This window comes from Ranitomeya imitator, chromosome 4, assembly GCF_032444005.1.
Source record: "Ranitomeya imitator isolate aRanImi1 chromosome 4, aRanImi1.pri, whole genome shotgun sequence".
NCBI lineage: Eukaryota > Metazoa > Chordata > Amphibia > Anura > Dendrobatidae > Ranitomeya > Ranitomeya imitator.
This window is the reverse complement of record NC_091285.1, coordinates 234889443-235120034: the sequence shown is the minus strand read 5'-3', so window position 1 is coordinate 235120034 and position 230592 is coordinate 234889443. Positions and strand designations below refer to the sequence as shown.

Genomic DNA, 230592 nt, shown 5'->3' with positions numbered 1-230592 from the left:
ATGCTGAAACCCCCCCCCCCTCGGCTTATAAACAAGTCATTGTCCCAGAAAGACAGCGGGGGAGGGGGAGCGGTGGAGTAGCGGGAAACAGAGGCAGGAGACAATGGCTGCAGCTAAAGCCTGTGCCTGTTGCTAATGAGAAATGAATATTCACAGTGCTAGCAGTGAATATTCATTTCCCTTATAGCACACACAGTTATGGCCGCAGCTGCCGGCTTCCAGCAGACATCCTACTCATGTTCCCTGCGTGCCCTTGCTGCATCTCTTTCTGGTGCCATCAGCTCTTCCGGCTGAACGATCACATGTCCTCCGCTCACTAAGGTAACGAATATTCACCTCTCTCCACTCCCATAGGCGTGGAGTGAATATTCATTACCTTAATGAGCGGCGACACGTGATTGCTCGGCCGTAATAGCTGCTGGCATGGAATGAGATGCAGCCAGGGGGCGCGCAGGGAAGGTAAGTAGGATGTTTTTTTTTTATAATAGAAACTATGCATACAAGGACAGAGATGGGGAGCCATGCATACAAGAATAGGGGATAAGGAGCCATGCATACCAGGACAGGGATAAGGAGCCATGCATACAGGGATGGGGAGCCATGCATACACGAACAGGGATGAGGAGCCATGCATACCAGGATAGGGATGAGGGGACAAGGCATACCTGGCTTACACTCGAGTCAATAAGTTTTCCCAGTTTTTCGTGGCAAAATTAGGTGCCTCGGTTTATACTCTGGTCAACTTATGCACGAGTATATATGGTAATTCAAATATAAGGTGCAGAAATTCTAATGTCAAATGCTGCCCAAAAGTTCATCATGGAAACGTCACCTTATAGAGTCAATTTAGTATTATTTATAAAAACTGTAAAAGTATATGACAACCAATCACAGCCTGGTGTTCATTTCATAAACTGCTCTGGAAAAATGAATGCTGTATTGTGATTGGTTGTTATTGGGTGGATACAGATTGATAGTTTGGTGTATGTAACTACAATTCTTATGAAGCCTTTTTATTGTAATCTCTTATGTGAAAATAATATAGCATTACTTTTTCATCCCAGACTAAGTGACAAATTCCAAGATGTTTATTTGCTATATTACCGCGTTCATTCTAAAAGCCGGTGACAGTTAATGTTATTAAAATGAGCTTCTGCAGATGTAAATGCTTTGTAGTTTGTTTTTGGATGTAATTGTCCCCCTCTCATGCGAAGTCTCAAGGACTCCCACTCCCAGTCTTATTGTTGCCATGGAGAGCTCCCTTGACTTTCACAAAAGCAAAAGGAAAAAATGGGCAGCACAAATTGGGGTATATAAGGCTGTGGGCGTGAAATTATAATCCATTAGTGAAGCGGAAAAACAACATTTATTTAGGGGGAGTAGCGCAGAAAAATCTTTGTCTAATTAAAAGCAAGTAGTGAGGTGGAACTGCCGGCCACATTTGTGGAGTAGAAGTCACTCTGTACCAGGATGAGCTCTAAACTTATTCTGCTGAAGCACTGAGATCACTTGTGATACTGGACACACAGGGTGCGGAGGTGAGTTCCTCTCTCTTTTTATTACTTTATATGACCTGTGTCAAATCTGACAGAAGTACATTCAACTAACAAACCAGAATATAACAGAACTATAGTATCAGATTTAAGACTGTGACTTCTGTGCAGCCAATTCAAAAACAGGACAGAACATTCTATTTACACCATTTTTTCACACTAACATAATGATTAACATTTATAATGAAGCCATATATGCTATAACAAACTAGTTAGACCTAAAAAACAATTAACCCCATGAGGACAACACGGTTTTGTATGTTAATGAGCCTCATTTGCCAAGTCTGACAATTTAAAAGGTAATAACTCTGGAGCTCTTTAATATCACTGTGATTCTAAGAATGTTTTTTCGTGACATGTTGCACTTCATGTTAGTGTTAACTTTTGGTCGATATGATTTGCATTTATGTTCAAACATTAAATTTTTATGTCTATAAATCAGATAGTTATACCACACAAAATAGCTAATAAATACCATTTACCACATGCCTACTTTACATCAGCACAATTTTTTAAAGATTATTTTTTGAGGAGTTAGGAATTTAGAAGGGTTAAAAGTGGATCAACAATTTCTTATTTTTCCTACAAAATTAAAAAAAACAAACAATTTTTTTGTGACCGCATCACATTTGAAGTGACTTTGAGGGGCCTGTGTGAGAGAAAGTACCCAAAAAGGATACCATTTTAAAAACTACTCTCATTAAGTTGCTAAAAACTATGTTCAAGAAGTTTACTAACCCTGTAGTGGCTTGGCGGGAATTAAAGCAATGTGGAAACAAAAATAGAAAATTTAACTTTTTCCCACAAAAATATTGCTATAGCCCCAAATTTTGCATTTTCAAAAGGGTAACAGTATGAAATGGAACATAAAATTTGTTGTTCAGTTCCCTTGAGTACACCAATACCAAATTTTTGATGGAAAACTACTGTTTGGGCACATGGCAAGGCTCAGAAGAAAAAAAGCAACATTTGGCTTTAGGAATGCAAAATTGACTGGAATAGAGAGCGGACACCATGTTGCGCTTGCAGAGACCGTGATGTGTCTAAGCAATGGAATGCCCTACACAACTGACCAAATTTTGGAAACGACACCCCTCATGGAATTTATCTAGAGGTGTAGTGAGTAGAGATGAGCGAAATTGATTGGGTTGGGGCTTATTCAGCAAGCTATAGCGCTTACCAAATAAACTGCGGAGGCAACCCGGTTTCCTGGATCGCTCCGGCTGATCAGCTGTTTGGCTCCACAGCTGCATGTGTCTCGGCTGTGTGACAGTCATAACACATGCATGGAGAGCCCAACAGACAGGCTCTCCATGCATGTGTCGTGACTGTCACATAACCTCAACTCATGCAACTGCGGAGTCAAACAGCTGATGAGCAGGAGCGATCCAGAAAGCCGGGTTCCCTCTGCAGCAACCTGGCCCGATCAAATTCACTCATCTCTAGTAGAGAACATAGTCAACCCACAAGTGCTTCACAGAATTTTATAATGTTGAGCCTTGAAAATAAAAAATCTAATTTTTCCCACAAAAATATTATTTTAGCCACACATTTTTCATTTTCATAAAGCTAACAAGAGAAAATGGCCAAACAATTTGTTGTGCGATTTTTCCTGAGTACACTGATACCCCATATGTGGTGAAAAACTACTGTTTGGGCGCACGGCAGGGCTTAGAATGGAGAGAGCACCATTTGACTTTTGAAGCACAAAATTGTCTGGAAACAATAGTGGTCACCATGTCGCATTTGCAAATCCCCTGAGTTGCTTAAAAAGCCATAATCTCCAACAAGTGACTGCTCAAGTAATTTTTCTAGAGATGTGGTGAGCACCTTGAACACACAGGTGCTTCACAAAATTTTATAATGTTGAGTCGTGAAAATGAAAATAAAAATTTTTACCACAAAAATTTTGTTTTAGCCCCAAATTGTTCCTTTCCACAATGGTAACAGGAGAAAACAGACCCCAAAATGTGTTGAGTGATTTCTGCTGAGTATGCTGATATCCCACATGTGGTGGAAAACTACTGTTTGGGCACATGTCAAAGCTTGGAAGGGAAGAAGCACCAAGTGAATTCTGGAGCACAATGTTGGTTGGAATAGATTGTGTATGCCATGTCATATTTGAAGAGCCCCTCACGTGCCAAATCCGCAGAAACCCCCACAAGTAACCCCATTATATTATTACACCTCTTGAGGAATTCATCTAAGGGTGTAAGTGAGCATTTTTAACCCTTAGGTGATTCACAGAATTGTATAAAATTGGACTGAATCAATGGAAATTACCACAAAAATGTTAATTTGGCCCTCGTTTTTAATTTTTATAAGGGCTAATAGGAAAAAAATGGACCTCACAGTTTGTTGGGCAATTTCTCCTGAGTGCGCCAATATCCTACATGTAATCAAGAACTACTTTTCACTCACAGTGGAAAGCTGGAAAGCTCAGAAGGGAAGGCGTTGCATATTGCAGTGCAGATTTTGTTGGTGCCATGATGCACTGAAAGAGCCCAAGATGCCAGAACAGCAGACCCTTCTTCAGAAGTGACACTTTTTTTTTTACAAACTACACCTCTCAATGAATTCATATAAGGGTGTGGTGATCATATTGACACTAGTGATGAGTGAGTGTACTCGATGCTTAGGTTTTCCCGAGCACGCTCGGATGGTCTCCGAGTATTTATGACAGCTCGGAGATTTAGTTTTCGTCACCTCAACTGATTGATTTACGGCTGCTAGACAGGCTGAACACATGTGGGAATTTCCTAGCAACCAGGCAACCCCCACATGTACTCAGACTGGCTAGTAGCCGTAATCATTCAGCTGAAGTGACAAAAACTAAATCTCGGAGCAGTCATAAATACTCGGAGACCACCCGAGCGTGCTCGGGAAAACCCGAGCAACAAGTACACTCGCTCATCACTAATTGACACCACTATGTCACAGAATTTTATTCCATTGAGCAGTGAAGAAAATAATTATATTTTTACCACAAAAATTACATTTCAGCCAGATTTTACATTTTCACATGGGGAAATGGCTAAAAATGGCAGCAAAATGTGTCACACAATTTTTGTTGATCATGGCAATACCTCATATGTGTTTGTACAGTACTGCTTAGCCCAAGGGTGGGGACCCTCATGCCCCAGGGCCACTTATCAGGTCCCCGAGCAGATTCTTAGCTCATTATTTTCTTCTTGCTCTGTTACCATACACATGCAGTGTTCACTACTGAACAATGAAGGGCATGCAATGAATGATTACGTCCTGAATTCAGTGAGAGTGTCAGGATGTACTTTGTGTGGGGAGTTTGTATGGCCCCTGAATAATGGTATAAGTATCCAAAAAGCCCTTTGCAGAAAAAAGATTCCCCACCCCTGGCATAGCCAAATGCTGAGATTCGGTAAGGAGGGAGCACTGTTTCACTCTTGGAGAACTAATTATTATAAAATAGATTGCACACCGCTTCATAAAAAGAGCCCCTAAGTGCCTGAAGAGCAGAATCCCCCTCAAGTGATCCTATTTTGGGAATTACACTTCTCTGGGAATTTATCGACAGGTGTAGTGATGATTTTGACTCCATGGGTGTTTTCTAGTGATGGGCGAGCACTAAAATGCTTTGGTGTTCATTGCTCTGGTTGAGCAAATTGGAATGCTCGGGTGCTTGACCCGAGCAACAAGCTCAAAGAAATTCCATGGGAAACCCAAGCATTATTGCCGCGCCCCCCTGGGGGTCTTTTAAGGGTGTAAAAACATCAGAAATCGATGGGAACAGTGCTCAAATGACATGGGAACATCATGGGGAAGACCCCTGGAAGCATTTCTGACTCCCAGGTCACTGCTGTGAACAATGTTGTCAGAGTTGTATGCCATTTTTCCAGACACACAATATAACATACCAAAAACAAAACCAAAATTAATTTTCCTGGGAAATATGTTAAGGAACATCCTTTCCATGATTTCTATGCAAGGCAAAATAAATAACCCAAAACAAAATGTTCCTCCACCACTTGGGCTATGTTCACACATGGCATTTTTGATGTGTTTAGCTGGCCATGTGGTATATGACACATCATCAGACACATCCTGTTTCATTTATGAAGGAGGGACTGTTAAAGGAGGAGGGCCATCAGGCAGACTTTAATATTCTTAAAGGGACAGCAGCTGGTCCTCAGTATTCTTAGAGAGCCATCAGCCGGCTATGCTTTGTTGTTCCCATTATAAAATAGTGTGTCTCCTATACTGTTATTGCCTATGCATTGATTGCAATGCCTGCCCCAAATTTGGATGCACCCCAATAACCCATTGAACAGACGTCCTGGATGGCCACATGAAACCAAAGTTTGCATTCTTATTTATTTGGTACTGCCATACTGTTAGCCTATGCATTGAATGCAAGGCCTGCCCTACTCCTATACTTGTAATGCCCAAACACTAAGTGTATGGGCTGACAAACATTTCTCCCTGGGAGGCACACATCAACATACTGTGTAAACATTTTTTTACGTGCATCAAAACACCCTTTAACACAATAACGTGGCTGTTGCATCACAGACCATGGTTACCATGGTGATCTAGTAGTGGTGGGTGATGAGGATGAGGAAAAGGAGGAGGATAACAGCAAATAGCCCAAATCAGGAAGCATATACCCATGTGTGGGTGTGAAGAGATGCATGGGAATAAACCTCCCAAAAAATGATAATGGATTTGAGGTTATATTTCGCTGTTATCATTCGGTGGAGTAGAGAAGTGTGGCCCAATCCAGCTCTAGTTCATTTTTATAAGAGTCAGCCTGTCAGCATGACAGGCGAATGCGCTTTTCAGTTATAATTCCACCACATGCACTAAAAACCCGCTCTGACAAAACACTAGCGGCAGGGCAGGCCAGAAACTACAAGACGTAGAGAGCCAATTCATGCCATGTGTCCAGCTTGGATGCCCAATAATTATAAGGCAAAGAGGAATCATGGAGGAAGTTGGTACAGTCAGCAAGGTACTCCCTCAGCATCTTTCAAAACTTTGCACTCCTTGTGACAGTACTCCACGCCTCAGGGACACTGCCATGTGAGGATCGGAGAAAACTCTCCCAGAACTTTGCCAGTGTTCCCCTGCCTTTGCTGGATTAGAGTTGTGTCTTTCTCACCTGTACTCCTTGGTTATCCAATGAACTGTGACCTCTGCTGCCAGCGTTTTCAGATGGGAATTTTTGTAATAATTCAGCAACAAGGGCCTTCTGGTACTGCACCATTTTAGTACACCTGTCTGCCTCTGTAAGAATAGATTGAAAGTTCTCCTTGTAGCATGGGTCTAGAAGTGTCACCAACCAGTAATGACTGTCACCCAAAATTTTGAGAATACAAGGGTCACGGAAAAGGCAGTGCAACATAAGTCAACCATGCTTGCCAGACTGCTAACAGGCAAGACGTGCGTGCCCTCACCAAGAGGATGACTGACCATGTTCTCCTCCTCCTCCCTGTCCTCAGGCCATCCACGCTGAACAGAAGGTATGACAGTTGTGCTTGTAGCACCGTCTATAGCGCATGAAAGTATCTCCTGTTCCTCCTCCTCCTCTTCCTCATTGTCAACTAATCCACATTGGGAGAACATGAGGCTGGGTTGTGTGTAATTACTCTGTATGGTTCCTTGCTCCATCTCATCGTCCATCTGCAATGCATCCTCTTTGATTGTGAGCAGAGAACATTTCAGAACACAGAGAAGAGGGATGGTGATGCTAATTATGACATCATCGCCGCTCACCATCTTGGTACACTCCCTAAAAATTTGTAGGATGGTACATATCTCTGACATTCAAGTCCACTCCTGAGGTCTTATGTGTGGAGTCTGAACTGAATAGCGACTACCTTGTAGATGAATCAACAACTGCCCTCTTCTGCTCACAAATCCTTTCCAACATATGCAGTGTAGAGTTCCAATGCGTGGGGACATCACACACCAGTCTGTGAGCCGGAAACTGAAAACGCTGCTGAAGCACAGCAAGGGCGGCAGAAGCTGTAGCTGACTTTCTAAAATGGGCGCACAGGAGGTGTACTTTCACAAGCAGATCCGGCAGCTCCAGGTAGCTTTTGAGAAACTGTTGAACAATGAGGTTAAGCACATGGGCCAGGGATGGTACATGTGTGAGCTCGCCTTGACTCAGAGCTGCCACCAGGTTCCGGCCATTGTTACACATGGCCATGACTGGATTTAGGTTCAGCAGTGTCAGCCACAGATCTGCCCACAACTCTTGAGCATTGTGTGGTTTGTCACCTAAGCATATTAGCTTCACCACAGCCTGTTGCCGCTTGGCTGAGGCAGTGCTGCAGTGTTTCCAGCTTGTGACTGATGTGGTCATTTCGGAGATGGAGTCTGAAGAGGAAGAGGTGCAGGAGCTCTAGACTGGCAACCCTTATTGATGTAGGGCACGCAATCCTCAGCATCAGGAGGAGGTGTTCCATCCCAAGGTCCAACTGGGTCCCGGCTTCCACTATGTTAACCCAGTCTGCTGTCAGCGGGATGTACCGTCCCTGCCCACAAGCACTTGTCCACGTGCCCGTGTTTAGGGGGAGTTTCCCAGTAACAACATTGTTGAGGGCACGGCTAATGTTGTGGGACACTTGCTTGTGTAATGTGGGGACGGCACACAGGCAGAAATAGTGGCGGCTGGGGACCGAGTACCTTGGGATGGCCACTGCCATCAGGTTGCGGAAAGCTTCAGTCTCCACGAGCTTAAAAGGCAATATTTCGAGCGCAAGCAGAAGAGAAATGTGGCCTGTGGGGTGTTGGCAGCGTATTTCCGCTTGCGTTCCGAGGACTGGGGTATGGACAACTGAACTTTGCACTGAGACAAGGACGTGGACGTGCTTGATGATGGTGCTAGCTGAGTTTGTGCAATGAAAGGTGCAGGGCAGGAGGCAGCTTTGCAGGCACCATGTTTGATGTGATAGCACTCAGCCCAATGTTATATTATGGGGTAGTGCCGACTAGCACTTTTTTTCTCATGCGGATTCGACATAAGAAAAAGATCGCAGAATGCTGTGAGCGCATCTGATGACAATCGGACCAGGCGCGCTGGAAATCCTGCCCATCAGTGAAGATCAAAGTAGTGCAGCTTCTAGTCTCCCATGGACACTATTGAAGCATGCAAAAAGTAAACAAAAAATGTTTTTAAAAATATAAAATAAATAAAAATATATAAAGGTTCAAATCACCACCTTTTCACCCCATTCAAAGTGAAACAATAAAAAAAATCAAATATGCATATATTTGGTATCATCACTTTCAGAATCGCCCAATCTATCAATATGAGGAAATAATTATTATGATTGCTAAACAACGTAATGAGAAAAAATAAAAACCTCAGAATTATGTTTTTTAGGTCATCACTACATTGCAATAAAATGCAATAATAGGTGATTAAAAGATTGTATCTACACCAAAATGGTATCAATAAAAACGGCAGCTCGATGTGCAAAAAATAAGCCCTCACGCAGCCCCAGATCACAAAAAATTGAGACGCTACAGGTCTTGGAAAATGTTGCCATTTTTTTTTAACCAAACTTTGGGATTTTGTTTCACCACTTAACTAAAAAAGAACTTATGCATGTTTCGTGTCTGTGAACTCGTAATGACATGGAGAATCATAATGGCAGGTCAGTTTTAGCATTTAGTGAACGTGTTAAAAAACAAAACAAAAACCAACTGCACTTTTTTACAATTTCACTGCACTTGGAATTTTTTTCCCATTTTCAAGTGCACAATATGTTAGCACCAATAGTGTCATTAAGGCCGGCGTCACACACAACGTCTAAAAAATCGGTCCGTTTTATACGGACGAGAATCGCACAAATGTTTCCTAAACACTGATCCTTCTGTAATCCGATTGTAATGCGAGGATGCGATTTCCTCGCATGTGAGCGTCCGTTCGAAATCCGTTTGACATCCGTCTGGCGATATTTTGTCGGCGGCTTGCAAAATGGACAAATAACGGTTTTTAGGCCTGTAATAAATTAAAAACAGCAGCCAGACACCTATTTATTGTGAGGCTACCAACTTTACCCAACATTTGTTGCTTGTTTTGTGTTAGTTGTGCTTTGTGACAAACATGACAGATAGACTGGCATTGAACCACCACTGAGCGTGTGCTTTTCAATTGTGTTTTCTTCCGACGTTTTTGAGAGGCATACCCTGTGATTGTGGATCCGCGAAGGAGGAGCCAGAATGTTGGTCCATCCACTTTTGAGGCAAAGGCGAACTAAAAGGACATTTCCCCCATCTAGAATCATGTCTGCGTAGCCATCCTGACAATTATTTGCCATATTCTTGGATGGGCCTTTTTTTTTTTTTTTGGTGATATGGGGCACCCTGAGGTCACGTTTCCGGCCACCAGAATGCACAAACCTATTTCTTGAGAGGAGCGGCTTATCATTACGTTATTGTATGTCTAAACAATGATATGTTGCTGTTCCTAGAATCAGCATAGTTACTTCCCTGCCCTAGGACCCTCCCTCCCCATCGTCCCCTTGATGACTTAAAGTACGTGATGAGTTAACAACTTATTTAGTGTCACCTCAGGGTGCTACTCCCTGTCAAGAGGATGCATTATCTATGTAGTGTTGTTAGATTTTCCTAGCATAAACTCTCTTCATTTCCCGATTTTGGGTATGTTCTTTTGCTATTGTTTTCCTGTTATATTTAGCTAACAAATTGCGTAACATGTCCTAACATTAACAAGGAGTCATTGTGCTTAAACATGGAACTGTTTATTTTTGGTTTTGTATGAAAATTAGAAAACCATATTTCAAACATATGGTATAATGTTATCCTCACATATCAATGTCCAAATATAAAACCAAACATAAAATTTTTTTATCAAAAAATAGAAGGCACTCACTGTGTCACAAAATCAAAACTACAAATGATGGTAGGTCGGGGGTGGAGAAGGCGGTGGTCCAGATTGGGTTGCTTGCCTAGGTTGCTGGCCAACATCAGTGTCAGCATGTGTGGTGGCAGACAGACCTGGATTCTGTTGGAACCTTCCAGGATCCAGTTGTGGGTTATGGTATTGTAAATTTTGTAAATGTTGAGGGTTGTCCTGAGTGTAGGGCTGACCAAACTGACTATATCCCCCAATATGGCCATGTCGCCCATACCCATGTTGTGGCCAGCCAACAACATTGGGTATGTTCAAGTGGCCATATTGGGCATGTGCACTATGGCCCATATATTGGCCTTGATGAGGCACATTTGTGAGTGGTGCTAGCTGTGGTGGAGGTGTAGGCATCCGTGTTTGAGTAGGAGGAGGAGCTTGTGGAGGATGAGAGGCTGATTCACCTTGCACTTGATGGCTTACATGTGACTCTATTGGATTATCATTTGTAAGCTGCCACCTTTTAAAAAAAGCAAAAACAGGCCTGGGATTATTGGGTGGGGTACTGGCATCTAGGACTATTTGTATAGCCCCTCTTGTACGCAACCGGAACTCACGGGGAATAGCCCTGAGATACTGTGCCAGACTGCGTCCATATGCCTCCTCCCCATCATCACGAGTCACTGATGACAAGTAATCCAAAACACCTCTGTCCACCTGAGTCCTTGTGACAGACCCTGCTCCTTCTCTTCTTCGCCGGGCTCGCCGTGGGATGCCAGAAGCCTGGGGAGAGGCAGCCAGAGGCATGGTGGGGCTGCTACTGATGGCCTGTTCATCGGGATGTGCAGCCTGGCTTTCTGATTCCGGTGGTGGTAGTGGTGGTGGTGGTGCTGATTGTGTGCTTCTGGAAAGTGATGAGGAAGGACCAGCCTGTTCATCATCATCACCCACTGGCAGGGCCGGCTCCAGGTTTTCGAGGGCCCCGGGCGAAAGAGTCTCAGTGGGCCCCCCCCTTTAACACGTACCCCGATTTATGATGCACAGATACGGCAGAGAAATGTATAGTACAATGCCAGATTTCACTTCTTACATGAGTGACAGCTATTGTAGATTCTGCAGTGTATATATACAGGAGGAAAGGCTCTGTGCAGTGTATATATACAGGAGAGGTGCTTTTCTGTTTTGAGTTTTTCTATGAAACAAAGACTTTTCTACATAAACAACGTTGTTTGGTTTTGCGGCCCTAACAGATCTCTGCTACAAAGTAACAGGCGGCTCGGGCATTAATGAGGGACCTGATGCTGAATCCTTTCCACACACCCTAATGACCGAATTAGTGCCCCGCCATTAGAAGCTCATTAAACGCCTCCCTGTCCCGAGCAGTCATGTACAGTATGGGGGGATCCTGCAGCCCACCCCCTGACTGCTCCATACCATACACTGCCCTCTGTCGCTCTCACTATTATCTTGTGCATTTCTCCTTCATCGTTACCCCATGTTACACTTGTCACCCCCCACTACAGAGTAGCAGGGCAGCCAATGTCACCCCATCCCGGACCCTAATGGCAGCAGGAAATGTCTGCTCCTCTATTGGGTTGGAACCTGATTTAATCAAGGAATAATGTGGATTTGTTGCCGGTGGCTGCAGGGGAAGGGTTAAGTGATGCCATGTCCGTGGTGGGAGCAGTGGCAGCTGCTGGGACCTGGACAGAGACAACCAATGTTGCTGTGACTGCACAGTGTGATGTGGAGGAGAGAAGCTGAGACTCCGGAGCAGAAATCACCCACATGCCAGCACTGGGCAGAGTCCCTCCAGTCACCAGCCTGGGGCCACGGGGCCCCAACATACAGCCCACAGCTCAGTTTTATCCATGGCAGCAGCTCCCCTTCCTCCTGGCATCTGGTTAACCCCATTTATGCAGGTCGGATTGTTATCTTTAAGGTTCAGCAATAACCTTCATACAGATGGGAAGGGGTTAAGCTTCTTCCTACCCCACTGGTGCAGGTTTGGTGCAGCATGCATGTATTCTGGGTGAGCTGGGTGGCTGCAGGTTGCACCCCACCAGCTGCTCCTCCAGACATCACCCACATTTTTAGGCAGCGGAGACAGACAGCAGCAGACTGAGCCACAACTGCAACCACTGCTGGATACCATAACACTCACTCAGGCACTGGTAGGACCGAGCTCCTAGGAATCTGCCTGATAAACTTCAGCACTGTCTGCAGCCACCCAGGGGGGAGAGCAGAGAACGTGCTCTCTCCGCCCACAATGTCACACTGGCTGCCTTCTGTTAACCCCTATGTGTGCCTGCCTGGCTGCACTGACTGAGTGAGAAGATGCTTGTGTCAGAGCTGGCACATAGGGGTTAAGAGAACGCAGCCAGCAGTGACTTTGTGGGGAGAGAGCATGTTATCTTCTGCTCTGCTCTCCCAGCTGTATCTATGACAGCATGAGTGGGCCCCCCCCTCTCCCCAGGGCCCCGGCATTTGCCCGGTGTGCCGGGTGCTGACGCCGGCCCTGCCCACTGGGTCAATTTGCACCTCTAATTCGGTACCCGTCTCCCTCTCTGTCAGGTTTGACTCAGTGCTATATTTAGAAATTAAATCATATAAATTAAATAAATTCAATCACCAAAATAAAACAAAAACAGAATAATAAAATTCACTTACGGTCTCAGATCCATCACCGGAGCTAGGAAATTCAGCCTGTCAAAGTAGAGGTATTTCCTCTTGGTGGTTCCATCCGCACCACTACGGCTCCGCAGCTGTCTCTCCCTCCTATATGAATCCCTACAGCTACGCCAACGCCTTGTCACATCATTCACTGAAATGTAACACAAAACACAAGTTTTGAAAACACAAATATGGTATGTTCTGACCATAAAAAATTTGACTTTGCAAACAATAACAATCAATTAATTAATTGATTAAACCACCAAAAAAAAAGGGTGGAAAAGGACCTTCATCAGAACATACTTGAAAAGGAAAGTAACTACAATGATGATGTTTTTATTCACCTATATACTGGCTAAGATAGGGGCAAAACATCAACAAGAAATGTTCAAATTTTTGAGTGAAAAATGTGGTAATTAATACATAGCAAAGTAATGGGGACAACATACATTGCGGCCCAAAATTTAGGGGGTAAACATTCACACATAACAATGTGCCGTAATACTTTGAAAAAGCTGGTTATCTGACAAGAAGGACACTTTTGCTAAATTCCCCCCCCCCTCAAAATACAAAAATGCACATTTTACTGTGTTGACAAAAAACCCCCAAAAAACATTAGTGTACTTACTAATTCTCTCCTGGTCCTCCCGAGATCTGTCTGCATAATCTGGGAACATTTGGCAACATATTCTTCTCCACGCTGCCTCCTTGCATGCCCGGTCGGCATAGTGGGCATCTCTCTGGTCCCATAGTTCTGGTCTCTCTTGGACCAGAACTATGAGCATCTCGACGTTAATTAGCGTCGACATGCTTGTAGGAATCCGTGGAGGCGTTGTTCCTGTTTTTTTTTAACTCTCCCAGTGTAATTAGCATGCCAAAGCTTCCTGGCAATGCCTGATGCAATTTCCTGTCACCTGGCGAAGTCTGGCGATTTAATCGCAAGTTACACTTGTGGTCCATTTGTAATCCGATTTTTCATCGCATCCATAGACTTGCATTGGCGAGTCCGATCCGATAATCGGTGACAATCACAGCATGCTGCGATTGTCTCGGACCGAGGAAAACGGGCGTCAAAAAGTCGGCTGCTGGGAGCGGCCCCATATGTTAACATTGGTCCGAGTGCAATGCGATGTTTTATCGCATTGCACTCGGCCGTTTTAAACGCCAGTGTGACGCCGGCCTAAAAAGTAAAACGTGACACGCAAAAAAAACAACAGGTCTGTGAGCGCCAGAATTCTTGCTGTTGGTAGATGATCAAATACTTATTTAATACAATAAAATGCAATTTAATTAATAATCATACAATATGATTTTCTGTTTTTTTAAGTTTATATTCTGTTTTCTCACAGGTGAAGTGTACCTATGATAAAAATTACAGACCTTGCCATTCTTTGTAGGTGGGAAAACTTGCAGGATCCGCAGTGCATCAAATACTTATCTTCCCCACTATATGGCCATCTGACCACACCTAAAAGTCAATTAAAATTGTGCATTGTGCAGCATTAGGCTGCCGTCACACTTAGCAGTATTTGGTCAGTATTTTACATCAGTATTTGTAAGCCAAATCCAGGAGTGGAAAAATTAGAAGAAAAGTACAATAGAAACATATGCACCACTTCTGCATTTATCACCCACTCCTGGTTTTGGCTTACAAATACTGAGGTAAACTACTGACCATATCCTGCTAGTGTGATGGCAGCCTTAAACAACCACTGATAAACAATTTGTTTGCCTGTAAGGCGTCCTTTAATATCCTATTTACACAAGACCCTCACTGTTTGAGATGTGCACTGGCACTGAAAGATTAGTAATAGATTGTGCAGTGTGCATAGTCTACAATGTTTAGAGGAATGATTTTTCTGTAAATCAAAAGATTATTTCACCTGACGAGCAAGCATTTTGCTCATTCATAGGGCGAATGGCATTCTGTTGAGACAATTATCATGAAGCATGCTTACCTAGGAAAACTAGTTCTTGATAATCTTGCAGTGTAAATGCACCTCTACACAGTTCCTAGTTAACTCTATGTGTTGTCATTAGTGATGAGTGAATATACTCGTTACTCGAGATTTCTCGACCACGCTCCGGTGTCCTCCGAGTATTTTTTAGTGCTCGGAGTTTTAGTTTTCTTGCCGCAGCTGAATGATTTACATCTGTTAGCCAGCATAAGTACATGTGGGGTTTTCCTAGCAACCAGGCAACCCCCACATGTACTTATGCTGGCTAACAGATGTAAATCATTCAGCTGAGGGGAAGAAAAACGAAATCTCCGAGAACTAAAAAATACTCGGAGGACCCCAGAGCGGGCTCAGGAAATCTCGAGTAACGAGTATATTCGCTCATCACTAGTTGTCATGCATAACAGGAAAGGACAGAAAAACACAACTGCCTTGAAGAAAATGGCACAATGTTGCACCTTAATGATACACTTGGCGCACATTATGCCAGTGCAACTCTTTACACATGGTAGTGCACTTCCCACTGGCCTGAAAGCATTGTGTAAACTGACCCATGTTACTTAAGAATTTTGTACATGTTGAGACTTTTAACCCCTTAACATCAAAGCCCATTTTCACCTTCCTGACCAGGTACAATTTTTCAAATCTGACATTCGCCACTTTATGTGGTAAAAGCACAGGAACACTTCAATATATCATTGTAATTCTGAGATTGTTTTTGTGACACATTGTAAATTATATTAATGGTAAATTTTGGGCGATATGATTTGTGTTTATTTATGAAAATATTGAAAGTTTAACAAAAAAATAACAATTTTTTAATTTAAAATTTTTATGCCCTTAACCCCTTCAATACGGGACCAATTTCCGCTTTTTCCTCCCACTTCTTGCCAGAGCCATAACTCTTTTATTTTTCTGTCAACATAAACTTATGAGGGCTTGTTTTTTGTGGGACGAGTTGTACTTTTGAAAGACACCATTCATTTTACCACATAGTGTACTGGAAAATGCGGAAAAAATCCCAAGTGGGGAGAAAATGTGACAAAAAAACGCAATTCTGACATTGTTCTTTGGGAATTGTTTTTATGGTGTAAATTTTGTGGCAAAAATCACCTTGCAATATGATTATCTTCATCAATACTATTACAGTGATACCCAACATGTCCATTGTTTTTTACTACTTTAGTGGTTGAAAAAATCAGAAGCTTGCAGAAATAGCTTTTTAGGGTTGTGTTGATATTTTCAGAGACCTGTAACATTTTTATTTTTCACCCAATGGAGCTATGTGATAGCTTATTTTTTGCAAGACAAGATGCCATTTTTATTAATATCATTTTGGGGTTGATGTGACTTCTTGATCGCTTGTTACAGCCTTTTCTGTTGAATTGCGGAGGACCAAAACAATGTAATTTTGGCATTCTTGATTGTCTTTTATTTACGGTGTTTACTGATTGGGTTAATTGTTTTTATCTTTTGATAGATTGGACTTTTCTGATTGTGGTGATAACACATATGTGTATTTTAAAATAAAATATTTTTATTTTCAATGAGGTTAAAAGCGGATAATTTGAACTTTTAGATTTTTTTTTCAGATTTTTGAAGCATTGTTGTTTTTACTTTTCATGACGACATTCAGGTCACCAGAGCTAGCAAACTTGGGAGATCAGCTCAGTGCATTATCTAACAAATTTGTCTGTCAGTGCAGTGCTAACAGTATGCACAGCATAGGAATGCTCCTGCTTTGCTATGGTTTACAAGCGATCAACCTGCAAAAAGTCCCAATAATGGGACAAAGTAAAAAAGTTAAAAAAAAAAGTATAAAAAAAATTGCAAAAATGTAAAAAAAAAAAGAAGCAAAATAGTGATAAAAATTAAATATATTGAACCCACAAATAAAGAACTTCACCCCTTAATGAAGTCATCTAGGTGTGCAATGAGCATATTGACACCACGGGGGTTTCACGGAATTTTAACAAAAAAAAATTTTTTTATCCCCAGATTTCAAATTTTCACAAATCTTTAAATTCTTCTGATCGTGGCAATAACCCAAATGTAGCTGTACAATTCTGACTGGCCACATGACAGGGCAGAGGAGGGAAAGAGCACTATTTGACTTTTGGAACACAGATTTTCCTAGACTAGTTCGTGGACTCCATTTGCCAAGCTGCCATGTGTCAGAACAGCAGAAATCCCCATCAAGTGACCCTATTTTGGAAATTACACCCCTCTGAGAATCCATCTACGGGAGTAGTGACTATTTTACTTTTTGAAAACACCCATGGATTCAAACGTTGGGAATGTTGCAGAATAAAAATTGGAAATATGCCATTTTATAGCCCAATAAATTGTAATGCCCCATATATTTTGCTCTGCTTGTGCTTTTGGAGAAATGAACCCTGTAAATTAAGTGGGCTCCCCTCGCCACAGTAAAGCCTAACTGTGGTTTAGACACGCTGTGGGGCTCAGAAGAGACGGGAGCATTTGGATTTGGGAGCACAGATTTTGTTGAATGAAGACTTTTTATTTTGTGGGTTGCATTAGAGCTCTTATTGGCAGCATTTTCGGGTACAAAACATTTTGGATCAGTTCACATTTATCCTGTGCTCTAAGCTGATCACTTACGCCATGGTTTCCATCAAAATCTCTGAAATATGTGATTCAGATGAAACTCCCTATGGATCCTTACATTATAATGAGAAAGGCAGTGTTACTCTGGACTCCATCTGGTTTCTGTTCCACAGTGTCTGTCTTTTCAAAGATACATCCCTAAAAAGACAAACAAGGTAGGCTCAAAGGATAGACGGGAATGCAAAGTGTCACCATCTGCCTTATTACAGTGAATTTTCCTTAACTGGTTTTGTCTGAATAACATTTTTCAGAGATTTACACATAAATCCTGATATAAGTGCTCAGCGTTCAGTAAAAATGTGAATTGAGCCTTATTGTGATCTTTGAGAGGCAGAATGAACAAATCAACAGTAGTTCAAGAATATTTTTAATTTATTTATATTCTACACCATTCACATTATGGTATTAGTGATAAGATGACTTCATTCCTTAGGTCATTACAATTACAATGATACCTGATTTATATACAGTATTTTTTTAGGTTTACTACAATCACACAAGTTTTTTTGCATCACCACGTGACAGAATCACATGAGGGCTTTTTTTTAGGGATGAGTTGGACTTAATATTTTTGATTGCATTCTATTCCACTTTTTGAGAAGCAAAATGAACAAACAATTGTTTTTGCATGGCTAAATTCTGACAGCTATAGCTTATAGATTTTTCCTCTGATGGTGCTGAATGAGTGCTTTTTTGCAGGAGTAGATGATGTTTTCAGCTATACCATATACCTATTTACATATGACTTTTTGATTGCATTTCTGTCCACTCTTTTGTACGTTGTACAAAACATGTTTTTGCTAAGTTTTTTTATTTCTTTTTTCACAATGTTCACTGTAGAGGTTAAATAGTATGACAGTTTTATAGATTTATTGGAATAATATTTTTGCATTTGTTTTGTTCTTTGTTTTGTGAAAAAAGAAGTAGTTTTACAATTTGTTTTAGCTTTATTTTACTTTGTGACTTATTACCGCTATGGGACTTTCATTAGTCTGATCATTGGTGTAATGCTTTGCCATGCACATGTGCTGTAATGCATTACATCTGCCAGTGTTGCACTGACAGAACACTGTTTATAACATGCTTCTGGCAGGGTCTAACAGGCCACCATTGCTGGCAGACCCGCAGGTTGTCCTTTGACCTCCGGTTGCTACCATTGGCATCCCATGATAACATCGGGGGCTGGTGATCGGGTGGGAGAGGGAGCCGCTTTCCTCTCCTAGCCTTCTAAATGCTACATCCGCTACTTATCATGGAATTTAGGGAGTTAAACAGTCAAGGGCAGTGCGGGTATCAGTTAACCTCCAGTGACTGCATGATCGCCATGCCGGAACCCCTTTTCGATCATGAAGTACAGATAAATTAAACATCATGAAGGGGTTAAACTGGGTCCTAATATCCCTTTAAGCAAGTTTTGAGTTAAACTATAATGCATTTGATAATACCCTCCTCAACAATGAAATCGCAATACCAAGTAGTAAAAGTCTTCATGGAATTATAAAAATTAATTGATATACATGTTAATTGATAATGAAATGCAAATTATTTGAAAAAGGAAACAAAGTTTTCAAAACATTTAAAGTTATTCGTTATTCATTGTTGAGTTTGAACATCATGTTCAGAAATACATGCACCTACATGCTATTAATGAGATTATTAATGGTTAATTGAGAAATGTTTGCCATGCTGAATTCACTCGGGCACGTAGATCATCAAGATCTGCTGGTGGCAGCTCCCTTTTCATTTTGCCAACAATGACTAACCAGATGTGCTCTATGGGAAACAAGTCTGGAAATGTTGCCCATTTAGGCCACCAGTTTGCTCCAACTAGCACAAGCTACATGTGGCCTAGCAATGTCATGTTGATAACTGCTCCTGGGATGCTTTGGACAAATGGCTGTACCACGAATGATCCATTCTGTGCTACAAGTGAAATTTGATGTCTTTTACCAAGCCTAAGGGTACCGTCACACAGTGGCATTTTGATCGCTACGAAGGCACGATCCGTGACGTTCCAGCGATATATCCGTGACGTTCCAGCGATCTCGCTGTGTCTGACACGCTCCTGCGATCAGGGACCCCGCTGAGAATCGTACGTCGTAGCAGATCGTTTGAAACTTTCTTTCGTCGTCTAGTGTCCCGCTGTGGCGGCATGATCGCATGGTGTAACAAAGGTGTGCACGATATTGTATACGATGTGCGCATAGTAACCAACGGCTTCTACATCGCACATACGTCATGAAATTATCGCTCCAGCGTCGTACATTGCAAAGTGTGACAGCAGTCTACGACGCTGGAGCGATATTGTTACGATGCTGGAGCGTCACGGATCTTGCCGTCGTAGCAATCACAATGCCACTGTGTGACGGTACCCTTAGGCATCAGTGTCTTTACAAACCATCAGAAGATGTTTACACAACATTAGGTCAGGAGCCAGATGTCCAGCTACAGGTGATCCACTGACCTTACACAACAACTCTCAAAGGCTACCATGGTACAGAATAAGACCTCAATGCAAGCTAAAATGGAGGTCTATCCTTTTTGGCGACGAGTCCTGCTTTGCTCTTGGATATAATGGTAGCGAGAGATTGGTTTGGCGATGCCATAAGGAGGCCTTCATGAGATAACATCACACCGGTCCTACTCCTAAATTATGGTGTGGGATGGCATCAGGGCCGGCGTCAGCACCCGGCACACCCAGGCAAGTGCCGGGGCCCTGAGCAGGTGGAGAGCCCACTCGCCATCGGGGACACTGGTGTGCTATGGGGGCCTGGTGCCAGTGTCAGTGTCCGCAAGCACATTCCCGCTTACTCAGGGTCCTGGTACTTGTAATACTTACTTCTCCCTGTTCCGCCGCTGCATCGCCTTCCGCATCTTCTGACTCTGTGACATTTTAGGTGCGCCCTCTGCGCTGAACATTAACAGTGCAGAGAGCCAGAAGACAGCGACGCTGAGGAATCCGGCCAGCAAGGAGATATGAGTATTTCAGATTTTTATAAAAATGTTTGAAGCAATATATGGGGCCCATTATATACTGGAGCATTATATGAGGCTCATTATATATAGAGCAATATATGGGACCCATTATATATGGAGCAACATATGGGGCCAATCATATACTAGAGCATTATATGGAGCCCATTCTGTATGGAACATTATATGGGGCCCATTATGTATGAAGCATTGCATGGGGCCCATTCTGTATGGAGCATTATATGGGGCCCATTCTGTATGGAGCCCATTCTTTATGAAGCATTATATAGGGTCCATACTGTTTGGAGCATTATATGGGGCCCCATTATATATGGAGCAATATATGGGGCCCATCATATACTGGAGAATTATATGTAGCCCATTCTCTATGTAGCATTATATGGGGCCCATTATATATGAAGCATTATATGAGACCCATGATAAATGGAGCAATATATGGGGTGCATCATATACTGTATGGAGCAATATATGGGGCTCATTATATGTGGAGCATTACATGAGGCCTATTATGTATGGAGCATTATATGGGTCCCATTATATACGTATGCAGCAATATATGAGGCCCATCATATACTTTATGGAGCATTATATAAGGCTCATTATACTGTATGGAGCATTATATGGGACCCATTCTACTGTATGGAGGAATATATGGGGCTCATTATAATGTATGGAGCAATATATGGGGTCCATTATACTGAATGGAGCAATATATGTCTCATTATACTTGTGGAGCAATATATGAGGCTCATTATTCTTTATGGAGCAATATATGGGGGTCATTATACTGTATTCAGCAATATATGAGGCTCATTATACTGTGTGGAGCATTATACGAGGTCCATTGTTCTGTATGAAGCAACATATGGGGTCCATTATACTGAATGGAGCAATATATAAGGTTCATTATACTTTATGGAGCAATACATGGGGCTCATTATTATGTATGGAGCAATATATGGGGTTCATTATACTGTGTGGAGCATTATATTGGGTCCATTATTCTGTATTGAGCAATATATGGGGTTCATAATACTGAATAGAGCAATATATTGAGCTCATTAATCTGTATGGAGGACAATGTGGTACCCATAAATCTGTATGGAGGAATATGTGGTACCCAAAATACTGTATGGAGCAGTATGTGGTGCCCATAATACTGTATGGAGGACTATACTTTCTGGTTTCTGAGCTATTGTAGAATTTACCATAGCTATTACTCGTGTAATGTAAGAAGTAAGTGAAAACATTGGCATTGTACTGTATCTATATTTCTATGCCATATCTGTGCATCATGAATCGTGGTATGTATTAAAGGGGCCCACTGAGACTTTTTCACCTGGAGTCCATGAAAACCTTCAGCCAGCCTTGGGTGGCATAACATATGGTAAACACTCAGAATTACCTTGATTTGGTTGTGGAGACAATAAAACAATAATTTCCCCAAACTATCTCAAGAGCAATTTTTAACCATGACAATACCAGACTGCATGTTGCTTGTGCTACTGTGAGCACTCTTTGTGGTCTAAAAATTCTATAAAGGCCTGCAGCATCTCCAGGCTTCGAACACATCTGGCATGCTATTTGTCAGCAAAAGCAGAAGGAGCTGTCAGCAGTGGATCTTGATGATTTGTGTGCCCAAGTGCATTCAGCATAGCAGGGCATTCCTCGGATAACCATTAACAGTCTCATGTTTGCGAGTGGCACTCATGCTCGATAATGAATAAACGAAGATGCTAGAATTTTTATTTTTACTTTTCATCATTTGCATATCATTAACATGCCTATTGAGCTTGTAATTTCCATAATTCCAGGATTTGTCCTTCTTGGTGTTGCAATTTCAATGTTGAGAAGTGTATGTAAGAGATCCTTCACATTACTGAAAAATGCTAAAAGTTTTTTTTGGTACATGACTACTGGGATACCTGTATAGTGTATAGTTAGGGGATCCAGCTATGATTTGCTTCTAGGTCACTGTCTAATAAGCTACCTACAGCCACCCCAAGGGCATATTGTCCCGAATACAGCTGTACTGTCTTGAATTTTAGGAGATGCTTTGGGAGGTCCAGGGCATGTACGGACTTCAGCTGCATCTGTGTCCTCAGGACACAAATACACCTGCATATAATGGTGGAGCAGGGAGCCGACAGGTCATTCCTCCACTGTTAAGTTCATGTTAAGACTGAAGATTCTGCCAGGACCTTTGGGTCTTATGACAATATCAGGTCTTGTGACTAGACAGCAGAGGTGACTGAAGAGGAGCAGGACACAGGCAAGTAGTGTATATGTGTTATATACTGATGCGTGTGCTTTAATTTAGCAGTTATATGTGTCTGAATGAAGCAAAGTTGTGAGGGTTGATTTTGGAGAGCTGACTGTGTGTATTGATGTAGCAGACTTATGTTGGTATTGCAGAACTGTGTGTGTTGATGTAGCAGACTTGTGTGGGTTATGTAATAAATAATGTGTATGTTCATGTAGTATAGTTGTGTTTGTTGATGAACTAGTACTGCGTGTTTGTTGATGTAACAGAGCTAAGTGTGTATGTATGGGTTATTATACTGTGTGGGGGCTATGTGAATGGGATCTGTGGGGGACATTAGGCTGCGTAGGAGGAATGTAGTGTTAAGATTTTCTGAGTATGACTGTGGAAGGCATCATACTGTGTGTGGGTGAATGTAGTGTGGGTGCATCATACTGTGTGTGGGTGAATGTAGTGTGGGTGCATCATACTGTGTGTGGGTGAATGTAGTGTGGGTGCATTATACTGTGTCTGGGTGAATGCAGTGTGTGGGAATGTACTGTACTGTGGGTGCATCATACTGTGTGTGGGTGAATGTAGTGTGAGGGAATGTACTGTACTGCGGGTGCATCATACTGTGTCTGGGTGAATACAGTGTGTGGGAATGTACTGTACTGTGGGTGCATCATACTGCATGTGGGTGAATGCAGTGTGTGGGAATGTACTTGGAGCACCCCCAAGGGGTACGGGAAAACTCGGTACCGGGTCCTTTGTTCTCGTCAGGGATGTCACGGTCCGTGGCCCTAGGGGCGTCCGTTGAAAAGATGGGGAAAGGTCTTTAAAGGGATAGTGTTTGTGACGCGACCTGTGGTATTCGGTCAGGGTCACCGACGCTGCTTAGGGGTCCACTGGGGTGATGTTATGGCAGCTAGATGGTATACCTTCCCACAGGTGAAGTGTGTCCCCAGGGCTTCCCAGAGGTGTAGATGGTGGATGATGTAAGGTGCAGTGAATAAACGAGGACACAAGGGTGCAGTCTCTTTACCTTTACTGAAGGCTTCAGCATCCACAGTCCAGGGTAGGGACCACAGGGTTGGCAGAGTCCGGCCGGTCTGAAGGCAAATCCAGAATCCCCTTATCCAGGTGGAAATCAGTAGCCTTCCTCTAGCGCCTGAGTGTTGTAGTTCCTCCCTGCTGAGCAACTCGGTGAGGTCCTCACAACTATTGTAGATGTTAAGTCTCTTTCTCTCTGTCCCCCTGACGGATAGGACAAAACCCGTATGACTGGTGGCCTGAGGCTTTTTATAGGGACCCTAGAGACGCCCCGGCCTCCACAAGTTGCCACCGTGCCTCCTGGGTAGATGGTCGGACAGCCAACGTGGAATCGACTGTCCTGCCAGTCTCTGAAATAAAGCATAGAGATCCTTACTCCCTCGGTGTTCTGGCTACTGGTACTGCGCTTCAGAAAGAGGCAGCCTGCTTCTAGCTGGTCTCCCTTTGATATTCTTCTCCTGTCGCTATGACTTCGTTTCTCACTCACTGCAACACAATTCCTTTCAATGTCTCCTTCTTGGGATGCTACCGCATGGGATGCAGGCGCAGCTCCGTGTACCCTCGCCTTCCGCAGGCCACAGTCTGGAGCTGGCTGGAACTCACTCCAACCAGCCTCTGCCAAACTCGGTCAGGACTGACTGTCTAACTTCCTAACCAACCCACCATTTTTACCCAAGTGTGAGGAGTGCCCTTAATAGATAGAAGCTTAGCTCCCCCTGGCGGACTGGAGTGTGAAGTGTTTTTTGTGGTTGTGATACCTGGACAGAAGATCTCCTTCATTGCCTTCAGACGTAACATCACTCCCCCTGGTGGAAGAACAACATTACTGCAACGACCAGGACTCTGGGACACTGCATACTGTACTGTGGGTGCATCATACTACGTGTGGGTGAATTCAGTGTGTGGGAATGTACTGTACTATGGGTGCATCATACTGTGTCTGGGTGAATGTAGTGTGAGGGAATGTACTGTACTGCGGCTGCATCATACTGTGTCTAGGTGAATGTAGTGTGAGGGAATGTACTGTACTGTGAGTGCATCACACTGTGTGTGGGTGAATGCAGTGTGTGGGAATGTTCTGTACTGTGGGTGCATCATACTGTGTGTGGGTGAATGCAGTGTGGGTGTATCATACTGTGTCTGGTTGAATGCAGTGTGTGGGAATGTACTGTACTGTGGGTGCATCATACTGTGTGTGGGTGAAGGTGGTGTGAGGGAATGTACTGTACTGTGGGTGCATCATACTGTGTGTGGGTGAAGGTGGTGTGAGGGAATGTACTGTACTGTGGGTGCATCATACTGTGTGTGGGTGAAGGTGGTGTGAGGGAATGTACTGTACTGTGGGTGCATCATACTGTGTGTGGGTGAAGGTGGTGTGAGGGAATGTTCTGTACTGTGGGTGCATCATACTGTGTCTGGTTGAATGCAGTGTGTGGGAATGTACTGTACTGTGGGTGCATCACACTGTGTGTGGGTGAAGGTGGTGTGAGGGAATGTACTGTACTGTGGGTGCATCATACTGTGTGTGGGTGAATGTAGTGTGAGGGAATGTACTTTACTGTGGGTGCATCATACTGTGTGTGGGTGAAGGTGGTGTGAGGGAATGTACTGTACTGTGGGTGCATCATACTGTGTCTGGTTGAATGCAGTGTGTGGGAATGTACTGTACTGTGGGTGCATCATACTGTGTGTGGGTGAAGGTGGTGTGAGGGAATGTACTGTACTGTGGGTGCATCACACTGTGTGTGGGTGAAGGTGGTGTGAGGGAATGTTCTGTACTGTGGGTGCATCATACTGTGTGTGGGTGAATGTAGTGTGAGGGAATGTACTGTACTGTGGGTGCATCACACTGTGTGTGGGTGAAGGTAGTGTGAGGGAATGTACTGTACTGTGGGTGCATCATACTGTGTGTGGGTGAATGTAGTGTGAGGGAATGTACTGTACTGTGGGTGCATCACACTGTGTGTGGGTGAAGGTAGTGTGAGGGAATGTACTGTACTGCGGGTGCATCACACTGTGTGTGGGTGAAGGTAGTGTGAGGGAATGTACTGTACTGTGGGTGCATCATACTGTGTGTGGGTGAATGTAGTGTGAGGGAATGTACTGTACTGTGGGTGCATCACACTGTGTGTGGGTGAAGGTAGTGTGAGGGAATGTACTGTACTGCGGGTGCATCACACTGTGTGTGGGTGAAGGTAGTGTGAGGGAATGTACTGTACTGTGGGTGCATCACACTGTGTGTGGGTGAAGGTAGTGTGAGGGAATGTACTGTACTGTGGGTGCATCACACTGTGTGTGGGTGAAGGTAGTGTGTGAGGGAATGTACTGTACTGTGGGTGCATCACACTGTGTGTGGGTGAAAGTAGTGTGAGGGAATGTACTGTACTGTGAGTGCATCACACTGTGTGTGGGTGAATGCAGTGTGTGGGAATGTTCTGTACTGTGGGTGCATCATACTGTGTCTGGTTGAATGCAGTGTGTGGGAATGTACTGTACTGTGGGTGCATCACACTGTGTGTGGGTGAAGGTGGTGTGAGGGAATGTACTGTACTGTGGGTGCATCACACTGTGTGTGGGTGAAGGTAGTGTGAGGGAATGTACTGTACTGTGGGTGCATCACACTGTGTGTGGGTGAAGGTGGTGTGAGGGAATGTACTGTACTGTGGGTGCATCACACTGTGTGTGGGTGAAGGTAGTGTGAGGGAATGTACTGTACTGTGGGTGCATCACACTGTGTGTGGGTGAAGGTAGTGTGAGGGAATGTACTGTACTGTGGGTGCATCACACTGTGTGTGGGTGAAGGTAGTGTGAGGGAATGTACTGTACTGTGGGTGCATCACACTGTGTGTGGGTGAAGGTGGTGTGAGGGAATGTACTGTACTGTGGGTGCATCACACTGTGTGTGGGTGAAGGTAGTGTAAGGGAATGTTCTGTACTGTGGGTGCATCATACTGTGTGTGGGTGAATGTAGTGTGAGTGAATGTACTGTACTGTGGGTGCATCACACTGTGTGTGGGTGAAGGTAGTGTGAGGAAATGTACTGTACTGCGGGTGCATCACACTGTGTGTGGGTGAAGGTAGTGTGAGGAAATGTACTGTACTGCGGGTGCATCACACTGTGTGTGGGTGAAGGTAGTGTGAGGGAATGTACTGTACTGTGGGTGCATCACACTGTGTGTGGGTGAAGGTAGTGTGTGAGGGAATGTACTGTACTGTGGGTGCATCACACTGTGTGTGGGTGAAAGTAGTGTGAGGGAATGTACTGTACTGTGAGTGCATCACACTGTGTGTGGGTGAATGCAGTGTGTGGGAATGTTCTGTACTGTGGGTGCATCATACTGTGTCTGGTTGAATGCAGTGTGTGGGAATGTACTGTACTGTGGGTGCATCACACTGTGTGTGGGTGAAGGTGGTGTGAGGGAATGTACTGTACTGTGGGTGCATCATTCTGTGTCTGGTTGAATGCAGTGTGTGGGAATGTACTGTACTGTGGGTGCATCATACTGTGTGTGGGTGAAGGTGGTGTGAGGGAATGTACTGTACTGTGGGTGCATCACACTGTGTGTGGGTAAAGGTGGTGTGAGGGAATGTACTGTACTGTGGGTGCTTCATACTGTGTGTGGGTGAATGTAGTGTGAGGGAATGTACTGTACTGTGGGTGCATCACACTGTGTGTGGGTGAAGGTAGTGTGAGGGAATGTACTGTACTGTGGGTGCATCACACTGTGTGTGGGTGAAGGTGGTGTGAGGGAATGTACTGTACTGTGGGTGCATCACACTGTGTGTGGGTGAAGGTAGTGTGAGGGAATGTACTGTACTGCGGGTGCATCACACTGTGTGTGGGTGAAGGTAGTGTGAGTGAATGTACTGTACTGTGGGTGCATCACACTGTGTGTGGGTGAAGGTAGTGTGAGGAAATGTACTGTACTGCGGGTGCATCACACTGTGTGTGGGTGAAGGTAGTGTGAGGAAATGTACTGTACTGCGGGTGCATCACACTGTGTGTGGGTGAAGGTAGTGTGAGGGAATGTTCTGTACTGTGGGTGCATCATACTGTGTGTGGGTGAATGTAGTGTGAGTGAATGTACTGTACTGTGGGTGCATCACACTGTGTGTGGGTGAAGGTAGTGTGAGGGAATGTACTGTTCTGTGGGTGCATCACACTGTGTGTGGGTGAAGGTAGTGTGAGGGAATGTACTGTACTGTGGGTGCATCACACTGTGTGTGGGTGAAGGTAATGTGAGGGAATGTACTGTACTGTGGGTGCATCACACTGTGTGTGGGTGAAGGTAGTGTGTGAGGGAATGTACTGTACTGTGGGTGCATCATACTGTGTGTGGGTGAATGTAGTGTGAGGGAATGTACTGTACTGTGGGTGCATCACACTGTGTGTGGGTGAAGGTAGTGTGAGGGAATGTACTGTACTGTGGGTGCATCATACTGTGTGTGGGTGAATGTAGTGTGAGGGAATGTACTGTACTGTGGGTGCATTACACTGTGTGTGGGTGAAGGTAGTGTGAGGGAATGTACTGTACTGCGGGTGCATCACACTGTGTGTGGGTGAATGTAGTGTGAGGGAATGTACTGTACTGTGGGTGCATCACACTGTGAGTGGGTGAAGGTAGTGTGATGGAATGTACTGTACTGTGGGTGCATCACACTGTGTGTGGGTGAAGGTAGTGTGAGGGAATGTACTCTACTTTGGGTGCATCATATGGTGTGTGGGTGAAGGTAGTGTGAGGGAATGTACTGTACTGTGGGTGCATCACACTGTGTGTGGGTGAAGGTAGTGTGAGGGAATGTTCTGTACTGTGGGTGCATCACACTGTGTGTGGGTGAAGGTAGTGTGAGGGAATGTTCTGTACTGTGGGTGCATCACACTGTGTGTGGGTGAAGGTAGTGTGTGAGGGAATGTACTGTACTGTGGGTGCATCACACTGTGTGTGGGTGAAGGTGGTGTGAGGGAATGTACTGTACTGTGGGTGCATCACACTGTGTGTGGGTGAAGGTAGTGTGAGGGAATGTTCTGTACTGTGGGTGCATCATACTGTGTGTGGGTGAATGTAGTGTGAGTGAATGTACTGTACTGTGGGTGCATCACACTGTGTGTGGGTGAAGGTAGTGTGAGGAAATGTACTGTACTGCGGGTGCATCACACTGTGTGTGGGTGAAGGTAGTGTGAGGAAATGTACTGTACTGCGGGTGCATCACACTGTGTGTGGGTGAAGGTAGTGTGAGGGAATGTTCTGTACTGTGGGTGCATCATACTGTGTGTGGGTGAATGTAGTGTGAGTGAATGTACTGTACTGTGGGTGCATCACACTGTGTGCGGGTGAAGGTAGTGTGAGGGAATGTACTGTTCTGTGGGTGCATCACACTGTGTGTGGGTGAAGGTAGTGTGAGGGAATGTACTGTGCTGTGGGTACATCACAATGTGTGTGGGTGAAGGTAGTGTGAGGGAATGTACTGTACTGTGGGTGCATCACACTGTGTGTGGGTGAAGGTAATGTGAAGAAATGTACTGTACTGTGGGTGCATCACACTGTGTGTGGGTGAAAGTAGTGTGTGAGGGAATGTACTGTACTGTGGGTGCATCATACTGTGTGTGGGTGAATGTAGTGTGAGGGAATGTACTGTACTGTGGGTGCATCACACTGTGTGTGGGTGAAGGTAACATAGTAACATAGTAACATAGTTAGTAAGGCCGAAAAAAGACATTTGTCCATCCAGTTCAGCCTATATTCTATCATAATAAATACCCAGATCTACGTCCTTCTACAGAACCTAATAATTGTATGATACAATATTGTTCTGCTCCAGGAAGACATCCAGGCCTCTCTTGAACCCCTCGACTGAGTTCGCCATCACCACCTCCTCAGGCAAGCAATTCCAGATTCTCACTGCCCTAACAGTAAAGAATCCTCTTCTATGTTGGTGGAAAAACCTTCTCTCCTCCAGACGCAAAGAATGCCCCCTTGTGCCCGTCACCTTCCTTGGTATAAACAGATCCTCAGCGAGATATTTGTATTGTCCCCTTATATACTTATACATGGTTATTAGATCGCCCCTCAGTCGTCTTTTTTCTAGACTAAATAATCCTAATTTCGCTAATCTATCTGGGTATTGTAGTTCTCCCATCCCCTTTATTAATTTTGTTGCCCTCCTTTGTACTCTCTCTAGTTCCATTATATCCTTCCTGAGCACCGGTGCCCAAAACTGGACACAGTACTCCATGTGCGGTCTAACTAGGGATTTGTACAGAGGCAGTATAATGCTCTCATCATGTGTATCCAGACCTCTTTTAATGCACCCCATGATCCTGTTTGCCTTGGCAGCTGCTGCCTGGCACTGGCTGCTCCAGGTAAGTTTATCATTAACTAGGATCCCCAAGTCCTTCTCCCTGTCAGATTTACCCAGTGGTTTCCCATTCAGTGTGTAATGGTGATATTGATTCCCTCTTCCCATGTGTATAACCTTACATTTATCATTGTTAAACCTCATCTGCCACCTTTCAGCCCAAGTTTCCAACTTATCCAGATCCATCTGTAGCAGAATACTATCTTCTCTTGTATTAACTGCTTTACATAGTTTTGTATCATCTGCAAATATCGATATTTTACTGTGTAAACCTTCTACCAGATCATTAATGAATATGTTGAAGAGAACAGGTCCCAATACCGACCCCTGCGGTACCCCACTGGTCACAGCGACCCAGTTAGAGACTATACCATTTATAACCACCCTCTGCTTTCTATCACTAAGCCAGTTACTAACCCATTTACACACATTTCCCCCCAGACCAAGCATTCTCATTTTGTGTACCAACCTCTTGTGCGGCACGGTATCAAACGCTTTGGAAAAATCGAGATATACCACGTCCAATGACTCACCGTGGTCCAGTCTATAGCTTACCTCTTCATAAAAACTGATTAGATTGGTTTGACAGGAGCGATTTCTCATAAATCCATGCTGATATGGAGTTAAACAGTTATTCTCATTGAGATAATCCAGAATAACATCCCTCAGAAACCCTTCAAATATTTTACCAACAATAGAGGTTAGACTTACTGGCCTATAATTTCCAGGTTCACTTTTAGAGCCCTTTTTGAATATTGGCACCACATTTGCTATGCGCCAGTCCTGCGGAACAGACCCTGTCGCTATAGAGTCACTAAAAATAAGAAATAATGGTTTATCTATTACATTACTTAGTTCCCTTAGTACTCGTGGGTGTATGCCATCCGGACCCGGAGATTTATCTATTTTAATCTTATTTAGCCGGTTTCGCACCTCTTCTTGGGTTAGATTGGTGACCCTTAATATAGGGTTTTCATTGTTTCTTGGGATTTCACCTAGCATTTCATTTTCCACCGTGAATACCGTGGAGAAGAAGGTGTTTAATATGTTAGCTTTTTCCTCGTCATCTACAACCATTCTTTCCTCACTATTTTTTAAGGGGCCTACATTTTCAGTTTTTATTCTTTTACTATTGATATAGTTGAAGAACAGTTTGGGATTAGTTTTACTCTCCTTAGCAATGTGCTTCTCTGTTTCCTTTTTGGCAGCTTTAATTAGTTTTTTAGATAAAGTATTTTTCTCCCTATAGTTTTTTAGAGCTTCAATGGTGCCATCCTGCTTTAGTAGTGCAAATGCTTTCTTTTTACTGTTAATTGCCTGTCTTACTTCTTTGTTTAGCCACATTGGGTTTTTCCTATTTCTAGTCCTTTTATTCCCACAAGGTATAAACCGCTTACACTGCCTATTTAGGATGTTCTTAAACATTTCCCATTTATTATCTGTATTCTTATTTCTGAGGATATTGTCCCAGTCTACCAGATTAAGGGCATCTCTAAGCTGTTCAAACTTTGCCTTCCTAAAGTTCAATGTTTTTGTGACTCCCTGACAAGTCCCCCTAGTGAAAGACAGGTGAAACTGCACAATATTGTGGTCGCTATTTCCTAAATGCCCAACCACCTGCAGATTTGTTATTCTGTCAGGTCTATTAGATAGTATTAGGTCTAAAAGTGCTGCTCCTCTGGTTGGATTCTGCACCAATTGTGAAAGATAATTTTTCTTGGTTATTAGCAGAAACCTGTTGCCTTTATGGGTTTCACAGGTTTCTGTTTCCCAGTTAATATCCGGGTAGTTAAAGTCCCCCATAACCAGGACCTCATTATGGGTTGCAGCTTCATCTATCTGCTTTAGAAGTAGACTTTCCATGGTTTCTGTTATATTTGGGGGTTTGTAACAGACCCCAATGAGAATTTTGTTACCATTTTTCCCTCCATGAATTTCAACCCATATGGACTCGACATCCTCATTCCCTTCGCTAATATCCTCCCTTAAAGTGGACTTTAGACAAGACTTTACATAGAGACAAACCCCTCCTCCTCTCCGATTTTTACGATCCTTTCTAAACAGACTGTAACCCTGTAAGTTAACTGCCCAGTCATAGCTTTCATCTAACCATGTCTCGGTTATTCCCACTATGTCAAAGTTACCTGTAGATATTTCTGCTTCTAGTTCTTCCATCTTGTTTGTCAGGCTTCTGGCGTTTGCGAGCATGCAGTTTAGAGGATTTTGTTTTGTTCCAATCTCCTCACTGTGGATTGTTTTAGAAATGTTCTTACCTCCCTTCTGAGTATGTTTTCCTGGGTCGTCTTTGTTCGAGTCTAATGTTTTTCTTCCCGTCCCCTCTTCTTCTAGTTTAACGCCCTCCTGATGAGTGTAGCGAGTCTTCTGGCGAATGTGTGTTTCCCAGGTTTGTTGAGGTGTAGTCCGTCTCTGGCGAGGAGTCCATCATACCAGTAATTCACACCGTGGTCCAGGAATCCAAATCCTTGTTGTCTGCACCATCGTCTTAGCCAGTTGTTTGCATCAAGGATCCTGTTCCATCTCCTGGTGCCATGCCCGTCTACTGGAAGGATAGAAGAAAAAACTACCTGTGCATCCAGTTCCTTTACTTTCTTCCCCAACTCTTCAAAGTCCTTGCAGATTGTCGGTAGGTCCTTCCTTGCCGTGTCATTGGTGCCAACATGTATCAGAAGAAATGGGTGGACGTCCTTGGAGCTGAAGAGCTTTGGTATCCTATCGGTCACATCCTTGATCATCGCACCTGGAAGGCAGCATACTTCTCTTGCAGTTATGTCCGGTCTGCAGATGGCTGCTTCAGTGCCTCTCAGTAGTGAGTCTCCCACCACCACCACTCTTCGTTGCTTCTTGGCTGTACTTTTTGCTGTCACTTGTTGCTGTGTGCCCTTTTCTTTTTTGCTTGCTGGTATTGCTTCATTCTTAGGTGTGCCATCTTCATCCTCTACAAAGATTTGATATCGGTTCTTCAGTTGTGTGGTTGGTGATTTCTCCATGGTCTTCTTGCTTCTTTTGGTCACATGCTTCCACTCATCTGCTTTTGGAGGTTCTCTGACACTTTTTGCACCTTCTGTGACCAGGTAGTGTGAGGGAATGTACTGTACTGTGGGTGCATCATACTGTGTGTGGGTGAATGTAGTGTGAGGGAATGTACTGTACTGTGGGTGCATCACACTGTGTGTGGGTGAAGGTAGTGTGAGGGAATGTACTGTACTGCGGGTGCATCACACTGTGTGTGGGTGAATGTAGTGTGAGGGAATGTACTGTACTGCGGGTGCATCACACTGTGAGTGGGTGAAGGTAGTGTGATGGAATGTACTGTACTGTGGGTGCATCACACTGTGTGTGGGTGAAGGTAGTGTGAGGGAATGTACTCTACTTTGGGTGCATCATATGGTGTGTGGGTGAAGGTAGTGTGAGGGAATGTACTGTACTGTGGGTGCATCACACTGTGTGTGGGTGAAGGTAGTGTGAGGGAATGTTCTGTACTGTGGGTGCATCACACTGTGTGTGGGTGAAGGTGGTGTGAGGGAATGTTCTGTACTGTGGGTGCATCACACTGTGTGTGGGTGCATCACACTGTGTGTGGGTGAAGGTAGTGTGAGGGAATGTACTGTACTGTGGGTGCATCACACTGTGTGTGGGTGAAGGTAGTGTGAGGGAATGTACTGTACTGTGGGTGCATCATACTGTATAGCGGGCACTGTGGGGACCATAAAAGTGGTATCATGTTGTGTTGAAACACTAATATGCTTTACTAGGAGCAGTATTCCTGTGTTGACACATTTAATCGTCTGAGTGAGGTTAGAGTACTAGCTTAGCATAAGATACAAATCGCTGTGGTGCGCTAAGGCTACGTTCACATTAGCGTTGCGCCGCTGTGCGTCGGCGACGCAACGCGCGACGCACGCTAAAACGCGCGCAAACGCGCGCAAAAACGCGCACGTTTTGCGACGCGTGCGTCGTTTTCCGACGAAAATCGGACGCACAGAAAATGCTACATGTAGCGTTTTCTTGCGTCCGACGCTAGCGTCGGAAACGACGCACGTGGCGAAAAACGCCACCAAAACGACGCACGCGTCCCCTATGTTAAACATAGGGGCGCGTCGCCGCTGCGTCGCCGGCGCAACAGCGACGCACATTGGCGGAACGCCAATGTGAACGTAGCCTTAAAGAGCCACAGTTTGTGTCCCTATTCCTTATCATTAAGAGACGGGAGATGTGTACTAAGGGATGGCCACAGCATATATAGAGTTACACAGCCTACATGAAGATCAAAAATTGCTCTACAATAAATAAATTCTGTGTTTGGCCAGAGCTATGTAACTTATCAGGTCAAAGAAACAGAAGTACACTATACAGATACAGTAGTTCAGAGTCCAGCAGAGTTCTAGCACGTGAGCACAATCATTTCTGTGTAGACCCTGACTCGAAGGACAAAATAGATGTATTTACAGTAATTTTAAAGATTAGCATATCTGCAATAGCAGAGTGTTTCTGACGCCCTCTGGGAAACAAGTTATTACTAACAGAAGCGCCAACCGTCGCCAACCAGCCGCCTCACTTCCGGTCCTTTGACTGGAAATGACATCGGGCATGATCGTGAGTTAAATTGGAGATTTTCACTCTATTTTGGTGACATACTGTACCTGCAGTGACATGTCGCATTTCTGACGTGCTATTCTCCAGCATTAACCCCTTCTCACTCTAGCCACCTTGGCAAATCTGTTAATTCTACTTCACATACAACCGGCGCAACCTTGATACTCCACAAAGGCAGTTTTAATAACAGGAACCTCATCTACAGTATATACTATTAATCATCATATAAAACAATGTACTTCAATGTACTACTTTTTATCCTATTGTAACACATCACAAGTATTTATGCTTATGTTCCCGTATATATTGCACATAAGGGACTTTGTCTGCCCAATGATACATACTCTCATATAATGTGATTTTGCTTTATATAGCTCAATTTTTCATCCTGTATTATACCACATATGATAACACATGATTTCACATGATATATGTATTTATTTTTAATTATGTTGACAGTTTGTTTTTTTATATAGTGGATGTTGAGAAAAGTCTGATTCACCGAAACATCACATTTATATACACAGCACTGGATTGTCTGTATACAATAAAATTCAAGATTTTCTTTGATTCTGGAGTGCTAGATTCTTCTCTCTACATGCAATAACAGAATGGCCCACCATAGAGTCCAGGAATTTAATGGGGTCTGAATTTTGCAGTTGTCTTACATAGATAAAAAAAATAATATATTTCTGCCACAACATTACCATCAAATGTTTCTTACATTTTTTTGATCCATAGGTATACAAAGACATCTGGCAAATGATGCATCATATTTGATTTCAAAATGAACGCCTTGATTCTATGTCTGCTTCTATTTAAAAATCTTTTCCAGGTATGATTAGACTTGCACATTTTGAAAATCTTTTGTTGGTCTACTCTTTCTGTAACTTGAATGCCACCTCTATTTTGATATGGTTTAGAAAGTGACAACTTTAATATGACTAATAAGGGTCAGAGGACACTGTTTTCTTTGTATTTAACATCCCAAGACCTGAGATCAGTAAGGACCTACCAGGATTTTATAACATACACAGTAGGGGCATTGCTATGGTCCTAAACGATCAGGGGTACATCCGCAAAGTACATGTTTCCCCATGTGATCCCTTCCCGCTACATAAAATAATGATCTATAAATAATTATTGTATACCAGTGCTAAAACACGCTATACACAGATCAATATTACCTAAATTGCTACCATACACGACCAAGATAATACCGCTACACAATGTCTACTACCATAACCACTACATAGCAATCCCCTTCAGGTGTATGCTTCTTCTCCTTTCTCGGGAGGCTGGGGGGACTGCCTCCACCTGCTTTCTGGAGCCTGATTCCCAGGTGTCTGGGCTGTAAGCAACCTGGCTTTGGGTAGTGTCAGAGCCCGGGACATATAGAAATGGTCAATAGCCCCCTGTGTCATCTATACCATTGGCTGCTCCCGCATAAGAGCGAAGAACCATAAAGACAGTACTCTCTCTTGGGGGTGGTAGTAGCCTTGTCTCAAGCCGCCTCAAGGAGCCTATCCCAGGCCCGTTAATTCCTCAAGAAGGGTTCATTCTGCTCCCTTCCTTCTGGGATCACACTGACTGCATACCAGTGATGACGCCCCTCCATTTTGGAGGAGCGTCATCCTGGTTCCAGCCATCAGCTCTTGCAGCCTTTGAGACAAGTGTTCCGTCTCTACTGCCCGATGGTTAAACGAGATGTGATGACAGGTCCAAACTCTTCAATGGACCCTCTTCTCTGCTGACGGTTGTATGTAATGATCAACCACTGGGATTCCAACTCTCGCTACCTTGCGGCTAGATTTCTCCAGACCTGGTCCTGGCTCACCTCCTTGTCTCTCCTGACCTGCCTAGGCCTGCAGTTGGCTCATGAGTTCCTAGGTCCTGGCTCTCCCTACCGCAGTCTGCAGGAACTCCAATGATAAAGTAAGCGGCCTGGGTTTGGACCTTGGTGGTTTCAAGAAATCGTCCGGATCCAGACCACAGGCTCATGCCATCTCTGCAGTTGCACCAGCTTCCTCTGGCTCCAATATTCCTCTGGTAACTACCAAGGAAGTCTCACCTGGTTCTGTCACCAAGTAAGCACGTTACAGTGTATGGATGACTAATTGAATGCAGCAAAAAATGTCAACACTTTTTTGGAGTGTCATATACCACAGAAATGTACCCCAGACCATGGAATAGTGTATGGGTGTGAAATTTAACCCAGTAAAAAATGTTACCGCTTTTTTGAAGTGATAGATATAGCTGTAATGTACTCCAGTAGTACATTATGGGTTAGTAATTTAACAAAGAAAAAAATTTCAATGCTTTTTGGAAATGTTCAATATCACAGAATTGTTCCCCACAACCACAGAATACTGTGTGGGTGAGTAATTGAGCCCAGAAAATGTTTCAAATGCTTTTTTGTAGTGTTAAGATTGCCTTGTGCAGACATGTACTACGGAGGACAGAGAATGAACTTCAATCCAATATTGCAGCCAGCATGCAGCCAGTGGGTAAGGAAAGGGTGAATCAAACACCCGAAAACCCCGCCTCTATGGCTGAAAATTGTTCCCTCCAAATTCAGGTGACAGAGTCCCTTTAATAGTGGGTGAGATATTCTTTTCCTAAAATTCCGTGCCCCTTTTTCTTCACAATTACCTTTTGATTATTGTGGAAGAGTTCTATCTGAACCTCATCAGTCCACAGGACTTGTTTCCAAAATGCATTAGGTTTGTTTAGATGTTCTTTTGCATATTTCTTATGCTGAATTTTATGGTGAGGACCCAGGAGAGATTTTCTTCCACGAAGGCCATATTTGTGCAGGTGTCTCTGAACAGAAGAACAATGTACCACAACTCCAGCGTTTGCTAAATCTTTCTGAAGGTCTTTTGCAGTCAAGCGAGGGCTCTGATTTCTCTCTCTTGCAATCCTACAAGCAACTGTCACTCAAATTTTGCTTTGTTTTCCAGACCTTATCTTGGCCTCCACTATTCCTGTTAACCGTCATTTCTCGATGATATTTTGAAGTGAGGAAAGGGCAACTTGAAAACGCTTTGCTATCTTCTTATTATAACAACTAGAGAAGTGGCCTCTCTGGGTCACGGCTTCAGAGCCCCCGAGGGTGAGCGGACCAGGTGGAACCACCCCCTGTACAGGGAGCGTTAGGGACAGGCCCAAGGAGGGTGAAGCCGCAACTGTCGGAGCCAAAGGGACAACTGAGTTGGAACAGAAGATGAGGGAAGGTAGGAACTACAGAGGAGACCAATATGGCGGAGGCACAAGATGGGCGGCGGCAGCAAAAACAAAGTACTGACCGGTAAGATGAAAATTCAGGTAGGACGGAACACGACAGGAACACAGGATTGGTAGGCACGGCAGAAACTCAGGACTGGTAGGTACGGCAGGAAACTGAGGACTGGCTGGAAAGGCAGGAACACAGGACTGGAAGGAATGGCAGGACTGACAGGAATGGCAGGAACACTGGACTGGAAGATACGGCAGGAACGGCAGGACTGGAAGACACAGCTGGAACGGCAGGACTGGAAGACACAGCAGGAATGGCAGGACTGGAAGACACAGCAGGAATGGCAGGACTGGAAGACACAGCAGGAACGGCAGGACTGGAAGACACAGCAGGAACAGCAGGACTGGAAGACACAGCAGGGACGGCAGGACTGGAAGACACAGCAGGAACGGCAGGACTGGGATTAGTAAGAGTCACAGCAAAGGATTCAGGAACCGGAGCCAAAGGAACTAAAGAGATGCTGGCGAAAACCCAGCAAACGCAATAGATGCAAAGGCGTCTGAGCAGGGCAGACGCTGGAAAGAAGTACCCGACGGGCGCCACCAAATTGGAGGCGGAGCCGCCAGTTCACAAACTCCCAGAAGCCCTAGCGACGAGCGGAGCGCGTCTGCGCATGCACGCACCGCAGAATGGACGAGCGCCGGAGAAGCAGGAAGACAGAGAGCAGGAAGGAGCGTCGGGAGCACGCCGGTCGGAGAGGTAAGTATGAGAAAGCGGCGTAACACTTATAGCTTTCTCTTGCCTTGTGGGCCTCCACCATTTTCATTTTCAGAGTGCTAGGCAGCTGTTTAGACGAACTCATGGCTGCAGTTTTTTGGCCTAAGGTTAGAGGAGGCTGGGTTTTTATAAAGCCGGAAAATTTGCATCACCTGGCCTTTTCTAATGATGATAGTGAACAAGCCATAACCCTAACACGCTAATTAAGGTCTGAAACCTTGGTCAAAGTTATATGAGCACACAAATCTCCAAGGGTGCCCAAACTTTTGCATAGGAATATTTTTCTTTTTGCAATCTTTAAAAATTAAAAAATGACAATATTTTTTTTCCGCTGAAATACAAAGGAAATGTGTCATCTTTCACTTTAGGCCTTTTAGAGATCAATTCATCTTAAAATAGCTTAACTGTTCAGAATAGCAGTAATTTTGACCAGGAGTGCCCACACTTTTACATGGCACTGTATGTAATAGATAACTGCATGGTTATGGCTCTATATACGTCAGAAATTGCATGGAGCCAAAGGAATATCAGGACATTTCAAGATATTACCCAGCCCTCAGCAATAGCATGCAGAACATATGCTCTGCTATTATTTCATATTAAAACTCTTTTTTGGTTGTGAGAGCTCAAAACACTCTTGATCATAAAAACCTTACTTCACTACAATCTGTCTTGTAACCAATGACATACAGTAATTAGAGTCCTTTGGACCCCAAGGCACAATTTGGACCTGCCACCCTCTCCAACATGTTGCTCAAATATGTGGGCCCAAATAGCATTGATAGTGTCTGTGTTAGTTCCTCCTTAAATCAAAAATAATGCAAATAGAATATATAAATCTGACAGAAGACATGGCAGTTATTATATTATTTAACCCCTTCATGACCGGGGGATTTTTCGTTTTTCCGTGTTCATTTTTCGCTCCCCTCCTTCCCAGAGCCATAACTTTTTTATTTTTCCGTCAATTTGGCCATGTGGGGGCTTATTTTTTGCGGGATGAGTTGTACTTTTGAACGACATCATTGGTGTTAGCATGTCGTGTACTAGAAAACGGGAAAAAAATTCCAAGTGCGGTGAAATTGCAAAAAAAGTGCAATCCAACATTGGTTTTTTGTTTGGCTTTTTTGCTAGGTTCACTAAATGCTAAAAATGACCTGCCATTATGATTCTCCAGGTCAGTACGAGTTCATAGACACCTAACATGACTAGGTTATTTTTTATCTAAGTGGTGAAAAAAAATTCCAAACTTTGCTAAAAAAAAAAAAAAAATTGCGCCATTTTCCGATACTCGTAGGGTCTCCATTTTTCATGATCTGGGGTCGGTTGAGGGCTTATTTTTTGCGTGCCGAGATGACGTTTTTAATGATAGCATTTTGGTGCAGATACGTTCTTTTGATCGCCCGTTATTGCATTTTAATGCAATGTCGCGGCGACCAAAAAAACATAATTCTGGCGTTTCGAATTTTTTTCCCGCTACGCTGTTTAGCGATCAGGTTAATACTTTTTTTTAATTGATAGATCGGGCGATTCTGAGCGCGGCGATACCAAATATGCGTAGATTTGATATTTTTTTTATTGATTTATTTTGATTGGGGCGAAAGGGGGGTGATTTAAACTTTTATGTTTTTTTTATTTTTTTCACATTTTTTTAAACTTTTTTTCTTAACTTTTGCCATGCTTCAATAGCCTCCATGGGAGGCTAGAAGCTGGCACAGCACGATCGCCTCTGCTACATAGCAGCGATCTGCTGATCGCTGCTATGTAGCAGAAATGGAGGTGTGCTGTGAGCGCCGACCACAGGGTGGCGCTCACAGCCACCGCTCATCAGTAACCATAGAGGTCTCTGGGACCTCTATGGCTACAATATACAAGCATCGCCGACCCCCGATCATGGACGGGGGTCGGCGATGACGTCATTTCCGGCCGCCCGGCCGGAAGCGGTAGTTAAATGCCGCTGTCTGCGTTTGACAGCAGCATTTAACTAGTTAATAGGTGCGGGCAGATCGCGATTCTGCCCGCACCTATTGCGGGCACATGTCAGCTGTTCAAAACAGCTGACATGTCCCGGCTTTGATGCGGGCTCACCGCGGAGCCCTGCATCAAAGCAGGGGAGCCGGCATCGGACGGTATAGTACGTCCGATGCCGGTAAGGGGTTAATATACATCTGACAGAAGACATGGCAGTTATTATATTATCTAAGTAATACTTCTAAATAGTACAGTTATATACTGTAGTTACATAGTTATGTGTTAAAAAAGACATAAGTCCATCAAGTTCTTTCTCCTTTCTCCACCAGTTATACATTCTCTATCGCTAGTATATATAGTCACCGAATAACAAATATCACTATGCTGAGCAAATTCCACTACACCAAGACCAATATTACAATTAATATAGGTAATAGTCCCATTTGTGGCTGCTATAAATGATTAATGTTCCAGAATATGGCCGCATATCCTAATAATATCAATTTATATGAATTCTATATAGTGATAAAGTCTCCCTGAGTGACCCCTGTATAGTATTAGTGTCCTTCTATGTTGCCCCCATACATCAATAATGTCCCCCTATGCGGTCCCCATACAATAAAAATGTCCACCTATATGGTCCCCATATTATTAATAATGTAGCCTCCATAAATTAATAATGATCCATTTGTGGCCTCATACTTTAACAATGTCCCCCTATGTGGCTCCCATGCAATATTATTATTAATACTCTTATGTGTCCCATAAATAAATAATGTACCCACATGTACCCCTTAAATGAATAATAGTCCCCTATTTGGCCCCATAATTTAATAATGCCCAATTATGTGGCACTCTAAATTAATAATAGCCTCCTATGTAGGCCCAAAATTTAATAATGCTCCCCTATGTAGCCCCATAAATTAATAAAGCCCCTGTTGTGTTCTTCATGCATAAATAATATTATAATAATGTAATAAATATTCCAATAAATAATATGAATAATGTGAATGTAAAAACGATATAACACAAGTTTATGTGATTGCTTTACACATTTTTCAGGTGGTACAGAACGTGCAGTGTGGAGAAAAAGGCACAGAAAATGCTGGACTTAAAATTGAGTGGAATAGGTTTCCAGAAAATAAGAATCCTGATAGTTATCTTGTGTATTACCAAACCTTGAATAATACACACCATCAGGTAAAAACTTGCACTTGTGTGTTAATGTCGGCATCAGAAAAATATAATTCTGCTAATCTGTTTCCATTAAGGTTAATAGACAGAAAGCAGGCATGGAACCAAGAGCAACCACATGGCATACCATAGAAACATTTTGTGAGCTAGCTAAAAATTAAATTTTTATTTAGAGTGTCATTCATTTTAATAGAGGTCATAACCTGGGTGAAATTAAGACTTATATAGTAGAAAATGGTAGTTACTGATATAGTTGCTACAAAATGTTTATCAGATACGGTATTGTGTCAAAAAACTGTAGTGGTGCAAAAAAAAGAACAAGGTTTTGAGTATCATTTATTGGAATCCTAAAAGTCAATATCAACCCTTTAAATATCCTTGCCACATGATTTAGGATTAGAGATGATCGAACCTCTTGAAATTTGAATGTGACTGCTTCGATAATTAAAAAAAAAAAGCGATTAACAGATACTCCAATTTCCTAAAAAGACATGTATTACACTCTGAGGTCTCCAGGGACAGTATCTAACTCCTGTCAAGCTCTTTAATGTACTATATAATTGTCTAATGGTCACTTCCATCTTTCTGTCTGTCTGTCACAAGATATTCATTGGTCGCGGCCTCTGTCATGGAATTCCAAGTCGCTGATTGGTCGCGGCTAGGGTTGAGCGAAACAGATCAGCACTTTTCAAAAGTCGCCGTTTCGTGAAACCCGACCCGATCCCACTCTGGGATCAGGTCGGCCGTCGGCGATCTCTAATTAAAAGTCGGGTTTCGTTTTATATATATATATATATACAGTGGGGCAAAAAAGTATTTAGTCAGTCAGCAATAGTGCAAGTTCCACCACTTAAAAAGATGAGAGGCATCTGTAATTTACATCATAGGTAGACCTCAACTATGGGAGACAAACTGAGAAAAAAAAAATCCAGAAAATCACATTGTCTGTTTTTTTTATCATTTTTTTTTGCATATTATAGTGGAAAATAAGTATTTGGTCAGAAACAAACAATCAAGATTTCTGGCTCTCACAGACCTGTAACTTCTTCTTTAAGAGTCTCCTCTTTCCTCCACTCATTACCTGTAGTAATGGCACCTGTTTAAACTTGTTATCAGTATAAAAAGACACCTGTGCACACCCTCAAACAGTCTGACTCCAAACTCCTCTATGGTGAAGACCAAAGAGCTGTCAAAGGACACCAGAAACAAAATTGTAGCCCTGCACCAGGCTGGGAAGACTGAATCTGCAATAGCCAACCAGCTTGGAGTGAAGAAATCAACAGTGGGAGCAATAATTAGAAAATGGAAGATATACAAGACCACTGATAATCTCCCTCGATCTGGGGCTCCACGCAAAATCCCACCCCGTGGGGTCAGAATGATCACAAGAACGGTGAGCAAAAATCCCAGAACCACGCGGGGGGACCTAGTGAATGAACTGCAGAGAGCTGGGACCAATGTAACAAGGCCTACCATAAGTAACACACTATGCCACCATGGACTCAGATGCTGCAGTGCCAGACGTGTCCCACTGCTTAAGCCAGTACATGTCCGGGCCCGTCTGAAGTTTGCTAGAGAGCATTTGGATGATCCAGAGGAGTTTTGGGAGAATGTCCTATGGTCTGATGAAACCAAACTGGAACTGTTTGGTAGAAACACAACTTGTCGTGTTTGGAGGAAAAAGAATACTGAGTTGCATCCATCAAACACCATACCTACTGTAAACCATGGTGGTGGAAACATCATGCTTTGGGGCTGTTTCTCTGCAAAGGGGCCAGGACGACTGATCCGGGTACATGAAAGAATGAATGGGGCCATGTATCGTGAGATTTTGAGTGCAAACCTCCTTCCATCAGCAAGGGCATTGAAGATGAAACGTGGCTGGGTCTTTCAACATGACAATGATCCAAAGCACACCGCCAGGGCAACGAAGGAGTGGCTTCGTAAGAAGCATTTCAAGGTCCTGGAGTGGCCTAGCCAGTCTCCAGATCTCAACCCTATAGAAAACCTTTGGAGGGAGTTGAAAGTCCGTGTTGCCAAGCGAAAAGCCAAAAACATCACTGCTCTAGAGGAGATCTGCATGGAGGAATGGGCCAACATACCAACAACAGTGTGTGGCAACCTTGTGAAGACTTACAGAAAACGTTTGACCTCTGTCATTGCCAACAAAGGATATATTACAAAGTATTGAGATGAAATTTTGTTTCTGACCAAATACTTATTTTCCACCATAATATGCAAATAAAATGTTAAAAAAACAGACAATGTGATTTTCTGGATTTTTTTTTCTCAGTTTGTCTCCCATAGTTGAGGTCTACCTATGATGTAAATTACAGACGCCTCTCATCTTTTTAAGTGGTGGAACTTGCACTATTGCTGACTGACTAAATACTTTTTTGCCCCACTGTATATATATATGTCATTCAGACACATATATATATATATATATATATATATATTTATATTAACTTCAGCGCGATATAGCAGAAAAGCCGGTAATTCAACACAGGTTGTTTTAATATTTTATTGTACGCTCAATCCACTCGCTGAAGACCCTCGCTCTGTAACAAATAAAAAATAATAAACCAACAATATCCATACCTTCCGTAGATCTGCAACGTCCCACATTGTAAATCCATCTGAAGGGGTTAAAATATTTTACAGCCACAAGCTCTGCTAATGCAGCTGTGCTTGTGGCTGTACACCCCAGCGAATGAAGGTAATGTAGGTCAATGACCTGTAGTTACCTTCATTCGCGGTGATGCGCCCCCTGCTGGATGTCCTCATATGACCTCGAGCCTGGGAACTTTTCCCACGCTCCAGGGACATCCAGCAGGGGGCGCATCACCGCGAATGAAGGTAACAACAGGTCATTGACCTACATTACCTTCATTCGCTGGGGTTTATAGCCATGAGCAGCGCTGCATTAGCAGAGCTCGTGGCTGTAAAATATTTTAACCCCTTCAGATGGATTTACAACGTGGGACGTTACAGATCTACGGAAGGTATGTATATTGTTGGTTTATTATTTTTTATTTGTTACAGAGCGTGGGTCTTCAGCGAGTGGATTGAGCGTACAATAAATTATTACAACAAACGGTGTGTTTATTTCATTAAAATACTTTTTAATATTGTGTGTGTTTATTTTTAACTCTTTCATACAATACAATTGGATTAATAATGGATAGGTGTCATAATTGACGCCTCTCCATTATTAATCTGACTTAATGTCACCTTACAATAGCAAGGTAGCATTAACCCTTCATTACCCCATATCCCACCGCTACACGGGAATGGGAAGAGAGTGGCCAAGTGTTAGAATAGGCGCCTCTTACAGATGTGCCTTTTCTGGAGTGGCTGGGGGCAGAAGTTTTTAGCCAGGGGGGGGGCCAAAAACCGTGGACCCTCTCCAGACTATTAATATCTGCCCTCAGTCACTGGCTTTACTACTCTGGCGGAGAAAATTGCACGGGAGTCCACGCCAATTTTTTCCGCGATTTAACCCTTAAATTTAAGAGTTAGAGCGCCGAAATTTTGCATATACACACTACTAACATTAGTAGTGTGGAATATGCAAAAAAGGGGGATATGACATGGTTTACTGTATGTAAACCATGTCTCATATCATATAAAATATGAAGAAAATACGGCAGCACTCACCAATCTTCTGTGCAGGTAACTTTATTAGTGCAACAATGTCATGGCACGGGGGTGTATTCCAAAGGAATGTGAGGGCTGAACGACGGCCGTTTCGCACCTGGCCGGTGCTTCCACGGGTTCCATGGAAGCACCGGCCAGGTGCGAAACGGCCGTCGTTCAGCCCTCACATTCCTTTGGAATACACCCCCGTGCCATGACATTGTTGCACTAATAAAGTTACCTGCACAGAAGATTGGTGAGTGCTGCCGTATTTTCTTCATATTTTATATGCACACGCTTATGCTTTTGCGGCTTTAGCACCCGACATCTGCAGCAGACCAGCGTTAGGTCCAGGATTTGGACTGTTCATTGTGTTTCAGCTACGGTGATGCGGATCCCTTTCTTTTTTCTTTTTTGTGTTTCATGTCTCATATCATGTCGGGTTTTGGCAGGAGAAATGAAAAGCCGGTAATTGAATTACCGGCTTTTCTGCTATACTGCCCTGAAGGAAATGTAAAAAAAACAAAAACCCCCCATACACTTACATTGGGTTTCGAGTTTCGGCCGATTCCTGACCCCGACTTTTCAATAGGATCGGCCGATTTCACTCGACCCGACTTTTGAGAAAGTCGGGTTTCGTTAAACCCGACTCGACCTTGAAAAACTAAAAGTCGCTCAACCCTAGTCGCGGCAAAACAGCCATGACCAATCAGCGATGGGCACAGTCAGGAAGAAAATGGTCGCTCCTTACTCCCCACAGTCACTGCCCGGCTCCCGTATACTCCCCTCCAGTCACCGCTCACATAGGGTTAATGCCGGTGGTAACAGACCGCGTTATGCCACGGGTAACGCACTCCGTAACCGCTGCTATTAACCCTGTGGGTCCCCAACTTTTTACAATTGATGCTGCCTATGCGGCATCAATAGTAAAAAAATGTATTGTTAAAAATAATAAAAAAACATAAACCTGCTATTCTCACCCTCCGTAGTCCGCCGATGCATTGCGAAATTACCCAGAAGACTTAGCGGTCTCGCGAGTAAGTAAGTCCTGACCCGGGACTCCAAGCAGCAGCAGATCCAACCATGTATATACTTCAGCTCCAGATAAATGGTAAAAAACTTTTTCTTTATTGATCCAACGTAATAAAAACAGGATAATCCTTACAGATGGCAGACAGAATAAATGATCGCGCAGAGAACGGCTACGCGTTTCGACCCCAATGGGTCTTACTCATGCCTAGATAATCTCAGAAATAGTAGCTATATATAGCACCCCAGAACCTATCACAAGCATTTCATCCGTCACATGACTAAATACACAGGTCCTGGAAGTGCATAAAAGACAAATACAGTGCATATAAAAGTAAAATAACGCATACATAAATGCAAAATATAAAATTGTCAAACCTACCTATTGCCCTAATTAGCAATAATGGTAAAGTATTTCGTTTCTTTTATTCATACCCGCGGGGAAGCGAGTGTTCATACATATGGTGCACATCAAGAAAGTTGAAAACACGCGTCTCCGAACATCTCAGGGACGCAAAAAATTACAACATGATTAATAGGAATATCTCAATGGTATCCAAACACTTCGGTATGACAAATAATGGAGACACCGCAGCTCTTAGAGTACATGGCATAGAGAGAGTTTTTCCTCAAAGCCGCGGGGGTGATATAAAAAGACGCCTACTTACTAGGGAGGCGTTTTGGATGTACAGTCTGAACACTCGCTTCCCCGCGGGTATGAATAAAAGAAACAAAATACTTTACCATTATTGCTAATTAGGGCAATAGGTAGGTTTGACAATTTTATATTTTGCATTTATGTATGCGTTATTTTACTTTTATATGCACTATCTGTATTTGTCTTTTATGCACTTCCAGGACCTGTGTATTTAGTCATGTGACGGATGAAATGCTTGTGATAGGTTCTGGGGTGCTATATATATAGCTACCATACTATCTGTATTTGTCTTTTATGCACTTCCAGGACCTGTGTATTTAGTCATGTGACGGATGAAATGCTTGTGATAGGTTCTAGGGTGCTATATATATAGCTACCATTTCTGAGATTATCTAGGCATGAGTAAGACCCGTTGTGGTCGAAACGCGTAGCCGTTCTCTACACGATCACTTATTCTGTCTGCCATCTGTAAGGATTATCCTGTTTTTATTACGTTGGATCAATAAAGAAAAAGTTTTTTACCATTTATCTGGAGCTGAAGTATATACATGGTTGGATGTGTTAGATACCGCATGGCTGCTATATACTACATTGGTAGTGTTATATACTATGCGGCTGCTATATACTGCATGGGCTGTGCTATATATTACGTGGCCACTGTTGGTGCCCACACTGCTGTATACTACGTGGGCTTTGTTAGATTCCGCGTGGCTGCTATTTACTACATAGGCAGTGTTATATACTACATGGCCTGTGTTATGTACTGCGTGGGCTGTGCTATATATTACGTGGCCAGTGTTATATACTGCGTGGCCTGTGTTATATACTACGTCGCCTGTGTTATATACTGCGTGGCTGCTATATACTGCGTGGGCTGTGTTATATAGTATGTGGCTGTGTTATATACTGCGTGGCCACTGGTATATATTGCGTGGCCTATATTAACGCATCGGGTATTCTACAATATGTATGTATATATCAGCCACATAGTATATAGCACAGGCCACGTAGTATTTGTCTGCTATATACTACATGGCTCCTATATACTACGTGGCCTGTGCTATATACTATGTGGCTGCTATATACATACATAAATACATATTCTAGAATACCCGATGCGTTAGAATCGTGCCACCATCTAGTCTAAACATAATCATAGTAATGTAAAAAAGTGACCTCCACATATATGGCTATGGATAAATGATTGGTAACTTTTTCACTGCTGTTTTGTCACCTACTGTTTGTACAGTATATTAATAGGGTTTTTTGGCTTTTCTATTGTAAAATTTTCTTACTAAATAGTTTTATCACAGAATTGTTGCTTAGCTGCACTCCCTGCCTCGGCTTTTGTGCAGACTATGATACCCTGTGCTATACCATGTGATGTGCAATATTGTGTGATGGCTGTGATATATTTTCTGATGTGATAGTTGCTGGCCATTATTAGAAAGCCCCTTGGTCTCACCCAAAGTCAAATGAGCTGTCTCAGTCTGATGCAGTCTTCTGCAGTATATAAAATAGTGGAAGGTATTTTTAGTGATTTGTGCGAATCACAAATTTTTTGAATTCCCAGGTCCAAGAAATTTTCTAAAATCCTACACACATTCGATTCACATTGAATTGATTTACTCATCTCTAGTTAGGATATACATTTGTGTGAAAAAGTGTTTGCCCCTTCCTGATTTCCTATTCTTTTCCATGTTTGGTACACCTAAATGTTTCAGAACCCCCATCAAATTTAAATAATTGACAACGATAATATAAGGAAACACAAAATGCACTTTTTAAATGAAGGTATTGTTAAGGGAAAAAGAAATCCAAACCTACAGGTCCCTTTGTGAAAAAGTGATTGTCCTCTAAACTTAATAACTGGTTAGGTCCCCTTTAGCAGCAACACTGTATTTAACCATTTGCGATGACTGGCAATGAGTCTTTTACAATACTCTGGAGGAATTTTGGCCCACTCATCTTTGGAGAATTGTTTTAATTTAGCCACATTGGAGAGTTTCTGAGGATGAACCTCCTTTTTAAGGTCATGCCACAGCATCTCAATCGGTTTAATGTCAGGACATTGACTAGGCCACTCCAAAGTCTTAATTTTGTTTTTTCTTAACCCATTCAGAGGTGGACTTGCTTGTGTGTTTTGGATCATTGTCCTGCTGTTTAAACCAAGTGCTCTTCAGCTTCAGGTCACTAATAGATGGCCGAACATTCTCTTTTAGGATTTTTTGGTACACAGCATAATTCATGGTTCCATTTACCACACCAAGTCTTCCAGGTCTTGAAGGAGCAAAACAGCCCAAGCACATCACACTACCACCGCTATACTTTACTGTTGGTAACATGTTCCAGAGTATTCTCCCAAAAGTCTTGGGGATCATTAAGATGTTTTCTGGCAAAACTGAGAAGAACCTTTATGTTCTTATTGCTCTGCAGTGGTTTTCATCTTGGAACTCTGCCATGCAGGACATTTGTGCCCAGTCTCTTTCTTATGGTAGATTCATAAACACTGACCTTAACTGAGGCAAGTGAGGCCTGCAGTTCTTTGGATGTTGTTTTGGGTTCTTTTGCGATGTCTTGGATGAGTCATCGCTGTGCTCTTGGGGTAATTTTGGTCGGCTGGTCACTCATGGGAAGGTTCATCACTGTTCCATGTTTTCTTCATTTCTGGATAATGGCTCTCACTGTGGTTTGCTGGAGTTCCAACGCTTCAGAAATGGCTTTATGAGCTTTTCTAGACTGATAGATCTCAATTACTTTGTTTCTCATTAGTTCTAGAATTTCTTTAGATCGTGGCATATTTTCTAGCTTTTGAGGACCTTTTGGTCTACTTCACTTCGTCAGACAGGTCCAATTTAAGTGGTTTCTTGATTGAGAACAGGTGTGGCAATAATCAGGCCAGTGTGTGGCTAGGAAATTTGAATTCAGCTTCCGAAAATGTGATAAACCACACCCCTTAGTGACGGAGCCAAATTTTTGAAATCTCACCACTGTCACTTTATGTGGTAATAATTCTGGAACGCTTCAACAAATCCCAGTGATTTTGAGAATGTTTTTTCGTGGCAAATTATACTTTATGATAATGGTAAATTTAGGTCAATATGTTTTGTGTTTATTTATAAAAATTATCAGAAATTTGAGAAAAATGTTAAAACATTAGCAATTTTCAAACTTTGAATGATTATCCCTTTAATCCAGATAGTCATACCACAGAAAAACATTAATATATAATATTTCCCTCATGTCTGCTTTACATCAGCACCGTTTGTACAATGTTATTTTATTTTCTTATCATTTTAGGAGGTTTAAAAATGTAGCAGTAATTTTTCTTTTTTTCAAGGAAATTTACAAAATTTATTTTTTTAGGGGCCTATCCAGGCTTGAAGTGACTCTGGGGTCCCATATATTGGGAAACTCCCCAAAGTTATACCATTTTAGAAACATCACCCCCTGACATATTGAAAACTATAGTGATATAGTTTATTAACCCTTCAGGTGATTTTCAGGAATTAATGCACAGTGACATGACATGAATGAAAATGTGTATTTTTACCACCTAAATGCTTCTAACTTCTGAACAGGTTACAACAGCCAGCAGACTCTAAGGCCGCTATTTGGCCATGAATTGCCATCGCAGACATCAGGACCACACAATCATGATCTGAGGGCACCAATTGGGATAAAGAAGCCCCCACACTCTGTTAACCATTTACTGTATATGATGTAGTCACTATTGACAGCAGCATCTAAGGGGTTAATCAGATTTGGATGCTGCAAACACTGATCGTGGCTGACGCAGCAAGTTGTCGGCTATAGTGGACAGCCGACAGCTGCTGGATTGTCACCTGTATGGGGAGGCTATTCTCTTATATCTCAGGTCAGTTAAAAGACGTATTGGTGGTCATTAAGGGGTTAATTTATGTTTTAGGGGAATGAGTGGGGCAATCACTTTTTCACAGAGGGCCCTGTAGGTTTGGATTTCTGTTTTTCTTAATGATAAAGACCTTCATCTAAAAACTGCATTTTGTGCTTACTTGTATTATCTTTGTCTAATATTTACATTTGTTTGGTGATCTGAAACAGATAAGTGTGACAAATATGGAAATGAATAGGTAATCAGGAATGTGGCCAACACTTTTTTACACAACTGTATAACCAAACCAGAACCACCATTTTTAGACACGTTTCAAGGTCTTCACCCCTCATCAGTGCAAAGCAAAAGAACATGTTGACTCGGTAAGAGACCTTTGAGACAAAGCTACTCATTGTGGTGAGCTGGCATAGAAAATCCTATAAGCCATGTAGAGGGGTATAGTAAAAATATTGGAACTAGTAGCATTGGTAGGATTTGAATACAGACATCTTGTGTTAGTTACTACTAGGATGGTTTTTTACACATTCACAGAGCATTTTTAGAAAAATGCCACTGCAATATTTGATGCAGTTCTTTTATAAAAAGCCTTTAGTGGAAGTATAAGTACTTACTTATGGTTCCCAATCCTACTGAGTATCTTATGGCTTTGGCTCAAAAACTGCTATATTTTCCCTAAAATTGCTCTGTAGAAAACCTCCTTTAAAATGTTGTAAGTTAACTAAATATCCTCCCAGTGACAAGCATGTAAATGTTACTTGTTTTTTGTATGTTATTTTAAAATGTTATTTTTTAATTTTATGTTTAATTAAGCATTTTTAATTTGTAGGATTTATTTGAATATAAAGTAGTCTATTAAAAATAGTTCCAATGTTGAGCTGTCATAACAGAAGTTTGGGCATAAAGGTGACTATTTCACATACAGTGGGGCAAAGTGCAAGTTCCACCACTTAAAAAGATGAGAGGCGTCTGTAATTTACATCATAGGTAGACCTCAACTATGGGAGACAAACTGAGAAACAAAAATCCAGAAAATCACATTGTCTGTTTTTTTAACATTTTATTTGCATATTATGGTGGAAAATAAGTATTTGGTCAGAAACAATCAAGATTTCTGGCTCTCACAGACCTGTAACTTCTTCTTTAAGAGTCTCCTCTTTCCTCCACTCATTACCTGTAGTAATGGCACCTGTTTAAACTTGTTATCAGTATAAAAAGACACCTGTGCACACCCTCAAACAGTCTGACTCCAAACTCCACTATGGTGAAGACCAAAGAGCTGTCAAAGGACACCAGAAACAAAATTGTAGCCCTGCACCAGGCTGGGAAGACTGAATCTGCAATAGCCAACCAGCTTGGAGTGAAGAAATCAACAGTGGGAGCAATAATTAGAAAATGGAAGACATACAAGACCACTGATAATCTCCCTCGATCTGGGGCTCCACGCAAAATCCCACCCCGTGGGGTCAGAATGATCACAAGAACGGTGAGCAAAAATCCCAGAACCACGCGGGGGGACCTAGTGAATGAACTGCAGAGAGCTGGGACCAATGTAACAAGGCCTACCATAAGTAACACACTACGCCACCATGGACTCAGATCCTGCAGTGTCCCACTGCTTAAGCCAGTACATGTCCGGGCCCATCTGAAGTTTGCTAGAGAGCATTTGGATGATCCAGAGGAGTTTTGGGAGAATGTCCTATGGTCTGATGAAACCAAACTGGAACTGTTTGGTAGAAACACAACTTGTCGTGTTTGGAGGAAAAAGAATACTGAGTTGCATCCATCAAACACCATACCTACTGTAAAGCATGGTGGTGGAAACATCATGCTTTGGGGCTGTTTCTCTGCAAAGGGGCCAGGACGACTGATCTGGGTACATGAAAGAATGAATGGGGCCATGTATCGTGAGATTTTTGAGTGCAAACCTCCTTCCATCAGCAAGGGCATTGAAGATGAAACGTGGCTGGGTCTTTCAACATGACAATGATCCAAAGCACACCGCCAGGGCAACGAAGGAGTGGCTTCGTAAGAAGCATTTCAAGGTCCTGGAGTGGCCTAGCCAGTCTCCAGATCTCAACCCTATAGAAAACCTTTGGAGGGAGTTAAAAGTCCGTGTTGCCAAGCGAAAAGCCAAAAACATCACTGCTCTAGAGGAGATCTGCATGGAGGAATGGGCCAACATACCAACAACAGTGTGTGGCAACCTTGTGAAGACTTACAGAAAACGTTTGACCTCTGTCATTGCCAACAAAGGATATATTACAAAGTATTGAGATGAAATTTTGTTTCTGACCAAATACTTATTTTCCACCATAATATGCAAATAAAATGATAAAAAAACAGACAATGTGATTTTCTGGATTTTTTTTTCTCAGTTTGTCTCCCATAGTTGAGGTCTACCTATGATGTAAATTACAGACACCTCTCATCTTTTTAAGTGGTGGAACTTGCACTATTGCTGACTGACTAAATACTTTTTTGCCCCACTGTATAACATGCGGGTGTGATTGCATTATGTTTACAAAATGTAATTGAACTGAATGTTTAAATATAATTTTACTTCTCATTTTCATTGTCTTTCTCTGTCGCAAAGACATGTACAATTACACAATGTTTAAAGGTAAAATGCACATTTTATATCTCCATAGAATGTGTTGAATTCAATGGTTTTCCATCAAGTTTACAGTCCATTCATATCATTAAATAACCTAAAGGAAGAGGATGCTTATAATGTCACCATAAAATCTATGAAAGATGGCAATATGCTAAGTGTTAGATCATTTTTAACATGTAGGTATACAAATATATATTAAGTTGTTTTCCTTTTTGGATGTTTTGTTAAAACCTTGGAAAAAAGTTGAAAAGACAAAATGCAACCATTTCTTTTCGATTACATACAATTTAGACCTTGTTCGGAAGTGTTATGTTTTTCTATATGGCAAAAATGGACCGTTTTAACAGTTAGTATACCGTCCATTTTTCTCATAAGGGAAAAAAAATACACTATCTATTAAACAGTAAAAATACTGACAAATAATGGATGGTACACAAATGTCATCCAAGTGCAAGAGAATCCATTTACATAGGGGGTTAAAATTGATCAGATAAAAGATGGACACATTCATTTTTTATTTGTGGACTGTTGGTTTCAAAAAAAGTACGGACATGTGATCATGTAGTATAATGTGTATGCGTTCTATCCATGAAAAAAAAGCAAGAATACATTCAGGAAATGTGGACATCTGAATGAGGCCTTATAGTGATAATTTATCGTTTGACTCTAAAATTAATGCTTCAAAATCTACACCTAACTACTTGTAGTTTTACTTCAATCGTGTTTTTGTTTTTTTCAAAGATGAAGTTTTAGTAAATGTTTTATTTGAATTGTTTCTATGTAAAATAACATTGCAGAAAAAGTACAACAAACTTTCAAAAAGATGTAGCAAGTGTGAAGATGAGAAAGCTGGTGGGTATGTTTACACAGAGTAAATATATGCTCTGAAATCCAAGGGCAGAATGCAATGGCATAAAGTTAGTCTATACATACTGTATAACTACTACTTCAGTGGGAAATCAGGGTATCAAATTTAACTTTTTTTTTGGCCATGTTTCATTTTTACAAAAAAAATTATAGTAAAACACGAGATCAAGAAAGAACCCAATAGATTATGAGCAGAAACTGTACCATATTGTATGACAATAAAAGTGAAAAATTCTTTTGTCGCTGCACCCCCAAATAAACTGTTCCTTATGTCACACGACCGTTATTTTTGGTCTATGTGCTATCCATAAAAAAAATTAATCACATTCAGACAAATATTATTCAAAAGAGCAGTGCAGATGGAGATTTTTTTTCCACTGACCAAATCTGTATGTGAAAAAAAAAAATAGCAGCATGCACAATTTTTGCTCTGGAAATCAGATTAGACTCACCCATTCAAGTTTATGGGTGTGAGAAAAAAATCAAATGCCACAGGATAACATCTGATTATTACAGATACATTGCAATTCTGTAGCATAGAAACATAGACAACTGTAAATGGTCTTGTAAATGACTAAAAGCTGCTGCTGTAAAAAACGGATTGCATGGACGACAAGTGAGAAACAAATTGTCCTACTTTTTGAACTGCCGATTGATTTTTTATACAGTTGTGCGAACCTTTCTCTGGATCTTTTTTTTAATATAAACTAAGTACCTCCTCCAATTAGTGCTCCTTCATTGATTCTGGAGTAGTTTTTCCTTTTCTTTTGTGCCCCTCTGTTGCAAATCTATACCCTGTCATAATAAATAGTGCTCCAATAAGCTAATATTCCCTTCAACCAACTGGGCGTACAACACAGAACTTTTTTTGTGGGTGTTTTCTTTTTCCTCTCTATGATGCTGACCAATCAAAACATGGTTGCTTCATAGAGTGGGAGAAGCAGACACCCAGAAAAAGGTCATAGCCCTGCAGTTTGGCTAAAGACAAAAAATAACTTGCATTATTACCAAAATGCCCTGCCAGTGTATAGCCATACCGTCAAGGTATTTTGATAACAATGTAAGTTATTTATTGCCTTTACTGTATTTAGAATCTTGTTTTTATTATGAATTATTTGTTTTCTATATTCTAGTATGGTACTTTAGCAAATGTTTTTAAAATGTCACCTTTTCCTTGATAACTTGACACTTATTTGTGACACTATCAATATTGCACTTTATTGCCCACCAGTGATTTTTACCTCTTTTCTAGTATTTATACTTTTTTTTTTAGCCCTTATGTTATTTATACATTTTTAAATTAATAAAAAGGGTGTGATTTAGGGACTTTCTTGCACTTTTATTGGGGTTTATTTATAGATGATGCACTAGTGATAGCTAGTGACTACGATGTTCTCACGAGAACACACTGAGCTCATCCAGGCTGCAGTTCTGTCAGTATTTGCTTTTTCTCCTCTATTACGCAGTTGTGTTTTGACTGGCAAGCATTATAGAGGGGAAAAGGCAAATGCCCAAAGAGAAGTTCTGTGGTTTACATCCATTTGGAAAATTAGGATGTTGGGTGCTCTTTATTATCAGGAAACATAACATTACAATGGAGGGGCACAGAAAAACAAATAAAACCTGTTACAGAATCAGTGGAATATCGGCGATTGGAGGCATTAAAGGACAAATTCAGTTTAAATTTAAAAAATCCATTGAGATCCTATTTAAAGGATTAAGGGGTTACACCAAGCTGACAACAACATGTACGGCTGAATACAAATGATTTTATATAAGTTTTTGACTTTATACCAACTCTTCTTTCTTTTCTACAAAGACCCAATCCAGTTACAAGATATAGGCATTGTTGTGACTACTACTTCAGTATCATTCAACTGGAGCAAGCTTAGTGGAGATATTTTTGTTTCCAATGCCAACAACTTTGGTAACATTTTGCTTCTAGAAGATAAGTTTTATGAAGTGAACCATCTGCTCTCAGGATCTCTTTATAATTTTGAATTTGTTGTGAAACAACATTATTCCGGATCTATAAATGTGACTCAGAAAATGTATATCACAGTTGAAACAGGTATGTGCATTTAATGTGTATTGTCATAATTTTACATTATTTTATTTTAACACTTGCAAGAAAATGAGTAAATCCATTTCTCGATAGTTACCATAATAGGTCAGTTTCACACATATGACATTAACAGTCTGTGTGCGGAACGTGAAGTTCGGACTGGCAACCGGTCACCTAACTGCTTCATAGTAGAGTTAGTGCAAATCAATTCCTAGCACAAGGTCTATCAACCATGTCAATAATCTTTGGCCTCCATCCGGGAACACTGGGAACAGCCTCTTACCTGTGTAAATCCTTGGCTCTTCTTTTGATTAGCCTGCCTGTCGTGATGTAATTGTCGGTCAGCTAATCAAAAGAAGAGCCATGTATGCCATCAGGTAAGAGGAAGTTCTCTGGGCTCCCACCTAGGGAAAATAGATTATTGACGTGGCTGATGGACCAGGTCATGCAAATCAATTAGGAATTAGGAATTTATTTACACTATGTAGAGAATACAGAATGGAGGAAATTCACTGACTACAGAATACAGCAGAATATTTACAATTGCAGTTGTTATCCATTTAAGCTGGAAGAATGCAAATGTGAAACTGTTGTCTTCCAATTTGCAAGTTGTTTTATGTTATGTTGTGTTTCCTTTTTGACACGCTGCTGCAGGTCTATAAAAAAAAACCTTAAAAAAGCAGAAAAAAACTCTTTTACTTTTAAATTGAGAGTTATCTACAAGTTATTCATATGTCATATTATGCATGTCACAATATCAGAATGTTCAAAACATTAATTGCTACAGCCTTGGTTCTCAAAATGTAATAAACGGACCCCAGAGCATATATGACAAGTCTCTAGGGGGGCAATGATCAGAGCCTTGGAGGGTACTTTGGTATAATTTATTTAATTAGGATGGGGGGTTGAATACTTGGCTTATAACCAGTGAGAAACACTAATTTATAGAGCTGGCAGATTGAGAGATCACTCTATGTAAAACAAAGTCTGTCAATGAGATTACGAAGAAGAAACTTTGCCGACTGTAAAGGTACCTTCACATTAAGCGACGCTGCAGCGATACCGACAACGATCCGGATCGCTGCAGCGTCGCTGTTTGGTCGCTGGAGAGCTGTCACACAGACAGCTCTCCAGCGACCAACGATGCCGGTAACCAGGGTAAACATCGGGTAACTAAGCGCAGGGCCGCGCTTAGTAACCCGATGTTTACCCTGGTTACCATCCTAAAAGTAAAAAAAAACAAACGCTACATACTTACCTACAGCCGTCTGTCCTCCAGCGCTGTGCTCTGCACTCCTCCTGTACTGTCTGTGAGCACAGCGGCCGGAAAGCAGAGCGGTGACGTCACCGCTCTGCTTTCCGGCTGACCGACGCTCACAGCCAGAACAGGAGGAGAGCAGAGCACAGCGCTGGAGGACAGACGGCTGTAGGTAAGTATGTAGCGTTTGTTTTTTTTTACTTTTAGGATGGTAACCAGGGTAAACATCGGGTTACTAAGGGCGGCCCTGCGCTTAGTTACCCGATGTTTACCCTGGTTACCAGTGAAGACATCGCTGGATCGGTGTCACACACGCCGATCCAGCGATGTCAGCAGGAGTACAGCGACGAAATAAAGTTCTGGACTTTATTCAGCGACCAACGATCTCCCAGCAGGGGCCTGATCGTTGGTCGCTGTCACACATAACGATTTCATTAACGATATCGTTGCTACGTCACAAAAAGCAACGATATCGTTAACAATATCGTTATGTGTGAAGGTACCTTAACAGCCTAGAACTGCAAATGACTTACCTGACTGATACAGATCTTGCATAGATGGCTATGATAACAAAAGGTGTGCAGGAAATTATTATGTCATGTTCTGTGCAGATAGACAGTCTTTTGCAATACCACTTTTTAAGAGAAAAAGACGTTTTTCAAATTCATATTTCCTGTAAAAACATGGGGATTTTTTTTAATGAACATAGTGGTTCATTGTGACTATTATTCATTTTTATGTCACGGTCCTTTATTGCAGCATTGACAAAATAATTTGTTTTAGAAATGTTAAAATTTTCAAACTGGCCAGTGGCCACTAAGCCAACTATTAGGCTGCTGTCACACTAGCAGTATTTGGTCAGTATATTACACCAGTATCTGTAAGCCAAAACCAGGAGTGGAACAATTAGAGGAAAAGTATAATAGAAACATATGCACCACTTCTGGATTTATCACCCACTCCTGGTTTTGGCTTACAAATACTGATGTAAAATACTGACCAAATACTGCTAGTGTGACGGCAGCCTTATAGACTCATACTTCCTATTCTTTACAGCTCATTTTTCAGATGTCACACCTACATGGACACCAATAGACTAGCTCTGACTCACTGATTTCTGCCGGAGAGCTTTCTAAGCATTCTCTAAACTGGTCAATGGTCATTGTGAAGGGAGGCACAGAAAGTGAGCTGTGACATTTCCTTATGAATGATGGATCCTGTGTCATCTACTGTATAATGATGCTACCAGTCCTTGTAATTATGCCTCTGATGCAGAGTTGCATATAAAACGCATGGGGCTCCATAGCAAATGGTTTAAATGGGCCCATCCCATCTCTAAAAAATGTTTTCAGCTGAGTAGGTAGTGTCATATCATCCAACTTTTATAAACAGGGAGAGAGACATGTATTGCAGCACATACACAGTAATTATGCCCTTCTGGAAGTCCCTTAATGTTCTCACCAATGAAACCCATTTCACGGACATTATAGAGTTTGATTATCTAAAAAATGCCCCCACCCACAAACACAGAATGTAATACCCCCACATTTGTCAGTATGATAGCTACCACAGTCATCAATCAATATGATATCCCCGAACAGTACAATTGCCCCCAAAACACCCTACACAATATAATGGCCTTTTAGTATGATGCTCCCACAGCCCCCACTATGATGCTCCCACAGCCTCCACTCAGTATTATCATCCTCTTCAGCCCCAAAGCCCCCCACCCAGTATCATAGCCCCCACAGGCCCTTACACAGTATAATTACATCTCAGCATGATTATCACCAATGCCAGTCCCCCACTCAGTATGATGGCCCCAATGCTAGCCTACAACTCAGTATGATGTCCCTTGTTGCCAGTCCACCACTCAGTATAATGGTCTTACAGCCTACCATTCACCCTACTCAGCATGGTGTCCATCACAGCCCACAACCCCCTTAGTATAATGTACCCAACAGACCACATTCCACTCAGTATATCATCCACTGCCACCACTCATTATGACGTCCCATGACCCACCCACCACTCAGTATAAGGTTCCTTACAGCTCCTGAGATTGCAAAATAAAATAAACATCACTCATCTCACGCTCTTCCCTCTGTAATGAGGTGGCAGGGACTCTCAAGTGCCTCCTCTCTCCTGAATACTAAATACATGTGTCATGTGCGGCTTCCTAACGCTTTATTAATATAATGTGCGGTTTTCTGATGTTATCTTAACCCCTTTCTGACAGTTGATGGAATAGTGCGAATAGCGGAATAGTGCGAGCCCACCTCAAAGCCGCGACATGTCAGCTATTTTCAACAGCTGACATGTGCGCACAATGGGCGCGAGTGGAATCGCGATCCGCCCATGCCCATTAACTAGTTAAATGCCGCTGTCAAACTCTGACAGCAGCATTTATCAAGTACTGCCGGCCGCGCGGCCGGAAGTACTCGCACCGCTGACCCCTGTCACGTGATCCGGGATCATCGGTGCGTTGCCATTACAACCAGAGGTCTCCTCGAGACCTCTATTGTTGTTGATGGCAGATTGCTATGAGCACCACCCTGTGGTCGACGCACATAGCAAGCCTGCAATTCTGCTGCATAGAGGTGATCTGTGCATCACCTCTATGTACTGTAGCAGAGGCGATCGAGTAGTGTATGCTTCTAGCCTCCCATAAAGGCTATTGAAGCATGCCAAAATTAAAAAAAATGTGTTTAAAAATATAAAGAAAATATTAAAAAAATAAAAGTTTAAATCACCCCCCTTTCACCCCAATCAAAATAAATCAATGAAAAATAAAATCAAACCTACAGATATTTGGTATCGTCATGTTCAGAAACGCCCTATACGGCGTAGTGAGAAAAAAATCAAAATGTCAAAATTAAGTTTTTTGGTCACCGCAACATTGCATTAAAATGCAATAATGAGAAAGAGCATATCTGCACCAAAATGGTATCATTAAAAACGTCAGCTAGGTTCATAAAAAATAAGCTCTCACCCGAGCCCAGATCACGAAAAATGGAGACGCTACCGTTATCAGAAAATTGCGCATTTTTTTAGCAAATTTTGGAATTTTTTTTCACCACTTAGATAAAAGAGAACCTAGACATGTTTGGTGTCTATGACCTGGAGAATCATAATGGCTTAGCATTTAGTGAACGCAGCAAAAAAAGCCAAACTAAAAACAAGTGTGGGATTGCACTCTTTTTGCAATTTCATCGCACTTGGATTTTTTTCCCGTTTTCTGTTACACGACATGGTAAAACCAATGGTATCTTTCAAAAGTACAACTCGTCCCACAAAAAATAAGCCTCCTAATGGCCATATTGACAGAAAAATAAAAAAGTTATGGCTCTGGAACGAAGGGGAGTGAAAAACGAAAATGAAAAAACAAAAAAAGCTACGGGGGTGAAGGGGTTAATGTTCTATTAATGTAAATGTATTTGTACCTATGTGCTTTAGCTCAGAGACAGAATGGGTTACAAAAGGGTTAAACAGTTTGGAGGAGTTAGAGGGGGATGGTCCAAAGCCCCGGGATATAGGGAAAGGATTTCCAGCCTTTAGGGTAGAGCCTGGGTGGGCTTGCCCAGGGCGAGACATGCTCCATAGTGATGACAGAGGATCCCCTGGCCGGGGGGGGGGGGGGGGGGAATAAAAGCTGCCCTAGCTTGATGGGTAGCGTGGATGGACATTGGCTCTGTGGGATTGTCCCCAGAAGAAATATTGGGTTGGGGACCAGGGTAGGAGCTGGTGGCGTGCAGAATTCTGAGGCTGCAGGGAAAGGATAGGAAACATTGCCTTGCTTGTACTGTGTCATGGGTGTGACTGTTAGGCTGTGTGCACATGTTCTGGATTTTTCGCGTTTTTTTTCGCATTTTTTCACTATAAAAACGTGATAAAACTGTGAAAAAAATGCTCACATTAAGCATCCTATTAATAGAATGCAATCTGCATTTTGTATGCACATGCTGCTTTTTTTTCCTGAGCGGAAATGCATTCTGGAAAAAAACGCAGCATGTTCATTAATTTGCGGAATCGCGGGTATTTTGTACACATGGGAATGCAATGATCCGCTTAATCCCCGCATGGGGCTATGCCCACCATGCGGGAAGTAAGCGGATCATGTGTGGATGGTACCCAGGGTGGAAGAGAGGAGACTCTCCTCCACAGACTGGACACCATATCACTGATAAAAAAAAGAATAAAAAAAAAAAAAGTGATATACTTACCTTCTGATGGCCCCCGGAGTCTTCCCGCCTCTCAGCGGTGCACGCGGTGCCTTCCGTTCCCCGGGATGCTGTGTGTTGTGAATTCTGTGGTCAAGCTCCCTCCTGTGGTCATGAGTGGTACTTCGGCTGGTTCTGTCTATGAGCTTCCTCTGGTGGATGTGAGTGGGGCTGCGGCTTCTGAGTTTCCTTCCTCAGGTGACAAGGTTAAGTCGTTAGGTGCTGCTCTATTTAACTCCACCTAGTGCTTTGTTCCTTGCCTCCAGTCAATGTTCCAGCATTGGTCTTGCTCTCTCCTGGATCGTCTTGTGGCCTGTCTGCCCTGCATAAGCTAAGTTTTGCTTGTGTTACTTTTGTTTGCTATTTTTTCTGTCCAGCTTGCTATATTGGTTTTTCTTGCTTGCTGGAAGCTCTGGGACGCAGAGGGAGCACCTCCGTGCCGTTAGTCGGTACGGAAGGTCTTTTTGCGCCCTCTGCGTGGTTGTTTGTAGGTTTTTGTGCTGACCGCAAAGCTATCTTTACTATCCTCGGTCTAATCAGTAAGTCGGGCCTCACTTTACTAAAACCTATTTCATCTCTGTGTTTGTATTTTCATCTTTACTCACAGTCATTATATGTGGGGGGCTGCCTTTTCCTTTGGGGAATTTCTCTGAGGCAAGGTAGGCTTATTTTTCTATCTTCAGGGCTAGCTAGTTTCTCAGGCTGTGCCCGAGGCGCCTAGGTCTGGTCAGGAGCGCTCCACGGCTACCTCTAGTGTGGTGTGATAGGATTAGGGATTGCGGTCAGCAGAGTTCCCACGTCTCAGAGCTCGTCCTATGTTATTCGTAACTATCAGGTCACTTTGTGTGCTCTTAATCACCAGGTCTATTGTGTTTCTGAATCACCAGTTCATAACAGTTGTGTGCGAAGGACCTGCGATAACATCACGGTTACAAACCAAGAAAAGAAAAAAAAAAAAAAAAAAAAAGTAAGCGACACAGCTCGACTTTCCAGAGATTAATAACTCGATGTGGAGAGTTTCCCAACAATAGGTAGTCCGGTCAGCTGAAAGGCGGTACTTGCGTGAAACAAAGTGTCCATATAAATAAAAAAGTAGAAAAACGCAATAGCACTCACCAATCAGTGGCAATTCAAATGTCCTTTAGTGGAGCATATACCAAAACATCATCGCGGTTCAAGGGAGGGAGTGAGAGAGGGAGTGCGACAGGCAAGACGACGACGGCCGTTTCGCGCTAATACCGAACGCTTCCACGGGTCTGTGTCCAGGAGGAAGTGACACCTAGATAAGCAGGTAAGAAACAACCGGCTCCTCCCGCGCCACCTCCCCCCGAAACACCCAAAGTGCACAGTGCGTGTTAAATTGACACAAAAACAAAACAATTAAAAACAACCACAGTTAGAGCACCTTATTACATACGGCAATATAGAATAATAATGGTAACCAATTATAACTGTCCAATCTATCTAGAATGCTGATAGTGTCCTCTATTCAAAGGTAAACTACAGAATCCACACCTGAAATTATCTCACTCATCAGGAAAAAAAAAAAAGACAGAGAAAAATGTAGGCGGCTAGCAAATACTCACTGACATGACTTGTACAAAGCATAAGAGAACAAGAGAGGGATCGATCTAGGATGACAATGAAAATCAAAACAGAGCAGCAACAATAATCAATGACAATGTTAGCATTTTATAAAAAAACAGACATATCAACACGATCATTGAGCCCTGCTGCACCAGTAGCTCTTGTCCGTATAATCCATTTAGTTTCTTGCCTCAATAGGATTCTATGCAGATCACCACCCTGCATTGGTAGATTAACTCTTTCAAGGCCTGCAAACCTTAATACCTCTGGGTTACCCTGATGTTCTTCCCTTATGTGCTCAATTAATCTAGGGACACCTTTCCCAGTTGCAATAGATTTAAAGTGTTCACGGAAGCGTACATATAGGCAGCGAATCGTCTTACCGATGTAGAACCTCTGGCAAGGACAGAAGACTACATACACCACGTATTGTGTCTTACATGAAATGAAGTGCCGTACTTGATGCATAATGGGGCCAATGTGTACCGTAGGACCTTGCACATGAAACTGACAAAACCGACAGTGACCGCAGCGGTAATTTCCCACTGGTGTGGTACGTTCTAACCATGTAGATCTCTCTTTCATGATCCGATTATGGACTAGCGAATCTCTGGTACATGCACTTCGTCTATTGGATACTAAAAGGCCCCCCATGGTCCTCCCCATGAGATCTCTATCTCTCTCCAATACATGCCAGTGCCTCCGAATAGACGCTCTTATTTCTCTATCCAGAGGGCCGTATTGAAAACAGAAGGTAAATCGTTGTCCGGAGGCACCAGATCACCTCCCCCCACTCACCGGTGGTGACTAGAGTTGAGCGACCTTGACCTTTTTAGAGTCGAGCCGGGTTTTGCGAAACCCGACTATGTCCAAAGTCGGGTCGAGTGAAATCGGCCGATTATGACGTAAAGTCGGGATCGACCGAAACACGAAACCCAATGCAAGTCAATGGGGCAGCATAGTCGGCAGTGAGTGGGGGCCAGGAAAACACCTAGAGTGCCCATTTTAATGTCAAAACCATCCATTCTTCTTAATGAAGCTTGTCAAGCGTAATTTACCTTATAATAATTGGAAGGCATTTGAAATTGGGGGTCATTTGGCTAAAGTTGTGGGGGGTAGGGCTGGTTCAAGTAATTAGTGGGCCCAGGAAATCTGGACCACGTCACGGCAGTGGAGCAGGGAGAGGTAAGTATTTCAACTTTGCAAGTGCTGTGAACCTGAGCAAGCAGGGGGGGCCCACTCGTTGGCATTGGCACTGGCACAGGGCCCCTCAAAGTACAGCGGTGTGTTTGCACGGCGGGGGCGCCTCCCACCGGCAGCAACACTTTTGCGTACTATGAGAGGCCCTGTGCCAGTGACGTCGCCAACTAGTATTCCTCCCCCCACCTGATGAAGGAACCTGCACTTTCATCTGCACCTTCCTCTTTGTCCCCGTGTAAGGTGGTATGGTATGCGGGAAGAGCAACCTGACTTTCAGCAGGGTCACAATGTTGTTGTGTAGCGTGCACGGGGAATGTTGCGTTATGGGTCAATGTACCAGCAGACTCATCTATCACTGGCTGGGCAATGGGCAGGATGAGGAGGAAACACAGATATAGGCCCAAAGAAGAAAGTGGGCTAAATGCAGTTCAAAATTGGTAACACAGGAATAACCAGGGGGCATTGCAGTGGAGGACAACTGGAATGAGAGGCTGACACAGAGAGTAGGGCCAAATCAGTAAGTAGTCGAAATGCAGTTCAAAATTGGCAACCGTAGTAAACAGGCGGCACAGCTTTGTTCAGTGGAGGAGAACAGCAAGGAGTGGCAGACACCGATAGTAGGCCCCAAACCAACTAGTACGCCAAATGCAGTTGTTCCATTTAACCACAATTTAATGAGAGCCTGAAGATAGAAGCTCAGGAAAGGCAACCTGGGGAACACCTTGGAGTGTAACACACCATCTCTCTCCACCCCATACCCATTTTGTAGGCCTAATGCTGTGTACTTTTCTACAACTACTAAACGAGAGTCGGAAGACCGAAGCAATGGCAAGGAAACCTGGGGAACACCTTGGAGTGTAACACACCATCTCTCTCCACCCCATACCCAATTTGTAGGCCTAATGCAGCCTACTTTCCGACACCTACTAAACGAGAGCATGAAGATCGAAGCTCAGGAAAGGCAACCTGGGGAACACCTTGGAGTGTAACACACCATCTCTCTCCACCCCATACCCATTTTGTAGGCCTAATGCTGTGTACTTTTCCACCAACTACTAAACGAGAGCCGGAAGATCGAAGCTCATGAAAGGCAACCCGGGGAACACCTTGGAGTGTAACACAACCTCTCTCTACACCACGAAAGGGCTGATTCTTAGGAAGGAAGGCTGTTGTAAATAAGCATTGCGCGTCCGAGGGTGATTATATTCTTATTCGGTATCTACTCACCCTCGGACGCGCCATGCTTCTTGATTTGTAATTAATGTTTATTTGCAATGTGCTTTTGACTTACTCAATTATTTTTTTAATTATTGATTTTATTAAATTAATAGTTTAACATCTTATTGGAAATAATTTAAAGGAGACGCGACAGGACAACACTCGGTGGATGCCATATCTGTGTTAACAACTCCAAAAAACTTTCAGTTAACTTCTTGCAGGAGAAAGAAATTGTAGCTGTTGGACCTTTGTAGTACAGTTCCAGATATTTGTTGTGTGTTTGTTTTGATTGTTAAAATGTCTGCATTTGAGATCTCAACACGATCTTATTTTTTATAATCAAATTAATTTTTTAAATATTTTATTAGGTTGGTTCAAGGGGTACACGGGCCGCAGTAGACAGGTCAGTGGAGGCCTAGTGGAAGGAGGGACCGCAGATGCGCCACTGTTTCACCCATACACAATTAGTAGGCCTAATGCAGCGTAGTTTCCAACAGCTACTAAACGAGAGCCGGAAGATCGAAGCTCAGGAAAGGCAACCTGGGGAACACCTTGGAGTGTAACACAACCTCTCTCTACACCACGGAAGGGCTGATTCTTAGGAAGGAAGGCTGTTGTAAATAAGCATTGCGCGTCCGAGGGTGATTATATTCTTATTCGGTATCTACTCACCCTCGGACGCGCCATGCTTCTTGATTTGTAATTAATGTTTATTTGCAATGTGCTTTTGACTTACTCAATTATTTTTTTAATTATTGATTTTATTAAATTAATAGTTTAACATCTTATTGGAAATAATTTAAAGGAGACGCGACAGGACAACACTCGGTGGATGCCATATCTGTGTTAACAACTCCAAAAAACTTTCAGTTAACTTCTTGCAGGAGAAAGAAATTGTAGCTGTTGGACCTTTGTAGTACAGTTCCAGATATTTGTTGTGTGTTTGTTTTGATTGTTAAAATGTCTGCATTTGAGATCTCAACACGATCTTATTTTTTATAATCAAATTAATTTTTTTTATATTTAATGATGTTGGTTCAAGGGGTACATGGGCAGCAATAGACAGGTCAGTGGAGGCCTAGTGGAAGGAGTGACGGCAGACAGGCATCAAAGGCCTAACATTGGGCTGGCTGTAGGCAAGTTAAAATTGGTTCCAGGGGAACACGGCCATCAGTGGCCTGGTCAGTGTAGTTGTAGTTGAAAGAACGGGACGCAGACAGGCTTCGAAGGCCTAACATAACAAACTTGGGCTGGCTGTAGGCACTTTTAAATTTGTTCCAGGGGTACATGGGCAGCAGTGGTCTGGTCAGTGGAAGTCTAGTGGAAGGAGTGACCGCAGACAGGCTTCCAAGGCCTAACATAACAAACTTGGGCTGGCTGTAGGCACTTTTAAATTGGTTCCAGGGGTACACGGGCAGCAGTGGTCTGGTCTGTGGAAGTCTAGTGGAAGGAGTGACCGCAGACAGGCTTCGAAGGCCTAACATAACAAACTTGGGCTGGCTGTAGGCACTTTTAAATTGGTTCCAGGGGTACACGGGCAGCAGTGGTCTGGTCTGTGGAAGTCTAGTGGAAGGAGTGACCGCAGACAGGCTTCGAAGGCCTAACATAACAAACTTGGGCTGGCTGTAGGCACTTTTAAATTGGTTCCAGGGGTACACGGGCAGCAGTGGTCTGGTCAGTGGAAGTCTAGTGGAAGGAGTGACCGCAGACAGGCTTCCAAGGCCTAACATAACAAACTTGGGCTGGCTGTAGGCACTTTTAAATTGGTTCCAGGGGTACACGGGCAGCAGTGGTCTGGTCAGTGGAAGTCTAGTGGAAGGAGTGACCGCAGACAGGCTTCGAAGGCCTAACATAACAAACTTGGGCTGGCTGTAGGCACTTTTAAATTGGTTCCAGGGGTACACGGGCAGCAGTGGTCTGGTCAGTGGAAGTCTAGTGGAAGGAGTGACCGCAGACAGGCTTCGAAGGCCTAACATAACAAACTTGGGCTGGCTGTAGGCACTTTTAAATTGGTTCCAGGGGTACACGGGCAGCAGTGGTCTGGTCAGTGGAAGTCTAGTGGAAGGAGTGACCGCAGACAGGCTTCCAAGGCCTAACATAACAAACTTGGGCTGGCTGTAGGCACTTTTAAATTGGTTGCAGGGGTACACGGGCAGCAGTGGTCTGGTCAGTGGAAGTCTAGTGGAAGGAGTGACCGCAGACAGGCTTCGAAGGCCTAACATAACAAACTTGGGCTGGCTGTAGGCACTTTTAAATTGGTTGCAGGGGTACACGGGCAGCAGTGGTCTGGTCAGTGGAAGTCTAGTGGAAGGAGTGACCGCAGACAGGCTTCGAAGGCCTAACATAACAAACTTGGGCTGGCTGTAGGCACTTTTAAATTGGTTCCAGGGGTACACGGGCAGCAGTGGTCTGGTCAGTGGAAGTCTAGTGGAAGGAGTGACCGCAGACAGGCTTCGAAGGCCTAACATAACAAACTTGGGCTGGCTGTAGGCACTTTTAAATTGGTTCCAGGGGTACACGGGCAGCAGTGGTCTGGTCAGTGGAAGTCTAGTGGAAGGAGTGACCGCAGACAGGCTTCGAAGGCCTAACATAACAAACTTGGGCTGGCTGTAGGCACTTTTAAATTGGTTCCAGGGGTACACGGGCAGCAGTGGTCTGGTCAGTGGAAGTCTAGTGGAAGGAGTGACCGCAGACAGGCTTCCAAGGCCTAACATAACAAACTTGGGCTGGCTGTAGGCACTTTTAAATTGGTTGCAGGGGTACACGGGCAGCAGTGGTCTGGTCAGTGGAAGTCTAGTGGAAGGAGTGACCGCAGACAGGCTTCGAAGGCCTAACATAACAAACTTGGGCTGGCTGTAGGCACTTTTAAATTGGTTCCAGGGGTACACGGGCAGCAGTGGTCTGGTCAGTGGAAGTCTAGTGGAAGGAGTGACCGCAGACAGGCTTCGAAGGCCTAACATAACAAACTTGGGCTGGCTGTAGGCACTTTTAAATTGGTTCCAGGGGTACACGGGCAGCAGTGGTCTGGTCAGTGGAAGTCTAGTGGAAGGAGTGACCGCAGACAGGCTTCCAAGGCCTAACATAACAAACTTGGGCTGGCTGTAGGCACTTTTAAATTGGTTCCAGGGGTACACGGGCAGCAGTGGTCTGGTCTGTGGAAGTCTAGTGGAAGGAGTGACCGCAGACAGGCTTCGAAGGCCTAACATAACAAACTTGGGCTGGCTGTAGGCACTTTTAAATTGGTTCCAGGGGTACACGGGCAGCAGTGGTCTGGTCAGTGGAAGTCTAGTGGAAGGAGTGACCGCAGACAGGCTTCGAAGGCCTAACATAACAAACTTGGGCTGGCTGTAGGCACTTTTAAATTGGTTCCAGGGGTACACGGGCAGCAGTGGTCTGGTCAGTGGAAGTCTAGTGGAAGGAGTGACCGCAGACAGGCTTCCAAGGCCTAACATAACAAACTTGGGCTGGCTGTAGGCACTTTTAAATTGGTTCCAGGGGTACACGGGCAGCAGTGGTCTGGTCTGTGGAAGTCTAGTGGAAGGAGTGACCGCAGACAGGCTTCGAAGGCCTAACATAACAAACTTGGGCTGGCTGTAGGCACTTTTAAATTGGTTCCAGGGGTACACGGGCAGCAGTGGTCTGGTCAGTGGAAGTCTAGTGGAAGGAGTGACCGCAGACAGGCTTCGAAGGCCTAACATAACAAACTTGGGCTGGCTGTAGGCACTTTTAAATTGGTTCCAGGGGTACACGGGCAGCAGTGGTCTGGTCAGTGGAAGTCTAGTGGAAGGAGTGACCGCAGACAGGCTTCCAAGGCCTAACATAACAAACTTGGGCTGGCTGTAGGCACTTTTAAATTGGTTCCAGGGGTACACGGGCAGCAGTGGTCTGGTCTGTGGAAGTCTAGTGGAAGGAGTGACCGCAGACAGGCTTCGAAGGCCTAACATAACAAACTTGGGCTGGCTGTAGGCACTTTTAAATTGGTTCCAGGGGTACACGGGCAGCAGTGGTCTGGTCAGTGGAAGTCTAGTGGAAGGAGTGACCGCAGACAGGCTTCGAAGGCCTAACATAACAAACTTGGGCTGGCTGTAGGCACTTTTAAATTGGTTCCAGGGGTACACGGGCAGCAGTGGTCTGGTCAGTGGAAGTCTAGTGGAAGGAGTGACCGCAGACAGGCTTCGAAGGCCTAACATAACAAACTTGGGCTGGCTGTAGGCACTTTTAAATTGGTTCCAGGGGTACACGGGCAGCAGTGGTCTGGTCAGTGGAAGTCTAGTGGAAGGAGTGACCGCAGACAGGCTTCGAAGGCCTAACATAACAAACTTGGGCTGGCTGTAGGCACTTTTAAATTGGTTCCAGGGGTACACGGGCAGCAGTGGTCTGGTCAGTGGAAGTCTAGTGGAAGGAGTGACCGCAGACAGGCTTCGAAGGCCTAACATAACAAAATTGGGCTGGCTGTAGGCACTTTAAATTGGTTCCAGGGGTACATGGGCAGCAGTGTATGGTCAGTGGAAGTCTAGTGGAAGGAGTGACGGCAGACAGTCTTCGAAGGCCTAACATAACAAAATTGGGCTGACTGTAGGCACTTTTAAATTGGTTCCAGGGTAACACGGCCAGCAGTGGCCTGGTCAGTGTAGTAGTTGTAGAAAGAAGGGACCGCAGACAGGCTTCGAAGGCCTAACATAACAAAAATGTCAAAACAATGGTATTGTCAGTGCCAGGCATTGAAGGATGTCAGCGCCTAGACTACACATTGGTGAAGCTGTGAGAGATAATTTTGCTAGTGGTAGAGCACTGTTTGAGCTGGGGGGGGGAACTGTCTTGTGGCCGGCGGTACAGGCACAGGGCCCCTCATATTACAACGGTGTGTCTGACGTTGGGTGCGCACCACCACCGCCAGAGACACTTTATTGTACTATGAGGGACCCAGTGGCAGTGCCGTCGACCAAAAGCGGCCACACCCACCTCTTCAGACAAACAGCACTCTCAAGGGTCCAAGCGCAAAGTGGCGATAGCACGGCCCCGTGTGGGGAGTTTGGCCATTTCGTGAGGTGGAAACATGTCGTATGCTGGACAATCAGGTGAAGAAAATTACGAGATTGGAAAAGTCATTCAGAATAGTCCACAGGCAAGACCTTTTCATAGGAAAGCTAGGTGTCAGCCGGGCAGGGTGGGGCAAAAGATTTTGAAATCCAGTTGTGGTTCATTTTAATGAAGGTTAGATCATCTACATTTTGGGTAGCCAGACGAGTCCTTTTTTCTGTTAGTATTGAACCTGCAGCACTGAATACTCTTTCTGATAGGACACTAGCTGCCGGGCAAGCAAGCTCCTGCAATGCATATTCTGCCAATTCTGGCCAGGTGTCTAATTTGGATGCCCAGTAATCAAATGGGAATGACGGTTGAGGGAGAACGTCGATAAGGGATGAAAAATAGTTTGTAACCATACTGGACAAATGTTGTCTCCTGTCACTTTGAATTGATGCTGCAGTACCTGTCCTGTCTGCGGTCATAGAAAAATCACTCCACAACCTGGTCAGAAAACCCCTCTGGCCAACGCCACTTCTGATTTCTGCCCCTCTAACACCTCTGGTCTGCTGGCCCCTGGAGCTCGTGTGAGAACGATCACGGGCGCTGTGTGCAGGGAATGCCAGAAGCAAACGGTCAACAAGAGTTGATTGTTTTGTTGCTAATATTAGTTCCAAGTTCTCATGTGGCATAATATTTTGCAATTTGCCTTTATAGCGAGGATCAAGGAGGCAGGCCAACCAGTAATCGTCATCGTTCATCATTTTTGTAATGCGTGTGTCCCTTTTGAGGATACGCAAGGCATAATCCGCCATGTGGGCCAAAGTTCCCGTTGTCAAATCTGCGGTTGTGCTTGGTTGAGGGGCAGTTGCAGGCAAATCTACGTCACTTGTGTCCCTCAAAAAACCAGAACCCGGCCTTGCCACGCCACCAATTTCCCGTGCCCCCGGGAAAGCTTCCTCATTAAAAATATACTCATCCCCATCATCCTCCTCATCCTCCACCTCCTCTTCGCCCGGTACCTCGTCATGTACACTGCCCTGACCAGACAATCGCTGACTGTCATCAAGGCTTTCCTCTTCCTCTGGTGCAGACGCCTGATCCTTTATGTGCGTCAAACTTTGCATCAGCAGACGCATTAGGGGGATGCTCATGCTTATTATGGCGTTGTCTGCACTAACCAGCCGTGTGCATTCCTCAAAACACTGAAGGACTTGACACATGTCTTGAATCTTCGACCACTGCACACCTGACAACTCCATGTCTGCCATCCTACTGCCTGCCCGTGTATGTGTATCCTCCCACAAAAACATAACAGCCCGCCTCTGTTCGCACAGTCTCTGAAGCATGTGCAGTGTTGAGTTCCACCTTGTTGCAACGTCTATGATTAGGCGATGCTGGGGAAGGTTCAAAGAACGCTGATAGGTCTGCATACGGCTGGAGTGTACAGGCGAACGGCGGATATGTGCGCAAAGTCCACGCACTTTGAGGAGCAGGTCGGATAACCCCGGATAACTTTTCAGGAAGCACTGCACCACCAGGTTTAAGGTGTGAGCCAGGCAAGGAATGTGTTTCAGTTGGGAAAGGGAGATGGCAGCCATGAAATTCCTTCCGTTATCACTCACTACCTTGCCTGCCTCAAGATCTACAGTGCCCAGCCACGACTGCGTTTCTTGCTGCAAGAACTCGGACAGAACTTCCGCGGTGTGTCTATTGTCGCCCAAACACTTCATAGCCAATACAGCCTGCTGACGTATGCCAGTAGCTGCCCCATAATGGGAGACCTGGTGTGCAACAGTGGCAGGTGCGGATGGAGTGTTTGTGCGACTGCGGTCTGTGGACGAGCTCTTGCTTCTGCAGGAGGACGAGGAGGAGGAGGAGGAGGAGGGGGTGCGAACGGCTACAGACAACTGTTTACTAGACCGTGGGCTAGGCAGAACTGTCCCAAACTTGCTGTCCCCTGTGGACCCTGAATCCACCACATTTACCCAGTGTGCCGTGATGGACACGTAACGTCCCTGGCCATGCCTACTGGTCCATGCATCTGTTGTCAGGTGCACCTTTGTGCTCACAGATTGCCTGAGTGCATGGACGATGCGCTCTTTAACATGCTGGTGGAGGGCTGGGATGGCTTTTCTGGAAAAAAAGTGTCGACTGGGTAGCTCGTAGCGTGGTACAGCGTAGTCCATCAGGTCTTTGAAAGCTTCGCTTTCAACTAACCGGTAGGGCATCATCTCTAACGAGATTAGTCTAGCTATGTGGGCGTTCAAACCCTGTGTACGCGGATGCGAGGCTAAGTATTTCCTTTTTCTAACCATAGTCTCATGTAGGGTGAGCTGGACTGGAGAGCTGGAGATCGTGGAACTAGCGGGGGTGCCGGTGGACATGGCAGACTGAGAGACGGTGGGAGATGGTATTGTTGCCGCCGGTGCCCTAGATGCAGTGTTTCCTACTACGAAACTGGTGATTCCCTGACCCTGACTGCTTTGGCCTGGCAAAGATACCTGCACAGATACAGCAGGTGGTGCGCTAAATGGTGGTCCTACACTGCCGGAAGGGATGTTGCGTTGATGACTAGCTTCATTGGCCGAGGGTGCAACAACCTTAAGGGACGTTTGGTAGTTAGTCCAAGCTTTCAAATGCATGGTGGTTAAATGTCTATGCATGCAACTAGTATTAAGACTTTTCAGATTCTGACCTCTGCTTAAGGAAGTAGAACATTTTTGACAGATGACTTTGCGCTGATCAATTGGATGTTGTTTAAAAAAATGCCAGACTGCACTCTTTCTAGCATCGGATACCTTTTCAGGCATTGCAGACTGAGCTTTAACCGGATGGCCACGCTGTCCTCCACCAGGTTTTGGCTTTGCCACGCGTTTTGGGCAAGATACGGGCCCGGCAGATGGAACCTGTGGCGATGTTGATGCCTGCTGCGGCCCCTCCTCCTCCTCTGCTTCAGAACTGCTGCCGCCTGCACCCTGTTCCCCCAATGGCTGCCAATCGGGGTCAAGAACTGGGTCATCTAATAACTCTTCTTGTACCTCCTGCGCAACTTCGTCTGTGTCACCGTGTCGTTCGGTGGTATAGCGTTCGTGATGGGGCAACATAGTCTCATCAGGGTCTGATTCTTGATCAGCACCCTGCGAGGGCAATGTTGTGGTCTGAGTCAAAGGACCAGCATAGTAGTCTGGCTGTGGCTGTGCGTCAGTGCACTCCATGTCAGAATCAATTTGTAATGGGCATGGACTGTTAACTGCTTCACTTTCTAAGCCAGGGACGGTATGTGTAAAGAGCTCCATGGAGTAACCCGTTGTGTCGCCTGCTGCATTCTTCTCTGTTGTTGTTTTTGCTGAAGAGGACAAGGAAGTGACTTGTCCCTGACCGTGAACATCCACTAACGACGCGCTGCTTTTACTTTTACCAGTTTCACGAGATGAGGCAAAAGAGCTAGAGGCTGAGTCAGCAAGATAAGCCAAAACTTGCTCTTGCTGCTCCGGCTTTAAAAGCGGTTTTCCTAATCCCAGAAAAGGGAGCGTTCGAGGCCTTGTGTAGCCGGACGACGAACCTGGCTCCACAGCTCCAGACTTAGGTGCAATATTTTTTTCCCCACGACCACCTGATGCTCCACCACTACCACTACCCTCATTACCAGCTGACAATGAACGCCCCCGGCCACGACCTCTTCCACTAGACTTCCTCATTGTTTTAAAAACGTAACCAAACTAACGTTATTTGTTGCAGTCACACAACTTACACGGTGAGCTATAACTTCAGTATGATTTAGCTACCCCTTTACAGGTTGGTGAGACCACAGCGAAAATCAGGCCCAATGTTACACACTCTTTTTTTGGTGGCTGCAAATTAGAGAGATGCCCCACACGCAGGACTGTCACTGAAGCACAAATGTTAATATTAATGTCACACTATTATTTTTTTTTTATTTTTTTTTTTTTCAGGAACACTTTAGAAACCCCCCCAAAAAAAAAAAATAGATTTTTGCAGGGAGAATTTAGAAAACAAATGTAACAAACTATATGCTTTCTATGGGCCACTGAGTGAGAGATGACGCACACAGGAATCAGGAGTGGCACACAAGCCCAGAGGCCAATATTTTTCTACCAATGATTGATGGAGTTATTTTCTCTGGTAGATTTTGGAACCCAAATCAAGGAAAAAAAATGTAGGCTTTCTATGGACCACAATTGGAGAGAGAGAGAGAGAGAGAGAGAGATGGCACACCCAGGAGTCAAGACTGGCACACAAGCAGAAAGGCCAATATTAATCTCCCATTTTTTGGGGGGTTTTGTTTTTTTTTTTTGTTTTTTTTTTTTTTCAGGGAGACTTTAGAAAAAAAAATAATAAAAAAAATATGATTTTATCAGGAAGAATTTAGAAACCAAATAAAATAAAATGATTTTTTCAGGGAGAATTTATAAAACAAATAAAAACAAAAATAGGCGTTCTATGGCCCACTGACTGAGAGATGACGCACACAGGAGTCAGGAGTGGCACACAAGCCCAGAGGCCAATATTTTTCTACCAATGATTGATGTAGTTATTTTCTCTGGTAGATTTTGGAACCCAAATCAAGGAAAAAAAATATAGGCTTTCTATGGACCACAATTGGAGAGAGAGAGAGAGAGAGAGAGAGATGGCACACCCAGGAGTCAAGACTGGCACACAAGCAGAAAGGCCAATATTAATCTCCCACTGTTTTTTTTGTTTGTTTTTTTTTTTTTTTTTTCAGGGAGACTTTAGAAAAAAAAATAATAAAAAAAATATGATTTTATCAGGAAGAATTTAGAAACCAAATAAAATAAAATGATTTTTTCAGGGAGAATTTATAAAACAAATAAAAACAAAAATAGGCGTTCTATGGCCCACTGACTGAGAGATGACGCACACAGGAGTCAGGAGTGGCACACAAACCCAGAGGCCAATATTTTTCTACCAATGATTGATGTAGTTATTTTCTCTGGTAGATTTTAGAACCCAAATCAAGGAAAAAAAATATAGGCTTTCTATGGACCACAATTGGAGAGAGAGAGAGAGAGAGAGAGAGAGAGAGAGAGATGGCACACCCAGGAGTCAAGACTGGCACACAAGCAGAAAGGCCAATATTAATCTCCCACTGTTTTTTTTGGTTGTTTTTTTTTTTTTTTTTTCAGGGAGACTTTAGAAAAAAAAATAATAAAAAAAATATGATTTTATCAGGAAGAATTTAGAAACCAAATAAAATAAAATGATTTTTTCAGGGAGAATTTAGAAAACAAATAAAACCAAAAATAGGCGTTCTATGGCCCACTGACTGAGAGATGACGCACCCAGGAGTCAAGACTGGCACACAAGCAGAAAGGCCAATATTAATCTCCCACTGTTTTTTTTTTTTTTTTTCAGGGAGACTTTAGAAAAAAAAATAATAAAAAAAATATGATTTTATCAGGAAGAATTTAGAAACCAAATAAAATAAAATGATTTTTTCAGGGAGAATTTAGAAAACAAATAAAACCAAAAATAGGCGTTCTATGGCCCACTGACTGAGAGAGAGAGAGAGATGGAACGCTTAGTACTGGCACACAAGCCCAAAGGGCAATATTAATCTCCCTTTTTTTTTCCAGGGAGAATTTCTAAAACCCAAAAAAAAAAAAAAATAGGCTTTCTATGGCCCACTATTTGTGAGAGAGATGGGACGCTCAGGACTGGCACAGATGGCACGCTCAGGACTGGCACAGAAGCCCAGAGGCCAATATTAATCTCCCTTTTTTTCTGGGAGAATTTATAAAACCAAAAAAATATTTAAATAGGCTTTCTATGGCCCACTATTTGTGAGAGAGATGGCACGCTCAGGACTGGCACAGATGGCACGCTCACAACTGGCACACAAGCCCAGAGGCCAATATTAATCTCCCTTTTTTCAGGGAAAATTTATAAAACCAAAAAAAAAATTAAATAGGCTTTCTATGGCCCACTATTTGTGAGAGAGATGGCACGCTCAGGGCTGGCACAGATGGCACGCTCAGGACTGGCACACAAGCCCAGAGGCCAATATTAATCTCCCTTTTTTTCAGGGAGAATTTATAAAACCAAAAAAAAAAATAAATAGGCTTTCTATGGCCCACTATTTGTGAGAGAGATGGCACGCTCAGGGCTGGCACAGATGGCACGCTCAGGACTGGCACACAAGCCCAGAGGCCAATATTAATCTCCCTTTTTTTCAGGGAGAATTTATAAAACAAAAAAAAAAAATAAATAGGCTTTCTATGGCCCACTATTTGTGAGAGAGATGGCACGCTCAGGGCTGGCACAGATGGCACGCTCAGGACTGGCACACAAGCCCAGAGGCCAATATTAATCTCTCTTTTTTTCAGGGAGAATTTATAAAACCCAAAAAAAAATAAAATAGGCTTTCTATGGCCCACTATTTGTGAGAGAGATGGCACACTCAGGACTGGCACACAAGCCCAAAGGCCAATATTAATCTCCCACTGTATTTTTATCAGGGAGAATTTATACACCCCACAAAAAAAAATACAGAAAAATGAAAAGGCTTTCTATGGCCCACTATGTGAGAGAGATGGCACACACAGGGATGGCACTCTAGCAGAAATGCCAAATTGCCAATCTTAATCTCCCACCAAAAAAAAAAAAAAAAAAAAAAACAGGGAATGTCCTACAATTACTATCTCCCTGCCTGCAGTAATCTCAGCCAGGTATGGCAGGCAGCTACTATCTCCCTGCCTGCAGTAATCTCAGCCAGGTATGGCAGGCAGCAATAAGGAGTGGACTGATGCACAAATGAAATAAAAAGTGTGGACAAACAAAAAAGATAGCTGTGCAGAAAGGAAGGAACAAGAGGATTTGTGCTTTGAAAAAAGCAGTTGGTTTGCACAGCGGCGTACACACAGCAATGCAGCTATCAGGGAGCCTTCTAGGGCAGCCCAATGAGCTACAGCGCTGAGGGGAAAAAAAAAAAAAAAAAAACTTCCACTGTCCCTGCACACCGAGGGTGGTGTTGGACAGTGCAAATCGCTGCAGCACAAGCGGTTTTGTGGTTAATGGACCCTGCCTAACGCTATCCCTGCTTCTGACAAAGCGGCAGCAACCTCTCCCTAAGCTCAGATCAGCAGCAGTAAGATGGCGGTCGGCGGGAACGCCTCTTTATAGCCCCTGTGACGTCGCAGACAGCAAGCCAATCACTGCAATGCCCTTCTCTAAGATGGTGGGGACCAGGACCTATGTCATCACGCTGCCCACACTCTGCGTTTACCTTCATTGGCTGAGAAATGGCGCTTTTCGCGTCATTGAAACGCGACTTTGGCGCGAAAGTCGCGTACCGCATGGCCGACCCCGCACAGGGGTCGGATCGGGTTTCATGAAACCCCGACTTAGCCAAAAGTCGGCGACTTTTGAAAATGTTCGACCCGTTTCGCTCAACCCTAGTGGTGACATTTCAACCCGTTTTACGGCGGACCTCAATAGTTCCTCTGGGTAACCTCTATTCCGTAACCTCTCACAAAGCTCCTTGGATTGACGATCATAGCCTTCTTGTGTGTTATTTACTCGCCGTATTCTCAGTAGTTGGCTATATGGCAGAGAACCCTTAGTGTGGTATGGGTGAAAACTATTAAAATGAAGGATAGAATTCCCTGCAGTAGGCTTACGGAATAGGGAAGTATGTATGTTACCATCTATCACCTCTACCATAACGTCTAAAAAGTCAAGCTGAAGACCCCCGAATCTGTGGGTGAAGGACATCCCCATATTATTATTACCATTAAGATAACTAACGAAAGAGTCAAATTCCGCCTCAGTGCCGTCCCATACCAAGAACAAATCATCGACATATCTTAAAAGAAGTTTGATGTGTTTCAAAAAAATATTGTTAACCCCTTCATGACCCAGCCTATTTTGACCTTAAAGACCTTGCCGTTTTTTGCAATTCTGACCAGTGTCCCTTTATGAGGTAATAACTCAGGAACGCTTCAACGGATCCTAGCGGTTCTGAGATTGTTTTTTCGTGACATATTGGGCTTCATGTTAGTGGTAAATTTAGGTCAATAAATTCTGCGTTTATTTGTGATAAAAACGGAAATTTGGCGAAAATTTTGAAAATTTCGCAATTTTCACATTTTTAATTTTTATTCTGTTAAACCAGAGAGATATGTGACACAAAATAGTTAATAAATAACATTTCCCACATGTTTACTTTACATCAGCACAATTTTGGAAACAAAATTTTTTTTTGTTAGGAAGTTATAAGGGTTAAAATTTGACCAGCGATTTCTCATTTTTACAATGAAATTTACAAAACCATTTTTTTTAGGGACCACCTCACATTTGAAGTCAGTTTGAGGGGTCTATATGGCTGAAAATACCCAAAAGTGACACCATTCTAAAAACTGCACCCCTCAAGGTACTCAAAACCACATTCAAGAAGTTTATTAACCCTTCAGGTGCTTCACAGCAGCAGAAGCAACATGGAAGGAAAAAATGAACATTTAACTTTTTAGTCACAAAAATTATCTTTTAGCAACAATTTTTTTATTTTCCCAATGGTAAAAGGAGAAACTGAACCACAAAAGTTGTTGTCCAATTTGTCCTGAGTACGCTGATACCTCATATGTGGGGGTAAACCACTGTTTGGGCGCACGGCAGGGCTTGGAAGGGAAGGAGCGCCATTTGACTTTTTGAATCAAAAATTGGCTCCACTCTTTAGCGGACACCATGTCACGTTTGGAGAGCCCCAATGTGCCTAAAATTTGGAGCTCCCTCACAAGTGACCCCATTTTGGAAACTAGACGCCCCAAGGAACTTATCTAGATGCATAGTGAGCACTTTGAACCCCCAGGTGCTTCACAAATTGATCCGTAAAAATGAAAAAGTACTTTTTTTCACAAAAAAATTCTTTTAGCCTCAATTTTTTCATTTTCACATGGGCAACAGGATAAAATGGATCCTAAAATGTGTTGGGCAATTTCTCCTGAGTACACCGATACCTCACATGTGGGGATAAACCACTGTTTGGGCACATGGTAAGGCTCGGAAGGGAAGGAGCGCCATTTGACTTTTTGAATGAAAAATTATTTCCATCGTTAGCGGACACCATGTCGCGTTTGGAGAGCTCCTGTGTGCCTAAACATTGGCGCTCCCCCACAAGTGACCCCATTTTGGAAACTAGACCCCCCAAGGAACTTATTTAGATGCCTAGTGAGCACTTTAAACCCTCAGGTGCTTCACAAATTGATCTGTAAAAATGAAAAAGTACTTTTTTTTCACAAAAAAATTCTTTTCACCTCAATTTTTTCATTTTCACATGGGCAGTAGGATAAAATGGATCATAAAATTTGTTGGGCAATTTCTCCCGAGTACGCCAATACCTCATATGTGGGGGTAAACCACTGTTTGGGCACACGGCAGGGCTCGGAAGGGAAGGCGCTCCATTTGACTTTTTGAATGGAAAATTAGCTCCAATTGTTAGCGGACACCATGTCGCGTTTGGAGAGCCCCTGTGTGCCTATGCATTGGAGCTCCCCCACAAGTGACCCCATTTTGGAAACTAGACCCCCCAAGGAACTTATCTAGATGCATATTGAGCACTTTAAACCCCAGGTGCTTCACAGAAGTTTATAACGCAGAGCCATGAAAATAAAAAATAATTTTTCTTTCCTCAAAAATGATTTTTTAGCCTGGAATTTCCTATTTTGCCAAGGATAATAGGAGAAATTGGACCCCAAATATTGTTGTCCAGTTTGTCCTGAGTACGCTGATACCCCATATGTGGGGGTAAACCACTGTTTGGGCGCACGGCAGGGCTCGGAAGGGATGGCACGCCATTTGGCTTTTTAAATGGAAAATTAGCTCCAATCATTAGCGGACACCATGTCACGTTTGGAGAGCCCCTGTGTGCCTAAACATTGGAGATCCCCCAGAAATGACCCCATTTTGGAAACTAGACCCCCAAAGGAACTAATCTAGATGTGTGGTGAGGACTTTGAACCCCCAAGTGCTTCACAGAAGTTTATAACGCAGAGCCATGAAAATAAAAAAAAAAAATTATTTTTTCAAAAATGATCTTTTAGCCTGCAATTTTTTATTTTACAAAGGGTAACAGGAGAAATTTGACCCCAAACGTTGTTGTCCAGTTTCTCCTGAGTACGCTGATACCCCATATGTGGGGGTAAACCACTGTTTGGGCACATGCCGGGGCTCGGAAGTGAAGTAGTGACATTTTGAAATGCAGACTTTGATGGAATGCTCTGTGGGCGTCACGTTGCGTTTGCAGAGCCCCTGATGTGGCTTAACAGTAGAAACCCCCCACAAGTGACCCCATTTTGGAAACTAGACCCCGAAAGGAACTTATCTAGATGTGTGGTGAGCACTTTGAACCCCCAAGTGCTTCACAGAAGTTTATAATGCAGAGCCGTGAAAATAATAAATACGTTTTCTTTCCTCAAAAATAATTATTTAGCCCAGAATTTTTTAATTTTCCCAAGGGTAACAGGAGAAATTTGACCCCAATATTTGTTGTCCAGTTTCTCCTGAGTACGCTGATACCCCATATGTGGGGGTAAACTACTGTTTGGGCACATGCCGGGGCTCGGAATTGAAGTAGTGACGTTTTGAAATGCAGACTTTGATGGAATGCTCTCCGGGCGTCACGTGCGTTTGCAGAGCCCCTGATGTGCCTAAACAGTAGAAATCCCCCACAAGTGACCCCATTTTGGAAACTAGACCCCGAAAGGAACTTATCTAGATGTGTAGTGAGCACTTTGAACCCCCAAGTGCTTCATAGAAGTTTATAATGCAGAGCCGTGAAAATAATAAATACATTTTCTTTCCTCAAAAATAATTATTTAGCCCAGAATTTTTTATTTTCCCAAGGGTTACAGGAGAAATTGGACCCCAAAAGTTGTTGTCCAGTTTCTCCTGAGTACGCTGATACCCCATGTGTGGGGGTAAACCACTGTTTGGGCACACGTCGGGGCTCAGAAGGGAAGTAGTGACTTTTGAAATGCAGACTTTGATGGAATGGTCTGCGGGCGTCACATTGCGTTTGCAGAGCCCCTTGTGTGCCTAAACAGTAGAAACCCCCCACAAGTGACCCCATTTTAGAAACTAGACCCCCCCAAGGAACTTATCTAGATATGTGGTGAGCACTTTGAACCCCCAAGTGCTTCACAGACGTTTACAACGCAGAGCCGTGAAAATAAAAAATCATTTTTCTTTCCTCAAAAATGATGTTTTAGCAAGCATTTCTTTATTTTCACAAGGGTAACAGGAGAAATTGGACCCCAGTAATTGTTGCGCAGTTTGTCCTGAGTATGCTGGTACCCCATATGTGGGGGTAAACAACTGTTTGGGTGCACGTCGGGGCTCGGAAGTGAGGGAGCACCATTTGACTTTTTGATTACAAGATTGGCTGGAATCAATGGTGGCGCCATGTTGCGTTTGGAGACCCCCTGATGTGCCTAAACAGTGGAAACCCCTCAATTCTAACTCCAACACACCCCTAACCATTATCCGAACTGTAGCCGTAACCCTAATCACAACCCTAACCCCAACACACCCGTAACCCCAACACACCCCTAACCCTAACCACAACCCTAATTCCAACCCAACCCTAGCCCTAAGGCTATGTGCCAACGTTGCGGATTCGTATGAGATTTTTCAGCACCATTTTTGAAAAATCCGCGGGTAAAAGGCACTGCGTTTTACCTGCGGATTTACCGCGGATTTCCAGTGTTTTTTGTGCGGATTTCACCTGCGGATTCCTATTGAGGAACAGGTGTAAAACGCTGCGGAATCCGCACAAAGAATTGACATGCTGCGGAAAATACAACGCAGCGTTCCCGCGCGGTATTTTCCGCATCATGGGCACAGCGGATTTGGTTTCCATATGTTTACATGGTACTGTAAACCTGATGGAACTCTGCTGCGGATCCGCAGCGGCCAATCCGCACCGTGTGCACATGGCCTAATTCTAAAGGTATGTGCACACGCTGCGGAAAACGCTGCGGATCCGCAGCAGTTTCCCATGAGTTTACAGTTCAATGCAAACCTATGGAAAACAAAAATCGCTGTACACATGCTGCAGAAAAACTGCACGGAAACGCAGCGGTTTACATTCCGCAGCATGTCACTTCTTTCTGCGGATTCCGCAGCGGTTTTACAACTGCTCAAATAGAAAATCGCTGTTGTAAAACCGCATTAAAATGCGCAGAAAAAACATGGTAAATCCGCCATAAATCCGCAGCGGTTTAGCACTGCGGATTTATCAAATCCGCAGCGGAAAAATCCGCAGAGGACCAGAATACGTGTGCACATCCCGAAACCCTAACCCTAACCCTACCCCTAACCCTAACCCTACCCCTAACCCTACCCCTACCCCTAACCCTAACCCTAACCCTAACCCTACCCCTAACCCTACCCCTACCCCTACCCCTAACCCTAACCCTAACCCTAGTTCTTACCCCAACCTTACTGGAAAAAAAAAAATATATATTTTTTTTATTGTCCCTACCTATAGGGGTGACAAAGGGGGGGGGGGTCATTTACTTTTTTTTTTTATTTTGATCACTGAGATATAATCTATCTCAGTGATCAAAATTCACTCTGAAACGAATCTGCCAGCCGGCAGATTCGGCGGGCGCACTGCACATGCGCTCGCCATTTTGGAAGATGGCGGCGCCCAGGAAAGAAGACGGACGGTCCCCGGGAGGCCAGGTAAGTATAAGGGGGGGAGATCAGGGCACGGGGGGGGGGGCGTCGGAGCACGGGGGGGGATCGGAACACGGGGGGCGGGTGGATTGGAGCACTGAGTGGGGGAATCACTGTGCGGGCCGGTGGATCGGAGCACGGGGGGTGGAATCGCTGTGTGTGGGGGGGATCGCTGTGCGGGGAGGGGATCGGAGTGCGGGGGGGGTTTGATTGGAGCACGGGGGTGTGATTGGAGCACGGGGGGAGCGGGCAGGAGGATGGGGGAGCGGAGCACAGGACCGAGGGGAGCGGACCACAGATTGGTGGGCTGGGGGGGCGATCGGAGGGGTGGGGTGGGTGCACATTAGTGTGTCCAGCCATGGCCGATGATATTGCAGCATCGGCCATGGCTGGATTGTAATATTTCACCATTTTTTTAGGTGAAATATTACAAATCGCTCTGATTGGCAGTTTCACTTTCAACAGCCAATCAGAGCGATCGTAGCCACGAGGGGGTGAAGCCACCCCCCCTGGGCTAAACTACCACTCCCCCTGTCCCTGCAGATCGGGCGAAATGGGAGTTAACCCTTTCACCCGATCTGCAGGGACGGGATCTTTCCATGACGCATATGCTGCGTCATGGGTCGGAATGGTACCGACTTTCATGACGCAGCGTATGCGTCAAAGGTCGGGAAGGGGTTAATAGAATAGATGAAATCTTCTTCGAAAACGGCCATGTACAGATTAGCAAAAGTACATGCAGCCGGGGTCCCCATGGCGGTACCCGTGGTCTGTCTGTACCAGGTGTCTAGGAAAGTGAAAGCGTTGTGGGTAAGGATAAAATCCAAACCTCCACACACAAAGTTGATATAAGCCTGGCTCTTATCTGTAGATTTCAAAATTCGTTCAATGGTATCAACACCCATTTTTTGGGGGATCTGGGTGTACAGACTGACCACGTCAATAGTCCAAAAGAGTAAATAGCGGCTGACAGCACTCTACATCGGAGCGCCCGTTCACCATCCAGGGAACCGTCCCGGATCCAATGTAGTCAGAGAAACGTAGAAAGAACAGCGCTCCATCCGGGTGTAGAATTTCTTAGAACAAATTTATTAAAGCCATAATCAAGCAACGTTTCGACCGGTATACGGTCTTTGTCAAGCATAAAACACAACAGGGGCAGCCATCTTAAATAGCAAGGGTGCCACACAGTGCACCAATCACCATCGATCACCTCCCCCACATATAATACATAACATCTAGAAAAAAAACAGACATCAATATTCAATATCTACATGTATCACAAATGAACCATCTTATAATATAAAAAACACCACAAAACGCCGTACAGATGCAGAGTTACTCCCATATTCATCCTGGATTCATACGGTGTTCTTTCCTGTATATCCGTTTCCATAGGGACACTCAGCCAATCATAGGATCCGTTGTCGATGTGTCCATGTCTCCAGGGGCGATCAACCAATAATGTCCTCCGATCTATGCAGTCTCACAGAGGTCACCCAACCCAGCGCCAGTCATTGGGGCAATATCCTATCCAGGTCAATCAACTCACCAAACAGAGCGCATAGATCCGCGCAGCCGCACAGGCAATGAATAGGACACCGCTCACGGCCGTGACCGCGATCCGCCCACCACGCATACCGCGCGTGCGCAACACAGGCACCCAGAACCCAAGTGCCGCCTGTATGCGCAGGCGCGCCACACCGATGTTCGGACACCGCCACAGATCCGAAGACGCCGCCCCCTCATATGTCCTGAGAGCGCAACGGCCACCAAGTGTGCGGACTGCCAGCAGGAACATAGAAGGCACTAGTAGTGATGCACTAACGCATCACTATCAGGGTGATCTACACACGAGTCCTCGATCTGTAAATCAAATACAAAAAACACAACCCACATATAGGACACTAAAAAAGCCCCCCTCATATATAACGATCAAAACAGAGGTAACATATGAACAACACTACCACAGAACATATGGAGAACCCCATCCGTCCCATCACATAAAAGCATCATACCAATAGATTTGCACGGCTACACATGTGAAAAAAACCACCAAACCATATAGACACTGAGGCAATCAAATAGCACAACGGAGACAGGAATAGCTATAAATATCCATTCATTCATATTTCTCACAAAGGAAATCCTTCCGATACTAGAAGATCCATCTCCATCACCCTATGATCGTCCCAGTGTCTACAAAATATAAATAAAATCATAACATAAAAAATGTCAAATGAACAAATGTCTATTAAAAGCAAACATCTACTGACGAATACCCTGCACAAGGGAATAGAACCAGATTAAACACAAGATAACAGATTGAAATCCAAATTTAAACCCTTAGGCTGTAACGTACCCAATGTGTAAATCCATCTCATCTCTTTTTTCTTTAATATTTGCACCCTATCACCACCTCTCCTTAACACGGGGACACTATCAATGACCCGGAAGCGAAGTTGATTCACAGAGTGTCTCATTTCCATAAAATGCTTAGGGATTGGTAAGTCTGTTAGGCCTGTTCTGATCGTACTTTTATGCTTGCTAATACGAATTTTGACTGCTGTAGTTGTCTCGCCTATATACGCCAGGCCACATGGGCAAACAATCATGTATATTACATAACTGGACAAGCAAGTATACCTTTCTTTCAAACTGATTTTTCTACCAGTATGAGGGTGATGAAAAACATCACCTTTCAGCATGTTGTTGCAACAGGCACAACCCAGACACGGAAAATTACCGAGCCTGGTTGTGCCCAAAAGTTGTTGTACCGGGGTTCTCTCAGATCCGACATCAGACCTTACTAATTTGTCCTTTAGATTCCGCCCCCTTCTGAACGACATCATCGGTGGTGACCTAAAGCCATCAATGGCCGGCAGGCCACGTTGGAGAAACGACCAGTGTTTTTTCAAGACCCATCCAATCTGGTTACTGGCAGAGTTATAAGTAGACACAAAGGGGATGCGCACATCAGGTGGTCTACTAAGTGGTTTCTTACCGATCCCGTCTCGTGCTATACCGCGGGCCTTAATCCTAAACCCATCCACCACCGTCCTTGGGTATCCCCTTTGTAAAAATTTTTTACACATCTCCTCCAGTCTTTGGTCGACTTTCTCCTCATCAGACACGATGCGTCTAACACGTATGAGTTGACTCCATGGCAGAGAACCCACCATTCTCCTAGGGTGATTACTATCAAACAATAAAAGGCTATTCCTATCAGTCTTGTTTGATAATAGCCTTTTATTGTTTGATAGTAATCACCCTAGGAGAATGGTGGGTTCTCTGCCATGGAGTCAACTCATACGTGTTAGACGCATCGTGTCTGATGAGGAGAAAGTCGACCAAAGACTGGAGGAGATGTGTAAAAAATTTTTACAAAGGGGATACCCAAGGACGGTGGTGGATGGGTTTAGGATTAAGGCCCGCGGTATAGCACGAGACGGGATCGGTAAGAAACCACTTAGTAGACCACCTGATGTGCGCATCCCCTTTGTGTCTACTTATAACTCTGCCAGTAACCAGATTGGATGGGTCTTGAAAAAACACTGGTCGTTTCTCCAACGTGGCCTGCCGGCCATTGATGGCTTTAGGTCACCACCGATGATGTCGTTCAGAAGGGGGCGGAATCTAAAGGACAAATTAGTAAGGTCTGATGTCGGATCTGAGAGAACCCCGGTACAACAACTTTTGGGCACAACCAGGCTCGGTAATTTTCCGTGTCTGGGTTGTGCCTGTTGCAACAACATGCTGAAAGGTGATGTTTTTCATCACCCTCATACTGGTAGAAAAATCAGTTTGAAAGAAAGGTATACTTGCTTGTCCAGTTATGTAATATACATGATTGTTTGCCCATGTGGCCTGGCGTATATAGGCGAGACAACTACAGCAGTCAAAATTCGTATTAGCAAGCATAAAAGTACGATCAGAACAGGCCTAACAGACTTACCAATCCCTAAGCATTTTATGGAAATGAGACACTCTGTGAATCAACTTCGCTTCCGGGTCATTGATAGTGTCCCCGTGTTAAGGAGAGGTGGTGATAGGGTGCAAATATTAAAGAAAAAAGAGATGAGATGGATTTACACATTGGGTACGTTACAGCCTAAGGGTTTAAATTTGGATTTCAATCTGTTATCTTGTGTTTAATCTGGTTCTATTCCCTTGTGCAGGGTATTCGTCAGTAGATGTTTGCTTTTAATAGACATTTGTTCATTTGACATTTTTTATGTTATGATTTTATTTATATTTTGTAGACACTGGGACGATCATAGGGTGATGGAGATGGATCTTCTAGTATCGGAAGGATTTCCTTTGTGAGAAATATGAATGAATGGATATTTATAGCTATTCCTGTCTCCGTTGTGCTATTTGATTGCCTCAGTGTCTATATGGTTTGGTGGTTTTTTTCACATGTGTAGCCGTGCAAATCTATTGGTATGATGCTTTTATGTGATGGGACGGATGGGGTTCTCCATATGTTCTGTGGTAGTGTTGTTCATATGTTACCTCTGTTTTGATCGTTATATATGAGGGGGGCTTTTTAAGTGTCCTATATGTGGGTTGTGTTTTTTGTATTTGATTTACAGATCGAGGACTCGTGTGTAGATCACCCTGATAGTGATGCGTTAGTGCATCACTACTAGTGCCTTCTATGTTCCTGCTGGCAGTCCGCACACTTGGTGGCCGTTGCGCTCTCAGGACATATGAGGGGGCGGCGTCTTCGGATCTGTGGCGGTGTCCGAACATCGGTGTGGCGCGCCTGCGCATACAGGCGGCACTTGGGTTCTGGGTGCCTGTGTTGCGCACGCGCGGTATGCGTGGTGGGCGGATCGCGGTCACGGCCGTGAGCGGTGTCCTATTCATTGCCTGTGCGGCTGCGCGGATCTATGCGCTCTGTTTGGTGAGTTGATTGACCTGGATAGGATATTGCCCCAATGACTGGCGCTGGGTTGGGTGACCTCTGTGAGACTGCATAGATCGGAGGACATTATTGGTTGATCGCCCCTGGAGACATGGACACATCGACAACGGATCCTATGATTGGCTGAGTGTCCCTATGGAAACGGATATACAGGAAAGAACACCGTATGAATCCAGGATGAATATGGGAGTAACTCTGCATCTGTACGGCGTTTTGTGGTGTTTTTTATATTATAAGATGGTTCATTTGTGATACATGTAGATATTGAATATTGATGTCTGTTTTTTTTTCTAGATGTTATGTATTATATGTGGGGGAGGTGATCGATGGTGATTGGTGCACTGTGTGGCACCCTTGCTATTTAAGATGGCTGCCCCTGTTGTGTTTTATGCTTGACAAAGACCGTATACCGGTCGAAACGTTGCTTGATTATGGCTTTAATAAATTTGTTCTAAGAAATTCTACACCCGGATGGAGCGCTGTTCTTTCTACGTTTCTCTGACCACGTCAATAGACGCCAGGGAGAACCCCGGCTGCCATACAAAATCCTGCACATGCCTGAGAAAAGAATTAGTGTCCTTGATATAGGACGGCACTGTAGAAAGTAGAGGGCGTAGCAACCAGTCAATATATTGGGATAGGGGCTCAGTTAGAGACCCCACCCCCGACACAATAGGTCTGCCAGGAGGAGCAGTGGAGGATTTATGAACCATAGGAAGGTAATACCAGTGAGGTTTTACTGGAAAACTAGGAAGCAACCTTTCAGCCTTCCTTTGAGAAATAACACCAACCTCCACTGCCCTCCTGAGGAAAGTACACAACTCCTCCTTAAATTTCTTTTTCTTTTTTTTTTTTTTTTTTTTACAAAACACTCTTTTATTTTTTACAAAGGCAGTACAAAATAAGTGCAGTTATGCTGCACAATATCATTTAAGGCAGCAAATTCAAAGGTCACAAACAATAAAATCCAATAATACAGTGTTCTCCTCATCAAGTCCAAATAAAAGGCAGTAATTGTACAAAATAATAAAAATGCCTCCTTGGGTAGAAAACCAAGTCTATATGATATAATTCTTATAAAAACAGACAAATTATAATAATAATTAAAAAACACAACACATAAAATGCAGTCTTCTCCCAAATAAATGAAGGTGCAATTTTATAACAATCTCCCAGTATTTTGTCGTTCTTTTTTTTTTAAGTAAATGTAAAGAATTGTTTTTAAGACATACATTTTTAATGAAATGCTAGTGCATAATAAAGCAGACATCAGCACAGCAGTCTCTATTATTTTGTATATATCCCAATTATGTCATCACATTGCTGGCATGTCTACATGCTACAGTCATAGCAGCAGGGCAAGGGGTAACAATAATATATAAAAACACCAAAAGAATATTGGCAATTTATAAAAAAAAAATTAAATTAGTGAATAAAAATATAATTTGCTTTATTAGAAAAAATTCCAGTCAGTAGCCATTTAAAGCAAGCTAAAAAGATGTGTGCATATATAAAACAAAACAGAGCAGACACACAAATATTTTTACAAAACTGTAGAAAAAAGTAATGTACAGTTAAGAATAGTAAAAACAATGACTCCCTTTTATACGTTTTTGCATGTGTGATAAATATTGACAACGAGCTGAAGAGCCCGGCGTTGCCTGGGCATAGTAAATATCTGTGGTTAGTTATAGCACCTCTCTTATTTTCCCATCATGCCTCTCATTTTCTCCCTTAGACCTCTCATTTTCTCCCTTACACCTCTCATTTTCTCCCTCACTCCTCTTATTTTCCCCCTCACTCCTCTCATTCCCCCCTAACACTTGTCATTTCGACCTGACATCTGTCATTTTCCGATCACTCCACTATTTTCCCTCACTCCTCTCATTTTGCACTCACACCTTTTCATTTTCACCTCAGTATATACATGTTTGTCATCTCCCTTATATAGAGTATACACCTGTATGTCTTCTCTTGTATATAGTATATACCTGTATGTCATCTCCCCTGTAAATAGTATATACCTGCTGTATGTCATCTCCTCCTGTATATTGTATACACCCATAAGTCATCTCCTCTATTATATACCTGTATGTCATCTCTTCTGTATATACTATATACCTGTATGTCATCTCCTACTATATATAGTATATACCTGTATGTCATCTCCCCTGTATATAGTATATACCTGCTGTATGTCATCTCCTCTATATACCTATGTCATCTCCTCTTTTATATAGTATATACCTGTATGTCATCTCCTCCTGTAAATATATATATATATATACGTGTGTCATCTCCTCCTGTATATAGTATGTACCTGTAAGTCATCTCCTCCAGGATATAGTATATAGCTGTGTATCATCTGCTCCTGTATATAGTATATACCTGTGTGTCATCTCCTCCAGTATATAGTATATACCTGTATGTCATCTCCTCCTGTATATAGTATATACCTGTGTGTCATCTCCACTGTATATAGTATATACCTGTGTGTCATCGCCCCTGTATATAGTATGTACCTGTATGTCATCTCCCCTGTATATAGTATATACCAGGTTGTCATCTCCTCCTGTATATAGTATATACCTGTGTGTCATGTCCTCCTGTATATAGTATATACCTGTATGTCATCTCCTCCTGTATATAGTATATACCTGTGTGTCATGTCCCCTGTATATAGTATATATGTGTGTGTCATCTCCTCCTGTATATAGTATATATCTGTGTGTCATCTCCTCCTGTATATAGTATATACCTGTATGTCATCTCCTCCTGTATATAGTATATATCTGTGTGTCATCTGCTCCTGTATATAGTATATACCTGTGTGTCATCTGCTCCTGTATATAGTATATACCTGTGTGTCATCTCCTCCTGTATATAGTATGTACCTGTGTGTCATCTCCTCCTGTATGTAGTATATACCTGTAAATCATCTCCTCCTGTATATAGTATATACCTGTGTGTCATCTCTCCTGTATATAGTATATACCTGTGTGTAATCTCCTGTATATAGTATATATCTGTGTGTCATCTCCTCCTGTATTAGACCGCGTTCACACATTATTTGGTCAGTATTTTTACCTCAGTATTTGTAAGCTAAGTTGGCAGTCTGATAAATCCCCAGCCAACAGGAAGCCCTCCCCCTGGCAGTATATATTAGCTCACACATACACATAATAGACAGGTCATGTGACTGACAGCTGCCGTATTTCCTATATGGTACATTTGTTGCTCTTGTAGTTTGTCTGCTTATTAATAGGATTTTTATTTTTGAAGGATAATATCAGACTTGTGTGTTTTAGGGTGAATTTCATGTGTCAAGTTGTGTGTGTTGAGTTGCATGTGGCGACATGCATGTAGCGACTTTTGTGAGATGAGTTTTGTGTGGCGACATGCGTGTAGCAACTTTTTGTGTGTCGAGTTGCATGTGACAGGTTAGTGTAGCAAGTTGTGCGCAGCAAGTTTTGCGCATGGCGAGTTTTGCGCGTGGTGAGTTTTATGTGTGGTGCGTTTTGAGTATGTGCAAGTTTTGTGTGAGGCAACTTTTACATGTGTTGCAACTTTTGTGCATGTGGCAATTTTTCCGTGTGTGCAAGTTTTGCGTGTGGCGAGTTTTCCATGAGGTGAGTTTTGCACGTGTGGCGAGTTTTGCGTGAGCCTAGTTTTGCATGTGACGAGTTTTGCGCGTGGCGAGTTTTGAGCGGCGACTTTTGTGTTTCGACTTTTATGTGGCGAGGTTGGTGTATGTGTGGTGAAATGTGTGCTGAGGGTGGTATATGTGTTCAAGCACGTGGTAGTTTGTGGCGCCTTTTGTGTGTGTGTTCATATCCCCGTGTGTGGTGAGTATCCCATGTCGGGGCCTCACCTTAGCAACTGTACGGTATATACTCTTTGGCGCCATCGCTCTCACTCTTTAAGTCCCCCTTGTTCACATCTGGCAGCTGTCAATTTGCCTTCAACACTTTTCCTTTCACTTTTTCCCCCTTATGTAGATAGGGGCAAAATTGTTTGGTGAATTTGAAAGCGCGGGGTTAAAATTTCACCGCACAACATAGCCTATGACGCTCTCAGGGTCCAGATGTGTGACTGTGCAAAATTTTGTTGCTGTAGCTGCGACACCTCCAACACTTTTCCTTTCACTTTTTCCCCATTATGTAGATAGGGACAAAATTGTTTAGTTAATTGGAACGCGCGGGGTTAAAATTTCTCTTCACAACATAGCCTATGACGCTCTCGGGGTCCAGACGTGTGACTGTGCAAAATTTTGTGGCTGTAGCTGCGACGGTGCAGATGCCAATTCCGGACATACATACATACATACACACATACACACATACACACACACATTCAGCTTTATATATTAGATTGTAGTAATGCTTGCTTCTCTTTGAATCAGTAGGCAATTAGGCAGAAATTGGCAGAGTTCCTGTTTAGGACATATGCCATATTTATTCTATAAACAATACTGGTATTATAAGTTTGATCTTCTAAACATGTTCAAATGTGGTGTAAAATACACTAAATATCAGCACCTCACCTAAACGATTTAGGTAGAAATGTCACTTTATGTATATGGAAATATGCATCTGCCAGCATTATTTGCTGACAAGATGAACCTCCAACTATAAGATCAGTGACAAGAACAAAATGCACTTGGTGCTTCTCCCAACTGTTGTACCACAACAAAAATCTCCCAATTAAGAACATTCCCGAAGCTTCACGTAGAGGAATTTTACAACAAAATCCCACATTTTATGAAGTGTTTCTATGATAATGCTTCTTTTGACCCCACTGTCATCACATGACAAGTGTTGATACATTTTTCATACATTTGTGATACATTTCTGAATACATCTTCTGTTCCTCAACTTTTCCACAAGATATTGCATCCCATGCACTGCTGAACTGATGTAATGGGCTTGCCAGCGATCTGTTCCTGGGTGCTGTAATACATTTCACTCTGTGGTCCTCTTTATCAGACATAGGTTTCATTAACAATGAACTGGTAAGAAGATTAGGAGTATCTTCCAGAAAATGTTGTTGTGTGAACAACTGAGCAGTCAAGTTCTCTTGTTCCCACAGACTGGAGAAAAAATGGCTAAATTTATGATTCGGAGACGGTGACTCCACCTCTTGCTTAATTTTCTTTAACATTGGCTCCTCTATTTCTTGGAGATCAGGTACAATGCCAGACTCCTCAGCCTCCTGCTTAATTACTTCCTGTAGGTCTTCGGCAAGGTGTGAAGGGGTGTGATGCGAAAGTTTAAGTGATCCATATTTGAATTCTTGTGCTGCTAAGGCATTTTTAAATGGTGTAGGAGTTCTTGGAGAACTGTCCAAAATTGACCTTTTTATAGCTGGCGTTCGAAGAATGGTATTTTCTTTTTGAAGTCGTGGTGTGTGGTCGCGGTGAAGAGGTGTAACTATAGTAGTTTTATGAGAGGCACAAAGTGGAGTAGATGTTAGGCTCGGGTGCTCCATATCCAAACTTTCATGTGCTGTGGTGTTTAAAAAAGAATCAATAAGCTGAAGAGTTTCTGAGTATTCAGGCAAGTTTTTCATCTGTATTAATAAATTAACACCAAAGCATCGAGCAGGTGAGGCACTGTCTTCGGGGAGACATCCATGGTCCATGGGGGGAGAAGGAGTACAGTTATGTGGCTCACCAAGACAGTACACAGGAGCACTATCGCCTTGAGGCCGAGAGTTATCAGCAATTGTTGTACTGTGCCATACAGGATATTCTTCTGCATGATTCGGTAATGCATGATGTCTCTTTAGTTCATTCTCTGTTGACATGAGTAATAATTCTAATTCTTTTATCCTCTTTTCTTTTTCTGGATCTTCATCATTATAGTGTCTCTGAACAACTGCTGTGGCTGGCTGAGGGACTTTGACTATATTAACATGCAATGCAACAGGATAAGGCGTATTTTGGGGATCAGTCATATGGTAGTAGAAGTTGTTCACTGGAGTATGGCTACTTTGAGAGATGTACGAAGAAGGTGGGGTGTGAGTGTTGAAGCCCAACAAGTGGTTGCTTTTTGGGAAATTTGTGGCTCCTGAAGGCTGATTGGTTTTGGATGATTCCTGCAGATAACCTTCCTGTTCGACCTTACGTCGCATAGTAGAATTCCAGTGGTTCTTGATAGCATTATCCGTTCTCCCAGGCAGAAGCTTTGCAATTTCAGCCCATCTATTTCCTAAACGTTTGTGAGCATCATATATTATCTTGTCTTCTTCTTCTGTCCAAGAGGTCTTCTTCACTTCTGGATTGAGATGATTGTGCCATCTCTCTGCACTGTTTGCCAATTCTACCTTTCAAGTGCTTTGCAATGACAGACCATATTTTGAACTAGTTCAATAACTCTTTGATCTTCTTCTTTAGTCCATGGACCTCTTATAAGTTCAGGGTTTAACACTTTCTGCCATCTATGTTGGCACTGAACATCTGTCCAGTTAGGAAGAAAACTAGCTATAACTTTCCAGTCTTCTGTTCCATTCTGTTCCACTAGCTTATTAAGCTTTTCATCCTCTTCACGGGTCCACCGTGTTTTGCCCAAATGCCGTTTTCCTTTGGACAACAGGCCATCATAATCATGCTCATACATTTCAATGTCATCTTCTTCTTCCTCTGAGCTGTATATACTGTTCCTCGGTCTCCTCGCCATCCTTACAGCAAGGTCAGGGGAGGCTGAGCAAGAAGGTGAATGTACTTCTCGCAAGAGGCTGGAGCTCTATGAAACTTTCACAGGAGGTGTATACGAGCAGGGGAGAGGGCGGGCAGCGGCCGGGAGGAGGGCGCAGCTCCACATGAAAGATGGTGCAGAAAAAAAAGATTCCCCCAGACAAAAGCGCACTCAGCACTCCCCCTCCCGCCAAATCTGCCCCCCCTTAAATTTCTGAGTGGGATCACCACTTAACCGGACATATGTTGTGGTGTCGGACAATTGACGATGCGCTTGTCAGATAGGATTCCCTAGGCAACAAGACCATCTTGCCCCCCTTATCAGCGGGGCGTATAATCACGTCAGTCCAGCTGGCCATCTCTCTCAAAGCTTGAGTTTCGCTCTGAGTGAGATTAGGAATGGCCTGCTTATATACCAGCGCTTCCATGTCTTTTAAGACTAATGTTTCAAAGAGATCGATCATGTTGCCAGGGGAAACCGGGGGCATAAATGAAGAAGGGATACCGCCCGTAAACGGAGGAATGGTACTGGGCCCAGAAATATCGACCTCATGTTCTACATTGGCCAGACTTAGCAAGCATGCAGCCTCATCATGTACAACGTGTCCTCTTGAGCATTAGCCATGAAACCTAATGGTCCAACCGCACTTGGACATTCACCCTCTAACCTTGTAGATTCCATAGAATTAGATAGGAAATGCTTATAAAGATGTATTTTCCGTGTGGCCTTAAATAAATCAATCTGAAAAGAAACAAAGTCAAAACCCTCAGGTATACAATAGTTAAGTCCTTTGGACAAAACGGCAAGTTTAGCTGAGTCCAAGTCACGAGATGTCAAGTTGATCACAGAGTCATCCAAGGAGGTCTTTAATGCTGCTCCTGTCTCCACGAGACGAACTTCCTTTTGCGCCACCTCTCGGTGCCGGCGTTTGCACTTACCCCTCTGTGTCTTCCTCCTAAAGGGGCTGGAGCAGAGACTGAGGTGCCTACGGATAAATCCTCAGAGGATTCCCCTTGGGGTCCCGGACCTTCACTCTGACTGGAGTCTGATTCCGTTGTCAAATAGTCTCTATTATTGTGTTGCTGGCGTCTCCTTCTCCTGGAATTAAATTTCCTCTGTCTGAATCTTCCACCTTGAGTCTGAGAGGATGAGTTATCCTTTAACACTTTATTCCAAGTGAATATATTACCAGAATCGTAATCATTCTTGTCCCGCAAAAATGTATCTCTCTTTCTCTGTTTCGTTTCTGTTTGTACAAGAATTAATCTAGAATCCAATTTTTTGTTAAAGGCCGCCCATTGGCTCTCTGTTAATCTATTCTGTAGCTCTGATTGCGTTTTCTGCAACTCTGTGTTCAAAGATTCATAATTTTTTATATTGGACTTTAAAACCAGTTCTAGCAGATCCTGGGAGCATTTAAGCATGATTCTTTCCCATTCTGCTTTAAACGAAACATCATTGCCGTAGTGTGAAATCTCTTTCCAAAAACGTAGTCCTCTAGGGACCCGGTTGTTATCCACATAGGACTGTAGCGAATTATTCATCCAGAACAGTCTTATCTCTCTCTGAGAGATTGGTTAATTTGTATTCCAGAGATCTCGTGCTCAACATATGCACTTCATCCGTCTGTTCACACTCCCTGAAATAGTTCACAGCATCCTCCCGACCAGCTTGCAGGCTGCCACGCACAGGTATCGGCTCGGACTCCATACTGAGTTCAAACGGCTGAGAGCAATCACACCGTAAAGACTATCCACAAAATCTCAACAGGAGCGTGCATGCTACAATAGTATCAAATGTCCAAACCAAGAAAAGAAAAAAAGTAAGCGGCACAGCTCGACTTTCCAGAGATTAATAACTCGATGTGGAGAGTTTCCCAACAATAGGTAGTCCGGTCAGCTGAAAGGCGGTGCTTGCGTGAAACAAAGTGTCCATATAAATAAAAAAGTAGAAAAAACGCAATAGCACTCACCAATCAGTGGCAATTCAAACGTCCTTTATTGGAGCATATAGCAAAACATCATCGTGGTTTGCAGGCCTTGAAAGAGTTAATCTACCAACGCAGGGTGGTGATCTGCATAGAATCCTATTGAGGCAAGAAACTAAATGGATTATACGGACAAGAGCTACTGGTGCAGCAGGGCTCAATGATCGTGTTGATATGTCTGTTTTTTTATAAAATGCTAACGTTGTCATTGATTATTGTTGCTGCTCTGTTTTGATTTTCATTGTCATCCTAGATCGATCCCTCTCTTGTTCTCTTATGCTTTGTACAAGTCATGTCAGGGAGTATTTGCTAGCCGCCTACATTTTTCTCTGTCTTTTTTTTTTTTCTCCTGATGAGTGAGATAATTTCAGGTGTGGATTCTGTAGTTTACCTTTGAATAGAGGACACTATCAGCATTCTGGATAGATTGGACAGTTATAATTGGTTACAATTATTATTCTATATTGCCGTATGTAATAAGGTGCTCTAACTGTGGTTGTTTTTAATTGTTTTGTTTTTGTGTCAATTTAACACGCTCTGTGCACTTTGGGTGTTTCGGGGGGAGGTGGCGCGGGAGGAGCCGGTTGTTTCTTACCTGCTTATCTAGGTGTCACTTCCTCCTGGACACAGACCCGTGGAAGCGCTCGGTATTAGCGCGAAACGGCCGTCGTCGTCTTGCCTGTCGCACTCCCTCTCTCACTCCCTCCCTTGAACCGCGATGATGTTTTGCTATATGCTCCAATAAAGGACGTTTGAATTGCCACTGATTGGTGAGTGCTATTGCGTTTTTTCTACTTTTTTATTTATAGATCACGGTTACGTTACCCAGGTCCTTCACACACTGCATCCAGGGGAGCGGAAGCCGCCGCATGCACCGCTGAGGAGATCGGGGGCCTGTTGTGAATTCTGTGGCAGAGTTCACTCCTGTAGTCACAAGTGGTACTTCGGCTGATTCTCTCTGGGATCTTCCGTTTGTGGAGGAAAGTGGTACTGCAGCTTCTGAGTTTTCTCCCTCAGGTGATCTGGTGAGCTCGTTAGCTTCTTCTCTACTTAACTCCACCTGATGCTTTGATCCATGCTTCCTGTCAATGTTCCAGTGTTGGACTGGTTTTTTCCCATGATCATTCCTGTGGCCTGCTGCTCTGCAAAGCTAAGTTTTGCTTTTGTTATTTTGTTGCTATTTTTCAGTCCAGCTTGCTTTATTGGTTTTCTCTCGCCTGCTGGAAGCTCTGAGACGCAGAGGGACGACCTCCGTACCGTTAGTCGGTGCGGAGGGTCTTTTTGTCCCCTCTGCGTGGTTATTTGTAGGTTTTTGTGCTGACCGCAGTTATCTTCCCTATCCTCGTTCTTTTCAGCTAGTCGGGCCTCACTTTGCTAAATCTGTTTCATCTCTATGTTTGTGTTTTCATCTTACTCACAGTCATTATATGTGGGGGGCTGCCTTTTCCTTTGGGGAATTTCTCTGAGGCAAGGTAGGCTTATTTTTCTATCTTCGGGAATAGCTAGTTTCTCAGGCTGTGACGAGGCGCCTAGGTTCTGGTCAGGAGCGCTCCACGGCTGCCTTTAGTGTGGTTTGATAGGATCAGGGATTGCGGTCTGCAGAGTTCCCACGTCTCAGAGCTCGTTCTTTAATTTTGGGTGTTTGTCAGATCACTGTATGTGTTCTAACCGCTATGTCCATTGTGTTACTGAATTGGTTAACATAATAGTACAGGAAGCCAGAAGTGCTAATGATTCTCAATAGAGGGAAAAAAGAAGTTCTAAGACCATTTTTTTTTCTTTGCACTGTGTTTTGTCTTTTTTTTCCCCTAGACATTTGGGTGGTTCAGGACACAGGTGTGGACATGGAGATTCAGGGTCTGTGCTCTTCAATGGATAATCTCGTTATAAATGTGCAAAAGATTCAAGATTTGGTGGTTCAGAAGCCTATGTTAGAACCAAGAATTCCTATTCCTGATTTGTTTTATGGTGATAGAGTCAAGTTTGTGAATTTCAAAAATAATTGCAAACTGTTTTTGGCCTTGAAACCTCACTCCTCTGGTGACCAAGCTCAACAAGTGAGAATTATTATTTCTTTTTTGCGTGGCGACCCTCAGGATTGGGCATTTTCTCTTGCGCTGGGAGATCCTGCATTAAGTAATATTGATGCGTTTTTCCTGGCGCTCGGATTGCTGTACGATGAGCCTAATTCAGTGGATCAGGCAGAGAAAAATTTGCTGGCTTTGTGTCAGGGTCAGGATGAGATAGAGGTATACTGTCAAAAATTTAGAAAGTGGTCTGTACTCACTCAATGGAATGAAGCTGCGCTCGCAGCGATTTTCAGAAAGGGTCTCTCTGAAGCCCTTAAAGATGTCATGGTGGGATTTCCTATGCCTGATGGTCTGAATGAATCTATGTCTTTGGCCATTCAGATCGGTCGACGCTTGCGTGAGCGTAAATCTGTGCACCATTTGGCGGTATTACTTGAGCTTAAACCTGAGCCTATGCAGTGCGATAGGACTTTGTCCAGAGTTGAACGGCATGAACACAGACGTCTGAATGGTCTGTGTTTCTACTGTGGTGATTCCACTCATGCCATCTCTGATTGTCCTAAGCGCTCTAAGCGGTTCGCTAGGTCTGCCACCATTGGTACGGTACAGTCAAAATTTCTTCTGTCCGTTACCTTGATCTGCTCTTTGTCATCGTATTCTGTCATGGCATTTGTGGATTCAGGCGCTGCCCTGAATTTGATGGACTTAGAGTATGCTAAGCGTTGTGGGTTTTTCTTGGAGCCCTTGCAGTGTCCTATTCCATTGAGAGGAATTGATGCTACACCTTTGGCCAAGAATAAGCCTCAGTACTGGACCCAGCTGACCATGTGCATGGCTCCTGCACATCAGGAGGATATTCGCTTTCTGGTGTTGCATAATCTGCATGATGTGGTCGTTTTGGGGTTGCCATGGCTACAAGTCCATAATCCAGTATTAGATTGGAAATCCATGTCGGTTTCCAGCTGGGGTTGTCAGGGGTACATGGTGATGTTCCATTTCTGTCAATTTCGTCATCCACCCCTTCTGAGGTCCCAGAGTTCCTGTCTGATTACCGGGATGTATTTGATAAGCCCAAGTCCGATACCCTACCTCCGCATAGGGATTGTGATTGTGCTATCAATTTGATTCCTGGTAGTAAATTCCCAAAAGGTCGATTGTTTAATTTGTCCGTGCCTGAGCACACCGCTATGCGCAGTTATGTGAAGGAATCCCTGGAGAAGGGGCATATTCGCCCGTCATCGTCGCCATTATGAGCAGCGTTCTTTTTTGTAGCCAAGAAGGATGGTTCGCTGAGACCTTGTATAGATTACCGCCTTCTTAATAAGATCACGGTTAAATTTCAGTACCCCTTGCCATTGTTATCTGATCTGTTTGCTCGGATTAAGGGGGCTAGTTGGTTCACAAAGATAGATCTTCGTGGTGCGTATAATCTGGTGCGAATTAAGCAGGGCGATGAATGGAAAACTGCATTTAATACGCCCGAGGGTCATTTTGAGTATCTCGTGATGCCGTTCGGACTTGCCAATGCTCCATCAGTGTTTCAGTCCTTTATGCATGACATCTTCCGAGAGTACCTGGATAAATTCCTGATTGTGTACTTGGATGACATTTTGATCTTCTCGGATGATTGGGAGTCTCATGTGAAGCAGGTCAGAACGGTTTTTCAGGTCCTGCGTGCTAATTCTTTGTTTGTGAAGGGATCAAAGTGTCTCTTTGGTGTACAGAAGGTTTCATTTTTGGGGTTCATCTTTTCCCCTTCTACTATCGAGATGGATCCTGTTAAGGTCCAAGCCATCCATGATTGGACTCAGCTGACATCTCTGAAAAGTCTGCAAAAGTTCCTGGGCTTTGCTAATTTTTATCGTCGCTTCATCTGCAATTTTTCTAGTATTGCTAAACCATTGACCGATTTGACCAAGAAGGGTGCTGATGTGGTCAATTGGTCTTCTGCTGCTGTGGAGGCTTTTCAAGAGTTGAAGCGTCGTTTTTCTTCTGCCCCTGTGTTGTGTCAACCAGATGTTTCTCTTCCGTTCCAGGTCGAGGTTGATGCTTCTGAGATTGGAGCAGGGGCTATTTTGTCACAGAGAGGTTCGGGTTGCTCAGTGATGAAACCATGCGCTTTCTTTTCCAGGAAGTTTTCGCCTGCTGAGCGAAATTATGATGTGGGCAACCGAGAGTTGCTGGCCATGAAGTGGGCATTCGAGGAGTGGCGTCATTGGCTTGAAGGAGCTAAGCATCGCGTGGTGGTATTGACTGATCATAAGAACTTGACTTATCTCGAGTCTGCCAAGCGCTTGAATCCTAGACAAGCTCGTTGGTCGTTGTTTTTTGCCCGTTTTGACTTTGTGATTTCGTACCTTCCGGGCTCTAAAAATGTGAAGGCGGATGCTCTGTCTAGGAGTTTTGTACCCGACTCTCCGGGCTTATCTGAGCCGGCGGGTATCCTCAAGGAAGGAGTAATTGTGTCTGCCATCTCCCCTGATTTGCGGCGGGTGCTGCAAAAATTTCAGGCTAATAAACCTGATCGTTGCCCAGCGGAGAAATTGTTTGTCCCTGATAGGTGGACGAATAGTTATCTCTGAACTTCATTGTTCGGTGTTGGCTGGTCATCCTGGAATCTTTGGTACCAGAGAGTTAGTGGCTAGATCCTTTTGGTGGCCCTCTCTGTCGCGGGATGTGCATACTTTTGTGCAGTCCTGTGGGATTTGTGCTCGGGCTAAGCCCTGCTGTTCTCGTGCCAGTGGGTTGCTTTTGCCCTTGCCGGTCCCGAAGAGGCCTTGGACACATATCTCTATGGATTTTATTTCTGACCTTCCCGTTTCTCAAAAGATGTCAGTCATTTGGGTGGTCTGTGATCGCTTTTCTAAGATGGTCCATCTGGTACCCTTGTCTAAATTGCCTTCCTCCTCTGATTTGGTGCCTTTGTTCTTCCAGCATGTGATTCGTTTGCATGGCATTCCAGAGAATATTGTTTCTGACAGAGGTTCCCAGTTTGTTTCGAGGGTTTGGCGAGCCTTTTGTGGTAGGATGGGCATTGACTTGTCTTTTTCCTCGACTTTCCATCCTCAGACTAATGGCCAGACCGAGCGAACCAATCAGACCTTGGAAACATATCTGAGGTGCTTTGTTTCTGCTGATCAGGATGACTGGGTGTCCTTTTTGCCTTTGGCTGAGTTTGCCCTTAATAATCGGGCCAGCTCGGCTACCTTGGTTTCACCGTTTTTCTGCAATTCTGGGTTCCATCTTCGTTTCTCTTCTGGACAGGTTGAGTCTTCGGACTGTCCTGGTGTGGATACTGTGGTGGACAGGTTGCAGCAGATTTGGACTCAGGTAGTGGACAATTTGACCTTGTCCCAGGAGAAGGCTCAACGTTTCGCTAATCGCAGACGCCGTGTGGGTCCCCGACTTCGTGTTGGGGATCTGGTTTGGTTATCTTCTCGTCATATTCCTATGAAGGTTTCCTCTCCTAAGTTTAAACCTCGTTTTATTGGTCCGTATAGGATTTCTGAGGTTCTTAATCCTGTGTCTTTTCGTCTGACCCTTCCAGATTCTTTTTCCATACATAACGTATTCCATAGGTCATTGTTGCGGAGATACGTGGCACCTATGGTTCCATCTGTTGAGCCTCCTGCCCCGGTTTTGGTGGAGGGGGAATTGGAGTATATTGTGGAGAAGATTTTGGATTCTCGTGTTTCAAGACGGAAACTCCAGTATCTGGTTAAATGGAAGGGTTATGCTCAGGAAGATAATTCCTGGGTTTTTGCCTCTGATGTCCATGCTCCCGATCTTGTTCGTGCCTTTCATGTGGCTCATCCTGGTCGGCCTGGGGGCTCTGGTGAGGGTTCGGTGACCCCTCCTCAAGGGGGGGGTACTGTTGTGAATTCTGTGGCAGAGTTCACTCCTGTGGTCACAAGTGGTACTTCGGCTGATTCTCTCTGGGATCTTCCGTTTGTGGAGGAAAGTGGTACTGCAGCTTCTGAGTTTTCTCCCTCAGGTGATCTGGTGAGCTCGTTAGCTTCTTCTCTACTTAACTCCACCTGATGCTTTGATCCATGCTTCCTGTCAATGTTCCAGTGTTGGACTGGTTTTTTCCCTGGATCATTCCTGTGGCCTGCTGCTCTGCAAAGCTAAGTTTTGCTTTTGTTATTTTGTTGCTATTTTTCAGTCCAGCTCGCTTTATTGGTTTTCTCTCGCCTGCTGGAAGCTCTGAGACGCAGAGGGACGACCTCCGTACCATTAGTCGGTGCGGAGGGTCTTTTTGTCCCCTCTGCGTGGTTATTTGTAGGTTTTTGTGCTGACCGCAAAGTTATCTTCCCTATCCTCGTTCTATTCAGCTAGTCGGGCCTCACTTTGCTAAATCTGTTTCATCTCTATGTTTGTGTTTTCATCTTACTCACAGTCATTATATGTGGGGGGCTGCCTTTTCCTTTGGGGAATTTCTCTGAGGCAAGGTAGGCTTATTTTTCTATCTTCAGGAATAGCTAGTTTCTGTGACGAGGCGCCTAGGTTCTGGTCAGGAGCGCTCCACGGCTGCCTTTAGTGTGGTTTGATAGGATCAGGGATTGCGGTCTGCAGAGTTCCCACGTCTCAGAGCTCGTTCTTTAATTTTGGGTGTTTGTCAGATCACTGTATGTGTTCTGACCGCTATGTCCATTGTGTTACTGAATTGGTTAACATAACAGGGGCCGTCGGAAGGTGAGAATAACCATTTTTTAAATTTTTAAAAATTTTTTTAACATTATATCTTTTTACTATTGGTGCTGCATAGGCAGCATCAATAGTAAAAAGTTGGTCACACTTGTCAAACACTATGTTTGGCAAGTGTGACCAACCTGTCAATCCGTTTTTCCAAGTGATGCTACAGATCGCTTGGAAAACGCTAGCATTCTGCAAGCTAAAAACGCTTGCAAAACACTAGTGTTTAGTGGGAATACGCATGCTAATTCCACATGCGATATACCCGTGGCAGGAGTTGCGAAATTTCCACGGCAATTCTGCAACGTGTGCACTTAGCATTAAAGTTTTACCATTGGAACCAAACCGTGGCTTGTGGTGTTTCCTGAGATCCAGTCCCCTGCAACCAAAGTGAACGTGTGAGGAAGGTAACTGACTGTACCTCAGGACTGAGACTTCACTTGTCTTCCCATGTACAAGGTGCAGGGGTGCCCACTGACTGTTGCTTATGGAACTCACCCACGACTACCACCCCATGCTGCCTTGTTACACCTCAACACGCTGTTCCATTCCGTGCAGTGTGAGTACTGAGGCTCCACACTTCAGACACAATGTAATGACATCATCGTGCGTGCAGTGCATGGAATCTAGGACTTACAGGCACAGGCCTTCAGCTCCCTGAATTATTATTCTATTCAACGACATTTGCATTCTGAGGATGTGGATGCCATTGAAATTGTGATGATGGGCAGGTTGGAGATGCCAAGCCCCCGCTTACAAGCCCTATAACCTTGTAGTCTGCTGGTCTTATGAGCCATGTTGCCTGCTGCTGTGGGCTGCTGTGATGATAATGAAACTGCTGAAAAGTTATCTGAATAGAACAATAAATATTAGATAAACCAAAACAAAGGGGGTAGACAGAGATATATTAGTTCAAAATGACAAAAAAAATGAAAAGGAAAACATACCGTATTAGGTTAGTATTAAGTTTAGTGACCAGTGTGAATATTGCAGATTTATCAACACAAACAGTGATATACTAGAAAACTGAAAAAATGGACATTATAAAAAATAAAAAAAACATTTAACTTAAAAACATGATTTAAACAACAGTTCGTTTTTTGAAAACATATTGCCTTGATGGGTTTAAGGATCCCTATTATGGCCTTGTTGGCACTCTAATACTCAATACTGCTTCAGTAACGCATTATACTCTTCTCTGTAAGCTTGCTACGTATTTTTGTCACAGATTATTTTGGAATAGGAGAAAAAAAATCATTGACACACTAGAACAGGGATGTCAAACTCAAATACACAGAGCGCCAAAATTAAAAACCTGGACAAAGTCAGGTGCCAACCTTCATATTTATTAAAAAAATGTCTACAATTGAGGAAATTTTTCCTTATCATCAAATATAATATAACAAACAAAAAGGGGTTGTCCCACAAACAATGTGCATTTTAAATAATAGTAGATCTTAGAATAAAATAAACACATAATCACAAGTGGGGCATCCTGAAATAATATGATATGTTAGGTAACAGTAGTAAAAGAATATGACCCAATGTCCTAGTTTAAATATGTAATAAGTAAATAGGATAAAAACCTTGAATAATACAGATAATAAAATATGATGCCAACAAAAGTGCTCCCCAAACGCAGTATGATAGCCCCACAGTGAATTCATCCACAGTACCCTCCACACGCACAGTATGATGACCCTTCTGTTGCCTTCTGTACCGCCTTCAACTCCCACCCAACTCACGGTATGGTGACCCCGTCACAGCATGATACTTCAACTGTGATCTCCACAGAGCCCTCAACACAGTATAATGGGCCAGACATAGTCCTCCATTCAATATAATGAGCCCTGCATTACCTTCCATATAGTATAAGGGCCCCACATGCAGACTTTGAAGCTTCACAGCACACGCTGCCAGGATTCTCCAGTGCCAGCAGCGAGATAAGGCATTCATGTTACTGCAAGTTTGTGATTTGCATGCTTCCAGCCACATTCCGACTAGACGTGCTTGGCCTTGATTAATGCAAGTGAACCGAGTGAGTCACATACATCTAATTGGCACAGGACCACGTATATGAAAATCGCATACTTGCAGTCATATGCTGGCTGCTCTTGCCACCAGCATTTGAGAATCCTGACAGTGTGCATATATTATATGATATTACATTGTTACAAAAATAAAATAAATATATATATATATATACTAGATTGTGGCCCGATTCTAACGCATCGGGTATTCTAGAATATGCATGTCCCCATAGTATATGGACAATGATGATTCCAGAATTCGCGGCAGACTGTGCCCGTCGCTGATTGGTCGAGGCAACCTTTATGACATCATCGTCGCCATGGCAACCATTATGACATCTACGTCGATACTGTGCCCGTCGCTGAATCAGAAACGTGGGATTTCTACGTCCTTTATGACATCATCGTCGCTGTGCCCGTTGCTGATTGGTCGAAGCCTGGCGGCCTCGACCAATCAGAGACGCTGGATTTCTACGTCGATGCTGTGCCCGTCGCTGATTGGTCGAGGCCTGGCGGCCTCGACCAATCAGAGACGTGGGATTTCCAGGACAGACAGACAGACAGACAGACAGACAGACGGAAAAACCCTTAGGCAATTATATATATAGATATATATATATACTAGATTGTGGCCCGATTCTAACGCATCGGGTATTCTAGAATATGCATGTCCCCGTAGTATATGGACAATGATGATTCCAGAATTTGCGGCAGACTGTGCCCGTCGCTGATTGGTCGAGGCAACCTTTATGACATCATCGTCGATACTGTGCCCGTCGCTGAATCAGAAACGTGGGATTTCTACGTCCTTTATGACATCATCGTCGCTGTGCCCGTTGCTGATTGATTGGTCGAGGCCTGGCGGCCTCGACCAGAGACGTGGGTTTCTACGTCGATACTGTTACAGTCGCTGATTGGTTGAGGCCTCGACCAATCAGAGATGCGGGATTTCCAGGACAGACAGACAGAAAGACAGACAGAAAGACAAAAAAACAGACAGACAGACGGAAAAACCCTTAGACAATTATATATATAGATGTTATGTTCTAGGGGATTGTGGCCCGATTCTAACGCATCGGGTATTCTAGAATATGCATGTCCCTGTAATATATGGACAATGATGATTCCAGAATTCGCGGCAGACTGTGCCCGTCGCTGATTGGTCGATGCAACCTTTATGACATCATCGTTGCCATGGCAACCATTATGACATCATCGTCGCTGTGCCCGTTGCTGATTGGTCGAGGCCTGGCGGCCTCGACCAATCAGAGACGCAGGATGTCTACGTCCTTTATGACATCATCGTCGCTGTGCCCATTGCTGATTGGTCGAGGCCTGGTGGCCTTGACCAATCAGAGACGCGGGATTTCTACGTCGATGCTGTGCCGGTCTCTGATTGGTCGAGGCCGCCAGGCATCGGGTATCGCATCGGGTATTCTAGAATATGCATGTCCCCGTAGTATATGGACAATGATGATTCCAGAATTCGCGGCAGACTGTGCCCGTCGCTGATTGGTCGAGGCAACCTTTATGACATCATCGTCGATATGGCAACCATTATGACATCATCGTCGCTGTGCCCGTCACTGAATAAGAAACGTGGGATTTCTACATCCTTCTAACGCATCGGGTATTCTAGAATATGCATGTCCCTGTAATATATGGACAATGATGATTCCAGAATTCGCGGCAGACTGTGTCCGTCGCTGATTGATCGAGGCAACCTTTATGACATCATCGTCGCCATGGCAACCAGTATGATATCATCGTCGCTGTGCCCGTTGCTGATTGGTCGAGGCCTGGCGGCCTCGACCAATCAGAGACGCGGGATTTCTACGTCGATGCTGTGCCGGTCTCTGATTGGTCGAGGCCTGGCGGCCTCGACCAATCAGAGAGCCGGGATTTCCAGGACAGACAGACAGACAGACAGACAGACGGAAATACCCTTAGACAATTATATATATAGATAGTAATATACAGTATATAAACAAAAAACTGACCACCTTCAAACAGAATAAAGCAAGTGTGAACAGGTGGAAGCTGCTGTGACTGCATGATCTATCTACTATATAATTGTCTAAGGGTCACTTCCGTCTGTCCTTCTGTCTGTCTGTCTGTCACAGTTATTCATTCGCTGATTGGTCTCGCCAGCTGCCTGTCATGGCTGCCGCGACCAATCAGCGACGGGCACAAAATGGCCGCTCCTTACTCCCCGCAGTCAGTGCCTGTCACCCGCATACTCCCCTCCGGTCACTGCTAACACAGGGTTAATGCCGGCGGTAACGGATCGCGTTATGCCGCGGGTAACGCATTCCGTTACCGCCGCTATTAACCCTGTGTGTCCCCAACTTTTTACTATTGACGCTGCCTATGTGGCATCAATAGTAAAAAACGTAATTTTAAAAATAATAATAATAAAAAACCTGCTATACTCACACTCCATATATAAGCTGGAGAAAAAGGAGCATACAATATAGCTTTTTTTATAATAAACAAATGTCTTTAATAATACAAAAGATGCTAAAAATAGTAATACAGTTCAATAGTGGGTGTAACCCAGTCAAGCACAGGAGAGGTACCACCCTCTGTTACCCCCATAAACGTACATGAACCGTAACAAAGGGGGAACAGAAAAGAACCCCACATGAAAATCAAATGGCAAGCAAAACCTGCATGTACCTAAGCCAGTGCAATAGCCAAGAGTCAGGCTATACTAATGGTAGTTTGTCCTACATAGCAGCATAATAGGCATCATGGGCAAGCTTACCAGAGAGGGGCACAGGAGGAGGGTCCCGCCGGAAAGGAAGAGCGCCCCGACGCGCGTTTCGCAGCTCTAAAGCGCCGCTTTCTCAAGGGGATAGATGTCCGGCGGTGCAGGACCTTCTAATAACCCCCCCGACCCCGGTCACATGTGTGTTAACAGCCAATCCGGACGGCGCCAGCGGCGCATGCGCACTACGACGGGCAGGTCAGGGATGGGGACCGGGCGTCAGGCCGAGTGCGCAAGCACCAGGCATAGACCTGGGGATCGCGCACAGGGCACCAAGACGCCCGTCCACATACCAAAGCCGCCCGTGCACAGCGCGATGCGCACAGCCGCACGGGTAAGCATGTGGGAGGAGCAATATAACCACTCAATACAAATAGGAGATGTGTATATGTGGACAGTATATAGATAGTAACAGAGTGGCATATAATAAAAAATACATGATGGTATCATTAGTTAGCGCAACCATGCCATGGTGCCTGCACATAAGAGCCTTAGCCCCTAGTGTATCCCCTAAGACAATCCAACAACATATCATACCCAGGTAAAGGGGAGGGGGAGAGAGGGGAAAACGGCAATACATGGCATAAGACATAGTATGGGCAGTGCCCGCACAGCCACATATAAGTCAAAGAAACATATATGATACAATAATAGCACAATAAACACATACAGCCATTGTATATATATGTATACATAGTCCATATTGTATCCAATAGAAGGCAGGTGGTTGACTCAAAGCTGTCACGAATCAATGTATACGGACAGCAGATTGCAAATGAAATGTTTACTCCACATGAGGCCGGGATCAAAGGAGGGCCCATAAATGAAAAGTGTTACTATAGATAAAAATAAAGGAAAAAGTTAAAACCATGAACATGAAACACTTAAAAACAAAAAATCTGGAGGGACAATGATGAGACACAACGGGGACTGCGCTAGAGATAAGAGGCGAAGCTCAGGGATTCGTTTAGACCCCTAGGGGTCAGAGTATCGAGTAGAACAATCCACTTGGACTCGATCTGTGCTAGACGTTTTTTATAGTCACCACCTCTTATGCCGAGGTGAAGTACATCAATCCCCCTGACAGAAAGTAGTTTATCATTACAATTGTGATGCTGCCTAAAATGGTGTGGGATTGTTTTTAGGTCAGCTATTGTGGGCGCCGTCTTGGCCGCGCCAATGTCCCGCACATGCTCACGAACACGAACTCTAAGTTCGCGAGTGGTGAGCCCAACGTATATCCTTGGGCACGGACAGGTCGCATAATAGATGACATTGGTAGTATTATAAGTTATGCGCTGTCTGATTTGAAATGTTCTCGAATCATCACTCGAAGTAAAGTCAGAGCAGCGAAGGACATTGGCGCAGGCAAGACAGCGCCCACACGGGACACACCCCGGGTTCAGTGTGTAACACGGGCCAATGTTTGGCAAAAATAGAACGCATGTTCTCCCACTCGTGATTAAAGGTGGAGATGAATCTTATTGGTCCACCCTTGTCCCCATTCCGACGTCGAGAGGTACCGTGCAATAGAATCCCTGAGCTTCGCCTCTTATCTCTAGCGCAGTCCCCGTTGTGTCTCATCATTGTCCCTCTGGATTTTTTGTTTTTAAGTGTTTCCTGTTCATGGTTTTAACTTTTTCCTTTATTTTTATCTATAGTAACACTTTTCATTTATGGGCCCTCCTTTGATCCCGGCCTCATGTGGAGTAAACATTTCATTTGCAATCTGCCGTCCGTAGACATCGATTCGTGACAGCTTTGAGTCAACCACCTGCCTTCTATTGGATACAATATGGACTATGTATACATATATATATACAATGGCTGTATGTGTTTATTGTGCTATTATTGTATCATATATGTTTGTTTGACTTATATGTGGCTGTGCGGGCACTGCCCATACTATGTCTTATGCCATGTATTGCCGTTTTTCCCTCTCTCTCCCTCCCCTTTACCTGGGTATGATATGTTGTTGGATTGTCTTAGGGGATACACTAGGGGCTAAGGCACTTATATGCAGGCACCATGGCATGGTTGCGCTAACTAATGATACCATCATGTATTTTTTATTATATGCCACTCTGTTGTTATCTATATACTGTCCACATATACACATCTCCTATTTGTATTGAGTGGTTATATTGCTCCTCCCACATGCTTACCCGTGTGGCTGTGCGCATCGCGCTGTGCACGGGCGGCTTCGGTATGTGGACGGGCGTCTTGGTGCCCTGTGCGCGATCCCCAGGTCTATGCCTGGCGCTTGCGCACTCGGCCTGACGCCCGGTCCCCATCCCTGACCTGCCCGTCGTAGTGCGCATGTGCCGCTGGGGCCATCCGGATTGGCTGTTAACACACATGTGACCGGGGTCAGGGGGGTTATTAGAAGGTCCTACACCGTTGGACATCTATCCCCTTGAGAAAGCGGCGCTTTAGAGCCGTGAAACGCACGTCGGGGCGCTCTTCCTTTCCGGCGGGGCCCTCCTCCTGTGCCCCTCTCTGGTAAGCTTGCCCATGATGCCTATTATGCTGCTATGTAGGACAAACTACCATTAGTATAGCCTGACTCTTGGCTATTGCACTGGCTTAGGTACATGCAGGTTTTGCTTGCCATTTGATTTTCATGTGGGGTTCTTTTCTGTTCCCCCTTTGTTACGGTTCATGTACGTTTATGGGGGTAACAGGGGGTGGTCCCTCTCCTGTGCTTGACTGGGTTACACCCACTATTGAACTGTATTACTATTTTTAGCATCTTTTGTATTAATAAAGACATTTGTTTATTATAAAAAAAAAGCTATATTGTATGCTCCTTTTCTCCAGCTTATATATGTATTTTATGGAGCTTCTTTGATTTGTCTGGGGGCACTGAACGTTTGTGTGCTGTGGCTCAGACTATCGCTATGACATTGGGATTCCTGTTAATATATACTCTATACTCACCCTCCGTAGTCGCTCGCGCCGGCCTCCATCTTCCGTTGCAGGTTCCGGTGGCAAAGATGGTATGGGAAAATGACCTGCCATGACGTCACGGTCATGTAACCGCGACGTCATCTCAGGTCCTGCGCTCATACCATCCCTGGGACCGGAAGCTGCCGTGGACTACAAGGGGCCCTCGGAAAGGTGAGTATATGTTTATTTTTTATTTTTCAAACTGTGACAAACCTGGCTGGGCAATATACTACGTAGCTGGGCAATATACTACGTGACTGGCCAACATACTACGTGGCTCTGTGCTGTATACTACTTCGCTGTGCAATATACTACGTGGCTCTGTGCTGTATACTACGTCACTGGGCAATATACTACGTGACTGGCCAATATACTACATGGCTCTGTGCTGTATACTTCGTCGCTGTGCAATATACTAGGTAACTGGAAGTGCATTTGAACAGCAAGGTTGATTGCTGTTGAGGGGAACTAGAAAAAAAAAATCTATAAATCTTCAGCAGAGCGAGCGTGAGCGAGCTGAGTGTGAGCGGTAAGTGTGACTTGTGATTCAGTGACTTTGGAGTCAGGGAGTTTCCAAGGGAGGAATTACTGAATTGCTGTCTGATTTTTATCAATACTTTGTATTTATTTTTTATTTTTTTTATTGAACTGTTCTGTCTGGTGCAATCCCCATTAGGAAATGTGCTCCACGATTGTTAATGCCATCCAGTGCACATCTTGCCACATGTATGCAGTCCTTGAGCAGCCGATCGAGGGTGCATACTGCTGTGCGAGATGTGAGCACGTTGTGCATTTGGAAACCCAGATTCTGACTCTAAATGTGCAGCTGGCAACACTGAGATCCATAGACAATATGGAGAGGAGTCTTCTGCTCACGGAGCAGACGCTCAATGGGACAGATGAGGGGGGGGATGGTAGGATGGAGCTGCAGGACAATGAAGTAGCAAGCTGGGTGACAGTTAGGAAGCGGGGTAGAGGGAAGAGTGCCAGGGAGGCTAGTCCTGATCTGGAACACCCCAATAAGTTTGCTAAGTTGGCAGATGAGGGGGGTGCCAGTACAGGGGTAGCACTGCTGCAGCCAGGCATGTCCTCTGAAAGCCGGAGGAGTGACTGCTCCAGTAAGGAGGGAAATAGGAGAGCAGGGCAGGCCAGACAGGTGCTGGTAGTAAGGGACTCAATTATTAGGGGAACAGATAGGGCAATCTGTCACAAAGACAGGGATCGTCGAACGGTGTGCTGCCTACCTGGCGCTGGAGTCCGACACATCGCCGATCGGGTGGACAGATTATTGGGAGGGGCTGGTGAGGACCCAGTGGTCATGGTGCACATTGGCACTAATGACAAAGTTAGAGGTAGGTGGAAGGTCCTTAAAGATGATTTCAGGGAATTAGGCTGCAAGCTGAAAGCAAGGACCTCCAACGTGGTATTTTCCGAAATACTGCCGGTACCACGTGCCACGCCAGAGAGGCAACGGGAGATTAGGGAGGTTAATAAGTGGCTCAAGAATTGGTGTAGGAAAGAGGGGTTTCAGTTCCTGCAGAACTGGGCCGACTTCTCAGTTGGCTACAGGCTCTACGCTAGGGACGGGCTGCACCTCAATGGGGAGGGTGCAGCTGTGCTGGGGGAGAAAATGGCTAGAAGGTTGGAGGAGTGTTTAAACTAGGAATTGGGGGGGAGGGTATTCATTTTATAGGAGGGGAAGATAGTGCAGACAGAGACCTGGGCACAAATAAGGAAGTTGGGGGTGGCGGTGGCATGGGGGGTGGGGTCAGAACAGTTAATAATTTAAGAAATAGAAGTACAGAGAGGAACATAAAGTGCATGTATACTAATGCCAGAAGCCTCGCCAACAAAATGGACGAATTAGAACTAATGTTGTTGGAGCATAATTATGACATGGTGGGGATATCTGAAACGTGGCTGGATGAGAGCCATGACTGGGCTGTTAACTTGCAGGGCTATAGTCTGTTCAGAAATGTCCGAACGGATAAGCGAGGGGGAGGGGTGTGTCTATATGTAAAATCATCCTTAAAACCCATCCTGCGCGATAATATAGGTGAATTTAATGAAAATGTAGAATCCCTGTGGGTGGAGATAAGGGGAGGGGGAAAAAATAATAAATTACTGATAGGGGTTTGTTTTAAATCTCCCAAAATAATGGAAGCAATGGAGAATATCCTCGTAAAGCAAATAGATGAAGCTGCGACTCAAGGAGAAGTCATTATTATGGGGGACTTCAACTACCCTGAAATAGATTGGGGAACAGAAACCTGCAGTTCCAGCAAAGGTAATCGGTTTTTGACAATTATGAGAGACAATTACCTTTCAAAACTGGTTCAGGACCCAACAAGAAGCGGGGCACTGCTAGACCTAATATTAACCAACAGGCCAGACCGCATATCAAATATAAGGGTTGGGGGTCACTTGGGAAATAGCGATCACAAAATAATAAGTTTTCATGTATCCTTTAACCCCTTTCTGCCATTGGACGTAATATTCCGTCCATGTGGGGTGGGCCTTAATTCCCAAGGACGGAATATTACGTCCAGCACGATCGGCCGCGCTCACGGGGGGAGCGCCGCCGATCGCGGCCGGGTGTCAGCTGCTTATCGCAGCTGACATCCGGCACTATGTGCCAGGAGCGGTCACGGACCGCCCCCCGGCACATTAACCCCCGGCACACCGCGATCAAAGATGATCGCGATGTGCCGGCGGTGCAGGGAAGCATCGCGCAGGGAGGGGGCTCCCTGCGTGCTTCCCTGAGACCCCCGCAGCAACACGATGTGATCGCGTTGCTCCGGGGGTCTCCTACCTCCCTCCCTGCAGTAAGTCCCAGATCCAAGATGGCCGCGGATCCGGGTCCTGCAGGGAGGGAGGTGGCTTACCAAGTGCCTGCTCAGAGCAGGCACTTGGTAACGCTGCAGCACTCTGAGACAGATCGGTGATCTGTCAGAGTGCTGTGCAAACTGGCAGATCACCGATCTGTATTGTCCCCCCCTGGGACAAAGTAAAAAAGTTAAAAAAAAAATTTCCAAGTGTGTAAAAAAAAAAAAAAAAAAATCCTAAATAATGAAAAAAAAAAAAATATTATTCCTATAAATACATTTCTTTATCTAAATTAAAAAAAAAAAACAATAAAAGTACACATATTTAGTATCGCCGCGTCCGTAACTACCCGACCTATAAAACTGGCCCACTAGTTAACCCTTTCAGTAAACACCATAAGAAAAAAAAAAAAAAAACGAGGCAAAAAACAACGCTTTATTATCATACCGCCAAACAAAAGCGTCTTCTCCCTGCAGTCCCCGGATCCAAAATGGCCGCCGGGCTGCATCCGGGTCCTGCAGGGAGCACTTCCGGGTCAGGATCAGGCTGCAGCTGCAGCTCTAATCCTGCCCGGCTGTATGTCAGATCACCGATCTGATAGAGTGCTGTGCACACTGTCAGATCGGTGATCTGTCATGTCCCCCCCTGGGACAAAGTGAAAAAGTAAAAAAAAAAATTTCCACACGTGTAAAAAAAAAAAAAAAAAAAAAAAATTCCTAAATAAAGAAGAAAAAAAAATATTATTCCCATAAATACATTTCTTTATCTAAATTAAAAAAAAAAAACAATAAAAGTACACATATTTAGTATCGCCGCGTCCGTAACTACCCGACCTATAAAACTGGCCCACTAGTTAACCCTTTCAGTAAACACCATAAGAAAAAAAAAAAAAAAACGAGGCAAAAAACAACGCTTTATTATCATACTGCCAAACAAAAAGTGGAATAACACGCGATCAAAAAGACGGATATAAATAACCATGGTACCGCTGAAAGCGTCATCTTGTCCCGCAAAAAATGAGCCGCCATACAGCAACATCAGCAAAAAAATAAAAAAGTTATAGTCCTCAGAATAAAGCGATGCAAAAATAATTATTTTTTTCTATAAAATAGTTTTTATCGTATAAAAGCGCCAAAACATAAAAAAATGATATAAATGAGGTGTCGCTGTAATCGTACTGAACCGAAGAATAAAACTGCTTTATCAATTTTACCAAACGCGGAACGGTATAAACGCCTCCCCCAAAAAGAAATTCATGAATAGCTGGTTTTTGGTCATTCTGCCTCACAAAAATCGGAATAAAAAGCGATCAAAAAATGTCACGTGCCCGAAAATGTTACCAATAAAAACGTCAACTCGTCCCGCAAAAAACAAGACCTCACATGACTCTGTGGACTCAAATATAGAAAAATTATAGCTCGCAAAATGTGGTAACGCAAAAAATATTTTTTGCAATAAAAAGCGTCTTTCAGTGTGTGACGGCTGCCAATCATTAAAATCCGCTAAAAAACCCGCTATAAAAGTAAGTGAAAAAAATGTATTTATTTCCATTTTCCCATTAGGGTTAGGGCTAGGGCTAGGGTTAGGGCTAGGGCTAGGGCTAGGGTTAGGGTTAGGGCTAGGGTTAGGGCTAGGGTTAGGGCTAGGGCTAGGGTTAGGGCTAGGGTTAGGGTTAGGGCTAGGGTTAGGGCTAGGGCTAGGGTTAGGGTTAGGGCTAGGGTTAGGGTTAGGGCTAGGGTTAGGGCTAGGGTTAGGGCTAGGGCTAGGGTTGGGACTAGGGTTAGGATTAGGGCTAGGGCTAGGGTTAGGGTTGAGGCTAGGGTTAGGGCTAGGGTTAGGGCTAGGGTTAGGGTTAAGGCTACAGTTAGGGTTGGGGCTAAGTTAGGGTTAGGGTTTGGATTACATTTACGGTTGGGAATAGGGTTGGGATTAGGGTTAGGGGTGTGTCTGGGTTAGAGGTGTGGTTAGGGTTACCGTTGGGATTAGGGTTAGGGGTGTGTTTGGATTAGGGTTTCAGTTATAATTGGGGGGTTTCCACTGTTTAGGCACATCAGGGGGATCTCCAAACGCGACATGGCGACCGATCTCAATTCCATCCAATTCTGCATTGAAAAAGTAAAACAGTGCTCCTTCCCTTCCGAGCTCTCCCGTATGCCCAAACAGGAGTTTACCCCAACATATGGGGTATAAGCGTACTCAGGACAAATTGGGCAACAACTTTTGGGGTCCAATTTCTCCTGTTACCCTTGGGAAAATACAAAACTGAGGGCTAAAAAATAATTTTTGTGGGAAAAAAAGAGATTTTTTATTTTCACGGCTCTGCGTTATAAACTGTAGTGAAACACTTGGGGGCTCAAAGTTCTCACAACACATCTAGATAAGTTCGTGGGGGGGTCTAGTTTCCAATATGGGGTCACTTGTGGGGGTTTCTACTGTTTAGGTATATTAGGGGCTCTGCAAACGCAATGTGACGCCTGCAGACCATTCCATCTAAGTCTGCATTCCAAATGGCGCTCCTTCCCTTCCGAGCCCTCCCATGCGCCCAAACGCTGGTTCCCCCCCACATATGGGGTATCAACGCACTCAGGACAAATTGGACAACAACTTTTGGGGTCCAATTTCTCCTTTTACCCTCGAAAAAATACAAAACTGGGGACTAAAAAATAATTTTGAGGGGAAATTTTTTTTTTATTTTCACGGCTCTGCGTTATAAACTGTAGTGAAATACTTGGGGGATCAAAGTTCTCACAACACATCTAGATAAGTTCCTTGGGGGGTCTAGTTTCCAATATGGGGTCACTTGTGGGGGGTTTCTACTGTTTAGGTACATAAGGGGCTCTGCAAACACAATGTGACGCCTGCAGACCATTCCATCTAAGTCTGTATTCCAAATGGCGCTCCTTCCCTTCCGAGCTCTTCCATGCACCCAAACAATGGTTTACCCCCACATATGGGGTATCAGAGTACTCAGGACAAATTGTGCCACAACTTTTGTGGTCCAATTTCTTCTCTTACCATTGGGAAAATAAAAAATTGGGGGCGAAAAGATATTTTTTGTGAAAAAAAAATGATTTTTTATTTTTACGGTTCTGCATTATAAACTTCTGTGAAGCACTTGGTGGGTCAAAGTGCTCACCACACCTCTAGATAAGTTCCTTAGGGGGTCTACTTTCCAAAATGGTGTCACTTGTGGGGGGTTTCAATGTTTAGGCACATCAGTGGCTCTCCAAACGCTACATGGCGTCCCATCTCAATTCCTGTCAATTTTGCATTGAAAGGTCAAACGGCGCTCCTTCCCTTCCGAGCTCTCCCATGCGCCCAAACAATGGTTTACCCCCACATATGGGGTATCAGAGTACTCAGGACAAATTGTGCCACAACTATTGTGGTCCAATTTCTTCTCTTACCATTGGGAAAATAAAAAATTGGGGGTGAAAAGATAATTTTTGTGAAAAAAAATGATTTTTTATTTTTACGGTTCTGCATTATAAACTTCTGTGAAGCACTTGGTGGGTCAAAGTGCTCACCACACCTCTAGATAAGTTCCTTAGGGGGTCTACTTTCCAAAATGGTGTCACTTGTGGGGGGTTTCAATGTTTAGGCACATCAGTGGCTCTCCAAACGCAACATGGCGTCCCATCTTAATTCCAGTCAATTTTGCATTGAAAAGTCAAATGGCGCTCCTTCCCTTCCGAGCTCTGCCATGCGCCCAAACTGTGGTTAACCCCCACATATGGGGTATCAGCGTACTCAGGACAAATTGTACAACAACGTTTGGGGTCCATTTTCTCCTGTAACCCTTGGTAAAATAAAACAAATTGGAGCTGAAGTAAATTTTTTGTGAAAAAAAGTAAAATGTTAATTTTTATTTAAACATTCCAAAAATTCCTGTGAAGCACCTGAAGGGTTAATAAACTTCTTGAATGTGGTTTTGAGAACCTTGAGGGGTGCAGTTTTTAGAATGGTGTCACACTTGGGTATTTTCTATCATATAGACCCCTCAAAATGACTTCAAATGAGATGTGGTCCCTAAAATAAAATGGTGTTGTAAAAATGAGAAATTGCTGGTCAACTTTTAACCCTTATAACTCCCTAACAAAACAAAATTTTGGTTCCAAAATTGTGCTGATGTAAAGTAGACATGTGGGAAATGTTACTTATTAAGTATTTTGTGTGACATATCTCTGTGATTTAATTGCATAAAAATTCAAAGTTGGAAAATTGCGAAATTTTCAAAATTTTCGCCAAATTTCCATTTTTTTCACAAATAAACGCAGGTAATATCAAAGAAATTTTACCACTATCATGAAGTACAATATGTCACGAGAAAACAATGTCAGAATCACCGGGATCCGTTGAAGCGTTCCAGAGTTATAACCTCATAAAAGGACAGTAGTCAGAATTGTAAAAATTGGCCCGGTCCATAACGTGCAAACCACCCTTGGGGGTAAAGGGGTTAAAAAGATGTGTAGTAGAGGGGTTACAAGGACACTAAAACTAAACTTCAGGAGGGCAAATTTCCAACGGATGAGAGAGGATCTTGGTGCAATTAACTGGGACGATATCCTGAGACACAAAAATACACAAAGAAAATGGGAGACATTTATTAGCATCCTGGATAGGACCTGTGCACAGTATATACCGTATGGGAATAAACATACTAGAAATAGGAGGAAACCAATATGGCTAAATAGAGCTGTAAGGGGCGCAATAAGTGACAAAAAGAAAGCATTTAGAGAATTAAAGGAAGTAGGTAGTGAGGAGGCATTAAATAAATACAGAAAATTAAATAAATTCTGTATAAAGGAAATCAAGGCAGCAAAGATTGAGACAGAGAGACTCCTTGCCAGAGAGAGTAAAAATAATCCTAAAATATTCTTTAACTACATAAATAGTAAGAAACTAAAAAATGATAGTGTTGGCCCCCTTAAAAATAGTCTGGGTGAGATGGTGGATGAGGATGAGGAAAAAGCCAATATGCTAAATGACTTTTTTTCATCAGTATTTACACAAGAAAATCCCATGGCAGACAAAATGACTAGTGATAAAAATTCCCAATTAAATGTCACCTGCTTAACCCAGCAGGAAGTGCAGCGGCGTCTAAAAATCACTAAAATTGACAAATCTCCGGGCCCGGATGGGATACACCCTCGAGTACTGCAGGAATTAAGTACAGTCATTGATAGACCATTATTTTTAATCTTTAAAGACTCCATAATAACAGGGTCTGTACCACAGGACTGGCGTATAGCAAATGTGGTGCCAATATTCAAAAAGGGAACAAAAACTGAACTCGGAAATTATAGGCCAGTAAGCTTAACCTCTACTGTGGGTAAAATCCTGGAGGGCATTCTAAGGGACGCTATACTGGAGTATCTGAAGAGGAATAACCTCATGACCCAGTATCAGCATGGGTTTACTAGGGACCGTTCATGTCAGACTAATTTGATCAGTTTCTATGAAGAGGTAAGTTCCGGATTGGACCAAGGGAACCCAGTGGATGTAGTGTATATGGACTTTTCAAAAGCTTTTGATACGGTGCCACACAAAAGGTTGATACATAAAATGAGAATAATGGGGATAGGGGAAAATATGTGCAAGTGGGTTGAGAGCTGGCTCAGGGATAGGAAACAAAGGGTGGTTATTAATGGAGCATACTCGGACTGGGTCGCGGTTAGCAGTGGGGTACCACAGGGGTCAGTATTGGGCCTTCTTCTTTTTAACATATTTATTAATGACCTTGTAGGGGGCATTCAGAGTAGAATTTCAATATTTGCAGATGACAATAAACTCTGCAGGGTAATCAATACAGAGGAGGACAATTTTATATTACAGGATGATTTATGTAAACTAGATGCTTGGGCTGATAAATGGCAAATGAGCTTTAATGGGGATAAATGTAAGGTCATGCACATGGGTAGAAGTAATAAGATGTATAATTATGTGCTTAATTCTAAAAGTCTGGGCAAAACCGTCAATGAAAAAGACCTGGGTGTATGGGTGGATGACAAACTTATATTCAGTGGCCAGTGTCAGGCAGCTGCTACAAAGGCAAATAAAATAATGGGATGCATTAAAAGAGGCATATATACTAATGAGGAGAATATAATTTTACCTCTATACAAGTCACTAGTTCGACCACACTTAGAATACTGTGCACAGTTCTGGTCTCCGGTGTTTAAGAAAGACATAGCTGAACTGGAGCGGGTGCAGAGAAGAGCGACCAAGGTAATAAGAGGACTGGGGGGTCTGCAATACCAAGATAGGTTATTACACTTGGGGCTATTTAGTTTGGAAAAACGAAGACTAAGGGGTGATCTTATTTTAATGTATAAATATATGAGGGGACAGTACAAAGACCTTTCTGATGATCTTTTTAATCATAGACCTGAAACAGGGACAAGGGGGCATCCTCTGCGGTTGGAGGAAAAAAGGTTTAAGCATAATAACAGATGCGGATTCTTTACTGTAAGAGCAGTGAGACTATGGAACTCTCTGCCGTATGATGTTGTAATGAGTGATTCATTACTTAAATTTAAGAGGGGACTGGATGCCTTTCTGGAAAAGTATAATGTTACAGGGTATATACACTAGATTCCTTGATAGGGCGTTGATCCAGGGAACTAGTCTGATTGCCGTATGTGGAGTCGGGAAGGAATTTTTTTCCCCAATGTGGAGCTTACTCTTTGCCACATGGTTTTTTTTTGCCTTCCTCTGGATCAACATGTTAGGGCATGTTAGGTTAGGCTATGGGTTGAACTAGATGGACATATAGTCTTCCTTCAACCTTAATAACTATGTAACTATGTAACTATGTAATATACTACGTAGCTCTGTGCTCTATACGTCAGTGGGCAATATACTACGTCACTGGGCAATATACTACGTGGCTGCGCAATATACTACGTCACTAGGCAATATACTACATAACTGGGCAATATACTACGCGGCTGGGCAATATACTACGTCACTGGGCAATATACTACGTGGCTGGGCAATATACTACGTGGCTGGGCAATATACTACGCGACTGGGCAATATACTACGTGACTGTACAATATACTACGTGGCTGGGCAATATACTACGTGACTGGGCAATATACTATGTGGCTGGGCAATATACTATGTGGTTGGGCAATATACTACGTGGCTGGGCAATATACTACGTCACTGAGCAATATACTACGTTGCTGGGCAATATACTACGTCACTGGGCAATATACTACGTGGCTGAGCAATATACTACGTGGTTGGGCAATATACTACGTGGCTGGGCAATATACTATGTGGCTGGGCAATATACTACATGGCTGGGCAATATACTATGTGGGCTGTGCAATATACTACGTGGCTGGGCAATATACTACGTGGCTGGGCAATATACTGCGTGGCTGGGCAATATACTATGTGGGCTGTGCAATATACTACGTGGCTGGGCAATATACTACATGGCTGGGCAATATACTATGTGGGCTGTGCAATATACTACGTGACTGTGCAATATACTATGTGGCTGGGCAATATACTATGTGGACTGTGCAATATACTACGTGGCTGGGCAATATACTACGTGGCTGGGCAATATACTATGTGGCTGGGCAATATACTGCGTGGCTGGGCAATATACCATACTATGTGGCTGGGCAATATACTACGTGGACATGCATATTCTAGAATACCCGATGCATTAGAATCGGGCCACCATCTAGTATATATATAATCGTCTAATTCTGTCTGTTTGTCTGTAATGGAAATCCCACATCGCTGATTGGTTGCGCCAGCTGCCTATGACCAATCAGTGACAAGAAAAGTCCGGCCAAGGATTGGCATGGAATTTGAACCATGCTCCGCTGATTGGTTGTGCCCGGCCAGCTGTGACCAATCAGCGACATGCGCAGTCCGGAAGTGAATTGGCATGGGATTTGAACCACGCTTCACAGTCCGGCCACGACCAATCAACGATATTGATGTGGGATTTAAACCCCGCTTCGCTGATTGGTCGCACCTGGCCGCGACCAATAAGCGATATTATTGCGGGATTTAAACACCGCTTTACTGATTGGTCGCGCCTGGCCGGCCACGACCAATCAGCGATATTGGAGCGGGATTTAAACACCGCTTCGGCGATTAGTCGCGGCCAGTTGGGAGCGACCAATCAGCAACAGGCGCAGTCCAGCCGCGAATTGGCACGGAATTTGAACCATGCTTCGCTGATTGGTCGCGTCCGGCCAGCCATGACCAATCAGCGACAGGTGCGGTCCGGCTGTGAATTGGCACATGATTTGAACCACGCTTTGATGATTGGTCGCGCCCGGCCGGGCATCACCAATCAGTGATATTGGCGCAGAATTTAATCCCCACACACACCGCGACATAGTTCACTCACGTTTTCTGAATAAGTTCTGTCAATCACAGTGTGATGTAGTTGAGACACATTTACTGGACAAGTTCTGTCAGTCACAGTGCCATATAGTTCACTCATGTTTATTGAACAAGTTCATTGCATTATTCTTAAATCTTCATAAATAAACTACATACATATTCTAGAATACCCGATGCGTTAGAATCAGGCCACCATCTAGTATACAAATAAGAGAATACAGCAGAAATCTGTAAGCGTGAGGCTGCCGTCACTCTAGCAGTATTTGGTCAGTATTTTACATCAGTATTTGTAAGCCAAAACCAGGAGTGGGTGATAAATGCAGAAGTGGTGCAAATGTTTCTATTATACTTTTCCTCTATTTGTTCCACTCCTGGTTTTGGCTACAAATACTGATATAAAATACTGACCAAATACTGCTAGTGTGACGGCAGCCTGAAGATGTATGCAAACACTGAATATATGAAATGTGACCTGCATTACTACTATATAGAGTATACTGATAAAATGAAGATAGTTGGTGCATAAATTGGCCAATTTATGAGAGCCCACCAGTCATGGCAAGATATACCTTTCTTTGATATGATCTAACCAAATTTAAAGGGCAGTCAGGATCCACCACTAATTCAAAATAGCCTTACGCCTCATTTACACGTCCGATTTTTCCAAGTGAGAAAAACAGACCGATTGTTCTGATCAGACATTGATCAGAGTGTGGTCTGAAAGTGTCATACGTTTTTCTTGTACGTGAATAAATAAATAAAAAAAGTTTGCATCTTCTCCATTCTGACAGTCCATGAAAATCGGACCTCACTCAGATGGCATCTGAGTGTGGTCTGATTTTATTCATGGCACATTGACTTGCATGGCTTAGTGCAATACCTGAATTTTATAAGTACGGTATATTCTAGATAGCAGTAGTGAGGTTGAAATTTAATATATTCAATGCGTGCACATCTCAGAGTTTTTACAGAGGCTGCTGTTTTCTTATATATAAACCAGAAATTCTTGGCAGGCCAGTCTGTTCTTCACAGCCAGCTAATGTGATGAGTGATAACACAGTGGAGTGGGAGAGAGATGCACTTTGCACAATCTTCACAGTTTACAAACCCTTAAAGTAGCCCAGTTTCTGATCAGGTGATTTTGTCCATGATGTTCATATTTGGCTATATAGAAAAAGGACATCTTTATGAGTCAAACTCTATACTTCCATTCATTTATTGATTGTATGGACTTCACTATAGACGGTAGTGTAAAAAAGTTTTTGCTCCCATACTGCTTTCCTACTCTCTCTAAGAATAGAAAATCAGGAAGGGGCAACCACTTTGTCACCCAACTTTCTATATATATATATATATATATATATATATATATATATATATATATATATACTAGATTGTGGCCCGATTCTAACGCATCGGGTATCTAGAATATGCATGTCCCCGTAGTATATGGACAATGATTCCAGAATTCGCAGCAGACTGTGTCCGTCGCTGATTGATCGAGGCAACCTTTATGACATCATCGTCGCCATGGCAACCATTATGACATCATCGTCGCTGTGCCCGTTGCTGATTGGTCGAGGCCTGGCGGCCTCGACCAATCAGAGACGCGGGATGTCTACGTCCTTTATGACATCATCGTCGCTGTGCCCGTCGCTGATTGGTCGAGGCCTGGCGGCCTCGACCAATCAGAGGCGCAGGATTTCTACGTCGATACTGTGCCCGTCTCTGATTGGTCGAGGCCTGGTGGCCTCAACCAATCAGAGACGTGGGATTTCCAGGACAGACAGACAGACAGACGGAAAAACCCTTAGACAATTATATATATATATGTATATATATATATAAAAATCATTAACTACTTTTGAGCCCATGAGGGAACCCTGTGCTAAAAGTCTCCCTGCTGTACCATTCAGATGTGAGTTAGTGTCTTAGCGCAGGAGAACAGATGACGTCACTAAATTGCTTCTGTTATGTGTAGCATCAGTTCACACCGCATAGAGCAGAGCAGCTGATTGGGAGAACAGGGGTAGGTGAGTAGTTTGTAACTATGTTTTCATCAGTCAAGCCTCATAGGGGGCTCTGGGACCTTATACTGTGAGCATCATCATATTGTGGTGGGGACTACTGTGGAGGCCAGCATTACTGTGTTGGGTAACCTGTGCAGACTATCATACTGTGGGGAACTTCATCATGCTGTGTGTGGGTCCTGTGGGGACTATAATACATTTGAGGGCCTGTGGGGCCATCATACTGTGTGGGGGAGTTGTGAGGGCCATCATACTATATGGATCTGTGGGTGCCTTCATACTTTGTAGAGCCGTCATATCTTGTGAGGGCTGTGAGGTCCATCATACAATGTGTGTCTGTGGGGACCATCATATTTTCTGAGGACCATCATACTTTGCGTGGATGCTGTGGGAAGCATCTTAATATGTGGGAGGTAATATACTTTGCTGGAGAGACTATGGGGTCATCGTACGGTGCATGTGGATTTACTGTAGGGGAATTAACTGTTGGAAGTTTAATACAGTGTGTTGGATGTTGGAATCTTAATCTATAGGGCCATAAAAGGGGTATCATAATGGGTGAGAACCCCCTAAAGGGCATCAGTGTGGGCACATTTACTATTCACATGCCACAATACATGTCCATTTTCCTGTCTTCCAAAGTTGAGAGATATGCCCTTTTGTGACTGTGCCCATATGCTGTGATTCCACTTACTCTGCAAAAATTTTTTTATGGGGGGTGCAATTCGGAGTTTGGCTATAGGGCCCCATTATGTCTATGTACGCCCCTTCCCCACATAGTTCTCCATACAGTATAATAGGCCCTGCATCGCCTTCTATACAGTATAATGGGCACCACATTAAAAAATAAATAAATACTCACCTCTACTTATTCCTGGCTGCTCCGATCTCGGCAGCGAGTACTCTGAAGCTCTTCACTGTTCGGCACAGTGGGTACGAAATAGTGACATCATTGCACCCGATGTGCTGAGACATCAAACGTAGATGGGGAATGATGGAAGAGGGAGTCTCAGCTGACAGCTTCTCTCTTACATCTGTAGGGGGTGTGCAGGCGGCAGGTTTGGGCCCTGCATTCCTGTGCATGCCTGCCTAATGAAACCAGGTACATGTTATGTGTTTATTATAGCTGACAATGTCTTGATGTGAACTGATGTACCTGTGTTTATGTCTGTATATGTTAGGGACAGGAATAGGGATAGTCAGTGTTAGAGTTAGGTCGGCATTGGTAGAGGGAATCACAGTGTAGTGCCAGGTTAGTGGTAAGGGGGTCACTCTAGAGTTAAATGTAGATGTTAGATTAAGATAAGAATTGGTTTTAGCAAGAGTAGTAACAGTTAAAGGGAATCTGTCCCCTCATTTTTCGCATATAAGTTGCGACCACCGCCATTAGGGGCTTATCTACAGCATTCTGTAATGCTGTAAATAAGCTCCCGATGTAACCTGAAAGATAAGAAAAGCAAGTTAGTTTATACTCACCCAGGGGCGGTCCTCTGCGGTCCGGGTCCAATGGGCATCGCAGATCCGGCACCTCCCATCTTCATACGATGTCGTCATCCTCCTTGCTGCATGTCACAGCTCATGTGCAGCTGTACTGATTTGCCCTGTTGAGGGCAGAGTAATGTACTGCAGTGCGCAGGCGCCGGACCTCTCTGACCTTTCACGGCACCTGCGCACTGCAGTTCTTTGCTCTGCCCTAAACAGGGAATTATGTGGCATGAGCTGTGACAGTAGCAAGGAAGAGGATGTCATCGCATGAAGATGGGAGGCACCAGACTCGGATCTGCGATGCCCATCGTACCCGGACTGCACCGTACCACCCCGGGGAGAGTATAATATAACTTATTTTTCTCATCTTTCAGGATACATCGGGGGCTTATTTACAGCATTACAGAATGCTGTAGATAAGCCCCTAATGATGGTAGCCGCAGCTTATATGCGAAAAATGAGGTAACAAATTCCTTTTAAATAGTTAAAACAATAGGAGGGCTGGTGGGAGGAGCTAGAGCAGTGTGACGAGAATTGTTCTAGAAGGAGTTGCAGTTGAGAGAGACAGAAGAAGCACTGAAAGAAGCAGGTCTGGATATGGTAGATCTTTTAGTACCTGGGAAGCGAAGCAGTCTGGAAGAGTCGGTGGCTTTTCTGTGGGTTACCTCCCGTGATGTCCGGGACTTACGGTCCGAACAGAAATTGCAGAGGCAAGCTGATTTTTCGCCTAGGATTGGGAAAGTGGACGGGGAGCACCCAGTATCAGAAAGCTGGAATTCCCAGGGGACTGCGGGTCTGGAAGCCACGGTGCTCGAAGAGAGGCTGAAGGAAAAGACCAGGGAAAGTTCAGGAGATGGAGTTCTCATGTCTTTTGGAAATGACTGGACTGTAACTGTTATGAAAGAGCGGGAGTTAGGTCAAGGTTTATTGGAAAAGAACAAGGACTCTGACTATATTTGTGTGTGTCTGAAAAGGACCGGAGCTCTGCATGCTGAAGAGATCCCTGACCCACAGGTGGGTGAAATACGTGACACACACAGCACACCACAAAATGGACATTCTGATATTTCTGTAGCTGAGCGTCGGGGTGTGATGAGGAAGCAGCAACAATCCCTTGGTACGGCTACCTCCCTGGCCCCCATTACACATCATTGCTTTCAACTTATCTAAGATGCCAGTACAGTTGATCGTGTGATGCTGGGTGGGAGGGGCTGGGAGCTGGTGCTGGCATCACCAGCCAAATATAATTGCCCTGCTGCCAGAGTTTAACATGTGTTCACTAGAGCTATAGTACACTCTCACAAATTTCTAGTATGGCCATATTGGTTAGCACTTTTGCCTTACAGATCTGGTGTCTTGGGTTCAAATCCCACCAAGGACAACATCTGCAAGGAGTTTGTACGTTCTCCCCGTGTTGCGTGGGCTTCCTCCACGTACTCCAGGTTCCTCCCACACTCCAAAGACATACTGATAGGGAATTTAGATTGTGAGCCCCAATGGGGACAGTGATGATAATGTCTGTAAAGCGCTGTGGAATTAATGATGCTATATAACTGAGTAAAATAAATAAATATAAAGGATCCATTCCACAAAGGTGTGTAATATGAGAATTGTTACATGACCTTTATGTGTCATATGTGTCACTGTAATTCTTTTCCTACTCAATAAGAAACTTTGAATGTAAATATATTTCTATGTCTTTCTTATTTCTATTTTTATATCTTTCAGGACTTTGCTCTAAGGGCTGGATACCATTTAAAAACAGCTGCTATAAGCTGATATTGGATAATAAGCCTTGGGCAATTGCTCAACAGAGCTGTGAATCGCTTCACATCGGAGCACATCTTGTCAATGTTCAAACAACTGATGAACATTCGTTTTTATCCTCTGTCCTGCATATGAAGAATGAATTAATCTTGCTCTGGAGCGGTCTCTCTGATCTAAAGGTTTGCATAGATTTCTAGCTTGCCTACGGTACTTCACTTTCTATTGTTCAATAGTCTGCTTTTTAAAATCTAAATATTATCTGCAAAAACTACAGAAAACTGGAAATTATTTACATACTTTATAAATGTAAAGTTCTGGAATTTGTAAATAAATATCAATGCATAATCATCATAATAATAAGAACAATCACAGAAATTTACAATTACACTTTGATCAAACGTAATATTCAATTTTTTTCTAGTCAGGTTATACACAGACTTGGAGAGTTAAAAAAAAATAGATGTCAGTCCTCTGTTGTTCTCACATGGACCCGCAAGTCCCCTGTTTTGTTTGCAACATTTTTCAATCCTCTCTTTTTAGTTACTTCCCTACTATGTATGGGATAAGGCCATGAAGTAGGCAACCACTAATGGCGCTATTGGGGCAAAAAGGGGGTTACAATGCATGGATTTCAGCACAATTTGCCAATCCAGAAATAGCATATTTGATGCAGATTTTCCTTACAAATGATTCAAAAGAATTATACAGTACCCGCAAAGTGGACAAGTTTTAACTTATCCCCTTTCTGACCTCAGACGTAATAATCCTTCCATGTATCCTGGGTCTATCTAACCAGGGATGGATTATTACGTCTGCGTAATTGCCTGTGCACATGGGTGGTGTGTAAGCGATTGCCGCCGGGTGTCAGCTGATTCTGACACCTGGTCACACACCGCTCCCGGCACTTTAACCCCAGAATACTGCGATCGAACGAGATTGCAGCATTCCGGGAGCCGGCAAAGGGCTGACAGTCCCTGTGCTTTTGGACTGGAGACCCCGCGGCATGACGTGGGGTTCTGATCGTTGCCATGGTGACCCGATGTCGTCATGATGACATCTGGGTCACCAGAGCTAGGAAACATGCTGATCATGCGCAATGCATGACCAGAAACTTTCTCTGTCAGTGCAGAGCTCACAGTTTGCATAGCATAGAAGAAATCAGCCTGCAAAACAAGCAAAAACAAGTAAACAAGTAAAAAAAGTTGTTAAATAATTATAAAAAAATAAAAACAATAATAAAAAAAATCAAAATATATTGTATATATAAGTAAATATTTGAATGAAAAAAACCCCCAAAACAATAGACGTACACATATTTGGTGTCGCCGTGTCCGCAACGACTCGACCTATAAAACTGTCCCCACTAGTTAACCCCTTTAGCGAACACCATAAAAAATAAATAAAAAACATGACAAAAAACAATGCTTTATCATCATACCACCCAATAAAAAGTGGAATAAAACGCGATCAAACAGACTGTTATAAATAAACATGGTACCGCTGAAAAGCAGGCTGCGACATAGCTCCATCAGCGGAAAAATAAAAAGTCATAGCTCTCAGAATAAAGAGATGCAAAAATAATTGCTTTGCCTATAAAATATTTTTTATTGTGTAAAAGCGCCAAAACATTAAAAAACTATATACCGTATATACTCGAGTATAAGCCAAGATTTTCAGCCCATTTTTTTGGGCTGAAAGTGACCCTCTCGGCTTATACTCGAGTCAGTGCCGGCGGGGGGGGTCGGCGGGTGAGGGGGAGCGGCGCGGTGACATACTCACCTGCTCCTGGCGCGGTCCCTGCATGTCCGATGATCTCCGGGCAGCTCTTCCTGTGTTCAGCGGTCACGTGGTACCGCTCATTTAAAGTAATGAATATGCACGCATATTCATTACTTTAATCAGCGGTACGTGACCGCTGAACACAGGACGATGCCGCCGGCTCCCGGAGACCATCTGACAGTGAGACGCTGCCAGGGACCGCCCCGGGAGCAGGTGAGTATGACGGAGGAGGGGGAGCATTGCGCGATAGTCACCTGTCCTCCGTTCCATCGCTGCGCGCTGCTCTGTCTTCCGTCCTCTGGCTGTGACTGTGCAGGTCAGAGGGTGCGATGACGCGACTAGTGTGCGCGCCGCCCTCTGCCTGAACAGTCAGTGCGGAGGACGGGGAAGACAGAGCAGCACGCAGCGGTGGAACGAGGAAGGTGACTATCGCTGGTGCCGGGGGCCTGAGCGAAAAGAGGTGAGTATGTGCTTTTTTTTATTTTAATCACAGCAAATGGGGCAAATGTATGGAGCATCTCATGGGGCAAATGTATGGAGCATCTAATGGGGCAAATGTGTGGAGCATCTCATGGGGCAAATGTATGGAGCATCTCATGGGGCAAATGTATGGAGCATCTCATGGGGCAAATGTATGGAGCATCTCATGGGGCAAATGTATGGAGCATCTCATGGGGTAAATTTATGGAGCATCTAATGGGGCATAATGTGTGGAGCATCTCATGGGGCCATAATGTGTGGAGCATCTCATGGGGCCATCAACCTTTATGCAGCACTATATTGGGCAAATGTTTCTATGGAGCATCTTATGGGGCCATTATTAACCTTTGTGCAGCATTATACGGGGTATATTTTAATATGGAGCATCTTATGGGGCCCATCAAACTTTATGGAGCATTATATGGGGCTCCTGATTCAATATGGATATTCAAAAACACTTAACCTACTGATGTTTCAATTAATTTTACTTTTATTGGTATCTATTTTTACTTTTGACATTTACCGGTAGCTGCTGCATTTCCCACCCTAGGCTTATACTTGAGTCAATAAGTTTTCCCAGTTTTTTGTGGCAAAATTAGGGGGTTGGCTTATACTCGGGTCGGCTTATACTCGAGTATATACGGTAAATGAGGTACCGCTGTAATCGTACTGACCTGAAGAATAAAACTGCCTTATCAATTTTACCATACAAGGAACGGCATAACCCCCCCCAAAATTCCTGAATTGCTGGATTTGTTAATTCTGCCTCCCAAAAATTGGAATGGAAAGTAATCAAAAAATGTTATGTGTCTGAAAATGGTCCCAATGAAAACGTCAACTCGTCCCGCAAAAATCAAGCTGTCACATGACTCAGTGGGCCAAAATAAGGAAAAATTATAGATCTCAAAATGTGGTGATGCAAAAACTTTTTTGCAATAAAAATCTAGTATTGCTGTAATTGCACGAACCTAAATAAAGTCGCCTAATCACTTACATTGCTCGAGGAATGCCATAAAAATAAATAAAACCAATTCTTCACGTGCTGTTGATTTTTTTCATTCTGCGTCCCAAAGATTGCAATAATGCTCTACGCACATTTATCCTGTGCTCTATGCTGAGCGTTTGCAGCGGAGTTTCTATGTAAATCTCTGTAATACATGATTCAGACAGAACCCCCGGCGGAAGATTCCCTATAATGAGGCAGATGGAGGCACTGTGAACGTCATAGGACCTGTGATGCAGTGGTGTTTGTCTTTTTAGGATTGCATAAAAGTGCCGTCAGCCACAGTTTTATGCATTTCTGAAAAGGACACAGCTGAACAGAGGCCAGACAGAGTCCAAAGTAAATGTGCTGCCTCATTATAGTGAATGAATCCCTCATTTTTATCTGAATCATGTCATTCAGAGGTTTAGATGGAAACTGCAAAGTGGACAGCGCCGGATAACTGTGATCCAAAACATTATGCAAAATGTTCCCAACAAAAGCTTCAACTCAATCCACAAATAAAGCAAGTCCTCACTCAGATCCATTATCTATTAACAGAAATATAGAGGCTGACACATTCCTTCATGTACAAGGGCTCTGGAAAAGTGAAATGGCTCCTCATCCGCCAAAAGAAATTCAGCAAATTCTCAGCTCTTATATCCAAATACCCCCCCTCCCTTCTGAGCCCCACAGTGTACCTAAACCACATATTGCTTCCACGTTTGGCATTTCTGAAGCGATGAGAGCCCGACTAACTTACGGGTGCATGTCTCCAGAAGCATAAGCTGGGCATAATGTACTGGTGACTGCAATGTACTGGTTACTACAGTATACTGGTCACTACAAAGGCAGTTTGCAATTTTCACTTGGCAATGTTAATTGCTGCTTGTTTCTGGAAAATACCCATGGAGTCAAAATCGTCACAACACCTGTAGATAAATACGCCAAGCGGTATAGTTTCCCAAATGGGGTCACTTGAGTGGGGATTCTGCTCTTCTATAAATTAGGGACTCTTCTTCCGGCCTTGTGATCTATGACATGCTATATTATTACTGGCCACTGTTCATATAAAAAGGGCATGTTTCCGCTGTGATGCCACTCACCCTGACGAAGGCACAGTGCCGAAATGCGCATTGGGGCTGTGGCATCATCATTTGGATGCTGGTGAGTGGTGTATTATGTGATTCTACTATTCCTCGCTTATACTCTTTTGGGTATACACTAATGACTTAGGGGTTTTAGCATTACGGACCTTTTGTGATTCTAGTTTTGGCGCTACTACATGTATAAAGCCTACTATTTACCTTAACCCTATAAGTTTCTAACCCACAGATATATTTTTGTACTGGGGACCGAGAGATTTGAGGGTTTTGTACGAATATATTTTTATTTATGTTTTTCTATACCCTGGTGCCCATGATTTATTTATTGAGGAATTTTATCTGCAGCCTGTCACTTTAGTGATCTATTTGCCCATCCAGGTGATGCCTGTTTGTTTCTTCTTGGCTCACTTGTAGCACTGTTGGCTATTTTTAAATTGTCTATTTTTATACAATCTAATAAAGTTTGTTTTTTGTTCATAAATACGTGTTCCTTCTATTAGTTTCATCTGATATTTTGCGCAGAACTACGTTTTCTCTTTTGATTTGGACACAGTTGGATTTCTTTTCAGTTAGTTCTATTATTATTGTATTACATAATTTTGTGTGTCCTTCAGCAGGAATTATCATTGGTTATTAAATTAGGGGCTCTGTATATCGAGTCCGCAAACTGTTCTAGGAATATCTGCACTCCAGGAAACAAATAGCGCTCCGTTCCTCCCGAGTCTCTCCATATTGCTAAGCAGTACTGTACAGTCATGTAGGGGTATTGTCACATTCAGTAGAAAATGTGGGATAAATTTTGGTGCCAGTTTTACCCATTTCTTATGGGAGAAATTTAAAATAAATCGGGGGCTAAAACAAAATTTTGGTGGTAAAAATTTGTTATTTTTTCTTCACTCCCCAATGGTATAAAATTCTGTGACACACCCATTGTGTCAATATGATTACTGCACCCCTAGATGAATTCATCGAGAGGTGTAGTTTGTAAAATGGGGTCACTTATGGAGAGTTGTGCTGTTCTAGCACCTCATGGGCTCTCCTAGTGGGTCATGGCACCTGCAAACCATAACAGTAATATCTGGCGCTCCTTCCCTTCTGAGCTTTGCACGGTGACTGAAAAATATTTCCTGATTACATGTAGGGTATTGGCGTATGACGGAAAAAATGGACCTCAGTTTGTTGTAACAAAAAAAAAATCCTATTAGCCCTTAAAAAAATGAAAACTTAGAAAATAGTGGGAAATATGGGGTACACCAAACTTTGATAAGCAGTCTTCATCTGTTAGGCAGCGCATGGATCCATCCCAGTCTCGGATGTGGAGATAAATAGCAGAAAAAAAAGGGAATATCCTCCAGCAGTAGCCAAAAATATAAAAAATATGTACTTTATTAATCATATTAAAAACTGTAGTAGGTCACCAAAAGAGATCCATAGACATAGGAGAAGCAGACCAACTAGTTTCAGCTTAACGCCTTAATCATGGCATGGTCATACCTTGATTAAGATCTTAAAGGGAACCTGTCACCTGAATTTGGTGGGACGGGTTTGCGGTCATATGGGCACGGTTTTCGGATGTTTGATTCACCCTTTCCTTACCCGCTGGCTGCATGCTGGCCGCAATATTGGGTTGAAGTTCATGCTATGTCCTCCGTAGTACACGCTTGCGCAAGGCAATCTAAAGCTGCTGAAGTTTTAGAGCTGAAGGCCCTAAAACTGCAGATTAAACTGTTGACAAATTAAGCCAATTATGCCTCTCAAAGCAAGGATCACCAATCAATGACTTGCCTACTTTGGGCACATTACACTGTGTTCCAAATTATTATGCAAATTATATTTTTCTCAGATTTTCCTAAATGGTCGGTGCAAATGACAGTCAGTCTAATAAAAGTCATCACCCATTAGATTATACATCGAATTTTATTGCAGAAACCTCCCAATGATAACAGTATAATCTCCAAAATGAATAAAAACTCAAAATGCACTGTTCCAAATAATTAGGCACAGTAGAATTTCTATACATTTGATATGTTTTAAAAAACTGAAAATGCTCATTTGTGGAATTTGCAGCATTAGGAGGTCACATTCACTGAACAAAAAAGCTATTTAACTCCAAAACATCCCAACAGGCCAAGTTACATGTTAACATAGGACCCCTTCTTTGATATCACCTTCAAAATTCTTGCATCCAAACTTGTGAGTTTTTGGAGAGTTTCTGCTTGTATTTCTTTGCATGAAGTCAGAATAGCCTCCCAGAGCTGCTGTTTTGATGTGAACTGCCTCCCACCCTCATAGATCTTTTGCTTGATGATACTCCAAAGGTTCCCTGCACGGATGAGGTCAGGTGGAGACGGTGGCCACACCATGAGTTTATCTCCTTTTATGCCCATAGCAGCCAATGACTCAGAGGTATTCTTTGCAGCATGAGATGGTGCATTGTCATGCATGAAGGTGATTTTGCTCCTGAAGGCACGTTTCTGCTTTTTAGACCATGGAAGAAAGTTGTCAGTCAGAAACTCTAAATACTTTGCAGAGGTCATTTTCACACTTTCAGGAACCTTAAAGCGCCTTACCAGCTGTTTCCCCATGATTCTGGACCAAAATGTGACTCCTCCACCTCCTTGCTGATGTCGCAGCCTTGTTGGGACACGGTGGCCATCCAACAACCATCCACTACTCCATCCATCTGGACCATCCAGGGTTGCTTGACACTCATCAGTAAACAAGACTATTTGGAAATTAGTGTTCATGTATGTCTGGGCCCACTTTAACCATTTCTGCTTGTGAACACTGTTTAAGGGTGGCTGAATATTAGGTTTATGCACCACAGCAAGCCTTTGAAGGATCCTACACCTTGAGGTTCGAGGGACTCCAGAGGCACCAGCAGCTTCAAATAACTGTTTGCTGCTTTGTAATGGTATTTTGGCTGCTGCTCTCTTAATCCCATGAATTTGTCTGGCAGAAACCTTCCTCATTATGCCTTTATCTGCATGAACTCTGTCTGTGCTCTGTTCCAGTCACAAATCTCTTCACAGTATGATGACCACTCTTAAGTTTTCGTGGAATATCTAATGTTTTCATACCTTGTCCAAGGCATTGCACTATTTAATGCTTTTCAGCAGCAGAGAGATCATTTTTAGTTCCCATATTACTTGAAACCTGTGGCCTGCTTAATAATGTGGAACATAATCTTTAAGTAGCTTTCCTTTTATTATAATCACCTGGAAAACTAATTATCACATGTGTTTAAGATTGATTTCAGTGATCCATTGAGCCCTGAGACACAATACCATCCATGAGTTTATTTGAAAAACAAAACAATTAAATCTTTATGACACTTAAATCCAATTTGCATAATAATTTGGAACACAGTGTATATGATGACAGCAATAGATAGATAGAAGGACATCAAGGTTGGAAGAATAGGAGAAACAAGGTGAAGGTGAAGACCAGCACAATCCAATGGCTTGATACTATCAAGATAACGGTGGAGAAGACCCTGGTAAACCTATCTAGGCTTGCACAACATCGATCTTCCTACAGAGCATTCATCCATCAAGTCGCCATGGCTCTAGATTGAGCTGAAGGCCATTATCCCCTTCATGACCTTGGGATTTTTCGTTTTTTCGTATTCGTTTTTCACTCCCCTCCTTCCCAGAGCCATAACCTTTTTATTTTTCCGTCAATATGGCCATGTGAGGGCTTATTTTTTGCGGGACAAGTTGTACTTTTGAACGACATCATTGGTTTTAGCATGTCGTGTACTAGAAAACGGGAAAAAAATTCCAAGTGCGGTGAAATTGCAAAAAAAGTGCAATCCCACACTTGTTTTTTGTTTGGCTTTTTTGCTAGGTTCACTAAATTCTAAAACTGACCTGACATTATGATTCTCCAGGTCAGTATGAGTTCATAGACACCTAACATGACTAGGTTATTGTTTACCTAAGTGGTGAAAAAAAAATCCAAACTTTACTAAAAAAAAATAAATTGCGCCATTTTCCGATACTCATAGCGTCTCCATTTTTCATGTTCTGGGGTCGGTTGAGGGCTTATTTTTTGCGTGCCGAGATGACGTTTTTAATGATAGCATTTTGGTGCAGATACGTTCTTTTGATCGCCCGTTATTGCATTTTAATGCAATGTCGTGGCGACCAAAAAAACATAATTCTGGCATTTCGAATTTTTTTCTCGCTACACTGTTTAGCGATCAGGTTAATGCCTTTTTTAATTGATAGATCGGGCGATTCTGAGCGCGGCGATACCAAATATGTGTAGATTTGATTTTGTTTTTATTGATTTATTTTGATTGGGGCGAAAGGGGGGTGATTTAAACTTTTATATTTTTTTATTTTTTTCACATTTTTTTTTTACTTTTGCCATGCTTCAATAGCTAGAAGCTGGCACAGCACGATCTCAAGGACCTCTATGGTTACAATGGAGAAGCATCGTCGACCTCCGATCATGTGACGGGGGTCGGCGATGCCGTCATTTCCGGCCGCCCGGCCGGATGCGGTAGTTAAATGCTGCTGTCTGCGTTTGACAGCGGCATTTAACTAGTTAATAGGCGCGGGCAGATCGCGATTCTGCTTGCGCCTATTACGGGCACATGTCAGCTGTTCAAAACAGCTGACATGTCCCGACTTTGGTGCGGGCTTACTGCCGGAGCCCGCATCAAAGAGGAGCTTCTGACCTCGGACGTACTATCCCGTCCGAGGTCAGAAAGGGGTTAATAATAATAATAATCTATTAATCTTACGTTACAATTTTTGCTGCGTTTCTGCAAAAAAAACCTACACATAGATATTCACGTGCATATTTTAGATGCAGAAATGCGCAATTTAGAAATGTTCACCAAATATGCAACGTATAATCCTAGCCTTGGCATGGAATGTTGTGTTTGAACTGCTAATGCAGTAGGTGGCATTATGCATGTAGCATAAAGGTGAGTAACAGACTTCTGTTATATATATGTTAGGTATACATTTAAAGTGTGTGACATGTACCAATATTGACATTTCCACAGTAAAGGTGAAAGCTTTTTGAACCCCTGACTTGAGCACCAGGCAAGCCTTTCTGGCTTATAACACAATGCTCCAGAGTGTTTCCTCTTCACTTGGGTGACACATCTGTAATATTAGAACGTATGTGCCCTCCATACCCAACACAACATATTAGATGACCACCTTGCAAAACTTGATTCAGTTCATTTTGGTTGTGTTCGTTTAATGCATTTCTAAATGACATTTCTATGATTTTTTCTGTTAGGTTGAAGAAGAACTTTTGTGGACAGATGGATCTGCTTTCACGTTAGATACATTTGAAGTGACATTGTTGTCCCACTTGCCTAAAAATGACACTGACTGTTATGCCCTACAGCAAAATGCTACAGGTCCAAATTATTTTTATACAGCATTTTTTTGCCACGTGGCCTTACCTTACCTTTGTGAATATGAATGTGAGTATCTATGTTACTGTATCGTTCTTTTATTGAAGAAGAGTAATGTCGCTGTACTGTAACTCGGTTTTCTTTGGGATTCCTAGAGAATTGAATGTCTTAACAAATTGTGTAAGATTTACTAAGTAAAATGAGCCTGAATTAGGGAGTCAGCCTGATTTTACCGTAATTAAAAGCTAACACACATGCCATGCACCTTGTGTGCTATGTATTTAGACACTCTTTACTTCTAGACAGTGTTAAAAAATACCATAAAATCAAAAGGTGGCTAATTTTAGTTTTAAAATGTGCTATATTTATTAAGTAACATTTCTCCTTGTGAAGAGTGACATACCAGCTCTGGCATGCCAATGTAAGGAGGCTTATTCGCTGTGCAATGCTCCTTTGGGAAATTTGATATGTAAATTGCCTCTTCAGAGAGACAGATGACTTGAACTCTATAGCGTCACCTGTTGGAAGCTACAGTCCTGCAAGTCATTATCTACCTTTTAACGAGTCTTGCTTTTATCCTGAGTCCTATTACTAGATTCCTTAAAGGGTCACTAGTGACTTATAGGGTCGCTACTTCCAACTATTGACGCTATAGAGTTCAAGTCCTCTTTCTCTCTGAAGAGGCAATTTGTATACTATATTTATAATTAAACCATTATTTTGGGTATAAATATTGGTATAAAGTTAGCAACCAAGAGCTGACATAGGAAGAGAAAAGTGTCTAGAAAGGTGCTCTCCATTTATATTTGTTTGGGCACTACGATAAATTTGGCGCACAGTTTCTAGCTGTCTCTAGTCTTATGCTGTCTAAGGGCTCATTCACACTTCAGTATTTCTGCATCAGTATTTCATCAGTATTTGTATGCCAAAAACAGGAATGTCTTCAAAACACAGAACAGTTGTCAATCTTTCAATTGTAGTTTTTCTCTGTAAGTTCCACTCCTGGCTTTGGTATACAAACACTGAGGCAAAATACTGACCAAATACTGTATATACTCGAGTATAAGCTGACCAGAGTATAAGCAGAGACCCCTAATTTTGCCACAAGAAACTGGGAAAACTTAATGAGTCGAATATAAGCCTAGGGTGGAAAATGCAGCAGCTACCGGTAAATGTAAAAAATACAAATAGATACCAATAAAAGTAAACTTAATTGAGACATCAGTAGGTTAAGTGTTTTTGAATATCCATATTGAATCAGGAGCCTCATATAATGCTCCATAAAGTTTGATGGGCCCCATAAGATGCTCCATATTAAAATATGCCCCATATAATGCTGAACAAAAGCGGATTATGGCCCCATAAGATGCTCCATACAGATATTTGCCGCATATAATGCTGCACAAATGCGGATTATGGCCACATAAAATGCTCCATACAGACATTTGCCCCATATAATGCTGCACATGGCCCCATAAGATGCTCCATAAAGATATTTGCCCCATATAAAGCTGCACAAACATTGATTATGCCCTATAAGATGCTCCGTGTAGACATTTGCCTCATATAAAGCTGCACAAACATTGATTATGCCCTATAAGATGCTCCATGTAGACATTTGCCTCATATAAAGCTGCACAAACATTGATTATATCCAAAAGATGTTCCATGTAGATATTTGCCCCATATAATGCTGCTTAAATGCTGATCATGGCCCCATAAGATGCTCCATGTAGATATTTGCCCCATATAATGCTGCATAAATGCTGATTATGGCCCCATAAGATGCTCCATGTAGATATTTGCCCCATATAATGCTCCACAAAGGTTGATAATGACCCCATAAGATGCTCCATAAAGATATTTGCCCCCTATAAAGCTGCACAAACATTGATTATGCCGCTTAAGATGCTCCATGTAGACATTTTCCCCATATGCTGTTGCTGTGATTAAAAAAAATCACATACTCACCTCTTGTCGCTCAGGCCCTCGGCACTTGCTATACTCACCATTCCCGTTCCACCGCTGCTGGCCGCCACTGCGTCGTCCCCGTCCTCTGTACTGACTGTTCAGGCAGAGGGCGACGCGCACTAATCACGTCATCACGCCCTCTGACCTGAGCATCAGTGCAGAGGACGGGGAAGACACAGCGGCAGCCGGCGATGTTGGAACAGGGAGCAGGTGAATATCACGCACTGCGTGATACTCACCTGCTCCTGGATCGGTCCCTGGTTCCCCGGCGCCGGCAGCTTCTTCCTGTAGTGAGCTGTCACATGGTACCGCTCATTACAGTAATGAATATGCAGCTCCACCCGTATGGGAGTGGAGTGGGGGGTCCATATTCATTACTGTAATGAGCGGTACCATGTGACCTCTCACTACAGGAAGAAGCTACCAGCACCTGGAGAACCAGGGACGTCCAGGGACCGTGCCAGGAGCAGGTGAGTATTATTACACAGCTGCTGCTCCACCTCCCCTGCCGACCCTTGGGTATGACTCGAGTATAAGCCGAGAGGGGCAAAATCAGCCTAAAAAAATGGGCTGAAATTCTCGGCTTATACTTGAGTATATACGGTACTGACCAAATACTGATGTGTGAATGAGGCCACAATTTGGGTAAGTAAAAATATGTAAAGCCGCTCCTGAAGACCACCTTAGTGAGATGACAACTCCTGAACTAGGCTATACTTTCTTCTGACATATGTCTTTATATCATATGTATACTAGCCATTTTTTTGAGAAGACAGTCACAAAGACACAGGAATGCATTATTCATTACATTGATCATTTTCTTTTACAGTCCCAGATTTTTCAGAAAAATTCACATATTCAGTGGAAGATATTTCAGAAAATGGAGCACAGTTCAGATGGAGTCACTTTCCTTTTTCATCTGAAGGAGCGTATAAACTTTATTTTAAATATTATACCAACAGCTCAAATGAGGGTTTTGAAAGCATAAGACACAATTCTACATCTGCGTCCATTCAGAGGCTAAACCCCGAACTCCATTACAGTTTTATTTTGTGTATGAAGGATGACAAAGGTTCACAATATAATTTAAGTCCAATTATTTCAATACAAACAAGTAAGTTAAAATATACTTTATATAATGTGTGAGTACATCGTTCTGTTCTGTGTGCTATGAAGTAGCTTCAGGTTCTGGGTTCAAATCCCACCAAGGACAACATCTACGAGGAGTTTGTATGTTCCCCCATGTTTGCGTGGGTTTCCACCAGGTTCTCCCATTTCCTCCCACACTTCAAATACATGCTAATAGGGAATTTAGATTGTGATCAGATCTTGTGACCTCTGACTAAGAAAAGAAGGATTTTAACCCCTTTCTGCCATTAGACGTACTATTCCGTCCATGTGGGGTGGGCTTTACTTCCCACGGACGGAATAGTACGTCATAGGCGATCGTCCGCGCTCACGGGGGGAGCGCGGCCGATCGCGGCCGGGTGTCAGCTGCTTATCGCAGCTGACATCCGGCACTATGTGCCAGGAGCGGTCACGGACCGCCCCCGGCACATTAACCCCCGGCACACCGCGATCAAACATGATCGCGATGTGCCGGCGGTGCAGGGAAGCATCGCGCAGGGAGGGGGCTCCCTGCGGGCTTCCCTGAGACCCCCGCAGCAACGCGATGTGATCGCGTTGCTCCCGGGGTCTCCTACCTCCCTCCCTGCAGAAAGTCCCGGATCCAAGATGGCCACGGATCCGGGTCCTGCAGGGAGGGAGGTGGCTTACCAAGTGCCTGCTCAGAGCAGGCACTTGGTAACGCTGCACTGCTCTCAGACAGATCGGTGATCTGTCAGAGTGCTGTGCAAACTGGCAGATCACCGATCTGTATTGTCCCCCCCTGGGACAAAGTAAAAAAGTTAAAAAAAATTTTTACAAGTGTGTAAAAAAAAAAAAAAATCCTAAATAATGAAAAAAAAAAAAAAATATTATTCCCATAAATACATTTCTTTATCTAAATAAAAAAAAAAACAATAAAAGTACACATATTTAGTATCGCCGCGTCCGTAACGACCCGACCTATAAAACTGGCCCACTAGTTAACCCTTTCAGTAAACACCGTAAGAAAAAAAAAAAAAAACGAGACAAAAAACAATGCTTTATTATCATACCGCTGAACAAAAAGTGGAATAACACGCGATCAAAAAGACAGATATAAATAACCATGGTACCGCTGAAAGCGTCATCTTGTCCCGCAAAAAACGAGCCACCATACAGCAACATCAGCAAAATAATAAAAAAGTTATAGTCCTCAGAATAAAGCGATGCAAAAATAATTATTTTTTCTATAAAATAGTTTTTATCGTATAAAAGCGCCAAAACATTAAAAAAATGATATAAATGAGATATCGCTGTAATCGTACTGACCCGAAGAATAAAACTGCTTTATCAATTTTACCAAACGCGGAACGGTATAAACGCCTCCCCCAAAAGAAATTCATGAATAGCTGGTTTTTGGTAATTCTGCCTCACAAAAATCGGAATAAAAAGCGAACAAAAAATGTCACGTGCCCGAAAATGTTACCAATAAAAACGTCAACTCGTCCCGCAAAAAACAAGACCTCACACGATTCTGTGGACCAAAATATGGAAAAATTATAGCTCTCAAAATGTGGTAACGCAAAAAATATTTTTTGCAATAAAAAGCGTCTTTCAGTGTGTGACGGCTGCCAATCATAAAAATCCGCTAAAAAAACCCGCTATAAAAGTAAATCAAACCCCCATCATCACCCCCTTAGTTAGGGAAAAATAAAAAAAATATTAAAAAAATGTATTTATTTCCATTTTCCCATTAGGGTTAGGGCTAGGGTTAGGGTTAGGGTTAGGGCTAGGGTTAGGGCTAGGGCTAGGGCTAGGGTTAGGGCTAGGGCTAGGGTTAGGGTTAGGGCTAGGGTTAGGGTTAGGGCTAGGGTTAGGGCTAGGGTTAGGGCTAGGGCTAGGGTTAGGGTTAGGGCTAGGGCTAGGGTTAGGGTTAGGGCTAGGGTTAGGGCTAGGGTTAGGGCTAGGGTTAGGGCTAGGGTTAAGGCTAGGGTTAGGGCTAGGGTTAAGGCTACAGTTAGGGTTAAGGCTACAGTTAGGGCTGGGGCTAAAGTTAGGGTTAGGGTTTGGATTACATTTGTGGTTGGGAATAGGGTTGGGATTAGGGTTAGGGGCGTGTCTGGGTTAGAGGTGTGGTTAGGGTTACCGTTGGAATTAGGGTTAGGGGTGTGTTTGGATTAGGGTTTCAGTTATAATTTGGGGGTTTCCACTGTTTAGACACATCAGGGGCTCTCCAAACGCGACATGGCGTCCGATCTCAATTCCAGCCAATTCTGCGTTGAAAAAGTAAAACAGTGCTCCTTCCCTTCCGAGCTCTCCCGTTTGTCCAAACAGGAGTTTACCCCAACATATGGGGTATCAGCGTACTCAGGACAAATTGGACAACAACTTTTGGGGTCCAATTTCTCCTGTTACCCTTGGGAAAATACAAAACTGGGGGCTAAAAAATAATTTTTGTAGGAAAAAAAAAGATTTTTTTATTTTCACGGCTCGGCGTTATAAACTGTAGTGAAACACTTGGGGGCTCAAAGTTCTCACAACACATCTAGATAAGTTCCTTGGGGGGTCTAGTTTCCAATATGGGGTCACTTGTGGGGGGTTTCTACTGTTTAGGTACATTAGGGGCTCTGCAAACGCAATGTGACGCCTGCAGACCATTCCATCTAAGTCTGTATTCCAAATGGCGCTCCTTCCCTTCCGAGCCCTCCCATGCGCCCAAACGGTGGTTCCCCCCCACATATGGGGTATCAGCGCAGTCAGGACAAATTGCACAACAACTTTTGGGGTCCAATTTCTCCTGTTACCCTTGGGAAAATACAAAACTGGGGACTAAAAAATAATTTTTGTGGGAAAACATTTTTGTTTTATTTTTACGGCTCTGCATTATAAACTTCTGTGAAGCTCTTGGTGGGTCAAAGTGCTCACCACACATCTAGATAAGTTCCTTAGGGGGTCTACTTTCCAAAATGGTGTCACTTGTGGGGGGTTTCAATGTTTAGGCACATCAGTGGCTCTCCAAAAGCAACATGGCGTCTCATCTCAATTCCTGTCAATTTTGCATTGAAAAGTCAAACGGCGCTCCTTCCCTTCCGAGCTCTCCCATGCGCCCAAACAGTGGTTTAACCCCACATATGGGGTATCAGCGTATTCAGGACAAATTGTACAACAACTTTATGGTTCCAATTTCTTCTCTTACCATTGGGAAAATAAAAAATTGGGGGCGAAAAGATAATTTTTGTGAAAAAAAAATGATTTTTTATTTTTACAGTTCTGCATTATAAACTTCTGTGAAGCACTTGGTGGGTCAAAGTGCTCACCACTCCTCTAGATAAGTTCCTTAGGGGGTCTACTTTCCAAAATGGTGTCACTTGTGGGGGGTTTCAATGTTTAGGCACATCAGTGGCTCTTCAAACGCAACATGGCGTCCCATCTCAATTCCTGTCAATTTTGCATTGAAAGGTCAAACGGCGCTCCTTCCCTTCCGAGCTCTCCCATGCGCCCAAACAGTGGTTTAACCCCACATATGGGGTATCAGCGTACTCAGGACAAATTGTGCAACAACTTTTTGGTTCCAGTTTCTTCTCTTACCATTGGGAAAATAAAAAATTGGGGCGAAAAGATAATTTTTGTGAAAAAAAATGATTTTTTATTTTTACGGTTCTGCATTATAAACTTCTGTGAAGCACTTGGTGGGTCAAAGTGCTCACCACACCTCTAGATAAGTTCCTTAGGGGGTCTACTTTCCAAAATGGTGTCACTTGTGGGGGGTTTCAATGTTTAGGCACATCAGGGGCTCTCCAAACGCAACATGGCGTCCCATCTCAATTCTAGTCAATTTTGCATTAAAAAGTCAAATGACGCTCCTTCGCTTCCAAGATCTGTCATGCGCCCAAACAGTGGTTTACCTCCACTTATGGGGTATTGGCGTACTCAGGACAAATTGTACAACAAGGTTTGGGGTCCATTTTCTCCTGTAACCCTTGGTAAAATAAAACAAATTGGAGCTGAAGTAAATTTTTTGTATGTTAATTTTTATTTAAACATTCCAAAAATTCCTGTGAAACACCTGAAGGGTTAATAAACTTCCTGAATGTGGTTTTGAGAACCTTGAGGGGTGCAGTTTTTAGAATGGTATCACACTTGGGTATTTTCTATCATATAGACCCCTCAAAATGACTTCAAATGAGATGTGGTCCCTAAAATAAAATGGTGTTGTAAAAATGAGAAATTGCTGGTCAACTTTTAACCCTTATAACTCCCTAACAAAAAAAAATTTTGGTTCCAAAATTGTGCTGATGTAAAGTAGACATGTGGGAGATGTTACTTATTAAGTATTTTGTGTGACATATCTCTGTGATTTAATTGCATAAAAATTCAAAGTTGGAAAATTGCAAAATTTTCAAAATTTTCGCCATATTTCCGTTTTTTTCACAAATAAACGCAGGTAATATCAAAGAAATTTTACCACTGTCATGAAGTACAATATGTCACGAGAAAACAATGTCAGAATCACCGGGATCCGTTGAAGCGTTCCAGAGTTATAACCTCATAAAGGGACAGTGGTCAGAATTGTAAAAATTGGCCCGGTCCATAACATGCAAACCACCCTTGGGGGTAAAGGGGTTAAGTAAAATGCAATTTAAAACTTTTTTTTACATATAATCAGTTGTAGTTAAAATTATTCAACCTCAACTGAAAACTAGGTTTATTAGCAAAACTCAGAAATGTTCTGCCGTTTGCCATAAAACAATGAAAAAAGAATAATTGAAATAGCTCAGGACAACTGATATAACATGTGTGACATGTATGTAAGGCAATCCCCTGTCTAACAACTGCAAAACTCGCCAATGCGGATACACAAACATGTCACCCGTGCACCCTAGGCAAAATTGTGTAAAGAACACTTGCGCTCATCACTAATATTCAGACACCAACTTAACATTTTCTATGAGGTTCAACTCAAGTTCACGTAGATGGAAGCATAAAAAAGCTATTGCCTTTGGAAGTAGGAGATGAAAAAACTATAGCAAAAAAAGAAAAATTACACTTAAGGGGTTAAACTGCTAAGCCTAGTCCTAAAGTATTCCCTTCTTCATATTATATGGGTTTAGCTGAACTCTGTGAAAAGTGTCAGCAACAATTCCTGCTCTGAAGGTGTAATTCAAATTGTCAATTAGGACATTTGCAAAATATTTAAGAAGTAAAGTGATTATTGAAGCCTAATGTTCAGTACAGTATTGTTATACAAGTGATTTAACAACAGAGAAATCAAAGTCAAATTAATATTTGGTGTCAGCACTCAGTGCCTTCAAAACAGCATCAAAGTATCAATTCTTCTAGGTACACTTGTACACAGGCTTTGAAGAACCTCATCAGGGAGATTGTTACAAACATCTTGGAGATCTAACCAAGGATCTTATGAGGATGTAGGCTTGCTCACATCCTTCTGTCTACTCATGTAATACCAGAAAGATTCAATAATATTGAGATCAGGACCCTGTGGGTGCCATAGCATCACTTTCAGAATCCATTGTTCTTCTTTATGCTGAAGATAATTTTTATGCCATTGGCTAGATTTTTAGGTTCATTGTCCTGCTGCAGAAGAAATTTGGAGTCAATGGTATTGCATGTGCCTCTATGTTTCGGTATTGAGGACACCATAATCCTAACCAAATCCCCAACTCCATTTGCTGAAACGCAACTCCAAACTTACAAGGATCGGTCATGCTGCACTGTTTCCTCCAAACACGTATTATAGTGCAACTCTCTAGTCCTGCAGCAAACAAATTGTCTTCTTTAACAGCCAAATATTTCACATTTTGACTCATCAGTCCAGAGCACCTGCTGTCATTTTCTGCACTCCGTCTCCTATGTTTTCGCGAATAGTTGAGTCACTTGGCTTTGTTTGCTTTTCAAAACTTCTCTGAACATCCTCTGATTTTGAAGGGAAGCATGATCTCCTACACTTATTTTCCTTATTTTCCTGCTCTCATTAAAATCAACGTTGAGAAATGCAGGCAGATACTTATCCATCATGCAATATTATATATTATATATATATATGTATACACTAGATTGTGGCCCGATTCTAACGCATCGGGTATTCTAGAATATGCATGTCCCCATAGTATATGGACAATGATAATTCCAGAATTCGCGGCAGACTATGCCCGTCGCTGATTGGTCGAGGCAACCTTTATGACATCATCGTCGCCATGGCAACCATTATGACATCTACGTCGATACTGTGCCCGTCGCTGAATCAGAAACGTGGGATTTCTACGTCCTTTATGACATCATCGTCGCTGTGCCTGGCGGCCTCGACCAATCAGAGACGCGGGATGTCTACATCCTTTATGACATCATCATCGCTGTGCCTATTGCTGATTGGTCGAGGCCTGGCGGCCTCGACCAATCAGAGACGCGGGATTTCCAGGACAGACAGAAAGACAGACAGACAGACAGACGGAAAAACCCTTAGGCAATTATATATATAGATGTGCATGAATGTAGGTACATAGTACGGTAGTTAATTAATCAGTTATATGGTGTGCTATGTAATATACCGTATGCGGTTTTCTCTTTATTAGTAATATGCACGCATTGGTGATAAATATGGCTTTCTTTACATAGATCAGCAATGCTATTATCCATTCACTGTCGCTAGACGGGATATAGCGTGATTCACACTTGCCTGATATATAACTTGTGTCCATGTATTATTATGCTGCTGCATATTTATCTGTTTATTTGGGATATTGAGATGTACTTGCTTTAAAAATAGTCCCGTATTTTTCATTACTGTGTAGCACTGATTTGGACCAGGTGTCCCTCCTGGTTAGGGCACTCTTGTTCGTTTTTGCTATATGTGACAATTATTTGTCTTTAAATTATTTATCAATAAAATTGTGGATTTTAATATTTAATAATTGGATATCTTCTTGCGGCTTCTGGTTATGTGTTAGTCCGTATTTGGGTAATCAATTGATTTGGGTTATTTAAAAATTATTTAGAAGCCATGTGATTATTGGCTCCAATTTTATTCTGCATCAGGACCCCAAACATACAAACAAATCATGGAAGTGATGATATGACCCATATAAATCCCCGATCTCAACATAATTGAGTCTGTGTGGGATTACATGAAGAGACAGAATAATTTGATCAAGTTTTATCCATAGAAGATCTGTGGTCAGTTCTTGAAGATGTTTGGGGCAACCTCCCTGCCTGGTGCTTGTGTACCTAGAATAATTACTACTTTGATGCTGTTTTGAAGTCAAAGAGTGGCTGACACCAAATATTTGATTTAGATTTTTCTTTTGTTCATTCACTTTGCATTTTGCTGATTGATAACATTAAACTTTTAACACTTCTCTTTTTGAAAGCATTCTGACTTCGTAGCATTTTTCCACACATACCTGAAACTTTTGCCCTGTACTGCATACATACTCCAGAAAGAATAACAGATAAAAGGCACAACTCAGGGACTTAGAGTTCTATAAAATTATTCTTAAATATTTTCAGTTCATAATGAGCAATACAAGTAATAAGAAAATTAAACAAATAGAAGCCAATTCACCAAGACTGGCATAGCGCTATGACAGCCTTGATGTAATGGAAGGCGCCATGCTCATTAGGAGGCACATTACTTTGACGCCTCTTCTGAGTGGCATGTGCCTTCAAATGCCGCACCAGGGATGCATTTTGGCATACAAAACGAATGCACATTTGATGAATTTGACATGTGGCATGATCACACCTTACTCATCCCCTGCTCTGCTCATTTCAGTGGAGCTGAGTCAAACTAGCGTGAAAATGTCAAAAGTTGTAAAAATTTAGTGCAACTCCCCGTTGCGCAAAAAAGTTGTAACTTTTCAATATATTTACTCCAATTTTCCTGTGTAAAACTCTTGATGAATAGGCCCCATAATTCCCAGAAACAAAGAATTCCAGGAACAGCACCCTTTATGCCTACAAGTTGTATCTGGTTTGGGAGCTCAGCTGATGTGAATTAAAGGGAACCTGTCACCCCGTTTTTTCAGATTGAGATAAAAATACTGTTAAATAGGGCCTGTGCTGTGCGTTACAATAGTGTATGTAGTGTACCCTGATTCCCCACCTATGCTCCGAAATACATTACCAAAGTCGCCATTTTCGCCTGTCATTCAGGCTGGTCAGGTCAGGTGGGCGTGGTGACATCGCTGTTTCTTCCCCAGCTTTCTGTTGGTGGCGTAGTGGTGTGCGCATGTCCAAGTGCCGAATCCACTGCGCGCAGGTGAAGAAAAAGCGCGTGATCTGCGCTATTACCCTTGTCATCGGTGGGGGCGGCCATCTTCCTGAGGCCGCGCGTGCGCAGATGGAGTGCTCTGCTGCACGGGTCTTCAGGAAAATGGCCGCGGGATGCCGCACGTGCGCAGATGGAGATCGCGGTGGCCATTTTCCCAAAGCTGAGTTTGCATCCATTTTCCTGAAGCCCCGTGCAGCAGAGCACTCCATCTGCGCACACGTGGCCTCAGGAAGATGGCCGCCCCCACCGATGACAAGGGTAATAGCGCAGATCGCGCGCTTTTTCTTCACCTGCGCGCAGTGGATTCGGCACTTGGACATGCGCACACCACTACGCCACCAACGGAAAGCTGGGGAAGAAACAGCGATGTCACCACGCCCACCTGACCTGACCAGCCTGATTGACAGGCGAAAATGGCGACTTTGGTAATGTATTTCGCAGCATAGGTGGGGAATCAGGGTACACTACATACACTATTGTAACGCACAGCGCAGGCCCTATTTAACAGTATTTTTATCTCAATCTGAAAAAACGGGGTGACAGGTTCCCTTTAAATAGGGATGAGCTGTAAGATCACTAGCATCATGGAATCGGGCATTGTGCAGTTTTAGGGAAAAAAAACAACCATGTTTTGTGAACTAGGAACACTGCAAGGAGGATCGTTTTACAATTACATTTTATTTCAATTGTTTGATTTGTTTTGTGCTTTTTAAATCTTTTACTAGGACCCTTAAATCCCAAGAATGTAAAGATAGTAAAAATATCATCAACTAATGTATCTTTGAAATGGGATTCACCAACTGATCCATTTGGGGAATTTTTCTGTGGCTATCGTATTACAGTATGGGACGTAGAAGAAAACTCATTTTTGACCTTCAACGAGGAAAAGAACCAAACTTTTATTACTATTCAAAATCTGAAACCTTATCACGAGTACAAGATATTTATACAAACTATAGCAGAGAGTGGGAAGTTAAGCTTATTGGAAAAGAGCTTGCCAATAATAACAGGTATAGTATACTATATATTGGTTGCATACATCAGGCAAACAAATATGTCACTGTCATACTTCTTGTTAGCCCTCTCTTTCTTGACCCCTGAGGCTTTCGGAGTCGTAGTAAAGGAATATTGGAGTCACACTTGAATATTTAGGTTTTAAGTTAGATATTCATTTTTATGCTATTTAGACATCTTTCTAAACATTATCACAGTAAGGGTATGCTTTAAATAATATGCAATTTGTTATTATTATTTATTGTTATAGCGCCATTTATTCCATGGCGCTTTACATGTGAGGAGAGGGAAACATAATAAAAAAAAGTACAATAATCTTAAACAATACAAGTCATAACTGGTACAGGAGGAGTGAGGACCCTGCCCACGAAGGCTCACAATCTACAAGGGATGGGTGAGAATACAGTAGGTGAGGATAGAGCTGGTCCTGCAGCGGTTTGGTCGATCGGTGGTTACTGCAGGTTGTAGGCTTGTCGGAAGAGGTGGGTCTTCAGGTTCTTTTTGAAGGTTTCGATGGTAGGTGAGAGTCTGATGTGCTGTGGTAGAGGGTTCCAGAGTAGGGGTGATACGCGAGAGAAATCTTGTATGCGATTGTGGGAAGAGGAGATACGAGGGGAGTAGAAAAGGAGATCTTGTGAGGATCGGAGGTTGCGTGTAGGTAAGTACCGGGAGACGAGGTCACAGATGTATGGAGGAGACAGGTTGTGGATGGATTTGTACGTCTTGGTTAGGGTTTTGTAGTGGAGTCTCTGGGCAATGGGGAGCCAGTGAAGGGATTGACAGAGGGGATAGGCCGGGGAATAGCAGGGGAACAGGTGGATTAGTCGGGCAGCAGAATTTAGAATAGATTGGAGGGGTGCGAGAGTGTTAGAGGGGAGGCCACAGAGCAGAAGGTTGCAGTAGTCAAGGCGAGAGATGATGAGGGCATGGACTAGGGTTTTTGCAGATTCTTGGTTGAGGAATGAACGGATTTGTGAAATATTTTTGAGTTGAAGTCGGCAGGAAGTGGAAAGGGCTTGGATATGTGGTTTGAAGGAGAGATCAGTGTCAAGGATTACCCCAAGGCAGCGAGCTTGTGGGACTGGGGAGAGTGGGCAGCCATTTACTGTAATGGATAGGTTCTTTGGGGGGGTCGCGTGAGATGGGGGAAAGATGATGAATTCTGTTTTGTCCATCTTAAGTTTCAGAAATCTAGCGGAGAAGAAGGATGAAATAGTGGACAGACATTGAAGGATTCTGGTTAGTAGGGAGGTGATATCTGGTCCAGAGATGTAGATCTGTGTGTCATCAGCATAGAGGTGATACTGAAAGCCATGAGATTCTATGAGCTGTCCCAGGCCAAAGGTGTAAATGGAGAAGAGCAGGGGCCTAAGGACTGAACCTTGTGGGACTCTGACAGATAGGGGGCGAGGTGAGGAGGTGGTGTGTGAGTGGGAGATGCTGAATGTCTGGTCTGTTAGGTATGATGAGATCCAGGATAGGGCCAAGTCTGTGATGCCAAGGGATGAGAGGGTCTGTAATAATAGGGAATGGTCCACTGTGTCAAAGGCAGCCGACAGGTCCAGGAGGAGGAGGACAGAGTAGTGTCGCTTGCTCTTGGCGGTTAAGAGGTCATTGGTGACCTTAGTTAGGGCAGTTTCAGTGGAATGGTGTGACCGGAAGCTAGATTGTAAGCTGTCAAAGAGGGAGCAAGAAGAGAGATGGGAGGACAGTTCAAGGTAAACGTGTTGTTCCAGTAGTTTGGAGGCATAAGGGAGAAGTGATATAGGGCGATAGCTAGATATAGAGGATGGGTCAAGAGAGGGTTTTTTGAGGATAGGTGTGATGGAGGCATGTTTAAAGCTTGAGGGGAAAACACCAGTTGTTAGTGATAGGTTGAAGAGATAGGTTATGGTTGGGATGAAGACTGTGGTGAGGTTTGGGATGAGGTGGGATGGGATCGGGTCAAGTGCCCAGGTGGTGAGATGTGATCTTGAGAGTAGAGTGGAGAGTTGATCTTCTGTAATGGTGGAGAAGTTGGTTTTGGAGGTGGAGGGCTGGGAAGTCGGGAGGAAGGGCTCTGGGGGTTGTTGACCAAAACTGTCTCTGATGCTATCAATCTTCTGCTTGAAAAATGAGGCAAAGTCTTCAGCGGAGATAAGTGGGGAGGGAGGAGGTGCTGGGGGACGGAGGAGAGAATTGAAGGTGATGAATAACTGTTTAGAGTTGTGAGACAGAAAGGATATGAGAGATGAGAAGTAGGTTTGTTTAGCTGTGGCGAGTGTGGTCTTGAAAGTAGTGAGGGACTGTTTGAATGCGATGAAGTGCTCGTTGGAGTGGGATCTTTTCCATCTGCGCTCAGCAGCCCTTGAAGTTCGCCTCAGTCACATTATACTCTTACAGGGTTAATGTATATAATGATGTCACTGGATAAGAATTATACACACAATGATGTCACAGCGAGAGGATACTATTCAATTAAGAGGGATTAATTGCAAACATGAATGAATGTGCTAAGTGAGGTCACAAAGCAGGATGAAGGAACAGTGATGTCACTCTATAGAGTTAATAAACACGTGATGTAATAGTAAAATCTTTAGGGGGGGGGTACAAAATTAGAACAGCTTGGCTTATTTTTCCCAGAAGCAACCTCTGGACAGGTATGGCACTATTTCTGGATGATTTTCTAAATTTGTACCCCACCTTATCATTTTACTATTACATCTATAGAGTGAAATCACTGATCCTTGCTCCTGTTTATTGACCTTCTGAGTTACTGCTGATGGTAGGAGGGGAGAGTAAGTGATCAATCAATGGTTAATAGCTCTTCATGTCTCTCCTCTAAAATGATGGGAAATGCAAGGCATGTTGGCACATGAATAGCTTATCATCATCAACTGGAAGTTACTAGGAATTTGTCAGTGTCAGGGGTGATCTATTAGCTTTTCTGCAGATTTATAGCTGAGTGAAGCCCATACAGTTTTTTTTTACTTGACAACTAAGCATTTAGATAAAATACTTTTACTGATTTTTTTTGTCAGCGGGCATCAGAACAAATAATTTATTTTTTCTTTAGAATTCTTGTATCCTTACATTGGATCTCGACTCTCCGGATCGCACAACACAAACTGCTTACATTTTTACATAGATCTCTTCAACCTCATGAGGGTGGCGTATACACTTTGAAAATCTATGTAACGCATATTTTTTTTAAGACAAGCTATCATGTTATTTTTACCTAGAGATTAGTCCTTTGGAACGAATCAGCGTTGAACCAAATTCTGTAAAAGAAGATAATTTAATCCTCTGCTGGGATTCTCCAACACAAACTCATCAAATCTACATTCAAGTTAAATCTCTTGCGGACAGTTCAGAAGTCTTTTATATTGTCTCCGACACTGATAATTTCTGTGTTGGAGCTTTAATACCCGGTATGACGTATGAAATAGGACTTTCAATAGAGATGAATGGAAATCGAAGTGAAATGAAGATCCTACAACAAACACTACGTAAGTACTTTTTTATTATTTTTTAGCGTGTTTTTTCATTTTTAATAATTTTTTGGGGGGGATTCCTTGGAATTCTGTAAACACGAATAGCAGTTTAAGTAATAAAAAATAATTATGTGATAAATCAGAAGTATATTGCATATACTAAATGTGACAAGAACCATGTGTAGTAATCGCGGTTTATCACTGGGTACGTTTAGCATATTTGTTTATTTTGGTTTCCATTGTATCTGATATAAACTGATGACAAATTTAGGCTTCATTCACATCTGCAATGAAGGCTCCATTAGAAACATTAATAGCTGATTTATAGCAGAACAGAAAAAAAGAATTCATAGCACAGATGTGAACATAGCCTCACATCAGTTTTCAGAAGTTTCTGTTCTAGGAACAGTGGAATGAAATTCTTTTGGAAGATGGATCACAATGAAACTGAGGTATACTAGGCACTGTTCAAATGTGAATCGTCACTTCTATTTCAAAGGAAAATGATGACATCGTGCCAGTAGTTTTGATGACAAGAGTAGCAGTGAATGCTAAAAGCCTTGAAATATGAAGGAATTTTGCTTCAAATGTAGGGCTTTTGAACAAATTCAGTTGAAAGGGGTTGCTTGGTCTAAAGCTACAGGTCTGCAGTCACTCTGTTACTGTGGACTTGTGAATCCTCACATTGCGTGAACAGGCCAGTGTGAAGATTCACCGATGCCGGCAGCTGCGATTATGTGACTGTAAGTGCGCTATATGCATACTCTCAGCCACATTCGGACTAGACTGTCACTAGCCTCGTTCAAAACACTTGCATTGAGTGAGACCAACTCCATCACAGAGGGTCTCAAAGGGGTATTCTGAGAAAAATATCTCCCAGTCCATACAAAAGACACTGTTTAAGACAACTAGTCTGAATGATGGTGATTGGTGAAGAATAAAATTGGAACGTCACTGATAACACTAGAAGGAAATGTTAGAAAAAAAATTATTTTGCACCAGTAGCCCTTTGGCCATAACTTCATACCTACCATTCTGTCCCATTATTAAGAATATTCGTCTCCTTTTCCAGCTCCTTCAACATACAGTCCTGTGTAAATAACATCACTTACCACTTTTCAGCCATTTCCAACACACATTCTCATGTGCAAAACGCCACTTCCCTCTAGAGTTGATGCGAATTGATTTGCACATCATATTCCATTGGCAACAACAACAGTCTGTGGTCACTGGATGGGAGAGAAAGTAGTGCCTCTTACTTTGCAGTGATCCGTTGCCGTCACTATCTTCATAAAATCACTGTCCTTCCTCCCTGCTTCATGTGGATGACATGTCCAATGTCATCCACACAGTGTCCTCCATTGTGCTCCTGTGCAGGCGTACTACTCTTTGCCCCTTTGAAGGCAGAGCAAAGTATTCTACTGTGGCTTTACCAATCGGTCATTGGCACTCTTGGGCTTTTACCCATACATGCGCATAACAGTACTTTTTATCTGCACTCGGAAGGACAGATAGAAATTCGCCTGCGCAGGAGTACGGTGGAAGGCACTATGTGGACACGTCATCCACACAAAACAGGGAAGGAGGATGGCTATTGTAAGAAGGGAGAGGAGGCGCAGGATCAAGACCAGATATGTCCATCTCTCTGGATTATACCAAATGTAAGTAAAACATTTTGTGTCTTGGAGAGCGGATTGGGACATATATGTAGGTGCTGGCTATACATAATATATTAAAAACCTGGTAACAGGTTCCCTTCAAAGAATGCATTGATATTTTTCATTGTACTTGACATTTAGCAATCAATAGCTATAATGATCTATAATTGTTGCTTTTTTTCATTTTATCATAGATAACACTTGACTCCATAATTGCATAATACTCACAACAATGATGAAAGATCGCCTTTTTGTTTTAACTGCAGGACCTAAACCAGTTACCCTTGTGGTACCGATTGAAGAGAATGCACACAATGTTAAGCTCTTTGTCCAAATGCCCAATGTGGGAATATTTGATGGTATCGTAATAACAAATGCAAATTATGAAAACAGAACTATTTCTTTTCCTCTTATGACACATGGCAAATATGTAATTGATTGGCTTCTGCCAGGCACGGAGTATGATTTTATAGTTCACACCACAAGTAAGGACATGCTAAGTACTCCATTTAAGTTGTCATCAGTGAAGACATGTAAGTATTTTTATTGCAGTAAAGCAAGAAATATAAAAAAATAAACACATTTTTAAGGTACAGTCATGTTACAGTAGTTTACTCTTTTGATGTTGCTATTCTTTACATACAAAAATCTAAACAATAAAAAATAAACATATTTAGCATTGCCATGTATATAATGGTCCAAACTAGGCTCTGGAACATGGCTACACAAATCAAACTTTACTTATTTTTAAAGTAGTTAAAGATACAAAAGACTTCATAATATTGGTATTGCCATCATTTCACAAAGTTGATGGATGGGAATGATCAGACCTGTTTGCTAGTGTTCTGTAATAGAAAAACACTTCTCATGGTAAAGCTGTTTTTTTCCTAGGAGGATGCCTTTGTAATGTAAGATCTTAATCAATTTTAAATCCAGAACATAAAAATAAGGTTAATAATATAACTTTGTGTATAAATATTCAGTTTTACTCAAATTAGTTGATCCAAAATTGAATACACCCCCCACACCAAAAACTACTACATCTTGTATTTTGTATGACCTTTATGATTTTTAAGGACAGCACTAAGTCTTCTAGGCATGGAATGAATACGTTGGCCACATATTGCAACATCTATCTTAATCCATTGTACAAGAACAACCTCTCTTAGACCTTGGTGCCGGATGGAGAGTGATACTCAACTTGTCTCCTCAGAATTCCCTATAGGTGTTTGATTAGGTTTAGATCATGAGACATGCATTACCACTGAATGACCTTCACCCCCGATCTTCAGAAATGTAACAATGGCATTAGATGTGTGTTTTGGTTGATTATGTTGGAGCAGTGCACGTCTACCAAGTGCACGGAGTGATGGGAACATCTCTTTCAACATAGAGCAGTACATCTATGAATTAATAAAAAACTACCAATAAATCGTACCTCCCCGACACTAAGAACACTCAAGCAACCTAATATACAGTGGCATCTAAAAGGTTGGGCACGCCTGGTCAAAATTCCTGTTGTTGTGAACAGTTAAGCAAGATAAAAATGAAATGATCCTAAAAGACCTAAAGTTAAAGATGACACATTTCATTTGGATTGTAGACAAAAATATATATTTTATTTCATTTTAAAAACTACAAAAGGAAAAATGGGACAATGCAAAAGGTTGGGCACCCTTGGAGATTTGTATGCTAGGATAACTTTTTCCAAGGTTTCAGACCTTAACCCCTTTCTGACCTCGGACGGGATAGTACGTCCGAGGTCAGAAGCCCCGCTTTGATGCAGGGCTCGGGTGGTGAGCCTGCATCAAAGTCGGGACATGTCAGTGATTCACCCGCCACTATTAACTAGTTAAATGCCGCTGTCAAACGCAGACAGCGGCATTTGACTACTGCTTCTGGCCGCGCGGCCGGAAATGCACGCATCGCCGACCCCGTCACATGATCGGGGGTCAGCGATGCTTCTGTATTGTAACCATAGAGGTCCTCCAGACTTCTATGGTTACTGATCCCCGCTAGCTGTGAGCGCCACCCTGTGGTCGGCGCTCATAGCACACCTGTATTTCTGCTGCATAGCAGCGATCTGATGATCGCTGCTATGTAGCAGAGCCGATCCAGTTGTGCCAGCTTCTAGCCTCCCATGGAGGCTATTGAAGCATGGCAAAAGTTTAAAAAAAAGTTAAAAAAAATGTGAAAAAAATAAAAAAAATATAAACGTTTAAATCACCCCCCTTTTGCCCCAATCAAAATAAAACAATAAAAAAATCAAACCTACACATATTTGGTATCACCGCGTTCAGAATCGCCCGATCTATCAATAAAAAAAAGCATTAATCTGATCGCTAAACGGCACAGCGAGAAAAAAATTTGAAACGCCAGAATTACGTTTTTTTGGTCGCCGCGACATTGAATTAAAATGCAATAACGGGAGAACAAAAGAATGTATCCGCACAACCGTGGTAGCAATAAAAACATCAGCTTGGATCACAAAAACATAGGCCCTCAACCAACCCCAGATCACGAAAAATGGAGACGCTATGGGTATCGGAAAATGGCACAATTTTTTTTTTAGCAAAGTTTGGAATTTTTTTTCACCACTTAGATAAAACGTAAACTAGTCATGTTTGGTGTCTATGAACTCGTAATCACCTGGAAAATCATAATATCAAGTCAGTTTTAGCATTTAGTGAACCTAGCAAAAAAGCCAAACAAAAAACCAGTGTGGGATTGCACTTTTTTTTTGCAATTTCACCGCACTTGGAATTTTTTTCCCATTTTCTAGTACAAGACATACTAAAACCAATGATGTTGTTCAAAAGTACAACTCATCCCGCAAAAAATAAGCCATCACATGGCCATATTGAAGGAAAAATAAAAAAGTTATGGCTCTGGGAAGGAGGGGAGCGAAAAACGAACACGGAAAAACGGAAAATCCCAAGGTCATGAAGGGGTTAACTAGCCTGTTAGTGTTATGGCTTATTCACTGTCATAGCTAGGAAAGGCCAGGTGATGCCAATTTTTCAGCTTTATAAAAATCCAGCCTACTCTCACCTTGTGCCAAAAGACAGCAGCCATGGGATATTCTAAGTAGCTGCCTAGCACTCTAAAAAATGAAAATGGTGGAGGCCCACAAAGCAGAAAAAGGCTATAAGAAGATAACAAAGCATTTCAAGTTGTCCTTTCCTCAGTTTGAAATGTAGCTAAGAAATGACAGTTAACAGGAGCAATGGAGATCAAGATACGGTCTGGCAGACCAAGAAAAAATTTCAGTGAGAGCTGCTAGTAGGATTGCTAGAGAGTCAAATCATAACCCCCTTTGACAGGAAAAGACATTCAGAAAGATTTAGTAGAGTCTGAAGTTGTCTTACTTTGTTTCACTGTTTAGAGACACCTGCACAAATATGGCCTTCATGGAAGAAAACCTCTCCTGTGCCCTCACCATAAAATTCAGCATAATAAGTATGCAAAGAACATCTAAACAAGCCTGGTGCATGTTGGAAACAAGTCATGTAGCCCAAACTGAACAGCTGAAGTCACTAAGTTCAGGACAGGATGATCTTACATATAAATCTAAAAAGACTCAACAGGATGTAATATGCCCAAATGGGCAAATACAATATATGCACAAACTATATTGTATCAGAGACAAATAAAGTTTAAACAGGATAAAAAACTGCAGGCTGACAAATAAAGAATGTGATAGTGCACAAAACTCAAAACTCTCCCTAAAAATAGTTCAATGAGGAGTGTCTCCCCCTCCTCCACTACCATGACCAGGTGACTCTCTTATTTCAGGATCTAACAGGTTCTCTGCAGTCCCATTCCTCCCTCTCTCTTTTTGATTTTGGACTAATTTGTCCTTCCTCATTGAACTGTTTTTGGAAGAGTTTTGGATTTTGTGCACTATCACATTCTTTATTTGTCAGACTGTTTAAACTTTTTCTCTGATACTATATATTTTGTGCATATATTGTATTTGCTCATTCGGGCATATTGCATCCTGTTGAGTCTTTTTAGATTTATATGTAAGATCATCCTGTCCAGCACTTAATGACTTCAGCTGTTCAGTGTAGTTTACCATAATATACTTCTGGTACATTTAGTGGAGGTAAGTGCTTTCCTTGGGGGCTACCTACAAAGCTCCCTATGGTTGTTAACCTTATGGTTTTTAAATTGTTTATAATTGTTTGGTTGTTTGCCTTTTGTTGATATGTTTAAATAAATTTATACCTTTTTGCTATACTGATTTTTGGTGATCCTTCCTTATACACGCTACTTTTTTGTCTCTTTTTGTTAACATACATGTTTCTAGCGTGTGGTCAGTGATTCCATATCTAATTAATAGTAGTGCCCTCAGGTCCCCCCTTTTTCCCAAGTCCTGTAGACTGATGAGGTTAAGATAGAATTCTTTGGCCACAATGATTAAAGGTATGTGTGAAGAAAAAATGGCACAGAATTTCAGGAAAAGAACATCTCACCAACCATTAAGCATGAGGTTTGATCAATCATGCTTTGAGGTTGTGTTGCAGCCAATGGCACAAGGAAGTTTTCACAGGTAAAGAGATGAATGGATTCAGTGAAATTTCAAGATATTCTTGAATGAAACATAACACCATCTGTAAAAAAGCTGAAGTTGAAAAGAGGATGGCTTCTACAAATGGACAATGATCCTAAACACATGTCAAAATCCACTATAGGCTACCTCAAAAGGTTTTATAATGGCCCTCACAGTCCTTTGAACTGAACATCATTGAAAATATGTGACTAGACCACAAAATAGCAGTTCACGCAAGATGAACCAGGAATGTCACAGAACTGGAAGAATTTTAAAAGGAAAATGGATGAAAATCCCTGAAATAAGAATTGAAAGACTCTTGGCTTGCTACAAAAAGCGATTACAATCTATGATACTAGGTACTAACCATGCAGGGTACCCAAACTGTTGCTTTGGCCCATTTTCCTTATTGTAATTTGTAAAGTATACAATATATATAGTATATATAATAATCTTTATTTATAGTGCGCCAACATATTCCACAGCGCTTTACAGTTTAACAGTTTCAAACGCAAGTCATAAGTAGCAACGTTAACAATACAATAATTAAAGCACAATAAGATGACCCTACTTGAGAGCTTACAATCTACAATGAGGTGGGGGAGATGCAAAGTACAGGATCTTATTTACAATGATGTATTTACAATGATGGTCCAGCCATTTTCAGGGGGTGGGGGATAGATGGAGATAGTGAATTGGGCTACACACAAGCCCTTACACACATAAAATGACTTTTATTAGAGAATGTGATAGGCCGCTCTGATGATATATGTTTTGAAACTATGCAAATTGTGAATGGTCCTAATTTCTGGGGGTAGGGCATTCCAGAGGATTGGTGCAGTGCGGGAGAAGTCTTGGAGACGGGAGTGGGAGGTACGGATTAGTGCAGAGGTTAGTCGGAAGTCATTTGCAGAGCGCAGCGATCGGCTAGGCCGATAGACAGAGATGAGGGAGGAGATGTAAGGGGTTGCTGCACTGTGAAGAGCTTTGTGGGGGAGAACAAGTACTTTGAATTGGATCCTATAACGAATGGGTAGCCAGTGTAACGACTGGCGAAGAGCGGCTGCATCTGAATACCGATTAGCCGGGTAGATGACACTGGCTGCTGCATTTAGGATAGACTGAAGAGGAGAAAGTCAATTAACGGGGAGGCCAATTAATAGAGCATTACAGTAGTCCAGGCGGGAGTGTATCAGGGCAACAATGAGGGTTTTTGTTGTTTCTATGGTGAGAAAAGGGCGCATTCTAGAGACGTTCTTTAGGTGTAAGCGGCAAGAGCGGGCAAGGGATTGTATATGGGAAGTGGAGAGATTGGTGTCAAACGTAACACCCAGACAGCATGTCTGCTGCTGGGGTGTTATTATGGTACCATCCACGAAGAGGGAAATGTCAGGTTTAGGGAGGTTAATAGACGGTGGGAGCAGAAGAAGTTCAGCTTTGGAGAGGTTGAGTTTCAGATAGAAGGCGGACATGATGTTGGAGACTGCGGGCAGACAGTCACTGGCGTTCTGTAGTATAGCCGGAGTAAGGTCAGGGGATAACATATATAGTTGTGTGTCATCAGCATAAAGATGGTACTGAAAGCCAAATCTGCTGATGGTCTGTCCAACTGGAGCCGTGTAGAGAGAGAAGAGAAGGGGGCCAAGGACTGATCCCTGAGGTATCCCGACAGTGAGAGGAAGAGGGGACCACCAGAAGTCTTCCTAGACATGGCCGTCCAGCCAAACTGAGCAATCATGAAAGAAGAGCCTTGGTGAGAGAGGTAAAGAAGACCAAGATCACTGTGGCTGGGCTACTGAGATGCAGTAGGGAGATGGGAGAAAGTTCCACAAAGTCAACTATCACTGCAGCCCTCCACCAGTCGGGGCTTTATGGCAAAGTGGCAAGACAGAAGTCTCTCCTCAGTGCAAGACATGAAAGCCTGCATAGAGTTTGCTAAAAAGCACATGAAGGACTCCCAGACTATGAGAAATAAGAATCTCTGGTCTGATGGCATAAAGAGAGACCTTTTTGGTGATAATTCTAAGCGGAATGTGTGGCGAAAACCAGGCACTGCTCATTACCTACCCAATACAGTTCCAACAGTGAAATATGGTGGGGGTGTTTTTCAGCTGCAGGGACAGGACGACTGATTTTCATTGAAGGAAACATGAATGAGGCCAAGTACAGAGATATCCTGAATGAAAACCTCTTCCAGAGTGCTCTAGACCTCAGACTTGGCTGAAGGTTCTCCTTCCAACAAGACAATGACCCTAAGCACACAACTAAAATAACAAAGGAGTGGCTTTGGAACACCTCTGTGACCATTCTTGACTGGCCCAACCAAAGCCCTGAACTAAACTTAACTGAGCATCTCTGGAGAGAAAATGGCTGTGCACCAATGTTCACCATCCAACCCGACGGAACTGAAGAGGATCTGCAGGGAAGAATGGCAGAGGATCCCCAAATCCAGGCATGAAAAACTTGTTGCATCATTCCCAAGAAGACTCATGGCTGTAGTAGCTCAAAAGGATGCTTCTACTCACTACTGAGCAAAGAGTGCAGAGTGTACATTAATGAGACAAAAATTAACTGTTTTTGAATTTATCAAATGACTGCAATGAAACAAAGAGTGAAAACTTTAAAGGGGTCTGAATACTTTCCTTACCCACTGTATACATACAGCTCTGGCAAAACTTAAGAGACCACCAGATCAAAAACCTGTCATGGGCAGCCCAATTTCCAAACCTGAACCCCATTGAAAACCTCTGGAATGTAATCAAGAGGATGATGGATAGCCACACGCCATCAAGGAAGAACTGCTTAAATTTTGGCAACAGAAGCAGCGTAAAAGACTGGTGGAAAGCATGCCAAGACACATGAAAACTGATTAAAAATCATGCTTATTTCACAAAATATGGATTTATGAACTCTTCGTGAGATAAAACATTAGTATTGTTGTTTCTAAATGATTATGATCTTGTTTCCTTTGCATTATTTGAGGTTGGAAAGCACTGTTTTTTTTATTTTGACCATTTCTCTTTTTCACAAAAAAAATACAAAATTTATTGCTTGGAAATTCGGAGACATGTTGTCAGAAGTTTATAGAATAAATGAACAATTTATATTTTACTCAAAAATATACCTATATAGAGAAAAATCAGACAAACTGAACATTTTGCAGTGGTCTCTTAATTTTTGCCAGAGCTATATATGCATATTTCTTTTTTTTTTCCAGAAATACAAAGGATATGTGTCATCTTAATTTTTAGAGATTATTTCAATTCAACTTGCTTAACTATTCACATTAACCGTAATTTTGACACTGGCACCACCATGTTTCACTGTAGGCACCAAGCTTTTTATTTTATTCTTTTCACCTTTTCAACACATACAGTTTTGAAGCCATCAGTTCCAAAGGCTTCCTTCATCGACAACACTCAGGCATGGCATGTGTCATGGAAGATATTCACCCTGGTTTGGCTTTCCACTTCTTTAGCTAACTTCAGTGAATTTGCATGTCAAGTTTCTTCAACCTTTCTCATCAGAAGCGAACCATAAGAAACCAGACCATAAGACACACCTAGGTTTTAGAGGAGGAAATTAGGAGGAGAAAAAATAAAGCAAAAAATGTGGTCAATTCTGTACTTAAGAACACCTACCCTGATAAATATGGTCCCCTCATCCCCAACCTGGTATGCATGACCCCATACTTATCCTGGTATGCATGGTCCCATTCTTATTCTGATATGAATGATTTACCCCCATCCTGTTCGTTCCTGGTATGATTGATTGGCCCCTTCCCTTTCCTGGTATGATTAATTGGCCCCATCCAGTTCCTGGTATGATTGATTGGCCCCTTCCCTTTCCTGGTATGATTAATTGGCCCCATCCCATTCCTGGTATGATTGATTGGCCCCATCCCGTTCCTGGTATGATTTATTGGCCCCATCCAGTTCCTGGTATGATTGATTGGCCCCATCCAGTTCCTGATATGATTGATTGGCCCCATCCAGTTCCTGTTATGATTGATTGGCCCCATCCTCTTGCTGGTATGATTGACTGGCCTCATACATTTCCTGGTATGATTGATTGTCCCCATCCGATTGCTGGTATGATTGGCCCCTTCCCAGTCCTGGTATCCATGGCCCCATCAGAAAAGATTAAGAAAAACAAACCTTTATTCTTACCTTCCTCTGCTCCCTCACAGTTGCAGCATCCTGCCCCGGTGCCAGCAGCTGCTTAATGTTTGTAAGCAGCGCATGGCAGGGATGTCATGCGCTATTCACAAGCAGAGCACAGCTGCCACTATACTCACCGGGTGTTCATCAAAGAACGCGGTGAGTATCCATTGCTCTTCAGTAGCTCGCAGTGTCAGTCTCCAGCTTCCTGCTGCTGCCGGCAGTCATGTGTGCCAATACTTATGAGAAATGAATATTCAGAATATTCATTTCTCTTAAGTATCGGCACACTTGACCGCCGGCAGCAGCAGGAAGCAGGCAGCTGACAGTGCATGCTACTGAAGAGGAATGAATATTCACCCCATCTGTGATGAACGGTCCCAGTGAGTATTCTGGCAGCTGTGCTCTGCTTGTGAGTAGCGCATGACGTCCCTGCCATGTGCTGCCTACAAGCATTAGGCAGCTGCTGGCACCGCAGCTGGACGCTGTGACTGCGAGGGAGCGGAGGAAGGTAAGAGTAAAAGTTTTTTTTTTTATATTGTCTTATGGGGCCATGGATACCAGGACTGGGATGGGGCCAATCATACCAGCAATGGGATGGGGCCAACCAATCATACCAGGATGCCAGGAAGAAATGAATATTCATTGCCCTCCACGCTCATGAGCATGGAATGCAGTACATATTCATTTCTCTTTAGCAGGGGGCACAGGAGTTAGCCAGAGCTACCGGCTCCTGCCTCTGTGTCCAGCTGCTCCTATGATACCGCTCCCCCACCTCCCCACCACAGCCAGAGCCAATATATCTGGACTATTAGACGCACCCCCCATTTTTCTCCACATTTTGGGAGGAAAAAAGTACGTCTTATAGTCCAAAAAATATGGTAGTTCTTCTAATTTGCTACGTCACTTACCCCATATGCAAGGCAACCAAATTTTGTAGTCTAAACTTTTTCTTTGCTAATATGACTTGCATTGGTGTATACTCATTTTTGCAATATAGTCTGAATGAATTTGTTGGTAAAAATAATTTTATTTGAGTGCAAAGTAAAAATCTTGTTAGCAATCAGTGTCCCTTATTTGTGGGAGTATTTTGTAGTAAGGTATCCCATAGAATATTTTTATTCTGAAAGGAAATTAAAGTTTTTCAAATCTCTTGATATTGAGCATTGTATATATATTGTATATTGACTCCTCAATGCTGAAAATGTAATATCCGGAAGAAAAAGTTATGGAATTATTGAAATCATAGGATATATAGGCATATAAATGATATGCAAATGGTGAAAATATAAATAAAATTCTCAAAACATCTCAATTTATTCAGTATTGCATATGAGCTACATGCACAAAAATACATGCACTTACATGCCCTGGCTTCTATCAATGAGATTATTAATGGTTGTGTGAGGAATGTTCTCCCATAATGAACACAAATCACCAAGATCCAATGATGTTTGTTCCCTTTGCAATTGCCGACCAATGATGTACTAAATAGAAAATATGTCTGGAGATGCTGCATACCACGGTAGCATGTTTAGACCACTCAGGCAGCTCACAATAGCATAATCAAAATGTAGCCTAGTTTTGTTTTATTGAAAAACAACTCATAGGACACTTTGAAGAAATAGCCATACCACTGGTTCCACAATTGTTCCATTCTGTACAAAAAGTTAAATTGGATGTCACATAACAAGCCTAATGTGTCAAACAGTATCTACATAAAGCATCTGATTGTTTTTGCATGACATTGGCTATGAGCCAGACGTTCAGCTACGTTTTCCATTGACCTTATGGAAGAGCATGGTGCAGAGCAAGATAGCAATGTAGCCTGAAATGAAGAGTCTACCCTCTGCAGATTTGAGTCCACAATGTAATATCACATTGGTCTTATTTACTTGACTTTATGGTGTGAGGTGGCATAACCTATGGTAGTCAGTCCTCTCTAGTCTTCAGTCCAGAAACGCTAAGTCTAACTACTCATTGTTGAATTGATTTGGTTGTAGAACCAGTGGGACTGCCATTTCTCCAGAGTGTCCCAGGAGCCATTTTTCAACACAGTAGCATCAGCTAGCATGTTGCTTGTGCTATCATTAACAGCCCATGAGGCTGAATTGTGCTCTCATTGCTTGCAGTGTCTCCGGTCTTATCTCCCATCAAGAAAATTTAGTATGTCAGTGGTTGACAGTTTCAAAGGGAGCTCCCAGCAGTGGATTTTGATGATTTGCATATTATTATTATTATTTATTATTATAGCGCCATTTATTCCATGGCGCTTTACATGTGAGGAGGGGTATACATAATAAAAACAGGTACAATTATCTTGAACAATACAAGTCACAACTGGTACAGGAGGAGAGAGGACCCTGCCCATGAGGGATCACAATCTACAAGGGATGGGTGAGAATACAGTAGGCGAGGGTAGAGCTGGTCGTGCAGTGGTTTGGTTGATTGGTGGTTACTGCAGGTTGTAGGCTTGTCGGAAGAGGTGGGTCTTCAGGTTCTTTTTGAAGGTTTTGATGGTAAGTGAGAGTCTGATGTGTTGGGGTAGAGGGTTACAGAGTAGGGGTGATACGCGAGAGAAATCTTGTATGCGATTGTGGGAAGAGGAGACAAGAGGGGACTAGGGAAGGAGATCTTGTGAGGATCGGAGGTTGCGTGCAGGAAAGTACCGGGAGATTAGGTCACACATGTATGAAGGAGACAGATTGTGGATGGCATATCATATTTGTGTAACCTCATTGATAGTAGCTAAGACGTTATTCTGTCTGTGGCACTCATATGCAATACTAAATAAATCGAGATGGAACTTGTCACCAGGTCAAAACTGGGCAGTTTTTACTCTTATTTTATTCCTGCTGCTCTCCTGAATATTCTGTTGTTTTTTTTGTAAATCTGCCATTCGGAGCCACAGATATGTATTTTTATTTAGTGTTAATATTTATTCTCTTAACCAATGGGGGTGTGGCCCTTAGGGTTCTCGGGGAGCTTGACCTACATAGAACATACAAATTTGCACTAAATAAAAAGGTCGATATCTCTGGAAACATATGGTGGATTTCAAAAACACAAAGAAAGAATGCCCAGGGAAGTAGTAATAAATAATACTAAAACTGTAGTAATAAATAAAATAATACTAAAACTGTTCACTTTTTACCAGATGACTGGTTCTCTTTATCACCAATGATATAAACTGTATATTGACTTTGGCTAACTGCAGTTCCTTGATACACCAAATAATCTAAATTTATATTGTCCTCTGGATGATAAAAATGTAAAACTAACACTTTAGCCAATAATACTCGAAAACAAGATTGTGTTTCTTCTTTATGCTTTTTATGCATTGGCAGTACTTAGATTTTTTGCATTGACTTTCTATAAATACAGTTACTAGCACTTCTATTCTGTAATTATCATTAGAATACACTACGTTTCCTTTATTATTAGGTTTGGCGACTCCAGATAATGTACGTGAAGGAGCGGTAACAGAGCGTTCTGTACAAGTCGTTTGGGATAAAGTTGAAGGAAATTTTCAGCAGTATGAAATTATTTGCAAAAACTGCTCCAACTCTATTACAGTAAGTAAGAGGACAGTAAGAGGACAGCATGTTTTGGTTGTGAAGAGGGCAACACAAAGCATCTGTTAATCTCCTTTACCTATCACATTTCTTGGCTTTGTGAAAAACGTATGCTTCTATTGCAAAGTACAATATCCATAAATGTACTGTGATTTACCTTTTGGGTTCCATGAATCATGAGTGTCATGACAGTGGGGGCTGAATTATACTATATTAGCCTGTGTTATACCTTATGGGGGCTGCATCATACCATATGGGGGCTGCATCATACCATATGGGGGCTGCTTCATACTCTATCAAGGACTATAGGCTGTGTATTATACTATATGTACTATATGGGGGCTGCATTATACTTTGTCAAGTACTATGGGAAGGGCCTTATACTATATGTTCTATATTGGGTCTGCAATATACTCTATCAATGACTATGTACTGTGCATTATACTATATGTACTATTCTGGGGCTTCATTATACTATATGAGGGCTGCATTATACTCTCCAAATGATTATACTGTATGTACTATATGGCAGCTGTATTACACTCTATCAAGGACTATGGAGAGCGTTAAACTATATGTACTATATGTACTATATGGGGACTGCATTATAACCTCTCAAGGACTATGGTGAGTGCATTATGCTATATGTAATATATGGGGGCTACATTATACTCTACCAAGGACTATAGTGAGTGCATTATACTATATGTATTAAACAGGGGGCTGCATTATACTCTATTGAGGACTGTGGGGTACATTATATTGTGTACTATATGTGGGATGCATTATACTCTATCGAGGACTATGGGGTGCATTATACTGTATGGAGGACTGTTTGGAGTGCATTATATTGCATGGAGGACTATGGGGAATGCATTATATATGAAGGACTTTCGGGTGCATTATACTATGGGGGTGAATTGTACTATATGGAGCATTGATGGGGTGCATTATACAATATGGAGGACTATGGGGTGCATTATACTGTATGGGCAACTATGGGGAGTATATTATGCTATGTGGAGGACTATGGGGTGTATTATACTAAACAAGCAAAATGCTGCCTATTCTTTGAGTGATTGGATTGATTATACCGGAACAAATATCACAGTTCTCAGCAGCACATCGCCAGGTACTTTATAGGGACAGATTGATGTACTAGTGATCGTTATGTACCAGTCATTCTTCATTTTGCCTCGGGCACCACTTTGTCTAAAACCGGCTTTGCTAACAGGCCAGCACACCTAAAGCCACACTACTCGGCTATTGGACTAGAAACATATGCTGTTCTTTATTAATTTTTTTTTTAGTCAGAATCAAAATAACATCCGGTATGATGAAGCAGAATAATTTCCTTACAAAAACGTATTCCTTTTGAATCAACTTTTGACTTTGGCTTCAAAAACTGCATTGAAAAGGAATTGCTACAAAAACTGCATGTGAGATTCTTGCTGTTGGGAATGCTGTGTGCAAGGTCAACACAGATTGTACTATGCAGTATACATTATTTTTTTAGAAAGCAAGACAAAGCATTCCAATTAACATTGTCTAAAACAAAAATCATCCTTGTTGCCCATAGCCACACGGTCAGCTCTCATCTTTCATTATTTAAACTATTCTATCAAAATGAAGTCTGCACAATTATAGGTTGCAATGGGCAAAAAAATTGTCTGTAGAACACATATTTTGGAAAAACAAGCCTTTTTTCACTTTATTACTTGTATGTATGTTTTGATGGATTATTTTAGTAATTGTTTTCTTCTAGTTAGCTAGTTCTCACATTGTTCCCCCTGATAAAGTAAAGCTATTCTTAAAGGTAATCTGTCATGAATTTTTACCATCTATTCTGAGAGCAGCATAATGTAGAGCCAGAGACTCCGATTCCAGTCATGTGTCACTTGATAGGGCGTTGATCCAGGGAACTAGTCTGATTGCCGTATGTGGAGTCGGGAAGGAATTTTTTTCCCCAATGTGGAGCTTACTCTTGCCACATGGTTTTTTTTTTGCCTTCCTCTGGATCAACATGTTAGGGCATGTTAGGTTAGGCTATGGGTTGAACTAGATGGACTTAAAGTCTTCCTTCAACCTTAATAACTATGTTACTATGTTACTGTTACTTATTGGACTGCTTGGCGTCATTTTGATACAATCGCTGTTTTATCAGTAGGGGATTAGCACTAGAGAACTAGTAAACCTGTGGTTAGGCCGTCCTCCATATTCATGTGCTCTGTATAACCCCAACACTAAGGGTATGTTCACACGTTCAGGATTTCCATCCTTTTTTTTTCCTGACTGTTTTTTAAAAAACTGCAGCTCTTGGCAGAAAACGCAGGTCCTTTTTTTGGTCCTTTTTTGGTCCGTTTTTGATGCGTTTTTTGATGCGTTTTTTTTATGCAGTTTTCTAGCCAGAGTCTGTGTGTTTTCTAGGAATTTTTTTAGGGTTAAAATGGCTGAAAATACCCTAACCCTACCCCTAACCCTAACCCTACCCCTACCCCTAACCCTACCCCTAACCCTACCCCTAACCCTAACCCTACCCCTAACCCTAACCCTACCCCTAACCCTACCCCTAACCCTACCCCTAACCCTAACCCTACCCCTAACCCTACCCCTAACCCTACCCCTAACCCTACCCCTAACCCTAACCCTACCCCTAACCCTAACCCTACCCCTAACCCTACCCCTACCCCTATTCTAACCTTAGTGAAAAAAAAAAAAAAAAAATTCTTTATTTTTTTTATTGTCCCTACCTATGGGGGTGACAAAGGGGGGGGGTGTCATTTACTATTTTTTTATTTTGATCACTGAGATAGGTTATATCTCAGTGATCAAAATGCACTTTGGAACGAATCTGCCGGCCGGCAGATTCGGCGGGCGCACTGCGCATGCGCCCGCCATTTTGCAAGATGGCGGCGCCCAGGGAGAAGACGGCCGGACGGACACCGGGACACCGGGTGAGTATAAGGGGGGGAGATTAGGGCACGGGGGGGGCATCAGAGCACTGGGGGGGGGCATCGGAGCACTGGGGGGGGGCATCGGAGCACGGGGGGGCGGGATCGGAGCACGGGGGGGCAGCCACACTCCGCCCACGCACTTCCGCCCGCTCCCCGCACTTCCTGCTGCAGCGGTTCTGCACATCAAACCGCAGTAAAACCCGCAGATATATTTTTGATCTGCGGGTTTTACTGCGGTTTGGACCTCACAATGGAGGTCTATGGGTGCAGAACCGCTGCGGCTCCGGAAAAAGAATTGACATGCTCCTTCTTTTTTCCGGGAGCTATTCAGCGCGTCTTTTTTTTTACAATTTCCGGACCATGTGCACAGTGTGTCCTGTTTTCCATAGGGTACAGTGTACTGTACCCTGCATGGAAAACAGCTGCGGAACCGCAGCGGCAAAACCGCCGCGGTTCCGCGGTAAAAAACGCACTGTGTGAACATGGCCTTATTCTGATTGGCATCTTTCTTTGTAGAAAGCTGACAATCAGTGATGTGGGGGCATTATACCAAGCTCAGCTTTCAGAGAGCTGATATATCTGCAGCAGAAAAAACCAGTGAGATTATCAAAACTGCAGCAGGCAGCCCACATCACTAGAATCAGGGTCACTGCTAGTGACGAGCGAACGTGCCTGCCACTCAATCATGCATCGAGGTGCTCGGGTACGCATGTATGGCAAGCAATCCCGCATGTTTATTGGCTGTCTAATAGCTGCAAAGCATGAGGGATGGGGACTTGAGCTTGGCGCTTCAGCACCCGCGATACTCAGTGCGTACACGAGCACCACGATGCACGATCGAGTGGCGAGCACTCTTGCTCATCACTAGTCACTGCCCCTAAATTATGTTGCTCTTAGACTGGGTAGTAAAAACTTGGTGGCAGATTCCCTTAAGGATGCATTTTTCATTATAACAAAACCATAGTTTTTTATAGCAGCCTTCCGAGGGACTTGTCTGCACATGGTTGCATAACAATAAAAGGGCATCTACATTGAAGAGAAAGGGTCAGAAAAATAACCTATTGTATACATCCAGCTTTTATATTAAAGGGCCTTTCAATTTTCCAAAAAATGTCTCCCAGATGACTCGATACTTGTTCCAAAGACAAAGACAGATAGTCTTCATCCTCCCCAATCCAGCGTTGGTTCCCTGCCTCTGCTCAGGTGTGTGTATCCCTGAGCTTGGTGATTTATACCAGAGTTGCTGAGCTCAGTGATTGGCTGCAGCTGTCATGATGTACCATTGCAACCAAAACACAAGGATACTGCTGGACTGGGGGAGAGTGAAATTTATCTTAATTTGTTTTTATTGTTATTATCCAATTATTTTGAGACTGATTTCTTGAAAATAGAAAATCCCTTTAAATGTATTTTAACTTTTTTTTGCGTGTCAGTATGTGATGAAGCGGGCTGGACGTGTACCTTATTTGTTTTCTAGGACAATCAAACTCTACTCAACATCTATTGATCTGATCCGGACAGTTGCCCTTTATCATGGACAGACAGGGCAGAAAAGCTCTCTAAATGTGTCGGAACAAATGTAGAAGTGGGACTGCTAGGATTGGAAGAAAGGGTCTGAAATAAGAGAGTGCCGACATGATTGATAAAGTTTATTAGGTTTCTTCCATCTGACAACCCCAATTCAAGGCCATGAAAATCCTATGTCCATGATCCATGCAGCAATTTTTTTATTGTTGTCCTTTTTACAAATAATAGAACACCCCCACCGCATAATTCTAATTAATTTTATTACTATCTAATTTCAGGTTCAAAAAGTGACCCGAGAGACAGCAGTGTTCGTGGGGTTATCACCTGGTACATTCTATACATTCTCCGTTTGCACAGAGAAGCCGTTCTTCAGAGACAGTGTGCCCGTTGTAATCCATATTCAGACTGGTAGGTGTTTAAGAAGACAACGTGTCACCTCGTAGGGCTAGGGTCACAGTCTCACTATTCAAGCTTTATCCTGCAGATGAACCATTATTGGGGAACTTAACGTACATGAAAAACATGTCTCAGTTAGTAGTCTACCATTACCTATAGTAGGGTATAGGAATGCTATGGAGCCAAGGGTTAGGGAACTGGGCCCATGCTGAGTTGCTTCCATGCCTTGCTTTGACTTTGGTGCCTGCAGCTGCCATGAGAAGGAGGTTACTGTATGCAAATGTATATACTGTAGTTTCCACAAAACTCAATAATAGCAGTGCAAATCTATATATGCATTTATGATCCCTAGTGATGGCGGTCAGAAAAGCAACGATCCAAAGAGATTTGGGAGAAAATTAGAAATCTGGACCTGAAAAAATATATGTGGGAGTTCATGCTTTCTGTCAGTACCCTACTTCTATGAGCACCATAAATTATAGTGATGATTACCACTTCTTTAATTAATACAATATTTGCATTATTGTCACAAGAGTTATACATTGTGAAAAAAGTCCACGTTAATTAAGTGAAATTGGTTGTATCATATAACAGGGTTTATAAAGGAGTTTTTCCCACAAAGTTCATTGTGATCAACATTTTACTCAGTAGATCTTGGAATAATAAGAATTTCCACAATTACGGTAAATGTGTTTAAATAAAATGTTCTTGTGCTGAGATAATCTTACACCTGTGCCCCTGCTGTGTACTGTGTAATGGCCGTGTCTGACCGTGCAGGGACATGATCTGATCATACCACAGCTCCTGGGCAGTGGGAAGGAAGAGAGAATACAGACAGGACAGTATGGGATCACGGCTGATTCTTTTTTAGATAAATCATTCCTTAAAAACAGACAGGGAAATGTGTTTATCACACAGAAAGAATCAGCCGTGATCCCATACTGTCCTGTCTGTATTCTCTCTTCCTTCTCTCCCCAGGAGCTGTGGTGTGATCAGATCATGTCCCTGCACGGTCAGACACGGCCATTACACCGTACACAGCAGGGGCACATGTATAAGATTATCTCAGCACATTTTTAAAACACATCCAAAATTCCAGACTGAGTAGACTATGGACAACAGCGGTAGTGTTGTTTTTTTTTTTTTTTTTTACAAAATAGACCCTATTTGTCTCATACAACGGCAATTTAACCTAAATGGCCCTGATGAAGGTGACAGGGTTGAAGTAAAAAAAAAATTCTTCCCGATTACATAAAGCAAATAAATTAACTAAAATTAGCTTTTTTAATAATTTCTTTGTTTTAATCAGTAATTTCTTATATTAATAATATAAACATTTAGTAAGTTCCTGTAGAGCCAAGTTACAATTTATGATCATGCTAATTTTGTTTTCTTAATATAATCGCATTCCTTGTCTATACAGACATTAATGCTCATTATTATTTCCTATATTGTCTTTATTACAAGTTCCTAGTCCTGTAACCTACGTAAAGCACAAAACCGATACAGCATCAATATGTGTCTACTGGGGACTGGCTCCTGGTCAGTTTGATGGATTTATCATCTCCATAAAAGCTGAAAGCACCATGAAAACTGAAATAGTACAACCAAGTGAAAGGTATTTTTTCTATATATAATCACGTAACACTTAATGTTTTATATTTAGTAATAATGACTTTAAAAAGATCATTTCAATGTGCACTGATGCACAGGGTCGGACTGGGGTGTCTGGGGCCCACCAGAGGAATGGACTCTAGGGGCCCACCCTACAGCTAAATGCAAATATCTGTCATTATAGTGGAGCATCAGCTGTAAAACACCGGCGGCTGCTGCACATCTACCGTGTGCCCCAATAACTGGGATGTATAATTACGGTAGTTTTCATTAATGGGGTTCTTGGTTAAAACAAGTTATCACCGATCCATGGGCTCCACAGGATAGGTGATTGCTTAGATCTGACCATTAGAAACTGCACCAATCAGAAGAATGGGGAAGATTTATCCCTGACAGGACACTTTTATCACTATTTTAAAATGCAGCGGCAGGTGGGATTTCTGACCGCAGCTCCATTCATTCTCTTTGGGGCTTCCAGAAATAAACAAGTGCAGCCACTGAGGGAATGAATGGATCGGTGATCTAGTCGGACATGCCACTCCAGTCTAATGGGGATAAAAAGTTCCACATTTTGCTGAATGGGTCCAAGCAGTCTGACCCCCATCAATCAATACGCTATCACTTATCCTGTGGAGAGGTGATTACTTTTTCCACAGGAAACCCCCTGTAAGTGCATCTCCGCCGCTGTGTACAAAGCATTAAAACTCTAATGGAAATAAAGAATCTTCTCCTAATTAACATCAGAGAGACCAAATGACCGCCATACACAATACAATCCACTATACCAAGACCAATATTACCACACACAGGAAGATATACCACCACACCATGACCAGACCACATAGTGACCGAATAATACTACATACAAGGGACAAATACCACCACACCATGTCAAGATCACATATTACCACCACTTGGTGACCAAATAGCACATACAAGGGACAAATACCACAACACCATTTCCAGACCACATATTACCACCACATAGTGACTGAATACTACAATACCGATCAGTAGTAAAACAAAACAAAACACAATACTATCACCATAAGTGCCAGTATTCACAGGAGATCTGTACTTAGTATGCAGTGTCTGTGTAGAGGTAATACAGAGATCACTGGTGGTATTATACACAGGAGCTCTGTATATAATGTATAGGTAATACAGTGATCACTGTGACATTGTACACAGGACTGCTGTATATAGTATACAGTGTATAGTGTCAGTGTATAGGTAACACTGACTCACCAGTGACGTCTCTAGGTGAAGTCCTTCATCTTTCATCCAGCACAGACTGCCATCATTTCTTCCAGCCAGGACTCAATTCTGCAGGAAATAACACAGTTATCTCAAGCACCGCTTGCAGAACGCATTACTTAATTTTTCACAACTTCTACATTACACCACATGAAGAAAAAAAGGCGATATAGTGTCACTCTGCACAGTAACAGTACCACCCCCCTTTTAACCCCTTAATCCCATATGACATACTATCCCATCCAGGTGACCTGGGACTTAATTCCCAGTGACGGGATAGTACGTCATATGCGATCGGCCGCGCTCACGGGGGGAGCGCGGCCGATCGCGGCCGGGTGTCAGCTGCCTATCGCAGCTGACATCCGGCACTATGTGCCAGGAGCGGTCACGGACCGCTCCCGGCACATTAACCCCCGGCACACCGCGATCAAAGATGATCACGGTGTGCCGGCGGTGCAGGGAAGCATCGCGCAGGGAGGGGGCTCCCTGCGGGCTTCCCTGAGACGATCGGTACACGGTGATGTACTCACCGTGTACCGAGCGTCTTCTCCCTGCAGTCCCCGGATCCAAAATGGCCACCGGGCTGCATCCGGGTCCTGCAGGGAGCACTTCCGGGTCAGGATCAGGCTGCAGCTGCAGCTCTAATCCTGCCCGGCTGTATGTCAGATCACCGATCTGATAGAGTGCTGTGCACACTGTCAGATCGGTGATCTGTCATGTCCCCCCCTGGGACAAAGTGAAAAAGTAAAAAAAAAAATTTCCACACGTGTAAAAAAAAAAAAAAAAAAAATTCCTAAATAAAGAAGAAAAAAAAAAAAATATTATTCCCATAAATACATTTCTTTATCTAAAAAAAACCCCAAAAAACAATAAAAGTACACATATTTAGTATCGCCGCGTCCGTAACGACCCGACCTATAACACTGGCCCACTAGTTAACCCCTTCAGTGAACACCGTAAGAAAAAAAAAAAAAACGAGCCAAAAAACAACGCTTTATTATCATAACGCTGAACAAAAAGTGGAATAATACGCGATCAAAAAGACGGATATAAATATCCATGGTACCTCTGAAAACGTCATCTTGTCCCGCAAAAAACGAGCTGCCATATAGCATCATAACCAAAAAAATAAAAAAGTTATAGTCCTCAGAATAAAGCGCTGCCAAAATAATTATTTTTTCTATAAAATAGCTTTTATCGTATAAAAGCGCCAAAACATAAAAAAATGATATAATTGAGGTATCGCTGTAATCGTACTGACCCGAAGAATAAAACTGCTTCATCAATTTTACCAAACGCGGAACGGTATAAACGCCTCACCCAAAAGAAATTCATGAATAGCTGGTTTTTGGTCATTCTGCCTCACAAAAAATCGGAATAAAAAGCGATCAAAAACTGTCACGTGTCCAAAAATGTAACCGATAAAAACGTCAACTCGTCCCGCAAAAAACAAGACCTAACATGACTCTCTGGACCAAAATATGGAAAAATTATAGGTCTCAAAATGTGGAGACGCAAAAACTTTTTTGCTATAAAAAGCGTCTTTTAGTGTGTGACGGCTGCCAATCACAAAAATCCGATATAAAAAACGCTATAAAAGTAAATCAAACCCCCCTTCATCACCCCCTTAGTTAGGCTAGGTTCACATTGCGTTAATGGGTTAACGCTAACGGACAGCGTTGCACGGCGAAAATGTCACAATTAACGCCGTGCAACGGGCGTTAGCACACCCATTGACAGCAATGTGATTTTCGGGTGTAGCGCATTGCTAGAGCGTGCCATTTTCGGCTCGCGCTAGCAAGGTGCCGTTCTTTTGTGGCGCGCCTCGGACGCTGCTTGCAGCGTCCGCGGCGCGCCCGAGGTCCGATCCCCAATCTTCCAGAGCGGGGACGTTAACGCGACCACTAAACACGACACCTAAAAAGACATTGCGTTAGCGCAATCCGCTAGCGCTAAACGGATTTCCCTAACGCAATGTGAACCTAGCCTTAAGGAAAAATAATAAAATAAAAAAAAATGTATTTATTTCCATTTTCCCATTAGGGTTAGGGCTAGGGTTAGGGCTAGGGTTAGGGTTAGGGCTAGGGTTAGGGCTAGGGTTAGGGCTAGGGTTAGGGTTTGGATTACATTTACGGTTGGGATTAGGGTTGGGATTAGATTTAGGGGTGTGTCAGGGTTAGGTGTGTGGTTAGGGTTACAGTTGGGATTAGGGTTAGGGGTGCGTTTGGATTAGGGTTTCATTTATAATTGGGGGGTTTCCACTGTTTAGGCACATCAGGGGCTCTCCAAACGCGACGTGGCGTCCGATCTCAATTCCAGCCAATTCTGCATTGAAAAAGTAAAACAGTGCTCCTTCACTTCCGAGCTCTCCCGTGCGCCCAAACAGGGGTTTACCCCAACATATGGGGTATCATCGTACTCGAGACAAATTGGACAACAACTTTTTGGGTCCAAGTTCTCTTGTTATCCTTGGGAAAATAAAAATTTGGGGGGCTAAAAATCATTTTTGTGGGAAAAAAAAAGGATTTTTTATTTTCACGGCTCTGCGTTGTAAACTGTAGTGAAACACTTGGGGGTTCAAAGTTTTCACAACACATCTAGATAAGTTCCGTGGGAGATCTAGTTTCCAATATGAGGTCACTTGTGGGGGGTTTGTACTGTTTGGGTACATCAGGGGCTCTGCAAATGCAACGTGACTCCTGCAGACCAATCCATCTAAGTCTGCATTCCAAATGGCGCTCCTTCCCTTCCGAGCTCTGCCATGCGCCCAAACAGTGGTTCCCCCCCACATATGGGGTATCAGCGTACTCAGGACAAATTGGACAACAACTTTAGGGGTCCAATTTATTCTGTTACCCTTGTAAAAATACAAAGCTGGGGGCTAAAAAATCATTTTTGTGAAAAAAAAAAGAATTTTTATTTTCACGGCTCTGCGTTATAAACTGTAGTGAAACACTTAGGGGTTCAAAGTTCTCACAACACATCTAGATAAGTTCCTTGGGAGGTCTAGTTTCTAATATGGGGTCACTTGTGGGGGGTTTGTACTGTTTGGGTACATCAGGGGCTCTGCAAATGCAACGTGACTCCTGCAGACCAATCCATCTAAGTCTGCATTCCAAATGGCGCTCCTTCCCTTCCGAGCTCTGCCATGCACCCAAACAGTGGTTCCCCCCCACATATGGGGTATCAGCGTACTCAGGACAAATTGGACAACAACTTTAGGGGTCCAATTTATTCTGTTACCCTTGTAAAAATACAAAGCTGGGGGCTAAAAAATCATTTTTGTGAAAAAAAAAGAATTTTTATTTTCACGGCTCTGCGTTATAAACTGTAGTGAAACACTTAGGGGTTCAAAGTTCTCACAACACATCTAGATAAGTTCCTTGGGAGGTCTAGTTTCTAATATGGGGTCACTTGTGGGGGGTTTGTACTGTTTGGGTACATCAGGGGCTCTGCAAATGCAACGTGACTCCTGCGGACCAATCCATCTAAGTCTGCATTCCAAATGGCGCTCCTTCCCTTCCGAGCTCTGCCATGCGCCCAAACAGTAGTTCCCCCCACATATTGGGTATCAGCGTACTCAGGACAAATTGGACAACAACTTTTGGGGTCCAATTTATTTTGTTACCCTTGTGAAAATACAAAACTGGGGGCTAAAAAATAATTTTTGCGAAAAAAAAAAATTATTTTAACGGCTCTGCGTTATAAACTGTAGTGAAACACTTGGGGGTTCAAAGCTCTCAAAACACATCTAGATAAGTTCCTTAGGGGGTCTAGTTTCCAAAATGGTGTCACTTGTGGGGGGTTTTAATGTTTAGGCACATCAGGGGCTCTCCAAACCAACATGGCGTCCCATCGTAATTCCAGTCAATTTTGCATTGAAAAGTCAAATGGCGCTCCTTCCCTTCCGAGCTCTGCTATGCGCCCAAAAAGTGGTTTACCCCCACATATGGGGTACCGTCGCACTCAGGACAAATTGCACAACAACTTTTGTGGTCTAATTTCTTCTCTTACCCTTTGGAAAATAAAAAATTGGGGGCGAAAAGATCATTTTTGTGAAAAAATAAGATTTTTTATTTTTACGGCTCTGCATTATAAACTTCTGTGAAGCACTTGTTGGGTCAAAGTGCTCACCACACATCTAGATAAGTTCCTTAAGGGGTCTACTTTTCAAAATGGTGTCACTTGTGAGGGGTTCCAATGTTTAGGCACATCAGGGGCTCTCCAAACGCAACATGGCGTCCCATCTCAATTCCAGTCAATTTTGCATTGAAAAGTCAAATGGCGCTCCTTTCCTTCCGAGCTCTGCCATGCGCCCAAACAGTGGTTTACCCCCACATATGGGATATCGTCGCACTCAGGACAAATTGCACAACAACTTTTGTGGTCTAATTTCTTCTCTTACCCTTGGGAAAATAAAAAATTGGTGGCGAAAAGATCATTTTTGTGAAAAAATATGATTTTTTATTTTTATGGCTCTGCATTATAAACTTCTGTGAAGCACTTGTTGGGTCAAAGTGCTCACAACACCTCTAGATAAGTTCCTTAAGGGGTCTACTTTCCAAAATGGTGTCACTTGTGGGGATTTCAATGTTTAGGCACATCAGGGGCTCTCCAAACGCAACATGGCATCCCATCTCAATTCCAGTCAATTTTGCATTGAAAAGTAAAATGGCGCTCCTTCCCTTCCGAGCTCTGCCATACACCCAAACAATGGTTTACACCCATATATGGGGTATCAGCGTACTCAGGACAAATTGGACAACAATTTTTGAGGTCCAATTTCTTCTCTTACTCTTGGGAAAATAAAAAATTGGGGGCGAAAAATCATTTTTGTGAAAAAATATGATTTTTTATTTTTACGGCTCTGCATTATAAACTTCTGTGAAGCAATTGGTGGGTCAAAGTGGTCACCACACATCTAGATAAGTTCCTTAGGGTGTCTACTTTCCAAAATGATGTCACTTGTGGGGGGTTTCAATGTTTAGGCACATGAGGGGCTCTCCAAACGCAACATGGCGTCCCATCTCAATTCCTGTCAATTTTGCATTGAAAAGTTAAATGGCGCTCCTTTCCTTCCGAGCTCTGCCATGCGCCCAAACAGTGGTTTACCCCAACATATGGGGTATCAGCGTACTCAGTACAGATTGTACAACAACGTTTGGCATCCATTTTATCCTGTTACCCTTGGTAAAATAAAACAAATTGGAGCTGAAATAAATTTTGTGTGAAAAAAAGTTAAATATTCATTTTTATTTAAACATTCCAAAAATTCCTGTGAAACCCCTGAAGGGTTAATAAACTTCTTGAATGTGGTTTTGAGCACCTTGAGGGGTGCAGTTTTTAGAATGGTGTCACACTTGGGTATTTTCTATCATATAGACCCCTCAAAATGACTTCAAATGAGATGTGGTCCCTAAAAAAAAATGGTGTTGTAAAAATGAGAAATTGCTGGTCAACTTTTAACCCTTATAACTCCCTAACAAAAAAAATTTTGGTTCCAAAATTGTGCTGATGTAAAGTAGACATGTGGGAAATATTACTTATTAAGTATTTTGCGTGACATATCTCTGTGATTTAAGGGCATAAAAATTTAAAGTTGGAAAATTGCGAAATTTTCTAAATTTTCGCCAAATTTCCGTTTTTTTCACAAATAAACGCAAGTTATATCGAATAAATGTTACCACTAAAATGAAGTACAATATGTCACGAGAAACCAATGTCAGAATCGCCAAAGCCGTTGAAGCGTTCCAGAGTTATAACCTCATAAAGGTACAGTGGTCAGAATTGTAAAAATTGGCCCGGTCATTAACGTGCAAACCACCCTCGGGGCTTAAGGGGTTAAAACAGTATACTCAAAAAATAAAATAAATACATCACTGCAGTAATAATATCCCTTAATTAGCCCCTATGGTAATAATATTCCCCACCCTGGCCCAGATTTGCCCCCAGACAGTGTGTTCAACAATCTGCCCCAGTATGTCCAGCATGTTGCCCCAGTGTCCAGCATTGCCCCCAGACAGTGTGTCCAGCAATCTGCCCAAGTGTGTCCTGCATATTACCCCCAGTGTGTTCAGCATATTACCCCCAGTGTGTCCAGCAATCTGCCCCAGTATGTCCAGCATTGCCCCCAGTGTGTCCAGCAATCTTCCCCAGTATGTCAAGCATATTGCCCCAGTCTGTCCAGATTTGCCCCCAGACAGTGTGTTCAACAATCTGCTCCAGTATGTCCAGCATATTGCCCCAGAGTGTCCAGCATTGCCCCCAGACAGTGTGTCCAGCAATCTGCCCCAGTATGTCCAGCATTGCCCCCAGACAGTGTGTCCAGCAATCTTCCCCAGTATGTCCCAGTGTGTCCAGCATTTCCCCCAGACAGTGTGTCCAGCAATCTGCCCCAGTATGTCCAGCATATTGCCCCAGAGTGTCCAGCATTGCCCCCAGACAGTGTGTCCAGCAATCTGCCCCAGTGTGTCCAGCCATCTGCCCCAGTGTGTCCAGCATATTACCCCCAGTGTGTCCATCAATCTGCCCCATTATGTCCAGCACTGCCCCCAGTGTGTCCAGCAATCTGCCCCAGTGTCCAGCATTGCCGCAGTGTGTCCAGCATTGCCGCAGTGTGTCCAGCATTGCCCCAGTGTGTCCAGCATATTACCCCCAGGTTGTCCAGCCATCTGCCCCAGTGTGTCCAGCATATTTCCCCCAGTGTGTCCAGCATATTACCCCCAGGTTGTCCAGCAATCTGCCCCAGTGTGTCCAGCATATTACCCCCAGTGTGTCCAGCAATCTGCCCCAGTATGTCCAGCACTGCCCCCAGTGTGTCCAGCAATCTGCCCCAGTGTCCAGCATTGCCCCAGTGTGTCCAGCAATCTGCCCCAGGGTCTCCAGCATTGCCCCAGTGTGTCCAGCATTGCACCCAGACAGTGTGTGCAGCAATCTGCCCCAGTGTGTCCAGCAATCTGCCCCAGTGTGTCCAGCATATTACCACCAGTCTGTCTGAGTCAGGCATAAAGAAAAAAAAAAAAGTAAAATCCCCACCTCTCCAGTTCCCAGCGCAGGTGCGGTGCACTCAGCGTCTCTCCGGTTCTGCAACGCTCAGGACAGAGAGGCTGAGCGCGCAGTGATGAAATCTTCGCACCCTCTGCCCTGAGACGTCGCAGAGTCAGAGGTCGCTGAGGTCGCTGAAGACGCTGCAGCTGCCGCAGGAACCAGGAGAGGTGAGTATTAGAAGGGGGGGCCAATGCCAGCGCTGGCACCGGGGAAGGGGGGGCCCTGGTCGTGGCGGCAGTCGGCGCTGCCCAAAGATTTAAAGGGCCCGCGTCTTTTTTTTTTCTTCCTCCTCCTCCTGTCTGGGTCGGGGCCCACCGGGCATTTCACCGGTATCCCGGTGGCCCAGTCCGACCCTGCTAATGCACTTTATTCATCAACTGTCACTAAAGCACTTTTTATCAGTTTTTTATTATTACACTTAATGAATTTACTAATGAGAAATGTATGTGTTTTATATAAAAGTCTGTCTCACTCATGTGTCCACTGCTTGAAAAAGGATAAAACATCCAAAACGTTGCCACGCCGTTTGGGCAATAATGTCCACTTTTTTCTACAGTCTTTTGTGCTGTTTTCCTTTTTTCTTTTTTTTTGTTCTTATTGTTGGAAACCATTGGACTACTGGTTGGGAAAGCATTGCATGATACTTGAGGTAATATTTGATGCTGTTCCAATTTTTTCCTATTATATATATATATATATACACTGTGTGCAGAATTATTAGGCAAGTTGTATTTTAGAGGATTATTTTTATTATTGACCAACAACTATGTTCTCAATCAACCCAAAAGACTCATAAATATCAAAGCTTAATATTTTTGGAGGTTGGAGTGGGTTATTTTTCGATTTGGCTATCTTAGGAGGATATCTGTTTGTGCAGGTAACTATTACTGTGCAGAATTATTAGGGAACTTAATAAAAACCAAATATATTTCCATCTCATTTGTTTATTTTCACGAGGTAAACCAATATCACTGCACAAAATTTAGAAATAAACATTTCTGACATGCAAAAACAAAACCCCCAAAAATTAGTGACCAATATAGCCACCTTTCTTTATGATGACACTCAACAGCCTTCCATCCATAGATTCTGTCAGTTGCTTGATCTGTTTATGATCAACATTGCATGCAGTAGCCACCACAGCCTCCCAGACACTGTTCCGAGAGGTGTACTGTTTTCCCTCCCTGTAGATCTCACATTTTATGAGGGACCACAGGTTCTCTATGAGGTTCAGATCAGGTGATCAAGGGGGCCATGTCTTTTTTTTTCTTCTTTGAGACCTTTACTGGCCAGCCACGCTGTGGGGTAGTTGGAGGCATGTGATGGAGCATTGTCCTGCATGAAAATCATGTTTTTCTTGAACTATACCGACTTCTTCCTGTACCATTGCTTGAAGAAGTCTTCCAGAAACTGGCAGTAGGTCTGGGAGTTGAGCTTCACTCCATCCTCAACCCGAAAAGGTCCCACAAGTTCATCTTTGATGATACCAGCCCATACCAGTACCCCACCTCCATCTTGCTGGCGTCTGAGTCGGAGTGGAGCTCTCTGCCCTTTACTGATCCAGCCTGTGGCCCATCCATCTGGCCCATCAAGAGTGACTCTCATTTCATCAGTCCTTAAAACCTTTGAAAAGTCAGTCTTAAGATATTTCTTGGCCCAGTCTTGACATTTTCTGATATGTTTCTTGTTCAAAGGTGGTCGATTTTAAGCCTTACTTACCTTGGCCATGTCCTTGAGTATCGCACACCTTGTGCGTTTTGTTACTCCAGTAATGTTGCAGCTCTGAAATATGGCAAAACTGGTGGCAAATGGCATCTTGGCAGCTTCACTGTTGTGAATTCAGCTTTTGGGCTCCCTCCGGTGGTTGTAGAGGGTAATGCAGTTGTGCCTGGACTGCAGGAGTGGACATGTGTATCTACTAATTGCAAAACTGACTGGGGTATATAGCTTTGCAGGATCCCTTAGTCAGTGCCAGTTGTCCATTGTTCTTCAAGGATTCACTTCCTTGCTGGTCTCTCCAGTTTGCTGTATTTTTCTGAAAAGATAAGTCCTGACTTTGTTTTTGCTGTCCACCTGCTGTGGACCTTATCATTCTGTGCATTTTCATGTTTTTTTCTTGTCCAGCTTATTCTGTGAAGGATTTTTTGCAGCCTAGCTATTTCTCTGGAGATGCAGATATACCCCCCATGTCTTTAGTCAGATGTGGTGATTCGTATTTTCTGCGGTGGCTATTTTCTAGTGTTTTTTATACTGACCGCATAGTACTCTGTTCTTTTCTTTCTTTTTAGCTAGTATGGCCTCCTATGCTAAAATCTGATTTCATATCTGCGTATGTTATTTCCCTCTCCTCTCACAGTCAATATTTGTGGGGGGCTATCTATCCTTTGGGGATTTTCTCTGAGGCAAGATAGGTTTCCTGTTTCTGTCTTTAGGGGTAGTTAGTTCTTACGCTGTGCCGAGGGGTCTAGGGAGTGTTAGGCACCCCTCACGGCTACTTCTAGTTGCGCTGCTAGGTTCAGGGTTTGCGGTCAGTACAGGGACCACCTTCTCCAGAGTCTGTCTCATGCTGCTCCTAGGCCACCAGATCATATCACTTCACGCTTGATTTTCCTCAATTCATGGGCAGTTATTATGCACCTTTTTTGCCCAACACGCTTCTTGCGACCCTGTTGGCTATTTGCCATGAAACGCTTTATTGTTCGGTGATCACGCTTCAAAAGTTTGGCAATTTCACGACTGCTGCATCCCTCTGCAAGACATCTCACAATTTTGGACTTTTCAGAGCCCTACAGATTCTCAGTTGGCTAATACCTATAGTTGTGAAAAAAATGTTCTGATATAAAGACCAAAAAAATGGATGAGTGTCATGCTAGTGCAATCCGATTTTTCACTACTTGCATGATTTACATCCAAATGCAGTGCGATTCCTATCCGATTGCAATGCAATTTTAACATTAGCTTTTACATAGAGCAATTCTCTGTCATTTACACATAGTTTTCAAAGGAATTATTCTTAAAAACACACACACGCCAGGCCTCGACCAATCAGCAACGGGCACAGCGACGATGATGTCATAAAGGACGTAGACATCCCACGTTTCTGATTCAGCACAGTATCGACGTAGATGTCATAATGGTTGCCATGGCGACGATGTCATAAAGGTTGCCTCGACCAATCAGCGACGGGCACAGTCTGCTGCGAATTCTGGAATCATCATTGTCCATATACTACGGGGACATGCATATTCTAGAATACCCGATGCGTTAGAATCGGGCCACAATCTAGTAATTCATAATTGATAACCAGCAAAGGCTAGGAAGACAGCTGCTATTAATAGCCTAGGAAAGGATCATGGATATTCCCCCTTTATTAAGATTTATTAAAGTAGTCTGTGCCATACTATCAATTAAAGGCTTTTATTCTGTGTGTGTGTTTATACAATATGACCATGGGGTTAGTAATGTGGGCATCTTATTGACGCCTCTCCATTACTAACCTCTGGGCTTGATAACACCTGATAATACAAAGGAGAAATCAACCCCCCCAACTATCACCCCACTTGCCACCGCATCAGGGCAAGTGGGAAGAGTGAGGCTAAGTGTCAGGTGTGCACATCTTAAAGATGCGCCTTTTCTGGGGTGGCTGAGAGCTAATACTTTTAGCCTGTGGTGGGGGCAATATCCATGTCCCCTTCCTAGGCTATTAATATCAGCCCGCAGCTGTCTGCCTAGCCTTTGCTGGTTATTAATTATAGGGGGACCCCAAGTCATTTTTTGGGGGTCCTCATTTTAATTGCCAGTAAAAGCTAATTATATAGATGTGAACTGATATTAATAGCATGGGAAGCTCCATAGGAATTACCCACCTCCCAGGCTATAAACATCTGCCCCCAGCCATCAGCTTTCCCTCTGCTGGTTAAGAAAATTACGTAGGAGCCAATGCCATTTTTTTCAGAAAAATAATCTTTCAATAATTAAATACATGTACAGTAAGCTGCACACACTGCGCTAATTGTATATGTCACTGATATCTATATATCTATCTATTCTATGTGCATATACTGTATGTAATGTATCTATTCTATCCTATTGGGTCCTGCTGTGACTTTACTGTACACGGCTGCTGAATTGCCAGCTTTTCTTCTATCTATCTATGCCTCTGTGTCACGGACATCTACATATCCATACATTCTATGTGTATACACTGTATGTAATCTATACATTCTTTCCTGTGGGTCCCAATGTGATTTTATTGTATGAGGCAGATGAATTGCCTGCTTTTCAAAAGAGATCGGTGTGTAAAAATCGGACAGCACTGGCTTGGTCCGAGTACTGTGCGATTTTTTGCATTGCCCACTCTCATCCGAGATACGCAGCAAACTGCAACATGCTGCGATTTTTTTCTCAGTACAGTTTCAGCTGAGAAAAAAAAACCTGCTGATGAGATGTAACCCCTGGAATAACATTGGTCAGAGTGCAATGCAATTTTTTATCGGATTGCACTTGTCTGTTCCTCTTGCAAAGGAGTATGAGCTCAAAGGGAAATAGTCAGGGCCTTTGACTGTCCACAACTGCAACCTCCCAACCTGTCAGCAGTCCAACTATGATTGGTATTTTAAGCAGACTGTCAATTGGGTGTGATGAAAGTTTCCAAGGCAGGCCTAGCCTAGAGGACACCTTGCTAGACTTGTCCTGCCTCATTAACATATAGAGACTAATGAGCAGCAGAATAAGAGCATGTGCAAACAATGTCGTTTAGACACTGGCACATCACCATAGTTTTTGCTATAGAAAGATACTTGAAATAAAATATACTTAAAATATTGACGGTGTTTTTGCTGTTGCGTCTTCTTTGATGTCTTTTGTGTCATTTTTGCAATGGCTTTGCTTGTTACTTTTTTTATTTCATAAGACAGTAAATGTTTAAAAGTGAAAGCTGCCAGAAGAATGAACTCGTCACTTCGTTTTCAAACAAATAAAGAAAAAAAGAATTTTATTGCACTTCCATACAAAAAAAGTAATGTTTTTATTACATATTCATTTAAAAATATGAGATTCCATCATGAGGTTAAAATCTTACACGTTTCTGACGTACATTATGCCCTTAGTCATAGGAATTTTCTTTGTCGGTTCTAGTAGCTGAGCTTCACCAGCAGAAATTGGCACACATTCATCAACTTTCCGGTGAACAACATTGGCGCGATTACCTTCTTTATTTCTTTTTTCTACGTCACTTCTTTTTAGCCTTTTCAAGGCTTTCAAAGGCGAAAGTGGTTAAAAGAAGTGACAAAGGATGTAACATATGTACAACATTTTGACATTGCATACGTTATTTCTTTTTTGTGTTATTTTTTTGTGCTTTCAAAGAGGCATCCACTTTAAAAAAGTCGCGTGCACATCACCTAAAAGTACATAACATAAAAACATTAATAAGGCACATAAATGATGTCATCATAATACAGAAATCGGCATACTTACAGCTGTAATAGCAGTTGGGAACAGTTGGGGGACCTGACAGTTTCCCTTTTCCCTTTAAATCATTCTGCAGCCAGCAATAGACAGTAGCACACAGAAGCTATAGAAAACAAATGGTACAATATTTTTAATGAAACTTAATTGCAAAATGATTTTCAATTTAAGATACATGCATTTAAAAAAAAATTGACCAAAACATATTGCCGAAAAGGTTTCCATATTGAAGCTTACTCTCCAATTTTGTAGCTTTTTACATGACATTCCAGTGTTGTAAAGTTTTCTTGTGGTTGTTCCCTAGCACATAAAGCTAACTTGCTATTTTTTTGTGTTTTATAGACAGTTTCTTTTTAATGACCTATTACCTGGCACTGAATATGTTATCAGCATTGTAACAACATGTGGATCGAAGCATAGCTCTCCTGCTGTTATACAGCTCAGTACAGGTAAATACTGTATATAAAGCATTGAAGCTTACATTAAAATTGAAAGCACAATGAGATACCATACAGAACCTAGCTGGTGAGCAATTTTACAGATCCATAACATGTCCATGTAAATGACCCATAGGGCCAAATTCTAGGAGCAAACTCATGCAACATAACCATAGTATTTAACTAAAGTATAAAATGTAGGTACCTTGCATTGTAGATCCTGAGCCACCATCAGCTCTAGAGGTTCTTGGTCAAGAGGAACATTCCATTTACTTTTCTTGGAAGCCACCGCGTGGAGGATATGAGAAGTTTCAAGTGAGTGGTTAAGAAATGCAAATGTAGCATATATTTGGTGTTTTTGTGTGTATTACACGGAACATAACTTAACAATCCTAAAAATATAGATATTTCAATCTGAGAAAAAAGTGTTTACCTGCAGTCCTATGCAAAAACTCAGTATACTGTAAAACAATTACTCAGCTCAACCGGTATTTTACATGTTCATAAGCAATCCCCAGCATCAGATCTTTAAAGTGAACCTGTCAACAGGATTGTGCTCAGTAACCTACAGACAGTGTCAGATCAGCACCATTATACTAAATACAATGATGCCTTGGTTGATGAAATCCGTCTTGTGGTTGTTGTGTAATCTTTATTTTCTGTTTTCCATTAATGAAATTCAGGACGGTGGTGTCTGTAGGGACATGACTATATAGTGTCAGATCGCTGATCTGACACTTTGCAGTGCACTGTGTCAGATCAGCGATCTGACAGGCACTGCAGGAGGCTTGCTGGTGCCTGCTCTGAGCAAGTGCTTGCAAGCCACCTCCATGCAGGACCCTGAAGGAGCCCACGGCTATTTTGGTTCCGGGGCCTGCAGGGAGGAGGAAGTAGGAGACCCTTGGAGCAACGGGATCACGTCGCGTTGCTCTGAGGGTCTCAGGGAAGCACGCAGGGAGCCCCCTCCCTGCGTCATGCTTCCCTATGCCGCCGGAACGCTGCAATCATGTTTGATCGCAGTGTTCAAGGGGTTAATGTGCCAGGAGCGGTCCCCCATGAGCACGACTGATCGGTGATGACGTACTATCCCGTTGGTGGTCATACGGGCCCATACCACCTCAACGGGATAGTACATCATATGTCAGAAAGGCGTTAAACAAAAATAAACAAAAAATGTGCACGTAATTGGTATTGTTGCATTCAGAGCAACCCAATCTATAAAACAGGCATGTTATTTATTCCGTTCTGTGAACGCTGTAAAGTAAATAATAAAAAACATGCAAAAAATATCTCTTTTTCCTCATGCTAACTCACAAAAAAGTGATGAAAAATGAACAAAAAGTCTTATGTTAAAAAAAAAAATTGCCCAAATAAAAACGCCACACCGTTCCACAAAACACAAGCCTTAATATGGCTTATTTGGCAAAAAAATAAAAATGTTACAACTCTCAGAACATGATGATGCAAAATCAAATTCATTTTTGTAAAATATTGATTTTACTGTGTAAAATAGCAAAGCATAAAAAACCCAAATAAATCTGGTATTGCTGTAATCGTACCGACCCGACGAACTAATCAGTCTATCACTTTTACTGCACAGTTAGCGGCACAAACAATGTAAAACTATTTCTTGTTTTTGCTTTCTGTGTCTGAAAAATGTGAATGAAAAGCGATGAAAAAATATTATGTACTCAAAAATGGTACCAAAAAAATCTGCAACTCGTCCTGCAAAAAACAGGCCCTCATCCAGCTCTATATGCAAAAAAAATGAAAAGTTATAGTGATGAAAAATATACTTTTTATAAAAAAGCATTTTTAAATCTGGTAACGCTGTAATCACACTAATTCTACCTCCCAAAAATCAGAATAAGGCTAGGCTCCCATTTACCCTGCCCTCTCCACTGAGTGCTTACATCTGGGCTTCTGTGTAAATTCCACAAAACCACGAATCAGGCAAAATCTCCTTCAAAACTAATGAGGCAGGTGGTCTGTGTTCCGGCGGTGTTCCATCATTTTAGGTGTCTTTTTAACAGACAAATGTGGGCGGCCACAGTTCTGTGCACGCGTAAAAAGATGGATTCCACTGGAGCAGATGCCAAAAGGAGTCCAAAGTGTCTCCATCTTCCTCATGCTGCTTGTTTCCATTGGGGGTTTCATCTGACTCTCATTTTTTGTGGGTTTTACATTGAGATCCCGATGTAAGTGCTCAGCACTAGGGTTGAGAGAAACGGGTCGTTCATTTTCAAAAGTCGCCGACTTTTGGCAAAGTCGGGTTTCATGAAACCCGATCCGACCCCTATGCGGGGTCGGCCATGCGGTACGCGGCTTTCGCGCCAAAGTCGCGTTTCAATGACGCGAAAAGCGCCATTTCTCAGCCAATGAAGGTAAACGCAGAGTGTGGGCAGCGTGATGACATAGGTCCTGGTCCCCACCATCTTAGAGAAGGGCATTGCAGTGATTGGCTTGCTGTCTGCGGCGTCACAGGGGCTATAAAGGGGCGTTCCCGCCGACCGCCATGTTACTGCTGCTGATCTGAGCTTAGGGAGAAGTTGCTGCCGCTTCGTCAGAAGCAGGGATAGCGTTAGGCAGGGTCCATTAACCACCAAACCGCTTGTGCTGTAGCGATTTCCACTGCCCAACACCACCTTCGGTGTGCAGGGACAGTGGAAGCTACATTTTTTTTTTTCCCTTCAGCGTTGTAGCTCATTGGGCTGCCCTAGAAGGCTCCCTGATAGCTGCATTGCTGTGTGTATGCCGCTGTGCAAACCAACTGCTTTTTTCAAAGCACAAATCCTCTTGTTCCTTCCTTTCTGCACAGCTATCTTTTTTGTTTGTCCACACTATTTATTTAATTTGTGCATCAGTCCACTCCTTATTGCTGCCTGCCATACCTGGCTGAGATTACTGCAGGGAGATAGTAATTGTTGGACACTCCCTGTTTTTTTTTTTTTTTTGTGGGACATTAAGATTGACATTTCTGCTAGAGTGCCATCCCTGTGTGTGCCATCTCTCACTCAGTGGGCCATAGAAAGCCTATTTATTTTTTTGCTTGATTTGGGTTATAAAATCTACCTGAAAAAATCACTACATCAATCAGTGGGAGAAAAATATTGGCCTCAGGGCTTGTGTGCCACTCTTGACTCCTGTGTGTGCCATCTCTCAGTCAGTGGGCCATAGAAAGCCTATTTATTTTTTTGCTTTATTTGGGTTCTAAATTCTACCTGAAAAAATCAATAAATCAATCAGTGGGAGATAAATATTGGCCTCTGGGCTTGTGTGCCACTCCTGACTCCTGTGTGCGTCATCTCTCACTCAGTGGGCCATAGAAAGCCTATTTTTTGTTTTATTTGTTTTATAAATTCTCCCTGAAAAAAAAAAAAGGAGATTAATATTGGCCTTTGGGCTTGTGTGCCAGTCCTAAGCGTGCCATCTCTCTCTCTCAGATAGTGGGCCATAGAAAGCCTATTTATTTTTTTGCTTGATTTGGGTTCTAAAATCTACCTGAAAAAATCACTACATCAATCAGTGGGAGAAAAATATTGGCCTCAGGGCTTGTGTGCCACTCCTGACTCCTGTGTGCATCATCACTCACTCAGTGGGCCATAGAAAGCCTATTTTTTTTTTTTTGCTTTATTTGGGTTCTAAATTCTACCTGAAAAAATCAATAAATCAATCAGTGGGAGATTAATATTGGCCTTTGGGCTTGTGTGCCAGTCCTAAGCGTGCCATCTCTCTCTCTCAGATAGTGGGCCATAGAAAGCCTATTTATTATTTTTTTTATTGGGTTTATAAATTTTCCCTGGAAGAAAAAAAAAAAAGTGGGAGATTAATATTGGCCTCTGGGCTTGTGTGCCAGTCCTGAGCGTGCCATCTCTCTCACAAATAGTGGGCCATAGAAAGCCTATTTATTTATTTTTTTTTGGTTTTAAAAATTCTCCCTGAAAAAAAAAGGGAGATTAATATTGGCCTTTGGGCTTGTGTGCCAGTCCTAAGCGTGCCATCTCTCTCTCTCAGATAGTGGGCCATAGAAAGCCTATTTATTATTTTTTTTTATTGGGTTTATAAATTTTCCCTGAAAAAAAAAAAAAGTGGGAGATTAATATTGGCCTCTGGGCTTGTGTGCCAGTCCTGAGCGTGCCATCTCTCTCACAAATAGTGGGCCATAGAAAGCCTATTTATTTTTTGGGTTGATTTGGGTTCTAAATTCTACCTGAAAAAATCAATAAATCAATCAGTGGGAGATAAATATTGGCCTCTGGGCTTGTGTGCCACTCCTGACTCCTGTGTGCGTCATCTCTCACTCAGTGGGCCATAGAAAGCCTATTTTTTGTTTTATTTGTTTTATAAATTCTCCCTGAAAAAATCATTTTTATTTTATTTGGTTTCTAAATTCTTCCTGAAAAAATCATTTTTTTTTTATTATTTTTTTTTTCTAAAGTCTCCCTGGGAAAAAAAAAAAAAAATCAAATCAGTGGGAGATTAATATTGCCCTTTCTGCTTGTGTGCCAGTCTTGACTCCTGGGTGTGCCATCTCTCTCTCTCTCTCCAATTGTGGGCCATAGAAAGCCTATTATTTTTTTAGCTTGATTTGGGTTCCAAAATCTACCTGAAAAAATCACTACATCAATCATTGGGAGAACAATATTGGCCTCTGGGCTTGTGTGCCACTCCTGACTCCTGTGTGCGTCATCTCTCACTCCGTGGGCCATAGAAAGCCTATTTTTTCTTTTATTTGTTTTCTAAATTCTCCCTGAAAAAATCATTTTATTTTATTTGGTTTCTAAATTCTCCCTGAAAAAATCATTTTATTCTATTATTTTTTTTTCCTAAAGTCTCCCTGAAAAAAAAAAAAAATCAAATCAGTGGGAGATTAATATTGCCCTTTCTGCTTGTGTGCCAGTCTTGACTCCTGGGTGTGCCATCTCTCTCTCTCTCTCTCCAATTGTGGGCCATAGAAAGCCTATTATTTTTTTAGCTTGATTTGGGTTCCAAAATCTACCTGAAAAAATCACTACATCAATCAGTGGGAGATAAATATTGGCCTCTGGGCTTGTGTGCCACTCCTGACTCCTGTGTGCGTCATCTCTCACTCAGTGGGCCATAGAAAGCCTTTTTTTGTTTTATTTGTTTTCTAAATTCTCCCTGAAAAAATCATTTTATTTTATTTGGTTTCTAAATTCTTCCTGAAAAAATCATTTTATTCTATTTTTTTTTTTCCTAAAGTCTCCCTGAAAAAAAAAAAAAAATCAAATCAGTGGGAGATTAATATTTACATTTGTGCTTCAGTGACAGTCCTGCGTGTGTGGCATCTCTCTCATTTGTTGCCACCAACAACAGAGTGTGTAACATTGTGCCTGATTTTCGTTGTGGTCTCACTCACCTGTAAAGGGGTAGCTAAATCATACTGAAGTTATAGCTCACCATGTAAGTTGTGTGACAGCAACAAATACCGTTAGTTTGGTTACGTTTTTAAAACAATGAGGAAGTCTGGTGGAAGAGGTCGTGGCCGGGGGCGTTCATTGTCAGCTGGTAATGAGGGTAGTGGTAGTGGTGGAGCATCAGCTGGTCGTGGGAAAAAAAATATTGCACCTAAGTCTGGAGCTGTGGAGCCAGGTTCGTCGTCTGGCTACACAAGGCCTCGAACGCTCCCTTTTCTGGGAGTAGGAAAACCGCTTTTAAAGCCGGAGCAGCAAGAGCAAGTTTTGGCTTATCTTGCTGACTCAGCCTCTAGCTCTTTTGCCTCCTCTCGTGAAACTGGTAATTGTCAAAGCAGCGCGTCGTTAGTGGATGTTCACGGTCAGGGACAAGTCGCTTCCTTGTCCTCTTCAGCAAAAACAACAACAGAGAAGAATGCAGCAGGCGACACAACGGGTTACTCCATGGAGCTCTTTACACATACCGTCCCTGGCTTAGAAAGTGAAGCAGTTAACAGTCCATGCCCATTACAAGTTGAATCTGACATGGAGTGCACTGATGCACAGCCACAGCCAGACTACTATGCTGGTCCTTTGACTCAGACCACAACATTGCCCTCGCAGGGTAATGATCAAGAATCAGACCCTGATGAGACTATGTTGCCCCATCACGAATGCTATACCACCGACCGACACGGTGACACAGACGAAGTTGCACACGAGCTACAAGAAGAGGTAATAGATGACCCAGTTCTTGACCCCGATTGGCAGCCATTAGGGGAACAGGGTGCAGGCGGCAGCAGTTCTGAAGCGGAGGAGGAGGGGCCGCAGCAGGCATCAACATCGCAACAGGTTCCATCTGCCGGGCCCGTATCTTGCCCAAAACGCGTGTCAAAGCCAAAACCTGTTGGAGGACAGGGTGGCCATCCGGTTAAAGCTCAGTCTGCAATGCCTGAAAAGGTATCCGATGCTAGAAAGAGTGCAGTCTGGCATTTTTTTAAACAACATCCAATTGATCAGCGCAAAGTCATCTGTCAAAAATGTTCAACTACCTTAAGCAGAGGACAGAATCTGAAAAGTCTCAATACAAGTTGCATGCATAGACATTTAACCACCATGCATTTGCAAGCCTGGACTAACTACCAAACGTCCCTTAAGGTTGTAGCACCCTCGGCCAATGAAGCTAGTCAGCAACGCAACATCCCTTCCGGCAGTGTAGGGCCACCATTTTCCGCACCACCTGCAGTATCTGTGCAGGTTTCTTTGCCAGGCCAAAGCAGTCAGGGTCAGGGAATCACCAGTTTCGTAGTAGGAAACACTGCATCTAGGGCACCGGCGGCAACAATACCATCTCCCACCGTCTCTCAGTCTGCCATGTCCACCGGCACCCCCGCTAGTTCCGCGATCTCCAGCTCTCCAGTCCAACTCACCCTACATGAGACTATGGTTAGAAAAAGGAAGTACTTAGCCTCGCATCCGCGTACACAGGGTTTGAACGCCCACATAGCTAGACTAATCTCGTTAGAGATGATGCCCTACCGGTTAGTTGAAAGCGAACCTTTCAAAGCCCTGATGGACTACGCTGTACCATGCTACGAGCTACCCAGTCGACACTTTTTTTTCCAGAAAAGCCATCCCAGCCCTCCACCAGCATGTTAAAGAGCGCATCGTCCATGCACTCAGGCAATCTGTGAGCACAAAGGTGCACCTGACAACAGATGCATGGACCAGTAGGCATGGCCAGGGACGTTACGTGTCCATCACGGCACACTGGGTGAATGTTGTGGATGCAGGGTCCACAGGGGACAGCAAGTTTGGGACAGTTCTGCCTAGCCCACGGTCTAGGAAACAGTTGGCTGTAGCCGTTCGCACCGCCTCCTCCTCCTCTTCGTCCTCCTGCAGAAGCGAGAGCTCGTCCACAGACCGCAGTCGCACAACCACTCCATCCGCAGCTGCCACTGTTGCACACCAGGTCTCCCATTATGGGGCAGCTACTGGCAAACGTCAGCAGGCTGTATTGGCTATGAAGTGTTTGGGCGACAACAGACACACCGCGGAAGTTCTGTCCGAGTTCTTGCAGAAAGAAACGCAGTCGTGGCTGGGCACTGTAGATCTTGAGGCAGGCAAGGTAGTGAGTGATAACGGAAGGAATTTCATGGCTGCCATCTCCCTTTCCCAACTGAAACACATTCCTTGCCTGGCTCACACCTTAAACCTGGTGGTGCAGTGCTTCCTGAAAAGTTATCCGGGGTTATCCGACCTGCTCCTCAAAGTGCGTGGACTTTGCTCACATATCCGCCGTTCGCCCGTACACTCCAGCCGTATGCAGACCTATCAGCGTTCTTTGAACCTTCCCCAGCATCGCCTAATCATAGACGTTGCAACAAGGTGGAACTCAACACTGCACATGCTTCAGAGACTGTGCGAACAGAGGCGGGCTGTTATGTTTTTGTGGGAGGATACACATACACGGGCAGGCAGTAGGATGGCAGACATGGAGTTGTCAGGTGTGCAGTGGTCGAAGATTCAAGACATGTGTCAAGTCCTTCAGTGTTTTGAGGAATGCACACGGCTGGTTAGTGCAGACAACGCCATAATAAGCATGAGCATCCCCCTAATGCGTCTGCTGATGCAAAGTTTGACGCACATAAAGGATCAGGCGTCTGCAGCTGAGGAAGAGGAAAGCCTTGATGACAGTCAGCCATTGTCTGGCCAGGGCAGTGTACAGGACGAGTTAGCGGGCGAAGAGGAGGAGGAGGACGAGGAGGATGATGGGGATGATTATATTTTTAATGAGGAAGCTTTTCCGGGGCCACTGGAAATTGGTGGCGCGGCAAGGCCGGGTTCTGGTTTTTGGAGGGACACAAGTGACGTGGATTTGCCTGAAACTGCCCCTCAACCAAGCACAACCGCAGATTTGAGAACTGGAACTTTGGCCCACATGGCGGATTATGCCTTACGTATCCTCAAAAGGGACACACGCATAACTAAAATGATGAACGATGACGATTACTGGTTGGCCTGCCTCCTTGATCCTCGCTATAAAGGCAAATTGCAAAATATAATGCCACATGAGAACTTGGAACTAATATTAGCAACCAAACAATCAACTCTTGTTGACCGTTTGCTTCTGGCATTCCCTGCACACAGCGCCCGTGATCGTTCTCACACGAGCTGCAGGGGCCAGCAGACCAGAGGAGTTAGAGGGGCAGAAATCAGAAGTGGCGTTGGCCAGAGGGGTTTTCTGACCAGGTTGTGGAGTGATTTTGCTATGACCGCAGACAGGACAGGTACTGCAGCATCAATTCAAAGTGACAGGAGACAACATTTGTCCAGTATGGTTACAAACTATTTTTCATCCCTTATCGATGTTCTCCCTCAACCGTCATTCCCATTTGATTACTGGGCATCAAAATTAGACACCTGGCCAGAATTGGCAGAATATGCATTGCAGGAGCTTGCTTGCCCGGCAGCTAGTGTCCTATGAGAAAGAGTATTCAGTGCTGCAGGTTCAATACTAACAGAAAAAAGGACTCAACTGGCTACCCAAAATGTAGATGATCTAACCTTCATTAAAATGAACCACAACTGGATTTCGAAATCTTTTGCCCCACCTTGCCCGGCTGACACCTAGCTTTCCTATGAAAAGGTCTTGCCTGTGGACTATTCTGAATGCCTTTTCCAATCTCGTAATTTTCTGCACCTGATTGTCCAGCATACGACATGTTTACACCTCACTAAATGGCCAAACTCCCCACACGTGGTATCGACACTTGGCGACAGCACCCGTGAGAGTGCTGTTTGTCTGAAGAGGTGGGTGTGCCCGCTTTTGGTCGACGGCACTGCCACTGGGTCCCTCCTAGTACAATAAAGTGTCTCTGGCGGTGGTGGTGCGCACCCAACGTCAGACACACCGTTGTAATATGAGGGGCCCTGGGCCTGTACCGCCGGCCACAAGACAGTTCCCCCCCCCCAGCTCAAACAGTGCTCTACCACTTGCAAAATTATCTCACAGCTCCACCAATGTTTAGTCTATGCGCTGACATCCTTCAATGCCTGCCACTGACAATACCATTGTATTGACATTTTTGTTATGTTAGGCCTTCGAAGCCTGTCTGCGGTCACTCCTTCCACTATGCCTCCACTGACCACACCACTGCTGCCCGTGTACCCCTGGAACCAATTTAAAATTGCCTACAGCCAGCCCAATTTTTTTTATTTTAGGCCTTCGATGCCTGTCTGCGGTCACTCCTTCCACTAGGCCTCCACTGACCACACCACTGCTGCCCGTGTACCCCTGGAACCAATTTAAAATTGCCTACAGCCATGTGTTATTATTTTAGGCCTTCGATGCCTGTCTGCGGTCACTCCTTACAATATGCCTCCACTGACCACACCACTGCTGCCCGTGTACCCCTGGAACCAATTTAAAATTGCCTACAGCCAGCCCAATTTTTTTATTTTAGGCCTTCGATGCCTGTCTGCGGTCCGTTCTTTCTACTACTACTACACTGACCAGGCCACTGCTGCCCGTGTACCCCTGGAACCAATTTAAAATTGCCTACAGCCATGTGTTATTATTTTAGGCCTTCGATGCCTGTCTGCGGTCACTCCTTCCACTAGGCCTCCACTGACCACACCACTGCTGCCCGTGTACCCCTGGAACCAATTTGAAATTGCCTACAGCCAGCCCAATTTTTTTATTTTAGGCCTTCGATGCCTGTCTGCGGTCACTCCTTCCACTAGGCCTCCACTGACCACACCACTGCTGCCCGTGTACCCCTGGAACCAATTTAAAATTGCCTACAGCCATGTGTTATTATTTTAGGCCTTCGATGCCTGTCTGCGGTCACTCCTTACAATATGCCTCCACTGACCACACCACTGCTGCCCGTGTACCCCTGGAACCAATTTAAAATTGCCTACAGCCAGCCCAATTTTTTTATTTTAGGCCTTCGATGCCTGTCTGCGGTCCGTTCTTTCTACTACTACTACACTGACCAGGCCACTGCTGCCCGTGTACCCCTGGAACCAATTTAAAATTGCCTACAGCCATGTGTTATTATTTTAGGCCTTCGATGCCTGTCTGCGGTCACTCCTTCCACTAGGCCTCCACTGACCACACCACTGCTGCCCGTGTACCCCTGGAACCAATTTAAAATTGCCTACAGCCAGCCTAATTTTTTTATTTTAGGCCTTCGATGCCTGTCTGCGGTCACTCCTTCCACTAGGCCTCCACTGACCACACCACTGCTGCCCGTGTACCCCTGGAACCAATTTAAAATTGCCTACAGCCATGTGTTATTATTTTAGGCCTTCGATGCCTGTCTGCGGTCACTCCTTACAATATGCCTCCACTGACCACACCACTGCTGCCCGTGTACCCCTGAAACCAATTTAAAATTGCCTACAGCCAGCCCAATTTTTTTATTTTAGGCCTTCGATGCCTGTCTGCGGTCACTCCTTCCACTAGGCCTCCACTGACCACACCACTGCTGCCCGTGTACCCCTGGAACCAATTTAAAATTGCCTACAGCCATGTGTTATTATTTTAGGCCTTCGATGCCTGTCTGCGGTCACTCCTTACAATATGCCTCCACTGACCACACCACTGCTGCCCGTGTACCCCTGGAACCAATTTAAAATTGCCTACAGCCAGCCCAATTTTTTTATTTTAGGCCTTCGATGCCTGTCTGCGGTCCGTTCTTTCTACTACTACTACACTGACCAGGCCACTGCTGCCCGTGTACCCCTGGAACCAATTTAAAATTGCCTACAGCCAGCCCAATTTTTTTATTTTAGGCCTTCGATGCCTGTCTGCGGTCACTCCTTCCACTAGGCCTCCACTGACCACACCACTGCTGCCCGTGTACCCCTGGAACCAATTTAAAATTGCCTACAGCCATGTGTTATTATTTTAGGCCTTTGATGCCTGTCTGCGGTCACTCCTTACAATATGCCTCCACTGACCACACCACTGCTGCCCGTGTACCCCTGGAACCAATTTAAAATTGCCTACAGCCAGCCCAATTTTTTTATTTTAGGCCTTCGATGCCTGTCTGCGGTCCGTTCTTTCTACTACTACTACACTGACCAGGCCACTGCTGCCCGTGTACCCCTGGAACCAATTTAAAATTGCCTACAGCCATGTGTTATTATTTTAGGCCTTCGATGCCTGTCTGCGGTCACTCCTTCCACTAGGCCTCCACTGACCACACCACTGCTGCCCGTGTACCCCTGGAACCTATTTATAATTGCATAGAGCATCCTTTTTTTAATAGTAGGCGTACAAAGTCTGTCTGCGGTTCACTATTGAAATTGTCCTCCACTGCCCAGAGCACTGCAGCTTGTGTACCCCTGTAACTTTTTTCTGCTGCAGTGAGCCACATTTTTGGTTTGAGTCCTACTACCTGTGTCTGTCTGCGCCACTCAATTCAGCTGTGTTCCTTTGAAAAAAGCTGAGCGTCAATAGTCTTGTTTTCAGCCTCTAGGAATTTTAAAACTGCATTTGGTGTACAACTTTGGTAGGGCCTACTAACGGTGTCTGCCTCCCCAAGGTGTTCCCCAGGTTTCCTCTCCATTGCTTCAATCTTCATGCTCTCGTTTAGTAGTTGTTGGAAACTACGCTGCATTAGGCCTACAAATTGGGTATGGGGTGTAGAGAGATGGTGTGTTCCACTCCAAGGTGTTCTCCAGGTTGCCTTTCCTGAGCTTCAATCTTCATGCTCTCGTTTAGTAGTTGTTGGAAACTACGCTGCATTAGGCCTACAAATTGGGTATGGGGTGTAGAGAGATGGTGTGTTCCACTCCAAGGTGTTCCCCAGGTTTCATCGCCATTGCTTCGATCTTCATGCTCTCGTTTAGTAGTTGTTGGAAACTACGCTGCATTAGGCCTACAAATTGGGTATTGGGTGTAGAGAGATGGTGTGTTCCACTCCAAGGTGTTCTCCAGGTTGCCTTTCCTGAGCTTCAATCTTCATGCTCTCGTTTAGTAGTTGTAGAAAACTACACTGCATTAGGCCTACAAATTGGGTATGGGGTGTAGAGAGATGGTGTGTTCCACTCCAAGGTGTTCTCCAGGTTGCCTTTCCTGAGCTTCAATCTTCATGCTCTCGTTTAGTAGTTGTTGGAAACTACGCTGCATTAGGCCTACAAATTGGGTATGGGGTGTAGAGAGATGGTGTGTTCCACTCCAAGGTGTTCTCCAGGTTGCCTTTCCTGAGCTTCAATCTTCATGCTCTCGTTAAGTAGTTGTTGGAAACTACGCTGCATTAGGCCTACAAATTGGGTATGGGGTGTAGAGAGATGGTGTGTTCCACTCCAAGGTGTTCTCCAGGTTGCCTTTCCTGAGCTTCAATCTTCATGCTCTCGTTTAGTAGTTGTTGGAAACTACGCTGCATTAGGCCTACAAATTGGGTATGGGGTGTAGAGAGATGGTGTGTTCCACTCCAAGGTGTTCTCCAGGTTGCCTTTCCTGAGCTTCAATCTTCATGCTCTCGTTTAGTAGTTGTTGGAAACTACGCTGCATTAGGCCTACAAATTGGGTATGGGGTGTAGAGAGATGGTGTGTTCCACTCCAAGGTGTTCTCCAGGTTGCCTTTCCTGAGCTTCAATCTTCATGCTCTCGTTTAGTAGTTGTTGGAAACTACGCTGCATTAGGCCTACAAATTGGGTATGGGGTGTAGAGAGATGGTGTGTTCCACTCCAAGGTGTTCTCCAGGTTGCCTTTCCTGAGCTTCAATCTTCATGCTCTCGTTTAGTAGTTGTTGGAAACTACGCTGCATTAGGCCTACAAATTGGGTATGGGGTGTAGAGAGATGGTGTGTTCCACTCCAAGGTGTTCCCCAGGTTTCATCGCCATTGCTTCGATCTTCATGCTCTCGTTTAGTAGTTGTTGGAAACTACGCTGCATTAGGCCTACAAATTGGGTATGGGGTGTAGAGAGATGGTGTGTTCCACTCCAAGGTGTTCTCCAGGTTGCCTTTCCTGAGCTTCAATCTTCATGCTCTCGTTAAGTAGTTGTTGGAAACTACGCTGCATTAGGCCTACAAATTGGGTATGGGGTGTAGAGAGATGGTGTGTTCCACTCCAAGGTGTTCTCCAGGTTGCCTTTCCTGAGCTTCAATCTTCATGCTCTCGTTTAGTAGTTGTTGGAAACTACGCTGCATTAGGCCTACAAATTGGGTATGGGGTGTAGAGAGATGGTGTGTTCCACTCCAAGGTGTTCTCCAGGTTGCCTTTCCTGAGCTTCAATCTTCATGCTCTCGTTTAGTAGTTGTTGGAAACTACGCTGCATTAGGCCTACAAATTGGGTATGGGGTGTAGAGAGATGGTGTGTTCCACTCCAAGGTGTTCTCCAGGTTGCCTTTCCTGAGCTTCAATCTTCATGCTCTCGTTTAGTAGTTGTTGGAAACTACGCTGCATTAGGCCTACAAATTGTGTATGGGGTGTAGAGAGATGGTGTGTTCCACTCCAAGGTGTTCTCCAGGTTGCCTTTCCTGAGCTTCAATCTTCATGCTCTCGTTTAGTAGTTGTTGGAAACTACGCTGCATTAGGCCTACAAATTGGGTATGGGGTGTAGAGAGATGGTGTGTTCCACTCCAAGGTGTTCCCCAGGTTTCATCGCCATTGCTTCGATCTTCATGCTCTCGTTTAGTAGTTGTTGGAAACTACGCTGCATTAGGCCTACAAATTGGGTATGGGGTGTAGAGAGATGGTGTGTTCCACTCCAAGGTGTTCCCCAGGTTTCCTCTCCATTGCTTCGATCTTCATGCTCTCGTTTAGTAGTTGTAGAAAACTACACTGCATTAGGCCTACAAATTGGGTATGGGGTGTAGAGAGATGGTGTGTTCCACTCCAAGGTGTTCTCCAGGTTGCCTTTCCTGAGCTTCAATCTTCATGCTCTCGTTTAGTAGTTGTTGGAAACTACGCTGCATTAGGCCTACAAATTGGGTATGGGGTGTAGAGAGATGGTGTGTTCCACTCCAAGGTGTTCTCCAGGTTGCCTTTCCTGAGCTTCAATCTTCATGCTCTCGTTTAGTAGTTGTTGGAAACTACGCTGCATTAGGCCTACAAATTGGGTATGGGGTGTAGAGAGATGGTGTGTTCCACTCCAAGGTGTTCTCCAGGTTGCCTTTCCTGAGCTTCAATCTTCATGCTCTCGTTTAGTAGTTGTTGGAAACTACGCTGCATTAGGCCTACAAATTGGGTATGGGGTGTAGAGAGATGGTGTGTTCCACTCCAAGGTGTTCCCCAGGTTTCATCGCCATTGCTTCGATCTTCATGCTCTCGTTTAGTAGTTGTTGGAAACTACGCTGCATTAGGCCTACAAATTGGGTATGGGGTGTAGAGAGATGGTGTGTTCCACTCCAAGGTGTTCCTCAGGTTTCCTCTCCATTGCTTCGATCTTCATGCTCTCGTTTAGTAGTTGTTGAAAACTACTCTGCATTAGGCCTACAAATTGGGTATGGGGTGTAGAGAGATGGTGTGTTCCACTCCAAGGTGTTCTCCAGGTTGCCTTTCCTGAGCTTCGATCTTCATGCTCTCGTTTAGTAGTTGTTGGAAACTACGCTGCATTAGGCCTACAAATTGGGTATGGGGTGTAGAGAGATGGTGTGTTCCACTCCAAGGTGTTCCCCAGGTTTCCTCGCCATTGCTTCGATCTTCATGCTCTCGTTTAGTAGTTGTTGGAAACTACGCTGAATTAGGTCTACAAATTGGGTATGGGGTGTAGAGAGATGGTGTGTTCCACTCCAAGGTGTTCTCCAGGTTGCCTTTCCTGAGCTTCGATCTTCATGCTCTCGTTTAGTAGTTGTTGGAAACTACGCTGCATTAGGCCTACAAATTGGGTATGGGGTGTAGAGAGATGGTGTGTTCCACTCCAAGGTGTTCCCCAGGTTTCCTCTCCATTGCTTCGATCTTCATGCTCTCGTTTAGTAGTTGTAGAAAACTACACTGCATTAGGCCTACAAATTGGGTATGGGGTGTAGAGAGATGGTGTGTTCCACTCCAAGGTGTTCCCCAGGTTTCGTCCACATTGCTTCGATCTTCCGACTCTCGTTTAGTAGTTGTTGAAAACTACACTGCATTAGGCCTACAAATTGGGTATGGGGTGTAGAGAGATGGTGTGTTCCACTCCAAGGTGTTCTCCAGGTTGCCTTTCCTGAACTTCTATCTTCAGGCTCTCATTAAATTGTAGTTAAATGGAACAACTGCATTTGGCGTACTAGTTGGTTTGGGGCCTACTATCGGTGTCTGCCACTCCTTGCTGTTCTCCTGGTTTCCTGTCCTGAAATTCCATTTTCAGGCTCTTGTTAAGTAGTTGTTAATGTTAGATTGCATTTGGCCTACTAGTTGGGTTGGGGCCTACTATCGGTGTCTGCCACTCCTTGCTGTTCTCCTCAACTGAACAAAGCTGGGCCGCCTGTTTACTACGGTTGCCAATTTTGAACTGCATGTCGACTACTTACTGATTTAGGCCTACTCTCTGTGTCAGCCTCTCATTCCAGTTGTCCTCCACTGCAATGCCCCCTGGTTAGTCCTGTGTTACCAATTTTGAACTGCATTTAGCCCACTTTATTCTTTGGGCCTATATCTGTGTTTCCTCCTCATCCTGCCCATTGCCCAGCCAGTGATAGATGAGTCTGCTGGTACATTGACCCATAACGCAAAATTCCCCGTGCACGCTACACAGCAAGATTGTGACCCTGCTGAAAGTCAGGTTCCTCTTCCCGCATACCATACCACCTTACACGGGGACAAAGAGGAAGGTGCAGATGAAAGTGCAGGTTCCTTCATCAGGTGGGGGGAGGAATACTAGTTGGCGACGTCACTGGCACAGGGCCTCTCATAGTACGCAAAAGTGTTGCTGCCGGTGGGAGGCGCCCCCGCCGTGCAAACACACCGCTGTACTTTGAGGGGCCCTGTGCCAGTGCCAATGCCAACGAGTGGGCCCCCCCTGCTTGCTCAGGATCACAGCACTTGCAAAGTTTAAATACTTACCTCTCCCTGCTCCACTGCCGTGACGTGGTCCAGATTTACTGGGTCCACTAATTACTTGAACCAGCCCTACCCCCCACAACTTTAGCCAAATGACCCCCAATTTCAAATGCCTTCCAATTATTATAAGGTAAATTACGATTGACAAGCTTCTTTAACAAGAATGGATGTTTTTGCCATTAAAATGGGCTCTGTACATGTTTTCCTGGCCTCTACTCACTGCCGACTATGCTCCCCCATTGACTTGCATTGGGTTTCGTGTTTCGGTCGATCCCCGACTTTTCGCGATAATCGGCCGATTCCACTCGACTCGACTTCTAAGATAGTCGGGTTTCGCGAAACACGGCTCGACTCTAAAAAGGTCAAGGTCGCTCAACCCTACTCAGCACAGAATACAAGAATGTGATCCCAGCCTTAATCTGGAAGCGATCAAAAAATCTTGTGTACCCCAAAATGTTACCAATAACAACCCTAATTTATCCCACACAAAACCAGCTCCCACTCAGGTACGCCATCTGTTACTGAAGGTATACTATTTTATCAAATCTGTGCTCCAAAAGCCAAATAGTGCCCTTTCCTCTTCAGCCTGATGTGGATTACAGTTTCACCTATTAGCCCTTGTGTACCTGACAAATTTGGAGCAAATACAAAAACTACATTTTTTTTCCATTAAAATGTCATATTTCCATGTCTCAATGTTATAAAATTCTGTAAGGCACTTATGGGTTGAAAATACTCACTACACCTCTAGATGAATTCTTTAGGGAGTAAAGTTTCCAATATGGGGTCACCTGGGGGAATTTCTGCTGTTCTGGCTTCTCATGGGCTCAGCTAATGGAGTCCACAATCTATAAAAGCAAAATCTGCATTCTAAAAGCCAAGTAGCACTCCTTCCCATCGGATTCCAAATGGGTTAAAAATGGTCACTAAACCACTGGATACAATCATTGCGGGGTGTACTTTCCAAAATGGGGTCACTTGTGGGGCATTTCCTCTGTTTAGACACATCAGTGGATCTCCAAACGCGACATGGCACCAGCAGATCATTCAATTAAAGTCTGCGTTCCAAAACTACACTCATTCCCTCTCGGGCCCTGCCGTCATATCAAACAGTAGTTTTTCCCCACATATGTGGCATCCACATACTCAGAAGAAATAGCACAACAAATTTTGGGGTCCATTTTCTTCTGATACTCTTGTGAAACTAAAAAATATTGTGGCTAAAGGTACATTACTATGTTATAAACTTCTGTGAAGCTTCTGGGGGTTCAAGGTGCTCAGTGCACATCTAGATACATTCTTTGAGGGGTCTAGTTTCCAAAATATCACTTGTCACTTGTGGGGGGTATCTATTGTTTAGGCACATCAGAGTCTCTCAAAACGCGACATGACATCCTTGTCGATTCCAGCCATTTTTGCGTTCAAAAAGTCAAAAGGTGTTCCAAGCCCTACAATGCACACAAATGCGAAAAGTCAAACAATGCTCATTCCCTTTTGAGTCCTGCTGTGCACTCAAACAGTAGTTTTCTCCTCACTTATGTACTATCGGTGTGCTCAGGAGAAATTGCACAACAAATTTTGCGGTCCATTTGCTCTTGTTACCCTTGCGAAAATTAAAACAATTGGGGCAGAATTAAAATGTGTATGAAAAAAAGTTTAAAAAATGCTCATTTTTTCCTTCCACATTGCTTTAGTTCCTGTGAAGCACCTGAAGGGTTAATAAACTTCTTGAATGTGGTTATCAGGACTTTGAGAAGCACAGTTTTTAGAATGGTGCCACTTTTGGTTTTGTAAATGTTGTTGGAAACATGAGAAATTGCTGAACGACTTTTAACCCTTCTAACTTCTTGTAAAAATATGTTTAAAAAATTATGTAGATGTAAAATAGACATGTGGGAAATTTTATACTGTATATTAACTATTTTGTGTGCCATAACATAATTGTTAAAAGTGTTGACCAATTTCCGAAATTTTCACGTATAAACGCGAGTCATATTGAAGAAATGTTACCACTATCATGAAGTACAATATGTCATGAAGAAACAGTGGGATTTGTTGAAGTGTTCCAGAGTTACTACCACATAAAGTGACACCAGAATTTGACCTGGTCATTAAGGTTAAAATTGGCTCAGTCACTAAATCAACCATAGCTTCAGTAAACCTGGACACCGGAATTAAGGTTAAAATTGGCTCAGTCACTAAAACAACCATAACTACAGTAAACCTCGACACCAGAATAAATACATAAAACACACTATTTTGGTTGTCAAAATGGCAACAGCTTTATTTAAATTACAGAATTATAACAATAACAATAGGAGTCAGGTGAAGTGTCTGACATACAGCCATAAAAAAGGCATTAGGCACTGGCTTGCCAATCAAGCAGAGCCAGTAAATTTTCAGGGCACCAATGACCCTATTATTCTTACTTCTGTGTTTATTCCACCATGACGCCCTTGACTGATGTTATCATTATGACATAAACCTATGTAGAAACCTATTTAGAAACCTCTAGGGAACCATAACTGAAGGATTGCCCTTCTCTTGGGATAAGAAGGTTAATGCTAACGTTTTTATAGCCATTATAGAATTGGACATGGTACAAAATATGCAAAAACAAATTCAGCAAATACAATAAGTCATTCAACACCGAAGATTGCCAAAGATTGCCTTGCGCAGGCGTGTACTATGGAGGACAGAGAATGAACTTCAATCCAATATTGCAGCCAGCATGCAGCCGGCAGGTAAGGAAAGGGTGAATCAAACACCCGAAAACCCCGCCCCTATAGCTGAAGATTGTTCCCTCCAAATTCAGGTGACAGAGTCCCTTTAAGAACGAGAGTAACATACTCTTTATAAGCCTCACCCTCCTCCTCACAGTAAGTCTGCCTTGTAAAGCAGAATTACTCTTGCTTTAAGTCTACACAATTACACAAACAAATCTGCAGGAGTTAAGGGTCCACCCCTCGCAAAGTCATGTCCCCCTCTGCTTAGTGCTTCGGGAGTGTCTTTATTACACAGTAGGGTTTTTGGGGTCAGTTTCAGAGCAGAATTACCAGCAAGATAAAGTAGGCTAGTGCCTCTCTCGCTCTTAATGGTCGTAGGAGTGAGTGAGCACAGCCAAACACTTTATCAACATGTTCTTGTGATTTTGACTTAAAGTTTCTTAGGTGGTTTCTACTTTCTGATCTTGTGGTATGTTTTTGTTCTTTCATTTTAGTGATGACTATTATACATATTATTATTAGCATAAAACTAGTAAAGACATTCTTAAGCAATTATTATAATATTTTAAGGGAGTGATGAGTAAACATGACATGTTTTTTTCTTAACACATGGTGTGCTAAATATATTTTTAATGAGTACGACATCTGTATGTCAGTTACTTACCAAACATCACTGAGTTAGCCAAGATCATTTTACTCATCATCTAATATTTATGACGCAAACCCATATCTTTTACCATTCTTCTCTCACAATGTAATGCTTTATAATAAAAAGCAAAGCAATCTGACATTCTCCATGTACTCTCTCTACTTACCTTTTTAACCCCTTAGTGACAGAGCCAATTTGGTACTTAATGACCGAGCCAATTTTTGCAATTCTGACCACTGTCACTTTATGAGGTTATAACTCTGGAACGCTTCAACGGATCCCGCTGATTCTGAGATTGTTTTTTCGTGACATATTGTACTTCATGTTAGTGGTAACATTTCTTCGATATTACTTGCGATTATTTATGAAAAAAATGGAAATATGGCAAAAAATTTTAAAATTTTGCAATTTTCAAACTTTGTATTTTTATGCCCTTAAATCAGAGAGATATGTCATGAAAATTAGTTAATAAATAACATTTCCCACATGTCTACTTTACATCAGCACAATTTTGGAAACAAAATTTTTTTTTGTTAGGGAGTTATAAGGGTTAAAAGTTGACCAGCAATTTCTCATTTTTACAACACCATTTTTTTTTAGGGACCACATCACATTTGAAGTCATTTTGAGGGGTCTATATGATAGAAAATAATGAAGTGTGACACCATTCTAAAAACTACACCCCTCAAGGTTCTCAAAACCACATTCAAGAAGTTTATTAACCCTTTAGGTGCTTCACAGGAACTGAAACAATGTGGAAGGAAAAAATGAACATTTAACTTTTTTTTGCAAACATCTTAATTCAGAACCTTTTTTTTTTTTATTTTCACAAGTGTAAAAACAGAAATGTAACCATAAATTTTGTTATGCAATTTCTCCTGAATACGCCAATACCCCATATGTGGGGGTAAACCACTTTTTGGGCGCACCGCAGAACTTAGAAGTGAAGGAGCGCCGTTTGACTTTTTCAATGCAGAATTGGCTGGAATTGAGATTGGACGCCATGTCACGTTTAGGGAGCCCCTGATGTGCTTAAACAGTGGAAACTCCCCACAAGTGACACCATTTTGGAAACTAGACCCCTTAAGGAACTTATCTAGATGTGTGGTGAGCACTTTGAACCCCCAAGTGCTTCACAGAAGTTTATAACGTAGAGCCGTGAAAATAAAAAAATCGCTTTTGTTTACACAAAAATGATCTTTTCGCCCACAAATTCTTATTTTCACAAGGGTAACAGGAGAAATTAGACCACAAAAGTTGTTGTGCGATTTCTCCTGAATACGTCGATACCCCATATGTGAGGGTAAACCACTGTTTGGGCGCACCGCAGAGCTTGGAAGTGAAGGAGCGCCGTTTTACTTTTTCAATGTAGAATTGGCTGGAATTGAGATTGGACGCCATGTCGCGTTTGGAGAGCCTCTGATGTGCCTTAACAGTAGAAACCCCCCACAAGTGACCCCATTTTGGAAACTAGACCCCTTAAGGAACTTATCTAGATGTGTGGTGAGCACTTTGAACCCCCATGTGCTTCACAGAAGTTTATAACGTAGAGCCGTGAAAAAAAAAATCGCATTTTTTCTACAAAAATGATCTTTTTGCCCACAAATTTTTATTTTCACAAGGGTAACAGGAGAAATTAGACCACAAAAGTTGTTGTGCAATTTCTCCTGAGTACGTTGATACCCAATATGTGGGGGTAAACCACTGTTAGGGCGCACCGCAGAGCTTGGAAGAGAAGGAGTGCCGTTTTACTTTTTCAATGTAGAATTGGCTGGAATTGAGATTGGACGCCATGTCGCGTTTGGAGAGCCCCTGATGAGCCTTAACAGTGGAAACCCCCCACAAGTGACACCATTTTGGAAACTAGACCCCTTAAGGAACTTATCTAGATGTGTGGTGAGCACTTTGAACCCCCATGTGCTTCACAGAAGTTTATAATGCAGAGTCGTGAAAATAAAAAAAAAATTTTTCCACAAAAAAGATTTTTTAGCCCCCAAGTTTTTATTTTCACAAGGGTAGCAAGAGAAATTGGACCCCAAAAGTTGTTGTCCAATTTGTCCTGAGTATGCTGGTACCCCATATGTGGGGGTAAACCACTGTTTGGGCGAACGGCAGAGCTCGGAAGGAAGGAGCGCCGTTTTGGAATGCAGACTTTGATAGAATGGTCTGCGGGCATTATGTTGCGTTTGCAGAGCCCCTGATGTACCTAACCAGTAGAAACCCTCCACAAGTGACCCCATTTTGGAAACTAGACCCCCCAAGGAACTTATCTAGATGTGTGGTGAGAACTTTGAATGCCCAAGTGCTTCACAGAAGTTTAGAATGCAGAGTCGTGAAAATAAAAAATATTTTTTTTTCCACAAAAAAGATATTGTAGCCCCCAAGTTTTTATTTTCACAAGGGTAACAGGAGAAATTGGACTGCAATAGTTGTTGTCCAATTTATCTCGAGTACGCTGATGCACCATATGTGGGGGTAAACCACTGATTGGGCGCACGGCAGAGCTCGGAAGGGAAGGAGCGCCTTTTTGGAATGCAGACTTTGATAGAATGGTCTGTGGGCATTATGTTGCGATTGCAGAGCCCCTGATGTACCTAAACTGTAGTAACCCCCCACAAGTGACCCCATTTTGGAAACTAGACCCCCCAAGGAACTTATCTAGATGTGTGGTGAGAACTTTGAATGCCCAAGTGCTTCACAGAAGTTTAGAATGCAGAGTCGTGAAAATAAAAAATATTTTTTTTTTCACAAAAAAGATATTGTAGCCCCCAAGTTTTTATTTTCACAAGGGTAACAGGAGAAATTGGACCACTAAAGTTGTTGTCCAATTTATCCTGAGCATGCTGATGCCCCATATGTGGGGGTAAACCACTGTTTGGGTGCACGGCAGAGCTCGGAAGGGAAGGAGCGCCGTTTTGGAATGCAGACTTAGATAGAATGGTCTGTGGGCGTTATGTTGCGTTTGCAGAGCCCCTGATGTACCTAAACAGTAGTAACCCCCCACAAGTGACCCCGTTTTGGAAACTAGACCCCCCAAGGAACTTATATAGATGTGTGGTGAGAACTTTGAATGCCCAAGTGCTTCACAGAAGTTTATCATGCAGAGTCATAAAAAAATATATATATATATTTTTCCACAAAAAGGATTTTGTAGCCCCCAAGTTTTTATTTTCACAAGGGTAACAAGAGAAATTGGATGCCAGAAGTTGTTGTCCAATTTATCCCGACTATGCTGATGCCCCATATGTGGGGGTAACCCACTGTTTGGGCGCACGGCAGAGCTCAGAAGGGAGGGAGTACCATTTGACTTTTTGAGCGCAAAATTGGCTGTCGTGTTTTGAGACCACCTGATGTACCTAAACAGTGGAAACCCCCCAATTCTAGCTCCAACCCTAACCCCAACACACCCCTAACCCTAATCCCAACCTGATCCATAATCCTAATCACTAACCCTAACCATAATCACAACCCTTACCCCAAAACAACCCTAATGTCAACCCTAACCATAACCCTAATCAAAACCCTAAATCCAACACACCCCTAATCCTAATCTCAACCCTAACCTCAAACCTAACCCTAATCCCAATACACCCCTAATCACAACCCTAACCTTAACCCTAATCCCAAACCTAACCCTAATCCCAAGCGTAACCCTAATGCCAACCCTAACCCTAATACCAACCCTAATCCAAACCCTAACCCTAATCCCAACTCTAACCCTAACTTTAGCCCCAACCCTAGCCCTAACTTTAGCCCCAACCCTAACCCTAGCCCTAAGGCTACTTTCACACTTGCGTTGTTTGGCATCCGTCGCAATCCGTCGTTTTGGACAAGAAACGGATCCTGCAAATGTGCCCGCAGGATGCGTTTTTTGCCCATAGACTTGTAATGCCGACGGATCGTGACGGATGGCCACACCTCGCGTCCGTCGTGCACTGGATCAGTGTTTTGGCGGACCGTCAGCACAAAAAAACGTTCAATGTAACGTTTTTTTGTACGTCGCATCCGCCATTTCTGACCGCGCATGCGTGGCCGTAACTCCGCCCCCTCCTCCCCAGGACATAGATTGGGCAGCGGATGCGTTGAAAAACTTCATCCGCTGCCCACGTTGTGCACAATTTTCACAACGTGCGTCGGTATGTCGGGCCGATGCATTGCGACGGCCCCGTACCGATGTAAGTGTGAAAGAAGCCTAACCCTAAATTTAGCGCCAACCCTAACTCTAAATTTAGCCCCAACCCTAACCCTAAATTTAGCCGTAACCCTAACCCTAGCCCTAACCCTACCCCTAACCCTACCCCTAACCCTACCCCTAACCCTACCCCTAGCCCTAACCCTACCCCTAGCCCGAACCCTACCCCTAACCCTACCCCTACCCCTAACCCTACCCCTAACCCTAGCCCTAACCCTAACCCTACCCCTAACCCTAACCCTAACCCTACCCCTAACCCTACCCCTAACCCTACCCCTAACCCTAACCCTACCCCTAACCCTAACCCTAATTTTAGCCCCAACTGCTCTTCTCCTGCCGGCCATCAGATGGAGACAGATGGCGGGCGCACTGCGCATGCGCCCACCATTTTCTTACCGGAGGAAGAAGCCGGCGGCCAGGAGGAGCAGCAAGAGGATCCAGGGACACAGGTGAGTATTGTAGGGTCCCCGAATCCCCCTATTTCTCTGTCCTCCGATGTGTGATCACATCAGAGGACAGAGAATTACACTTTGACTTTTTTTTTTTTTTTGCGGTCGCCGGTAAACAGTTAATTACCGGCGAGACCCCAAAGATTCTCGCGGGGCCGGCTGGCGGGCGCACTGCGCATGCGCCCGCCATTTTGAAGATGGCGGCGCCCACCGGGAGACACGAGGAGCATCGGGGGAGATATGTGAGTATTGGGGGGCCACCTGGGATCCCTTTTCTCTGTCCTCCGATGTGTGATCACATCGGAGGACAGAGAATTACACTTTGACTTTTTTTTTTTTTTTTTTGCGGTCGCCGGTAAACAGTTAATTACCGGAGATCGCAAAACAGGGGTCGCTAAAACCGACCCCGATCATGCTCTTTGGGGTCTCGGCTACCCCCGGCAGCCGAGACCCCAAAGATTCTCGCGGGGCCGGCCGGCGGGCGCACTGCGCATGCGCCCGCCATTTTGAAGATGGCGGCGCCCACCGGGAGACACGAGGAGCATCGGGGGAGATATGTGAGTATTGGGGGGCCACCTGGGACCCCTTTTCTCTGTCCTCCGATGTGCGATCACATCGGAGGACAGAGAAATTAAAAAGAGATCGCGTTTTTTTTTTTTTTTTTGCGATCGCCGGTAAACGGTTAATTACCGGCGATCGCAAATGCGGGGTGGGTTAAAAACCCCCTAAATCATGTTCTCTGGGGTCTCGGCTACCCTCGGCAGCCGAGACCCCGGAGAAAATCCGACTCTGGGGGGCGCTATTTACTTTTTCCACAGCGCCGTTAATTAACGGCGCTGTGGTTTAAGTACCCTTAGCGGCCGCCGTTAAAAGGCGTATCGGCGGTCGCTAAGGGGTTAAAATGGAGCATCGATCACCGATCACATCGGAGGACAGAGAATTACACTTTGACTTTTTTTTTTTTTTTTGCGGTCGCCGGTAAACAGTTAATTACCGGAGATCGCAAAACAGGGGTCGCTAAAACCGACCCCGATCATGCTCTTTGGGGTCTCGGCTACCCCCGGCAGCCGAGACCCCAAAGATTCTCGCGGGGCCGGCCGGCGGGCGCACTGCGCATGCGCCCACCATTTTGAAGATGGCGGCGCCCACCGGGAGACACGAGGAGCATCGGGGGAGATATGTGAGTATTAGGGGGCCACCTGGGACCCCTTTTCTCTGTCCTCCGATGTGCGATCACATCGGAGGACAGAGAAATTAAAAAGAGATCGCGTTTTTTTTTTTTTTTTTGGCGATCGCCGGTAAACGGTTAATTACCGGCGATCGCAAATGCGGGGTGGGTTAAAAAACCCCCAAATCATGTTCTCTGGGGTCTCGGCTACCCTCGGCAGCCGAGACCCCGGAGAAAATCCGACTCTGGGGGGCGCTATTTACTTTTTCCACAGCGCCGTTAATTAACGGCGCTGTGGTTTAAGTACCCTTAGCGGCCGCCGTTAAAAGGCGTATCGGCGGTCGCTAAGGGGTTAAAATGGAGCATTTCAGCTTATTTAAAGCATATTTGCAATTTCCTACTAAATGCTAAAAAATGTGTTTAAACTCCACCACTTAGGATCCTATAATATCTTAAAGGATATGAACAGGATCAGGGAAAATTAAAATTTTTACTCACATACCTTTACCTAAAAGTAATTTTTACAATTGGGTTTCATTCGACATTTTGCACTATTTTCACATCCAATGAACATGAGGGTTGGTGTATACTTAAACATCATTACTTGTGTATGTTTCATGCTACGAAGAAGGATCACAATTGATCTGAAATGCTTTGCATATCTACACTCTGTGTCTTGATCATATTTTTTGTGGATTATTTAATAACGCCATCTATTATTTTATTTGGATTGTGGAAGCTGGATGTTTCTTCATTTTCTTGTTATCACACATAGAACGTGTGATCTTTGCACTTGGTGGTGACTGAGCTGGACTTTTCTTTTTCATTTGCCTTCAAGAGCCTCGGCCTATTGCTAGCTGCAGAATGAGTTCACTTAAAATCTATTAGTGAGCTCTACTGAGTTCCTCTAAATTGAGCTGAATTTTGTGAAAATGAAATAGCCACAGTATTGATTTGGCTCTGCATAGCACTCTAAGTTTTCAAAATACAGTGGTGCCACTCAGCTATGTGATCAATTGTTTCCACCCCAGTTCACTTGGCTATGGATATGTTGTATTTATCTGCACAGCTAGATGAACAAGAAAAAATTAATCAAGGGAAAACAGTACTATTCCGGCGCATAATCTAACAATATGCCATCTCTTCATAAAATGGGAATGCTAAATAACCAGATTGTCTGACTTTCAATATGACCAAAAGCTAAAAGAGGCTGGGCAAGCAGTTTCTCTTTAAAGGGACACTGTCACCTGGATTTGGAGGGAACAATCTTCAGCCATGGAGGCGGGGTTTTGGGGTTTTTGATTCACCCTTTCCTTACCCGCTGGCTGCATGCTGGCTGCATGCTGGCTGCAATATTGGATTGAAGTTCATTCTCTGTCCTCCGTAGTAGATGCCTGCACAAGGTGCAATCTTGCCTTGCGCTGGCGTGTACTACGGAGGACAGAGAATGAACTTCAATCCAATATTGCAGCCAGCATGCAGCCAGCGGGTAAGGAAAGGGTGAATAAAAAACCCCAAAACCCCACCTCCATGGCTGAAGATTGTTCCCTCCAAATCCAGGTGACAGTGTCCCTTTAAGTGCTCTGTCACACCCTGAGCACTTAGCACCTCTTTTGCATGTGCAAAAAGCACAAATTATTTGGTATTAGTTTGACTGGTATACACCAATGCACATTTTGTTTAAAGGGAACCTGTTATGTCTCCAAATGCTTTTAGTTATTAGTTTGCAATTAAAGATAGTTATAATGCTGTCTGGCCACCTTACGGAAAGAGCGGCGACTGGGAGAAGATGATCGTCATTTTACCCAGGAGCCACTGACTTTCAGTAATTGAGGCATGCCAGGTGGTTTTAGTCACTGCTCAATATACTGTGAGCTGCAGCTGTAAGCAGGCCCTGGCAGAATCAAAATGCCAAGCCTGCATAATAATAATAATATTTTTGTTTCTATAATGCCAGTATATTCCGCAGCACTTTACAATTAAGCGGGGGTGTGAAGAATATGGGGGGATTTAATGGCATATTGCAATCCTCCTTCACCATGTGTATCTGTAACAGAACACCTGGCTCAGCAGGTGGTCCTGCCTCACCAGCCTCTAAGTGAAAACTAACACCACCACCACCATAGGTAGTATCCAGGCTCATACAGGATGATATCCTGTGGAGACCACGCTGTGCAACTGCTTCGTCAATGTCTGACACTATTTTGTAAGGAGATTCACGGAGAATATGGAGTTATCGTACGTCCTAGCCACACACCGGTTACATTTTCCAGATTTATGGAATGGGCCAAATGCCTTTCAGGGTCTCAATCCGTTATATAACCCCAGGGGTGGGGAGTATGCAGAACGGCTACTAGAAGCCAGGTAGCAAAGCCGTGCTTGGTGTCAAGCACCGACAGCAGAACCACCACCCTGTAACCTTCCGTTGGAAAGTTATGATCTTTGGGAGATTTAGCTGCAAACCTCCAGAGGATGGGGATAAGGACCATTCTGGGGGTGGAAAAGGGTGTGACCAACCAAGGGGAAAAAGGCTTGCTTAAGGCCATGTGCTCTCTCCCTCTTTGTCATGCTTGCTATCCACTTCTTAAGAGGGGGCCACGTCGAGTAACATGCTGGGAGGAATTGCAACCAGTTGGCAGCCCATGCCAACCATGCAGCACAGAACACATGGTCGAACATCAAATCAGTAATTTACATGATTCATCTTCTTATATCTTTTGTACTTCACCTGTATTTGCATATCTGACCATTGTATATGTAAAACTATTGTGAATATAGTGTATTTTCTAGTGTGCCCTTAAGGCGATTAAATATATAATTTAACCTTGGGCTGCTTTTTTATCCCCATTTACACATCCACAAGTCCGTGTTCTCAGTTTTAACTTCCCATGCTACCAGGGCTGGTTTCTGGCCTGGTATAGTCCCATTAACAGATCTGGCTTATTTGTAATGAGGAACTGCTGGCAGTCCTTCCGGACTTGCAGAACTCTGTTTTGCTGGTGCTAGTGAAAAGGGCCTTTCAGCCTGTCAGGGTTGTGAGAGAGTGTGATGCTATATATTAGCAGCTGCTTGGGTCACCTTCTCTCACTCCACGTGCCTCCGTGTGCGGAACATCCACTTGGTGCAAGTGAGGAGACCATACCACATGATACGTCTGACATAATAGTGACGACAGGCGGGGTGTTGCGTTCTTCCTACTACTGCTCCAGCTGTAGAACCCAGCCTGTCGCGAGTCCCCTGAGATCCATGTCTCAAAGCTACAGGTGGTAAACTTTCCCCTGCTGGACAAAGGAGGGGAATTGTACACTTTCTTACTGACATTTGAAAAAACTTGCTATCAATACTATCTGCCTGAGGACCAGTGAGTCCGGTTCTTAACCTCTGGCCTCAAGTGTAAGGTACCGGAAATCTTTGGGTACCTGCCCTGCAAGACCACCCTGCGCTATGAGGAAATCAAGCAGGCTGTGGTCTGGTAGTTCAACTTGATCCCTAAGATGTCCTGGAAGAAGCTCTGGGGTATACAGCAGGGTCCTGCAGACAGCTGGGCCGATCACATGCAGGCCCTGCTGAGAGCAGTCAACCAATGGGTAATGGGATTGGAGCTCACAATCATTCAGCAGCTGAAGGAGCTCATCGCAACTGAGCAGTTTTTATGGAACTGCTTGAAGGTCCACCAGCAGTATCTCCGTGACCAGAAGCCAAGGCAGCCTCTGCAACAGCGACAATTGCCGAAGATCACTCCAACATCAGGACTCCAAGAAGCCTGCCAGGTGGAGAGAAAGTAAGACAAACTCGGTGCCTGCTGTCCCTGCCCCCAAGCACAAAGGGGCACCTGCCCATGCTTCCCTCTCCTTGTCTTTGGGAGAACTCCGACTATATCATCTCTACAAACAGCTGGGGCAATTCAAAGCCACATGTCCCCAGTGCCAGAAAGGCTTGTCTCCTTCCCAGAAACAGTCCACTGTTTTATGTGTGGGTAGTGGTGTGAAGTCTCTTGACAACTTACAGCCAATCACCATAGGCCAGGTGGTGGCCATGGCACTGCGAGACATCAATGCAGAGATAAGTAAAAAGGATGTGTGCACTACTGGTGGTGGTGCAAAGGTAGGTTCCCACACCTTACAATAGTAATAAAGAAAACCTTGCACTCAACTTAATGCTCTTCGTGAATATTTATTGTAGTACCCAAAAACATTTTGGTCCAAGACACCGGACCTTCATCAGTTACGTGTATGGAATAGTAGAAAGAGACAGGTCAGTGTCTCTGGGCACATCAGACGAGCGGAGGACTCCGTGTCTTCACATGGCACACCATTCCTCTCTTCTTGATAAGTGGATCTTATCCTTGACATTTTGCGGCTGTGTGCCCAGAGACACTGACCTGTCTCTTTCTACTATTCCATACACGTAACTGATGAAGGTCCGGTGTGTTGGACCGAAACGTTTTTGGGTACTACAATAAATATTCACGAAGAGCACTAAGTTGAGTGCAAGGTTTTCTTTATTATCAATGCAGAGATAACTCTTGTGCAGCCTGAGCTGGTGTTCCCACAGGATTTGGTAACCAGGAAAACCCTCTCTGTCTGCGAGATTGGAGGAGTTGAGCTGGCACTGCCCTTCGTCAAGGTGTATTTGAACTGAGGCACCAGGAAAGGAGTGTGGAAGGTGGGGGTATCCTCGAATATTCCTGCTAGTGTTTGCCTGGGACAGACTTGGGGTCGCTTGTATCCCAGTATATGGCCGCTGAATCCCCAAGGCCTGACCCTCCAGATAACAACACAATGTCAACCTCTATTGATGTCAATGTGATTAACATACCTACTGATGGGGATGTGGGGGTGGGTGATGTACATTGGCCCTCTCTTCTCGAGTGTGGCCAGCTGGCATGCTGGAACCAGTTGTCGTGTCAGGTTCTCACAAGGGAGCAGACAGCTGCAGAGGAGGAGCATGCCATTGGGGGCGGGGCAGTCCCAGGAGAGGTAAGGCTCCCAGATAAGACCTCATTGCAGGGTTCCTCCACAACTGAGATGTAAGATGACCAGGTTAATCAGTCTGCACTGGTAACTTGATCAGAAGCAGAGTGCAAGTGGGCACTACCCATAGTTGCAGCGGCTGTGGCAGCTGTCACGCACAGTGGTAGTTCAGGGGCCCAAGGGGGTTTAAAGGCTTTCCCTCTCTGACCAAGTGGCTGCCAGGACAGACAGAAGCCAGGAGACAGGTCCTTGGTGACTAACAGAGGACATGGCAGTCTCATCTATTCTGTCTACGTCCATTCAGGGGTTTCAGGAAGCATTGGAAACTGATAACAGCCTTAAAGCTCTCAAAGAGCAGGCAGCACAGCCTCCCTCGGGCTCAGACCTTGAGCGGTTGGTCTGGGACCATGGACGGCTATACCAGGTAATGGTCAGTAGGGTTCACTGGATGTGTGGCCTAGTTAGGGGTAGCCTATCCATTCAGGGTTGAGTTTTTGCGGATAGTGCATGAGAGTCTGATGGCTGGATATCCAGGGATCAATAAGACAAAGGCCAGGATGGGGTGCCTATGTGGGTGCCTACTGCCCTTTGTTTGACACTTGTCAGAGGGTGGGGAAGGTGGCGTAGAGCTCCAACGCTCCACTGGCAACTAAGCCCATTATTAATGACCCTTTCAGGAGGGTGGCTGTGGATATGGTTGTACCGATAGCCAGTCCCAGCAGCTCCATGATTTGTTTTGTACTGACAGTAGTAGACTATACCCCCCGGTAACCGGAAGTAGTGTTGTCCATTTGGGCTGACTAGGTGGCCACCTCCTTACTGTAGATTTTCTCCCAAGTGAGTTCTCCACAGGAAGTTGTCACCAACCGGGGGACCCAGTTCATGTCGACTCTGATGGAGCCCCTCTGTAGGCAGATACATATGCAACATCTGGTGACCAGTCCATATGACCCACAGATTAACAGCCTGTGCGAACGGTTCAATGACACTCTGAAGGTGATGCTTAAGAAATTGGTCAACTTCTAAGGACACAACTGAGAGTGATACCTCACACACCTGCTATTTGGCTGCTGAGAGGTTCCACAGGCATCAACAGGGTTCTCACCTTTGGACTCCTGCAGGGGCAACGTGTGCAAGGGCCCTTGACTCTGGAGAAACAGACCTGGGAAGCAGACTTATCCACTCCTGGAGTGTTGGTCATTGAGTATGTTGTGCACTTCTGGGACAAGATGCAGGCCTTGGCACAGCTGGTGCACGATAATATGACGCAAACCCAGGCCAACCAGAAGTGATAGTATGACCAGAATGCTTTTGAAAGGACCTACCAGGTGGGTCAAAAAGTGTGGGTACTGGTCCCCATACCCTAGGACAAGCTTCGGGTGGCCTGGGAAAACCAGAGGTTCAGGCACCATTAGCTAAATGCTGTAACGTACCTGGTCCCCTTGGACCACACCTGGGGAAGGTGGAAGCCCTACTTTGTGAACATAATAAAGGTTCATCATGAGCGGGAGGCTTGTGCCTTCCCCATATGCAATCTTCCAGAACAGGGAGAGTGAGATACCCTCCCAAATATGCTCATCCAGGCTAGGGTGGATGGGAACATCAAGAATGTCGAGGATTGCAACCAGTTCTTGTGGAACAGACCTTCCCAGCTGTGGGCAACCCTACACCAGAAGGACAGAGTTGGCTATCCATCACGTGGACACCGGGGATCACTCCCCCCAGTCCTGCGTTCAGCATATCGGGTGTCCCTGGAAGTGCAGCAGCACATGCACCAGGAGATTGACAAGATGCTGCAGTGCTTGGGCCTTGTCTGTAGTCCTCGTCCCAAAGAAGGATTCGACAACCCGGTTCTGTGTGGACTACAGATGGCTCTGCACTGTCACGATCATCATTGACTTGCTCTATGAGTTGACTTTGGCTACGTACCTGATCATCATGGATCTGAGCTTGGAATATTGGCCGATTCCCCTGACCCATGAGGCACAGGAACATTCTGCCTTTATCATCCCATTTGGACTGTATGAATTCACCGTGATACTATTCAGAATGAAGAATGCCCTTACCATCTTCTATCCCACCTGGAGGGATCACAGCATCTGTAGCAGGCTCTCAGACAGATCTGCATGGCAGCTTGACCATTTAGCCAGAAAAGTGCCAGCTAGGCATGAGTGATATCCACTACCTGGGATACTTAGTAGGCAGGGGACTCTGAAGCCAGAATTCAGGAAGGTGGATGCCATCGCATCCTGGCCCATCCTCAGGATTGTTTTGGTCCCCGCAGCTGCCTGATTTGCAGCTGCTAGACAGCCTGAATACATGTGGGGATTCCCTAACAAACAGGCAATTCCTGCATGTGTTCAGGTTGTCTAACAGCTGCAAATCATGCAGCTGCGGGGACACAAACATAATTAAGAGCACGCCCAAGATACTCGGCGAATGCCCGAGCATGCTCAGAAAACTCAAGTAATGAGCACATTCGCTCATCACTAAATAATAGATTCAGGAGGACAGTGGCATTTCCACTAGGTTTGTTTGGGATCATTAGGGCTCAAACTTTTACATATACAGTGGGGCAAAAAAGTATTTAGTCAGTCAGCAATAGTGCAAGTTCCACCACTTAAAAAGATGAGAGGCGTCTGTAATTTACATCATAGGTAGACCTCAACTATGGGAGACAAACTGAGAACAAAAAATCCAGAAAATCACATTGTCTGTTTTTTTAACATTTTATTTGCATATTATGGTGGAAAATAAGTATTTGGTCAGAAAAAAACAATCAAGATTTCTGGCTCTCACAGACCTGTAACTTCTTCTTTAAGAGTCTCCTCATTCCTCCACTCATTACCTGTAGTAATGGCACCTGTTTAAACTTGTTATCAGTATAAAAAGACACCTGTGCACACCCTCAAACAGTCTGACTCCAAACTCCACTATGGTGAAGACCAAAGAGCTGTCAAAAGACACCAGAAACAAAATTGTAGCCCTGCACCAGGCTGGGAAGACTGAATCTGCAATAGCCAACCAGCTTGGAGTGAAGAAATCAACAGTGGGAGCAATAATTAGAAAATGGAAGACATACAAGACCACTGATAATCTCCCTCGATCTGGGGCTCCACGCAAAATCCCACCCCGTGGGGTCAGAATGATCACAAGAACGGTGAGCAAAATTCCCAGAACCACGCGGGGGGACCTAGTGAATGAACTGCAGAGAGCTGGGACCAATGTAACAAGGCCTAGCATAAGTAACACACTACGCCACCATGGACTCAGATCCTGCAGTGCCAGACGTGTCCCACTGCTTAAGCCAGTACATGTCCGGGCCCATCTGAAGTTTGCTAGAGAGCATTTGGATGATCCAGAGGAGTTTTGGGAGAATGTCCTATGGTCTGATGAAACCAAACTGGAACTGTTTGGTAGAAACACAACTTGTCATGTTTGGAAGAAAAAGAATACTGAGTTGCATCCATCAAACACCATACCTACTGTAAAGCATGGTGGTGGAAACATCATGCTTTGGGGCTGTTTCTCTGCAAAGGGGCCAGGACGACTGATCCGGGTACATGAAAGAATGAATGGGGCCATGTATCGTGAGATTTTGAGTGCAAACCTCCTTCCATCAGCAAGGGCATTGAAGATGAAACGTGGCTGGGTCTTTCAACATGACAATGATCCAAAGCACACCGCCAGGGCAACGAAGGAGTGGCTTCGTAAGAAGCATTTCAAGGTCCTGGAGTGGCCTAGCCAGTCTCCAGATCTCAACCCTATAGAAAACCTTTGGAGGGAGTTGAAAGTCCGTGTTGCCAAGCGAAAAGCCAAAAACATCACTGCTCTAGAGGAGATCTGCATGGAGGAATGGGCCAACATACCAACAACAGTGTGTGGCAACCTCGTGAAGACTTACAGAAAACGTTTGACCTCTGTCATTGCCAACAAAGGATATATTACAAAGTATTGAGATGAAATTTTGTTTCTGACCAAATACTTATTTTCCACCATAATATGGAAATAAAATGTTTAAAAAACAGACAATGTGATTTTCTGGATTTTTTGTTCTCAGTTTGTCTCCCATAGTTGAGGTCTACCTATGATATAAATTACAGACGCCTCTCATCTTTTTAAGTGGTGAAACTTGCACTATTGCTGACTGACTAAATACTTTTTTGCCCCACTGTATATGGCAAGTGACAGATCATCATTAAAATATTCTATATATCTATATGTAGTAAGGATTGTGAGTATTATTTAATATATATTTATACAGCTCTGGCAAAAATTAAGAGACTACCACATCAAAACCCTGTCATGGGCAGCCCAATCTCCAAACCTGAACTCCATTGAAAACCTCTGGAATGTAATCAAGAGGATGATGGATAGACACAAGCCATCAATCAAAGAAGAACTGCTTAAATGTTTGCACCAGAAGCAGTGTGAAAGACTGGTGGAAAGCATGCCAAGACGCATGAAAGCTGTGATTAAAAATCATGGTTATTCCACAAAACATGGATATCTGAACTCTTCCTGAGTTAAAACATTAGTATTGTTGCTTCTAAATTATTATGAACTTGTTTTCTTTGCATTATGTGAAGGAGAGATCGGAGTCAAACATAACACCCAGACAGCGTGCCTGGGTGTTATTATGTGCCACCCACGGAAAGGGAGATGTCAGATTTAGGGAGGATGGTAGATGATGGGAGCAGAAGTTCAGTTTGGAGAGGTTGAGTTTCAGATAAAGAGCGGACATGATGTTGGAGACTGCGGACAGACAGTCACTTGCATTCTGTAGTGCAGCAGGTGCAGGGTCAGGGAATGACGTGTATAGTTGTGTGTCATCGGCATAAAGATGGTACTGAAAGCCAAATCTGCTGATGGTCTGTCCAATTGGGGCCGTGTAGAGAGAGAAGAGAAGGGGCCAAGGACTGAACCCTGAGGTACAGTAAGAGGAAGAGGAGATGAAGTGGAGCGAGCAAACATAACACTGAAGGAGCAGTCAGAAAGATAGGAAGAGAACCAGGAGAGAACAGTGTCCATAATACCTAGTGACTGGAGCCTAGAGAGTAGGAGAGGGTGGTCAACAGTGTCGAAAGCTGCAGAAAGGCCGAGAAGAATGAGCAGAGAGTGGTCACCGTTACATTTTGCTGTCAGAAGATCATTGGTCACTTTGATGAGTGTAATTTCTGCCGAATGTAGTGGGCGGAAGCCGAACTGGGAAGGGTCTAGGAGGGAGTGAGTGGAGAGGTAACGGGTAAGGTGGGAGTAGACTAGGCACTCCAAGAGTTTAGAGATATAGGGGAGGTTGGAGACCAGTCTGTAGTTATTTGTGCAGGATGGGTTGAGGGCAGGTTTCTTTAATAGTGGAGTAATGATAGAGTGTTTGAAGGAGGATGGGAAAATGCCTGAAGAGAGGGAGAGATTAAAGATTGTAGTTAGGTGAGTTGTGACGACTGGAGAGAGAGACTGGAGGAGATGAGAGGGAATGGGGTCAATAGTGCATGTAGTCAGATGAGAAGAAGAGATGAGCTTGGAGACTTCTTCTTCTGTGATGTGATCAAATGTGGAGAGTGAGCCAGGGCTGTTTTACTCTGTGTTTGGAAGTTCTGAGGGTGAGGGGTGCTACTTGGTCCAGGGTGCTTCTAAAAGTGTCATTGCAGTGATGTACAGCCAGATCCGGACAAGAAAAAGAGGAGATTGGGGACAGTGATGAGTGTAAGGAGTCTGAAAGTGTATGAGGGTTAATAGCATGTAGATTTCTGACTGAATGGTAGGTATGAGTGTGCTGGGGTGAGCGAGGAATTGTGAGCATGAAGGAGAGAATGTTGTGGTCAGAGAGGGGAAGTGGTGAGTTGTTTAGGCAGGAGATTGAACAGAGCCGGACAAAGACCAGTTCAAGGGTGTTACTGTCCTTCTGTGTCTCAGAGGTTGAGAGTTGTGAGAGGCCGAGAGAAGTGGTTAGTGATAGAAGCTGGGATGCAGATGTGGAATTGGGGCTGTTAATGGGGATGTTGAAGTCTCCCAGGAAAAGGGTTGGGAGTTCTCAGGACATGATGTGCGGCAACCAGGCTAAGAAATGGTCCAGAACCAAAGGAAGACAACTACAATTAAATTCCAGCAGACCCAGGGCTGCCACAAATTTCTTAATGAGTAGTTTATCTATGACACATACATTCGAGTGTCCCTGTGCCAACATAGTGCTCTCCACAAGCACAAATATTACACCTTAGATACATCGTGCAGGAGTTATCTGCTATGGACATGTATTAATCTGGACCATAAAATGGTAGCGCACCTATAGTGTATAGTGGTTACTATTGGATCAGTGCGCTGTCTACTGAGCACAAAAATACGGCTGTCTGAATGTGGCCCTAAACTGTTTTCATTTGCCTGTCAATGAAAGCCAGCAAAGGAAACTTAGCTTTAAACTCTGTACACACTGAGATATATTCACCCCCTATATAACATAATCACATCACCACGTGCACTAATACAGTCACCTTTCAAGCAATATAATCACATAACCCCTTGCAGTAGTCATTCCCCTTTGTCATCTGAGTGCAGTCCGATGATTTCCACGCACCCAAAAACTTGCATGGTCAAGTGCTATCCGAAATTTGGCTCAAACTCGGACATGCAGCAATTTTTTTTTCTCTGACAGACTCATTGGATTGCACCCAGTCCCAGAGACTATTATTGATCTGGGTGTGATACAACGTTTTGGCGGATCATACTTGTACCGATAATATGGTTGTCTGCACCTGCCCTTACTTGTAGTAATCACCCTCTCCATACAATAATATTATGAAATAATAATAAATTGTTACCCTAGACTATAACCTCATACCTGCTTGCATTTAACATCCGCTTACTCTGTAGAATAATAAATCTCTCCCCAAATCAAGATTCTAACGTACCCCCTTCAGTAATTATTCACTCCCTCTTATTATAATTACATTCCACCCCTCAGCAATATTCCTCCCCTGGAAGTGCTTGCCAGAATCAATCAATAAACTTGAATACAACACTCCCCCCATCCCAAACTCCACGGCGCCAATTTGCCACATACATAACCAGTGTGTCTCAACCAGATGAGTACAACTGATGGCACTTTGACAGTGGCGATCAAAGAGCTGGGTGCTATATTGATGTGACGTGGTGTCACGGTCACAGCGCCTCACTCAGGCGGGTAGTATGAAGAGTCGTGTCTTCAGCAGACCAGCATAAAGTGCTGCGAAGGCTCGTGTAATAGGCTATAATGTGGCCCAGCCGCAGATGATTTAATTGTACAGCGCCGCTACATTGGGTGGGTGGTTAACCCCAAACAGAATAATGTCTGCAAAATTTAACCAACATTAAACTAAAGAGTTTTACTGCACTATTGCTCCAGTTTGGATGCCAGTAGCCCAGATCATTTTAGTTGTTGAAAGCAAGCTAAATGATTAGTAAAAAATATCCCTCAACCATTAAGACCTTTCCACACAATATATTTATCATTCAATTAGGCTGGTATGTCATAAATTCTAGGGCAGTTCAAAAGTCAACATGATGGATCTACCCTTAACATTTATATTGCAAATATATGGCTGATGTATAACATGATGACATTTGGAATTGCTTGGGATTATTAATTCATTATGTCTGATTTCAAAGCATTTTGCTCCCTTCCATCGACTTCACAGACTGTCACATAAGGCATCTCACATTTTCAGTCATTTTGATGTGATAGATTGCCTGCCTTTTAATTCCTTGGATACCTTACATGAGAGAAAGGATTCTTTATGTCAATCATATATTTAAGCCATTGACTACTTAATGGTTTCTTCATCATTTTCTTCTCAGGAGATTCTCTTTCATGAAATAGTACAGCTGGGTAATTTGTGTGGCCATATTAATGTGCGGGATGTATCACTACAATCTTTAAAAACTCAATTATGCAGTAAAATGCCCACAGATACTCTACCATCTTCTTGAAAAAATGTGAAACTTGTTAATGCCATTATTATGCAAAGCTACCTCTAATATACATATATATTATTTATCGCCTTTCACCTCTGCTTCATGTCCTGTACTGCTATCTACCAGTTCTACATATACCACATGTACTATAAGGCCAGAGTCACACTAAACGTATGGAAAATTGGTCTGAGTCTCCCTGCCGAGAATCACACACAAGTGTTCTCCATATGGTCATCCGTATGTAATGCGTTTGCAATGCGAGGTTGCGATTTTCTCACACCTATGTATCCGTATGACATCCGTATGGCTTTACATTTCTCACTGCTTATCCACATTGAATTTTATGGCTCAATGGGCTGAAACGAGGAAAATGTGTGCTTATTTGTCACAAGCTAGATGGATGGTCCGTGTGGTGTCCGAGTTTTTCTTGCACCCATAGACTTGCATTGGCGAGACTCAGACGATATACACGTATAATCGCAGCATACTGCGATTTCACTCGCATGCTGAATATGCCCAAGAACAAAAAATGGTGATGTGAGCTGATCCATAGATTAATGGTCGGAGTGCTATGCGATGTTTTCTCGCATTGCACTCCTTCGTATAATACGGTAGTGTGACCCCGGCCTTAGGTTTTCTATCTGAGCTACATGTCCAGTATTTCTCTCTACATATTCTGTATTGCTTTCTACCTGTAATATATGTATTGTTCTGCTCTCCATCCAATTTTATGTAGTGTCCTGCTCTCTAGTGTTAGAGGTACTATGATGCTCCCTACAAATACCACATCATTATTATTATTATTAATTTATGTAACACCATTTATTCCATGGTGCTTTACATGTGGAAAATGGCAAATATAGACAAGCACAATAAACATGAGCAATACAAGACACACACCAGTACAGAAGGAGAGAGGACCCTGCCAGAGAGGGCTCACAGTCTACAGGGGATGGGTGAGAATACACTAGGAGAGGGTAGAGCTGGTTGTGCGACGGTTCAGCAGATTAAGGATCACTGCAGATTGTAGGTTTGTTGGAAGAGGTGGGTCTTTAGGTTCTTTTTGAAGGTTTCCGTGGTAGGCAAGAGTCTGATGTGTTGGGGTAGAGAGTTCCAGAGTATGGGGGAACACAGGATAAGTCTTGTATGGGGTTGTGGGAAGAAGAGATAAGAGGGGAGTAGAGAAGGAGATCTTTAGAGGATCGAAGGTTGCATGTGGGTAAGTACCGGGAGACCATGTCACGGATGTATGGAGGAGACAGGTTGTGGATGGCTTTGTATGTCATAGTAAGGGTTTTGAACTGGAGCCTCCGGACAATAGGAAGCCAGTGAAGGGCTTGGCAAAGGGGAGAGGCTGGGGAATAACGGGGAGACAGGTGGATTAGTCGGTCAGCAGAGTGTAGGATGGATTGGAGTGGTGCCAGAGTGCTGGTAGGGAGGCCAGAGAGTAGGAGGTTGCAGTAATCGAAGCGGGAGATGATAAGGGCATGCACTAGCATTTTTGTGGCTTCATGGTCATGGAATGCACGGATCTGGGAAATATTTTTGAGTTTGAGTCAGCAGGAGGAGACAAGGGCTTGGAAATGAGGCTTGAAAGAGTGGGCAGAGTCGAGGATCACCCCGAGGTACCGAGCATGCGGGACTGAGGAAAGTGAGCAACCATTGACAGTGATGGACAGGTTTGGCTGAGGGGTAGAGTGAGAAGAGGGAAAGATGATGAATTCTGTTTTGTCCATGTTCAGTTTTAGAAAGCGAGCAGAATAGAAAGCTGAAGTAGCAGACAGACATTGAGGGATTTTGGTGAGTAAGGAGGTGAGCTCAGGTCCAGATCGGTAGATCTGCATGTCATCGGCGTAGAGATGATACTGAAAACCATGGGATTCTATGAGCTGTCCCAGGCAGCAGATGTAGATGGAGAAAAGCTGGACTGAGCCTTGGGGAGCACTGACAGAGGGGGCGAGGTGAGGAGGGGGTGTGGGAGTGTGAGACACTGAATGTTCGGTCTGTTAGATATGACGAGATCCAGGAAAGAAGGTAAAGACCTGTGCACTACTATTGATGGTGCCAAGGTAGGTTCCCACACCATGTAAAGCTTTAAAAGAAAGAACCTGGCACTCAACTTAATGCTCGTGTGAATATTTAATGTAGTACCCAAAGCGTTTCGGTCCTATGTCAGGACCTTCATCAGTTATGTACTGATAATGTAACTTTTTGATATTGGTGACAATGATGTCAGTGGGCACTCTGTCATCTGCATCTTTTAATGCGCAGATAATGATTTGGGAATTTAGAGTGGACTTCTGTATCTTAACGCTGATGTGTGCCGGTGTCCAGACGCGGGGAATACCGGTACTACATTAAATATTCACACGAGCATTAAGTTGAGTGCCAGGTTCTTTCTTTTAGAGATCCAGGATAGGGCCTAGTCTGTGATGCCAAGACATGAGAGAATCTGTAGCAGGAGGGAATGGTCAACAGTGTCAAAGGCAGAATACAGATCCAGGAGGAGGACAGAGTAGTGTCGCTTGCTTTTAGCAGTTAGTAGGTCATTGGTGTCTTTAGTTAGGGCAGTTTCACTTGAGTGATCGGAAGTCAGATTGTAACCGGTCAAAGAGGGAGCAGGAGGAGAGGTAGGAGGACAGTTCAAGATGGACATGCTGTTCCAGTAGTTCTGAGGTGTAAGGGAGAAGAGATATTGAGCGATAGCTAGGCACAGAGGATGGGTCGAGGGAGGGCTTTTTGAGGATGGGTGTGATCGAGGAATGCTTGAAGGATGAGGGGAAGACATCAGTTGTGTGTGAGAGGTTAAAGAGGTGTGTTAGGGTGGGGATGAAGACTGTGGCGAGGTTAGGGATGAGGTGGGGCGGGAGCGGGTCAAGCGTGCAAGTGGTGAGATGTGATCTTGACAGGAGGGTGGAGAGCTGATCTTCTGTCATGGTGGAAAAGTTAGTTTTGGAAAAACAGGGTTGAGCAGCTAAGAGGGGCATTGAGGGATGCAGGCCAAAGCTTTCTCTGATTGTATTGATCTTCTGCTTAAAGAAAGAGGCAAAGGCTTCAGCAGAAATGAGAGGAGAGGGAGGTGGTGCTGGGGGATGGAGTAGAGAATTGAAAGTGTTGAAAAGCTGTAGTACATGTACTGTACTGCTCTCTAACTGTATTGTCCTGCTCTCTACATTTCTCTACATTTGATTTGTGCACTGTACTACT

General features: G+C 43.4%; 1 protein-coding gene and 1 pseudogene across 1 annotated transcript; one reads left to right on the top strand and one right to left on the bottom strand.

Moving 5' to 3' along the window:
- Positions 1-1398: 1398 nt before the first annotated feature.
- LOC138675850 (uncharacterized) lies at positions 1399-158037 on the top strand. The gene is made up of 12 exons (XM_069764432.1): positions 1399-1538; positions 35674-35767; positions 41978-42115; positions 53958-54099; positions 56610-56861; positions 128618-128835; positions 138266-138455; positions 141187-141471; positions 150456-150740; positions 153966-154232; positions 156142-157756; positions 157955-158037. Exons 2-11 carry the CDS (start codon positions 35720-35722, stop codon positions 156450-156452), a joined length of 2136 nt encoding a protein of 711 aa, XP_069620533.1. The 5' UTR covers positions 1399-1538; positions 35674-35719; the 3' UTR covers positions 156453-157756; positions 157955-158037.
- On the bottom strand, positions 93533-95760 carry LOC138675849 (transcriptional activator Myb-like; annotated as a pseudogene).
- Positions 158038-230592: the final 72555 nt, after the last annotated feature.

Bases quoted from the DNA above. Each gene is read 5' to 3' on its own strand.
- LOC138675850 (XM_069764432.1), top strand. From the start codon at position 35,720: ATGAACGCCTTGATTCTATGTCTGCTTCTATTTAAAAATCTTTTCCAG. The intron at 42,116-53,957 runs GTAAAAACTTGC...ATATCTCCATAG, and splicing joins TGAATAATACACACCATCAG to AATGTGTTGAATTCAATGGT. The intron at 128,836-138,265 runs GTTTGCATAGAT...TTTTTCTGTTAG, and splicing joins GCGGTCTCTCTGATCTAAAG to GTTGAAGAAGAACTTTTGTG.